This window comes from Pteronotus mesoamericanus, unplaced genomic scaffold, assembly GCF_021234165.1.
Source record: "Pteronotus mesoamericanus isolate MK-2021 breed Mesoamerican mustached bat unplaced genomic scaffold, CSHL_Meso_final contig_228, whole genome shotgun sequence".
Taxonomy (NCBI): domain Eukaryota; kingdom Metazoa; phylum Chordata; class Mammalia; order Chiroptera; family Mormoopidae; genus Pteronotus; species Pteronotus mesoamericanus.
In genome coordinates, this window is record NW_026555095.1 from 41,749 (window position 1) to 286,816 (window position 245,068).

Genomic DNA, 245,068 nt, shown 5'->3' on the forward strand with positions numbered 1-245,068 from the left:
TCTGGAAGTCTCCCCTCTCCAAACCATCTGCCTTACCCTTTTATTCTCTGTCCTCCCGAACAAAGCATTCTATTTGTATTCATAATCTTACAGTCATCTTGGTATTGTATTCATATTTTGTCCCATAAATTGCATCTACAACTAAATGAGCTTTTGAGGCCAAAGTTACAATTTCTAATCTCTGTTTTGAACAGGGGTCCCTTAGAACAACAGAACTCTAACATATTTGGCAATTACCCCTTCTTCTAAAATGTCCTTAAAAGTCAAGGTTGTCAAATACACTTAGCATTGAACTCCCAACTTTTTTTAAATGTTAAGTTTACCTATATGGGAATAGAAAATTTTACATTTTAACCTATACACTTCACAAGAGTTAACATCCACACTATGATGGAAGGAGTTAACTCCTTCAAAATAGGAGTTATTTTGAAAGAAAATCCTAAGGGAAAAAGAACAGTCAAAAGTTTAACATTATAAAGCTATTTTGTTTCACTCTCTGTGACCTAATAAATTCATTAACCAAAACTGATTTCAAGTGTTTTTAAACTATATTACCAAGATAAAGACAAATACTCCAGTACCACTAGAGGCTCTTAAGTATCTATTATACTATTTGCTTCATCATAGCTGAAAATTACTCCAGAATTTTAAATTATTCCTTCAAATAACTCCATGATGCTTTGTGATAGTTTGACCATTCCCCTGAAAGATGTATCAGCTTCCCTCTTCACATACCCTGCACTCTGTACTAGCTAGTCCCCACCCTCCCAAAACAAAATTAACTTTCAAAAATAATCTCCCATTCAGTATTACTTTAGAGCTACCCTGTTTCAACAAGTTCAAAGCCAACATGAATTTAAATCCTGAGTTAAAGTCATTTATGTTGCTTAAAGAATATACTTTTCACATAACAGCATATACTTAAAAAAAAAACACCTCAGTTCTTCAGTTCTCCTAGGCACCAAATTGTTTTTCTTTGCCCTCTCCAAGCGCCTTCTCATGGAATAAGAAAATACAACTTCAAATTTAACGTCAAGTTCTGGAAGTTGTTTAAATACTGTCATTAATAGCACATAAACAGATCTACAAATAGTACACTCGCACTCGGATGCTTAGTGATGCCGAACACCTAAAAGAAATCGGTCTTTTTTCAGCACAAATCTGGGGGTACACTCTAGTCAACAACCCTGTACCAGCGCAAGATTATATCCCTACTATATCCCCGCCTTCTAAAAACGTATGATAGTATAAATCACATTCCCACATCTAAATCCATAGTTTTATTTAAATGAGACAGGGACCAATGCAAGAGTATTTTAATTATCCTAAGAAGGGGTCCCCTGAGCTCTAGATCATTTAACAAGTCACAGAATGCGGCCCCAAAATTAAACTTCAGTCACAAATCAGTAACAAATAACATCCAACTCAGTGATTTGGCAACATGGTAATACCAACCTCCTTACTTCAAGTAACCTTTTGACTAAACATTATATATTGGTAGACTGGTAATGTCAAGACGAAAGGTTCCCAGTTAACATATTAAACCACTTGTCCAATTTTAAACAATGCCTATAGAGATACTGTGACTGGGTGTCAGCAGCCCCACCGCCCCTTCTAGGAATCAATGCTAGCCTCCCAGTGTGAACGCTGGTCACTGAGCAAGTTCATCTCAGGATTAAGAACAAATACTTCGTGTCAGTCATACAAGCAAAAAGAAGAAATGTTAGGAGACTGTAACACTCAATCTCTCTATTAAGTATACAAAAATTATGATAACCCTGAGACCTGAGCTAACTAAAATATCCCTCATTCCAAAAAAGGCATAAACTAAGCAAACATACAGTGGTTTATGAATCAAGTCTTGTCTTCTTTATCCAAAGGATAAGCAAGTAAACACTGACATCATTTTTACTACTCAGCACTTAATAAAACTACCAACAGAAAGGTAATTATAAGAAGTAGTTTCAAATCAGTTCATTCAAACAAAAATCATATTCTCTCAATTCAAGGTTCTTAATGAGACCGGTGGAGGGTGTAGTGGGAGGAGAAAAGAGGGAGCTGTCTCATCCTTAACTGAAGACAGGTTTTTGCGCTATTTCCATTTGTGACTCTTAACAGTTATACTCAGGGAGGGTCCTAACATTTTTAAGACTCTGGTATTTTAAGGTTGATTTTTAAGGTGAAGTGGAGAAAAGGTGTAAAATAAAAATCAATACTCCTCTAACTTTCACCCAAAGCTGAAGGCCGGTTTGGAGTTCCGGTGGAAGGAGGGTCTCTGGGCCGCCCCGAGACTGAATCTCTTCCTACTCTTTTTTCCTTTGCTTATGCTGGGTGTTAGTTAATGACAAATGCAGCATTAGTTTTCCACAAGAAAAGAAGAGCACTGTACTTTACATTTTTTGGGAGTGGAGAGCAAAAACCGAGCACAGTGGGCGGCACATGCCCGCGCCGCCGCCGCGCCGCGCTCCTCCCCCACCCCTTCTTACGCGGGCGGGGCGCTGGGCGGTGTAAGAAGGGGTGGGGGAGGAAGGAGGCGGAGGAAGAGTAGGAGGGGGAGGAGGCGTGGGGAAGAGCTAGGCGGCTGCGCAGACGGCGCTCCTCACACAGAGCAGCCCCTGACCCGGGCGAATGCGGGATTGTGCTGCCGCCGTCGCCGTCCGGGCCGAGTGACAAAGGAAGGAAGGAAGGAAGCAAGGAGGAGCCGGCCCCACAGACGCTGACAGGATTCCGGGCCGGGGGCAAAGCGCGGATACTTCCTGAGCGGGCATCAAGCAGAGGCGAGGAGAGCGGCCGCACTGGTGCGGTGGACGGGGGAGGGGGCCCCGAGGGACGGAAGCGGTTGCTGGGTTCCCATGTCCCCGGCGTATGGGGAGCAGTCGAGGAGCCGCTGCTTGGGGTCTGAAGGGAGCTGCCTCCGCCACCGCCGCCGCCATGGCCGCTGGATCCAGCCGCCGCCTGCAACTGCTCCTGGCGCAATGAGGAGCGGAGTCGCCGACACCGCCCGCCTCTGACTGACTCGCGACTCCACTGCCCTCCAGTTCGCCGGGCCCCCGCCGTCAGCCCTCCGGATCCCGCCGCTGCTGGAGCCGCAGCGTTTCCCGTCGCATCTCCGAACCACCCCCCTCCCTTTCCCTCCCTCCTTCCCATCCCCCTTCTTTTCAAGCGTGAGACTCGTGATCCTTCCGCCGCTTCCCTTCTTCATTGACTCGGAAAAAAAATCCCCGAGGAAAATACGATATTGAGAGTACTTATTTTCAATCAAGTATTTACCCCCATTTTGTGTGATATATATATTTTTAGGATTTTCCTCCCTTCCTTTTCGCCCCTCCAAGAAAAGGGAGGGGAAAGAATTGTATTTTTCCCCCCAGCCCCAAATCATCTATATGTTAAATACCCATACTGATCAGTCTTGAAGAAATACATCGCTCGTTTTTTTTTTTTTAATGTCTATACAAAAGGAGTAAAAAGCCAAGAGTACGAAGTCTTCTTCTTTTTCTTGTGGGAGAACTTAATGCTGCATTTGTCATTAACCTAACACCCCAACATAAAACAAAAGGAAGAAAAGGAGGAAGGAAGGAAAAGAGGGTGATTCAGGAAGAGAGTAATCATGTCAGGGCGGCCCAGAACCACCTCCTTTGCGGAGAGCTGCAAGCCAGTGCAGCAGCCTTCAGCTTTTGGCAGCATGAAAGTTAGCAGTGAGTATTGATTTTATTTTACACCTTTTCTCCACTTCACCTTAAAAATCAACCTTAAAATACCAGAGTCTTAAAAATGTTAGACCTCCTGGTATAACTGTTAGAGGTAATGGAAATAGGCAAAAACCTGTCTTCAGTTAAGGATGAGACAGCTCCCTCTTTTCTCCTCCCACATACACCCTCCACCGGTCTCATTAACCTTGAATTGAGAGAATATGATTTTTGTTTGAATGATTTGATTTGAAACTTACTTTCTTATAATTACCTTTCTGTTGGTAGTTTTATTAAGTGCTTGAGTATAAAAATAATGATGTCAGTGTTTACTTGCTTATCCTTTTGGATAAAGAAGACAAGACTTGATTCATAAACCACTGTATGTTTGCTTAGTTTATGCCTTTTGGAATGAGGGATATTTTAGTTAGCTCAGGTCTCAGGGTTATCATAATTTTGTATACTTAATAGAGAGATTGAGTGTTACAGTCTCCTAACATTTCTTTTTTGCTTGTATGACTGACCATACGAAGTATTTGTTCTTAATCCTGAGATGAACTTGCTCAGTGACCAGCGTTCACACTGGGAGGCTAGCATTGATTCCTTTAGAAGGGGCTGGTGGGCGCTGCTGACACCCAGTCACAGCAGTATCTCTATAGGCATTGTTTAAAATTGGATAAGTGGTTTAATATGTTAACTGGGAACCTTCCCGTCTTGACATTACCAGTCTACCACTATATAATGTTTAGTCAAAAGGTTACTTGGAAGTAAGTGAGGTTGGTATTACCATGTTGCCAAATACTGAGTTGGATGTTATTTGTTACTGATTTGTGACTGAAGTTTAATTTTGGGGTGCCATTGCATTCTGTACTTGTTAAATGATCTAGAGCTCAGGGGATCCCTTCTTAGGATAATTAAAATACTCTTGCATTGGTTCCTGTCTCATTCAAATAAAACTATGGATTTAGTTGTGGGAATGTGGATTTATACTTTTCCATCATACGTTTTGCAGAAGGCTGTGTGGCTCTGGATATAGTAGGGATATTTGCGCTGTGTACAGGGTTGTTGCTAGAGTGTACTCTTGTCCCAGATTTGTGCTGAAAAGTCTGTTCTTTAGGTGTTCGGCATACTAAGTATCCAGTGCTCCAGTGTATCTATTTGTAGATCTGTTTATGTGCTATTAATGACAGTATTTAAACATACTTCCAGAACTTGACGTTAAATTTGAAGTTGTATTTTCTTATTCCATGAGAAGGGCGCTTGATGAGGGCAAAGAAAAACAATTTGGTTGCCTAGGAGAACTGAAGAACTGAGGTGTTTTTTTTTTAAGTATATGCTGTTATGTGAAATGTTATATTCTTAAGCAACATAAAATGACTTTAACTCAGGATTTAAATTCATGTTGGCTTTTGGAACTTGCTTGAAACAGGGTAGCCTAAAGTAATTACTGAATGGGAGATTATTTTTGAAAGTTAATTTTGTTTTGGGAGGGTGGGGTGACTAGCTAGTACAGAGTGCAGGGTATGTGAAGAGGGAAGCTGATACATCTTTCAGGGAATGGTCAAACTATCTAAGCATTTCATGGAGTTATTTGAAAGGAATAATTTAAAATTCTGGAGTAATTTTCAGCTATGATGAAGCAAATAGTATAATAGATACTTAAGAACCTCTAGTGGTACTGGAGTATTTGTCTTTTCATCTTGGTAATATAGTTTAAAAACCACTTGAAATCAGTTTTGGTTAATTAATTTATTAGGTCTATTCTAGAGAGTGAAATAAAATAGCTTTTATAATGTTAAACTTTTGACTGTTCTTTTTTCCCTAGGATTTTCTTTCAAAATAACTCCTTATTTTGAAGGAGTTAACTCCTTCCATCATAGTGTGGATGTTAACTCTTGTGAAGTGTATAGGTTAAAATGTAAAATTTTCTATTCCCATATAGGTAAACTTAACATTTAAAAAAAGTTGGGAGTTCAATGCTAAGTGTATTTGACAACCTTGACTTTTAAGGACATTTTAGAAGAAGGGGTAATTGTTAAATATGTTAGAGTTCTGTTGTTCTAAGGGACCCCTGTTCAAAACAGAGATTAGAAATTGTAACCTTTGGCCTCAAAAGCTCATTTAGTTGTAGATGCAATTTATGGGACAAAATATGAATACAATACCAAGATGACTGTAAGATTATGAATACAAATAGAATGCTTTGTTCGGGAGGACAGAGAATAAAAGGGTAAGGTAGATGGTTTGGAGAGGGGAGACTTTCTCCAGATGTGTATTTTAAGACATGTTAAAGGAGGCAGTAACTTCAATTCATAGAGAAGCATCAAGGATTCTTGGTGGGAAGAATGGACAGAGGCACAAAGATGGTGATTTTTGTATAGTAGGGAAATGGTTTTTGTATTTACCAAGCAAATTTTCTCCTGAAAATTAAAGGAGACTAAATAGGAAAATGAGAGATGGAATTTGAGAAATAAAACATCAGCTGATGGAGGGTAGAGGGGACCTGTAAGAGTTTGGTTGAGATTCAAGAGAGATTGGTATTTACTGTAAATGGCTAAACCAAGAGATCTGAAGATGATTTGGGCAAGCCGAGTTGATGGATTAGAGTAGAGCCATTAGAGCCCTTTTGGGGGGATAGTAAGGTGTATTGTGAATCATGAGGTAATATAAAGTAAAATGTGAAAATGGGATGAAAAGAACACATTTGACAGAACGGTGTGAATGGAGAACTGGCAGGACTTTGGATTGGATGGAAGGGGAGTACTTGGGAAGGAGTCAGGAGTTAAAAATAAATTCTGATGTTATTGGTCTGGAAGACTTGACTGCGAATTATATTGTTGATTGTAATAGGGAAGTTGAGAAAGTGCTGAGATGAGAGGTTAGATGAGTTCACTTTTTAAAAATTTAATATACAATAGGTTCCCTTGAAATTCAGCAGATAGCAGTTGGTTACTGGCAACGATATTTAAGTTTTCAGCCTATTAATTGCACAGTTTCTAATTTTTCTACACCTACAAATGTTGGACTTATTTTTGGAAATAGTAAACTAAAGGTTTTCATTTAAATGCTTTCCATTAAATTTCTAAAAAATAAAATAATTTCTTATGTGGATTCAAGAGCTTTGCACTTGAAACCTGGTTATAATATTTCATGGTTGTTTATTTGAAGACCATGAAAATCACTTTTTGCACTAAACTGTGATTTAAAAATTTCAGCTATTTTATATAGCCTTTAATTTTTGGTATAACTTAAAACTTGTTTTTTATACACGTGATTATTCTCAGGTAAACCTTACGTTAAAAATAGTGGTAATAATACCAAGCTTCACTTGGTTTGTGAAGGGTCTAGCAGAAATTTTAAAAGATTTTGTAACAAGTAGTTTTTGACTTTCCTGTTAAGTATTCATCACAAGTTTAAATAGTATATTTGAAATATTTCTTTTTGCTTACTATGGTGAAGCCAGCATTTCTTTTTTGTTTACACCCAGATTCAGGTGTTATTAAATACATGTTAATACCTATACAGTTCCTTCTGTAGAATTACTTGATACTGTACTCAAAATAGAAAAAATAAGGGACTGTTTGGTGATTTTGCCAATAGTTGGTGTTTTTTTTTTAATTACTATTTAATTTAGGAAGAGGGGAAGGGAAGGGAGAAAGAGAGGGAGAGAAACATCAGTGTATGGTTGCCTCTCGCGCACCCCCTACTGGGGGTCTGGCCCGCAACCCAGGTATGTGCCCTGACAGAGAATCAAACCGGTGACCCTTTGGTTCGCAGGCCGGTGCTCAGTCCACTGAGCCACACTAGCTGGGGCTGTCTGGTGGTTTTGGTCAAAATATTAATGATACTGTCTTTGGTTTGCTATTGGTGAAAATTTAGTTAATTGCCTAGTTTTAAATATAACACTTGGAAAGAGGAAAGTAAGTTGAGCATTACTTACTTCCTCATATAAAACTTTTTATAGATTTTTTTTTTTTTAGAGAATGAATAATGGTATTCGTGTTTTATTGTGTATTTAGTCATATGGTGATTAAAATGGAAGAGTAGGTGGCAACTTAGAGCTCCTCTGTTCCAAGGAATCAGAATCTCTTTGTGACATCCAAAAATTAGGTTATTAGAATTTAGCCAGTTTCTAGATTATCCATGTTGACGTGGGAGAGAGTTCATGTGTGAGACTGAAAACTAGAACAGCAAAATTTTCATTTCTTTCCCAGTCAGAGCTTTCCAGAGTTTTTAAAACATTGTGACCTGTATACGAGAATTACATCTTCTCTTGTTGCATGCACCTGTGGAAGACGAAAAAGGAAACCCAGAGACTTACAAATCAATTTATGGCTGATTGGGAATTGCATTTAGAAAAAGAGGTGACATCTTACTTCACTGACATGGGTCAGCTGAAAATTAGTACTTGCACCCTGTGCTTTCTGCCCCTTATTTTGGACTTGAATTACAGGTGTGAGATACTGTTTTGGAGAAGTTTGCAGAGTTTTTTAAGTGTCAGCAGATTCTGAGTTCAGGGGAACTCTTGTTTTTGTGTGTGCTTAACGTATAGAGAAGACTGTGTGTGAAACATGCATGCGCTGACACTGGTGCCACAGTTCCATACTTGTAAATAAGCATTTGTTAGAGTGCTAGTGTGCTTATTTTTTAATAAGACTCATGGGATTGTGAGATAGGGATGATGATGGGCAGGCTGTGAGATTGTGTTATCTTTTATGATGCTCCACCCTACAATGGAGAATGGAGGGGCAGATCACATGGGTGTGACAGGAGTAGATACTAGTAGTAACAGGACCAACCTGATTTCCCGGATATTGTATTGTAATAATAAGAACGTAATCACCATGAATAAATGGATTTGTTGGAATGTTTAGCATCATTTTCTAGCTTTTTTTTTTTTTTCTCCCCAGAGGGTGTGTGAAAAGGGAATCTTTAATGATTTCAAGTTTAGAAGTATTTTCATGGTTCATTGGTTTTAAAGTAGAGGTTACAATCTTTGTTCCTATCTTGAGTCACACAAATCTTTCTGGACTATATAAATGTCTCGAAATTGATTGAATGTGATGTAGAAATGTATATTTATATAAAGATCTGTGTCAATAGAGCAGCAAGGAAAAACTGACAGAGTTAAAGACAATTTGTTTTCCCAAAAGTTTCCTACTATTAAGGTGATATACTAAAGCGATACTATTCTATTTTCTTTATCATTGAGTTGTTATTCTTGCTTTTTAAAAAATGAGTAAATACCCAGCAAATAATGGATATTCAGTAAGTAATGTCAGTATATACTTGTGTCTGTAATGTAGTTGCTCTGGTACAAGTTATAAAGGTAGAACTTTATTGATTTGGAGTCTAGTTTAAAGTTCCCCTTCCCACTTTGCTTATGTTTTTGGGAGAAAGGTTTACTTTCAGAGGGTATGCAAGTTAAAAATTTGTAAATAGTTCAATCTTACGTTTTTGTGTTGAATAGTTTTTTTTAGAAGCGTATCTGTTGGATCGGATTGAAGTAAAATGATGAATTTTTTTGAAACTAATTCTGTCAGACAAGGTTTCCTTTTGTCACCAGGGTACCCTGCCCAGCAATGGCACAGACACAAATCCTTAATGTATTCCCTTATTAACATATTCTAGAGTGGTTAATTTCTTGATTGTCCTTTCAAATTTAATAATAAAGAGTGAACATTTCTGACAAAGGAGTAACTGTTTTCCTAGAAAGTGGTATTTTAGATGATGGAATAACTTTGATGAATTTACAGGTTTAGGACTGGCTAGGCATGCTCTAAGCCAGAGAGGTGGTAGGTACGCAGACAAAAATATTAGTAACATTGGTGCAAAGCAGTGACATTACCATTGCATTTTTGAATTACCATTAACTTTTTAATGTTGAAATCCTTGGCTTAGAAAGCTAAAAATAAATAGGTTACTGTAATAAAAAGTATTAAAGTGTATAAAGTTCATTAATAATAACGTGATTGACATGCAACATGCCTACTGAAAGTTTACTATGTACTAAGTGCTCTGCCAAATACTTCACTTGCAGTATCTCCTTTAATCATTACAACAGTTCTACAAAGTAGCTAATACTGTTAATATTACCCCTGCTTTATAGATGAGGTAAATGAAATTCAGAAAGGTGAAACAGCTTGTCCACAGTTACCTTGCCAGGAAGTTGCTCTGTTAGAATTTAAACGCAGGCATTCTGATTCTAGAGCCCTTGCTCTTTATTCGAATATTATAGAGAATGGATGGCTGTTATCTTAACACTTGGATTCCAGAGATAAGCTAAAATGCCTTTTATTTTTAGGATAGTCTTTCATTGATAATTTAGCAGTGACTGTGTAAGACTTTTCCTTCCAAAATTAGTTTCAGGCTTGCCTGTTAGCAGCTACAGTACTTAAATACTTACAGTTATATTGGAGGGGTGGGGGAACTGTCAATTATTTTAAGATTTAATGGAAAGCTTCTTAAGATGAACATTGAAAATGAAAATATTAGGGCTTATGACAGCACAAAAAGAAAAATAAGTAAAATATGCTTTTGTTTTTTGTTTAATGGTCATTCAGAGCACTGGTTTTTTAAAAAAAAAACTTGAAAAGTAGATTGTTCATAAATTAATCTGGTGTATTTATTTATTTATATTTCCAGGCAATACTAGAATGTGAGTCTACAGATTAGCCATTATTAAGGATTATTTCTCTCCATCTCTTCTTGTAGGGTGTATAGTGTTTTAAGAGTTTTTTCTATTTCTCCTTTTAATAATTGACAGCAAACCTCATGAAAGTTGTGGGGGCCTCCCCCATATATGCACAACCAATGAAGTAGTCACATTAGTCAAGTATCGGACATTTGTTAGGTCTGGAACTGCGAGCCTTTAGGGTGTTTTGTTCTGTTCTGTTTTGTTTTTTTTAAAGAATAATAGCTATGTATCAGTGTGTAATTAGAATTGGGTTATTTGGAATGTCACCTTTTAAGAATCAGGAAATAAACCAAAAGGCTCCTGAGCAGCTGAAATCCCCAAATGGTACATATATTTTGCATATAGTTGGTTTTTAGGCTTTTATTTAAGCTTCTTTTTTAAAACATTTTTTTATTTATTGATTTTAGAGAGAGAGGAAGGGGGGAAAGACACACAGAGAGAAACATTGATTTTGTTGTTCACTTGTCATGTATTCATTGGTTGATTCTTGTGTAGGCCCTGACCAGGGATCAAACCTGCAACTTTGGTGCATTGGAATGACATTCTAATCAACTGAACTACCTGGCCAAGACCTATTTAAACCTCTCTACTATTATTTAACACGTACTTCTAACTCATTAAGTTGGCTAGTTTTCTAAGCTGCCAATTAGAAGGGGATAAGTGGATATTGATGTTAAGTATTATACCTGCTTAAAAAAAATGGGCAGAAAATTCAGGAAAACAGGCATACTGGGATTACTTATTCTAGGCTCACACAACTCTTGGGGAAATCACTCTGATAGTTGTTCAAAATGTTGACTAGAGAAGGTTAATTTATACTAACTTCACTGTCTTAAAAGGGCAGGAATCAGGAAAGATTCTTCTGGATACCTGGGGTTCTGTAATGACTTCTAATCACATCAGACGTTCTCCAAACTTGTTGGTCACTGAAGTGATGTGGAAGACAACTGGGTCATCTCATCTCTGATTGACTAACTGTAGTTGAATTTCAGTGATTTGGATAATGATACTAAAGTCTTCAGTATGCTAGCCCAGAATATTCTCTCCAACTTTCCCTTGTCCATCTGTATTTATTACTCAGTCACAGCATTTTATCTGATTTAAGGTTTGTTATTTTCTTCTGTGGCATATATGGAGTTGCTATTTAGATTTTTACCTGCCCATATTTTCTGATTGTGGAATGCTTGAAGGTACTGCATGGAGTTATTTAGGTTTTCTTATGAATTATGATTAGCTACAGTAGAGAGCAACTTTACCAAATACATATATAGCCTATGTAATCAGAATTGAAAAGGTGGGTATCTTACCTGCTGATCTGAAGTAAAAGGACAGTAATGACAGTTATTTTCTCTCTTTGAGGTCTAAGAAGTTCTTAGGGGTTTAATTGGCTAATCTAACTAAAAAACATTGTGTTTTCAGTATCTTTATGAAGAAGATTAATTATTTTTAAAAAACCTGTCTCCCTCTACTTCCCCTTATTCCTTAAAATCAGTTAATTCATTTAAATTGATTAATGAGTGTTTTCATGACTTGTGTTGAAGTTATTGAGCTGAGTCAAATTACTGCTCTTAGATTTGAGTTTGTAGAGGCAGTACCTAATTGCTTGGAGATACTAAAGTTACGCCTGTCATCAGACTTGATTATATTACCTTTCATTTGCTGTTCTATCAGCATTTCAGAGCTTTGATACTGTATACATTATTTCAACTCTGAAAGGAAAAGGGGCTCTTTGAGTTGGTAGGGTTTCAATTTTAATATATAATCGTGTGTATATATATTTCAATATATCATATTTACATAATTTACATAATATACATAATAGTAATCGCCAAATACCATATTTTGATGCATATAATGCGCTCTTGTGTATAATGCGCTCTTGTGTATAATGCGCACCCACATTTTGTGCTTATTATACACAGGATTATTATACCTATTATTATACCCATTGTATATGATAGTTATACCCATGTATAGTGTGCAGCCTTATTGTCCCCTCAAAAATGTGGGCAAAAAGGTGCGCATTATAGACGGTAAAATACAGTGTTAATTGGATGCTGTATGATAAAGTTACATGCTTATTTATATATGAGGTCTGTCTGAAAAAAGTCCAGCCATTGTTAATATAATGAGAATGGTTTGTGTGATATCCGTGTAACCTGGCAGCTAAGGAGAATGGACAGGAATGCGTATGTGTGAACAGTGACAACTGAGTGAGCTGTTGAGTGTGTGTACGGTGCGGCCATTGCATTCAAAATGGGTGAGTAGAGCAGCAAATCTGCATCAAATTTTGTGTTAAACTTGAACGTTCCTTTTTGGAAACTATTTGGATGATTTAGAAGGCTGCAGTTATGGGCAACTGGTGATTGACTGCTTCATTACAACAATGTGCCTGCTCCTGCATCATGTCTCTTGCAGAGTTGTTTTTTTGTTTTTTTTTGTTTTTTTTTACGAAACATCAAATCACCCAGGTGACTCAGCTCCTCTACAGCCAGATTCGGCACCCCTGTGACTTCTGGCTTTTCCTACAATGAAAATCACCTTTGAAATGGAAAAGACTTCAGACCATTGAAGAGATTCAGGGCAGCTGATGGCAATTGGGAGAACTACGTAAGGTCCCAAGGTGCCTACTTTGAAGGGGACTGAGGCATTGTTGCCCTATGTATAAGGATTCTTTCACCTTGTATCTTTTTCAGTAAATGTCTCCATTTTACATATTACATGGCAGGATACCTTCTGGGCAGGCTTAATATTTTTGCTTTAAGAAATAGAATTTACTCACACTATTCAAAATTTAAGTCATTCAGTAATGTCTTCCATCTGTTCCTGCTCTGTAACTACCAGCTCCCTTTCTTGGAGACAGCCAGCATTCCAAGTTCTTACGTGTATCCTTCCATAGATAATCTGAATGTTCATTGGTTACTTCTAATCTGGAATTATATTTTGTGCATACATCCTTGAAATTGACACTGGCTTTAGCATAAGAATGTTAGAATTAAAACAATATTTAAGTCAATTACTCTAGAAAATTGCTATTGTTTTCATCACTAAATCTAAATGCTTTAGATTATTAAATCCTTATTTTCCTGAATGTGCATTAGATAGGGAGTAAGAATGAAGCTGAGAGGATCTTTTTCATGGCATTAAAGGGAAACAGTTAATAGCCATAACCAGTCAACACTTAGTAGAATATTTAAAATACTTCCCCACTGTGTATTTGAAAAATGATATATAACGTTAAGTAGATATTATATGTGTTTTTGCTGGAAATAGTTATTTTATGGTAAAGAGAAAAACAGGGTAATTTATTTTTTCCTCTTAATTTTCCATTTTTAATGGCATCTTAGATGAAAAAACCTGTTCTCTTGAGAGATCAGAGGCGCAGAGTGCGTCGTGTCAATGAAGCCTGTGCCTTTTACCTCTTTAAGAGCGCACGGTTTCATTCTGCTCATAAGCCAAGCACAAGTACTCCTTAGATGTTTTAAAAAATTTTTATAAAGTAATACATTCATATTATTAAAGGAAATCAAATAGTATACAAAGTCTTTTTATGGAAGCTAGTCTTCTGTCCCCCAGTTTTATTTCTCAGGAGCTGCTTCCTCTAGTAGTTTTTGTCATTTTTAATTAGTATACTTTTTGTCTATTTCTTAAAATTATTTTTAGATATTTATTGTCTTCTCATTATGGTAGATTCTATTTATTGTCATTCTCATTTCCCTCTTGCTATCATGCTAATATAATTATTACTCTTTTTATTTAAGTCATGTAAATTGTAGTTCAAATGATTAATACTCAGTATCTAGATAATAAGCAGTATTCTTAGCAGAAAGAAGTAGTGTACAACGATCATATTTCCTTTTGAAAACTGCTTTATTAAAGTTGCTTTATTAAAAAACAGCTTTAGTTGAGATGTAATTCACATACCTTAAAATACATCCATTTAAAGTTGTGGAGTTCTCTGGTTTTTAGTATATTCACAGAGTTGTGCAACTATTTTAACAATTTAATTTCAGAACATTTTTTATTACTCCTAAAAGAAACCAGTACCCATTAGCAGTCCTTCCCCATATTCCACTTCCTCCTAGTTCTAGGCAATCACTAATCTATACTTTGTCTCTGAATTTTCCTATTCTAGACATTTCCTATTCACTCATATAAATGAAATCATATAATGAGTGATCTTTTGTGACTAGCTTCTTTTACTTCCAATAATATCTTTTAGGTACATTTATGGTATAGCATATATCAGTACTTTATTCTTTTTTATTGTTGAATAATATTTCATTGTATGGAAGTGCCACCATTTGTTTATCCATGCATTAGTTCATGAACATTTGGATTGCAATCTCCTTTTGGCTAGTATGAATAATGAACATTTGTGAACAGGTTTTTGTGTGGACACACTTTCAGATCTTCTGGATATATACCGAGTAGTGGAATTGCTAGCTTGTATGGTAAATCTGTTTAATATTTTAAGGACCTGTCAAACTGTTTCCAAAGTGACAATCATATTTTCATTAATTTTTAATTTTTTAAAAATACTTCATTGTTGCCATTTATATTTTCTTGCACTGTTTGCAATTATCATAACTTTGTGTTTTTTTTTCTTTTCCCCTCAAATTTTATTAGGTAGTCTCTAGATTCTGCCTGACCATCTGTTCTGTTCCTGGAATGTCCTTCCTAGAGTCCCTCGTCCCACTGCTGGGATCTAGCCTGCTTGTTCCCCAGGTCTCGCTGTACAGCTGTCATCTTCTGATTTCTTTCATTGCTCTTTAGTGCCTACTCTCCTATTTCCTAGATCCCTTGTCTTTGTGTCACTGAGTAGTTCTTATCTAACATAATCTCATGATATCAGCCAGCAGTGCCCAGAGCATTAACTGCTTGAAACGTATCTGGAAACCATGTTAGTTGGTTGTTTTTTCTACATTTGCTCCAAAAGGGTAGTTAAGAAACTGATAAACTCTTTTGGTGGGTAGCTCACCTTTTCATTATCTAGACACTGAAGCATAGATGTTTGAGATGTTACCGTATTTGGCCATGTATAATGTGTGCTCTTTGCCTCAATTTTTGAGGGAAAAATAAGAGTGTGCATAATACATGGATAGTACTAATTCCCTATCTAAATAAATGTTTTTATTTCTTTTATTTATGCTTATGCGTTAAAAGTGCAACTCTAGAAAGCAGTGATACCCGTATGCAAAATAATATCCTGGAATACAATAATTGGTTTTGTTTCTAAATATAAATAAGCAAATAATTGAGTTAAAAAATTGAAAGATTTTTTTCCTGAAAGGTTGGGCTAAAAATGTGGGTATGCATTATACATGGCAAAATACAGTCACTATGGTCAAGTAATTACAATGCCAAAATAAAGCAACGGTATGAATCAGGTATAGAAATGTGAACAATATTAACATTAAGCAATTGTTTAAACCTGGTTTGTTTGATAGAAATACAATGCAGGCCACAAATGTGAGTCACATATGTAATTTTAAATTTTCCAGGAGCCACATTAAAAAGAGTAAAAAACCACAGATGAACTTAATTTTAATAATGTATTTTATTTAACCCAGTGTATTCAAAATATTATTCAACATGTAATCATGTTGAAGTTTACTGAGATATTTTACTGTGGTTTTTGTTTTTTTTTTTTTGTACTAAATCTTTACAACCTAGTAGGTATTTTAACACTTAGAGCCCATCTTAATTTGGAGTAACCACATTTTAATACTCAGTAGGCACATGTTGCTAGTAGTTATTGTATTGGACAGTGCAGGTTTAAAATATTGTATTGTCTGTCTAATCATATAGTCTATTTTCAAGCATAGGTGGTTTAAAAACTTCATTGATTTGTGTCATTGCTTTGCTTTGAGTCTTGTCTTCTGTTTATTTTGAATTTTTATACCACATTAAAGGAGGATGAGACATTTATGTTCTTCAGAAAGGTGCTTGCTGTAGGAGGTAATGATTTTACCCTCATATTTTAGCGCAGCTGTTAAAATGTATATTGAAATTCTTATTGGTATGCTGTGAGATGTCATGGTCATGATTGTCCTGGTCCTGATGGAATCTTTCAGTCTATTCTTTGTCATATGTCTCTCCCCTTGCTGTTTCAAAGACATACCAAGCTTTCTTAGTCCCAAATGCAACCTTAGCCAATTCCATGTCTTCCCCTAAGGCGTGAAATTCACTTACATGTAATTCCTATAGTACCCTCTATCCTCCTGTTTCTGGTCGGCCATGTATTCTAGTAAACTTGTCTCTCCCTAGGGAAATATGAATTCCAGTATGACGAAAAAGTATTTTACTTAGCTTTATATTTTTTGCAGTGTATCAGCCTTGTATTTTTTGCAGTGTGGAGCACAGTGCTTTCTGGATTGGGTCATTTAGTTCATATTTGAGTTGAAGGCAATTTGTCATGGCAGTTAAATGAATACATGAATACTATACATTGGTGTTTACATGATATAGAGTTGCTAGGTCACCAGCCTATCACTGATGTTTCTAGGAACCTTTAAGCCTTTTTTTTTTTTAAGATTTTATTTATTTATTTTTAGAGGAGGAGAAAGAGAGGGAGAGAAACATCAATGTGTGGTTGCCTCTCACATGCCCCCTACTGGGAACCTGGCTCACAACCCAGGCATGTGTCCTGACTGGGAATCGAACCTGCGACCCTTTGGTTTGCAGGCCAGAGCTCAGTCCACTGAGCCACACCAACCAGGGTGGAACCTTTAAGTTTTGGTACAAGAAATTACGGAGTTAAAAACCTGGGTTTTTATTTAAACATGAAGGAACAATAATAGGAAAAGGAAAGAGAGAGAGAGATATAGACACTTATTATACAATGTGCTTAGTGACAAGTAGTTCTGAACTCTGGGAGGTATAGCTGAATGAATGAAAGAACTCAAGTACTAGGTTGTACTGGTTGGTAAACATAGTACCTTTGAAACATTTAACCTGTTCAGCTACTACAATATCCCAAAGCCTTCCAGGATTTTATTTGAAGAGTATAGAAGAGAGATTTAGAACAGTGAAACCTGACAAATCAGTTTCTTTACTTTCCCCAAGTAGCTTATCCTGCAAGAGATAATATAAGCAGACACTATTTAAATATGAATATTCCCAGCCTCACCATCATGGGTGTGCTGAAACTTGTATTGTGGGGATTTATGAAAATTTTTAAAGTTTTATTGGACCTCTTTTTGTATTTCTTTAAATTTATAAATCATGTTTATTCTATTACAGTTGTCTTACTTTTTACTCCTTTACCCCCCTCTCCTATCCCACCCCCCACTCCCATAGTCAGTTCCCATTCTGTTGTTCGTGTCCATGGGTCATTCATACATGTTCTTTGTCTAGTCCCTTCCCCTTTCCACCATTGTCCTCTTCCACCCACCCCTGCCTCTGGTCACTTTCAGTCTGCCCCATGTTTCCGTGCCTGTGGCTTATTTTGTTCATTAGTTTATTTTGTTGAATAGAGTCTACTTATAGGTGAGATCATATGATAATTGTCTTTGATCAACTGGCTTATTTCACTTAGCTTAATATTCTCCATTTCGATCCATGTTGTCACAAAAAGTAGGAGTTCTATCTCTCTTTCTTAAATGCAGACTGATTTTTATTTTTTAAATGTCAGAGTTAATTATAAAATACTAAAAAAATTTAAAACCATTATAAAGTCTCAGCAATTAAACCAATATGACACCAGCACAGAAATAATCAAGTAGATCAATGAAATATAATGAGCATTCTAGAGACAAACGTATATATCTGTCTAACAATATAATATATGATTAAGTTGATATTTCAAATCAATGGGTAAAATAAGGCTTATTCAACAAAGAAGGTGCGTAGACCACTATTACTTGAAATAAAACAAATGTAGAGCCCTATTTCACACATTACACAAGAAATATTCAGGTGACTTAAAAATCAATATGTAGAATCAAAGGAGTTTGAGAAGAAAATAGAACTAATATTTTTCATGACCTGAAGTAAAATATTCAACCCCAGAAGCTATAAATATTGACAATATGACTATATTAAACCTTTAACTATATAGTAATATACATATAAAAAAAGTTAAAGGACAAGGAATAGAATAGGAAAGTATTTGCAGCACATCTAAAACATGGTTAATAGGTTTTCGGTGTTTTGTTTGTTTTTTTTTTTTTCAGGGAAAAAATTTCTACAAACCTTTAATCAATAAAATGGATAAAGAATACCGAAAAGTCATGTAAAGCTTTTTAAAAAAAAAAATAATAATAATAGAAATAGGCAAGAAATATACAAACACAGGTTTAGTTTCAACAAATAGTAAAGGAACAATTAAAATAACATCATTGTCACAATGAGATTAATGAGTATTAAAAATATTGGTAATAGCAAGTATTGGCAGCCCTGAAAGGAACTGGGTATTCATAGAAACTTTTTCTTCATCTTAAAGCAGTCCCTTTAGCATATTTTGCAGTGCTGGTTTGGTGGAGGTGTATTCTTTAGCCTTCTTTTGTCTGGGAAACTCCTTATTTCGCTTTCCATTTTAACTGAGAATCTTGGTGGGTAGAGCACTCTTGGTTGCAGGCCTTCGCTTTACATGACTTGGAATATTTCTTGCCATTCCCTTCTGGCTTGCAGTGTTTCTGTCGAGAAGTCAGCAGCTGGCTGTATCAGGGCTCCGTTATATGTTACTACCTCTTGCACCCTTGTTTGCTTCAGGATTCTCTGTTTGTCTTTGATATTTGCCATTTTAATGATGATGTGTCTTGGAGTAGGCCTCATTGGGTTCCTCTTGAATGGGACCCTCTGTGCTTCCTGGACTTGTGTGACTTTTTCTCTCCTCCAATTAGGGAAGTTTTCCATCGTGACTTTTTCAAACAGGTTCTCCATCCCTCCCTCATCTTCTTCTCCTTCTGGTATCCCTATTATACGGATATTATTATGTTTCAGGTTGTCCTGCATTTCCCTAAAGGCCTCTTCATTCTTTTTAAGTCTTTTTTCATTTTCTTGCTCTTTCTGGGAGCTTTTTTCTACCTTGTCCTCCAGCTCTCTGATTTGATGCTCGGCTTCATCTAGCCTGCTTCTGATTCCTTCTCCTGGTTCTTCAATTCAGAAATTGTATTCTTCATTTCCTCTTGTCTCTTATTGATAGTTTCTACGTCCTTTTTCATGCGGATAGAGTTTTGCAGTAAGTTCCTCATAGTTTCCTTGTAGTTTTGGTAATTCTCTCTGAGCTCACTGAGCTCATTGAGCATCCTTAGAACCATTGCTTGGAACTCAATATCTGATGGTTTACTTGCCTCTATTTCATTGAGTTCTCTTTGTGGGGATTCCTCCTTTCCCTTCGAGCGAGGCATATTTCTTGGTCTTCCCATTATTTGTGAGACTCTTCTCTTTTGCTTCTGCTTCTTAAGTTGATCTGTCTTGATTTCCTGACTTTGTGATGTGAACTTCTATGGTAGGAGACTGCTGTTTTTACTTTCTGTGTGTCTCTAGAGAATATTTATTTGATGTACAAATGCATATAAGTATATCAGTTTAAGAGATTTGTCAGAGAGAGTGAGAAATATTAATAAACAATATGGGTCCTCTTGCTAATAATCCAACCTCTTAAAAAGCTATTTAATTTTGCTCTTTCTATTTGATTTGGAGAAGTCATGTTGTCAGGATAATTTGGTTTCTACTGATGAATATGGTATATACTTCTTTGATTACAGTTGTGAGATGTTTGGCTGGTCAAGGGCATGCTTCTTAGACATAGAAGATATTTATTTATTTTTTCTGTTAGTAGCAAATGCTTGCTCTACCCTGCTTGAAATCCAAGAGGAATTACCAAAGAACAAAGCACAGTTTTCTTCAAGTTCAATTGAACATCAGTGGTAACCTTTACTGAGAGACTTTTGAGACCTTAATGTTAATATGTGTATTTACCTCCTGTCAGTTTTTGGAAAACTAAAGAATGGCTGTGCATTTTCAAAGGATAGAGGAAATGTTCTAGTATTATACAGGGTCTGGCACAAATTTTTTTTATTATAAAATCAGAAGCATGTAATTCTGTAACATAACAATATCATACTCAAGCACATTATATGACATTTTAGGTGCAACATTCAAATTAAAACTAAGTTATTACACCCTATATTATTACCCTACCAACACTTAAGCAAGTGTTACTCCTGCTGGACACTGTATTTCTGCTATAGTGGAGAGTGAATACTTAGTAAGAAACAAAGGGTGTATGTGTCATGATTTCTAATACAAGAGCAGGTGGGTCAATTTTGGGGGTCCTTAGACAACAAAGATCCCATAGGCAGAAGATTCTTGTACGGTTGATTCTTGAACAGAGGTTTTGAACAGCATGGGTCCACTTATATGTCGATTTTTCCCCAATAGATACACAGTCATCCCTTTATATCTCTGGTTGTAACATCCATGATACAACCAACCTTGAATCAAGAACCGTTTTTGATCTGTACCTGGGAATATGTGGATGCAGATACCCTACAGTTAGGCGCTGTTCAGTGCCATTTTATATAAGGGTCTTGAGCATCTGTGGCTTTTGGTATTTACATGGAGTCCTGGAACTAGTCCCCCCTCAATACTGAGAGAGAACTATAGTTAAGTTTTTGGGGAGTCAGAAGTTATAGATGGATTTTCTACTGCACAGGGATTGGCGCCCTTAACCTCCTGTTGTTTATGGGTCAGCAGTATATGGCATCAGTATAAATTGTACATCTTGTCAGCCATCAGTATGTATTTGGAAGTAAGATATTGTTTAAAAATGTGGCTTTACTTTATGTCCCAATTTTTAAAAGACATCTTTTTGTATCTCACATATATAAGGTCTGTCCCGGAAAAGCCCAGCCATTATTAATGTAATAAGAACATTTGCATGACGTTGATGTAACCTGGCAGCCAAGGAGATTGGACTGGAATGTGCACATGTGAACAATGACAACTTCACTGTTACTAGTCAGTGGGGGGCAGTAGAGCCATTGAGTGAGGAGGTGTACTGTGTGGCCATTGCATTCAAAATGACAGAGTGAGTAGAGCAACAGATCTGCATCAAATCTTGTGTTAAGCTTGAACATTGCTCTGTGAAAACCATTCACATGATTCAGAAGGCCGCAGCTATGGGTGACTGGTGGTTGGCAGCTTCATCACGACAACACACCTGCTCATGCATGTCTCGTGCAGAGGTTTTTGGTGAAACATCAAGTCGCCCAGGTGACTCAGCCCCACTACAGCCCAGATTTGGTGCCCTGTGACTTCTGGCTTTTCCTAAAACTACAATCACCTTTGAAAGGGAAGAGATGAGATTCAGGAAAATGCAGCGGGGTAGCCGATGCCCATTGAAAGAACTGTATGAGGACCCAAGGTGCCTACTTTGAAGGGGACTGAGGTGTCATTGTCCTATGTACAATGTTTACTGTTTCTTGTATGTTTGATAGATGTCTCCATTTTTAATATTAGATGGCTGGATACCTTCTGGACAGACTTTGTACCTGAGAAACATGAAACCCTGTGTACTTTAAGTTTAGGGAAAAGGTTAAAACTGTTGTAGACCATAGGAGTAAGGGTTGCGGAAGAAGTTAACTAGAAAAAAAGTTTGTGGTCCTGATGGGTATAACCCTGTAATTTAGTCTAGGGCTCTTTTAACTACTTTACTGTCCTAAGGAGAATGTGAACAGTTGTACAAAAACAGAGCCTTGCCACCTCTGGTAACTTGAAGGTACCAGTTTTGAGCCCAGTTACCCATACATCATAGCTTGATTTAAGGCAAGTGTAGGATTTCCTCAGCTTCCATTTTATTAAGTGTAGTCTCTTGTCTCAGTATTATTTTTTGTTGTTTTACATTATTCTTACATATGAAGATGATCTTTATCTGGTTGGCACTTAAAAGATGTTGAATGTTGAAAATAACTCAGAAATTTAAAAGGTTAAATCCTAACTAGAGAGACCAACTTTTAATACATCAGTTCATAATCATTTTTTCTTGTTAAGTATTGTAATTTTTGAGACTAGTTAAATATTTATTTTAAAGGCTGATTTACAGTTCTCACGATTTGAGAAAATTTTGTTTTTACTTAGTTGATGAATGCTCTAGATGTCAGATTTTGTGTAAAATTCTGTGATAGTACACAATTCACATACAGTATAATTGGCTTCTCCTTTCTGCCCTGACTTGTTATTGAAGATGAGTCCAGTACACATTTTGTTTGTAATAATTGGTTTGTTTAATGCAATTCTAGTAAATGGAAACTGAAACATGGACTTATTTTTCCCAGGCTCCTCTTCTCTGTAACTGGAAAAATACTGTTTTCTGTTAATTTTGCGATAACAAGCCCTGTTTTTTGTGCAGTTGGGTTTTTTAGACCACATTTGTAAGAGGATGCCTGAATTTTAATGTACAATATTTAATAAATAGAATATTCTTACATCTAGTAGGCACACTGATTTGCCAGCTCAACTGTACGAATGAAGGCACAAACTAGAGAGTGGATAAAATGAACACTGAAGAGCCAAAAGAGCTGTCATAGAATCTGAAGCAAAGTGTTTTTGTTTTTGTTTTAACGTATATTAAAGTCCTTTGGTCAGTGTTTCCTAAACAGTGTTATGCTGTAATAAATATTCTGTGGCCAATGAAGTTTAGGAAGTGCTGCGTATAGGATCCCTTGAAGGGTTAGTATTGGTTGGATCAGACTTTGGAAGCTCTGTCTTAGGTATTTGGACCTTGCTTTTATTTTAGAATAAAAGGGAAGAGAGCCAGTATTTAAAAAGCATTGTTCCACAGGGCGGAAGTGGTATGTCCTTTCTATAGGCAAGGAACCCGAGTCTCTTCTGGAGGATCAAAGGCGCAAAACTAGTTACAAGGCAGAACTGGGAAAGGATCCCTAACTTCTCTGATTCTTAAATCTTTGCTCTTTTGACCTTACCATGCTGCTATGTGATTGTAATGGACTGCGAATTTGGCTTTTACTTGTAGAAACAGTAATTTAGCAGTAATACTGGGAGAGAGACTAAGTGGCCCTATTTAGGAAAAAAGGGAAGGATAATAAATTGACTATTTGACCATGTTCCTCACCCATTGCTTTGCATAGATGAACTCCATTTTCTAGAAAGGAAGGTTTCAGAAAATACTCTGTAAATGGAAGTGCTTTTTTTTTTTTTTGTGAGATTTCATATATCTTTAGGTATGCATAGCTTTATATCTGTTTTTGACATCATGAGGCCAGGATCTGTCTTTTATGAGGTATAGTGAGCTTAGAAAAGTTACTAACTTTTTATAGCTTCAGTTTCATTATCTGAAAGTGGTGATAATAATACTTAACCTTTCTGGCTGATTGTAAAGCTTAAAGGAAGTAATTATACATATAAAGTGCTTGGCACAGTATCTGGCACATAATTTTAGATGTCATTATTATGACTATTATTTGTAAATTTTAAAATTTATTTTTAGAGAAAGGGAAAGGAGGGAGAAAGAGAAGGAGAGAAACACTGATGTGAGAGAGAAGCATCAGTCAGTTGCTTCCTGTATGTGCCCCTGACTGGTCCCAAACCTGCAACCCAGGCATATGCCCTGACCAGGGGTCAAACTGGAGACTTTTCACTTTGTGGGATGACACCCAACCCAGGCCAGAGCTATTATTATTGGTAGTAATGAAAATAATAAAGGTTTCAGTGTATGTTGTTTGGTACCTCTCCTGTACCTGTTTGTTGTGTGTGTGTGTGTGTGTGTGTGTGTGTGTGTGTGTTTAATGGGCGTGTGTAGGGAGGTCATGAGGAGAGACTTAGAATCTTTTTAAAAATTGAGGAAAAACCATCACCACATGCCATTTTTAAAAATTGAGGTAAAATTAACATATAATATACTAATTTCAGGTATACAAAATGATAATTTGTATTATGCTTTGAAGTGATATAACTGCCGTTATACAAAGTTACAATTTCTTTTCTTGTGATGAGAGCTTTAAAGATTTACTCTCTTGGCAATTTTTAGATATGCAGTACAATATTATTGATGATAGTTTCCATGCTGTACGTTACATTTCCATGACTTATTTTATATCTTAAAGTTTGTACTTTCTTTTGAATATATTTTGATTACGCTATTACAGTAGTCCCATTTTTTTCTCCCCTTTATTCCCTCCATCCTGCACCCTCATCCTTTCAGCATTCCCTTCCCACCCCCTTAGTTCATGTCCATGGGTCATATTATAAGTTTTTTGGCTTCTCCATTTCCTATACTGTTCTTAACCTCCTCCTGTTTATTTTGTATCCACCAATTATGCTTCTTATTTACTGTACCTTTTCTTCATTCTCCCCCCACCGCCTCCCCGCTGATAACCCTTCATATGATCTCCATTTCTGTGATTCTGTTCCTGTTCTAGTTGTTTGTTAGTTTTTGTTTTTTTTTTTTTTAGGTTCAGTTGTTGATAGCTGTGAGTTTGTTGTTATTTTACTGTTCGTTGTTTTGATCTTCTTTTTCTTAGGTAAGGCCCTTTAATGTTTCATATAATAAAGGCTTGGTGATGATGAACTCCTTTAACTTGACCTTATCTGGGAAGCACTTTATCTGCCCTTCCATTCTGAAGGAAAGCTTTGGTGGATAGAGTAATCTTGGATGTAGGTCCTGGCCTTTCATGACTTTGAATACTTCTTGCCAGCCCCTTCTTGCCTGTAAGGTTTCTTTGGAGAAATCAGCTGATAGTCTTATGGGAACTCCTTTGTAGAGAACTGTCTCCTTTTCTCTTGCTGCTTTTAAAATTCTCTCCTTTAATCTTGGGTAATGTAATTATGATGTGTCTTGGTGTGGTCCTTCTTGGGTCCAACTTGTTTGGGACTTTCTGAGTTTCTTGTATATGTATGTCTATTTCCTTCACCAGATTGGGAAAGTTTTCTCTCATTATTTTTTCAAATAAGTTTCAAATTTCCTGCTCTTCCTCTTCTCCTTCTGGCACCCCTATGATTTGGATGTTGGAATGTTTAAAGTTATCCTGGAGGTTCCTAAGCCTCTCCTTATTTTTTTGAATTCTTGTTTCTTCATTCTGTTCTGGTTGAATATCTGTTTCTTCCTTTTGTTCCAAGCTGTTAATCTGAGTCCTGGTTTTCTTCCCTTCACTGTTGGCTCCCTGTGTATTTTCCTTTATTTCACTTTGTATAACCTTCACATTTTCCTCTATTTTGCGACCATGTTTAACCATTTCTGTGAGCATCCTGATTACTAGTGTTTTGAACTGTGCGTCTGATAGGTTGGCTATCTCCTCATGGCTTTGTTTTTTTTTCTGGAGTTTTGATCTGTTCTTTCATTTGAGACATATTTCTTTGTCTCGGTGCACCTGTTATATTGTAGGGGGGTGGAGCCTTAGATACTCACCACGGCAGGGCAACCCACTTCATTGAGTTGTGGTGCTGTATATGGGGAAAGGGTCAGAGAAGGAACAGTGTTGCTTGCTTGGCACTTTGCCTGCTTTCAAGAGACTAGCATTTTCTCTCACCACCACAACCTCCACAGATTTATACAGCCAGAGGTTTTGAGGCTTTATTTTCACCTCACAGGATCCCTGGGTTTCACTTCCGAGTTGTTCCCCCCAGTTTGAATGAAGGACCACTTGTTCCATCAGCCACTGCCTCACTTGAGTCCTCTTTGCCCCAGCTGCCTGTCTTTGTACTTTCTGCCATTCTGGATAAGTGTTTCTTTTTTAACTCCTGGGTTGTCGGACTTCCACACAGTTCAATTTTCTCCCAGTTCTGGTTGTTCTTTGTTTTTAAATTGGTTGTTTCCTTCTTTTGCTTGTGTGAGGAGGTGAAGAATATCTGTGTATGCCTCCATCTTGGCTGCAACCAGAAAAGCTATCTGGTTTATTCTTTTTAACACAGTGTTTATAATAACCCTGTGAGGTAGGAATTATTATCAGTATTTTACAAATAAGAAAGTTGAGTTTCAGAGAGGTTAAAAAATTTGCTTTAAGGTTCACAGTTTATTGTGGATATTAGTTAATTTTATTTGATTATTTAATTATTTAATTTTTAAAAATTAATTTTTAAACCAGGTCTGTTGATGTTAAAATCCATATACTTTCTGTAAAACTTCGCAAAAGAAGTTGATATTGTTTGTTTTTAATTTGCCTGTAGATAATGTTAAATCACAAGATGTACTGAATTTGAAAGTTGTGCTCTAAAGTTTTTCTCCCCACATGGAATCTTTGGCTTTTGAATTAGAGTATTTCAAAATAAGAATGCCCTTGTTAAATTAAAAAAAGTAAACTATGTTTATTATAGAAAGAAATATAACATTAAGGGGAAGAAAAAGAGGAAGAAGAAGAAAGGTAGCTGTGGAGAGGAGATAGTCATATTGACTCACTGTTAACATTTTGGTTTACAGGTGATATTTAACAAAATGTAGTTTGAGTGTGAGACCTAGAATCAAGTATGGCCTCCAGTATCTGATGGTTTTGTGAAATCAGGTTCTCATGGTTTTGGGGCAAATTACTTATTTCAGTTTTGCAGGTTCTGAGAGAACAGGGGTTTATGGAGGGCACCCTATATCATATAGTTTTGAAAATTAAAAGTGATAAGGCATATGAAATACCTAGCACATAACTTGAATTCCTGGCACATCCTAATTCTTTGCACATAGGTGTATTGTCTTCTACTGAGATGGTTTAACTGCCTTTTTCTGACCTAGTATATCAAAGATACTTTTCCATGTACAAAATTTTAAATCACCAGATAAGAAGTAGTTCACACTACATGGGATGCTATAATATATTCAGCCGTCTCCTTAGTAGACATTTGTTTCTAGTGTCTGTTTTGCAATTATAAATAATGCTTTGGTGAATATTGTAGCAGACTTTGTATATATTTTTATGGAGTTAGGATAGGATTGGAGGTTGGGGAGAAGATACACTTCTAAGATAACTGATTCAGCCCTAGCTGGTGTGGCTCAGTGGACTGAGCACCGGCCTGCGAACCAAAGGGTCGCCGGTTTGATTCCCACTCCAGAGCACATGCCTGGGTTGCTGGCCATGGGCCCAGTGCGGGCACGCAAGAGGCAACCACACATTGATGGTTCTCCCCCTCTTCCCCTCTTCTCCCTCCCTTCTCTTCTCTAAAAATAAATAAATAAAATCTTAAAAAAGAAAAAAAAGATTTATGATCCATGTTTCTGGATTGCCTTCCAGATAGGCTGTAACTGTTTATGTTCATAACAGTAATTTATATGGGCACTTGTTTCCCTGCATTCTTACTGAATTTGGCACACCATTGCTGATTTAATCAGTTTTAATTTTCATTGCTTTGAAAACTGATAAGTTTGAGGGTTATTTTTCTACATGTATATTAGTCTTTGTATATTCTACTGTTTCCCCATTAGTTTTTGTGTGTCCATTCCTACTGGGGGATATTTGTCTTTTCCTTAGAGATGTGAAAGACCTCTTCATGTGTAAATATTATGAACCCATTGCTGTATTTGGTATTTCCCCTGACTTGTCAGTTTTTCTTGTATTTTGCTTGTGTTTATTTTTGGATGATAGAAGTTTAAAATATTTGTCAACATATTTATTGGTTGGCTTTCTTGCTTTGGGCTCATGCTTAAAGAAGCTTGCCCCTCCTTAAACTATATAAATCGGCAGTGCTTGTACTTTTGGTCTCAGGACCCCTTTATACTCTTAATAACTCTTGAGAACCACAAAGAGCTCTTTTTCCTGTGGGTTACATCAGTAGACATTTGCCACACTAGAAGTTAAAACTGAGATTTATAAATACTTATTAATTTATTAAGAAATAAGTCCCTTACATGTTAATATGAACATTTTTAATGAAAAACTCACATTTTCCCAAATAAAAAGATTATTGAGAATTTATACATTTTTGCAGATACCTTTGGCTTAATAGAAGGTAGCTGGATTCTCACATCTGCCTCTGCTGTTAAACTCTTGAGATATTTATCACAGGATGCATTAAACTCTTGCAGTATTTATCACAGGACATTCTCACCTCTGGAGAACTCTTGTGTATTTCAGAGAATGGGAATGAAAATACAAATGTCATCTTATTGTTATGAAAATAAATTTGGGCTTCTGAAAGGGTTCAGAGATTCAGACTACACTTTGAGAAGTGTTGATACAAATATTCACTTATATTTTCCTCATATTTTTATGACTGAAAAAAATATAAGAAAAAAATATAAATCTGGAAAGTGAATTTGAGTATAAGTTTTCAAATATGTCCCTTCCATTATTAGCCAGCCAGTAACTTTGCTTGCATGTTGAAAGTGGAAAGATCCACTTTCATGCAAGTCATAGACTGACAGGGATGAAACTACAACTAAATACAGTTACCAAGTGAGCTTAACTTCATTGAAAGCAGTATCCCTTTTTTGGTATATTCTCTTAGTGGGGGGTGTGTGTGTGTGTGTGTGTGTGTGTGTGTGTGTGTACACATTTAGTTTTATTGTAACAAAGCAACTTGTACACTTTTAACGTTTAAAACTGAGCATCGTCTTTCCTTTCCAGCGAAACAAGAAAATTCAAAAATAAACAATAAAATTACAATAGAGAAATGTCAATTCCGAATAAGATCCTACAGGTTCTGCTGATTCTCCCACTTAGTGGCAGGGCTCAAGTCATCATCAGGAGATAATTTTATTTCAAAAGGGTCATTTTGAATTGCAAGGATGTCCGTTAAACATCACAATTAAACATGCCAAAGGAGAAGCCATGTTGTCAAAATGCCCACAACCCACCCAACATCTCAAACCCAGCCTTTGCTGACCTTCTATAACCCCCTTTTCTTTATGTTTTTTCTTTTTTTTTAAACAAGAGAAAGTAGACAGATACATGTTGGTAAATGCTAACTGTCCATATTCACATAGAGACACAGTGTAATCTCTGAGCCCAATATACAGAGAAAGGAGGGAAAAAACTAGAATTCTATGCACAACCACACAGGGGCCTAGGACCCTCCAGCTTCCAGCAGAGCTAAGGAAGCAGAAGGTTTTTCTTTTTTCCCACAGAGCATGGTGGTGTTTATTCCATAAAGTTTTTGTCAAGATAGGAAGGGCTAAAAAATGAATTTTGAACAGAAAGGGGCAGAGATTCTTTTCCCACTGTATTCTGCTCAAGGTACATCCCCCCCAAATAAGGTGAGAACCATGGTGTAAAGGATAGAAAAGAGACTTAAAAAACAGGGAGACGGAGCACAAGGGCGGGGTGGGGAGGGGGAGGCTGCAGCTTGCTCCCAGAGACTGGCGAAAATTAAAAAAGAAGATTGGAATCCATCAGAGTTCCATTAGTCATCTTCTCCTTCATCTTCCTCTCCTTCCTCCCCCTCATCGTCATCTTCATCTTCTTCACCTTCATCCTCATCATCATCATCTTCTCCTTCCCCTTCTTTGTCATCCATGTCGGGGATGCAAGTAGTACCGTAATGGATTTGGCCAGATACCATCTTTGATTACTTATCCTAACTTATTTGCATCTGCATCAGAATGGTCAGTGAACCAGGTAAAAAAGCTTTCTGGTTCCTCATGCTGTCTCTTCCTGCTGGCTTTATTCTGTGTTTGACTTGAACGTTTCGTCAAATCCTTTCCAGATTTCCATTTGATTTCAGTGGACTTTGACGATGGATCACCACTCTCATTCAGATGAAATTCTTTGGAGAGAACTTTATTTTCTAAGTAAGGTTTTTCATCAAAATAAAAATCTATTCTGTAACCTGATTTAATATCTTCAAATTCTGTCACTTCAACTCTTGTCAAATAATGCAGTGCCTCTTCATCCTCTTCCCCAAGCAGTGCAGACACTTGTGGATGGTTGACAAATGTTGTTACCCCCAAATTTGGGATTTTGGTGATCAATTCTGACCTCTTCTGAAAAAATCGTTGGCGGAGTTTGTTATATATCTGTTCTACTTTCAAAATCTCCTCACTGGCTTGTTCATTAAGTCTGTCTGTTTCATTTTGTACTTCATCAATATGTTCAATTGCTGTTCTTTTTCTTCCTTTGGCAAGTCGTGAGAGGTTGGCTTCTTCTCTGGCTTGAGGGCAGGAGGAGGTCTCAGTGTCTTCGCGAGGGGTGGGAGTGAAGACTGGCTTGTGGGAGCCATGCTGTGAGATAAGCTGGAGAATCTGACCAAAGGGAAGCGGCAGGGCTGGAAGCAGCACTGAGAAAAAAACAAAAATCTATTCTCTTAGGTTCTTGATGCATCCACCCCACCCCAGTTCCAGTTTCACAACATAATTGTCCTAAAAACAAAAGATTTTTCATTTGTGTTGATTGTGGCATTTTGCTCTAAAAATACTGTTCCCTCACCAATTATGAAAGTGGTCATTGTAGAAAATGTGAAATGTACATAGAAACATAGGATACGAATATTTTGTTACATTGAATATGCAGAATGTTACTGATTTGCTGCTATTGGTGTTCTAAGATGGCACTTCAATATTGAAAAATGCTGGCAAGTTAAAACTACACATAAATTCCTACTCTACTGTTAATAAATTGTACATTTTTGAGGTTTTAGCTTCTTGGAATTACTCACCAGACTTATGTTTATTTTTATGTGTTCCTAGGTACATTGGATAAAAAGAACAAGACACGGTTTCCTGTCACTAAGTTTGCAGGTTAATGGAGAAATATGCATGTTATGTGATAAGTATTATAGTCACAAGCGATTATGAGTATTGTGCAAAAGCCTAAAGAAGCTATTGCTGAGAAACGATGGGGGAGTAAAGAGAAGGGGAGGGGACTTGAAGAGATTAAGGTTTTACAATCCTCTTTTGGTATTTGATGATTTATTTGGCTGTTCAGGTCAAGAGAAGTAAGGAGTCAGGAATGACCCCCAGCTGTTTGGGTGGAAAAACTGTGTGGATAAAGATTTTTACTAAAATAGGGAAATTTCCCCGCTCCTACCAAAATAAAACTTCCTGTACATCTTCACTTTCCAAGGCTGTATTCTTTGGCTTTCAAAGATCAGTTCAGTTGTAGCTATGTTGATGTTGAGGGGCCCGGAAATACTCCAGCAGAGATGCTTGGGAGAGGTATTGGAAAGCTGCTAGGGTAGTTAAGTGGGCTAGAGAGTTAGAAGTAATAGTATATAGCATGGTAGAGTAGAGGTTGAGATCATCTTTTGAGAATTCTTAACAAAAGAGAAGGCAGCCAGGGACCCTCCACCTTTTGTGGGACAGGCAGGAAAATGGATAAAAAAGTAGTAAGAAGAGGGAAAACAGAAGAGTGGCAGTGTAGGAGGTAACTGACCAGAATTTAAAAGAGGAGGGAAGGGGAGGAAGAGATCTGAAATGTTAAATCCTGCTCAAAAGGACAAATAAGACCTGAAAATTGTTCATTAGATTTAGGAATAGGGAGGCATTGGTGACTTTAGCAAGAACAACTTAACTGGGAAGCTGGGTACAGAAGCTCTAGCAGAGAGGATGGAGATGGGGAAGTAGAAGATAATGAGTGTTGGCTACTCTTTGAGAAGCTTGCCTATTAAGGTGGGGAGTGCAAGTTAGAAGTGGACAAAAACATAGGGATTTGAGAATGTTTATGTTCTAAGGAAAAAGAGGAGAGAATAAGAGATTGAATTGAGGGATGAGGAAATAACCTGAGAGATGGAGAAATACTATCATCTTGAACTTTCTAGAAAAATGATTTCAAACTTTTTGTAGGAATTGTTCTAAAATCTGTATTTTAAATAATGGATGAATATGACTTTTGGTACCATTTTATAATACAGTAAGTTCCCACTTAATGTTGTTGATTGGTTCTACTACTTTAAGCAAAATTATGTATAAGGAAACCAATTTAACCATAGGACAATTGATATAAACAATTTTTAAGTTCCTGTGGAAGCTCATTAATGTTATAATGAAATGACGTTATAAGAGGACCTCTCTTATCATTGTCATGAATGTTACTCTGTTCTACTGAAGGATACAGAAACAGCTGCATTCTAAAATACAACGGCTGAGGGCTATTTAATGTGATTATGAAGTAGTTTTTTAATAATCATTTTCTTTTTTTCCTTGTGTGTGCATTTGTCTCCCCTCTGATCCCAACAACTCATTAGTGTGGTGGGTCCTAGTAGTAATACCACTTGTTCCTGCAAATATGCTGCACCTGAGTAACTGTGAACGGGGGAAATCCATATCAACAATTATTAGACTTGTGCTCTGAATGAGATTGATAATTTTAATCGGTACTGTAGGTTGTAGGGAAGATCTGGGGGATTGCTTCCATAAAGCTTAGTCTGTGATGTATATGGTTTTCTACTGCTATTTCACTTAAGAAATGCAGAGATCTGTATGTTAGATTGCTTTAGAATCTCCATTCCAAAAATTACTGACTCTGAACCTGATTAAATGACTTGTTTTCAGAACTTGGCTTTCTTCATTTATCTTTAAAATGATTATAATAGTACTTACCTCCCAGAGTCATTAAGGAGGTTAAATGCTGTAATGCATGAAAAACACAGCTTGGCACAGAGTAGGTAGATTCCAATGCATGTTAGCTGTTAATAATTATTTTCTCTCTGTCTCCAGGGTTTTGATTTTCTAAGCTTGCTGTTTCTAGAAGTCTTCTTGATTAGAGAAGTGTTAACTATATTTGAAAAGGAAATAGATTAAAATAGTCATACTATAGATTTATGTGTTGGGGAGGGCAGTGAGAATTTGCAGCAAAAGTAGGTTTACATTTGTGAGTATGCAAAAGTTTATTCTTGTATTATTTATTAGTTATTGTATTATTTTCCATATGAACCACTGTAAACCTGTCTTTGCCCCACCCTGTATAAGCAAAAAGATTTATTTCCTGAGGTAGATTGATTGGCTGTTACCGCTATTTAGGGAAGGTTTTTCTTGGAGGTTTTTGAAAACACTCTCTCTTGAGATGGTTCTGTAATCCCTTTATTTTTGGATTGAATACTAAAAAATATTTAAAAATGAGAGAGGGGTAGAAGATGACCTAGAATTATGGTTGGTATGGGGTATTTTATTTGGAGAAAGAGAGAGACAGAGAGAGAGAATAGGAGGGTAGGAGTTGTAGACTAGCTATTTTAAGGCAGAAAATTAATGTAACCTGGTGAGGTTCATGAATATTGTAGGCTTAGTATCACAACTAGTGGGTAACCTGTAATTTAACCCAGGGCAGTACTTGGACGGCAGGAAGTTAGGGTTTGTGCCATGATCTAGAAAGCCTGTATTCACTTTTTTATATGAGGCTAATGCACTTAAAAATTGAGATGAAATTGACTTAACAAATTAACCACTTTAAACTGTGTAATTCAGTAGCATGTTTACATTCACAATATGTAGCCACCACTTTTATCAAGTTCCAAAATATTCTCAAGAAAAAATATTCAAGACCTTACAAGAAAAAATTTGAACACATCAGCAGTCACTTCACATTTTCTCCTCCCACAAGCCTCTGGCAGCCACCAGTTTGGCTTGCTGTCTCTATGGCTTCACCTATTCGGGGCTGTCATTTTTTTTTTAACTACTGTGCATTTGTTTATGTTCTTTCTGCCTAGAGTATCCTAAATCCAATTAGACCTTTTCAGTGTTTGGCCTACTAATTTCTTCCTCCTCAAAAAGATGGTAGCCTATGTTTAATTTAGCTACAGTAACCCTTAGCACTCCATTCCACTGAGACTGCTCTTCTGGCTCTCCTATTATTTTCTCTGATTTTTTTTTTCTGCAGAGTGTTTCTTCCTTGCAGGGAGGGGTGTGGTGGAGTGATGGGCTTTTGGTCCCATCACTCCACCACACCCCTGGACTTTTGGTCACAGTGCTGAACTTTTCTCTTAATGGATCTTGGGATATTTTGAGTGCACAGTTCTTACTTTCATTACATTTGTCTCTAAAACAAACTCTGGGGTTTTGGATCACTGGGGAAAGGAAGCAATAATGGTTAAATACAGTTTTTTTTTAAAGACATAGTCCATTTTATATTTGTATGTTTATCATGCATAATTAGTTATACAACTCCATTTTAGAACCATTCTATTTTTTACCTTTTACTGCCGTTATAGGCGAGACTTTGGTTTCTTTCGCCTTCCCTTGTGTATATGCGGCAGGTGCTTATTCAGTGATTAGCTTGAAGAGTAGAGCTGTGGGGTAATAGAAGTAAATGTATTACAATTGTAAAGTTAAATATATATAATGAATCTTAAAATCATGTAGGTGATTCCAGGAAGTATATTTTATTTAGCTATGAGGATTTAGTCCCTAAACCTAGAAATGTATTAATAATTGTGGTAATCAAGAGGTAATCATCATTGGAGCTAGGTGGGGTTGGTCTTTTATTTTTTATTTTTAAAAATTTTTAAAATTCTTTTTGTTAGTATTTATTTTTCAAATTTTCCTATTACAGTTTACTTTCAATATTATTTTGTATTGGTTTCAGGTATAAGCAGAGTGGTTAGACAGTCATATACTTTACAAAGTGTTTCCCCTAATATTTCCAGTACCCATCTGGCACCATACAATATTACAATATTATTACTTATTATTAGTAGTAGTATTGCAGTATTATTTATTAATAATAATAGTATTTCAGTATTATTGACTATATTCCCTATGCTGCACTCTATCCCTGTGACTGATTTGTAACGGCTAACTTGTACTTCTTAATCCTTTCGCCTCTTTTACCCAGTCCCCCAACCCCCCTTCCCTCTGTCAATCACTGGTCAGTCTGCTTTCTCTATGAGTCTGTTTCAATTTTGTTTGTTCATTCATTCTGTTCTTTAGATTCCACATATAAGTGAAATATTATGGTCTTTGTCTTTCACTGGCCATAATACTATCTAGGTTCTTCCATGCTATGACAAATGGTAAGATTTCATTGTTTTTTAAGACTGAGTAAATATTCCATTGTATATATGTACCACAGCTTTATTGTCCACTTGTCTGTTGATGGGCACTTGAGTTACTTCTGTATGTTGGCTGTTGTATGTAATGCTGCAGTGAACATAGGGTGCAGGGGTTGGCCTTTTAGCAAGTTCAAAATAACACTTAGAAATATAATCTATATATAGCAGATTACATAAAGCCTAAGTGTGCAACTCAGTGAGTACACTACCACTAAGATCAAGCTAGGTATAGAACATTTTCATCATTATTTCAGAAGGCTCTCTTGTGGCTCCTTCCAGTCAGTAAATACCCTACCCCTTTACCTTGCTTAATTTTTTAAAATTGTCTTTATTACCATGTGGCATATGTTAGTTTGTCTTCCCTATTAGAGTATAAATTCATGTGGACAGGGACTTGGTTCTGCTCACTATTCTAGTCCGTGTTTAGCATACTACCTGACATATAGTATATGCTCAGCAACTCTTCAATATCTATAAGTTGAAAAATACTTGATTGTCTGTTACATACAATGTTATATGGTACATGGGTGCTCTTTTATGTACTAGGTGCTGATGATAAATGATAAATTTTAGTTTTCTAGGATGAGACTTTTGACATTCAGCATGATATTTAGACCAATTTTAAGACATGGAAATTGAACCACGCTGGCATTGGATTTAGTGCGTGCTGATCTTTGCTCACGTGAATGTTAGGAAATAATGGGAAATTTGCTACCAGTAAGAGATAATGGCAGCCTATCTATTGGATTGCTCTCTTGAGTGTATCTGATTTCTTACAGTTATCTCAGATTCTTAACTTACACACTTGATGATCTTTTTGAATACCTCAAACAGTTGCAAAAGACTAAATGCTCTTGTTCTTGTGGGGATAGAATTGTGACAGAAAAAGCATTAGTATATTTGATCAGGTAAGAAAGTTTAGCTGTCATTTGTATCACCTTAGTTAAAACAATGAAAATTCTGTTTGTCTATCTTGATTAGGTTTAAGATAAATAAAGGAATTTGTGGTTTAGGAATTATTTTAGTTGAAACTTATATTCATATAGTTGAGAAAGAAATTTTGAGCTGAAAGTGACCTTAGTATTTGGTCCAAGCTCTTACCTGCCACATTTAACCCTCCCATTTACATTTGATGAAACTAGGGTACAGAGAAGTTGCGCTATGTATGTGCTAGTTTAGTACAAAGCAGCAGTCAGACCAGTCTGTTTAACTCATAGTTCCTGCTTTTTTGCTTCATGTTGACAGTAGAATCACTTGGGAACTTTTATAAACATATACATGTTAAGGTCCTACTCCCAAAGGTCTTTATTTTTATTAGATTTGAGATAGGGACCAGACATGTATAGTAAGATAACAAAAGAAAAGCAAAAGGAAAACTTGAACATTATATTTTTAATAATATTCTAGTAATATTTTTAATAACATTAAAAACATTTTTAATAATGAATAAATTTTCCAAGTAATCACACTCATTTGGCTTAGAAAAATTATGCTGTACTACCTTTCTTTTCTGTTAAAGTATTTCTTTTTTAGAGCAGTTCTAGGGGTTACAGAAGAAGTGAACAGAAAGTACAGAGAATTTTCACATGTTCCCTCTTGTGTTACATGGTACATTTGTTAAAATTGATGAATCAATGTTGATATATTGTTATTAATTAAAATCCCTTGTTTATTATTCATAATTGGTATTCAGGCCCTCTCTTTGTGTTGGATAGTTCTCTGGCTTTTAAAAAATGCATACTGTTATGTATCCACCATTATAATATATACAATAGTTGTACTGCCCTAAAAATTCTCTGTGCTCCACCTATTCATTCTTACATCCCTCCTATCCCTGGCAAATGCTAGTATTTTTACTGCTTATCTCTGTAGTTTTATCTTTTCCAAAGTGTCCTCTAATTGAAATCATACAGGTTGTAAAGCCCTTTTTTAGCCTTCCTTTGACTACCAATATACATGTCAGGTTCTTCCATATCTTTTTCTGACATGATTGTTTGTTTATATTGCTGAATAGTATTCCATTGTATGAATGTACCAAGGCTTGTTTTATCCTTTCACTCGTTGCAGGACCGGTGAGTTGCTTTCACATTTTGGCAAATATCACTGAAGCTATTATAAACATTTGTGTGCACGTTTTTGACTGGACATGTGTTCAATTCATTTGGGTAATATCCATGAGTGCACTTGTTGGATTGTATGTTACGATTGTGTTTAGTTTTATAGGAAACTGCCAAACTGTGATTCAAAGGGGCTGCACAGTTTTGCATTCCCACCAGCAATTTAGTGAGAGTTTCTGTTGCTCCACATCCTCACCAGCCTTTGGTGTTGCCACTGTTTTGAATTTTAGCCATCCGAATAGATTTGTAGTGGTATCTCTTTGTTTTAACTTACAGTAACCTAATGATATATGATGTTGAGCACCTTTTCATATGCTTATTTGCCACCTCTATATATTCTTTGGTGAGTTGTCCAAGGCTTTTGCCTATTTTAAATGGGGTTGTTTGTTTTCTTATTGTTGAGTTTTAAGAGTTCTTTGTATATTTTGAATACAAGTCATTTATGAGGTAACGTGTTTTGCAAATATTTTCTCCCAGTCTCTGGCTTGTCTTTTCATTCTCTTAACAGTGTCTTATTGCAGAGCAGAAGTTTTAAATTTTAACAAAGTCCAACTTAATAAATTTTTATTTCATGGGTTGTAATTAGGTGTTTTACCTAAAAAAGACATTACCAAACTCAATTCACCTAAATTTTCTCATGTTATCCTTTAGAAGTTTTGTAGTTTTGCATTTTACTTTAGGTCTCTGTTGAGTTAATTGTTGTGAAAGAAGCTCAGTTTGTTTTTCTTTTCTTTCTTTCTTTCTTTTTTTTTTGCATGTAGATGTCCAGTTGATCTAATGCAATTTTTTTAAGAGACTGTCATGTCTTTTTAATGTTCTTTTTCAGTGGAGCATGCTCAAGTCTGAATTATGATTGTTAAAATGAAAGAAGAAACCTGACATTATTATCGTTATGCTACTTTTATACTGTGTTCAAAAATCTGTTATGTATTACAGCATATCTCAATCCAGACTAACCATTTTCAAGTGTTCAGTTAGCCTCATGTAATAGTTCGTGATTATTCTCTTGGACAACACAAGTAGAGGCAGTCGGTGTGGCTGCAGGAGGAGGAATAATCACTGTAGTTTAGAATGGTCAGGGAAGGTCACAGAAGAGGTGGTACTCAAGTTTATTTTGTCCCTCCCTCCTTTTTTCCCTCCCTTCCCCAGAAATTTTGAGCTCTTGGTCTGTGAAAACTTGTGAAAAATGCAGACATGCCTTATCTCCCTGTGAATACTGCACTTAATAGTTACTTACACAATTATTTTATTAGAGAAGATTGCTTAAGAAGTAGATAGTGGAAAAGTACAGACTTAGAGTTAAATATTCTCTGTGAAACAGGATGATGATAACTGCATTGTGGGGTTGGTACGAGTAAGTGAAATATGATATATTTAATACTGCAGTTGTCAAGTGTTTAATAAATACTACTTTTCCTTATGTCCTCCCACGTCAGCCCCTGTCCCTTGTTGAATGCATCCTTAATTGAAGAATAAACGCTGACTATGAATGAGGTACTCAGTCCATTTCTTTGTAATGCTGATGATACTCAATTTTAGAAACAAGGATAAATCATTTAAGAGGTAGACATTTGCTAATTTTTACTTTAAACAGTTCCCTAAACAGAGTGAATTTCTAAGAATACAGCAAAGAGATGTTAGATTTTAACAATAATACTTCTGTGAAAAGAATATCTTTTTAGAGCTTTAAGCAAATATAATCTTTTAACATTTAAATGCTCAACTGTAGAAAATTTGGAAAGTACAAAGAAGAAAATAAAAATTTACCTGTATTCTCACTGTCCAGAGAAAATTCTTGTGTGCTTTATGGTGTGTTTATATATAGTTTTTCAAAATTGTCATCATATAGTTTATGAGATCTGTCCAGAAGTTAATACAACAAGAAAGGTTTGTGCCACATCGATGTAACCTGGCAGCCAGGGAGAGTGGACTGGAATGCACATGTGGGAACAGTGATGACTTCATTGTACTAGTTAGTGAGGGCTGTAGATGTACTGTGTAGCTGTTGCATTCAAAATGACTGAGAGACTAGAGCGATGAATCTGCATCAAATTTTGCATTAAGCTTGAACATTCCTCCGCAGAAACTATTCACATGATTTAGAAGGCTGCGTCTGTGGACAGCTGGTGATTGGCAGCTTTATCACTATAGTGTGCCTCCTCAGGCATCATGTCTCGTACAGAGTTTTGTGGCAAAACATCAAATCACCCAGGTGACTCAGCCTCCTACAGCCCAGATTTGGCGCCCTGCAACTTTGGCTTCTCCCAAAACTAAAATCATCTTTGAAAGGGAAGAGATTTCAGATCATGGATGAGATTCAAGAAAATAACAGTGGGGCAGCTGGTGGTGATTGGGAGAACTGTGTGAGATCCCAAGGTGCCTACTTTGAAAGGGAGTGAAGTGTCATTGTCCTGTGTATCTTGGTATCTTCTTCAGAAAATGTCTCTTTCATATTACATGGCTGGATACCTTCTGGACAGACCTCATGTATAGTAGTCTGTAACCTTTTCCCTGTAATCTTCTGTCATGAATATTTTCTTAAAACCTTAAATATTCTCTGAAAATGTCATTTTAATGGCTGTTTAACGTTCTTTTCAGTGTGAGCATGTCATATTTTCCTAATGATTCTTCTATTATTGGACATCTAGATTGGTTCCATTTTAGTGATACTATAGTGCTTCAATCAATATCTATATAAATCAATTATTTTGAGTTTCTGATTACTTTTTTTCACCATATTCCTAAAAAAAGGAAATATGAGGTCAAAAAGTAGGGCTTTTTTCTTTGTTGTTGTTTTTGCTGCTTTTAAGGAAAATTATACTTAATTAAAACAGGATCTCATTTAAGAATATATATGTATATATTTGTGGGTATAACATTTATTGTTATATCCCACCAGTGATTGATTTGTGTATGGATTTGACGATGTAATAACAAATCCTTACAAGGTCTTACTAGCTCTCATGTTGAGAATTACTACTGGATATTATAAAGCTTCAGTTCTGTCCCTCATCTTTTTTACTGTTCTTGGGTCCATCAGATACCTTCTTATTGCCCCTAATAAATATTCCTTCTTTATTCAGTGACCTTTTGGTGTAACTTCCTTGTGTGATATTTGGGGATGATTTTAAGGCTTGTTAACAATTTCAAGATGTTAATCCTTGGCCCTGGCTGGGTAGCTTGGTTGGAGTCACGTCCTGATATGCCAAGGTTGCAGGTTTGATCCCTAATCAGGGCACATACAATAAACAACCAATGAATGGATAAACAAGTAGAACAACAAAATTCTGGGGTTTTTTCCTCTCTCTCTCTCCCTCTCAAGTCAGTTTAAAAAAAGAAAAATAGAATCCTCAAACACTGACAGTAAAAGTCTAAACTGATACAATGCTTTTAGAACTCAGTTGGCAAGTAAGAGCTGCATCACCTTTGAGGGTGCCTAGTTTTATTGTATCCTTGTTAACCTTGAGTGTTTACTTTTAATTTTTTAACTTTTGGTAATTTGCTAGGTAAAATATGGTAAGGTCTATTTAGGAGTGGGAAGAATTACAAATTTTCTTTCTTTCCTAGGTGGTAACTGAAAATTGGAAGGTGAGAATTAGGCTATAAAACCCAGTGTCTGAAATGTATCTTTATCAGGCTGCCAAAGGGATTTAAAAATACATTTACTGAGTTCTTTCGGTTTATAGGTAGGGAAACTGAGATACAGAAAGGAGGTTCCTTGACTTTCCCAAGGTCAAAGCCAAACAATGGTATAAAAAAGCTTGACCTGTTTTTTTCATAACTAGTATTGGCTTTTTCACAAATGTCCTTTGCCATCCTTTAACTCTGTACCCTCCACCCTGCCTCCTTCCTGTAAACAACAGATTTTTTGTTTGTTTGGATGCCTGATAGGATCTTTTTTTACCCTTGAGTTTAACCAAGATGTTTCAGTACTCTCAGTCAGTTCTTTCTTGTATATATACACTGTACTGTTTTGTCATGCAGATATAGTTCACTCAGTATCAGGGAAATTTGTATCTTTGAATACTTTTTCTATTCATTTCTTGAAATTTCCTCTTGGAGTAATAATTTTACTTATGTCAAATCATCTGTTCTCTATGTTTATTGTTTTCTCTCTACTTTAATCTATTTATTCCTTCTGAATTACTGTGATTTCCTTTCTTCTGTACATTAATTTTTCACCAAGTCTCTTCTGTACTTTGTTTCTAGGGTTTTTTTTCTTCGTTTTGTTTTTTAAGAGCTATGGTGATTTTGCTAAGCTAAGAAACAAATAGTGAATTGTTATAGGCCAAAAAATGGTTCCCTATAAGATATCCATGTCAAATTCTAGCAACCTGTGAGTATAACCTTATTTGGAAGGAGGGTTTTTGCAGATTGCAGTTAAATTAAGGATCTTGAAATGAGATCATTGTAGATCAGGGGTCCCCAACCCCCCTCACAGTAGGAGGTAAGCTGCAGGTAAGCGAGCAAAGCTTCATCCATACTTACAGCCACTCCCCATCCCTCACATTATCTCCTGAGCTTTGTCTCCTGTCAGATCAGCTGCAGCATTAGATTCTCATAGGAATATGGACCCTACTGTGAACTGCATATACAAGGGATGTTGGTTGTACACTCCTTATGGGAATCTAATGCCTGATGATCTGGCTGAGGTGGAGCTGAGGCCATGATGCCAGCTCTGGGGAGCGGCTACAGATACAGATTATCATTAGCAGAGAGGTTAGACTGCACAGAGGCCGTAATAAATCAGTTGCTTGCAGACTCATAGCAAAACCGTATCAGTGAATGGCAAGTGACAATTAAGCTGCATCTGGTGGTAGGCTTTATAGTGGCGAGTGAGTTGATGTACTTGAACTGTACAACTGCATCTGGTGGCAGGCTTTAAGTCAGATTCTGACACTTACTTTAGTCTGCATGGCCCACCTAGTATTTTATTTACCACCTCCATCCCTGTCTCTTTCTTGTCCTTTGTACTTGTTTCAGTCACAGTTTTGGTAAGCCCACATTGCTAACCTTAGCCAAAAGGGGTAAAAAACAAACATTACTGGAGAGCTTCTTTGAAAATACGTAAAGACCTGATGATGGGACAGAAGAAGACTCTTATGACTGCCAACAAAATAAGGCTGCATCTAAAAGAAAATATCAGAGTCCTACTAAATTAGAGTTTATTGCAGCAGGTGATTCACATTCTCCAAGACTGCTTTGTATAATATGTAGCGACTGGCTATCTATGCAGTGAGACCATGACACCTTCAAAACTGCTTTGCCACATGGAGACCAAGAACCCTGCTTTAAAAGACAAGCCTTTGGAGCTTTTCAAAAGATAAAAAAAGTGAACACAAAGAACAGAAGCAATTATTGAAGGCCACCACTTCATATGTCTGCACTGAGAGCATCATTTTTAGTGGCTAACTGCATTGCTAAAGCTAAGAAGCCCTTTACTGTTGGTGAAGAGTTGATCCTGCCGGCTGCTAAGGACATTTGTCATGAACTTTTAGGAGAGGCTGCAGTTCAAAAGGTGGCATGTGTTCCTTTTTTGGCTAGTACCATAATTAGATAAATTGATGAAATAGCAGAGGATATTGAGGCATAATTGTTAGGATTAATGAGTCACCGTGGTGCACAGTCCAGGTTGACAAGTATAGCAGTGTTGACAACAAGGCAACAGTGCTTGTTTTTGTGCAGTATATTTTTCAGGAGGATGTGCACAAGGATATGCTACGTGCATTTTTTGTTGCCAACCGACACCACAGCTGTAGAACTGTTCAAGTCTCTGAATGATTACATATCAAGAAAACTGAAGTGGTCATTTTGTGTTGGTATATGCACGGACGAAGCTGCTGCCATGACTGGACTGCTTTCTGGTTTTACTGCTCGGGACAAAGAGGTTGCTTGTGAATGTGAGTCTACGCACTGCGTCATCCATAGAGAAATGCTGGCTAACCGGAAAAATGTCACCTGAACTTAACATTTTGTAGGCTGTGATTAAAATTATCAGCCACATTAAAGTACTTGCCCTTAACTCACGCCTGTTCACGCAGCTCTGTGAGGAGATTGGACACAGAGCACACACATCTTCTCTTATATACGGAAGTGAGATGGCTTTCTAAAGCTAGATCACTTGGCCAGAGTTTTTGAGTTACAAAAGCTGCTTCAGAGATTTCTCTTAGAAAAATGTCATTACTGGCAGCACATTTCAGTGATGAGAGAATGGGTCACAAAACTTGCTTGCTTGTGTGACATTCAGCACGCTCAGCGAGCTCAATCTGTCGCTGCAGGGGAGAATGACAACCGTGTTAAAGTCGGCAGGTAAAGTGCATTCAAAGCCAAACTGAAATTATGGGAGCGATGAGCAAACATTGGGATTTTTGACATGTTTCATACATTGGCAAAGATTTTGAAAGAGACTGAGCCATGGCCTTCTTTCTCCCAGCTGGTGCATAATCACCTGTCTCAGCTTTCAAAAGAGTTTGAGCATTACTTCCCAATGACAAAAGACTCCCAAACTGGGAAGGAATAGATGTGCGACCAATTTGTGAATAAGCCAAGTGAACTGACTTTGTCTGTGGAAGAAGAGGATCAACTGCTTGAGGTCGCAAATGCTGGTGGCCTTAAAAGTATGTTTGAGATGACTTCAAATCTCCATTTATTCTGGATTAAAGCCAAGGCGGAATATCCTGAGATTACCACAAAAGCACTGAAAAGCCTGCTTCCATTTCCAACATCCTATCTTTGTGAGGCAGGGTTTTCTTCAGCGACAGCAACCAAAATGAGATTACTGAGTAGACTGGGTATAAGCAACATACTTCGAGTGTCATTGTATCCCATCACCCCCAGATGAGACCAAATAGTTGCAGGAAAACAAGGTCAGGGTTCCCGCTGATTCTGCATTATGGTGAGTTGGATAATTATTTCACTGTATATTACAATGTAAAAATAATAGAAATAAAGTGCACAATAAATGTAATGCTTTGGAATCATCCCCAAACCACCCTCCTCCACCTTGCCCCACCCCAGGGTCTACAGGGAAATTGTTTTCCACAAAACCGGTCCCTGGTGCCAAAAAGGTTGAAGACAGCTGTTCGAGGTTATCTGGGTGGGATCTGAATCCAGCTGACAGGCGTCCTTAGAAAAGAACAGACACACAGAGGAGAAGGCCATGTGATTGGGATAATGGCATCTATAAAGTGTAAATCAAGTAATCTGGACGGCTACCAAAGCTAGAAGAGGCAAGGAATGGATTCTCCCCTACAGCCTGTGGAGGGAGCCCTGCCAACATCTTGACTTCAGACTTCTGGTCTCCAGGACGGAGAAAATAATTTCTGTTGCTTTAAGCAACCCAATTCATGCTATTTTGTTATTCTAGCCACAGGAAACCAATAGAAGGATCAAAGCAATTTTCCTTTTTTATCTTGCTGTTGTTTTGTGACCTTATCATTGGACTCATTTGTTTCATGTTCTTATTAATTTCTTCTATAGCACTAAACTTTTGAAAGTAATTTTTTTCCTGTTTTTTAGATTGCTTTCTTCCAAATACAGTTCTTGGTTTGGTTTTTGCACATTTTTCCAACAGTGTGCTTATTTTATTTTTTTCAGCTTTCTCATGGTTAAACTGGACATCTCTTTCCAGATTTTTTTTTTTTGATATAACTTCCATCCATCAATTCTTTCTTTTTTCATCTTATTTTGAATATCCTTTCTTCTAAGAATGTGGTGGTGGTTTTTAATGCATTTGTCTGTAGCCTGACGGGTATGGTACTGAGGTAGAGATGTTCCTTAGCCAGTGCTGTTCTTTCTGAACATCTTTTCCACCACCAAAGCCAGGTGTACATTCTACTTTTGTGGGCTTCTTTTTCTTCCTCCAACTAGTACACTAACCTGGAAGATGGTGGCTTTTCTGCCTTTGCTGAGGTTCATGGGTGATGCATAGTGGACTTGTGTGGGGAAAAAAACATTACCTGGAGACTTTTTCTGGACTCTCCCTACCTTACTTTGCTGCTACCCTCCATAGCTACCTATGAAATTGTCATGTTTCACTTTTTACCATCTCAAGGAGTATCAGAGAATTCTCAGCATTTTGTCTGTTCACCATTTTCCTTCAGATTTGCTCTTAGAAGTGTTAGGAGCCATGACATGCCGCTTGTGTCTTCAACATTTTAAAATATTTTTCTCTTGACTTCCCTCTTTTGTAATTTATAGCAAAAGCTGTTCTGTTCAATGTTTGTTTGCTGATGGTAAGTTTTTGGTAACTAAAAAACAATGATCTTTTTCTTTGTTAGTTACTAGGGGAGAAATAACAGTGACACTGGTCTCTTTCACTTTCTCAACCCAGAAGATAAAAATACAGCATAGGTGTTTTATTTTCACTGCAGGTCATTGTTTCTCGAAATATAGCATGGCAAGATGTTTTAATTTTATAATCTGCTTAATTAGAAGTTATACACTTCTTAGTGACTTCAGTTTTGTTTGAAATAATCTGTTAGTGAAATGAGTCAAACTATCTAATTTTGCCAAAAATTCAATCTGATGGAGGTAGTGGATCTATTCTTCAAATAACAAATGTATACTGAGATTTCAGACAAGAAGTCATTTAAACCTAGTGATACTAGAAAGGCCTATAAAGCTGCGTAATGCTATAGCTCCTGGTCTCTTCACTAATTGGACCCTCTCCATTCTTTTTTTTTCTCATTGTGCTTTTACCAGCCCCACTACCCCCCCCCCCATCTTTTTAGGGATGATATATTTTTATTTTATTTTTAACAGCTTTATTGAAATATAATTTACATGTCACAAACTCATCTAAAATGTGCAATTCAGTTATTTCTCATATATTTACAGGGTTGTACAACCATCCCTATAATCTATTTTTGGAACATTTTTATCATCCTCAAAAGATATTTCTTACTCAGCTAGTGGTCACTCCCTATCTACTTCCCACCTAATTCTCCCTACCCTCAGCCCTAGGCAATCACTAATTTACCTTCTGTCTCCAGAGATTTGCTTATTTTGGGTATCTCATGTAAACAGGATTATGTAATATGTGGTCTTTTGTGACTGACTACTCTTTTACTCTTCTTTTAATCCCATATTTGTTAAACTCCTTTACTCTCTTTCTTTTTATATCTTTATTATCTTTGCCCACCCAATTGTTTCATTCTTTCCTTCACACTTTGAAATTCAACCGACATATCACCTTCCCAGGAAGACTCAACTCAGACCAGATTCTAGATTTTCCATTATGGGTTCTATTGCATCCTATAAGTCTCCTTTATACACTCTTACCTCAACTGTTACATAACTGGACAGTTATTTATATAAATAATACTTTTCTCACTATGCTCTAGCTCCATGAAAGCAGAGAGTTTGTTATTTATTGTTTATTTTTCAGTCTAAGTGTAGAAAGAAGTACTTGGATGAATACATTGAGGTGCTTGACTCCGTGGTAGTGGGGGGAAGTTTTCAGAGAAGAAGAGGAGAGTGTGTGTGTATTAACTATTAATGTAGTAACATTACTCACAGTCAAAAATATAAACTGAAAAGTAGAAAATAAGTGGTTAATTAGGCTTTGTATTGCGTGTATTGGGCAGATACTGTAAGAATTGTCTTACATTCCGCAGAAATATGAATCTGGAAAATTCTTTGTTATAGGAAAACTTAAAACTGTCATTTCTAGGTTAATTTCTGGAGTTTGTTTATGTTGTTGGTTAGATTATCTGGAATACTTACCCTACCCAAGAAGTTGGATAATCCAACTAAAATCTTTCAAAAAAAAAATCTGTATTATAACAGTTCAGTTTCCCAAGGACATTTGCAAATTATGGGTTCTGCTGTCTATGTGTGACATGTTTATTGAAGAAGGGTGTTCCTTCATGGATATATTAATGAATTGATGAGGTTCAGCCGCTGTTATTGGCCTTTGGGGCCCACCATTTCTTCTCAGTCATGGTGATTGAGATTGTTAAGCACATTTGTTCTCTTCTCCCTTTATATTTTCTTTGTTCCTTTTTGGATAGTGCAGGTACATGAGACAAAGGTAAGTGACTGTGGGTTGTATGCATGAAGGTCGTCTTGATGAAATTTGAGTAACACTTTGAAAGTAAGTACTGCATTTTGCCGTGTATAATGCGCACCCACATTTTGGTGTGCATTATATATGGGATTATTATGCCCATGGTATATAATCATTATACACGGCAAAAGACAATAAGCCACATGGCTTTCTGTTGGCTTTGTCAATCTACAAGGTTATTAGTAACACCGGACTATATACCATATCACATCCTTTAAGCTTTAAAACTGTCTACTGTGGTGCTCTTTTATGGGTGTGTAGTTTCAGTTTTGATAATGGAAATTGATGAGAAAATAGGATAGCTCTATAGATACTCATTTGATAGCAAACTTTTGTTCAGATGTATTTCATATATTTATGTATCAGTTTATTTGTGTAGATATATATTTATATACATTGGCAAAACTGAAGCTGAGCAATGTTGTGCACACCACAAGAAGGCAGGGTTTTTTGAAAAGACAATAATAGGAAAGATAGAAGGCAGCAGGAAAAGAGGAAAACCAAATATTTGATGGAATATTAGACTCTTGAAAAGAAGCCTTAGCGGCATGAGTCTGCAGGACCTGAGCACAGCTGTTGAGGGCAGGACATTGTGTACATCACTCATTCATAGAGTTGCCAGGAATCAGAGCTGCTGACTCAGTGGCATGTAATAACAACAGTTTTATCTGTGAAGCATGAATGTACACTCTGTTGGAGTCTTGGAGGGATTCAGCTCATAAAAATCTCAGTGGAATCTTTGTCCCGTTATTTGCATATATTCATGCCAGAAATATTTTTAAAGACTTTTGGAATTTTATTTCTGTGCGAGTTAATTTCATAATCTGGGCATCTAGTAGTGATTTTTCCTTTTCTTACAAGCAGACGGATATGTTAATAACAGAATTGACAATTAAAGTTGAAACAGCTCTTTTAATGTGGCCCTCATATTAGTTAGTGATCTCCAGTAAATCTCGTAACTTCCAGGAGCCTCTGTTTTTTTATCTGTGAGATGGAGGTAATTTCATGTACTTTACAGGCTTGTTAAGATTACATGAGGTATTATGTGAAAATAATTAGTGAGGTACATGGCTCTCCTAAATCACAGGGGATACTGTGCCCAAATTTTGAATAATGAATCCAGATTTCATTAATACATTTCCTTTGAACAGAAAGCTCTATGAAGGAAAGGGCCTTGTTTGTCATATTCATTATTTTTGTGACCCCTCCCCCCAATTCCTAGCATAGTACTACATAGATAGTGCTCATTAAGCCTGTGATGAAATAATGACAAGGTATTTGAACCAAAAATTCTACTGTTACCTTTTTTCCTTCTCTGTTCTCAGGATTTTTGAGAATTTTCTATCACTGAGTTTACTGTGTGACATTAATATGAAAGAATACCTACAAAATAGAAAAACATATATATAAAATAGACACACATGAGAATTAGTATTTTAATAAAGCCACACAGAGATGATTTATTAAAGTACAAGTACTCAAAGGATAGGGTTGACCCTCCTCCACCATTTTCAATGGCACTCACTTTTCCACTGATTTCCTTTGAAACAGGAGTGTGTTTTTCAGTGCTTCTGCAAATTGCGGAGATAATGGTATAAAAAGGAATTTTGCTAGCAGTCACTTAGCAGACATGCTCTTCCTGTCCTGATTTATCATAAGGTCAAAAGGAAAACAAGTAGGACATGATAAAGACCATCTGCAGAAGGCCAGGTTTGACATGTAGGTGTTTCCTAAGGATGAAATTCTTTATCAGAAGAAAGTGTTTCCTACCTTTAAGTTCTACCTTTAAGTCCTCTAGGCTTCTGACATTTTAAGTAATGAGTCAGCAGTGTGGGAAGTACTCTGCCCAGGCATTAGGTGTGCCACCTAGCATTCTCTTCTGTGTCCCACTAGCAAGGGGATTAGCCATTGCTCTTAAGCAGTGACAGTTCGAACCAGGTCTTATAGTCCCACTGTGAGTATTGGACTGTCATTCCAGTGGCCTTTATCTAATAGAGTCCAGTTCGCATCTCTTCTAGCAGAGCTTTGTGGAGAGAAATACTAAGTGGACTCTGTTTTGTGAATGGACCCAGTTGGTCTGTCAGTACTGTTCCTTTGTGGAGAGATAGGCCTGGAATTTTCCCTATTTGAATGGCATGGCTAGGATCTCTAAAATCGGTTTCTGTTGAGAAAGTTTTGGGGAGTGTTAAGCCAGTTTTCAGAGGGAGGAAAAGAGGGGCAAACAAAAATGAGTTTGGATTTGATTCTGTGTAATTCAAATCAGTTGAAACAACGTTATTTCATAAATTTTTCTTTTAGGCATATTCCTTATTAATGATAAATGTAGCATCATTATTCCTATAGTTGTAAATGTAAACTAAAAATTAATCACTATTTGAAAATGTGTGGTGTCCCTTGCAAAAATGGAATTAATGACAGAACTCTTACTTATTAGCTGGCTGTTTTTGTTCTTCACAGTTAGAGATTCTTGTAAAGCTCTTAGAAGAGACATATATTCCATTTCTACTTTAAGAGTTTAACAAGTTAATCTGTAATATTTTAGGTATATTTTCCACTCCAGATTATGCAGAAAAGCCTTAGCCTATAAGTGGATTGTGTTCTAAAAGTTTGTCAGTAGTTTTGGAACTTAGAACATATTCCCCATTTAAAGTTTTGTAAATATGTAAAATAAAAATGGTTAGGTTCCCAAGCTGTTTTACAAAAGCCTAACTAAGCCAGAATAACTCAGATATCTACATATTTACAGTGGAAAGTAATATTGCAAGAATAGTAAACAAAACTAGAAACGCCTAAATACTTGATTAAAAAAAATTTAATCTGAGAGAGATAAGGAGTAGATAGAGCAAAGTGATTCCTGTAGGGGGAGAGAGCAGGGGTTGATAAGAAAGTGTACTGGATTAGATATCCCTGTGTTGGTCAGTAGCTGGTGCTGGATATCTTTGAAAGCCGTGTAGAACTGAGATTGAGGAACAGTGTGTTACCTTGGTATTTATATATGTAAAAATTTTAGGGGTGTGTGTGTGTGTGTGTGTGTGAGAGTGAGAGAGAGAGAGAGAGAGAGAGAGAGAGAGAGAGAGAGATGTGGGATAGCAACTGAAACTGGAAAAGTCAACATTTGTGCTGCCTGTCAGCTACCAGAACCTATAAGTAAAATGATTGAATACTTGTGGGCATTTTATTTAGATGCCGAAGATCTGAGAAGACGGCAGGTTATATACCCTAAAAACCATTTTAACATCTAATCTCAAGGTCATCTGACCTTTTTATAAGGAGAAAAAAGGGTAGGTAAGGGATTTGGAAAAAATGGTAATCGGATAAGAGTTGCACTCTTGTGGCGATTTTCTGAGTACTTCTTTATATGTTGAGCAGCAATTCTCTATCTGCTACAAGTTCCCTCCCTGGGACACAATGACCTGCAGACCCCCTGGGGAACAAAGGTTGAATATGTGCCGCTGAAGGAACGTAGGTCATGCGTTCCAGTTTCTGGAACAACAGCTTTCCACATGCATTAATCACGTAAGCCTATCAACTATGACTGAAACTAAAATCTTTAACTCTTTTGAGTACCCCTATCGCAACTGCCACCCAAACATTACATAAAGTAGGGGTAGTTTTTAAAAGATAAATTTTATTGGGACTTCTGGCCAAGACAGAGGCATAGATAGATAGGTACACTTTGCCTCTTTACACAACCAAAAGAAGGACTCAGCGAATTTAAAAACAAAAAATAACCAGAACTGCTGGAAAATTGAACTGTGGGGAAGTCAAAAAACCAAGGAGCTACAGAAGAAACACTCATCCAGACCAATGGGAGGGGTGGAGACAAGCGGCTGGGGCTGAGTGGAGAGGACACCCACCAAGGTGGTGGCTGGAGGACCAGGTGGGCAAGGCCACGGGCAGTCCCATATTTGCATCCAGATGAGTCGTGAGGAGCAGCTGGGGAGCAAGACAGACTGTGCAATCCAGGGTTCCGGGCCAGGAAAAGGAAGCCTCAAAACCTCAGGAGATAATGGGGGTTGCGGTGGCAGAAGAAACTCCCGGCCTCATAAGAGAGTCCCTTGGAGAGACCCACAGGGTCCTAAAATGTACACAAACCCACCCACCTGGGAAGCAGCACCAGAAAGGCCCAATTTACCAGTGGTTAGCAGGGGAAGTGACTGAAAGCCCACCAAGAGCTGAGCAACTGCCATTGTTCCCTCTTGGACCCCAGCCCCACAGACAGTGTCACCACTCAGTGACCTGTGTTGCCCCGCCATGGCGAATCCTTAAGGCTCCGCCCCTTCCAACGATTTCCAAGGTGCACTGAGACAAAAAAATATGGCCCAAATGAAAGAACAGATCACAGCTCCAAAAACAGAACTAAGCGATGAACAGATAGCCAACCTATCAGATGCACAGTTCAAAACATTGGTAATTTGGATGCTGTCTAAATTGGTTGAGTATGGTTGCAAAATGGAGGAAAAAACAAAGGCTATGCAAAGTGAAATAAAGAAAAATATACAGGGAACCAACAGTAAAGGGAAGGAAACTGGGACTCAAATCAACGATTGGGAGCAGAAGGAACAGAAAAACATTCAACCAGAACAGAGTGAAAAAACAATTAAAAAAATGAGAGGCTTCAGAACTTCTGGGACAACTTTAAATGTTCCAACATCCAAATCATAGGGGTGCCAGAAGGAGAAGAGGAAGAGCAAGGAATTGAAAACTTCTTTGAAAAAATAATGGAGAACTTCCCCAATCTGGCAAAGGAAATAGACTTCCAGGAGATCCAGGAAGCTCAGAGAAGAGAGTCCCAAAGAAATCGGACCCAAGGAAGCATACACTGAGGCACACCATAATTACATTACCTAAGGTTAAAGATGAGGAGAGAATCTTAAAAGCAACAAGAGAAAAGAAGACACATAGGAGTTCTCCTAAGACTATCAGCTGATTTCTCAGAAGAAACCTTACAGGCAAGAAGGGGCTGGCAAGAAGTATTCAAAGTCATGAAAGGCAAGGACCTACATCCAAGATTACTCTATCCAGCAAAGCTCTCATTTAGAATGGAAGGGCAGATAAAGTGCTTCCCAGATAAGGTCAAGTTAAAGGAGTTCATCATCACCACGCCCTTATTATATGAAATGTTAAAGGGACTAATTTAAGAAAAAGAAGATCAAAAACGATGAACAGTCAAATGACAACAAACTCACAGCTATCAACAACTGAACCTAAAAAAAAGAAAACAAAAATAAAAACTAAGCAAGCAACTAGAACAGGAACAGAATCATAGAAATGGAGATCAGAGGGGAAGGGGAGCAGAGAGAATGGGGGAAAAGGTGCAGGGAATAAGCAGCATAAATAGTAAGTACAAAATAAGCAGGGGAAGGTCAAGAATACTATAGGGAATGGAGAAGCCAAAGAACTTATATGTAGGACCCATGGACATGAACTAAAGGCAGGGGAATGCTGGGGGGAGGGGCAGTGCAGGATGGATGGGAATAAAGGCGAGAACAAAAATGGGGCAACTGTAATAGCATAAGCAATAAAACACAATAAATTTTATTATTATAAGCAAATATACTGTTATCTTTAAACTTAACAAAAGTAAAATATTGTGGTTTAGCCAGATCAACAGGAGAGTCCTTAAAACTGTGTGATGTAGAGATTTAGTTTTCATATTCCTTTTTTGTTTATTGATTAGAAAAATCATACTTCCCTGCTTTTTCAGTCCTCAGTGTTTCTTATTTAGAATAAGCTAATCCAAAAAGTAAAAATAGAAACAAAGGTAATGTTCTTTCTGTTTCTGCAAAAGTAGGAGCTCTGGTGAACCAGTGGGTTATTACTTTATATTCTGAAAAATCTGTTAAAGTGCAATGTTTGCTGTCAGTTCACTGGTTTGATTTTCCTTGGAAATTCTGGCTCTCCTTTTATTCATTTTAGATGATTTCTCTCTCTGGTAGCCTTCTGTCTCAGGCTGAATGAGGTAGTTCATATTAAAAGATATATTTGCTTTTATATTAAAAGATTTGAGGCACTGGCCAGGTGGCTTAGTTGGTTGGAGTTTTGTTCCATACACACAAAGTTTGCAGGTTAAGTCCCCTGCCAGGGTGTAACAGGGTGATCAGGTGAAATCCCTGGAAATGGGAGGGGGTGGGGAGAAAACCCCAAGGTGGAATTTAAGATAGATGAGCTGTGCCCTCCCTCTGAAGGGAAGGGCTGCAGGAGGAGGGAAATTGCCTGAAGCAGCTGGGCAGCTTGTGACTGGCAGAAGGGAGCTTGTACAGAGGAAGCATGACTGAAGACTTCACCCCCTTATGGAGTATGGTGGCAGGAAGAGGAGCAGCAGCACACATGGCCAACTCTGGCCCTCACTGGTTGGAAAGCTGGACACTCCCACTGGCTTCCAGAGCACATGGGTTTCTGGAAAAAGACTTTTAAACAGAAGGTGGGCAGAAACTTACTTTTTTGGCTCTTGGCCTCTTGGCCTTTTGGCTTTTTGGGCTCTCTTGCTTGGCCCCTCACGTGAGGGTGTGGCAGACCACCTGTGACTTGGGCCTACCTCGGTGGGAAGCCAGCTTCCCTCCCTAGGGGCCGGTCCCTCATGAGGATGTGTGCAAGGGTGTGCCAGGCTCCAACCCTTGAGATGCTATGACCCAGGGCAGCCTGGCACAGAGTCCTGGGCTGCTTCCACTCTCCCACTTATGAGAGCAGCACATGGAGGCATGAACTGGGAAGTTCCTCGCAGATGGAGTTTCCTGTGCATGACCAGTGATCTGGAAGCACACCCCAGACTCGGAGAGCAAGCAAGCTGCAGTGAGGTGATGGTGACTCCAGAACCAAGAGAGCTTGAAGCATAAAGACAGAAGCCCATTTGAGTAACAACCTTGGGCTATAGATAAATAATAATGGGGAACTTCTGGACATGGACTTAGACTTTAATCTTGGGGATGGCCAGTTTTCTGTGTTTTGCAGGAGAGGTCAGCTCAGAACAAGAATGCTCCCAGCCCCCTCAAATTGAAAATTCTGTTAATAAAAACCTATTTCCTTCTCCCAGAATCTTCGTTATGCATGTACATGGTTAGGAGCAGCTGGACCGCATGCCCCCAGTTACCAGGGCATATACCTGGGTTGCAGGTTTGATCCTCAGTCGGGCTGCATACGGGAGGCAATCAGTGGGTGTTTCTTGCTCACATCGATGTTTCTCCCTCTCTCCCCCTTTCTTTCTCAAAGCAATGAAAAAATGTCCTCAGCTGAGAGTTAATAAAAAAGTTTTGAGGACACTTATTAAAATGTGTGGTTATATTGGACTGAGTTACTTTTATGGATTTATTTTGGAATAGAAATAAATGGCTTGATTCAATTTCATTTTTATAGGCACTGGGAAGTGTATTAAACTTGGAAATTGGATGACATGGGTGGTAGTTTTCAATATTACTGACAGTGAACAATTTTACTTACCTCTTGAGCTTCAGTTCTTTTCTTGGTTCTACCTTCACAGAACTGTTCCCTATATATAAACATGTTTGTAAGTTACTAAGTGTTCCACAAATATGTTATTTTTGATGATGATGGGTGAAGATGGTGAGGATTGGCCCCAGGTAAAATTGTCAAATCCTTCAGTTTTGTCTTTGCATTTTCTTTTCAGTCTGTTGTGGGACTTAACCCTTTTGAGAAGTAATTATGGGGTCCTTTGTCATCTTAGAAGAGGAATTAGAGGTACTTGTTTTAGTGACTTTTAGACCTTTAGCAGTTTTCAAAGTATAGTGGAATGATGTAGGAATTTGTTCACTTAAAATGAACAAATACCGTGTGGAGCAAAAGTAGGTTTGCAGTTTGTATGGAAAACAATGCAATAATTAATAAATAATAACATAAGAATAAACTGTTTTGCATACCTATGCCTGTAAACCTACTTTAGCTCCACCCTGGAGTTTACAGTCCACTTTGTGCAAAGGCATAAAATGGGCCTATAGCAATAAATGTGATAAATATATGATTGCTGCTCTCGTGGATTGACTGTTAGTTATTGTTGACATAAAAAGCCTGTAAGGTCCAAACCTGTAAAGAAAATTTTTATAAGAGTTTATTTCAGCCAAGATTGATGATAGTATCTGGGAAGCAAGATCTCAAATGCTCCAGATAATAATAAATTTTCAGTTTCTTCTATGCATTTGAAAATTAAGGAGGAAATGTAAGGGAAATTACATGAAGGTGGGAGAAAGCAAAGCAGGATTTGGATTACAGATAGTTAAGATTATGTGCTCTCTTGAGGGTGGTTACACCTTCTGGAGGTATTCCTTCTGACATTTCAAAGGTGTAGTAAGGTAGATGCACAAGAACAACAGACAGGCTTAAAAACCTTTCATTAAAGAAGTTACAGGCCTGGGGCATGACTGCACACCATGACCTGCCCAGTTAGGAATTTATGATTTATTATAGCACCCTTTTGCATCCACATTGTTAAATTGTAATTGGTAAAGCAATAGGACCAACCTAGACTAAGCAAGTCCTCTGGGAGAAAACAAATCCCATCCTGTTCTTTTCCTTCTACTTCTGTTGAAATTTAACAGAACATTTTAGGTGTGTAACCACCACTTTAAAAAGCATGTAAAGATGTGTGCAAGTTTATATGCTACACTAGAGGTAAAGCAGTTTGGATTTACAGGTGAGGATAACTTCGGTGCATAGCTCAGGGGCAAGACTGAGTGAGCTTTTGTTACATTGCAGGGATTTGGGTTGTCAGAAGGTATACCAAACACAGACCTAATCCATTAAAAGAATTTTGTAGAGCGTTGGTTTTAATATTATGCTCACTAAAGACTGGAATAAAGTGTACCAGCTTTTTAAGAGTTGTTTTCTGGCTTTCTTCTGGATTCATGGCTGCTCAAGATTGAAGTTGCCAGAAGTGTGACCACTGGATCAGTGAATCATTGTGTTTTTAAAAATAATTATTTGTTTCTTTAGTCTAAGTTTACCGTTTACTCTTTTCATGCACATACAGTATTCTGTTTTCTTTGGTAATATGATAAACTTCTCGTTAAGACAAATGTAAATGTATTTTTACTCTCCCTTTATCCCAAATTTCTATCAATAAATCAAGCAGATAACCATATTTAAGACTTAAAGATTATAATGTAAATCCATGAAGCTCTTTTCCACCCTTGATGTAAACCTTTTAGACTTTAATGGGAAACAAACCTGTTTCTAAAATACATCCTGTTATTTCAAGTGAGGGCTGAAGACCAAGTGAAACATTTATTCATTTTGGGGTTAGTTTAATTGTATTCCAGGTCACTGGTGTTAGAAAAAAGGAAAATACGCTTGATTTCAGTTCATGGTTTATAAGTAAAATAAAACGTAAGTTCAGGCTTTTGAAAATGAGCATAGTTTATTCTGGTTTTTGATTTGTTTGGCTTAAAGTAGAATTTGAGTTTTAAGAGAAGATAAAAAAATGAATCAGTTAAAATTAGTTCAAAAGGAGTATAGATATTTTGAAGTGAAAATTTGGATATATAATAGATACTTGCATCAGAACCTTTGTAACATACTTGAAGTTTTCAGTTTTGTGGAAAACAAAGTTGATTTTACGACCTCAACCCCTGTGTGTTATTTTTATGGCATAATCTTAAGCAAAGTAATGCAGTAGGATACAGATTTTAGAGTTAATGGACGCTTCTGAATCCTGTGGGTACACTTTATTGAAGGGGTTACCTTTTTAAACACCTCACTTTCTCTCATTTGTTAAATGATTAATCTGAATAAGTTACAAGATTATAAATTGTAAGGATTAAATAGTGTACTGGTTTTTCTTAAAGTATTGTAGCTGGAACTGCATTAAGAATCATTTGGTGGGGCTTATTAAAAATGCAGTTTCCTGAGCCCCGCTGCAATCTACTGAGTCTCTCTCTAGTGGTAAATTCCTAGAACCTTCATTTTTAGTAAAATCTCCCAGTTTATTTTAAGATTATATTCATTTACTGTTAGAGGGGAAGAGAGAGAGAGAGAGAGAAAGAGAGATAAACATGAATGTGTGAGAAATGCATCAGTCCATTGCTGCTTACACGCCCCCTACTGGCCCACAACCCAGGAATGTGCCCTAACTGGCAATTGAACGTGGGACCTTTTGGTTCGCAGCCTGGTGCTCAATCCACTGAGCCACACCAGCCAGTGCTCTCCCAGCTTATTCTTAGGTCTGCTGTGAGTAGCACTTGCAAACTGTGAACAGTACTTAAGGAATATACTCAACACATATTAGTGTAAATTAAACCTCAGACCTTAGAGGTATCCCTTTCCCACTTTATCCTTTGCTGCATATTGATGCTCTAAAGACACCAGAAATTTTTGAAACAGGGTTATAAAATGGAGTAATTCTGCTACCTGTAAATCCACATAACAAATTGGCTTTGGCTGCTTGTTGTTGCCTTACTTTCAGTAAGCCTTCTATTCTGTTTTACTACTTGTGAGGCCTTTCTATATACCTTATCCTTAGAGGTTTGTACCTGATCAATGTAAGCATAAGAAGCAGCAAAAACATCACTAGTGTTTAGCATGCTGTAGTCAGTTCCCAAATCCTAACAATTCTTCTTGAGTGATTCTTATATAAATTCAACAATAAACATTCGCTGAGCACATGCATTGTGCTGAACCCTGTAACTTTATAAGCATGTAAATATTCAGATGTCTGGCTTTCCTAAGACCTCTTAGTCAGGTGTGAGTCAGACTCCTAATAATTTAAAAACATGTGATAAACACTATAGTAGGGCACATTAAAAGAGCATAGCAAAGCAGAATGTATTTTTTCTTACTGAGCACCAACTGTGTGGTATACACTTAAAAAAAAAAACCCACCTGTTTAATCTGTTACTTAATCATCACAACGTCCCTCTATAGTAGCAGCTATTTCCACTTTATAGATATTAAGTGGTAGAATATGTGATTCAAACCTTGGTTTGACTTCAGAATCCATATTATACCATTATGCCTCTCTCTTAGGACAAAAACTTGACTGAATTTTTTCTCAAAGGGAGTTTTACAGTTCTTCAGAATCAACGCTTGTTATTTCTTTGGCATGGTATCTTCCTGTGATTGAAAATGTGGTATTATTGTGCAGTCAAGGACTCTGGAGTCTCTTCTGTTTTATCTTTCTCTGCCACTGTTTTTCTGTTTCTAGAAGTGATATACAGGGAAACATCTCCAAAAGCCAGCCCATGTATGACATCTGTTCGTTTGTTTTCCATGCCTCTCCTTTTGTTTACTTTTCCTATCCCCAAAGAAAATTTAGTAACTCTTGTTTGTTTTGTTTTTCCCAGTCATTTAGATAGAATCATATGGAGGTGAATGTTGTCTTGGGGGGGGGGAGTATAGAGATTTTTATCATATCAAGGTTACATAAAAATTGCTCTAAATTTTTAATTTTTAAAATATAATGCTATTGATCATTAGGGTTGTTATGACTGGTTCAGCTGCTTGGGTAGCATTCCCTTTCTTCATAGTTTGCTCTAAGGTATGTGAGCAGTTGGACTCTGGCTAGAGCTTCCACATGAGAGAGTAGAGCCCCTATTTCATGACAAGAATAAGTTTATTTTAGAATTTATGTAACTGATTCCGTAGGCCTCAATTTCTTTTTCTTTTGCTTACTAATTGTATGTTGTTTTCATGTTTCTAAGCTGTTCTATTTATTCTGGGGAGAACGTCTTATTTTAATAGAAGTTCCTTAGCCAGTTACGTTAGAATATAGAGTTGTTTGAACTTTGATTTAAAAACCTGAAAATTTAGAAGTGGTCAGTTTATCATTCAGACAATCTTAATCATGCCTGAGAATAAGTTTTATTCTTGGTTCTTTTGAATAATTTATATGATACTTTTCAGTAGACTGTTTGCCATATTGTTTGTTAAACAACTGTAAAAACAACTATCTGGTACTTCTGCTAGAGAAACAATAGGCAATACTGTTTTCTCTTATTATTTATTGTTAGGTCAAAAACCTCATAAAAAAATACTTTGTATTTTCCTTGTAGTCACAGATGGTGGTGTGTGGTTTCTCTGGGCTTTTGTGACAGACTTTCAAACTCTCTTATTTCTACATGGAGTTAAAGGAAGATTTTTAAAGAGACAGTCATTACTGACTTGGTTCAGTTTGTATTAATAGTTTGGCTTATTAACATCTCTAAAAGCCTCTCAGTTAAAGTGTTACAATTGTTGATTTTTCACATCTTATGAATCTTAAGAAACATTAAATTAAACCACTAAAGTATGTTCAACTTTGAGATTTACCATTCATATAAAATGAGAATATCAGTGTCAGATTCTTCCTAAATAATTAAACATGCTTAAAGTGGCCTTTGGTTTTTAGATGCTTACCTCCATACCTTGGATGTGGACTGTGGGTGTTACGCTGTAACATTTGTTCATCTGGGTGGATTGGTTTGAGGAGTGACTTCAGAAGACTTAAAAAATGTAACCTCAAGGCACAAACCTGTGTTTGAGAGATTGAGAACTAGGCTGCACATACTGTTTTGGGATATGCCTAAAACTTTTGTAAAAATTGTATTCTATGTTTAAAAACCTTCAATGGAATGTGGTGGTTCTGTTGTAGGCCATTTTTCCATTGCTTCATGAAGAGCCTATTGTGAAAAGAGTAGGGGATTTGATTGTGTTTTAGTTACAATGGGAATTAATACCACTTGAATGAATTTTAATTGAAATAGAGGATCCCATGAGCCTTCTGGCCAGAAAGAGAGCCTGGAGCCTCTCTCTTCTCACAATTCTGCTGTTGTAGCTCCTGGAGACAGTGGCATTTTTGGAAGACACATTTGATTGTAATTGGTTTGAGATTCACTATACCATGTATTCTGGGAACTTTAGTATTGGGTAGGGTGATGACTTCTTTTAAAAAATGAGGGGGATTCATTAATGATTTTTAGCTTTTCATGAGTATTTTGGTCTCTTGGTAGCAGAGCTTAAAATGCTGCTCTATCCCATATCCAAAATTATCCCATTTCTGGTAGCAAATGTTAAATGTTTGAATATCACAGAATAACTTATTTCACATTTTTGTTTTCTGTATGCTTTTTTGAGGGGGCATAAGTTTCAAAATCTAATGCTGCCAGAGTATCTTTAGAAAGAGCTTTTTAGCTATTTGTAAATGAATAATTGAGGCCTGAAAACTCTAAAAGATGATTTATTATCTTACTACTTATTACTTTTTACATCATATTTTCAAAAACATTATCTGCTGCTTTGGTGGTTAAGAGTATATGATGTTATGTTAGTCTTTTCAGCTGTAGTACTAAGATTGTAAAATATAGCAGAGGCAATATGAGGCAGGTGTAAAGTTCTGCTGAAGCTTTATGATATTAGACATGTTAGTCTCTCTTAGTCTCACTTTCTTCATTTGCATAGAAACTATCTGTGCATTTATTATATAATTATTAGAAAAGATGAAACAATTGGAAAGTTCTTTGTGCAGTAAAATTTTATACAGCTGTTATTTATTTATTTATTTGGCAAACTTAGCAAATTACAATGCCAAGCAGTGACAGGCTTTTCCTCGGCACACTTGCTGCTGACTGTCCCGTGCACTACTAATGCTCTCGCCAAGTCATCCCCAGTGATGTCTTGCCATTCTTTAAGGCTCTGCTATTTCAGACCTCTGATGGAGCAGTCTGATGATTTGCTTAGTGATCTCTGAATAAAAATTCTAGGATGCTTGAGGAAGAAAGCCTGAGAGTCATTGTTCTTGTGTACCTAGGGATTTTATAGTAGTAGAGTATAGTCATTAAGAGTTTTAAGCATTTTCTAACTGCTTGCAAGAGAGTAAATCTTTTAATTTCTGCTAAGAAAATAAGTAGTTTTTTTTTTTAACTAGATATACAGGATCTGTTTATCTTTCTACTTTGCTTTTAATATTTTTGAGGAATTATCTCATTTGTTCATTTTATTATATGCAAGTCCTGGTGCAGGGAGAGCTGTTCTGAAGTTTGGTAGTTAAGGTTGAAGAGATGGTAAATCCCAGGATTGTAATGGATAGCTTTCTTAGTTGATTCTTGAGACTCTAAAATCATTTCTCTGAAATGTGAAATTTTTTTTTTATACAAATGCAACCTCAGAGGAGGCAAGAGAGGGAAAGTTTTTGTTATTGAAATATGGTTATACAGTAGAAAAGTGTTAAGTTTTGGTTATATCTCAAACAGCTTTTGTTTTCAATTAAAATTTTGAAGTATAACAGTCACTCTTAAAGTCTATTAATTTATGTTAGGTAATTAAAAAATAATGTGAATTAGGTCTGTGAAGTTTTGCAAGCAACTCTTGTTAGGTGGAACTATTAATTCACGGTTCTTGATTTTTTTTCCCATCCTTCCTTTCTTTCTTCCTTTCTCTTCCTCCCTTTCTTTCTCTCCCCTCTCCCCTTCCTGAACTGGTTTGAACTTGGATGATCGAGGGAAGAGTGAGACTGTTTGAAATTGCTTCTGCTTTTTATTTTCTTTGGGACAATTAGATGATAAGAAAATGTGTTCAATACCTTGGATTTTAGTCTTTCTGGATCTAAGTTTTCTAGATCTCTTTATGTAGAGTTTAAGTTCAAATGGCTGTGTTCTGTCTTTAGGAGTGCTATAATAGAAGTTTATTTTTCAAATGAAGAAGAAAATAACTTACAGGTTTATAGTCAACCTGAAGAATTGAGTTAAGATTAACATGGTAAGAAACAAAAGTAATATGGATTATTTTGGAGGAATGGAACATGATGATTTAGAATTCAGATTAAACTAGTTTTTTTAGCAAGTTATTTTAAGGTTTATTTTACTTGGAAGTGAGATGTGAATGGAACATTTAAAAGCTTTGAGAACTGTTACATATGTATTGGCTTGTGCTGGGGTTTGTATACATTTAAGGCGTATGTGATATTGTTGTAAATAAAAATGATTGGTGTAGACAAGATTTGAGTTGTTCTTTCTACAAGTGTGTTTCGATTTGTGCTAGCTAAAACATACCTGTTGGGATGTTTCACCTTGGAACTAAAGACATACATGTTCCAGGTAGCTGGCCATAATATAATATATACTGCCTATTATTGACTTTTGTGTATATTAATACCTCTATGAACTGAAATGGCCATAAATATTGGTTATAGTATACCACTAATATTTGGATATTCAATGATTACACAGTGTTATATTTGGTAGGGGAAAACACTCAAACCACTGGAAAATTATCTTATATTTTTATATCTTTTTATATATCAAGTACAAATGAATACTTAATCCTGATTTGGTATCTAGAGTTAAATAGTACATTATCTTTTTTTATTTTTTATTGTTTTTTATTTTTTAATTTATAAATCATGTTTATTCTATTACAGTAGTCTCAATATATCCCCCTTTACCCCCTCCACTCATCTCACCCCTACCCCCCACTCCCACAGTCAATTTCCACTCTGTTGTCCATGTCCATGGGTCATTCATTGTTCTTTCTCTAGTCCCTTCCCCTTCTTTCCACCATTGTCCTCTTCCCCCCACCCCTGCCTCTGGTCACTCTCAGTCTGCTCCATGTTTCCGTGCCTGTGGCTTATTTTGTTCATTAGTTTATTTTGTTGAATAGAGTCTACTTATAGGTGAGATCATATGATAATTGTCTTTGATCAACTGGCTTATTTCACTTAGCTTAATATTCTCCATTTCGATCCATGTTGTCACAAAAAGTAGGAGTTCTATCTCTCTTTCTTAAATGCAGACTGATTTTTATTTTTTAAATGTCAGAGTTAATTATAAAATACTAAAAAAATTTAAAACCATTATAAAGTCTCAGCAATTAAACCAATATGACACCAGCACAGAAATAATCAAGTAGATCAATGAAATATAATGAGCATTCTAGAGACAAACGTATATATCTGTCTAACAATATAATATATGATTAAGTTGATATTTCAAATCAATGGGTAAAATAAGGCTTATTCAACAAAGAAGGTGCGTAGACCACTATTACTTGAAATAAAACAAATGTAGAGCCCTATTTCACACATTACACAAGAAATATTCAGGTGACTTAAAAATCAATATGTAGAATCAAAGGAGTTTGAGAAGAAAATAGAACTAATATTTTTCATGACCTGAAGTAAAATATTCAACCCCAGAAGCTATAAATATTGACAATATGACTATATTAAACCTTTAACTATATAGTAATATACATATAAAAAAAGTTAAAGGACAAGGAATAGAATAGGAAAGTATTTGCAGCACATCTAAAACGTGGTTAATAGGTTTTCGGTGTTTTGTTTGTTTGTTTGTTTGTTTGTTTTTTTTTCCAGGGAAAAAATTTCTACAAACCTTTAATCAATAAAATGGATAAAGAATACTGAAAAGTCATGTAAAGCTTTTTAAAAAAAAAAAAATAATAATAGAAATAGGCAAGAAATATACAAACACAGGTTTAGTTTCAACGAATAGTAAAGGAACAATTAAAATAACATCATTGTCACAATGAGATTAATGAGTATTAAAAATATTGGTAATAGCAAGTATTGGCAGCCCTGAAAGGAACTGGGTATTCATAGAAACTTTTTCTTCATCTTAAAGCAGTCCCTTTAGCATATTTTGCAGTGCTGGTTTGGTGGAGGTGTATTCTTTAGCCTTCTTTTGTCTGGGAAACTCCTTATTTCGCTTTCCATTTTAACTGAGAATCTTGGTGGGTAGAGCACTCTTGGTTGCAGGCCTTCGCTTTACATGACTTGGAATATTTCTTGCCATTCCCTTCTGGCTTGCAGTGTTTCTGTCGAGAAGTCAGCAGCTGGCTGTATCAGGGCTCCGTTATATGTTACTACCTCTTGCACCCTTGTTTGCTTCAGGATTCTCTGTTTGTCTTTGATATTTGCCATTTTAATGATGATGTGTCTTGGAGTAGGCCTCATTGGGTTCCTCTTGAATGGGACCCTCTGTGCTTCCTGGACTTGTGTGACTTTTTCTCTCCTCCAATTAGGGAAGTTTTCCATCGTGACTTTTTCAAACAGGTTCTCCATCCCTCCCTCATCTTCTTCTCCTTCTGGTATCCCTATTATACGGATATTATTATGTTTCAGGTTGTCCTGCATTTCCCTAAAGGCCTCTTCATTCTTTTTAAGTCTTTTTTCATTTTCTTGCTCTTTGTGGGAGCTTTTTTCTACCTTGTCCTCCAGCTCTCTGATTTGATGCTCGGCTTCATCTAGCCTGCTTCTGATTCCTTCTCCTGGTTCTTCAATTCAGAAATTGTATTCTCCATTTCCTCTTGTCTCTTATTGATAGTTTCTACGTCCTTTTTCATGCGGATAGAGTTTTGCAGTAAGTTCCTCATAGTTTCCTTGTAGTTTTGGTAATTCTCTCTGAGCTCACTGAGCTCATTGAGCATCCTTAGAACCATTGTTTGGAACTCAATATCTGATGGTTTACTTGCCTCTATTTCATTGAGTTCTCTTTGTGGGGATTCCTCCTTTCCCTTCGAGCGAGGCATATTTCTTGGTCTTCCCATTATTTGTGAGACTCTTCTCTTTTGCTTCTGCTTCTTAAGTTGATCTGTCTTGATTTCCTGACTTTGTGATGTGAACTTCTATGGTAGGAGACCGCTGTTTTTACTTTCTGAATCTGCCTCTGATGATGTCAGATGTTGACCCTGCCTGACCTTAGGCAGTCTGTTGGAGACTTCCAGGGATCTGCTCTCTGTGGCTGCCACTCTGCACTCAGCAGGCGGCTTAGACAGCACAGGACAGCACAGGACGGGGTGGAATCCCACCTGGGGGCGGAGCTATTGGGTCCTTTGATGCTAGTGCCTTCTGAGGGTGTGGTCTCAGCTTGAGCAAGATGGATGCTACTGCACGGGGAATGAGTCAGCACCGAGATCCCGCCGGCTACTCTCTCAGTTCTCTCCCCAAAACCTCCTTCCTCAGTCTTTTCTGGGGCATCTCTAGCCCACTCTGCCCCCGCCTTTGCCAGAGATCATGGTAAGTGGCTGCTAATAAAAATTTTGCGTTGGCCCTTTAAAAGGCTCTTTGCATCTCCAACCGCCTGTCTCTGGCAGAGAGCAACCCTCTGCTTTTCGCAGCTGGCTGTTTTCTGTGTACTTTCTGGGCTCTGGTGCTGTGGGCTAGAGATCCCCGCTTTTGGTTTAGACCCCGCTCTTCTCAGGGGGATCCAACTGGCTGTTTCAATATCCTCCTGGTGCTGCCACCCGTGGGCGCCCCGCCTGCCTTCTCAGGTCTGTACCGCACTCCTTACCGATTAGATTGCGCTAAAGCCGATTCTTCTGTCTTCAAGGTTACAAGGCTCCTCTCTCACTATTGTTCAGTTGTTTGTTCCAGGTGGTTTCTCCACAATTTAGTTGTATTTCTAGATTGGTCCTGGGAGGAGGTCAGTGTGACTTCCACTCCCTCCTCCGCCATCTTGATTCTTCCTCACATTATATTTTAGTACATCATTTATGAATTCATTTAGCACGTTAAGAGTAAAATTGATAAAGTAGTAGAGGATAAAATGAAAGTGGGTCGTGTAGTATTGAGCCTGTGGACTAATATTGTACTGAGAATTGGTTATAGATTTGTTAGGGAAGAGAGAAGAGAAGCAGAAGTCCTAATTGCTCCTTCAGATGATTTTGGTCATTAGAATATCTGTGTATTCTGAAATCAGTAAAAGAATAAGTTAAAGCTCTAAAATTAGGTGCTAGGTATCCTAGAATGGTTTAGGATAGCTTAAGAATTCAGAGAAAAAGATGATTGTTAACCATGCCAGGTCAAGTAGGAAGTAGCTCTTGAGCTTGAATTGTAGTCTTTGGGTTGTTCCTTGGCAGAGGGAAGGAGGGCATAAAAGGTAAGGAGAGGCCCACGAGTGGGCAGAGACTTCAGAGCCAGTGAGCTTCTTAGGAATGAGGCAGAAGTTCAGAATGGTTTTGATTTTTCTTTTAAACTTTCATTTCTTACCCCCAAATCAACATTCTTTCCCTGTTCCTTTTCTCCATCAGACCTTTCTCTGCGAGGTATCCCACTATTTTCTTAAAAGGAAATGGTATAATATGGAAAAGCAAAAAACTCCAAGCCTTACTTTCCTAAAGGCAGAATGGTGTGAATAGAGTTAGCATATTTAGATATTTTCAGCCTCACATATTTTATTTTCAAATAAAATAAAGAAGCCTTGAGGAAATAACTAGGGTCTTTAGAGTTGGACAGATAAGGATTAAAATCCTATTAGGTCCACCGTTTTCACCCACTATGTGTAATATGGGAGCAGTACTTATCAACTTCATGGTGGTGGTGTTTTTATTAAATGGAGTCATGTATAAAGCCTGATGCCTGGTCTGTAGAATGACTGGTTAAAAAAACAAATACTTAAACTGAAGTGAATAGTTGAAGTAATTCTATATGATATACTAAGATAAAGATTTAAAAATAGTTTGTGGCAAAGAATATAGTTTAATATGTATACTGAGCAATTTTCTGTTTAATTCTTCACAGTTTCTCATTTTTCTTTAACTTTTTTTCTTTTAGGAGACAAGGATGGCAGTAAGGTGACCACAGTGGTGGCGACTCCTGGGCAGGGTCCAGACAGACCACAAGAAGTCAGCTATACAGACACTAAAGTGATTGGAAATGGATCATTTGGTGTGGTATATCAAGCCAAACTTTGTGATTCGGGAGAATTGGTTGCCATCAAGAAAGTATTGCAGGACAAGAGATTTAAGGTAAGATCTTCAGTATTTCATGTATTTTGTTTCTATCAGTACATATAAATGATTATTTTTTTTTCAGTTGCTGCTTTTTGCTTCAGATTTCATTTACTGTGCATATTTTTATTTAACTCAACTACTTAACTATAGTGACTTTATTTTATGTCATGTATTTTGTAGAGAAAAGTTTACAGAAGATTGCAATTTTATTTTGCAATTTTATAGTCAAAATGCTGTTACAAGTAGATGAAAATATCTTAATTTATATTTGTAAAAGTTACCTCTCCCTGCCTTGGGTTTCACTGGTGTAGCAGAGGATCATTTGAGGTTTGTTTTTTTGTTTTGTTTAAGATTTTATTTATTTATTTTTAGAGAGAGGGGAAGGGAAGGAGTGAGGGAGAGAAGAGACATCAGTGTGTGGTTGCCTTTCATGCGCCCCCTGGTGGGGACCTGACCCACAACTCAGGCATGTGCCCTGACTGGGAATCGAACCAGCAGCCCCCAGTCTGCTAAGCCACACTAGCCAGGACTCATTTGATATTTTTCACTATGCTTCCTTTCTTTAAAAATTTCCTTTGAACCTGTGATTCAACACTCTAATTCCCATGCCCACATCCTGCTCATAACCCTGACCTTTCTTTACTGTCTCCTTATGTCTCTCTTCTGTCTGCCAGTAGAAGCCAGCATTCTCCACAGTTGATTTTGTTTTCATTTCTTACACCATTTCTTTAGGGGATTCTATGATGAAGGTTTGGAGGTCATCTTTGTGTTACGGTATAGTGGAGGGTCCGGAAACCGGTACTATAGTCAAAGCTCTGCCATTAATTAGCCTTGAAGTTCTGTTCCTATCTCTGTTCCTTCCATCTCTGCAACATCTTACTGAGAGCATCCTTTGTATTAGAAACTATGCTAAACATTAAGGGATATAAAAATAAGTGATCACTGCTCTGGAATAGCACACAGTCTAGTATCTCTATGCTTTAGAATGTCTTGAACATTCTAAAGTAGTTTTTACTTTTTTTAAGAAAAAAATATACAGTTTTTTTCATCAGTTCTCTCTCTTTCCCAAGCACTAGTCCCATGTTGCCAGATGCCCACTGGATCTTGCTATCTGAATTTTGCACTATTATCTCAAATTGGCAAGGCTTCTTATACAACAATGACTTAACTTTTTTAAAATTATATTTTATTGATTATGCTATTACTGTTGTCCTGATTTTTTTTCCTGTTTGCCCCCTACACCCAATGCCCCCTACTTCCTCAGGTAATCCCCCCCACCATTGTTCTTGTCTGTGGGTCATGCATATAAGTTCTTTGGCTTGGAATTGAACTCCATTTCCTATACTGTATTTTACATCCCCATAGCTATTCTGTAACTACCTACTTGTACTTCTTAATCCCCTCACCTCTTTACCTGCTCTCCCCCTTGTCCCTCCCATCTGGAAACTTTCCAGCAACTAGCTTCTTTTTTCTTGCTCTTAAGTCCCTTTTTATCTTTAATCTTTGGCCTTCTAATAATGATGTGTGTTGGAGTGGGCTTCTTTGCATCCATCATAATTGGGACTCTCTGTGCTTCCTGGACGTGCATGTCTATTTCCTTCACCAAATTAGGGAAGTTTTCTTTCACTATTTTTCCGGATAGATTTCCAATTTCTTGCTCTTTCTCTTCCCCTTCAGGCACCCCTATGAATGCTGGACCTCTTAAAGTTGTCCCAGAGGATGTTTATGCTATCCTCATTTTGGGGTGATTCTTTTTCTTATTGTTCTTGTTTTCTTTTTTTTTCTTCTTCTTTTTAGCTTCCTTATGTTCATAATCATTGATTTGATTCTCAGCTTCATCCACTCTACTGTTGTTTCCCTGTAAATTGTTCTTTATTTCAGTTAGTGAAGCTTTCAATTCTGACTGGATCTTTCTTATGCTGCTGAGGTCCTCACTAAGTTCTTTGAGCATCCTTATAACCAGTGTTTTGTACTCTGCATCTGATAGATTGCTTATCTCCATTTCATTTAGCCATGTAGCTCTTTTTCTGGAGTTTTGATCTGTTCTTTCACTGAGACCAAGTTTCTTTGTCTCCTTGTTTTGGCAGCCTCTCTGTGTTTGTTTCTATGTATTAGGTAGACCTGCTTTGACTCCGTGTCTTGGTGGTTTGGCCTAATGTAGTAGGTGTCCTTAGGGGTCCAGGGGCACAGTCTCCCCTATCACCCAAGCTGGGTACTTAAGGTGTGCTGCTTGTGTGGGCTGAGTACACCCTCCTCTTGTAGTTGGGCCTCGGTTGCTGTTGGCAGATCAATGGGAGGGATTTATCCAGGCCAGTCAGCTGCAAGGACTGGCTGTTAGTACTGACTCCAGCCTACGCTCTCCGTGGAGGATCAGCTTTGCAGGGGCAGGGTGCTGGTTTTCTGACATGGTCTGTAGCTGTCCACTGGGTGTGTTGACCAGGGTCTGCCCCCACCGGTGTTTGCCCGGGACACCATTCCTGAGCTATAAAGCAGTCAGAGATGGCTGCTACCTGTGCTGGACTTGGAGATTCCTAGGAAAAACCAAGCTGTGAGTCTAATCTGGCTACCAGAGCGGGTTCACTGAAGCCTGCTGTTGCTTGTTTGGTAGGATTTGGGAGCCAAGACTGGCCATTCTTATAGAAAAACAGTTTGGGTGGGTTCTTAAGTTGAGTGGGATAGAGCCTCTATGGACCTCCAAGGTGGGTCACACAGAGCCAGGTTGATGGAGTCTTAGACATGGTACCAGCCTATCAGCTCTGTGGGTGGAGGGCTCAGCAGCGGGACAATGGCCTCTGCTTGCCCTAATGCCAGCCTCTTAAGTCTCTCCCTGTTTACCACTGGTGCCCTTCAAGCTACCACCCGGGTGCTGGAGCTCAGAGGGAGCGAGTCTGAGTAGGTGGGTCCCTGTGTAGGTTCCCCAGGAGGAGCTGCCTAGAGCTCCAGCAGTCTCCTCCACTGATTCAATCCCCGCTAGTTTTCATAGCCCGAACTTGTGGGGAATTATCTTCCTGGCATTGGAATCCTGGGCTGGGGGCTTGGTGTGGGCCTGGGGACTCCTCACTCCTGAGAAATCCCTCCTGAATTTTTAACCATGTGGGTTTGGGGCCAGTCCATTCAGTACACAACCCTCCTACCAGTCTGGATGGATGTGGTTTCTCCAGTTCTGTAGTTGTCAGACTTCATTCAACTCAGTTTCTGATATTCCTGAGTGATGTTTGTCCTATACTTTTTAGTTATAATTTTGATGGGGATGTGCAAAGAGGCGAGCCATGTCTGCCTACATTGCCATCTGGACCCAAAGTCCATCCTCCTGACTTAACTCGTACAACCCAGTGGAAATTATTTCTGATGGTTCCCATTCTTTTTTTCTTTTCCTTCAAATGACTGTATCATTCACTTTGTCATTCAGACTTTGGTTTAACACTTCTAACACTCTACCTCTGATCTCACTTGTAACCTCTTCTACATGTCAGCACTGAAATAGTCACACAGTTCAGTTTGATCATGTTGTTTCTCCTACATATAAATCTTCTGTGATTCCTCATAGTCTAGAAAATAAAACTTGCCCCATTCAATTGGTCATTCAGGAGCTTCCATAGTCTTGCCTAATCTCCAAACACTCAGCTTCCTAACGTTTTTCTGTGTCAGAGTTCAACTATATTGGTCTTTATGGCCTCTCTGCTTTTATTCAGATTCCTGTTATCTTCACATATCACTCTTATTCTTCTGCTATCTAAATCCTGCATGTATATAAAGTGTAAGATTCTTTCTTTATGAATTTCCTAGATGATTCCAGCCAGACATATGGATTTTGCTATTGTAAATTTCTTGAACACTAGAAAATTACAAATTTTTTACATGACAAGGACTCCATTTTTAATATGTCTGTCTTTTGGATACCCACATATTCAGTGTTTTTTTTGGATTAGTAGTTGATGATAGCAAAACTTACCAAATACTTACATGCTCAATGATCTAGTGAGGTTTTACATGAGTAGTTTTATTTGAGATTTACCATTAGTACTGTGAGATTGGTACTATTATTATTTGGAATAGGCAAACTACAGAGATTATAAATTAACTGGTCCAGGGTTACACAGCACGTGGATAAATTGGCAAGTATTTGAATCCAAGCAGTCTGACTCCAGAGTACTTTACTGCATTTTATCGTTACTGCATCAAACCCATGTATTCTTTGCAGAGGTACTTGAGATCTTATTTGTCTTTTGTTTTTAAATTAAAACTTTTCCCTTTAGCATAGTTAGGTTATTCATATGAAATACAATTTGGTATGTGTCTATCTTCTTAGAACTTTACCCACATTCTTTTTGATTTAAAAAAAAATAAAAATCTGTGAAACACTAGCCTGGTTCTGAAAGTCAGAAATATGCAAGTATCTCTATTTTATTTCTTCTTTTTTCTACTCCCTGTAAATGGCCACTCTCATTTTGTTTTAGTTTATTTTTTTCTGGGTTTCTTTTGCACAAATGAGCAGTTAAGTGTAATTTTCCTGGTTTCTTTCTTACATATGAAAGGTAAGTAATACATTAGAGATACTTTTGTACTTTGCTTTTTCTTTTAACTATAGTTCCTAGGAATCATTGTATTTTCAGTTCAGAGTTTTCTCATCTCTTATTTTTACAGCTACACAGCATTGCAGCATTGATTCAGCCATTCTATGTGTGGTTTTTTTTTTTTTTTTTTTTTAGTATTTTGTAAATCTCTAGGAGTGCTCTTATGAAAAATCTTTTACATATATACGTTTTAAATTAGATGTTTATCTTCAGTGTAGATTAAGAGAAGTAGGACTGCTGCATGAAAACAGACACACCTATACAGTTTCTTTTGGTGTTGCCAAATTCCTCTCCAAAAGGGTTATATCAATTTACTTTCTCTCCAGTAATATGAGTTCCTATTTCCCCACAGCTTTGACAACATACCTTGCTTTACTTTTCAGTTTTTGCCAATCTCATAGGTGGAAATGGTATCTCATTGTAGTTTTAATCTACAGTCTTAATTGTGAATCTACTTTAACATCTTTTCATATGTTCAGTGTCCATTGTATTTGTTGTGTGTGTGTGAATTATCTTATTTTGGGGCCCATTTTTAAAATGTAGTTTTGGTCTTTTCCTCTTAACTCTGAAGAGTTGACTATGCATTTAGTTTTTATTGTGATATATGTAGTATTTTTACTTTTTCTATTCCATTGGGTTAGTCAAAAAGTTTTAGTTTTTTCGGTAATATAAAGACATATTTTTCATTTTCACCAGTAACTATTAATTTGGATATTTTGAATATGTAAGCTATCTCCAGCATGGTCTAATGTTGATTGATCTCAATTAATGTCTCAATTTGACTGCTATCAACTTCAGCTGGTCTACCAGACTGTGGAACATCTACCAGCGAGAAATCTCTAGTACAAAACTTCACAAACCACTTCTGACATGTTCGATCAGGCAAAGCACCTTCTCCATACACTGCACAGATCTTTTTTTGCATATCAGTTGTGTTTACATCTTTCTTGAAATAATAATACACTGAAAATGCTGCTTATTTTCTTCCATTCTCAGTATTGAAATGGCTACACAAAACTTCACTAGTCTTTTATTTTTATGATTCCATTTATGTGACATTTATTTTATTTTTTTATATTTGTCTTTTTATTCTTGTATTTTTATTTATTATTAGTTTTTCTTTTCCTTTTTTTATTATTTATTTTTAATTTTTTTTTTAATTTTTCCAAATACATTTGTCTCTGTCTTTCCCCCACCACTTTCCCCTGCTCCCTACCCCCTCTCCCTCCCTCAGTCCTTCCCCACTTTGGTTTTGTCCATGAGTCCTTGCTATATGTTCCTTGACTTGCCCCTTTCCTTCCTTTTCCCCCGCCCACTCCTCCCTCCTTCCCTCTTGTCTCTGTTGGTTTCTTTTCCTTTCAGTGTTGCTGGTCTTATTTTCCTTGCATTTTTGTTTTGTTGGTTAGGTTCCGCTTATAGGTGAGATCATATGGTATTTGTTTTCCGTCCCCGGCTTATTTCACTTAGCATAATGCTCTCTAGTCCCATCCATGCTGTCGCGAAGTTTAATAGTTCTTTTTTTCTTTCTTCTGCGTAGTATCAAAACTTCACCAGTCTTGATACGTTTTTTAAATGCATGCTGATATGACAGCTGTCACAATACAGTCTAACAAAATTGTTTTGAATGAAGTTACAGACAACTAAGCACTACTACAGTCATCTTACGGAAACAAACAAAGGAAGTTTTTGGTCTACCCAGTATTTCTTTTGCCATGTAAAAGTCGTCCTTGCCCCTCCCCTCTGTAGTGAGATTTATTGTTCTCTTATTGTATCCCTATTTTGAGTTATGGTTAGAAAGCCTTTTCTTTATAAAGCCTTTTCTTATAGAAAGCCTTTTCCTTGGATAAAGAGAAGTTCATCCTTATTTTCCTCCAGTAGATGTAAAATTTAATTTTTTGTATTTAGATTCCTGATTCATTAGAAGTTTATTGCTATATATGGGGTTTATTTCTATGTATGGTGTGAGTTACTGATCTAATTTTTATCCTTTCTAAATCAACCAATTGTCTCAGTACAGTTTATTAAAGGGTCTTTGTTGCACTGATTCAAGATGCCATTGTTATTATATGCTAAATTTCCATATATCCGTGTCTACTTATGGACTTTCCATTCTTTTCCAGTAGATCATTTGGATATTTCTGTGTCAGTACCACATTGTCTTCTTTTTTTTAAATCCTCACCCCAGGATATGTGTATTGATTTTAGAGAGAGAAAGGAGGAGAGAAACATCCATGTGAGAGAAAATCATCAATAGGTTGCTTTCTGTACACTCCCTGAACCCTGGACCCTCTGACCCTCCACCCCTCTGATCTCCTGACCAAGGATTGAACCAGCCATCTAGGTATATGCCCTGTCCAGGATCGAACCCACAGTCTTTTGTGGGTTATAGGACCACATGCCAACCGCCTGAGCAAACGGGCCAGGGCAGTACCGCACTGTTTTAATTGTAGAGCTTTAGAGTGCGAGAGTATGGGGTTTTGTTTGTTTGTTTTTTAAGTCTGGTAGGACTGATCTGCCCTTATATCTTTTCTTTTTCATGTTGTACTAGCTATTCTTGGATGTTCATTTTTCCATATGAACTTTGGTATCATTTTGTGAAACTCCTTAAAAAAGGTAGTTGATGTTTTTAATTGGAATTTCATTAACTTAGTAAATTAGTGAGTACTAACCCATTTGTGATATTTAATTATCCAGGAATAAGAGTGTCTTTCCATTTCTTCAGACCAACTTTTGTGTCTTTCAAGAAGGTATCCAGCCATACAATATGAAAAATAGAGACATTTACTAAAGAAGATACAAGAGACATAGGACGGTGACATCTCAGTCCCCTTCAAAGTAGGCACGTTGGGACCTCACACAGTTCTCCCATTTGCCATCAGCTGCCCTGTTGTACTTTCCTGAATCTCATCAACGGTTTGAAATCTCTTCCCTTTCAAAGGTGATTTTAGTTTTGGGAAAAGCAAGAAATGGCAGGGCGCCAAATCTGGGCTGTAGGTTGGCTGAGTCACCTGGGTGATTTCGTGTTTCTCCAGAAAACTGCATGAGACGTGATGCACGAACAGGCATGTTGTTTTGATGAAGCTGCCAATCACCAGTTGCCTTTAACATCAGCCTTCTGAATTGCGTGAATAGTTTCCGCAGAGGAAGATTCAGGCTTAATGCAAAATTTGATGCAGATTCATTGCTGTACTCACTCAGTCATTTTGAATGCGATAGCCACACAATACACATGGTCACTCAATGATGTCTTCCACTTCTGCTGACTAATACAGTGAGATTGTCATTGTTCATCCGTGCACATTCCAGTCCACTCTCCTTGGCTGCCAGATTACATCAGTGTCTTGTAAACCATCCTCGTTATGTTAACAATGGATGGACTTTTTCAAGACAGACCTTCTAATTTTTTTTTGTTTGTTTCTCTCCTACATGCTAAAAAGTGACAGAGTACCTTATATCAAGTTTAGTTCTTTCCACCGTATCATCTTCTTTTGTGGAAGTTTCATACTCTTTGTTCTCCTTGCTAAATGTTAATTGTTCTCCCCAATTTTTTATATATGGTAACCAATTCATTTCTCTTGATTATCATAAAATAATAGGAATGTTTTGACTAATAAAAATTCTGCAGATTTACGTCTAAGATTTACATAGTTGCTGGCTAGGATTGCATTCAATAATTATGTATTTCCAAAGGGTTGGAATAGAGGTTTCTCTTTGCCCAATTAAACCAGCTTGCTGAACCTGCTAGTGTTAGTGAGAGGCAGTTTGTCTTGGTGGAGAAAAAAAGACCAAAACAAACTCGAAGAGAGAGAATTGTCAGAGATAAAAAGAAAAGAAGCAGTAATTATCCCTACATCAGTAGTCACATAAACTATATATTTAAGACACTGAGGGGTGTGTTTGCTTTTAAGGAATTTCTATGACAAGCTTATTTTCATTAGTGGTTTATTTAAAATTTGAATCCCTTCTTTTCCTCTGAGCTATCATGCTGTGACAAATTACTTAAAGTAAATTAAACTACTTCGCTTGGCCTGTTTGGAAGTGCACTGATAGAAAATGCTGTTACAGTATTGTAGGGGTAAAGTCCAGTTAGGTACCTTAGGTAGGAGACCTTTGATATTAAAGCAGGGACAAGGTTAATCAATCCCAAAAGCAACCAATTGGGGCTGGCTTTTCCAATTTGAAAGTCAGTAAGTTGCATTTTTAATTAATTAGTGATCTTTGCTTAATTAGCTATTAATTTCACTTTTCCTTTGAATTAAGTCATAAGTTTCAAGTCTCCTGTTTTATTTCACTTGTGTGGATTGGGTGCGAGGATGGAGATGTGAAGTGTCACTGTTCTGTTGTGAATGGAGAGTGAATAGAGCTCTACTTTTAATATACCATTTTGGAGAGTGAGGAGAGATAATGGCTGATTTCGACCTTTAGGGATAGGATTATTCTCTGCATGATATTCTGGAGACAGCATAGGAGAAAGAAGATCTTTATCCGTTCTAAGTAGTTTTGTATGCTTGAGCATTCTAGTAACTTTATAAGCCTCAGTTTCATCATCTGTAAAGTGGAGATGCTACTAACCAGAGCAATGCCCCAGACCAATGTCTAGTACATAAAAGAACTCAATAAATACTATTCTCCTCTTTTTCTCCAATGTTGTATATATCAAATGAAACAATGTATATATTGTGAGAACATTTCCTAAATTTTAAAACCTCTTATAATTGTTTTTATTTTTAGGCATCTGAATTACTATAAACTGCTATTCACTTTGGATTTTTTTCCTATTTAGTCCTCTTAAGTTTGGTAATCTATTTTTAGGCACCTGATTTTTTTGTATTTATACAGCTATTCTAAGTCACTTGTAGAAAATCTATTTCCTGATAAAATTGACAGACAAATAGTAATGTTAAAAAAATTCTTTTTGTAATCCTTACCTGAGGACATGTTTGTTGATTTTAGAGTGAGAGGAAGGAGTCGGGGGAAGAGAGAAAGAAACATCGATTAGCTGCCTCCTGTATACCCCTAACCAGGGATCAAACCTGCAACCTTTTGGTGAATGGGGCAGTGCGCCAACCAACTGAGCCACCAGCAACAGCAGAAATAGTAATCTTCAGTTATGCCATATGGAGTTTTGTTTGGGTCATGGAAATTTTTAGTTATTAAGTAAAAGCTAAAAACCAGGTCTCAACCTCTGTTGAGAGTGGGAAGGACAAGGTCAGGTTGGATAGGAAAAGCCTCACCCTGCTGTAAGTTCTAAGAAAGCTACAGCAAAACAAATGGGGAATTTTCAAACCAGAGTTTAACTATCAAGAATTCAGTATCTCCTGGGAGAAGACATTAAGAAAAAAGACATTTACATTAAATATGACTGAGAGGCTCTGTCATTGACTAAGGACAGCCCATGGGAAACTTGGCTTGTCCCTCATAAGAGAATGGCTTTGAGAGTTCATCAGTTGGAACCATTGGTCAGTGATGTTCCTTGCAGTGAAGGATCTTCTGAAGCACATTTTTATAATTGCCATACCAAGTGTCTTGAGGGTACAGATTGTTTTATGCTATTTTCCCAAGTTCATATGCAAAATAACTGGTAAAATATTTTCAGAGACTGTATAAAGTTGGTGTGGAGGGTTCTGTTGATTTTGCCCTCAAAATTATACATAATTTAGTTGCTCCTATTATTCCAGTGAGAAAAAAATGGTATTCTCTTGAGTGACCTCTTTCTAGCTTTCAGTGGCTTGAATGGATTTAAAGAAAGAGAAATAAAACTTAATAGAAGGCAACCAGAGCAATTTTAGGCAAGAGAAAGTAATAAAAGGTATCCAAGCTGGAAAGGAAGAAGTAAAACTGTGACTATTTGCAGATGACAGATTATATGTAAAAACCTTAAAGTCTCCACAAATTAACCTCTTTTGAGGAGAGAAGGAAGGACAAGAAAAGGTTAGATAAGAAAGCCTCATACTGCAGTGCAATTCTGGTTCGTTAGAACCAGGAAACAAATTCAGTAAAGTTACATGATAAAAAATCAGTACACAAAAATTGGTTGCTTTTCTATACACTAAAGACTAGCTATCAGAAAGAGCAAGAAAGTTATTTATGATTGCATCAAAAAGAATAAAATACCTAGGAATAAATTTAACCAAGGAAGTGAAAGATCTGCATGTTGAAAACTACAAGATAATCAGTGAGAGGAAATTGAAGACACAAATAAATGAAAAGCTCTTTCATGCTCATAGATTAGAAGAAATAATATTGTTAAAATGTCCATACTACTCAGAACAATCTATAGATTCAGTGCAATCCCTGTCAAAATTTCAATGGCATTTTTTAAAGAAATAGAACCAATAATCCTAAAATTTGTTTGGAGCTACAAAAACCCTAAATAGCCAAAGTAACGTTCAGAATGAAGAACAAAGCTAGAGGCATCACAACTTTCTGCTTTCAAACTATATTACAAAGCTGTAGTACTTGCAATAGTATAGTATTGGGATATAAAACAGGCTCATAGAACAATGGAACAGAACAGAGTCCAGAAATAAGCCACACACATTGTCAATTAATTTACAGCAAAGGAAGAAAAAAAAAATATTCTCTGGGGAAAGGTATTGGGAAATATCTCCATAAATGGTATTGGGAAAACTGGACAGCCACGTGCAAGAGAATGAAACTGTACCACTACTTTACACTATACACAAATGAATTAAACTCAAGATGGATTAAAGACTTGAATGTAAGACCTGAAACCATAAAACTTGTAGAAGAAAACATAGGTGGTTAAATTCTTTGGTAAAAGTTTGGCGATGAATTTTTAAATCTGACACCAAAACTAGCAAAAACAAAAATAGCATACTAAAACTTCAGCACAGCAAAGGAAACCATCAACAAAATGAAACGGCAACCTACTGAATGGGAGAAAATGTTTATAAATCATATATCTGACAAGGGGCTAATCCAAAATATATAAAAAACTCATACAACCAAATTGCAATTAAAAAATAGGTAGAAGAGCTGAATAGACATTTTTCCAAAGAAGGCATAGAAATACCCAACAGGTACATGACAGATGCTCAGCATCATCAATCATCGGGTAAATGCAAATCAAAACTACAAGATAATACCTCACACATGTTAGAACGGCTGTTGTCAAAAAAAGATAAGTGTTGGCGAGTATGCGGAGAAAAGGGAACCCTGTGCACTGTTGGTGGGAACGTGGATTGGTGCAGCCACTACAGAAGGCAACATGGAGGTTTCTCAAAATATTAAAAATATATAATCCATTAGTTCTAATTGTAGGTAGTTATTAAAAGAAAGCAAAAAAAAAAATCTGAAAAGATAAGTGCACTCTCCCCCCATGTTCATTGCAGCATTATTTACAGTAGTCAAGATGTGGAAAGAGCCTAAGTGTTTATCAGTGGATGAGTGAGTAAAGAAATTGTGGTGTGTGCACAATGGAATATTATTCAGCCATAAAAAAGAATGAAATTTTGCCATCTGTGACAACATGGATGGACCACTATGGCATTATGCCAAGTGAGATAGATCAGGCAGAGAAAGACAAATACTATATGATTTCTCTTGTATGTAGAATGTAAACAACAATAATAACAAAAAGTCAAGTTTATAGATAAAGAGAACAGATGGATGGTGGTTGTGAGAGGTGGAATGTGGGGGTGGGAGAAATGGGTGAAGGGGGTCAAAAGGTAAAAAGAGAAAACATAAAGCATAATATGCTTTTAAGTTTTCTCACTTTTTTTTACTTGACTATTTTTTAGTGTTTATAGCTTTCCAAATCCCTGTGTATCTGTAGTAAATTCTAAAGAAGTGTTTAGCATCAGGTGTTGACTAGTTTCACTAAGAGCTTTTTAATTTTTGTGGATGTTCAGTTGCTTGATCTTATTTTATAATAGCTTTATTGAGGTATAATACTGCACCACAAATTTTACCTTTTTAATACTCTATAATTTATTGTTTTGACTATAGTCAGAGTTGTACCATAAATTTCACTTTTCTGTACTTATAGTACGTTGGTTTTACTATAGTCAACAGCGTTTTAGTTGTACACCAAATATCACTACCATCTCTAGAATTTTTTCATCACCACAAAAAGAAACTGCTTTAGTAAGGTCCCCTTTTCTCCCTTTCCCCATTCTCTGGAAAACGGCTAATCTACTTTGAATCTGCAGATTTGCCCGTTCTGGACATTTCCTATACATGGAAACATAATACCGGACCTTTTTGTGTCTGGCTTCTTTCACTTAGAATAATATTTTTAAGGTTTGTTCATGTTGTACTATATGCCATTATTTAAGTCCTTTTTATGGACAAATAATATTTCATTGTTTAGATGTGCAACGTTTTGTTTATCTGTTCACCACTTGATTAATATTTGAGTTGGTTTCATTTTTGGCTATTTTGAATGATGCTTCTCTAAAAATTTGCATATAAATATGGGGACTTCTTTATTTTTCAGTTCTCTTCAGTATATACCTCTGAGTGTTGTAGGTCAATGGTTACTCTGTGATTTACATTTTGAAGAAGTGCTAACCTGTTTTCCAAAGCAACTGTATGTGCCATTTTATAAACCCACGAGCAGTGTAGCAGCATTATCCTTTCTCCGTATCATTGCCAATACTTGTTATTATCTGCTTTTTAAAAAATTTTACCATCTTTGAGTGAAGAGGCATCTCCTTGTCTTGATTTGCGTTTCTTGATGGCTAATGAGGTTGAACGTTTTTTCATGTGTTTATTGGCCTTATATTTTTTTATTTTTTGAGAAATTTCTGTTGAATTTCTTTGCCCATTAAAATTGTTTCTAAATTTCTTAGTAATTAATAGACTTTAGTGTTTGAGCAGTTTTAGTTTTACAGACAAATGAGTGGACAGTACAATGTTCACATATATGGGCCCCCTGGGATTTATGTATAAAAAATTGCGTATTTATTCTTACATGTTTAAACTCCAGCCACTGCCAAAGTACTCTCCATTTGATGCATTATACCTATCAAGACATTTTTTCCACTGCTCAAAACTAGTTTTTGAACTCGTCAATTTTGATGCCTTTTAGTGCTTCTACCATTTTTTGTTTCATCTATTCCACACTGGCAAAAAATTTCCCTTTGAGGACTTTTTCATTCAAGGGGGAAAGAGAAAGTCATTCAGCAAGATTGGGTGAATGGGAGGGTGGGACATGGGGGTCATGCCAATTTTGGTCAAAAACTGCTAATCACTCAGTGCCCTACGTGTGGGTGAGCTCATGAATCACCCATCATGAAATAGGCAAATACATTGAGTCTTCAAAAAAAAATTCACTAAAGCCAAACGCAGCCTTTCACAACAACACTACGTGGTACTCTGATACAGATGGATTCCTAGAATACTCACCTAGCAAGGGAAGCCTGTCTTACAAGGGGCCTGCCTTCCAGAAGATGATTCTGGGTTTTTTGGATCCCCCTTGTATATTCCTGTTCTGTTCAGTTCTTCCTATTATTAATATCAATGTAAATTTGTTATAGTCAAGCCAATATTGACATATTACTAGTAATTATAGCCCATAGTTTGTGTTATGTTTCAGTCTTTGTGTTGTATTGTCTGTGGGTATTGACAAATGTATGACATGTATCCATCATTACAGTGTCATACAGGATAGTTTCACTGCCCTAAAAATTCTGAGAGCCACCTATTCATCCCTCCCTCTCTTCCCCTCCCAACCATTGGCCACCATTGATTTTTATTTTTGTTTTTTAGCTGTTTCTATAGCTTTGCTTCTTCTAGATTGTTATGTATTTGGAATCATACAGTATAGAGTCTTTTCAGATTGGATTTTTTCCACTTAGCAATATGCATTTAATGTGCATACATAGCCTCTTGTGGCATGATAGCTGATTTCTTTTTAGCACTGAACAATATTCCATTGTATGCATGTACCATAGTTTGTTTATCTGTTAAGTACTGAAGGACATCTTGGTCACCTCCAAGTTTTGACAATTATAAATAATGCTGCTGTAAACATTGATGTGCACATTTTTGTGTGGATATGAGTTTTCACCCCATTGGGTAAATACCAGGTCGCACAATTGCTAGATTGTGTAGTAAGATTATATGTTTAGTTTTGCAAGAAGTTGCCAAAATGTCTTCCATAATGGCTGTTCAAAATAATTTTGTATTCCCACATATTGTTTTGTTATTGTCAGTGTTTGGGACTTTAACCATTCTGTTTAGAGTAGTGTATTAGTATCTCATTGTTATTTTAATTTATAATTTTCTGGTAACATACGATATTGAACGTATTTTCATATGCTTATTTGCCATCTGTATATCTTTTTTGGAGAGATATCTTTTCAAGTCTTTTGCCCATTTTTAATGTGATTTCTTTTTTTACTGTTGAGTTTTAAGAGTTCTGTATATATTTTGGATAATGATACTTTACCCTGTATATGTTTTATGAAGATTTTCTCCCATTCTGTGACTTGTCTTTTCCTTAATGTCTTACAGAAGTTTTAAATTTCAATGAAAAGTACCACTTACCTATTTTCTTTATGGACTGAGCTTTTGGTGTTGCATGTGAAAAATCACTGCCAAACCCAAGAACACCTAGGTTTTCTCCCGTTATCTCTTATCTGTCTTGTGCTTTTCACTTTTACATTTAGGTTTGTGATCCATTTTGGGTTAATTTTTGATGTGTCTAGATTCATTTCTTCGATTGTAGCTCTCCAGTTGTTCCAGCAATTTTCTTTTTTTAAATAGGGAACACTTGACAGATTTGCATGTTATTTTAACCTTCCAATTTTAGTATATGTGCTGCCAAAATAGGCACTAGCACTATCTGTTGAAAAGATCATCCTTTCTCCATTGCAATGCCTTTGTTCCTTTGTCAAAGTTCATTTAATTATATTTGGTGGCTATTTCTGGGCTCTCTTTCCTGTTCCGGTGATCTATTTGTTTGTTTTTTCCAATATCATCATAACATCTTCTTTTATTATAGCTTTATAGTAAGTCTTAAAGTTAGTGTCAGTCCTTTGTTCTTCAGTATTGTGTTGACTACATTATACTATAAAATAACTTGCTGGGATTTTGATTGTGTTGAATCTAAGTCATATTAGGAAGAACTGGTTGGCATCTTGACAGTATTGAGTCGTCTGTCCATGTATGTGAAATATGTTTTTACTTATTTAGATCTTTGATATATTTCTTTAGTTTTATGGTTTTCCTCATGTAAATCTTGTACGTATTTTGTTTACTTATACATAAGCATTTTATTTTTGGGGTGCTAATGTAAATTGTATTGTTTTTAATTTTAAATCCCAGTTGTTCATTGTTGGCATATAAGAAAGCATTTGACTTTTGTACATTTATTTTGAATCCTGCAACCTTGCTATAATTGCTTATTTGTTTTGGAAGGGTTCTTTTTTGTTTTAGTGTTGATTCGTTGAGATTTTTTACACACAGTTGTGTAACCAGTGAGGAAAGATCGTTTTTTTCCTTCTTTCTGAATCTATATACCTTTTAAGTTCCCTTTTAAATTTTTGGTCTTGTTGCATCCAAAACAATGTTGAATAGGAGTGGTGAGAAATTTTTCTTGCTTTGTTCCTGATTGTAGCAGGAAAACATCTAGTTTCTCCCCCATTGAATATAATGTTTAGCTTTATCAAATTGAGGATGTATCCCTCTATTCCTAGTTTGACAAGAGATTTTATCATGAATGGATGTTGAATTTTGTTAAATACTTTTTCCTACATCTATTGAGGTGATCCAAATTTTTTTCTTCTTTAGCCTATTAATGTGATGGACTATCTTAATTGATTTTTAATGTTGAACTAGCCTTGCATAGGTAGAACAAATCCCCTTCGGCCACGGTGTATAATTCTTTTTATATGTTGCTGGATGCAATTTCTTAATATTTTGTTGAGGATTTTTGCATCTGTGTTCACAAGAGATACGGGTCTGTAGGTTTTCTTTCTTGTAATGTCACTGTCTGATTTTGGTATTAGGGTAATGCTGGCTTCATGGAATGAGTTAGGAGATATTCCCTCCGCTTCCGTCTTCTGGAAAAGACTAGAGAATTGATATCATTTTTCCCTTAAATGTTGGGTTCACCAGTGAACCTAATTGGGTGTTGTATTTTCCGTTTTGGAAGGTGATTAATTATTAATAGAATTATTTAAAATATAGGCCTATTCAGATTATCTATTTCTCCCCATGTGTGTTCTGGTAAATTGTATCTTTCAAGGAATTTGTCCATTTAATCTAGTATGTCAAATTTGTTGGTACAGAGCTGATTGTAATATTGTCTTATTAATCTTTTAATGTCTATGAGATCTGTGATGTCCCTTCGATTTTTTTTATATTAGTAATTTGTGTCTTTTTTTATTGTATTTTTTTCCTCATTACTATTGAGTCCCTTTACATCCCCCTCCCTACTCTGCAATCACCCCACTGTTGTCCTTACCCATGAGACCTTTTTCCTTTTTGCTCAATCCCTCCACATCCTAACCACCCCCTGTTTCGCTGTTATTGTGCTTTCTAATCTATGAGTCTATTTTACTTGTTAGTTCAGTTTGTTCATTAGATTCCACATATGAGTGAAATCATATGGTATTTGTCTTTCACTGACTGGCTTGTTTCACTTAACATTATGTCCTCCAGATCCATCCATACTGTTGCAAAGAGTAAAATTTTCTTTTTTATGGCCAAGTAGTATTCCATTGTGGAAATGTCCCATAGTTATTTTACCCACTCATCTACAGAAGAACCCCAAACTCTAATTCAAAAGAGCATGAGCACCCTTACGCTCATTGCAGCATTATTTACAATTGCCAAGATATGGAAGCAGTAATTTGTCCTCTCTCTTGGTTAAACTGGCTAGAGGTTATCATTTTTTAAAAAGATTGTATTTCTTTATTTTTAGAGGCAGGAAAGGAGGGAAAAAGAGAGGGAGAGATACATCAATGTGAGAAAAACATTAATTGCCTCTCATATGTGCCCCAAAGGCCTGGGGAGGAACAGGGACTAAACTACACTCCATGCATGTGCCCTGCGTGGGAATCGAACTGGTGACCTTTTGCTTTGCAGATCATGCCCAACCAACCGAGCCACATCACTCAGGGCTGAGGTTTATCAGTTTTCATTGATCTTTTCAAAGAACTAAGAACTAGCTTTTGATTTTGCTTATTTTTTAAACTATTGATTTTCTGTTTTCAATTTCATCTCTAATTTTTATTTGTTTTCTTATCTCTTTAGATCAAGTGTGTTCTTCTTTCTCAGTTTTCCAAGATATAAACTTAAGAGTTTTCTTTTAGATTTTCTTCTTATCTAAAGATTATTTTGGCTATTTGGAATTTCCTGAGATCCTATCTACATTGTAGCAGTTTGTTTTTCTGCCACTGCAAAAAATACCATGGGAGTTTGATAGGGATTACATTGAATCTGTAGGTGGCTTTGGGTAGTATGGGCATTTTAATGATAGTAAGTCTTCCAGTCTATGAACATGGAATGTGTTTCCACTTATTAATATCTTCTTTGATTTCTTTTAGCATTGTTTTGTATTTTCCAGTGTGCAAGTCCTTCTATCTCCTTGGTTAGGCTTCTTCCTAAGTATTTTATCCTTTTTGATCCTATAGTAAATGAGATTGCTTTATTTTTGGTCATTGTGAATGTATAGAAATATAGTTGATTTTTAATTGTTCATTTTGCATCCTGAAACTTTGCTGAGATTGTTTTAGTTCTAAAAGTACTTTTTTTAAAAATCAGGGTTTTCTACAAATAAAGTGAACAGAGATAATTTTACTAATTGTTTTCCAATTTGGATTGCTTTTGTTACTTATTTTTCTTATCTAATTGCTCTGGCTAGGGTTTTAAGTACTATGTTGACTAGTTGTGGTGAGAGTGGGCATCTTTGCCTTTTTCCTGATCTTAGAAGGAAAGCTTTCAGTATTTTGCCATAGAATATGATGTTAATTTTGGGCTTTTCATATGGAACTTTTATCAATATATTGAGGCAGCTTCCTTCTGTCCCTCGTTTTTTGGGCACACATCATGAAAGAGTATTGAATTTCTTAAGTACTTTCTGCATTACTTGAGATGATCATTTGTGTTGCTAAGGTGGTACAGTTTATTGATTGATTTGTCATATACCACCATCCTTGCATTCCAGGTATAAATCCTTGTGTTGCTGGTACAAAATTTGGTCATGATGTATAATCCTTTAACGCATTGTTCAGTTTGGGTCACCAGTATTTTGTTCACGGTTTTTGCATCAGTATCCAGCAAAGATGATGGACTGTGGTTTTCTTGTGTCTTTCCCTTCACTTCAAATATATCTGTGTCTTTGAATTTAAAATGAGGTTCTTGTAGATAATGTACAGGGATAGGCAAACATTCTTCTGATTATAAAGCTATTGTAATAATTAAACCTGTCTTTTTCCATATGAACAACTGTAAATCTACTTTTTTAAAAAAGAGTTTATTACTTTCTTTCTAGAGAGAGGTGAAGGGGAGGAGAAGGAAAGGGGGAGAAACAGCAATGTGTGAGAGAAACATTGATCAGTTGATTCTCCTAGGTGTCCCGACCAGAGATCGAACCTGCAACCCAGGCATGTGCCCTGATTGGGAATCAAACAAGTGACCTTTCACTTTGTGGGATATCGCCCAACCAACCGAGCCACACCAGTCAGGGCTGTAAACCTACTTTTTGTCCGTTCCTGTATAGTTGGGTCTTTTTCAACTTATTTTAAAAATTATTCTTACTTTTTCAAATTAAGATGTATTGACATACAACATTATTTAAACTTAGGTTTTTAAAATCTACTGACAGCCTCTATCTTTGATATGGCATTTAGGCTGTATTTTTACATTTGATAGTGTTTCCTTCATTGCCCTTGTTCTTTGCTTTCTAAGAACATTCAGTTCTGCTCTGATCTTGATTATTTCCTTCCTCCTACTTGCTCTGGGATTTCTTTGTTGTCGTTTCTCCCGTTCTTAAAGTTGTAGGGTTAGGTCATTTATTTGAAATGTTTCTGTCTTTTTTAGGTAGGCCTGTGTTGCTATGAACTTCCCTCTCAGGACTGCCTTCGCTGTGTCCCATAGGTTTTGGATTGTGTGTTCATTTTCATTGGTTTCCAGAAGCTTTTTTATTTCTTCTCTTATCTCATTATTAACCTATTCATTGTTTAATAGTGTGCTATTCAGTCTCCATGAGTTTGAATGCATTTGAGGTTTTTCCGTTGAGGTTGGTTTACAATTTCAAGCCCTTGTGGTCCGAAAATGCTTGTTATTATTGCAGTTTTCCTGAATTTGTTGAGGCTTGTTTTGTGTCCTATCATGTGACCTATCTTTGAAAACGTTCCATGTGCATTTGAAAAGAATGTATATTTTGCTTCTTTGTGATGAAAGTTTCTGTATATGCCAGTTAAGTCCATTTGATCTAATGCGTGGTTCAGTTCCACAATATCCTTGTTGATGTTTTGTTTGGAAGATCTATCCATTTTTGAGAGTGGGGTGTTAAAATCCCCTACTATCAGTGTGTTGCAGTCTATATCTTTCTGGAAGTCCTCCAAGATTTTCCTTATATATTTGGGTGCTCCTATGTTGGGTGCATATAGGTTTACAATGTTTATGTCTTTTTGATGGGTTCTTCCTCTGAGTATTATAAAGTGTCCTTCCTGGTCTCTCTTTATGGCCTTTGTTTTGAAATCTATTTTGTCTCATATGAGTATTGCTACCCCTGCTTTTTATCTGTGTACATTTGCTTGGAATATTTTTTCCCATCCCATTACTTTCATTCTATGTAGGTCCTTTGTTCTGAGGTGGGTCTCTTATAGGCAGCACGCGTGTGGGTCATGTTTTCTTATCCATTCAGCTATCCTGTGTCTTTTGATAGGGCATGTAGTCCATTTACATTTAAAATTATAATTGATAGGTATTCATTTTTTTCCCTTTGTACCTGTGTTCTTCTCTTTCTCACTCTTTTTCTTCATCTTCTTAAAGCAGTCCCTTTAGCATATCTTGTAGTAATGGTTTGGTGGAGATGTATTCTTTTAGCCTTCTTTTGTCTGGGAAACTCCTTATTTTGCCTTTCATTTTAGTTGAGAGCCTTGCTGGGTGGAGCAGTCTTGGTTGCAGGTGTTTGCTTTTCATGACTTGGAATATTTCTCGCCATTCCTGTCTGGTTGTAGTGTTTCTGTTGAGAAGTTAGCTGCTAGCTGTATCAGGGCTCCCTTCTATGTTGCTACCTGTTTCTCCCTTGCTGCCTTTAGGATTCTTTCTTTGTCTTTGCTCTTTGCCGTTTTAATGATGATGTGTCTTGGAGTGGGCCTTATAGGGTTCCTCTTGAATGGGACCCTCTGTGCTTCCTGGATTTGTGTGACTTTTTCTGTCCTCCAGTTAGGGAAGTTTTCCATCATTACTTTTTCAAATAGGTCCTCTATCCCTTGCTCCTCTTCTTCTCCTTCTGGTATCCCTATTAAACAGATATTACTACATTTCAGATTGTCCTTAATTACCCTCAATGCCTCTTCATTCTTTTTAAGTCTTTTTTCATTTCTTGCTCTTTCTGGGAGTTTGTTTTTCCTTGTTCCAGCTCGCTGATTCGATCCTCTGCTTTATCCAACCTGCTTTTGATTCCTTCTACTGTGTTCTTCAACTCAGCAATTGTATTCATTTCCTCTTGTCTCTGTCCTTTTTCGTGTTGATATAGCTTGCAGTAAGTTCCTCATAGTTTCCCTGTCGTTTTTCATAATTCTCTTTGAGCTTGCGAGCTTGCTGAGCTCGTTGAGCTTCCTCAAAACCATTGTTTTGAATTCAGTATCTGATAGTTTACTTGCCTCTATTTCATTTAGTTCTCTCTGTGGAGATTCCTCCTTTCCCCTTGATTGGTGAGTGTTTCTTGCTCTTCCTATTATTTGCGAGACTCTTCTTTTTTGCTTCTGCTTCTTAAATTGATCTACCTTGATATCCTGATTTTGTGGTGTGAACTTCTATGGTAGTAGTTCTACCACAGAAGAAGGCCCCCCTCCCCTTTCTGAGTCTGCCTCTGATGACGTGAGATGTTGACCCTGTCTGACCTTAGGCAGTCTGTTCAAGTTTTCCTGGAATCTTCTGTCTGTGTCTGTCTCCTGCAATTGTTAATGTAGTCACTCTGGCCTCAGCCATCAGGCTTAGGCACCACTGGGTGGAGTGTTGCCTCCTGAGGGTGGGGCTATTGTGTCCTTTCAGGCTGCTGCCACTCAGGGGAGTGGTCTGCCTGAGCAAGGTGGAAGCTGAGTAGTGGGGAAGGAGTCAGCACCAGGAGACCCCTGGCAACTCCCTCAGTTCTCTCCCCAACACTTCCATCTCCAGTCTCTCCTCAAGCGTCTCGTGACCCAGAGTGTGAAACTTCTAGGGACTATGAATTTTTGTATACTCAGAGCCTGGCTCTGACAGATAGTTGGCTTCAAAATATCTTTTGTGTACATGGTATGGTGATATTCTAGCTAACTGTAGGATTTTGGGGGACATCTGAATTTACTGTGGAATCAAAGACTTAGAGACAGGTTAAACACTTTCAGTCCCAGTATGATTACTAAGGATTGATGTTGGAATTTTTGGTGATTTGCATTTTTTTAAGAATATGTATTTTGGGAAAATAGTCATTGAAGCAAAACTTTTTAAATGAATCCTGTTTTGCTAGATTTTATGAAAATGAAGCTTTTATAGTGGAGGAAAAGATCTCCTGGTAGAATGGAATTTGGTGAGGAAGAAAATACTGTAGCCACGCACTTCTTATCCATATGCCAACGTAATAAGCTAAACACAACGTGAAAGGCTGTGTTTGTCTTAAGTGAATTTTGTTGAAGAATTTTTCAGCCCATTTGCCCATGTGGTGATCGGTGACTTTTGAGTGCACTTGCCCACACTGTGCTGAATGTTCAGCAGTTTTTGACCAAAAATGGCATGACTTCTGTGCCCCACCCTCCCTATTTCAATATTGCACCAAAACTGTTTTTTTTTTTACCCCTATGAAAAAGTCCTCAAAGGGAAATATTTTGCCAATACGGAAGAGGTGAAACAAAAATGGCAGAAGGACTAAAAAGCATCAAAAATCTGAGAGTTCAAAAACTGTTCTGAGGATTGTATAAAAAGTCTCTATAGATGTATTGGATTGAATGGAGAATACTTTGAAGGTGACTGAAATTTAAAAATACAAGAATAAATATACAGTTTTTTTATAAATTACATTTTTGTGTGGGGCCCCCTTGTATAGTAAATTCCAAAATATTTGTAGGAACTATAAGAATATAAAGATCAGAAAAGATTAGGGTGAGTTGGAGCAGCTGGGGATGGAGTTGTGATAGAGATGGGAGTTAAATAGTAACTTAAAGGATGGGTAGCTTTTGTGTAGGTGGGAGGGAGAATGGAGACATGCCAGTGATAAGTGTGATCAGTGGCTTAGAATTAGGAATGAAATACTCAGAAAGAGTGAGAATTGGGACCTAGTTATGATCCCATTGGTCATGAATGGTAGATAATTTTAAGTTGATAAGGACAGGTTAGATTATGAAGTAATTAGACTTTATCCTATAGTAGAATGGGGGATATCTGTATGTCTCTCTCGAAATTGTGCTTGTTTAATAACATTGCTACTCCAGATCTCTTGGTTGCTGTTTGGGTGTCATATCTTTTTTCATCCTCTTCCGCTTAAGCTATTTGTGTCTTTGAATCTAAAGTATACCAACTGTAGATACAATATAGTTGGTGCTTTCCTTCTTACTCATTCTGACAACTACTGCCTTTGTATGTATGCCTAATGACATTTTGTATAGTCTCTGAATTGGCTGAAATTCCCTGTTCCATGTTGCTCATTGGTTTCTCTCTCCCTCTCTCAAGTTGTTTTTGTTCCTCTTTTCTCATTTATTGCTGCCTTTTGTGTTGAACAGATCTTTTTTTTAGTACCATTTTAGGTCCTGTGTTGATTTATTTACATTATTTATTTATTTTTAGAAGAGAGGAGAAGTGGGGAAGAAAGAGAGGGGAACATCTGTGCTGAGAGAGAAACATTGATATCTTGCTTCTCCTAGGTGCCCCGACCAGGGACCAAACCCACAACTCAGGCATGTGGCCTGACCAGGAGTCAAACCTGTGACCTTTTACTTTGTGGGAAGACACCCAACCAACTGAACCACACTGGCCAAGGGCCAGTGTCGATTTTTAATATTAAAAAATTTATTTTCTTAGCTGCTGCTTTAGGAACTATAATATGCATTTCAATTTATCACAGTTTGCTTTAGGTTATACTGACTTAATTCCAGCAAAATATAGCACCTTTTCTTCCAATAGAGCTTGATTTTTCTCCTATCCTTCCTGCTATTATTGTCATATATATTAGATCTATTTATATTATAAACTTAATAATATACTGTTACTATAATTGCTTTATACAATTTACATTTTGGTGAAATTAAGAGAAGGAAAGAAAATATATACAGCCTTCTACATTTTCTCATTGAGGATTTGATTGACCTTCTGGTGTCATTTCCTTATAGCCTGAAAGACTTGCTTTAGTAATTCGTAATGATCGGTCTTCTACTGTAGAATATTCTCCATCTTTTTAAAAATCTGGCAGTGTCTTTCTATTTCATGTTTGTAGGATAATTTTTCTGTATGTAGCATTCTTGATTGAGAGGTTTTTGGGTTTTTTTCCTTTCAGCATTTTGAATATTTTTATTACCTTTTGCCCTCAATTAGTCTGATAATTAGTTAGGTGCTAATTGTATTGTTTTTCTCATGTATGAAATGAGTCTCTTTTTTTGTTGTTGTTGTTACTGCTTTTATGATTTTTTTTCTTTGTGGCTTCAGTTCAAATGTGATGTACCTAGATGTAAATCTCTTCGTGTTTATCCTTTTGAGGGGGTTCATTAAACCGTATGGTTCAATAGATTAATGTTTTTCTGTCAAATTTTGGAAGTTTTCAGCAATTATTTTTTTCAAAAAATTTTTTTCCTTTTTATTTTTTCCTCTTTTTGTCTGATACTGCCTTTATATGCATATTGGTAAATGTGATGTTATCCAACAGCAGGTCTATTAGGGCCGTGTTCATTTTTCTGCAGTCTTTTTTTTTTTTTCTTTTTTTTTTCAGTTAGATAATTTGTATTTCTTTATGTTCAAGTTCAGAAATCTTTTTTAAACTGCCCATCTCAAATCTTATCTTAAGCTCATAGTGAAGCTTTTCTTCTGTTATAGTTTTCAACTCTAGTATTTACAGGTTTTAAAAATTAATATTTCTTTGTTGAAATTTTCTATTTGTGGCTTAATTGTCATTGTATCTTCCTTTAACTTTTAACATAGGATTTCTTTTTAAGTATTTGAACAAAATTATATTTATATTTATTCTATATTAAAAGCCATTTTAGTAATACAACTGGCATATACTATTATGTAAGTTTAAGGTATACAACATGTTGAGGTGATATATTTGTTTATTGCAAAATGATCGCCACCATAGCATTAGCTAACATGTCACATCTTATAATTACCAATTTTTTTTTGTGGTGAGAACATTTAAGACCTACTTTGTTAGCAACTTTCAAATATGAAATATAACATTATTAACTGTAGTCACCATACTGTATATGAGACCCTCAGGACTTACTCATTATATAATTGGAAGTGTGTATTCTTTGACCAACATCTTCTCTTGTCCCCTACACTCAGCCCCTGTTAATTACCTTCTACTTTGTAGGAGTTGAGCTTTTTTAGATTCAACAGAGAGTTGATATACAATACAGTATTTATCTTTGACTTATTTCACTTACTGTAATGACTTAAATGTCCATCCATGTTGTTGCAAATGGCAGGATGTCTTTTATTCTTATGGCTGAATAAAATTCACATTCACAGGTCAATGAGGGTCCTTATATACAACCGTGGTACTGTCCCATAAAATTACACGGGAGCTGAAAAATTTCTAGTGACACTGTAGCATGGTGCATTGCTCAAGTGTTTATGGTGTAAACAGACTACTTCAACACTTATATAAAAGTAAAGTACATACAATTAGAGTAGTAGGCTATACTATCCATGTGTAAGTAAACTCTCTGATGTTCCCACAATGACAAAACCACCTAAAAATACATTTCTCAGAATGTATCCTGTCATTAAGCAGCACAGCACATGACTACACATCACATCACAGTACAGGTTCTTTATCCATTTATCTGTCGATGGACACTTGGGTTGTTTCCATGTCTTGGCTATCGGGAATAATGCTGCAATGAACATGGGAGTACAAGTATCTCTTCAAGAAAGGCATTTCATTTTTTTTATATATATACACCCATAAGCGTCATTGCTAGATCAAATGGTAGTTTTAGTCTTAATATTTTGAGGAATCTTCAATTTATATTCCCACTAACAGTGCACAAGGCTTCTCTCTTCTCTATAACCTTGCCAATATGCTATCTCTTGTTTTTTTGATGTTAGCCATTCTAATAGGTGTGATGTGCCATCTCACTGTGGTTTTGAGTTGCAGTTCCCTGGTCATTAGTGATTTTGAGCGCTTTTTCATGTACCTGTTGGCCATTTGTATGTATTCTTTGGAAAAAATGTCTACTCATGTCCTTTGCCCCTTTTTTTAACTGGCTTGTTTGTGTGGGGGTTTTTTTTCCTTTTTGCTGTTGAGTTACATGAATTCTTTATATATTTTGCATACTAATCCCTTATCAGACATGATTTGCAAATATTTTCTCCCATTCATTTGGTTGCCTTTATTGTGTTGTACATGTTCTTTGATGTGCAAAACCTTTTTAATTTGATATAGTCTTACTTAATTGTTGCTTTGACAGCTTTGCTTGTGGTGTCAAATATAAAAAATTATTGCCAAGACTATTGATAAGAAGGTTATCCCTGCCTGATTCCTTCAAGAGTTTTACAGTTTTTATGTTCTTAAACGTAATAGCTGCTCTGTTCTCTTTGTCTGCCATGTCCAACAGCTGTGTCTACCCAGAGTCAATTACTATTGACTGCTTAAAAAAAACCCAAACCGTTGTTTCCCTGTCTCACAATGATTTTGGACAGTTGGGCATCTTCAGTAATATATTGTAGCAACTCTAGATTCTGATTTTTTTTAATCCTCCTGAAGGCTATTGTTTTGGGGTTTTCCTTTATTTTTTGTGAATTACCTGTATCCAATCTATAGAATCTCACTCCACCACAGTTTAAAGACCCTGAATTCTGTGTAAATTTTTTTATTCTAATTTTTATGTTTTTAGCCTGATTTCTTAGGGGTTTCTTCTCTGTCTGCATAGCTTAGTGATCAGCTGGACATCTTGATTTTATAAAGCTTCCACCATTTTTTGATGATCCTCTACACGCATCACAGAGTACATTAAAATTTGAGTAGTTTTTAAGATGCCCTCAGCTTTCTTGGAGGCCCTCTTAGGTCTCCCTTGCATATGTGTACAGCTTCTCGACCAGGGATATGTTCAGAGCTTACTTAGCCCCTCTGTGACTCTCGTATTTCCAAGATCTCTCTGTTAACTTTCTCAGTGTTCTGCCAGTCTGTCATTTCCCCCAGCTGGGACTGTAGTCTCATGGTAGCAAAGGAGTGGGCTTTTTCACTGTGTTTCCTGTCAAATTTGCTATTTTTCTGCGAGTGCCACTGGACATGGGTTTTTGCTCTCTGTTCTAAGTGATAGTAGCCCCCATGTAGAAGCAGAACTCCTGGTTTTCAAGGTCAACCCAGCCTTGGTAAAACTCTGTGACTGACTGAGCCAGGTGGTGATAGTGGGGGATGGTAGCTTTCCCTGACAAAAGGGCCACTGCCCCCAGAGGCCCAACTCCAGTGTCTAGCAGCTTTTCATAAATAAATGCTTCTCAGTTTGTTGCATTTGAACGATTTCCAGAGCTCTGAAATGATTATTTTCTATAGTGTAGTATTTTTTATAGTTGTTTGGGGGGGGGGGAACTCTTCATTCCTCAAGAGCTGGAAATGTCACCTCGTTTTGAACTAACTTCTTAGTCCTATCTCCCAGCCCCACTTTAATTCACTGTAATCAGGCTTTTGTCACAACCATTCTACTGAAATAATTCTTGTAGGAGCCACCAGCATCTTACATTTGCCATATCCAGATACTGGTTTTCTGCTTTCATCTTAACCTTTCAGCCGCTTTTGACATAAATGGTTACTCCCTTTTTCTGCAAACTCTTTTACTTGGCTTCTAAGGTAGCACTCTCTCCTATGTTTTTTAAACAAAATTTTTTAAAATTTATTTTATTTTTTTAAAGATTTTATTTATTATTAGAGAGAGGAAGGGAGGGAGAAAGAGAGGGAGAGAAACATCAATGTGTGCATGCCTCTCACACGCCCCCCAACAGGGACCCAACCCGCAACCTAGGCATGTGCCCTGATCAGGAATCCAACTGGTAATGCTTCTGCTCACAGACCAGCAGCACTCAATCCACTGAGCCCCACCAGCCAGGGCTCTCCTGTTTTTCAATCTACTTCATTGACTGTTCCATGCGATACGCTCCTTTATATACCTATGAATTTTGCGGGGGGTGGTCTAAACTTCTTTCCTATGTGATAGATAAAACATTGGGACCCCTTGCTATAAGAACCCAACATGCAGATGACCTCCCAGATGCCAATTTCCAGTACCAACTTGGTGTTTTCTCTTGGGTGTCTAATAAGGATTTCAAACTTAACAGATAAAAAAATAGAACTCTTGGTCCACTTTCTTCCTCAAATTTATTCTCTTCAATATTTAGAATGATCTTTTAAAAAGATAGATCAGATTATGTTATTTTCCTTTACATTTAGTGTGAAATTTAGTTTCTTAACATGATTTACTAGTTTGTATGACATACCCCCCTGCCTGCTTCTCTGAACTTATCTCCCACCTCTCTCCCTTTACTTAGCTGGCTGCATTGTCCTTCAAGAAGTTTCTTGAATATGCAAAACCCATCTCTAGGCATTTACATTTGGAGTTTCCTGTAATTGCACTGCAGTGCTCTTCCCCATATGTTCACATGGTTCTCCTCATCAGATCATTCAGGTTCCTGAGGTCTGGTCTGATTTCCTTCTTTCCTCCATAGTCTGACTGCAAGTTTAATGAGGGTAGGAACTTTGTTATTCTTGTTCACTGCCACATCATCCTTAATATTGTAAGTGATGGCTGGCCCAGAAAGATGCACTACATTAATAGAATAACAGTGTTTTCTGTAGAATTAATATGTCCTTAGTGCACTAATAAAGAATGACTCAGTAAAAATGGCTAGTCTTGGGATAGTTGTATATTTAAGTACATTTCAAGCATGAATTTATGGTTTGATTAATACTTATAATTATTGCTCTATGAAATATGTTTTAGATCTTTTAGGGAATCTTATTTTTTAAAAGATTTTATTTATTTATTTTTGGAGGGGGGGAAGGGAGAGAGAAAAAGAGGGAAAGAAACATCAGAGTGTGGTTGCCTGTTGCATACGCCCAACTGGAGACCTGGCCCACAACCCAGGCATGTGCCCTGATCAGGAATCAAACCGGCGACACTTTGGTTTGCATGCTGGCACTCAGTCCAGTGAGCCACACCAACTAGGGCAGGGATTTTAAAATGATAAAATTTAAGCCTCCTTTTTAAAAGAATAGAATATAAACAGAACAGTAAGGGTAGATAAATATTTAGGTCCATGTACTTACCTCACTTATATATTCTTTTTATACAACTTCTGTTATCTGGGAATTTAATAGTTTTCTGTTACTTGGTTAATGAGCCTGAAAAAGTCGGTAGCTCATTTTAACATAGTTGGCTATGTTTTAAAAAAGTCAGTCTTAATATCTGTATATCATAAGAGGAGTAAGTCTTAGTTTACTAGCAGTTCCCCCACAAAACTAGCTACCTAGATGTGAATTGGCAAAGTATAGGCGCACTTTCAGAAATAGCTTCAATTTGGAATGGAAATGACACTCTTGAAATTAGTAGTTTTTTGTGTCCTCTGCAACAGTCAAAACTTAGTCTAACTTTAGTCATTTTCCTTGTTAAAACAATTATATTGTATTGTTTGTTTATAGCTTCAGCTATAAACATTTTATAACAAGTAATAGAATGAATGCATGTCTTACAAAAGAATTTTATTATATTTATTTTTTAATCCTCATTCGAGGATATATTGATTGTTTTTTTGTTGTTGTTGTTCTGTTTTTAGAGAGAGAGGAAAGGGGAAGGGATGGTGGGGGGCGGAGAGAGACAGAAAAACATCGATGTGAGATAGAGAAGTATTGATCAGTTACCTCCCATACCTGCCCCAACAGGGGTTTGAACCTACAACCTAGGTATGTGCCGTCACTGGGGATCAAACCTGTGACCTTTTGGTGCACCAGATGACACTCCAGCAGCCAGCCAAGCCACCTGACCAGGGCCTTATAAAAGAATTTTAAATGTCACTGTATACATAAACCCAGCTCTCATGATCAGTTTAAAGTGGCAGTAGTGGAGTCCCCTTGAGTTTCCTATTTCCCTGAGAGAACAGTCATAGAATAGAGCCTATTGGAAGTTTCAAGAGGAGAAACATTTGCTTCTTTCTGCTAACATCTTCTAATAACTGGAGCCCATTGTGCTCTAGGACAGTTCTGTGTATTTGGCTCGTTGTCTCCTATGCATCCCCCACTCCTCTTTTTTGTTTTTTCTCTTGGCATGCCCCGCCCCCCCTTATCATAACAGCATTTCTCTTCCAGATTCCCAGGCATATAGTTTATGGTTTTATTGCTCTTCTAAATCGTTATTTTAACTGAAATTTTATATTTTCTGTCTATATAGCTGGTACTTCGGTGTTCTTTCTCTATTATTTAATTTAGCCTTTATTAACTGATTTCTGACAGTCCAAGTATATTGTTGGACTTTATCTTTGTTAATACATAATCTTCAAATTTATTATTGCAAAATTTATAGTGTTAGGAGGTCATAATATTTAATGTTTTCTTTCTATGAAGAATGAGTATAACCTTGAAAATTCCTGAAGGGAAAATTATTTCTGTGGTTTGTAAATTTATCAGGACTATATAGTTTCTAGTATATTACATTTTAACTCTCTAAAACTTAGCAACTAAGCCCTTCTAATGGGGTAATTCTCAGATTTTTCAGTGTGTTTTGGAAAATAATAGGGCTTGTAAGAATTTTTGTTTGCATCCAAATTTATTTGTTTTATGTAATGTTTTATTTTTATAGTTGTAGAAATTATAGCAATAATAACTCATTTCAGATTATTTCTTACATACTGTAGACCAGTGCTTTTCAAGCTTTTTGTAGTGATGTATTAGTTTTAAAAATTTCCAATTCATTGAAGATTGATATTTTTGTAAATACAATACAGATGAATTAAGAAATATAAAATATAGACCCCACTTTATTATAAGGTTCATTTATATAAAACTATTCTGTCAGATTGTTATAGAATATTCCAAACACTTATTTTTAATTTGATTTTCAGAGCAGTAATAAATAGTTTATGGACTAGTAACAGATCATTTATAGATTAGCAGTGATCTATTGACCATATTTTTATTAACATGTCTGTTGCCTGCTGTTTGTAATGTTTGATGTTACTTCAGAAGTATTAGTCAATATGATGAGTTATCTGTTAAAAAATATTTTTCTGTCTTTCCTTTTCAGAACCGAGAGCTCCAAATCATGAGAAAGCTAGATCACTGTAACATAGTTCGGTTGCGTTATTTCTTCTACTCAAGTGGTGAGAAGGTAGGTCTTGCAGAAAGTATGTACCAAATATTGTGACAGACTTGTTGTTCTTCTAGAAATATTCTCCCTTTCCCAAGTGAAACAGTTTTGCTAAGTAAATGAAAGAATTCCAAAACACACGCCCTAGTGATTCTGAGCTCAAGGTATCATCTTTGATCATTATTAGTTGTGTCAGGAAAATGTTAAAGATAGGAATGATTTTTAAAGAATTTTCTTCTTTTTTTTAAACCTTTGTCTTCAGTTCTAGAGCACATTTAAATATATTTTTTTAAACCTTTATGTTAATATATTTGCTCTGGAGCCCCATGTTAGTTCACCTATTTATTGGAGGGAAGAAAATGATATAATTTTGTCAAGTTGAAATACTGGAGGGGAAGGGGAAGGAGGAGGACTTTGGTAGGACCGGAATGAGACTTAAATATAGGAGACAAGTTTAACCAATCTTTTGCTAGGGAAAAATGGAAAAATACATAATATTGTCACAGCTTGTTGTAAGTGATCGCTACTTATGGTCATATTTAAATCTGTACAAGCAAAGGATAATTAAGGAGCACTTTGTGCTGTCAATTCCCTCCCCTACTCCCCCTTCCTCTTGGTCTTTCTCTTTTGAAGATGTAATAACTACTGTTGGAGCTGGCAGCCTAGAAAATCATTTTCTTCTATTTTACTGTGGTCCTTTTCTTTCTGTCTGTTCACTTTCCCTTCTTTCCAGATTCAGTTGTTTTTTACATTTTTATCCTTCACTGATTTGAGATGAAGGGGCAGGACAAATAACAAACCACTTAATCTGTTTGGCTAAATAAATATGACTTTGGATAAGTCCATTTGATATTTTGGACCTCAGATGTTATGCATATATTACCGAAAAGTCCTTAGATCCATAATTCCTCTTGATTTCTAGCCTACTGTTCTTTTTATTTCACATACCTATTTCCCAATGTAACCATATTTAATTATTTTCCATTTAATTTTATTTAGATTATTTTTTAAGAAATTCTCTTTTTCATGACAGAACCTTTAATATGTGAAGGTACCTATATATTAAGTCAGGATTGTGTTATACATGCCTACAGATACATAATTGGTGTGTGTATATGTGTGAGATAGCTAATATTTTAACAACCAAATTGGTTCTTTAGTGACTCGTTTTTCAGGTGCATGCCTGCCTTTAATTTTAAATGATTCCTCTGTATTAGAGACTGTAAATCTTCATAAGTATTTGAGCTCTTTAGTTTCTAAAGCCAATTACTTGATTTATGCTATTTTTTTTTAACCTAACAAACTGCCTGTTATGTCTTTAATTTTCCTGTCCCTTCCCAAATAAAATTATGGAATATCTGTTATGTTCGCAGCACTCTTAGAATTTTGCAACCTCATGACTTTTTTGTGATGCTAGACATTATAATGACTTACGGAGGAAAATAAATGCAGAATTACTCTTTCCACATATCACTGGATTACATGCAGATTCATTTGCAAAGGTATCCTTAAAGCCCCTAAACATTTTCTCTTGACTACTTAATTTATATTGCTTTCCTTGTATGCCAGGTACTGTTTTAGTGCTTTACAAGTATTAACTCATTTAACTCTTGTGAAGAGAAAGAGAAAGGGAAGAATATCAAAACTTTTGAATAAGGCTCTGTTTGTGGTGACACCTAAAGGCTTACCTTTGTGGTTTTGGCTTGGTGGAAGTCCCCATCACAGTCTGCCCTCGCTGTTACTTAATCCTGTCTTGGAAGTAAAAATGGACTGATTGTTTTCTGTGTATTCCAGAGGATGATTTTCCTCCCGGCTGCTGTGCAGAGCTGCTTATTTATCTTAAATAGTCTTTCAGGTAAAGAGTAATTGAGAAGTCATTAAGGGAGATAAAAAGAAATATATTTCCTAATATTTTATTTATCTCAGACCTTTCTCTTTAGCATTGTAAATTTTCCTAAGTGAAAAAAGACATCTTTTAATTTTGGATAGTTCAACTAAAAAGATAGAAAGAAAAGTAGTGATTATTGCTAAAAATAACAACCCTTGTCAGAAAAAAGGAAGGTTTTCTAAGGATATGCAAAAATACATAGGTTTAGGACTTCCCATAATATTCTAGCCACCAAAAGGATAATTTTTTCTTGGCCTACTCATGATCTCCACTACTGTTTTTGTTAGTTGTTCTGGTAGGACCAACATATCACTCAAGAGACGAGATATTAAACTAACACATCCCATATGAGATGGGCTCTTGACTAGTGTTGGGAGCTCAGGTTTGTTATTATTAGTTCCAGCTGTCCAAGAGTAGGTTACTGAGTGAACTCAGAACTTCTTTTTGGAAAAGGGATGTAATGTCTTATGAAATTCTTACAAATCCTTAAAGGTGATTTCTTTCTGAATATGACAGTCATATATGAGATAGGCGTTTTTACTAACAGAAGCATTATGCATTATCTATGTATATAATTAGAAGAGTTTTGGGAGAGGAAATAATAGTTTGAGACGCCTCTGAGACATGCAAAATAGAGATGTCCAGTAGACAGGTACATGTATGACTTCATAGGTGGGGAAGGCAATAGATGGAGGAATGACATGACAAATTTGGATAGGTAGGGTGTGTAGCCATGTGGTAGAGCTCTTAGGAGTTTGGAAAGGAGGGGAGAGGATATTTCCCCTCCTCTCTCCGTTATTTGAGGCCAGGACAACAAAGAGCCAGCAGTTTGCCAGTATTGCCTTCTGGTCCTAGAATACGTTAAGAGAGCTGCAAGGAAGCCGGTACCTTTGGGTGGGATCCAGGTTTTGTCTATGGCAGGGAAGTAAAAAGAACCCTCTGTAAAGAGACCGGCGTTTGAAACTCCACAAAGAGTTTCTTTTTTGGCATTTCAGAGAGCTCAGGAGAAGCTCTGGGCAGGAGATCAATGGTAAGAACATGGTGCATTAGAAATGTAACGTTTAAAAATATTGTAATAATGATTGCTGAACAACATGAGGTTGATTGTACAGTTCTTTAGAGACCTTTAAGAGAGAGTAAATAGCCTTTTGCTCTATAATAATAGAAGTAGCAGTAATAATAATAGGCAGAACTTATATGGTGCTTATTATATGTCAGGCATTAATCTAAATACTTTATACTCTGCCCCCCCCTTTACTATCCTTCCCTTCCCTATCCTTAATCCTTCCTTTCTTTTGAAGAGCTCTAAGAAGACTATTGTTAATTCTACTTTAAATGTTAGAATTTACCATTAAAACCATCTGGTCCTGGCTTTGACTTTGTGGAAGTTTTTGATTACTGATTCAAGCTCTATTCCCTATATAGGTTTGGTGAGATTTTCTGTGTCATCTTAAGTCAGTACAGTAATTGGTATATTTCTAGAAATGTATCTATTATTTTTCGGTTATCTAATTTGTTGGCACACAGCTGTATATAGTATTCTGTTATCAGTCTTTTATTTCTGTAATGTCAGTTGTAATGTCCTTGCTTTCATCTTTGATTTGAGTTATTTGTGTCTTACCTCTTTTTTCTTTGCCAGAGTAGTAAAAAGTTTGTGAATTTGTTGATTTTTTCCAAAGAACCAACTTTGATTTTCTTAAATCTGTTGTTTTTTTTCTGTTCTTCATTTATCTCTCGTCTAATCTTTATTATTTCCTTCCTCTATTAACTTTAGGTTTAGTTTCCTCTTTTTCTAGTTTTTCAGGGTGTAAAGTTAGGATGTTGATTTGAGATCTTTCTTACTGTAGGCATTTACAGCAGTGGATTTCCCTCTCAGAGCTCCCTCCATTGCCTCCCGTAAGTTTTGGTGTGTTGTATGTTTGTTTTCATTTATCTCTTAAGTACTTTCTAGTATTTTGTTAGTTTAAGAGTGTGTTGTCTAATTTCCTCTTTGACCTGTTGGTTATTTAGAGTGTGTTTAATATCCAAACATTTATTATTATTTTTTGGTTTTCTTTTTGTTACTGATTTCTAGTTTCATTCTGTTGTGGTTGGAGAAGATACTTCATAATGATATGTCTTTTAAAATTTATTGAAATTTGTTTTGTGAACTAAATATGGACTATCCTGAATAATATCCCATGTACACTTGAGAAGAATGTATATTTTTCTATTAGATCTAACTGGTTTATAATGTTGTTCAAGCCCTCTGTTTCTTTATTACTCTTCTATCTGTACATTCTGTTCATTATTGAAAGTGGTGTCTTAGAGTCTCCAACTATTATTATTTTATTGTCTGTTTCTTCCTTCAGTCCCATCATTTTCTCCATGTATTTGGGACTCTGTTGTTTGATGTGTATATGTACATAGTAGTTATATCTTCTCAATGAATTTACCCTTTTATCAAAACAGAACATCTTGGATACCTTTCATTTTTTTTCTTGCCATTGCCCTGGCTAGAACCTTCAGTGCAGTGTTGAGAAGAGATAAAGCTGACATCTTTGTCTTGTTCTTACTTTAGGGGAAGAAAAGTATTCAGTTTTTTTATTTTTAAGTATTATGTTAGCTGTGGATATCATCTATTATCAGGCATCTACCAGTTGAAGGAAAGTTCCCTTGTATTTCTGGTTTGTTGAACATTTTTATCTTAAAAGGTTGTTGATTTTTGTCAAATGCTTTTCTTTCCATCTATTGAAACGATCATATGGTTTTTGTCCTTTATTATGTTAATAAGGCACTTTACATTAGTTTTGCCCCTTTTTGGGATGACACTAAAAAAAATTATACAGGTTTTGGGTGCACAGTTCTACAACACATCATCCGTACACAGTATTGTGTGTTCACTACCCCATGTCAAGTCTCCGCCCATCACCATTTATCCCCCTATACCTTCCTCCACCTTCCTCTATAACCTCTCCCCAAAATCACCACACTGTTGTGTCCATGAGTTTTTCCTTTCTTTTTTTTTGTTCAATTCCTCCACCCAGCCCCCTACGTAGCCACTACCCCCCCCCCCCCCCGTTCCCCCCTGCCCCACCTCCCACAACACAGCTCCCTGCAGCTGCCAGCCTGTTCTCTGTTTATGAGTCTGTCACTATTTTGCTTGTTAGTACCTTTTGTTCCTTAGATTCCACATATGAATGAAATCATATGGTACTTATCTTCATCTGACTAGCTTATTTCACTTAGTGTGATGCTCTCTCCAGGTCCATCCATGCTGACAAAGGGTAAGATTTCTTTCCTTTGTATGGCCAAGGAGTATTCCATTGTATAAATATACCACAGCCTTTTTACCCACTCATTTATTGATGGACATGAACTAATTCCAAATCTTGGCTATTATAAATAACGCTGCAGTGAACATAGGGGTGCATATATTCTTTTGAAGTAGTGTTTCAGGTTTCTCTGGATAAATTCCCATACTGGAATCACTAGGTCGTAAAGCTGCTCCATTTTTAATTTTTTGAGGCAACTCCATATTGTTAAACCTACCTTGCATTTCTGGAATTAATCCCTTTTGGTGTTTAATAATTTCTATATGTTGCTGGACTGTATTTTTTTTTTTTTACAAGATTTTTGCCTCTGTATTCATAAGGGATATTGATTTATACTGTTACCCACCCCCCAACCTCACCCCTCAATGACTTTATCTGATTTTAATACAGACCTCATAGAATGAGTGGGTAAGTGTTTTCCTCTTCTGTGTTTTTAAGGTTTCTGAAGAATTGGTATTAATACTTGTTTTAAAGTTTGGTAGATTTCTCCAGTGAAGCCACTTACACCTCGGCACTTTTTGTGGGAGGTCTTTAAATTACTAATTCAGGTTCTTTACTTATAATAGTGCGTTTAGGTTGTTCTATTTCTTCTCTTGTCCATTTTGGTAATTTGTTCATTTCATCTAAATTATTTTATTAGCATAAAGTTATTTATACTTTTTCCCTTGAAATTTTTTTACTCTTTTAAGATCAATGAACTAACTTTTGGTTTTATTGACTTCCCCCTCACTTGCCCCCATTGCTTTTCTATTCTTTGTTTCTGTTCTAGTCTTTATTACTTCCTTCTTGCAACTTGCAGTGGGTTTACTTTGCTCTTTTATCCCCTCTAATTTATTAATGTACAAAGAACTTAAGGTTATTAATTTGAGATATTTGTAATACCAATTACTGGTCAAAGGTTGTGCTTAAAGTCCCCTTAGCTAGTTATATTTTTATTCTATACCAGTGGATGTGTGTGACTGGCTTAACTGCTATATTATAGTTCAGGGAAGTCATATTTATTTGCCGCATGTTGAACCAGGGACTCTAGTATCTTGGAATTCATTGCTCTTGAGAGGGTACAGCTTTGGGCATTCACAGTCTTTCTGACTGTCAGGGATGAAGGTGATTTCACTTCCTGGGAACTACACATGGGTCAGAGTAGCTTATTGTTCAGTCTCTGTTTGGTTAGAGGTTGCACATCCCTTTTGTGCCAGGGATGCTTCTGCTGTGTTGATGTATCAATTTAGGCCCTGGGAATGATTTTTGTGCCACATTTTGTTCAGCCTAACCAGCACCTGTGCATGTCCTTACCTCCAGAGTGGACCTTGATTCCAAGTAGGCTCTTTTTGGCTGTCTCTTTCCTTGGTTCTCTGTATTATACTTCTGGTTCCTTGCCTTTTTGTTTGTGTCATGGACCTACGTGGCTTCTCTTAATTGTTTTCCACAAAGTTCTCCATTGGTTTTAAACAATGTCCAAAGGCATGCAGTTCTCCCTACTGAGGATCAGTCTCTTTTGGCAGAGCCCATAGCCTGTCTTTCCCTTTGGACAGTATCCCTGTTTCTGTACTGGAACTGAGAATGAGGACTGACTTTTCCAAGAGTAACACCCCCACTTTAAGAGTGGGTGCTGGAGGAAAGGCAGTTGGCAGCCCCTGGTCTTCCTGTCTCGTGCCATCATGGGAGCTCTGCCCTATGAGCAAGCTGAGGATGAGGCTCACAAGGCCCCAGTCTGCTATATCTGGAGTGGAGCTGCTCTGACTTAATTGTGGGAACTGGGTAGGGATAGGAAGACAGTCTTCTTGGCTGTGCTCAACCAGAATATATCTGCCACAACATGGGACACAGCCTGTCTCTTTTGGGGTGATGTCAGCCCCGACTGGGAGCTGATGGGAAAGGGAGCTCTACTCCTTTTCTTGGCCACATCTGTCTGGAGGTGCGTACTGGGTAGAAATTCCCAAACATGGAGGTAGGATGGTAGGGTAAGGGAGTGGGTCTTGGCTAAAATGCGGGACTGTTGCTCTTCTTACTGACATTTGCTTCTCCATTTGCTGTATGCCCTGAGAACAATTTTGTTACTTTTTAACAGTTAAATCATTCACCAGTTAAATTTTTGCTTTGCTGGGATATCTCCTGAGTTCCTTACTCTGCAATTCCAGTCTTGTTCCCCATTACTATTTTCTGTACTTTGTCCATGGACTGTTTATTGGAATTGTTATGCTAGGTAGAAAAGATGAATAAAATAGAGGCTTCCAACTATAGTGGGGGCATACTGAGGTGTAAAAGAATAAATAGTAACAATTGAGCATACGCTGATTGTCTTCTGTCTTTTGATTGTATACCTTATCAGTCAGTAAAAGATTTGAAGTAAGTACAATAAATTAGTACCATTGAACTAATACATTTTAAAACAAAATAAATAATTTAAAAATATAATTATGATATGCTCTATATAATTTTTATCAGATTCAAGTTCTTAGAGATGCTCTTGATTAACTGTAGAGATTATTATGTAAAGTCTTCAATCATGAATAAAAATACTTATTTTTTAAAATTTTGTGATTTATAAAATGCTCTTTCTGTGTATTTTATGCATTTAATCATTAGTGCTACAAGGTAGATAATAGTATTATTTTGTAAGTTTTATCACCGAGAAAATTCCTTACGGGAATGTGTCTGATGTTTATCTCATAATAAACTGGAGCTCTAGTTTATTTGGAAAAAGACCACAGAGTGCCATTTTCATCACAGCATTATCAAGGTACAGTCTGTCAATACGATTTGTGACTGCTGCGTTAATCTTAATCACCTGGATGACCTAGTATTCTTAAATTTCCTCCACTGTAAAGTTCCTCTTTTTTCTTTTTAACTTCCTTTCCATGCTCTATGCTTTAGAAGACAGTCACTATACACAGTCTATGCCTGAGAAAGAGGGAGTTATGCTCCTTCTTAAGGGCAGAGTGGCTACATAAATTATTTGTTTTTCTTTTGCATGAGAGATTGTTTCTTTCCCCTCATTTATATTCATTTATATCATTGTGGACTTGTGTGTGTTTATTTTATACTTTGGGTTATACTCTAATATTAAACTTTTATTTTATTGATTATATTGTCACAGCTTTGGCCATTGGAGGCTCTTTTTAGTTACCTTATGTGCCCCTTTGACATACCCCCATTAATGTGGGCTTTTGTTTTGTTTTTAAGCATGTATTTACTTTCTGGCATGTAGATTATTTTTAATGTCTTGTTCTTCATAAATCTTCAACCATCTTTTTGTGTGAACTTGAACATACATGCATACATACACATACAGATCATTGTTTTCATAGACTTAATTCCTAGAAATGGCATTGTTGAGTTGAATTGGGTATCTCTATCTCTTCACTTCGGGATGAATATATTAGCCCATTGACTTCGCAAAAGATTGCAGGACATGGGCTTTCACCAGAAGTATGTTATGGTACATATTGGACCATGACCCTGTTCCAATACTTGGTTTTCTCAGATTGAATTTTCTTTTCCAATTTGATAGGTGAAAACTTGTAGCTCATAGTTATATTTTTATACTTTTTAAATTATGAATGAGGTTGAGCATCTTTTTACATTTTTGTTGGCCATTTATATGACTATCTGTACATTCTTCCATTTTTTTTTCAATTGGTATGTTAATCTTTTCTTACTGACTTTTAAGAACTATTTGTGTTTCAAACAAAAACAAACTAGTGCTTTGTCAGGTAAGCCAAAAAAACCTTTCTGCCCAAACTGTCATTTTTTTGTTCTGTTTTTTTAAATTTGGTTCCTTTTTTTTTTTTAAGTAGTGTAAAAGTTTTACATTTTCTCAAATAGCATTATTTTCCTTAATAGCTTACATATATTTTGTCCTCCAGGATTTGTAAACACAGTCATGTTTTTTTTTCTACTATATTTATACTTTAAAACATAATAATTTTAATATTTTGTTTGAAGGTGTGAGGTAAGGATGAAGCTTGCTAGAATCATTGTTGTATACTAGGTGCTCATCTTTTTCCCTCCATTCTCCCAAGAAAAAAATGTTTCTTTTTTTCCTAATTCACACCCACTTTACTGTTAGTATTATTCCTAGTCCTAGCCAGCCTGGCACACCCATCAGAGAAAAGTCACTTATTTTGAAGGGGTTCCCCACCCCCCACCGCCCCCCACCCCGCCCCTGTCCAAGTTCCCTAACCAAGTTAGGTATCCTGGGCTACCATGATACTTTGTTGAGTGTCTTATTACTGGGTTCTCTGATATGCTGCCTTTCATCCCATCAAATTTTTAGAATTATTGAATGATTCTATTTAAAACTGCAGTCTCAAATGATTTTGTTTCCTTGATCTCAAAAATCACCTGGGGATAAGAGCGTAATAATAGTATCTGTTTCTCAAGTGTAGGATGGAATTACCCATTGAGTTGTTGTTAGGTGTGATTAGAATTTTGTTATTTAAATTTCTTTCTTGGTGAATGGTTTTAGAATAGAGTTCATAGAGGAGTGGTTATCAGCAGTTAGAGAGTGGGTTTATTAATAAAAGTGATAAGTAGGAAAATTGAACCGTGGAGAGAAATCCTCCCTAAATTGTACATCATGTAATTTTTTGAAGATTTCTGTAAAACATACACTTTGTATACTACAGATTTCTTTTAAAGGACTTGTAGCAGTGACTCCTTAGCAAATGTTCTGAAAGCCTAACAACTGTTCTTGGAAATTAGTACTTTCTCATTATGTTAGTAGGCTATTGTCAGCATGTCTATTTAAATTGTATTTTATATGTTGTATTTTTGCATTTGGCTTTTAAAGCCCCAAAGAGAGATTACATTAAGAAAACAGCAGACCTGAGACATTTCAGACATTTAGAAGTGATAGAAATGCTGGTCCTTTTTTCATCTCAAAATAGTAGCATTCCCAGCCTCATGAATTATCTTTTGCACAAATTTCCAAACAAAACTATTTCAGGAAAGTGAAAATGTTAGTATTTCCTCTACTGTGGTGATGTTTTCTAGGGATATGCACTCTCCACTCAAGATTATTCCTGTGGCTATTTAATATATAGTAGAACATCTGTAAGTCTAACAGGAGCATAAAGAGCATGATGTTTTTGAGCCCATTCATTTCAAATCAGGATTGGTGTTAGTATTATTGGTTTGTTTTGATTTCCAGTCTTAGGACTCAATTAGATTAAATGTTTAAAAACTGGATTTGATTTGATTACAGGCACAGAGGCGTGAAGGGAAGGTAGTTCACAGTGCTTTTACGTAAATTGACACATCTCCAGTGTCTCAGAACATGAAGACAGTCAAAATGACAGGTTTTAAATGTGAAAGGGATATTTATACCATACCTAGAAATTGGACAGGCCTCTTCTGTGATTTTTTTTTTAATTGCAAGTTTTTAATAAGTAATGGTATGAATAACCAAAATCTATTTGAGCAAAAAGATAGGCTCATGTTAATGTGCAAAATACTAGTCCAAATATAATTTGAACCGCCCTGTTTCTCATAGTGTAGTAAATTAGAACATTGAACTGACAGCTGACATGATTTTATTAACCTTTCTTTGATGTGTTCTGCCTTGTTAATATTATGAATAAAATATACTGCCTAAAAATGAATATCATCTGTATGTCAAATGAAGCCTGAACTGTACAGAGTAGAATTATCTGTATTGATATAAATACAATACTTCTACTGTAACCTAATATTGCATTGTTTTTCATTAACTGCACCTCAGTGTTGATTCTTTTTGAGTCCTGTTCGGTTATACCTGTCATTTATTTTCTAAACAAATTGTTGTCAAGTTTTAACTGTCATTCTACATAATAAATTTATACTTTGATTTTAATCATAGGGCTTTATATTTATCTTTGTTAAATTTTGTATTGTGGGTTTCGCTTACCATTCCAGATAATTAGAGGTTTTTTAATTTCTCATTTGGTCTTACATTTTAAGCCATTTTTCCTAGGTTTGTATCAATCTTAGGTAATTGTGTTGAACTCAGAAATTGTAAACTGACTGCCAAATTCCCTCTGATGTGTTTTATGTTGCTAGCATATTCTGTTAACTTTTTTAAATTAGAATGCTTTTAGTTAAGTTTTGTATTATCTGATTTACCAACTACTGCCCCTTTCTGCATTACACATTTTGGTTTCACATATTTACATTTATTGCTTAACCAATGAAGGCATTTACTTTTGCAACCCCCAGTAAATGAAATTATTTAAGAAAACATTGATTGGACAAGTGAAGGACAGAACTTATAGCCCTACAACTAGAATCCTTCCTTGACCTTGGCATTTATTTAATTTTTCACTTGTGTTATGACTGTTCAGCAAATAAATTAAATTGTAATACAATAGTCACACATCTCCTGGTAATTAATATATATATCATGATTAAATTTGTCAAATGATTTGTTAAAATCAAGAAACCTTGTAATCACGTAATGGTTAAAAAAGGATAGCTTCGACAGCTGTGTTAGTGACCTTTCCAAAACCCAAGACTCACCATTCCTTAAGTCTTGGGATTGCTACTTAAAATGGCAATCCCTTTGACACCAGTTTAGTATTCTATTTATTTATTTTCTTTATTGGACCTTACTTTCAGTTGGAACCGATCCTTGTCTAAATATTGATCTCTGAAATTTTAAGAGAAACCTTTAGCATTACTCTTGCTACCCTCAGTTTTATATATGACCTCATCTCTTTATTAAAAAAATAGGGTCATCAGACATTCATTCATTTTACTTATAATCTCCCTAGCACCTAATCATTTAACTAGTATTTTAGATGTACAGGAAGGAAAAAAAAAAGTGGTATTGTTCCTTTCTAAAGATGATTTAAGAGTTAAAATTTGAGTCTTTTTTTATGTGCCAGGTAATGTTCTTAAAGAACTTTATATCTGACCCTGGCTGGTGTGGCTCAGTGGATTGCATGCACCAGACTGTGAACCAGAACCAAAGGGTGGCTGGTTCTATTCCCAGTCAAGGCACATGCCTGGGTTGCAGGCCAGGTCCCCAGTAGGGGGCACTCAAAAGGCAACCACACATTGATGCTTCTCCCTCTCTCCCTCCCTTCTGCTCTAAAAATAAATAAATAAAATATTTTAAAAGAAAAGTACCTAATTTTTTTTTTAAAAGAACTTTATGTATAGATTATTTCTTAGAATCTTCAGGTAGTCTTTAAAACTAGATACCATCATTAGCATTATTGTATAGGGAACTGAGGCTTAGAGAGGTTAAGTAACTTGCTTGTGGTTACGTAACTTGTAGTAGCAGAGTTGAGGTGTCTGCAGTTTGGTGACTCATGCTAACCTTGCCTCTTGTATAGCCACTGTATAGCTTCTCTGTGTTTCAGTCTTCTTCCTGTGATATTTTAGAATCTTGTTTTCTCAATTATCCCTTTTTTATAACTTTATTCTGTCCTTATCTATTCAGCCTACCAGTAAATCCAGATCTCTTTTAGCTATCAATAAATACAAACAAAAAGCACATTAACAATTTTTCCTTGACTTTGTTTTCCTCTCTAGATACCAGCTCTCAGCTCTCTCTGTACTTTCACTACAAGGGATTTTGTAAGAACAAACTAAATTAACTGCCTCCTGTTTCTCACCTGCCACCTGATGAACCGTGAAATAACAGATTCAACAATCTTTTCATTGCTTACCCGCCCCCTCCCCCCCTACATTGAAATTTCAGCTTTGGGTCTATTAATGTTAATTTTTCCTCACTCTTTTGATGCCTCTTTGCTCTCTTCTTAGTCTTTGCTAAGTTATCCCCTAAAGCCATCTTCTCTGCTCAAGTTTATTGTGGTTTTCAGGATTCTATACTCAGTTCTTCCTCCAGTCTCTTACAGTACACACTCTTTTTGGGTGATTGAGTCTATTCTTGTGGTTCTGGCTATTGCCTAAATCTCTGGCTATACTCAATTCTTGTTTTCTGAGTTTTGACTTAACCCGTGTTTCCAACCACCTATGGAACATAGTAGCCTAAAATGTTCTGAGATTCATTCAGTATCATTACATTACCAGCCTAGTTGCCCAAGTTCAAAGACTGTTAAATTATTTAATCCTAATTTCTCTGTTTCTCAGTTTCTCTATTACTCACATGTTTAACTAGCCAATATACCTGTCTTCATCCACCTCCCTTATTTTACAAGTCCTTTTTGCCTTATGCCCTGATCTAGGCCTTGGATTCCAATAGGTTTCTAGATGTTCAGTTTTCATTCTCATCTTCCCAGCTTCCACTCTCTCTGTACCCATTTTTCACAGTGCTGTTTGAGTTTAAAACAGACCTGTCAGACTATTATTGTAATTTTAGAATAATATCCATTGCCTCTGAACTAAAATTTATTCAGCAAATATTTACTGAGTATCTTTTATATGGTAGGCATTATTCTGGGTGAGGATAGAGCAGCAAACAGACAAAAACCTTTTCCCTGTGGAGCTTAGTCTAGTGAGGGGAATCAAACAATAAAAAGTAAACTATGTGGTTAGAAAGGGTTAAGTATCGTGGGAAAGAAGTAAGTGGAGAAGACAGATGGGAGTGTGGGGTGGAGGAATGGGTTGCAATTTTAAATGATGTGATTAAGGAAAGTAACCCCTGAGCAGAGATTTGAAGTTGAGGCAGGTGAGCTGTGTATGTATCTGAGGATATAGCATTCTAGTCTGAAGCACTAATCATAATTAGTACAGGGGCTCTGAATGTGAACACCTGCCAGATGTGTTCAAAAACATCAGGAAGCTACTTTTGCTAGAGATGTGTGAGCAATGGGGAGATCAGTGTAGTAAAGTAGTAGACAGGGAAATAAGGAAGTGCATGTGTACAACCTTGTAGACCATTTATAAGAATAAATCTTAATGACAAAGAGTAGAAGAGATACAATATAACTTACAGCTTATTGTTATTAGACCATAGAGAGGTAAAGGTAAAGGTGGAAGTAGGAAAACTAGGAGTATATTACAATAATTTAGGTTATAGTAACCAATACAGGGTTGAGCATTGAAGATTGCAAGAAGTGGTTAGGTCCTGAATAAATTTTAAAAGTGGAACCATTAGTATATAGACATATATGTGGATGTGGGGAATGTGTGTATGTATGTGAGAGGGGGGAGTGAGGAATTGATGATGATTCTGAGGTTCTTAGCTTAGGCAATATCAAATAGACAGTTGGATATACTAGTCTGGAGCTAAAGGCGGAGATCCAGGATATATATGAATTTCAGAATCACAAGTGTATTATAGTATTGAGCCATTAGATTGAATGAGATCCTCAAGGGAGTGAGCTTACCTAAAAAAAAAAACGAGATGACGGAGTCCTGGGATCCTCCATTCCTTAGAGAATAAAAGAGAACAGAAGGAACCAGAAATGGAGAGCAAGAAGAGTTGTCTCTAAGGTAAGATGAAAATCAGAAAAATACAGGGTTCTAGAACCTAAATGAAGCAGGTGTTTCAAAGAAAAGAACATGATGATAAACTATGTGAAATGGTAGTGCTAAGCCAAGTAGAAGGCAGAGGGGTTAGATGATGATTAAAAATTGACATGGGATTTAGCAACAAGATTATTGATATTGATGAATTATGGTGGAGTAGTGGTGGTGAAATTCAGTAAGTTTTAGAGAGAATGAGATGAAACAGGTATTGAAGAAAGTGTAGACACCTATTTTGAGGCATTTTGCTCTTACAGGGGGCCTGATAGTATGGTAGTAATTAGTGCAGTTAGAGTTGTTTGTTTTTTTAAACGATGGGAAGGAAAACCAATTTTGTGTACTTACTGTAATGCTCTCACAGAGAAAGAATACTGATGGAGAAAGACAGGAAAATGACAAGAGTGAATGAATAGGAAAAACAGAGCAGTATCTTTTTTATTTTTATATAAGTTGGCAGGGTTTGCATTAGAAAGGGGCTTGGTCAGCTTATCTCCAGAGAAGGGAAGGAAGACTATATGGAGATAGATGCTGAAGTTGGGCATATGCAGTGGTTACAAGCAAGGTCATCAGCTGAAGATGAGAATAGGAAGAAAGGTTTTGGAAATTGAAGAGAAGAAATCAGGTAGTTTGGAAAAGTGAATAGACTAGGCAAATGTATTACTGATGGGCTGATTGAATTTCGTGAAGATGAATTTAATGTGAGGTCAGTCAGCACAATTTTAGGTTTTCAGCCATGCTCATCTCTTTGGTACAGGTAGGGAATATGTGGAAAGCTTGACTTAACCAGGGTTGAGGTTTATCAAACAAGTAGGGCAGACTGGGCAAACTTTTTCATACAGGGCCATATAGTAAATATTCTTGATACTGCAGGCTATATGGTCTCTGTCTCAACTACTCAAGCCTGTCATTGTAGTAGCTCAAAAGTAGCTATAGACAGTACTTAAGTGAATGAGCATCAGTGCATTCCCATAAAACCTTATCAAACCAGGCAGCATGCCTTTACTGTTGTTTACAGATCCCTGTGTTAGAGAATGAGGGTAATGACAGACCATGAACTTTAAGCTGGATATGAAAGGGAAGAGAGAAGAACATGAGAGAGTGAAGGATAGTGAAAAGGTAGTAAGGTCAATGGTGTGCTGTCTCACTAAACTGTTTTCTGAGCTCTCCTGTGCTCTTTGACCACACATGATTTTCTTTCTGCCTGAAACGCTCCTTTCATACTCAGTTTAGGTGTCATCTTTTTTTTTTTTTTTACCTGTACCCTTACTTCCTTTGCAGTGGTTACTGACATATAGAAAATACTCGCTGAACTTTCAGTAAACACTGAAGATTGAAATTCTTCACTTCAGTGTGGTAGATAAGATGATTTCTAATTGGTAAGATTGTGAAAGTTTGTTTACCTGCAGATTTTCCCACTCAGTAGCAGCCAATTCTAGAGTTGAACACAGTGATTCTCAACTTTGTTTTCTGCTTTAGTTTACTTCTCTGATATTGTTCACATGTTCTTCAGGGTAAGGGTAGTGCTCTGCTCCTCTTTCCTACTTGGTACTTAGTTGGAATTCCCTTCTTTCTCTCCATTATCTTGGATTGGTTTCTTTATGCTGCTGAGAATGGATGTTTAAACATGTGACCTGTAGTAATACCTGTGAGTATGGTAATTTGCTGCCTTATAAGTTCTTTTTCTTTCAATAATTGTAGAAGACAATTAACTGTTCTACTAAGTGGTTGTTCTACTAAGTATAGACTATCAGATAACCACAGAACCTTTTTTGTAGATGTTAGAGAAATTTTGAAGAACATCTACTTCAACTTTTCTTATTACAGTTGAAGAAACTGAAACCAAGAGAGGTATAAGTGACTTGTGCATATCAATTAGTAGCCAAGCTAGGGCTAGTAATGCACTATTTTAGCTCCCAATTCAGTACTCACTTTACTACTCTGACACCTTTCCTAGAAAATATGATATTTTGTGATAGGTAATATCCTTTAAAATCATATAACCTAAATAATAGTTTAAATATGATTAGGAATCTTAACAGTGCTGAAAAGATGTGGTAGATTGTCATTATGGTGGTTATATTCTGATTTAATTTTGTGTAATTCAAATTGAACACATGAAAGTGTTCTTTTTAATCTGAATGAGTGAATGTAAACAGCATTTACTCTTAATTTGAATTTAAGGACTAGTTTCTAATCTTCTTTTTTTGTTTTTAATAAACTTTTTCAGAAAGATGAGGTCTATCTTAATCTGGTGCTGGACTATGTTCCGGAAACAGTATACAGAGTTGCCAGACACTATAGTCGAGCCAAACAGACGCTTCCTGTGATCTATGTCAAGGTATGTAAAAATGGAGCAATTTCCCATTTTACAAAGTTAATTATCATGACTCAGGGAGAGGGCTAGGTGTGTTTTAACTATATTATTGTATCTAATCCCAAGAGGGAAATGCTTCAAAGTAGGTATTGCTAGAACTTCGTTAAATTCTTGTACAGTTTTAAAGTGTGAAACCTTTGCCTTCATAACTCGGGTATTAAAGATACTTGTCATTTTTCTTACAAGTGACTTTTTCACAGACAGTTGTGGACTTTAATTTTGCTGGGCGTAGCACCTTTTTAAAAAAAAAGATTCTGATGTATGTGTTGTGCCACAGACTGAAATTAGAGCAAGCATATCATATAAAATTATAAAATATAGTGGGGGTTTTTTTTAAGATTTTATTTTATTTATTTTTTTAAAGAGGGTAAGGAAGTGAGAAAGAGAGGGAGAGAAACATAATTGTATGATTGCCTCTCGCCCATCTCCAGTAGGGGACCTGGTCCGCAACCCAGGCATGTACCATGACTGGGAATTGAACTGGCAACCTTTTGGTTCACAGGCTAGCACTCAGTCCACTGATCCACACCAGCCAGGGCAATGTAGTTATTAGTATGACCAAATTCATGTTTTATTGCCATTTATAGATACATTGTATCTATAGCTGAAGTTTAAACTTCTGATAATTTTAAATATACATAGACTCTTATCAAGGTGTTAATTTTTGTTACCTAATACCAATGTCATCTTGTTTATTTGATAGAACTCATGACAGAATGACTAAGAATTTATCCAGTACAATTCTAATTAAATATCCGATTGCTATTTATATTTCTAATATTTCATATATATTTTAAAAATCCCTTTGTTAGAATTGGAATCCAAGTAATGTCCATATATTATAGTTGCCAGATGTGCTTCTTAATGTTTCTTATAATCTCTAATTTCTCTCCCTCTCTCTCTCTCTCTCTCTCTCTCTCAACTTTGTTAGTAAAGAAACTGGGTAATTTGACCTACAGTTTCTTGGTCTGGATTTTACTGCTTAGATCAGTGTAGTATAATATAGTGTATTACTCTCCTCTGTATTTCCCAAAAATTGGTGATAGGAATCAAGGCTACTTCATATGTAGTGTTGAGTGCTTTCGTAAGGAAGAACATGATGTCTTTCTTTTTGTGATGCTTGTCGTCATTTATGACAGTTGCCTAAACATATTAATTCATTTAACAGTTATAAAATGATATTTTAATGTTATTATTCTTTTTTAATTTATAAGCTAGTATAATGGGTCCATAAATGGACTCTTGCCTATGTCAACTATTTCATTAACCCAAGGAACAGTTTATATAAGACAGGATATATATTTATTTCCCTTTTACTTAACAAAATTTATAGTAATTTATTGGTTCCATAGCATCCTCCAAAGGTGACCAATGAGGTATTTTTTTGCTGTTGTTGAGTTTGTTTTAAAGCTTCTTAAACAGGTCTTATTATCTTTGATAGCTTCCTTTCTTTCTAGCATGACAGTGCTCTAGGTTCATCTTACACATTTCTTTCCCAGACTTGGAATGAGCCTTTTCGTTCAAGGGGAACTTATTCTTAGTGTGAAATGGTATTTAGACACCACAGTCTGGATTTTTTAGGGAGCTACTTGCCACAGGGTTGCAAGACCTACTGTTTTTAGGTCTTTTTAGTAGGCAGAGCTAGGAAATATGTGGATAACTTTTTCAGAGATAAAGTGCGTCTTTTATTCATCTTGAAGATGAACACACTGTGAGTTCATATTGATATTTCTAATTAAATATTGGAAGGGTTTACAATCTACCATCTGTATTTCCTTTCTCTTATACTAAAAATTTTATTTTTCAATGACAGTATAATTATTTACTTGTTCTATACCATACTAAACATACAACAGTCTTAGGATAGCAATACCAACACTAACAATACCTGCTGAAAATAATTAAGATCTTTTTGCAGCTCTTTTTATTCCCACAATATATATCCCATTAGGATAAACAGTCACATTTCTCTACTTTAAAGAAATATTGAATCATTTCTTTCTTTGATTATGCCTTACTAAGTTTTGTTTAATTTTACTTTTATTATAGATTGTGTTTTAAAATTTTTTTAAGTTAATTTTACTTTAAATTTTACATCAAAATAGAAAATATTTACGTAGTTCCAAAGTAAAATCTACAAAACAAGATATATACAGTTAAAGAAATTTAGCTTTTATCCCTGTTCCCTCTATCCTAGGTGTTCCTTCCCTCCCCCCGAGTTAAGTGTTTACATTCTAAGTAAGCAAATGTGTATAATTATTTTATCACCCCATTTCCTTTATATGTAAAAGGTTACATAATTTATACATTTCCTCTACCTTTTTTAATTGGAAATATATTCTGGCCCTGACTGGTGTGGCTCAGTTGGATTGGCATCATACCACAAAGTAATAGGTCGCTGGTTTGATTTCTGGTCAGGGCACATACCTGGGTTACAGGTTTGATCCTCTGTTGCGGTGTGTATGAGACGCAACTGATTGCTGTTTCTCTCTCACATTGATGTTTCACTCTTTCACTTCCTCCCTCCCTTCCCATGCCTTAAATAAATAAATAACATCTTTTAAAAACATGTACATTCTGGAGATCACTCAGGTAGGTAGGTAGATAGGTAGGTAGATATAGAGTTATTTTGTCTTTCTTTTTATGGCTGTATATTAGTCTGTTGCATGGCTGTATGCTGATTTATTCAACTGGTGACCTGTTAATGGACATATTGTTTTTCCCTTCAGTTTTTTTTATTGTTGTTATAAATAAGGTAGTGAAGACCTTTAAGCTCATCTTTTGTTGTATTTCTGACAGCATATATTTGGATGAGGTCTTTGGATTCTGTATTTTTTAAAAATAATATTATTATGCACATTGAAGTTGGCATACAAAGAAAGATCTAACATTCCTTTTCTCCCCTTGTGGAAAAAAGAATGGTTCTTTTATATAACCACAGTCCTTCCAGAGTCAGAGCTATTGGCCCTGGACATTAGTCTTGGAGGACACAAACCTATGCTTATGCTTAAGGACCTGAAAAGATAAAAATCTTGTCTGGAATTGATTAGTTGATCTCATTCACTTATACTGCATAGTTGTATAAAAATATTTTTTTGTGAAAAAGATGGAAGTAAAATTGATACATGTAACTTTTGCCTTCGTTGACCTCACTATCTAATAACTTATGTGGCATACATGTTATCAAAATACAACTGCAGTTTTTTGTGACTCTTTGACTTTCACATTTTCTGAAGTTGTGTATGTTTTATGAGTTTATTGCTTCAGACCTCTTTCTTCCCTCCCTTTATAGTACTGGTCACTTCGTAGTTAATGACAGTTACATATAAGTTAAATTTTTTAGTACATTTGCTTTTCTGATGAACATCTCTCATAATTAAGTGGATTTCTAAATACAGTTCTAAAACAGATCCCTGGCAAATCATTGTTGTGATCTTGCATTTTTTTAATTGAAAAGACGTACTTAACGACAGTCTGGGTACACAATAGAGCTGGATGCATTTTTGTGAACCAGGAACAAAGTTGTTATTCCACTATTTGTTTTAAAGCACTGAGGAAAGAGAGGATATTGGACTTGAGTTAGATCTGATAACTTTGTAACTGGATTCAAGTTGTGTTCAAACTGTTAATTGGGCCTCAGTTATCTCTCTTCCCAAAAATTAGGATAAATGTCAATCTCACAGAGTGACTACAATAATTAAATAAACAAAAGGTGAAACAAACTCAGTTTGACACAGTACATATTAAGCAAATCTCAAATTTCAAAATGTGCTAAATATCTGAATTTCTAAAAGAATTTATCATTCCAGTCTTTTACATAGTGGTCAAGCTTTTTAATAATTATATTTTTGTACTTTTAGTTAACAGAATAAGAATATGGCAAAATAAAGAAATAATAATTGAAAGAAGCACACTTACCCAAACCACCTCAGAGTATTGAGTATGTGTTTTTGGACAGATAGCTTAACCTATGTGCCTCAGTTACTTTATATATAAACTAGACATAATTATAGTATCTATTACATACATAAGAATTTAACGAAATAGTGTATGCAAAGCATTTAGAATAGTGCTTGTCAAATGATCAGTTTTTTCTCGTTATTGTTATTGCTGTCTTTTTATTACACCAAGCCTTTCAATTATCCTATAAATACACTTTTATAGTCAAACAAAAAAAAGCTATGAAGTTGCATATTTCATTTTTTATCCTGACTTTTCAAAAAATAACGTGAAGAGAATAGAGATAGAGTAGATCTTTCAGATGAATGAATATAGTAAAAAGACACCTTAACCTCATTTAAACTCTTAAGCATTTTTAGCAAAGAAAACATTTTTTCTGATTCTTGCTGACATAGACATCAGTGTCTTAACACAGTTGATAAAGTTCCTTTAGTAAATTAATGTCTGTGAACTCAGTTTCTTATAGGGACTTATTTTCTTAGTGGCAGCAAATTAAACTCTTAGAACTCTATAAGAGTAAGCTTTAAGACTTGGAGGTTCACTCTGAACAATGATACAATTATTAGAATTATGAAGCTTTTAGAGAGTTATGGGTACCCAAATTACATAATTCTAACTTTGGGGGCAAAATGCTGGCCTAATTAAAGATGATATCTACATTTTATATCATGCTTTATTTTAAAAAAGGCTTAAACTTTTTCAGCTTTAGTTCAATATAATGTTAGGCATGTACTGAAATTTCAACTGTCTGCCATTTTCATCATGCCTGTGTGAAGGAAAGTAGGTTTTATGTTAACTTTAATTAACTAAGTCTTAACATTAACCTCTAAATATGGTGCCTGATGACAACGCTTTATCTGACCTTTAATTATCTTTTTTGTTGTATTTTTGTTTTTGTTTTTGTTTTTTACCAAGCCACTAGTATCTTTTCTTTGAATCATTTCAAAAAGTCTTTCCATGGTATGTTAACTTTGGGGTAGAGATCAGAAAGTGAGTAGTCAGAAAAATTTAAAGTGAACAAGAACTTGGACCTTGGAGTAAACAGCTTTAAGATAGGCAGTTGACCCTTTAAGGTGGGGTGTAAAAGGTGACATTGACCCCCCCCCCCCCCGCCGCCAAGATAAAAATTTATGTCTAACTTATGTCTAACTTTTGACTCCCCCAGAACCTAACTACTAATAGCCTGCTATTGACTGGAAGCCTCACTGATGATAAACAGTTGATTAATATGTATTTTGTATGTTACATGTTTTATATACTGTATTTCAATAAAATAAAGAAAATATTAGTAAGAAAATCTTAAGGAAAATGCATTACAATACTATACTGTATTTATTGATACTGTAAGTTTAAGATTCATCATCTGATAAATCATTTTGCAGTACCTGTATCAATATTGTTTTGTATGGTCCAAAACATTCTAGATACTATAAGTATTGCACTAGACAAAAAATTGAAAATGTAATGTGAAAAATTCAGTTTATTTACACTTACAGTGACTCATACACTGATAACAAAGAAGCAGCAACATGATAGCTTTATGGTAGCCTAGTGTAATCAATGCGATTGCTTCACAGTAGTAAGGAAATCTCCATAAGATTGTACAATATGTTGTTTCTCTTTTTTTAAATCATCTTTATTCTATTACAGTTGTCTCAGTTTTTCTCTCTTTGTCCTCCTCCACCCATCCCACCCCAACCCCCACTCCCACAGTCAGTTCCCACTCTGTTGTCCATGTCCATGGGTCATTCATACATGTTCTTTGTCTAACAAATAATAAAGTAACAAAATAACACATTATTGTCACAATCAGATGGATAAGTATTAAAGATATTGGTAATATCAATTATTGGTGACTATGACAGGAACAGAGTATTCATAGACTCTTTCTCTTCATCTTCTTAAAGCAGTCCCTTTAGAATATCTTGCAATGCTGGTTTGGTGGAGGTGTATTCTTTTCGCCTTCTTTTGTCTGGGAAACTCCTTATTTCGCCTTCAATTTTAATTGAGAGCCTTGCTGGCAGGCCTTTTCTTTTCATGACTTAGAATATTTCTTGCCATTCCTTTCTGGCTTGTAGTGGTTCTGTTGAGAAGTCAGCTGCTAGCTGTATCAAGGCTCCCTTATATGTTACTACCTCTTTCTTCCTTGCTGCCTTTAGGATTCTCTGTTTGTCTTCGTTACTTGCCATTTTCATGATGATGTGTCTTGGAGTGGGCCTCATTGGGTTCCTCTTGAATGGGACCCTCTGTGCTTCCTGGACTTAGTGTGACTTTTTCTCTCCTCCAATTAGGAAGGTTTTCCATCATTACTTTTTCAAACAGGTTCTCCATCCATTGCTCCTCTTCTCCTTCTGGAATCCCTATTATATGGATATTATTATGTTTCAGGTTGTCCTGAATTTCCCTAAATGCCTCTTCATTCTTTTTGGGTCTTTTTTCATTTTCTTGCTCTTTCTGGGAGCTTTTTTTCTACTTTATCTTCCAGTGTGCTGATTCCTTCCTTGGCTTCATTGAGCCTGCTTTTGATTCTTTCTGCTGTGTTCTTCAATTCAGAAATGGTATTCTTCGTTTCCTCTTGTCTCTTATTCATAGTTTCTATGTCCTTTTTCATATTGATATAGTTTGCAGTAAGTTCCTCATAGTTTCCCTGTAGTTTTTTGTAATTCTCTTTGAGCTCGCTGAGCTCATTGAGCTTCCTTTGAACCATTGTTCAGAACTCAATATCTGATAGTTTACTTTCCTCTATTTCATTTAGTTCTCTTTGTGGGGATTCCTCCTTTCCCTTTGATTGGGGAGTGTTTCTTGTTCTTTCCATTATTTGTGAGACTCTTCTTTTTTGCTTCTGCTTCCTCAGTTGATCTGTCTTGATTTCCTTACCTTGTGGTGTGAACTTCTATGGTAGGAGACTGCTGTTTTTTCTTTATGGATCTGCCTCTGATGATTTCAGCTGTTGACCCTCTCTGACCTTAGGCAGTCTGTTCGAGACTTCTAGGAATCTACTGTCTGTGGCTGTCTCCTTCAGTTGTTAATCTATTCACTCAGCAGTCAGGCTTAGGTACCACACAGGGTGGGGCAGAGTCCCGCCTGGGAGTGGGGCTCCTGTGTCCTCTCATGCCGAGCTGCTCAGGGTAGTGGTCTGCCTGAGCCAAATGGCTGCTACAGTACGGGGATGAGTCAGCACCGGGATCCCTCTGGCTACCCTCTCAGTTCTCTCCCCAAAGCCGCCTTCTTCAGTCTCTCCTCAGGCATCTCCAGCCCACTCTACCCCCGCCTTTGCCAGAGCCCAGGGTAAGTGGCAGTTAGGTTGTGCTAAAGCTGATTCTTCTGTCTGTCCGAGCTTATAAGGCTCCTCTCTCGCTATTGTTCACTTGTTTGTTCCAGGTGATTTCTCCACAATTTAGTTGTAATTCCAGATTGGCTGTGGGAGGAGGTCAGTGTGACTTCCATTCACTTCTCCACCATCTTGGTTCTCCTCTGATTGTCTAATATATTGTTGAAGAAATCCACTTTTAAGTGGGTCTCGCAGTTCAAACCCGTGTTGTTCAAGGATCAACTGTATCTCACTTTTGTCATAAAGTCTTCTCCTCCCCAGTCAAGAGTCTGATTCTTTCTTCCATGCAGACGTGGCTTCTTGTTGCTTTTCTCCTAATAAAAATGAAATAAATATGCTTTTAAGTTGATGTCAGTAGTCAGCTAGGATGTTTTTAAATGGCACTTTAAAGTCTATTTCTGAAGTATATAAGTGTTGTGATGCAATTAACACCGTCGCTGATATCTTGATAGATCATTGATTATAGATTTTCTCAGTTCACACAGAATTTTTCCAGTCTCTTTCTCAATAGCCTTTGGGACTGACATCTATGAAAATTATTATTCTGAAATTGAAACTGCAGATACTCTTGAAGAATGATAACATAAACTGAATACTTGTCTTTTAAGTCTAAACTTTGTTACTTATTAGTCACATGATTTGGAAGACCTCTCTGAGCTTTTCATCTATTTGGAAAAAGAAACATGTTAGGAGGGTTTGTTGTGCAATGTTAGTAAAATAAAAAATTGCAAGGCACATTGTAAAATACCCTTGTTTAAGTTATTAAAGGATCGTGTAAATACATGATTGAAATCTTAATTAGCTAATTAATATACAAATGGTGTGAGACTTGTTAAAGGAAGATTGCGTGCTAATAATCCCTAGCATTTCACCTGTTCTGTTTTGAAAATCTGTTACTTTATTTCTTGATTAAGGATTTTGATTATTTGGGATAGAAAGTATTCAATTAATTTTTACTATTTATTCCAGTTGTATATGTATCAGCTGTTCCGAAGTTTAGCCTATATTCATTCCTTTGGAATCTGCCATCGGGATATTAAACCACAGAACCTCTTGTTGGACCCTGATACAGCTGTCTTAAAACTCTGTGACTTTGGAAGGTAAGCTAGCTCTTTTTTCTTCTGTCTTCCCTCCTCTCCTCCCTTACCCTTGCACCCATATGTGTTTTTTAAAAATATATTTCTCTTTTAATGTCAGTCTGAAAATACTGTCGTTGTTATTCAGGGAATATAAACTAGTGCAGCTTCTTGACAGAGTAGTTTTGGTAAATTTTGTTAGAATTATTATAGCCTTTCATCCAGCAATTTAACTTGTAGGAATTATTCCCTTAGAAATACACATTTACAAAATAGTATCTATGAAGGGATTTTTATCGTAGCATTGTTTATAAATAAATGTTTGTCAGTAGGAGAATAACCAGATAACTTATGACATGAGGTTTCTATGAATTAAAAAGGAATGATCTCTAAGAAATTCTAAATTTAAAAAGCAAGGTGAAGACTGTGTGTGTGTGTGTGTGTATACCGTTTTGTGTTTTACAAACACGGAGGGTAGTCACATGTATACAAATATATGCATGGATTATTTCTAGAATGATGCATAATAATTCTGTGACATTGATTGCACGAGGAAGGGGAACTGGGAGTATAGTATAGTCAGAAAACTTTTCACTGATTGTACTTTTGTATTGTTTGAATTTTTTATTACGTTTATATATTCTTTTCAGTTAAGAACTAATTTTTAAAAAAATATTTATTATACATTACTGTGTATTTTTTTAAATTCAGAATTAACCTCAGTATAGAAATGAGGTAAAAGTTCTAGTAGCTGTATTTTCTTCCTTTTCCTATAATTTAGTCTTTCATTCTCTATATTTTGCAGTTTCAGTGCACTTTCTGTTTTCTTAAACTCATTCGTTGGTGTAATATACTGTGTAATAAGACTTCATCCTTTCCATCTCCATAATGTTCAGCATCTTGTGCCTTTGATCTAACCTTTCAGCATGAAGTCAAACCTATATCCCCATGTAATTCAGGCATTTAATCTTCTACGTACTCTCTGGTGTAATCACCTAGAGTAATCACATTCCTCTCAGTCCCTAAGACATCTCCACATGACTTGAAATCTCTCCAATTTTTTTCATTTCCCCAAATTTTTACTTTTTAACTAGGTTCTTTATAAATATTGACACACACCTCCTTATACTGGTATTCCCACCTCTTTGAAATATTTTTATATCAACCTTCAGTTTAAAGTTGAGGTTTAACATAGGATACATTCTATACCGGCTATCTTTTCAGAGAGTCTTAACAAACACATCTGCTCTGCCATGATTTAATTCTTAGTCTTACAAGAATGTCCTTTTCCAGACCATTCTCATTTTACAGTTTCCTAATTTCAGGATCCAGCTCGTTTGCTATAACTCTATCCCTTCAACTATCAGAAAGGGTGAGGGATAGTAAATCAAAACTAATTTGATAGTTGAAACTAAGCACTACTATTATTATCTGTAGGACAAACTGCCCAAATCATGTTTTATTTTAGGCAGTATCTTCCCTCCTGATAGTGACTGACTGGTAGGGACTGTAAAAAGACTGTGAAACATCAAGTTTAATAGAGGTTATCCTCTCACCATAGTGTCAGCACTATTGCTAACGTTCATTTCATTGATACTTAGAATCTGTTGCTTTGTTTTAATATATTTAGAATAGGGATTTCACTTGTATGGTAATAGCTTATTTTTAATAGTTCTAATTTAAGAAGTTGGCTTTTTTTGTTTTTAACAGTTGTTTTGGGCATGTAGAGTTTGGGATATACTTTAGATCCTTAATGCCATGTTGATGATGACTTGAACAAAACAGTTATGACTCTCTTGTTAGTAATTCTTTACTAGATGAAATAGGGCCTGGAACTAGGTGAAAGGCTAGTTGGGCTTTCTTAAGATGATATTTGACTACTGTATTAGAGGCTCTCACCCTCAAAGAGCAGGAATTTACAGCCAGCCTGACCTGAACCAAAAGAAATTCATTCCACCCAGTAGTGAATAAATCTGCTGGCTGCCCTGGCCTGTGTGGATCAGTTGGAGCATCATATTGTAAACCAAAAAGTCACAAGTTTAATCCTGGTTAGGGCACATACCTAGGTTGCGATTCATTCTCATCAGGGCCCAATTGAGAAGCAACTGATCAATGTTTCTCTCTCACATTAATGTTTCTCTCCCTCCCTTTCCCTCTCTCTAAAATCAATGAGCATGTTCTCAAGTGAGGATTTAAAAAAAATCTGTAGGCTGTGGAGTTTCCATTGTTATCTTTATCATCTAGTAAATTCCTGACTACATAATTAGAATCTGTCTTTTTAATTAAAAGAGACATTCTCATAAGGTAGAAAGGCCTCATCTGTTAATAAGTGTCATAATCACTGAAATGTTGTAATTTTCATGCAGTCTAAAACCAGGGATTATAACATTTATTAATTTATAAAATGGTTGCTGTGCATCAGTATTTGTGGAGGATATCAAAAAACAAACTGCCTCCCCACCTCCAAAACTTGTAAGGAAGGAAGAATAGGTTAAGGTCAAAGTTATCATGGACCAAGAATAAATGAAAGAAAAAGAAAGCCCAAACTTTGAAACCCTCATGACCATTTTCATCTGTTCCTATACTGATTTTCCTGTACCTTTACCTCAAAATTTTCTTCCCTTTTCTTTTTGCTCACTTTGTTTGTATTCATTTCCTGTATTTGTCTTTGTTATTATGGTATACTAAAATAGTTAGCTTCTACAGCAGTTTATTTCAGCATGTCTTCAAGTTATCTTGGGGAACATCTCCAAAGAAACTAATTTTAATTTACTTTAATGTTTAAAATATTGTACATTGCACTGATTTTTAGAAGGAAAATTGGATTAGAGAACGTAATTAAACCCAGGACAACAGTTAGAATTTACAGGCTATGAATAATCTCTGTCTTAAAGGAGTGAGCCTTTCTTTTTTATTGGGTATTGGATGTTCTAACAGTTTATAAATGGACTAAAATGGTGGAAAGATAGATTGGGTCTGTAAGTCTTGGGATATTCCCTCTGAGTCAGATGTCAAATTATAAAAGAGTGCCAGTTTCTTACCCTTAAAAAAAAAAACAAAACCCACTGAGTAAAAAATATACATTCTTACATTATATTTATTAGTATGCTTTTTGGTGAGGACAGCTACCTCTTACTTTTCTGCCCTTTCTTCTTTGTATTTTAGAGGTGGAATTTAGGGACCAGAAGATCAGAAGAAATTCAACATATATCCTTCTATGACTTTTTAATCTCTTTTTCCTTAGGTAACAGTTGACAAATGTAGTCTTTAAAAATTACTGTTATTTTTAAAATTAATGTCATGCTGTTATATTTTTTCAGGGATAGTTATTCATATTTTCTTATTTTCATAAGTTTCATGATTGGAATTACATGAATCTTAGTTAAGCATTTAGTTTTGTGAGCAGTTTAGGTTCTTTGAAGGTTTAGATTTAGTTTTAAATTTTTCTGCTTTTTATTTTCGTTAGTGCAAAGCAGCTGGTCCGAGGAGAACCCAATGTTTCGTATATCTGTTCTCGGTACTATAGGGCACCAGAGTTGATCTTTGGAGCCACTGATTATACCTCTAGTATAGGTAAGTACTGAATCTGAATATAATGGCTTGTAACTATCAATTGAATCTTGTTTTTAGTAATTTAGTATTACTAATCTATACTTGTACTTAAATATTATAAAAATGGGTATGCTCTAAAATGTCTTTTTCTTAAAGATTGATATGTAAAAATGTGTACAGTATTTCAAATATTACCTTTTAGAATTTAAAATATATTTACTATTCTACTTTTAGGTTTCTTGGATTTTTCAAATAAATAAAGTTATTTCTTTATGACTGCATGATTTCTTTATGATTACATCTGTTTTTAACTTAAATTTTCAGGTAAATCCTAAGTATACCTTTCTTCTCTCTTTTTTTCAAATTTCCCTGAAATACTCACTTCTGAGCTTTATCAACAATTGGGGGATTTGCATTCATTGAGTTTATGAAGAAAAGTACTGAGATACTGTCAGTCATATTGTTGACATTCCTATTATGCTCTCTCAATTATTTAATTTTAATTCAGATCTTTAAAAAAAAATTCTGACTTTTTAGAAGTCTTTATGGAAGATCTTTAGTGACAGAAAGGGTTGAATGGAGACAATTTGCTTCACTCATTGACTTCCTCTTCTACCCCATTTTTGCTCTGTAATAGGAGTCAACATACTACAAGTTGTCCCAGAGGTTCCTAAGCCTGTCCTCATTTTTTTGAATTCTTGTTTCTTCATTCTGTTCTGGTTGAATGTTTATCGGTTCCTTTTGCTCCCAGTCATTGATTTGAGTCCCGTTTTCCTGCTCTTTACTGTTGTTTCCCTGTATATTTTTCTTTATTTCATTCTGCATAGCCTTCACTTTTTTCTCCATTTTGCAACCATACTCAACCATTTCTGTGAGCATCCTGACTACCAATGTTTTGAACTCTACACCTGATAGGTTGGCGCTCTCCTTGTGGCTTAGTTCTATTTTTAGAGCTTTGATCTGTTCTTTGATTTGGGCCGTATTTTTTTGTTTCTGCGCCCCTGATATGTTGTAAGGGGTGGAGCAACCCAGGTCACTGCGTTGTGATGCTGTATGTGGGGGAGGGGTCCAAGAGAGAACAGTACCGCTTGCTTGGTTCTCAGCTGGCTTTTAGTCTCTTCACCCACTACCCACAAGCAAACTGGGCCCTTCTGGTGCTGATTCCCAGATGGGTGGGTTTGTGTATGTTGTAGGACCCTATGGGTCTCTCCAACAAACTCTCCTGTGAGGCTGGGAGTTTTTCTCTCTGCCATATCCCCCACAGATTTTTACGGCCAGAGGTTTTGAGGCTTTGTGTTCCTACACTGCAACCCTGGGTTTCGCAGTCTGTCTCGCTCCCCAACTCTTCCTCCCAGTTTATCTACACACAAATATGGGACCGCCTGGTCCACCAGCAGCCATCTCGCCCACCTGGTCATCCAACTGCCACCTTGCTGCGCGTCCTGCCTGTCCCAGCTGCCCATCTTCTCCCCTCCTACTGGTCTGGATGAATGTTTCTTCTTTAACTCCTTGGTGGTTGGACTTGCATACAGTTTGATTTTCTGGCAGTTACGGTTATTTTTTGTTTTTAAATTTGCTGTTGTCCTTCTTTCAGCTGTGCAAGGAGGCAAAGTGTATCTACCTACGTCTCCATCTTGTCCAGAAGTGCCTAGACATTTTAATTATAAATTGTCTTTTGAGATAATTCCTTAGTCCAAAAACAGAAACAAGCATACAAATACCAAGCAAATAATAACGATTAAAAACAAAAACCCCAAACCCCAAACCCCAGTAACAGAAACCTATGAAAAACCAGAACTTGGATGATTTTTGTCTTTTGATATAAGTAGAAATTCTCTGACATTAACAAAGACCACTAAACAGAAATACACTACCAATTTTATAATGTCAAAGGGCAAAATGCCAAGGGGTCAGTAGTTTTACCTACCATTTCTTTTGCACCACCAGTGCAAATGTGAACACAGTGAAAGGCACATAACATCCTAGTATTCATATGAAAAGACTTTGCCCTTCATGAACTCTAAAATGGTCCCCGGGGGTCTAGGGCTCTGTAGACCATACCTGAGACCTGTGGCACTGAAGGATAGAGAGTATAATTGTGTGTTTGTGTGGTATATGTAATGCTCAAAGTTTCATCATGATTACATTATATGCGATGGTAAGGGGCACATAAGAAATAATGAAAAGGATATTCGGTTGGAGTAGAACTAGATTGAGTTCCAGGTTTATTACTACTTAGCTAAGCTGTAAAGTGGATATTACTAGTAGTTCTGCCTACCTTTCTGAGTGGCTATGAAGGTTAAATGTTAGTGAAAGGACTATAGAAATGTAAATTAGTATTCTTTTTGTAATATTTGTTAACTTGACTCTCCCCAAGAGCAAGTTTCAGCCCTTTATCTTTGGAGATGTCATTGGATTTTCCAGCTGCTTTCTATTCAGATATATGCTATTGATCATCTGCATACCAGATGTTGAGCTGAGTTGTTCCTAAGTAAATGCAATTAGTTTCTTTAATAAAGTTATGACCACATCATCTGACACATTAAGGAACGTTTATACAAACCTTTGAACCTCTTAAGAGTGTATTACTTCTGTACATGTCCATGTGCCTACCAGTTCTTTCGAATCTTTTGACAAAAAAGATAGTGTAGCCTGTTCTATTAGGAACCAGTTCTCTGGATGTTGGGTTTTGTTTCTTTTTTTAAAGATTTTATTTTTTTAGTTTTAGAGAGGAGAAGGGAGGGGGAAAGAGAAGGAGAAAAACATCAGTGTGTGTGGCTACCTTTTATGCGCCCCCAACTGGGAGCCTGACCTGCAACTCAGGCATATACCCTGACTGGGAATCGAACCAGCAACCCTTAGGTTTGCAGGCCGGAACTCAGTCCACTGAGCCATACCAGCCAGAGCTCTCTGGGTGTTTTGAGTACCTGTTCCCAGCACCCTTCTTTGCATGGCTAAAGCCAACTTCTCATTTCTGACTTTACAGGCTTACGACTTACCATATGCCACCGATTTATCTGTCAGGCCTTTCATACCCTAATAAGCCTAGATTTGTCCTCCCTCTTCATATTTGGGACACTTGCCTCTTAACACTCTGGAATGTCTATAAACAGACAAAAACAAAGGTATTTAGAAGTATACTAATACAGGTGCCTTTCAGAAATATTTTAAATGATGTTTGAAGTGAAAGAGTAGCTGGCTGGTTCTGGCTAGATTATAGTCATAGTCATATTTGGATAAAACCACAGTTCTAAGACTGATGGCTCTGATTATACTGTCTTACTAAGAAGTGGTAGATTGAGACAAATAACTTGCTTAAGATAAGGAATTGAGCTTACAGACACTTGAAGAAACAGTTAATTATCCTATAATGATAGGCAGTGATTCAAGACAATGGTATTTTGACTGGGAATTGAAATTGGAATCCAGGCCTACCTGACTGTCCAGTAGCTTTACCTTGGACAAATCACTGGACTCTATGGTGCCTTAGTTTCCTTACCTATGAATTAAGTTTGTTAAACTAGATGGTCTTGGAACATTGCTTTTTACCATAAATTAAAGTAGGAAACAGAATACTATTTTGGCTTAAACTCCAAACAACCAGAAAATTCACTGTGCCAAAGCACTTATTTTTTTTGTGCCTTCTGTTTAGTTCTGTTTTATTCTGTTTGGAGAATATCATCCATTTGTCCTATGAAGTAAGAGTAGGAGAGATTTTGGTGTCTGCCAAAAAGTGAATAAATTTCTTAGTTTTAGTAATTTGTCTGAGTTAACATGTATTGAAGGCCACTAGTGTAATTGCCACCTGAATCTTTTGATTTACTCTTCTGTGGCAACCACTAAGCAGTAGTACTCCTTTATGTTTTACTCCTCGAATCCTGCCTAAGAAAGTGTTTCCCGCAATTACACGTTTTTTTAATGAAAGTGTAGTTAATTATTGCCCTGCAAATTTCTAGGCTTGTCTTCTGAGATGAATTTTCCTGTATTAAGGCAGAAAGAAGGGAGTTCATATTACCTTTTATCTAATTAGCTAGGTAAAGGGATATTTTTAAACCTAAAGCAAAATAAAACATTTATATTAATAAGGAGATATATTTTTCCACTTGATTTCAAGAGTTAGATTACTATAGGCTTTGAGTAAAGTGAAGATTTCCTACGAGGTTTTCATATTTGCTTCATTTATCAATTACCTAATATATCAAGGAGGGCTCTTTTGGTCTTTTTGCAAAGTAGGTATTTTGGTTGCCATTACTTGGAACTGTATAGAATCTGCTTAAAGTTCTTAGGTGAATTTTGTGTCATTGTTTTTGTTGGTTTGTAAAAAGTAGTAACTGGCATAAGGATTTCCAATCCCTCTTCATAGTGCATCTTACCACATCAGACCTCTTAAATTATTTGTTGTTTCCATGCCATTTTACTATACTTCTTTCCTACTGGTAGATAGGAAAGCCCAGCAATGATATATGTTCATCTGTATAAAGCACTTGATTGTTGGTTCATACAAACTCCAGCAATCTCAGGCATCCAGAAACCCAAAATTAACTTTTCCTTGCAGGAAGACTTAATGGTGGGCTATAAATAGAGTGACTATGTAATTTGTCTTCCCATTTAGTAATACTTTTAAATGAAAAAGTAGATGCTATTAGTAATTATTCCGGGGCAATAGATTTAAACCAGGACTCTTTTGGGTAAGCCAGAATGTATGCTTTAAATTACTTACTAATTTATTAATTAAATTTTTAACAGTTTTTTCCTCAGGGATTGAGGTTTTCACTGACTTAAAAGTAAATTATTTTTTTATTTGTGAAATAAAGTATATTCTTCTGTCTTTACATTTAAAAGAGTAATATACTTAAGCACTTTTTTTTTCTGTCACTATTACAACATAAAAGTCAACCATTTAAAGTCCTAAAATTTTTTTCTCAGAATTTGCATTGGCTTAAAACTATGTATAGGAGATTGAATCCTAAATTGTTGCTACTCTGTAAGTACCTGCTACTATGCAGAGATTATGTCACTTTGCCTTATTTTTAAGTATGATAAGTAGTTAATCATGCCTGTGTTTTGCTACTATAATTCCCTATCTTGGTTGTTAAAGACTTGAACACTTGATATTTGGTAATAAATAGACTTTACTTTTCATTGGAATAGTATTATTGGCTTTGATTCCTCTTTAGTAAGTTTTACACTTAACTTTAAAATGCATTAGGGCTACCCTGGCCAGTGTGGCTCAGTTGGTTGGAGTGTCGCCTCATACATCAAAAGATTGGGGGTTCAATTTCCAATTCGAACACATATCTAATCTAGGTTGCAGTTGTGATCACTAGTTGGGGCACATATGGGAGGCAACCAGTTGATGTTTCTCTCTTCCCCCCTACCCTTCCTTTCTCTAAAATCAATAAACATGTTTTAAAATAAATAAAATAAAATAAAATAAAATAAAATAAAATAAAATAAAATAAAAAATAATGCATTAGGGCCCTCCCTGGCTGGGTGGCTCAGTTGGTTGGAGTATCATCCCATACACCCAAAGATTGTGAATTGGATTCCTGGTCAGGGCACATACCTAAGTTGCCAGTTCGATCCTTGGTTGGGACACGTACAGGAAGCAACCAATTGATGTTTCTCTCTCTCTCTTTCTCTCTCTCCCCCTCCCTCCCTCCCTCCCTCCCTCCCCAAACCCCACCAAAATCAATATAAACATATCCTTGGGTGAGGATTTTAAAAAAATTAAAATTCATTAGGAATAGTTTGCTCTCTTTCTGCGTCCTAGATTGTGCAGTCTTTTGCTTGTGATACTCATTCTGTGATGAAAGTAAAATTAGAAAATGTATACAAATATTTTTCAACTTGGGCTACATATTAATAAGCATTTGTTTTCTCTTTAGACGTATGGTCTGCAGGCTGTGTACTGGCTGAGCTGTTGCTAGGACAACCAATATTTCCAGGGGACAGTGGTGTGGATCAATTGGTGGAAATAATCAAGGTGAGAAGGTTTAATTGGAATTCTGAACTAGAAGGAATTTTGTAACTACCACGTGTATACCCGTGAAAAACTTAAGAAATGGAGAAAGCGATCCAAGATCACATAGCAAGTTCAACTATGGAGGAAGTATAAGAACACAGCCTTTCAGATTCTAATTGAGTTATTCTATTTTATGATCCTGTAAAAGCCATTTTGTATATCTGATGCAACAAAGGGATATACCAATTATTTAAATACTTAAAAGCTATAAGATCACTAAAATGTACATAAAGTGAATAAAAGCACAAGCTTATGTCTTTCTATGTACTCTCTGCTCCTAGTACATTGCTGAGCACATAGGAGATACTTGTATTTATTCAATGTATAAATACTTATAAAATGGAAGAGTATATTTATAAAATATACATGTATGAGTAGACCACTGATAGAAGCAGAATTTTGACTCATAGGTTTAATATAATTTTAGTTATTAAGTCTATTAACACTTTTATTAACAACACCAGATGCAAAATATTATTATCTTGGAATTAATATTTTCTCTTAAGAACAGCTAGGGGTGAGATTATAATTGTTATTTTAAATGTAATTTTTAAAAAGTTTTTAATATTTGAGCTCTTACAGAATTTTCTACCTTTTTAAAAAAAAATTTTAAATCTATGCATTTAGACCACTAGATTAGTTCATTCTAAGGTTACAGTTTGGCCAAAGCAGCAATGCTTACTGTCTTTTGGGCTTGATTCTTGATTTTCCAAATGTTTCATAGAAGTGAAAAATTAAAAATCTTAAAGGTCATATAGTAAAATCCTTCATCCAGTATACATACCTTCTTGGTTACATTCCTAAAAGATAGTTTTCCAGTGTTTTCTTGAATACTTCCAGCCATTTGATTGCTATTTTGGGATGCAGTCTGTTCTGTATCTGCACAGCTTGAATTTAGTTCTGTTGTATAGAGCCATACTCCTTGGTAGCCTTTATCAGTTGTACACAGGGCTGTGTTTAAGTTATTTTAAAATCCTTGTACTTCAATCTATAAAAATGTTACTTTTGATAAGATGATTTTGTTAGATATCAGTGTATGCAAGTGTAGTTGAAAAGATCAGTGTATATTCAAGAATAGTCCTTGCTATTCATATAATTTCTTACGGTTTACATCTGAGAACACTATGGTACTTGCAGTTTCTTGGGTTTGTTTTGTTTTGTTGTTTTTTTTTTGGTAACTGTCGTTTAATTTCAAATTGAACCTTTAAACTTTGTTAGACAGATCTACTTCTTTCCTGAATCCCAACTACACTCAGATCTAAATTCAAATATTTTGATATTTTTATTTCCTAAAAAGCTATGTATTCCTTATAATTCAAATTAATATTCTCATATAAGGATTGGCAAACTTTTTTTGTAAAGAGTTAGATAAAATATTTTGGACTTTGTGGGATAAAATGCAAATCATAGAGATATGTGACAGGAGTAAATTTCCACAGGTATTTTAATTGATGGATTTAAAATGTAATAATAACTAAGTACAATTTTTTGTGAGGCAGTCTACTAATTAGTAGAATAGAGTTCTTCTGGGGGCTCTTAACATTTAATAGGGGTTAAAGTTAATGTTCACTGACATCAAATTGATTGCAAATGATTATCTGTAAAGTCAGTTCTTATTTCATGGGCCCTACAAAAACAGAGATTGGGGCATAGTTTCCTGACCCCTGCTCTAATACATTTTGCATTTCTTCTCTCTCCAGGCTTTCACTTGATGAACTCACAGTACAATTCTCTGGGCATGTTGCCATTCTTTTGTCATATATGTTTAGCGTATTAGAATCGTGTCATTTTTCTATTCATTAAAGTTAAGAATTATCATTAATTTTAATAAATTAATACACAATACAGATGAAATTGCTCAGGAAGCTAAGTTCCTCCCATCTGTGATAAGTTGATGTCTCATGCTTGCCATCCTGTCTTTTAAACCTTTACATCCAGAGCTTTTCACTACTTTTTGTCAAGTCCTTGTAATTTAGTGTTCTGCTAATACTGGTTTGTGCTTATTTACTTAATAGATTTTAGTAGAAACCATCAGTTTGTTATTGATGATTCAAGACTTTATTTTCATTTAGGGTTCATTTGTTGCAGGTTGGATCATGATCAATTTGTAGCAGTAGGCCGACTCTTTCACAAAACACTCTTATTTATGTGTTTTCTTGTCATCTTGTATTTATATGTAAGGAATGTAAACATCACCCTACTGTCGTTCCAAGTTAGTGTCTATAAATATTTTGAAAATGATATGAGATAATGGAATTAACACCCCAGGACACTTTGGAATATCCAGCTTCTTGGTCCCTTTTATAGTCCCAAGCATGGCTCCCTGGGAAAGATGAAATATCGATTCTGGTCTACCATCCATTTGGTGACCTGAAGGTATACATTACGTTCAGGCTAATAGACATTGTGTTGTGGGAGTGTGTGTCTATGTGTGAATCTGTCTGTCTTTATTTCATGGAGATTAATAAACATTGTAGGGTGTATGTGTGTGTATGTGTTTAATATGGCTCTAAATCTTGTTGATTCTATATATCTGTTCTTTAAATATTGAGTATCTATGATGTTTCATGGAAAGAAGATTCATAACTAATTCTGATTTCACTGTTCCAGCTTTCCTGGTTTAAGTCATAAGTCAGAGAAGTTGTGCAAGTTAGTTTTCAAAGTTAAATGTTGTTAGACATTTTGTTTTTTAAACATAGTGTCATTACTGCTAATCAGGGCTTCAAGAATTGATTTGAATTTTCCATGAAAGGTCATCTCATAGGTCTCCAATTCTTGATTGTTTTGAGATAATACTCATGAGCTGTTAGTCTTTGCGGTAGTAACTAGGGGATCCACGTTCATCTGTTGGTTCTTGCTCCCCAGCTGTTGGGTTTCTTTTTCTGCTCTCTTTCATTTCTCCTTTGAAAACCTCATGGAGATTCCTCTGAAATATTTGAGGGTAGCTACCCTGACCCCACTAAAATAGATACTCTTCTCTATGAATTGAGTTTATGCAAAAACTTGAGCGATCATATAGCAGACTTAATGAATTTTGTATGTGGTAGACTTGACTGATTATTTTATAAACTTTCTGAGAGGGGACTTTTTTTTATTGTATGTTTCAATATCCAAAGGTACCAAGAAAGTTTTCAATACAAACTTATGTTGAGTTAAGCTGCTAGACCATTGTTCACTCATGAATTTGGAATTATCTGGAAATTAGAAAAATTAGTGTGATTTTTATATATGTTGTTCATAAGTTTTATTGGCTCATATGTCCATGCCAATATTTATAGCATGAGTAAATAGTTTTATAAGCTGAGTGAACTTTATCTCACTCTAGTTAAACTTTTTAATTTCTTCTTCCCTTCCCTCTAATAAGAAGGCTTTTGTGCCCTGGCTGGTGTGGCACAGTTGATTTGAATGCCACTCTGTGAACTAAAGGGTCACTGGTTCTATTCCCAGTCAGGGCATATGCTTAGATTGTGGCCTAGGTCCCCAGTAGGGGGCACACAGGAGGCAATCACACATTGATCACACATCTTTCTCACTCTCTTCCCTCTTAAATAAATAAAACCTTTAAAAAAAAATCTTAATGCAGTTTATTTTAAAACAGCTTTGCAAAATATCTAGAATAAAAATATAAAGTAGAACAGAATTGAAAGTCATGAAAGATCATTTTTAAGCATGAACAACACTTCAGCAGCCAAGATGGAGGTGTAGGTAGATACACTTTGCCTCCTTGCACAACCGAAAGAAGAACAACAACAAATTTAAAAAGAAAAAATAACCAGAACTGCCAGTAAATCACACTGTATGGAAATCCGACAATTTAGGAGCTAAAGAAGAAACATTTATCCAGACCGGTAAGAGGGGCGGTGACGGGCATCCAGAAGGGACAGGATGCGTGGCAAGGCAGTGGCTGGGGGACCAGGCGGTCCCACATTTGTGTGTGGATAAACTGTGAGGAACAGCTGGGAAGCGAGACAGACCACACAATCCAGGGTTCCAGTGTGAGAAAAGAAAGCCTCAGAACCTCCAAAGGTAAAAACCTGTGGGGGTTACAGTGGCAGGAGAAACTCCCAGCCTCACAGGAGAGTCCGTTGGAGAGACCCAAGGGGTCCTAGAACGTACACAAACCTTCCTAACAGGGAATCAGCACCAGAAGGGTCCAGTTTGCTTGTGGGTAGCGGGAAAAATGACTGAAAGCCAGCGGAGAGCCGAGCAAGTGGCATTGTTCCCTCTCGGACCCCTCCCCCACAGGCAGCATCACAACTCAACGACCTGTGTTGCCCCACAGTGGCGAACCCCTAAGGCTCCACCTCTTCCAACGATTTCCAGGGTGCACCAAGATAAAAAAGTATGGCCCAAATGAAAGAACAGATCACAGCTCCAAAAATAGAACTAAGCAATGAACAGATAGCCAACCAATCAGATGCACAGTTCAGAACACTGGTAATCTGGATGCTCTCTGAATTGGTCGAGTATGGTCGCAAAATGGGGGGGAAAACGAATGCTATGCAAAGCAAAATAAGGAAAAATATACAGGGAACCAACAGTAAAGGGAAGGAAACGGACTCAAATCAACGATTGGGAGCAGAAGGAACAGAAAAACATTCAACCAGAACAGAATGAAGAAAAAAGAATTCAAAAAAATGAGGAGAAGCTTAGGAACTCCTGGGTCAACTTTAAACATTCCAACATCCAGATTATAGGAGTGCCAGAAAGAAAAGAAGAAGAGCAAGACATTGAAAACTTACTTGAAAAAATGATGGAGAACTTCCCCAATCTGGCCAAGGAAATAGACTTCTAGGAGATCCAAGAAGCTCAGAGAATCCCAAAGAAGTTGGACCCAAGGAAGCACACCAAGGCACACCATAATTAGTAAGTTACCCAAGATTAAAAATAAGGAGAGGTTCTTTAAAGCAGCAAGAGAAGAGGAGAGAGTTACCTACAAAAGAGTTCACATAAGACTATCAGCTGATTTCTCAAAAGAAAACAAATAGGCAAGAAGGGGTTGGAAAGAAGTATTCAAAGTCATGAAAGGCAGGGACCTACATCCAAGATTACTCTATCTGGCAAAGCTCTCATTTAGAGTGGAAGGGCAGATGAAGTGCTTCCCAGATAAGGTCATGTTAAAGGAGTTTATCATCACCAAGCCCTTCTTTTATAAAATGTTAAAGGGTCTTATCTAAGAAAAAGAAGATCAGAAACTATGAACTGTAAAACACAGAGGTGGGGGAGGGGGAAGAATGGGGAAATAGGTACAGGGAATAAGCAGCATAAAGTGTAGGTACAAAATAGGCAGGAGGAGGTTAAGAATAGTGTAGGAAATGGAGAAGCCAAAGAACTTACATGTATAACCCATGCCATGAGCTTAGGGTCCGGGGCAATGCTGGGGAGTAGGGCAGTGTAGGGTGGAAGAGAATAAAGGGGAGAAAAAAAAATGCAACAACTGTAATAGCATAATCAATGAAATATATATTAAACACTTCATCTTCTGAGATTTATTTCTTATAGGATTATGAGATCAACATTTCATTATGCTGATAACCTATGAATATGCAAAAGTGCTTGGATTTCAAAGGATTTGTACAAAGAGAAATTCTATTAGGAACTGCTCAAAAAGAAGGTTTTTTTTCTTAGTTTTTTTCCTAACATACTAAAATAATCTCAAGAATTACCTGATGTGGGTTCAGATACCTGGTAAAAAAAAAAAAAATTAAACATTTTGGGACAACCTCTACCAGGAATATTACAAACACAGGTTTAGTGACATAGCATTGCCCTTTGGCGCATTTGCCATCAGTCACATCAGTGTGGTTATTTGGAAAAGAGAGTATTCTGAATGCTTAGAGAAAGTGTATTTTTTTAAAGATGATTGCTTTTAAAATAACTTCATGTGCTCAATAGAGAAGACTGAGAAAACACACAGAAAAACATAGGAAAAACAAAAGCAATTACTGTTCTGGCATGACATGAAAAATAACCTCTACAAATATTTTTACATACTTTTCTATGCATATGTATGTTTAAATGAAACTGCTGTCTGTTTTGTAGACTTTTTACTAAATAATTTGTACTTCTCACATGAAGTGTATTTTGACTACGTGATTTCTAATGACTGCATAGATTCTGTTATTTGATTATATCCTGAACTACATCATTGATTCTGAGAATATCTAGAAAGTGATACATTATTGTAATGTCTCTCAAAGGTTTGATTATTAATTTACGTGACAGTGCCCCGCAAATTCCATGGATGAAGTTGACTCAATCTGGGAAGTTGTGGGCCTGGGAATACTGGAGGTTTTACTAGTAGTTTCTTTTCCCCCTCCAAATTTTATAACATAAATTTCAAGTGAGGAAAGGTAAGCTTCAGTCCAGAGCTCAACTTCTGGATTAAATATCACAAAACCAAGAGTTTGGGAAAACCAACCATTTTGTAGAATTTCAGGTTTTTAAATGCAATAATGTTCCTAGAGATATGCTTTAATTTAGTCCATGAACATTTACTTATGCTTAGTAATGATTTGTCCATTGCTTTATGATGGAAGAGTTAGTAGCTTTTTAAATTTGAATGTATATTTAGAAAAACATGACAAACATATAGCTACTTAAATTATTTGCAGTAAAAAAGTGTTATAAGGCAATTAGTTTATCTTATAAAATAACTTTTGTAAACTATTGTTTAATTTTCTCAGCAATAGTTACTCAATTTAGATATTGTGTACCTAGCTCTTACATCACTAAGAGCTAGTAAAACCTTATCTCTAGCAAGGACTTGAAGAATTTAAAAGTAAGTAAGAAGATCCAAATAATCTTTTCATTGTTATTACAGTTAAGTAGATAGACTTCATTTCTTATGAAGCCTGTCAATAGAAAAAAAAGGGGAGGGGGACGAGATTTAGCAGTGGAGAGTAATGGGATCACGGGGAAAGGTAAAAGAGAGGATTTTCACTTTTCACTGTTCTGCGATACTGATTTTTTTAAACAATCATCTGTATTTTTGTTTTTGTCTTTGCAATTATGGTAACTATGAAAAACTAGATGCTTTCAACTATTTTGTGCCAGAATCTTTTGTTAGTAAAGTTGAGGACCCCCAATTTGTCATAGATGTTTGTCATAGAAAATAATTATTTTCTTAGTCTTCCAATTTGACTGGTGACTGTTTGCAATATAATTTAGACTAAGAGTTCAGTGATTACCTGGCTCCTCAGAAGTCTGCATTTTCAAATACTGGGAAACTACTGCTAATTACAAAGCTGCCACTTAGTGAGACTTTACTCTGTACCAGTCAGTGGGCTAAGCATTTTATAGATTACCACATTTAATCCTAGGAAAAGGATGATTACTACCACCACCATATTTGGGAGAGGTTCATGGTAGGAAAACCCTTTCTGACGCTTTAGGTTTGGTTTCTTCTACTAATGGAGTGTTGTAGATCTCCAAAACTGGGAAAGACAGTATGATCCTTTATGTCAACCTGATATCCAGAACTTATTCAGTCATATTTATTAAATGTTAGTGTTTGTAAAAAGTGACCATAAACTGAAGGTAACAGCCTTAAAATCTTACTGTAATGAATATACAGAGGTTTGCAAAAGCAGGTTTACAGTTGTAATACAAATAAGTGATAATACAAGAATAAACTCTTGTTTCACATAAATTGTTAAGCTACTTTTGCCCACCCCTGTAGAATGAATTTGACATGTCTTTGGGCTAAGTTTTATTGTGCTTCATCTAAAGTAATCAAGGTTATAGTGGTGGATTTCTTTGCTTTCAATAGCTCAGCCTTATTTTTACCATCTTAGTTTGACAGACATTTTAGATTTTCAGTTGTCCTATGTCCATATTATGGTTTGTTCAGCATCTGTGTGCTTACACTCTTTTTCCAGCTTATCATTGTCATTATCAAATAGTCTCAGAGAGAGATATAAGATAGTAATTAAATCAGTTTAATAAGTATACTTTTTCCCCCTAAGGTTTCTGATACATCAGTGATGTATCTTTGCTAACATGCATTTGGAGTTTGATCATGTGTTACCTAGCGACGTTTCCTCTGCTGTCATATTATAGAGCTTGTGTGTTAGTAACAGCCTGCAAGGACAGCATATTACACTTTTATCTTCTCACTCCCCAGAACATGTATGTACACCTCATTATACATTGTGGTACTGATTTTCACTTGTAATATATATTATATATAATATATAAACTAAATATTTGTTTAATTTATTTTTATTTTTATTTTTTCCATGGTCATTGCTGACTTAGAGAAGCAACTTTTAATACCTTTTGGATCATGGACTATTTTGAAAATCTATTCATAGCATGGACTCTCCTCCAGAAAAACAATACATGCCAGAATTTTGCACTGATGTGAGGTGATCCTTGGGCTTTCTGAAGCTCATCCAGGAACGGAACCCTAGGTTAAGGGTTAAGCTTTGGCTACACATAGCTGGATTGCTGAAGTTTGGCGACCTCTGGTGTTGAACTATTAGAAAGGAAGGCTGTGAAAGAAATCCTTGTATTTATGTCATAGCTTTTGTCAGATTCTTGGCTTCCTTTTATTTCTTTTAAGAAATAAAGTGTCTTGGTAAATTGGTAACTAAATGGAAGAATGACAAAAAATGTTAAAACAAGCGTGAAGGGGGCTGATACAAATGAAACAATTAATTTAATCATAAGGGATGTACAGCATCCCCAAAGGGACGTGCAGGCTAATCTCTGATTATTTTGGTTTTTCCAGCCATACCACCCCCGCCCCCATGATCTAAGATGGTGGACCAAAGAATAGGCGCATTTATTTATTCATTGTAATAAGTGGAAAGGTCTTACTCTTAACAATAGATGATTGAAAATATATACTATTGCCAATAGTGTGATGATCGCAACAGTCTCCTGCTTTTTTCCTTTTTTTTAAATTGTGCGAGATACCATACTTACAGAAAAGTGCATAAAACATTTGTGCAGTTTCATTTCCTATAAGTCAGGCATCCCCAACCTTTTTGGCACCACGGACTGGAGCTTAGGTGAACTTCGCTCCCCCACTGTGGAATGGGGGATGGGCCCAGAGCCTGTGGGTGGGGTGGAGGTGGAATGGAGCGACAGGAGGCAGAGCTCAGGTGAGCTTTTCTTGTGGACCAGTAAGGGCCCTGGGGGTTGGGGACCCCTGCTGTAAGTCATAGAGGAACTCAGTTTTTAGGAAATCCAGAAGCAAGGTTTTTTAAGTATATCCTGAGTTTAAAACTTTTGGAAAAAGTTTTTGGAAAAATTAGTTTTCCATCTCTTAAAATTCATGAGAACCCTAAAACTTCTTTTGTGTCTGAAATGATGAGGTCCACATCAAACATCCTTTTTTGTTGGTACAGTGAAAAGGTACAACAATTACACTACTTCACAGGCTCCAAACATAGTATATAATTCAGCTGGAGTAATTCAGGTAGGAATACACTCTGTACCTAATAAAAAACTTAATGTAAAACCTAAAGGTATACTCAAAAAGTAGAAATAGGATAGTCTGTTTGTTTAAATGTCTTATGTTTGTGGTTTTGATGCATTCACAATCTTTGCTCTTCATAATCCTCTTCAACCTCTAAGTTTGCCATTCATCTATTACCTACTTTTTATTCTGTTACTACTCAGCTGTTACAGTTATCCACATTCTCCTGTTTTCTACGTCATACCTGGCATGCAAAATGTGCTTCTAACTCATTTGCCTCCTAGATTCCTTAAATGAAATCAACTCTTGTCTTGCCTTTCAGAACCCTTTTTTAATCCCTTCCTGACTCCTGTGTACTGTAGCACTTCAACCTCACACAAAATCTGTACTTATTTTGTTGTATTGGTTTTGACTGATTGTAGTTGATTTATGTACAAGTCTCTCTGCCCTGGAGCTCCTTGAAGGTAGGAACTCAATAAATGTTTTTAATGAGTGAATAAGAGGCTGAAAAAAAAAAAGTTTTTAAGTGCCTCTCAATTATGTCTTACCTTTGCATTGTTACATTCTTTTGCACCTTAGGTTATATCTTTGCTTTCTCAAAGAATATATATAGTCTTTTATATATAACTTAGACACAAAAGAAGTTTTAAGGTTCTCATGAATTTTAAGAGATGGAAGACTATAAAATAATTTTGATTTAAGGATTTGATAGACTGATATTTTTAATGGTAGCCCTAAAAGAAGAAGGATAAACATCTGGTTGTGTTTAGTGTAGTGAAGGCATCACAAATTACATAATGGCGTATTGTTTTCCTTTTTAAATTAACTTCATAGAGATATAATTTATGTGCAATAAAATGTAGCCACTTTAAGTGTACAGTTTAATGAGTTTTGACCAACATATATAACCACCATCTTGGTCAAGATTGAAAGAAAACATTTCTATCACCCCAAAAGTATTTGTGTTCAGCCTGGGTGACCAAGAATCCTAGTGTGCCCGAAACTGAGGGATTTGCAAGGACAGTCACAGGTAACTAAACTGGAATAGTTGATCACCCTTTTCATGCCCCTTAACAGCCAGCCTCCCATCTTCTGTCTCTGGTGACCGTTGGTCTGCTTTCTGTCATTACAAACTAGTTTTTTTCTATTCTAGAATTTCATATGAATGGAATCATATAATATGTTTCTTTTGTATCTGGCTTCTTTTTTTGTTGTTGTTCAAGATCATGGTTTTGATATTTATCCATGTTGTTTCTTTTGTCACCTATACCACTTTATGCTGAATTGTACTCTGTTGTATATATCACACTTTATTTATCTATTCACCTGTGGGTGGACATTTGACTTGTTTGTGGTTTTTCGTTATGAGCAAAGCTGTATGAACATTTACAAGTATTTTTGCAGGCACATTTTTATTTCTCTTCAGTAAAGAACTAGAACTAAAATATTGTACTAGCAATATGATAAGTGTATGTTAACTTTATAAGAAATTACCAAAATGTTCTCCAAAACACTTTTACTATTTTTCACTCCTGCCAACAACATGAGATTTCAGTGTTCTACATTCTCACCAACACATGGTATTCACCGTAATTTTAAGTTTAGAGTTAAAATTACCTTTGTCATTAAGAAATGTCCCTCTTTGTGTTTGATTCCCTTGTCCTAAAGTCTGCATTTTCTGATATTAATGTAGGTACTCCATCTTTCTTATGATTCATGTTTATATGGTATATCTTTCTGCATTCTTACCTATGAGTCTTTATATTTAAAGTTCATTTCTTATGGTAGTATATATTTAGGTCTTTGTTTTTTATTGAGTCTGACAATTTCTGCCTTTTAATTAGAGCATTTAGACCATTAATATTTGTGTAATTATTAATATAGTTAGGTTTAAGTATTCGACCTCGACATTTTCCTTTTTATTCCATTTACTTATTATACATTATGGATATAGTGAGTTTTTTAAATTTCCCGTATTGATCTTTTAAATTAAATTTATTGGGACAACATTGGTTGATAGGATCATAGAGGTTTTAATTGTACATTTCTCTGATACATGATCTGCATATTGCATTGCCTGCCCACCACCCAAACTCAAATCACCTTCCATCACACTGTATTTGGTCCACTTTACCCTTTATTACTCCCCTACCCCCATCAGCTGTACCTCCTTGCATTTATTCTAAGATTGAACAACCTCTAATAAATTGCAACAGTTGGCATCTTTACTTTATCCTAGTCTACAAATAATAACATATTACTTTACATATGGAGTAAGAAACTTAGAACAGTAGAGTTGCATTTTCCCTTCCTGTCCATTGTGCTATTGTTACCGTGTTTTACTTCTACAATACTTTTACAATAATTGAAATACTTTCTTCTAAGAAATTTAAAAGCAAGAGGGGAATGTAACACATTTAGTCACATAGTTACCATTTTTGGCAGTCTTTATTCCTTTGTGTAGATATGAATGCCCGTTCGGAATACTTTTCTTTCATTCTGAAATACTTTCTGAAGTGTAAATCTCCTGGAGGCAAACTCAACCAGCTTTTCTTTGTCTTTCGAAGGACATTTTTGTTACTGGATATAGGATCTTTTTAATTTCCAGCTTTTCTTTTATTCTTTAGAAAGGTGTCTGTTTTCTTTTTGTTAACATTGTATCTGATGAGGATTCAGCCATCATTTTTATTGTTGTAAAATACCTTTATATAGTAAGTCTTTTTGCTTGGGAAAGATTTTCCATTTTATCGGTGGCCTTTATTGGTTGATTGTGATTTGGTGTGATATTTTTTAATTTATACTGCTTGATAATCATTGAGCCTTTTATTGAATTTTCACAAGATAGTTTTTATGCATCTGTTCCCCCAAACCCCCTTTTCAGACTTTATTTCACATGTACATATGTTGTTCTAGCTTTTTGTTTACATCCATGCTTCAACTTTGATAGTTTTTTTTATTTTTATCACAAATAATTACTCTTTAATCAAAGAGTAATGCATCTTTACAGACTCTTTAATATATTATACATTAAGATGTCAATATTTAATTCTTACATCTCCAAGTACGTAGAATTTTATTGTATTTTTTTCTCATTACTATGTACACCCTTTATACCCTCTTCCACTTCTACCCACCCTGTCCCCCTCCCCACAATCACTACACTGTTGTCCATGTCCATGAATCCTTTTCCTTTTTTGCTTGGTCCCTCAAACCTCCTATCCTACCCCTTACCCCCCACCCCACTAGAGCTGTCAGCCTGCTCTCTATGAGCCTGTCTCTATTTTGCTCATTACACCAGTTTGTTTATTACATCCACATATGAGTGAAATCATACAGTATTTGTCTTTCTCCAGCTGGCTTATTGGATTTAACGTAATGTTCACCAGGTCCATCCATGCCATCACAAACAGTAATATATTCTTCTTTTTATGGCCAAGGAATATTCCATTGTGTAAGTGTAATGGAGCTTTTCTAACCACTCATCTACTGATGGATACTTGGGTTGCCTCCAAATCTTGGCTATTGTAAATAACACTGCAGTGAACATACACCAGTGTTTCCATTTGTTTGAATTAGTGTTTTGGGTCTGTTTGGGTAAATTCCCAGAAGTGGAATCCCTGAGTCATAAGGTAGTAACATTTTTAATTTTTTTGAGGTAACTCCATACTGCTTTCCACGAACGGCTGCACTAGTCTACATTCCCACCAACAGTGCACAAGGGTTCCCTTTTCTCCCATCCCTGCCAGAACTTGTTTGTTGATTTATTGATGATAACCATTCTGACCAGTGTGAGGTGATATCTCATTATGATTTTAGTTTGCATTTCTCTGATAATTAGTAACATTGAACATTTTTTCATATGTCTGTTAGCCATCTCTATGTCCTCTTCAGAGAAGTGTCTATTCAGGTCCTTTCCCCATTTTTTTAATTGGATTGTTTGGGGTTTTTGGTATTGAGTTTTACAAGGTTTTTACAGATTTTGGGTATTAACCCCTTATTATATGTATTACTGATGAATATGTTCTCCCATTCAGTGGATTGTCTTTATTTTGTTGATGGTTTCCTTTTCTGTGCAAAATATTTTTAGTTTGATGTAGTCCCGTTTTGTTTTGTTTTTTCTTTTGTTTCCCTTGCTGGGAGAGAGAGATCAGAAAACAATATTGCTACAAGCAGCATCAGAGATTTTACTGCCTTTGTTTTCGTCTTTAATTTTTTTTTGGTTTTGAGCCTAACATTTAAAGTCTTCAATCCATTTTGAAGTTATTTGTGTGTGTGGTGTAAAAAGGTGGTCTAGTTTCACTTTTCTTTACGTATCTGTCAAATTTAAACTTTCTTTAGCCCATTGTATGTGGTTGCTTCCTCTGTCAACAATTAATTGACTTCTAAAGGATCTTTTTCTGGGCTCTCTATTCTGTTTCAGTAATCTATGTGTCTGTTTTTAAGCCAGTACCATGCTGTTTTGAGTACAGTGGCCGTATAGAATAGTTTCATTAAAGATAGTGTAATTCCTCCAACTTCATTCTCCCTTCTTAAGATCACTGTTGCTATTCAGGGTCTTCTGTGGTTCCATATAATTTTTGAAATATTTGTTCTAGCCCTGGCTGGTGTGGCTCAGTGGATTGAGTGTCAGCCTGCGAGCCAATAGGTCGCTGGTTCGATTTCCAGTCAGGGCACATGCCTGGGTTGCAGGCCAGGTCCCCAGTTCAGGGCGTGTGAGTGGCAAACAATTGATGTATCTCTCCAACATCAATGTTTCTCTCCCTTTCTTTCTCCCTCTCTTCCCCTCTCTAAAAATAAAATATTTAAAAAGAAATATTTGTTCTAGTTCTGTGAGATACGTCATTGGTATCTTGATAAGAATGTGTTGAATGTATAGATTGCTTTGGGTAGCATGGGCTTCTAAATGATGTTAATTCTTCCTATCCATGAAAATGGTGTGTGCTTCTACTTATTTCTATCTTCTTCAGTTTCTTTCTTCAGTGTCTTATACTATTCTGAATACAGGTTTTTTCCATCCTTGGTTAAACTTATTTCTAGGTATATTGCTATTTTTGAAGCAATTGCGAATGGGATTACTTTCTTAATTAATTTACCAGTTCTGGTAATTTCTTGGTGGAATCGTTATGGTTCTCAAAATATAGTGTCATGGCATTTGCAAATAATGATAGTTTTACTTATTCCTTTCTAATTTGAAAGCTTTTTTTTTTCCCATTCTTCTTGCCTGATTGCTGTGGCTAGGACTTCCAGTAGGGTGTTAAATAAGAAAAGTGAAAGCAAACATCCCTGGTTTGTTCCCAATCTTATGGGGAAGGCTTGTAGTTTTTGCCCATTGAGTATGATGCTGACAGTGGGTTTGTTAATATATATCCTTTATTATGTTGAGGTATGTTCCCTCTATTCCCACTTTGCTGAGAGTTTTTATCATATATAAATGGGTGCTGTACTTTATCAAATGCTTTTTCTGCATCTGTTGATATGATCATGTGCTTTTACCCTTCATTTTTATTGCATGGTGTATCATAGTATTTGATTTGCTAATGTTGTACTAATTTTGCATCCCTGGAACAAATCCCACTTAATCATGGTGTATGATCTTTTGCATGCATTGCTGTATTTGGTTTGCTAATATTTTGTTGAAGATTTTAGTGTCTTATGTTCATCAGGGATATTGGCCTATAATTTTCTTTCTTTGTAGTGTCTTCATCTGGTTCTGGAATTAGGATAATGCTGGCCTCGTAAAATGAGTTTGGAAGTCTCCCTGCCACTTGAATTTTATGAAATAGTTTGAGAAGAAGAGGTGTTAGTTCTTGTTGGAATGTTTGGTAAAATTCACCTGTGAAGCTGTCAGGTCCAGGGCTTTTGTTTGCTGGGAGTTTTTTTATTACTCCTTCAATTTCACAAGGTTTAATCTGTCTATTCACATTCTCTCATTCTTCCTGATTTAGTTTTTGGAAGATGCTGTGTTTCTAGGAATTTATCCATTTCATCTAGGTTGTCCAATTTGTTGGAATATAGTTCTTTGTATTATTTTCTTAAAATCTTTTGTTTTTCTCTGGAGTCAGTTATTTTTTCTCTTTCGTTTCTGATTTTATTTATTTGGGTGTCTCTTTTTCTTGATGAGTCTGGTTAAAGATTTGTCAGTCTTGTTTATCTTTTCAAAGAACTGTCTCTTGGATTTATTGATCTTTTGTATTTTTTTTAACTGTTTCATCCATTTCTGCTCTAATTTTTATTATTGCCTTCCTTCTACTCACTTTAGGCTTGATTGTTTTTTGTGGTTTTTTTTTCAAGTTCTGTTAACCATACATTGTTTATTTGAGCTTTTTCTTTTTTCTTGAGATAGATCTGAAGTGCTATGTATTTCCCTCTTGGGACTGATTTTCCCGTGCCCCTATAGATTTTGGGTTGGTGTGTTCTCATTTTCATTTGTTTCAGGATGTCTGTGATTCCTTTTTTGATCTCATTGTTGGCTCATTCATTGTTTAATAACGTTATTTAGCTTCCTGTCTTTGTACCTTTTTTTCAGTTTTCTTGTGATTGATTTCCGTTTTCATAGCCCTGTGGTCTGATAAGGTGCTTGATGTGATTTCAGCCTTCTTAAGTTAACTGAGACTTGTTTTGTGTCTGTATGTGGTCTGTCCTAGAAAATATTCCATATGCACTTAAAAAGAATGTATATTCTGCTGCCTTGGGGTACAGTGCTCTGAAGATACCAGTTAAATCCATCTGATCTAGTGTGTCATTTAAGGCTCCTGTCCCCTTGTTGATTTTCTGTTTAGAGGATGTATCCATTGAAGTCAGTGGGGTGTTAAAATCCCCTACTATGATTGTGTTTATGTCAGTCTCTCCATTTATGTCCATCAGTATTTGCTTTACATAAATAAGTACTATGTTGGGTACATAAGTGTTTACAAGGTTTATATCCTCTTATTGGATTGTTCCCTTTATCATTATGTAGTGTTCTTCTTCTCCTTATACTATATCCTTGGTTTTAAAGTCTATTTTGTTGGATATAAGCATTGTTACCCCAGGTTTTCTTTCCTTTTCAGTTGCATTAAGTATCTTTTTCCTTTACTTTTAGTCTGCGCATCTTTTATTCTGAGGTGGGTCTCTTGGAGACAGCAAATAAATGGATCTTGTTTTCTTATCCTTTCACCTACCTTGTATCTTTTGTTTGGAGCATTTAAGCTTCTTGTCCTCTCGACCCTTCCCCTTCCTTTCCTCCTCCTCCTGCTCCTGCTCCTCCTTCAACACATGTTGCAATACTCTTTGGTGGTAACAAAGTCCTTTACCTTTTTCCTGTTTGGGGAGCTTTCATTTCCCCTCAATTTTAAATGATAGCCTTGCTGGGCAAAGTAGCCTTGGTTTTAGGTGGTCGAGTTTCATCACCTTGTGTATTTCATGCCAGTCCCTCCTGTCCTGACATGCTTCTGTTGAGAAATCAGATAACAGTCTTATGGTAGCTCCCTTGTAGGTAACTGATTTTTTTTCATGTGGCTTTTACAATTTTCTCCTTCTGTTTAAGCTTTGCAATTAATCAATCATATGTCTTAGTGTGAGCGTCTTTGGGTCTATCTTGTTTGGGACTCTGCACTTCCTGGACTTGTGTGTCTTTTCCTTCACCAGGTTAGGGAAGTTTTAGTCATTATTTCTTCAAATAGGCTCTTGCTCACTTTCTTCTCCTGGTATCCCCATGATGCAGATATTGTTATGTTTCATTTTGTCCTAAAGGTCCCTTAAACTCTCCTTATATTTTAAAAATTCTTTTTTTCTTTTTGCTCCTCTGCCTGGGTGTTGTTTTCTACCTTGCCTGATTTGATCCTCTGTTTCATTTAACCTACTGTTTATTCCTCCCAGTGTATTACTTATTTCAGATATTTAATTCTTTATTTCTGATTCTTTTTTATGGTTTCTATAACTTTTCTATGCCGTTGAGCATCCTTATAGTCATTACTTTAAGTCCTATATTGTAGAAATAGCTTAACCTTCATTTCATTTAGCTCTTCTTCTGGAAATTTCTTATTCTTTCATTTGGGGCCTGTTTCTTTGTCTTTCCATTTTGTCTGCCTCTTGTGTTTATTTCTATATATTAGGTAGATTTGCAAATAGTGATGCAGACCTATGCAAGGTGCTGCCTATGTCTGGTTCTGGGCAACCCATTTGGAGCTCTCAGTGATCCACAGCTTGTGGCTCTCTCTGTTCATCCTGGGTGTGTGTAGAAATAATCAATTTGCACACCAAGGCTGGCTTTTACAGCACCAGGCCTGGTGGCGGGTCAGGTAAAGTCTCACACCTCCCAGAGATCTGCCTCCGCCTGTGCGCTTTCTGATAGTCACTGAACTGCCTCCAGCTGTACACCTCCTCAGCCAAGCTTGAACTCCACAGATGGGGTGAGAGGAATTCCTGTGGAGGGATTATTGCTGCCCTTCAGGCTGATGCAACATGGTGGGGAATGCTCTGCATGAGAAACATGGCTTCTGTAGTGTGGTGAATGATTCAGCACAGGGATCCTGGGTGCTGACCCTTGAGCACTTTCCCCAAAATGCTGAAGAACTTCTCTGGGTTTTTCTTGTCTTAAATATTATTTTGTCTTCCAGCTCTATTCCTTCATGTTTAATAGCATCAACATTTTTCACAACTACCAAAATTAGAAACTGAAATTGTCTTTCAACTAAGTCCAGTAAACAGATTCTTTGATTAGTATCTCATAAAATTAGTTAGTCACTAATGAGATTTAATTTATAGTCCAACCTCTGTTCTCAAAGTGTCCCTTTTCAAACAATTCAATCCATTACCAAGTTGTTCACAGAAAAAAATGTCTTGCCTGTCAAACAAAACTTCAGGTCTCAACCCAACAAACCTCTCATGCTGATACTGTATTTCCATGGGAAAAAGTCATTTGGTTTTTGAACCAATTTCTTCTCAAAAAACCTTCCAAATGAGTTAAATTCAATAACTGAGGTTCTCCATGGCGTATCCTACTTGTTCATCTGATTAGTTCTGATCTCTGAAAGGCTCCTTCTGGGCCTGTTTTTCTGATCTTTGAAAAGGCTTGAAGTAGGTCAGAGGTTGGCAGCTATGGCCCAGGAGACAAATACAGTGAGCTACCTATTCATATAAATAAATTTTTGTTTATGGCAGAGTTGAGCAGTGAAAAAGGCTTTGTAGCCCACAAAGCCTAAAGTGATTACTTTCTGGCACTTTGCAGAAAAAGTTTGTTGAGCACTGAACCAGAGGATCTCCTGTAGATTCTATCTGTATTCGTCAGCCTAGGGAGAACCTTTCTTTAAAATTAAAATTACAAGAAGGAGGATAGAAAAACTGATTACAGTAATTAACTACTTAGCCAGAGAAATTAAACATAGAACAAATTATAACATTAGAATCTCATTTTCCCTGTCTTATAGCCATAGTAATTTAAGAACAAAGGAATAAAAATCTCTAAGCCACTTTGTGGTGACAAATTAATTTATTTATTTAAATTGCTTCTACATAATTGTTAGTGAATAGATCAATGATTTCATTATTTAGTAATTAAGCTTCTAAGTCACAAATATTCATGTTTTAAAAGTGAAAAACAGTTAAACTCTGACACATTATTACAAGTATAATCAACAAAGTTTTTTCAATTATATTTTATTAATTGTGCTATTGCAGTTGTCCCAGTTATTTCACCTTAGCCTCTTCAAGCACCCCCAGTCCCTCATGCGATCTCCACGCCATTGTCCGTGTCCATGGGTCATGCATTTATATTTGCCTTCTCCATTTCCTATACTGTACTTCCCCATGGCTATTCTGTAACTATCTATTTGTACTTCTTAATCCCCTCACCTCATCACCCATTCCCTGACACCACCCCTCCCATCTGGCAACTATCAGTATCCATGATTCTGTCTCTGTTTTTCTTGTTTGTTTGTTTGTTTGTTTGTTTGTTTGTTTTTTAGATGCAACTGTTGATAGATCATTATTTATTGCCATTTTATTGCTCATAGTGTTGGTCGTCTTTTACTTAAATAAGTCCTTTAACATTTCATATAATAATGGTTTGGTAAAGATGAGCTCCTTAGTTTTTTTTTCTTGTTTGGGAAGCTCCTTATATGCCCAGCAGTTCTAAATGATATCTTTGCAGGGTAGAACAGTCTTGGTTGTAGGTCTCTGCTTTTCATGACTTTGAGTATTTCCTGCCAGTCCCTTCATACCTGCAACATTTATTTTGAGAAATCAGCTGACAGTTTTCTTGGAACTCCCCTATAGATAACTAACTTTTTTCCTGCTTTTAAGATTCTCTATCTTTAATCTTTGGCATTTTAATTATGATACGTCTTGGTATGGGCTTCTTTACACCATCTTGTTTGGAACTCTCTGTGCTTCCTGGCCTTGCTTGTCTATTTTCTTCACCATATTAGGGACATTTTCTTTCATTATTTTGTCACATAGATTTCCAATTTCTTGCTCTCTCCCTTCTCCTTCTGGCACCCCTATGATACGAATGTTGGACCTCTTGAAATTGTCCAAGAGGCTCCTTACACTATTCTCATTTGGGGGGCATTCTTTTTCTTCTTCTTGCTCTGATTGGTTGCTTTGCTTTTTGCTTCTTTATGTTCCAAATCATTGCTTTGATTCTTGGCTTCATCCACTCTACTGTTGATTCCCTGTAAAGTGTTCTTTATTTCAGTTAGTGTATCCATCATTTCTGACTGGATCTTTTTTATGCTGTTGAGGTCCTCATTAAGTTCCTTGAGCATCATTTTATTAACTAGTGTTTGAACTCTGCATCTGATAGATCACTTATCTCCCTTTTGTTTAGTTATTTTTCTGGAGTTTTGATCTATTCTTCCATTGGACCATGTTTATGTTTCTTTGTCTTCTCATTTTGGCAGCCTGCCTGTGTTTCTTTCTATGTATTGAGTAGAGCTGCTACAACTCCCTGTCTTGGTAGTGTTGCCTAAAGTAGTAGGTGTCCTGTAGGGTCCAGTGGCTCAGCCTCCCCTATCATCCAAGCTGGGTACTAGAGGTACACCTTTCGTCTTGGCTGAGTATACCTTTCTCTTGTAGTTGAGCCTTGATTGCTGTTGGTAGGTCAACAAGAGGGATTTAGCCAGGCCAGTCAGCTCCAAAACTGGCTGTGACCCCTGGCCACCAACCTCCATCCCTGGGAGGGATCAGCTGTGCAGGGGCAGGGTGGTGGTGCTCCAGTATGGTCAGTAGCCATCCACTGAGTGCTCAGGCTCTGGGGTTTCCCTGGTGTTACAGGCCAAGGTCAGCTACCACCTGTGTTCTGCTTGGGAGGACCTAGTATTAGCTACAAAGCAATCTGAGATGGCTGCTACTTGTGCTGGTCTTGGAGGTTTTCAGGCAAATCCAAGGCTAGCTGCTGCTATTGCTGGGCCTGGGGCCAATTAGCACAGGGTACAGGGGGTTGGGGGCTTACTGAGGCCAGCTGTTGCTTGTTCAAGAGGATTTGGGAAGATGTGAAGCATGTGCTGAGATAAACCATTTACTATGGAAAAGCCACTGTACCAACTTCAGTGGTCCCATAAGTTGGAAGGAGCAGATGATGAGGGAATTACCAGGGTAGGGCAAACTATGTGCGCCAGGTTGATTGAGTTTCATATATGTTACCTGCCTGTCCATTCTGTGGCTCTGTGGGGGGGAGAGCTCAGAAAAGGAACAAAGGCCTCTGCTCATCTTTCTGTCTGGGAGAAAGTTTCCCCCCGAGCTTTTACCCTGATGTCAGACACTTCACTTCCTCTCCGTAGGCCACTGATGCTTTTCAAGCTGCTACCCTAGTGCTGTAGCTCAGAGGGAGTGAATCTGAAGGTTTGTGTGGGCCCTTTTAGATGAACTGCTTGGGAATCCAGTAGTTTCTTACACCAAATCTCCACTGGTTTTTACAGCCAGAAGTTATTGGGGCTTCCTGACATTGGAACCTTGGTTGGGAAAGCCTGGTATTTGGCTGGGATGCTTCATTCCCAAGATATCCATCTTGAATTTTTATCCACCACATGTGGATGTGGGACCAGCCCGTTCTGTTTCTCCACATCTTGTACCAGTCGGGATGGATGTGGATTCTTTAGTTTCTACAAGTCATACTTATAGCACTATTCATCAAAGTTGATTATTTCTCATTGTGATAAAAAGATTTTCCACATGTATGCACTGGTACATACTGAAAAAAAGATTCTAAGTATGTAAAAAATGCTTAGGTAAAATCATAAATAGAGCTCCCATTTATTATAAAAACTCTTGGCCAAGTGGGAATAGAGTGAGTATACCTCAATGTAATAAAGGCCATATATGACAAATCCAGAACCAACCTCTTAGAGGTCAAAAACTAAAAGCATTCCCCTTAAGATCAGGAATAAGACAGGGATGTCTGTTTTCACCACTTTAACTCAACATAGTACTGGGAATCCTAGCCACAGCAGCAGGCAAGAGGTAGAAATAAAAAGGCATCCAAATTGGAAAGGAAGAAGTAAAATTGCCATTGCTTGCAGATGACATGATACTGCATATAGAGAACCCTACAGGTTCCACCAAAAAAAAAAAAACCAGAAATACTAGATCTGATAAATAGATTCATTAAAATAGCAGGATACAAAATAAATACCCAGAAATCAGTTTCATTTTTGTACAACAGTAATGCACTATCAGAAAGGTAGACTACAATCCCAATTACAGTTGCATTTAAAAAAAGAAAGAAAGAAATTCTTTCCAAGGATGTAAAAGACCTATAGACCTATAGTAGGAAACTTATGACACTGAAGAAGGAAATTGAGTAAGATACAAGTAAGTGGAAAAATATACCATCTTCATGGATAGGAGGAATTAACATCTTTAAAGTGTCCACACTTTATAAAGCAATCTCTAACCTATAGATTCAACACAATTTTTTTCAAGATACTAATGGCGTATTTCACAGAACTAGAACAAATATTCCAAAAATTTGTGTGGAACCACAAAAGACCCTGTATACCCACAGCATCTTGATAAAGCAGAGCAAAGTTCGAGAAATCATGTTACCTGATATCAAACTGTACTACAAGGCCATAATAATCAAAAAGCATGGTATAGGCATAAAAAGATATTATAGATCAATGGAACAGAATAGAGAACCACGAAATAAACCCACACCTTTATAGTCAATTGACATTTGACAAAGGAGGCAAAGGCATATAATATGGTGAGGATAGTCTATTCAATAAATCGTGTTGAGAATATAGGACAGGTGAGTGCAAAAAAAAGAAAAAAAGCAGCAGCAGCTAGACCACCAACTTACCCCATACACAAGAATTAATGCAAAATGAATTAAAGACATAAATCTTAGACTAGAAACCATAATAACCCTAGAGGAAAACATGGAGAGTAAAATCTTGGATGTTGATAATAGTTTTATTTTCTGAACTATCTCCTCAGGCAAGGGAAACAAAAGAAAAAAATAAACAAATGGGACTACATCAAACTAAAAAGATTTTGCTCAACAAAATGAAAAGACAAGCAACTGAATAGGATAACATACTCAACAGTACGTCTGATAAGGGTTTAATATCCAAAATTTATAAAGAACTTACAAAACTCAACACCCAAAACAATTCAATTAAAAAAAGTGTGTAAAGGACCTAAATAGTCACCCAGTGGGGATATACAGAGGGCCAGTAGATATGAAAACACGCTCAACGTCACTAATCATCAGAGTAATGCAACTATAACAATAATGAGATACCACCTCATACCTATCAGAATGGCTATCATCAGTAAATCAACAGACACGTGTTGGTGAAGACTGGACAAGAGGAAACCCTTGTGCACTTGTGGTGGGAATGCAGCTTGTTGTAGCCACTATGGAAAGCAGTATGGAGTTACCTCAAAAAATTAAAAATGGAACTGTCTTATGACCCAGCGATTCCAGTTCTGGGAATTTATCAAAAGAAACGTGAAACACTAATTTGAAATAATATACACATCCCTATGCTCATTACCGTGCGATTTACAATAGCCAAGATTAGATGGGTGGATAAAAGACTTTGGTATATTTATACAGTGTAATACTACTTAGCTGTAAAAGAGAAAGAAATATTACCTTTCACAATAGCATGGATGGACCTAGAGAGTATTATGCTCAGTGAAATAAAACATCAATCAGAGAAAGACAAGTACTATGTGATTCCATTTATATATGCAATCTAATTAACAAAATAAACTAACAGACAAAATAGAAACATTTATAGAGACAGAGAACAGATGGACAGCTGTCAGAGGAGGGAGGGTGTTTGTAGGGGCTGGGTGAAAAAGCGAAGGGATTAAGCAAAAACAAAAACAAACCCATAGACATTGACAGCAGTATAGTGATTACCAGAAAGGAGGTAGGGGGAAGTAAAAGAGGGTAATGGGAGAGGGGGGATAAATGGTGATGAAAGGAGACTTGACTTGGAGTAGGCACGCAATACAATATACAGATGCTGTATTATAGAATTTTACACTTGAAATCTATATAATATTATTTATCAGTCACACTAATAAATTCAATAAAATTTAAAAAATAGTTTTCAATATTTAGAAAAATAATAATAGTATGTGGAAACTAACACCTTGTGAAGAATTAACTTTTTTGATCATTTATCTTCTAACTTTTTTTTTCTTCAACTTACTTTGGGCTTTGTTCTTTTGAAGTTTCTTTAAGTGTAAAGCTTGGTTGTTTCAGGTTTTTCTTGTGTTTTGAAGTAGGCCTATAGTGCTATCAATTTTTGTCTGACTACTTTCATGCTGTTCAGTTGATTCAGAGTTGCTATGTTCTTATTTTCAGTTGCTTCACAGTATCTTTTGATTGCTTCCTTGATCTCATTGTTAACCTATTTATTGTTTAGTAATATGTTATTTAGGCTTCATGTCTTTATGTGTTTTTCAATTTTTTTTCTTGTGACTGATTTCTAGTTTCATAGCATTATAGTCAGAGAAGATGCTTGATATCATTTCAATCTTCTTAAACAATATTATTGAGACTTGTTTCATGTCCCAATGTGGTCTATCCTAGAAAATGTTCCATGTGTACTTGAAAAGAGTGTATGTTTTGCTGCTTTGGGATGAAATGCTCCTAAGATACCTATCTGATCTAGTGTGTAATTTAAGGCCACCATTTCCTTGTTCATTTTCTGTCTGGAAGATCTATCCATTGGTGCCAGTGAGGTGTTGAAATCCACTACTATGACTGTGTCTTGTCAGTCTCTCTCTTTATATCCATCAGTATTTGCTTTACATATTTAGGTGCTCCTATCTTAGGTGCATAAATGTTTACAAGGTTTATATCCTTTTGTTGGATTGCTCCCTTTATCATTATGTAGTGTCCTCTGTCTCTTACTATACCCTTGGTTTTAAATTCTATTTTGTCTAAGTATTGCCACCCCAGCTTTTTTTGTATGTCTATTTGCATGAAATATCTTTTTCCAACCCTTTACTTCTGGTCTGTGTGAATTTTTTGTTCTGAGGTGGGTCTTGTAGAGCTAGCATACAAGGTCTGCCCAGAAAAAAGTCCAGCCATTGTTAATATAATGAAAATGGTTTGTGCAACATCATTGTAACCTCGCAGCCAAAGAGAGTGGACTGGCATGCATATTCGTATATAATGACTACTTTACTGTACTAGTCAGTGGGGGCAGTAGATGCCGTTGAGTGAGCATTTGCCCTGTGTGGCATTCAAAGTGACTTGAGTGAGTGGAACAATGAATCTTCATCAAATTTAGTGTTAAGCTTGAATATTCCTCCCTGGAAGTTATTAAGATGATTCAGAAGGCCACAGCTATAGGCAACTGTCAGTTGGCAGCTTTATCATGACAGCATGCCCATTCGTTCCTCATGTCTCGTGCAGCATTTTTTCGTGAAACATCAAATCACCCAGGTGACTCAGCTCTCCTACAGCCCAGATTTGGCACACTGTGACTTCTGGCTTTTCCCACAACAACCTTTGAAAGTGAAGAGATTTCTGACTGTCAGAGAGAATCGGGAAAATACTACAGGGCAGCTGATGGTGATTGGGAGAACTGTGTGAGGTCCCAAGGTGCCTCCTTTGAAGGGGACTGAGGTGTCATTGTTCTTTGTACAGTGTTTCCTGAATCTTGTATCTTCTTCATTAAATGTCTCTATTCTTTATATTACATGGCTGGATACCTTCTGGACAAATCTCTTCTATGGATCTTGTTTTCTTACCCATTCACCTGCTCTGTATCTTTTGGTTGGAGCACTTAAAACCATTTACATCTAAAGCAGTTAATAGTAGGCATTGCCATTTTTTCTTTGTAACAGCATTCCTCCGTTCGTTTGTCTTTTCCGCTTCTTAAAGCAAGCCCTTTAACATTTCTTGTAGTACTGGTTTAGTGGTAACAAACTCCTGTAGTTTTTTCTTGTCTTGGAAGCTCTTTATTTCTCTTTCAATTTTAAATGATAGCCTTGCTAGGTAAAGTAGTCTTGGTTTCAAGTTTACTTTTCATCACTTTGACTTTTTCATGCCAATCCCTTCTGACCTGAAATACTTCTTTTGAAAAATCAGCTGTCAGTATTATGGAAGCTAACTGTCCTTCTCTTGCTGCTTTTAAGATTCTCACTTTGGCCGTGGCTGGTATGGCTCAGTGGATTGAGCGCGGGCCTCCAGACCAAAAGTTGCCGGTTCGATTCCCAGTCGGGGCACATGTCTGGATCACAGGCCAAGTTCCCAGTTGAGGGTGTGAGAGAGGCAACCAGTTGCTGTTTCTCTCACAGGTCATGTTTCCCTCCCTACCTCCCCTTCTCTCTATAAATAAATAAATAAATAAATAAATAAATAAATAAATCAAGCCTTTAAAAAATAAGATTCTCTCTGTCTTTAACCTTTACCATTTTAGTTACAATGTGCTTTGTGTTATTGTCTGAGTTCATCTTGTTTGGTACTCTCTGCACACCTTCTGTACCTCCTTGTTGTCTCTTTTCTTCACCAGGTAATGGAAGTTTTCAGTCATTATTTCTTCAAGTAAGTTGTCAACCTTTTGCTCTCTCTCTTTTCTTGGTATTCCTATGATACAGATGTTGTTATTCTTCATGTTGTCCCTAAGGTCCCTTAAACTATGTTTATTTTGTTTATCTTTCTCCTTTTTACTGCTTTGATTGCATGATTTTATGTTCTACATTGTCTCCAAATTGCTGATTTGATACTCTGCTTCATCCAACCTACTGTTTATTGCTTCTAGTGTAGTCCTCATTTCCATTATTGTATTCTTCATTTCTGACTAGTTCTTTTTTATGGCTTCTGTGTCCTTGTTTATACTGTTTTAGTTCTCACTAAGTTCCTTGTAGCTGTCACTAAGTTCCTCGAGTATCTTTATAACATATTCATTTCCAAACTCTATATCTGATAAATTGCTTGCCTCCATTTCATTTAGCTCTTTTTCTGGAGATTTTTCCTGTTCTTTTATTTGGGGCATGTTTCTTTGTCTCCCCATTTTGGCTCCTTCTTTGTGTTTGTTTCTATGTATTAGGTAGATCTGATATGACTCCCAGTTACTAAGGTGGACTTACGTAGTAAGTGTTCTGTGGGACCCATGGGAATAGTCTCCTTGATCACCTGAGCTGTGTGCTCTAGGAATGTGGGCTCTCGTTTTGTAATTGAGCCTTGATTTTTGTTACCCATTTGTGTGTCGTGTCACCCCTGTGACTGACTGTGAGGCTCAACACAAACCACAGCCGTGCAGGTGCTGACCACATGAAGTGGGAATTCACCTCAACAGGCCTGGTGCCTGCTGAGGCCAATTGTATATATCACTTGTGAAACTAATTGGATCCTTCTTTATGATGTCTGAAGCTGGCCACTGGTTGTTTTGGTCCTGGGGCTTCTTGGGAGGAACTCCGGTATAGACCAGTGTCAGACACTACCGATGACTGGCTCTGAGCAGCCTGTTTGGAGCTTCACATCGATACACAGTTTTGGTCTGCTTCATCTGGGCTAGAGTGTGCACGAGAAAAACCAAGCTGCACACCAAAACCTACTTTTACAAGCATTAAGCCCAGTAGCAGGTCAGCAAAAACCTCAAGACACCATGATATTTGCCCCTGCCTGTTAGGTTCAGTCGCTGAAAAAGCCTCTGGTGGTACTCAAGCTAGGTGAGGTAGGTTCTCAGTGTGTTACTACATAGGGACAAATGGTGTTTTAACAAATCGATACAGATTCAGTCTTGGTGCCATGCCAGGTTTGAGGTCAGTGAGCAAATGTCCCAGGGTATACTAAGTCTAGCTGCCACCTCCTAGTTGCTCACGCACCTTTGTGGTGGGGCAGGGTCTCAGGGATTCATCAAGGTGAGGCCAATAGTGTTTACCAGGGCCATACGGACCATGATTTAGCTATATGAAAGGAGGGCTCTGCTCCAGTTGTGTATGCACAGGAAAATGTCCCCCGCATCTTAGAGCCACACACCACTTAGTCTGTCCTAGATTCTTCCCAGGGCCAGATCTCAACCGGTCAGGGTCACCAGGAGTTGGAAGGGTGAGGCTAATAGATGTTTGCTCAAGGGGAGGTGCCAATCAGTCTTGGGAAATGGTAGATTGAGTGACCCCTGTCCCAGAGCCACAGAACTCAGTCTGCCTTAGGTTCTTCCCAGCCCTCAGCAGGGTGGTGCCATGGGAGCTTGAAGCCGCTGGGAGTTGGGAGACTGGGCCTAGTGGATGTACCATGTTGCGGAGAGGGAGGTACCAGTCAGGTTCATGAGAAAATGGGGGGACTGGCCTTTGCCCCAAAGCTGTACAACTCAGTCACTGACTCCTATCCCCTCTGTCTGCCCAGACTTTTACCCACCTATCCAGGCAGCTGACTCCTCAGCAGGGCTCAAGCTCTGCAGTATGGGGTGACAGGGAGTCCAGAATGTGAGACTGTTGCATTTTCCCAGACTGATGCTATATGGAGAGGTGTGCAGTATGGGAGAATAACTCAGCCCAGGGATCCTGGCACCTGTTCCTTTATTCTCTCTTCCCAGAGCCACAAACCCCCATCTTTTCTCACCCAACTCTAGCTTGTTCCACCCTCTTTCCAACAGAGCCCAGAGCCCAAATGAGATTTTCTGTGTTGGCCCTTTAGAGGGCTGATGTGTATAGCACAGACCTACATCTCCCTGGCAGACAGAATCCAGGCTGATTTTCCCAGCCAGATTATATGTATGCCTCTTCCCAGCTCTGGTGTTCTGAGCTGGAGAGCCTGCGCTTCTCAGGTGGAAGTCCTGCAGCTTAGATATCCCTCCAGAGTCCCAGTCGCTCCCATGTGAGCAGGCCCAGCCCTCTTTCTGCGACTCTGCCCTTCCTACTGGTCTCAATATGGTTTCTTCTGTAAACCCTTGGTAATAAGACTTCGCAGCAGCTAGTGGTTATTCAGGTTGACTGTTCTGAAATATAATTGTAATTTGAGATTGGTCCTGGGAGGAATTGAGTGTAGCTTCCACCTACTCTGCCATCATCTTGGATCATCATCTTGTTTTTTAATTATAAGAGTCCTTTGTATATTCTAGATACAAGTCCTTTGCAAAATATATGTTTTACAGATCTTTTCAGTCTGTAGTTTGACTTTTGTTTTCTTAAGTGTCTTTTGAAGAATAACAATTTTTAAGATTTTGATTAAAGCCTGAAAGTTTTAATGAAGTCTAGAGAATTAGAAACAACAACAAAAATACCGAATTTCTTATTTTGCCCTGATTATTCACTGCCCTGATTTGTGGTGGCCACCGCAAATCAAGTATGTGTCATTATGTTCCACTCCTTCTGTGCAGCTATCCTTGAACTGTAAATGGCTTAATGTTTTATTTCAACAAAATTGTTTTCTTCTAGGCCTTTGAATTATAAAGATGAGTAATAGAAGTCATTTTTCTTCAGATTGGTAATTTTTAGCATTCAGTGTTTCTTTCCATCATCTGTCTTGTGCAACCAGATCCCTATACTTTGTTTTATTCAGTGCCTGCTGTGGCTCTAGAGGCAATAAAGTGCTCATTATATTTTTATCTTGTATTGTAGCTATACTTTTTCCACACACAAACATGAAAGTTTATCATACAGGAAATTTCATGTTTTTTTTGTATCCTCCATCTATTAAGGTGCAGTTTCTAATACACAAGGGACAATCACTAAATATTCAGTGGTTGACTAGAATTATTGATGACCATGTTTGAGTATGGTTCTCCTGAGTAACTTACTAATAATAAAAGTTTTTACTATACTAAATGAATAAAAGATATTCTCATTTCAGATGCCGTCATTGCAATCAATTGTTTTCTAGATAGAATGAAGATGTGTGATTTTTACTTGAATATTTTTTAGTGATCTTTTTTACAACCCTGATTTGTTGTTGTTGTTGTTGCTGTTGCTGTTGTTGTTATAGAAGTCTGTGTAGGGTAGTTATAGCATGGCTCTGTAGTCCGGTAAAAGTTAAACATCTTTCACAGCAGTCTTTATTTAATGAGCTATGTATTTTATAACTTTGGAATTCTTTTTCCAACAAAACCAATACATTGAAACATAAATACTAAATTTGTAAGTGTATAGAAAAACATGGCAATAACTAGCTTTTTCTGTTTAGGTCCTGGGAACACCAACAAGGGAGCAAATTAGAGAAATGAACCCAAACTACACAGAATTCAAATTTCCTCAAATTAAGGCACATCCTTGGACTAAGGTGAGTCAAATAGAGATTTTATAAAAGTACATTAACCAGTAGTTAACTAAAACTTAGGTTTTTCATTGTTCTTAGAGCAAACTATTTTGAGACTAGATAGCTGCCTGTGTACAAAGTACATACCAGTTATGCCTATAAAGATAGTTGGGTAGTTGTACTTCAATGTTTCATTGGCTGTATGTAGTTTTTTTCCCCACTGTCTTCCTATAAATAGTTTCCAGCCTGGGTTTTTATTCGTAGGGTGAAGATATCATTAAAATATAGAATTTTATTAAGAGCAAAATTCACATATAAGCTTTTAACTACCTAAAAATCAGAAGTTAATTTCTTTACATAATTAGAGGCGCTCATCAATATCATACAGCATATGAAAACATACATTTCATATATCTGTTTTTTAAACTATTAGCATATAAACCTTATTATAGATGATAATATGTTTTTCTTCTCTTGTTTACTCTTCTGTTGATGTTTTGGGAGCAAGAATAAAAAGCAGATAAGTTCCTGCTAAGAGTATACATTGAGAGTAGTTGGTATGTTAACAGGATGTCACTAGCCTTTGGGAAGTCTAGCCTCAACCAACATTAGATGGAACCAATTCTAAGAGCATAAGTACTAATTTACCAGAAAAGTTTATTTTTTGCCTTGGCATTTAATTGAAATGACTTTAAAAGAGATTTTATTAAAAAGGTTTTTTTCACCTAAGTTGGATTTATGAAATAAATGTGCAGAGAGGGGAAAAAAATCTCAGTAGGGTTTATAGCTAGAATGTCTCTAGCTCCCTCATTTTACAGATTTAGAAACTCTAGCCAAAGATACTAAGTGGCTTATTCAAGATCAGATGGGTGGCTGTTGCAAAACCAGTAAATGTCTATTCGTGTGCATGCATGTGTGTTTAATGCCAGATCATTTAAACTTCTGGTTATGAGCCATGCACCCTCCCCCCCTTTATTTATATTCCATTATATATTTTTGTGGTTTAGAAATGTTCAGCTTTTTAATGTGTATTTCAAGCAGAGATGTTCTGTATTTTAAAATGTACATGTAACAATTTTTTTTAACATTAAGTTCATTTAATGTGTTTTAGATCTTTTTAAGATGAAGTTAGGGCTATAGTTGATGTAATTTACATTCCTAGATTGAAAGTATGTTTCTCTAAATTGTATATTTCTAATTACTTTCCTTCAAGTTCTCACAATTGCACTATCTCTCTTCACTTCAAAAAATCCTCTTATTACTAATTATTTATATATTACTTAAAATCAAAGACCTCAGTAGTATTTTAGTGCCAGAATTAAAGGCTGTAGCTTTCACTGACCAAGATGTTACCCTTTCCTTCATATTAAATTTATAACAAACACTAAATATTCTAACATGAACCGTTCTTTGGTTTTTGTACTTAAAGTATATTTTAAGTCTGGGTCAGAAGATACTTAGGGTCTCTCACCTGGTTCTATATTCATAGGTTATCTATTTGGATTTAGAGGCTGAGTTGAATCCAGCCAAGTTATTCCAAGTTAAAGTGCTTCCTTCATGTAAGTGGTTTGTAGTATACTTTGATTTCAGCCATGTTGAAGAAAAACAAAAAAACAGAGAATCTGTCTATTGAATAAATACAGGGACATATCCCAAAGTGCATTAATAGTAATTTAGCTAAGAAGAGTGTGGGTAAATTTTTTCTTTTTTCTGTATTTCCATATTTTCTTTAATAAGCATGTTATTTTTATGAAGGAAGAAAAGCTCTAAGTATTCACATATTACTCTTAATATACAGTTTCTAAGCAATATAATGCTGAAATTGAGGTTATGAAATCTTATTTATCAGTCCTGTCCTCAATTTTTTTAAATCAAGGCTGCCACCAATATTAATATGTGTCATATTCTGCATTTTTTTCCCCTGGATTGAATCTTTTCAATTCAATTAGTAGCCAGGATGGAACGTGAGGAATGATTGATACTAATTAAAATGTAGCCAGCAGAAGACTTGTGATAAATTTATATGCTTTACACTTTCCTTTGCCCTTGTGGGTTCCTAATGTTTTTATACCTTACACTGATGTTTTTCTTTTTTTTCTTTTTTTTCTTTTTTTTTACTTAAAGATTTTATTTATTTATTTTTAGAGAGGGGAAGGGAGGGAAAAAGACAGGGAGAGAAACATCAGTGCATGGTTGCATTTCACGCACCCCCTGCTGGGGACCTGGCCTGCAACTCAGGCATGTTCCCAACACTGGAAATCAAACCAGCGACCCTTTGGTTCACAGGCTGACACTCAATCCACTGAGCCACACCAGCTAGGGCTGTATCTCACACTAATGCTTTTCAAACTTAAAAAATCTATATAAAGCCCTTTTATTTGTTTTAATTTTGCTTCCATTCTCCCACCTATTTTGTCTGTTCGGGCTACTGTGAACTCTTCATTCATGTAGTTTACCTTGATATAATTTGGTTTCACTTGGTACAAATGCATTTATTATATAATAAGGATACTTAATTTCTCATTCATGCACACAAATAGGTTGATGTTACCATGGTTGTAATAATAAAACCAAATTCAGTCACAGAAATTTCATGATACTACTGCCTTCTAGATGAATCTAGATGATATCCAGAATATGCTTATACTGATTTTAAAAAACAGGTTATCAGTATGAAAATTGTCTGTTTCTGGAGGGAAGTCAGTCACCTCTATCCTCCATTGTGATAGTGGACACCAACTTGAGAAAAGCTCTCTTCTGCCAAGTAGCCAAAGGAGTTACTATTATTCTTTTAATACATTAATGTTATTTTCTAAAGAATAGAGCTTCTTGCCCTTACAGGGCGGTAAACAGTTTGGAAACAAAAGCTGCTTTGCCTCTATTTTGCGGTCTTCTGTTGGAATGCGCTTTAGCTCCATTTCCTGAAGCTGTGAGCATCCCAGTTTCCTGTGCTGCAGCGTAGTATAGCTATATCACCAGGATTTGGAGCTGGTGTTCTAAAAAAAAAGTAGGTAGACTGAAAGATCAGGAGAGAAAATGTCTTCCATGGAAACACTGAGGAGAGAGAGTCAGATATGTCAGAAAGATAACAAACATAAGAACAAGGCCACAAGATGATCCTAGTGAGGTATACAGCAGGAATCTTGAGAATTTAGAAATCCGGTAAGTTGCCCTTGACTGTTATTTAATAGCCAGAGCAACCTAATTCATTGATGAAGTACTTTTGTTTTAAGTAGGAAATAGGAAAAAAAAAAAATAGGTGCTAATGTTCTGAAACATGAACCATTCTTGGGAGTGGAAGTGAGAAAGATGAAGACCTCTGCATTGGTGTGTGCGGTACATGTCAAAGGACAAAAGCCAGATGGGAAGCAAAAGGAAGTGATACAAAAGTAGATTGAGAATTGAGTAGAGATGGAAATTGGTTGGAAGAAAAGAGGGAGCCTAAATTCTGCATTTGGAACATGGAGGTGTGGTTAAATGATATTCTATTAGGAATGAAGTGAGGATCTAGTTTAAGCACTAGAAATATATTCATTCCCATGAAATACGTACTTCTACTCTTTGTGCTTCAGCTTTTTTCTTTTGTTAAGGTAAGGTAACAATGAGCTGTTTTGGTTTTTTCCTCTGGATTTGAAAATATAGTTATATGAATATAAAGGATTATTTCATTTTAGTTCTTAATAAATGTAAAGATTCTGCCTCCAGTATAATTCTGTGATTCGTCCTCTCTATCTCTGCTGCCCTGACTTTAATTGTTTAAAACAACCTTCTTTCTCCTAACCAATTCTCTCCTTTTCACATACTTCATATTTTCCTTGCTGTCAAAGCTAGCTTTCTTAAAAGCACTTACAGCACTGTCACTCCTATTTAAAACTCTTCTCTGATTCCTCATTGTCTTTTGGAGAATTTGACATAACATACATATAATGACAAAAGTGATTGTATGTCCCAATTTATGCTTTTCCAGTGTAATTATTAATTGCATGTCCCTTCACTCTCAAGTGTCCCTGTTGGGATGACAATGTACATTTACACTGTTGCTAATCATTTCTGCCTTTCCTTCCCCCCCCCCAAAAAAATAATAATAATATATTTAGTTCTTGTGCTATTCCTAACCTTCCCTAGAGCATCAAGTTGATAGAACCCAGTCTGTTTCCTAATTTCTTCAGCTTCTGTACCCTTAAATGCCTGTAATTAGGCAATACATTTAAAAGTTAATATTTAATTGGGGTAGGTTAATGATTTCTAATAAGATTATATTGTAATAATAGATATGAATTTTTCCTCCTCATTTTGAGTACCCAGTTTTGCTAACCTTTTGTCTAAAATTATTTAAGGCAAGTAGTCCCCCTTTATCCCAGTAATAGATAGATACTCCTGTGGGGTCAGGTAACACAGATATTTGTATATTATTTCAGATTAATTAAATTCATAAACGATATAACTGTGTAGTGCAAGGAAGTAGATTAGTATCCCAAGGGCCCTGATCTCTTTCAGTTGGACGATAGTTAATACCTTAGCTTGTAGTTCATTTGAAGGAACCATGCAGTCATGCTGAATATTTTGGTAATCAAAATGCTAATCAAAATGGCCTCCTAATTGGACCCCGGAGAAGCCAAATTCATTTCTGCCTTTTGCCAGTGTCTTTTTTTTTTTCCACACTTTGAATGTTTTTCTTCTCTACTTACTAAGTTTTAGCCTTTTCTCAAGACCTGAAATCTCACTTCTCCCATGAAATATTTTCTGATTATCTAAGTTCTCCATGATTATTCCCACCACATAATTCCTGAAAATACCTACCAAGACATACCATATGTATCATAGCAGTTCCTAATTTCTCTTTCATAATGGTAATAACAAAATGGATACCAATTACCTAAAAATATCGATAAGTTTTTGGCATACATGATAGCTTACTTAATAATTAAGCTCCTGTAGGATATGTGAGACCATAGAACGTTTTTTGTTAAGTATCTCAGAATGCATTATCCACAAAAATCAGTCCTTACATACTTGATTTGGTAGAACATTGTCAAGTTATTTCAACATGAATGAATACTGGCATTTCCAACTAACAGAGCAAGAGAAAATAAGATCGTTTTTATCTATCAAAGGAATCAGACTAGACTGAACAGTTGGTATTTATGATTCTGAATACTTAAAGCTAAACAATTATTTTTAAAGACTTCATAATCTTACAATATTTTGAGCCTTTCAATGCAAGATTTTTCACTTAGCTTACCTGTTCCAACTAGTTGAACACATGTCAAAAATGCCTCTTGGGGGCATGGAGAGCACAAAACAAAAATTGCCTTCAAATGCTTTTTCGCAAGTCCGCTTCGTCTAGCTTTTTGGTCTCTCTGCTATACTGATTTTGCTCACATGTATTCCATAAAGCATAAAACTATGTTGGGAATATCTCTTGGTTTCTAAGATTGCCGCTTGTCTGTTTCATTCTATAACTTAGGTGAATCAGTTTCTATATTATTACTTAAACGCCCTCTGCCCTGAACATTCTATTATTCATTATCACTTTTCTCATAAAAACACTGCGTTCACTATTGAATTTTCTACCTACATTTTTGTTAGTGCTAGAATAAAGTAGTACTTTCCCTTTCCTAACATGTTTCCTGTGTGAATAGACTACCTCACTTTTCTATTTATACTGGCTATACCCCCATTTCTTTGTTGGAAATTAGTCTCACTAGGGTGGCTAATCCATATATGAAAGGAATATTATAAAAAAGAATAATTTATCATTTGTCTTTAAAAACCCGTATATCCTATGTAACCAGTGCTGTGTCAGATACCATAAAGCATATAAAAGAAGTAAAATATATAGTCCTTGTCCTTGAAAAGCTTACAAGTGATAGAACTAACTCAGTTGAAGCAACTGTTGAATAATATACGCTAATACATAACCATATACTTGATTGTATCCTATATGTGTTCAAAGGCGTTTAACATGCTGTAGGTATTATAAGACAGATCGCCAGCAAGGGTGGTGGAGAGAAAATGGAAGCCTCCTAAAAGGTGATAGAAGGACTCAGGGAGGTGGGCTCTTGAAGGAAGATTTGGATTTTGTTAGGTATACATAGGTTAGAATTGTTGTAGCCTACAAGGTATGAATGAAAAGGAAATATTCCTTTATTCTTAGGAAAATCATGTAACTGTTTCATGAACAATGAGCGATTAAATTGGATAAGTGGACATTTGGTATTTCACAATTCTGTGTAAGCCTGTCATACTATTTTATCCGTTAATGATGTTAGAAGAAGAAATTACATTGCATAGTTAAATGCTGATATCAAAACGTGCATAATATTTCTTACACATAGTAGAGTGCAGGAAAATTCAATAAGCCTTTTAATTAGTACAGAGAAATTTATTGAATGTGTGGCTAAAGAAAGGACATTGGTGTTTCTTGAGCACTTAAGTAGACTTAATTTTTTTTCTTAGGTAACTTGGTTAATTATCATAATTAACTATTCAGAAAATCTGGCAATCTCTCACTTTTGGTACTTATTTCAGTTGACAAATTGCAAATAATTTTAAATGATACATAGGTTACTTAAGAATGAGTACTGGGGTGGCTCTTTAGGAATGTTCGAAGTATTATCAGTTTTTAACATTGGGCGCTTGTGTATTTTATGTATAACCAGTGAAACAGTGTCTGTTTTATACATTTATCACAATGAAAACTGGGGAGGAGCAGCTGTTTAGAATAGGCACAGCACTTGTCCTGTGTTCTGCGTAGATTAATTATCGTTGCCCATAGGCATTTTTACATTGCTCTGGTTGGCTGGTTAATGCAGTAGAATTATTGAGAGCTAATGCTCTGAGAATCAACCATAGGCCTTAGTATAGTGTATATGATTCTTTATAAATGATAATTTTAAAGGGCTCAAGATTCAGTTATAACAGTTAGCTCCAGGTTGAAATTTGATATTTGAAGGCAAAAGTCTGTTGTAGGACATACAAGGGAAAATTGCTTCTGTCATTTTTGAGTTACCCAAATGCAAATTTATTTCAAGTAATTCTTTATTGAAGGACTCATTTGCATTTATTCAATATCACAGAGACTTTTTTTTTTGAAAAAGTTAATTTTTTATGTTACTTTCTTCTATGGACTAGTATTTGTGATGAGAGTTTGTTTCAATTTAAGAAAATGTGTTGCTGCACAGGTGAGGTAGCATTTGAATCACTTGAAAGTTCATGTCAGTGTTTTGATTCTTTTCAGTTTTTTTCTTTTTTTTTCTTTTATTTCATTTATTTACTTATTTACTTTATTTATTTATTTGCTTTGTTGTTTTGTTTTATTTATTTACTTCTGTTTTTAGTTTTACAGGAGTGTTTTGGGCTCTTCATGGCCTTGCTAACATACTTGGCTGGCCATATTTAGTCTGCGCACTAAATGTTAGTTGACCCAGTTGAGTCTTTGTGATCTAAGTTTTTTTAGTCTAGTTTTCTATTTGTCCACCTGGTTGTGCTTTAGTTCATGAAAGATTTCTATTCTCACGGGCCGGATTTTAATCCGTGTACTAAATTTTAGTCTGCAGACTAAAACTAATCCGCGGATTATTTATTTTTGCAAAATATTTAATTCCCCCACTGGAAACTATCCTAAAAGAATGTTAAATTCTCTCAGAATAGCCAAGGGAATTCACAGCTACTGGTGAGTTCTGCCATTGTTTGTTCTTAATGCCTAGACATAATAGACCCTACTTCCTCCCTTGTATATTTGGCTCCGTTGTGCCTAGGTGTTGGTGTACATCACTATGCATGTCACCTGTAACTGTGATTGTCCCTTAGTTGTATTGTTTATACTGTATATATTTTTGTTTAGCTTTTGGTGGGTGAATTGGGCATATTTGCAGATGGGACTGTGTTGGATTTGCAGTGCTCAGAGATGTAGGATTTTTTTTTCAGTGAGTTTTTCCAAAAAGGAAAGAATGTTCTATATTTTCTAAGTAATGGGTGCAAGGGTATGAGGGGGCAAAGCCCACAGTAGAAAATGTAAGTTTATACCCGCACTCCTGAGGTGATATGTCTATTTTCTGAAGAGTCCTAAGAAAATGGGAATGTCAGCAAATACCTTTTAGCAGGGAAGTCAATCCAAAATGGAGAATAATCCGCGGTGGCCTGATCCTTCCTAGCTCACACAAATTGAAATATCTGGCTTGAAATCTATAGTAACATAAATTAAATATACTTATTACTTTCCTCTCATCACTAATAATTTAGCAGAAAAATGTTTATACTGTGTAACTGGCATACGTTAATAGAGAAAAATTAGTATACTGAGAACTCACATCTTTAAAATGCAGTCTTAAATGCCCCCTCCCAGCCATCAATGGATGATGAATCCAGGACATAGAAGACCAAACACTTTACTTTGGGAACTTTACTTCTAGATTTCATTTTGATTTTAACTTTTTTTGGTTTTGTATTTTTTTAATAAATGCACTGGCATTGGAACATAATAAACTAAAATTAAAATGTTTCTATACTGTGCCTCACCATTGCGCAATCAAAAATTTTTTTTGCATACACTGTGGTGAAATAATTTTTAAAACTTGGACTTGCTACTGTGGAGACTGATGTTTAAAGTTTATAACTGTATAAACATTTTCTATGTCCCTCCCCCACACCATGGATTTCTTATAACATTGGATATATTTTTCCTTGCTGGACTATTCTCTTTTGGATTGACTTCCCCTGTTTGGATTATTTCACTGCATTATCATCTTTAGGATTCGTCAGGAACAGGACATTTCACCTCAGGAGTGCGGGTATGTACTTAAACTTTTTTTCCCAAAATTTCAGGGCAGGTGTATAAAACTAGGGGGAAAACTTTTTGAAAGGCTAAACAGTTACTCATTCTTGAAATATAACAGTAAAAACAATGTAGGTAGCTCTGATTTCTGATATCATTCACTGTCTGGTACAGGTTTTGCTTGTGGTATATTTAGATTGTAAGTCTTCTGAGTGATGTATTGACATCTGGACTGAAGTTTAGGAATGGGGGGTTTGAAAACTGTTTTTTACAAGAATAAATACTGACAAAGGTCCACAGAACCAAAGGTTATGAGTATTAAGCAATTAAAATGAGTAAATAATGAAGCAACAGCAGAAATTTCATTATTAAAAGTCAAATTTCAGTAGTTGTTTTCTTTAGACACAAAGATAATTCAGAAGAACTGTTTTCTATTTTGGCCTGTAATTTTCGAAGTTGCATGCTACCACTCCCTGTACTATGGTCAGAAATCTGAACTTTAGGAGACACTGGTTTTTGACCTCACATAAGTTTCCACTTAATCTTTATCTATAAGGTACTGAACCAAAGCTTTTCTCATCAAGAATCTTTTAAAAGGCTTAAAGTAAGAATGCATACCTTTTTTAAACGAAGGTTAAGTCTTGATTTTAATGTAGGTTCTTGGAATGAATTCCTTTTTTTATTTTTGTTTTTAACTCTTTGATTCCATGACTTAGGATTCCCTGGCAAAATAGGCTAATTATGTGTCATACTACTAAATGGATGGTCACTCATGGCCTGTAAGATACTAAAAAGTTGTGGATGACTTTTTTAAATAATCAAAGATAAGTTTACAATACTGGTTCGTTAATAGCTTTATACAGTCTTTTAATATAACATGAAATTTTTAAATTTAAAATACAGTCACTGTCTAGATGTCCTACATTTGAATCTTAGCAGGAGATAATTTATTTCTACTTCTAATTCTATGTAGGTGCCTCCCATGTTGGTACACAAGCGATTTTTATTATACTGGTTGGCAAAATAAATCCATATGCTCTCAAATAAATGCAAACTGTACTCAGGGATAAAATATGTCAGTAGTGCTTAATATTTTCATTAAAAAATTTCTGTTTTCCTAATATTTTCTTTTACGTATGAGTTTGATAACGGACCTGGTTAGGGAGCGTGAAAAGATAAAATGACGAAGAATAGTAGAAGGTCTAAGCATTTCAAATAATACATAAAGTTAGGTTTTCTTGACTAAGGCAAGTCAGAAAAGAATAAAAGGTAAAGCAGTTTTTGACCTTATAGAGGGTTAACTAGCTCTATAAGGTAGTTCTCCTACCTTCAGTTTAAGTGAATACCCAGATTTACATGAGCCATTCTCAGGAAACCTTAACCTCCCAGGCTCCTTCATGCCTTGTCACAATCTACATGTCCTTTCCTCACTTGTGGGTCTATTTCCCCCGCTCTATGCACTTCTGCTTCTTTTTATATGTCTGTTTATCTCCACCACTGCCACTACCACTACCACACCTTCTCTCTCTTCCTATCAAGAGATATACTTTTGTTCTTTTTTTTTTTTTTTTTTAGTTTCGAAAGCTTTCTGTCCATCTGCTTACATTTGTTTCCTTTTTTTCTCTTCTGCTTTTATTCTTTAACTGTCCATAATTTAAAACAAAGTATATTTTCATAGTTTTATGTATTGATTAGGGATTTTAAAGAGAAGTAGAAAGCTTTCTGTTCCGTTAAGCAAATTAATTTTTTTTTGCATTCTGCTTCACCATAGCCTTCAGTTGACTTTTGTGAGTTAATGGCTCTTAATGAAAACTACATTTCTCTCTTTCTGATTAAAACCTGATAGTATTCATACAAGTGACTGTAATCTGGCCATGTTTGTGAAAAACAGCTACTTGAGAAAACAATTTTGGATATTTTGTCAAATTCTGGGTATTCAAGAATTTCTTCAAATAATCATAGGTTCTGTTTATTGAATAGACTTAGAGTAAATAGCTTCTCTTTTTGAAAAGATATTGATTGCCAAATTGAAACAGTGCCGTCCATTATCAACAATTGTTCTGCTAAAAATCACACAAAAGAAGCAAATTTTTATCTACTGCCACCACAGTCAAAACTTACACTTTTTGTTTATATCCTTCTTGTGTTGGCACCCAGAACCCCCCCCTTTCTCTTGTGCCTGTCATATATTGTGTGCATGTTTGATTGTTCTGCTTTATGACTAGCATATGTAGACTTTTTCCCCCATTTCCCCTAGTTTTTTCTCTGAGCTTTTCTCATCTAGTATTTAATTAACAATTAGTTCATCCCAGTGTGGTGAATCATATACAGTTAACTCTTTTCATCCTAGAAGGTTTCTTTCACAAATGCAACCATGTTTTTGTACGTTGTGGGAATTAACTCAGTACTCAGAGGATAAAGTGCTAAGATTCTTTAAAAACATTAATTGTTCTTTTCCTTTTTTTCTACTGCAGGTCTTCCGACCCCGAACTCCACCAGAGGCAATTGCACTGTGTAGCCGTCTGCTGGAGTACACACCAACTGCCCGACTGACACCACTGGAAGCTTGTGCACATTCATTTTTTGATGAATTACGGGACCCAAATGTCAAACTACCAAATGGGCGAGACACACCTGCACTCTTCAACTTCACCACTCAAGGTAATTTCAAATAATTGGCTCTTTTACTATTTCTGAGAAAGCTACACATGGGTGTGAAGTGACACTCTGTTTATTAAAGTCTATAATACAAAACTGAATATATTAAGTACTTACACAGGTGGGAAAGATCCTTTCTGACCACTTATTAGGCCACTGTGTGTGTGGTTTTGAACAAAATAGTGGTAGATAAAATTTTTCATAAAGGCAGAACTCTAATTTTTAGTAGATTATTATAAGTCTTGGCATATGAGAAGTTATAAAGATTTCACTAATAGGACTATGAATGACGTACAATTTAACCTTTAGGTTTGTATCCAAAACTTAGAACATGTAACATTTCTTGATTCCCAAGAATTTATATCACATTTTTTAAACCTAGAAATAAATTGGTGGCTGTATTTGTATATCAAGTATCTTAAAAACGAGGAGAACTGGAGTGCTATAACTCTTAAAACTTAATGTAAGTAATATAGATATAGTAATTCCCATCCCCGCTGGGGCTTGACAGCATTGCTCCTGCTGAGAAAACATTAAAAAGAAAACTGAGTTTGCGCATTGCTGGTTTCTAAAATGCAGGGATGGTCATTATTTCTTCACTACTTTTGTGTTCACTATTCTTTTCTCTCTGATTAAGACCTTAAGTGATTCATTTAATGAACCACATTGTCTCTAGTGATGTGATTTTCTTTAAAACTGAACATTATAAAAGTACAACTTCCCACAGATAAAATAAGCAATAAATAGTTGATTGCTTGACTGATTAGTCAGCTTAGTCAAGCTAAAAATATACAAAGGAGACAGCTTTCTATGATCAGGAACTAGACATATTTTCTTAATTCTAAGGTGCATTTTTAGTCCATATTTAAATTGAATGTGGACAAATGCATTACTTAAGCTATAGATTTGGAAGACCTGAGTTGCTGGTAAAACAGACTTGGATAATTCTGTTTTCTATAACCTTAAGCTGTCAGCAGTACGTAACTACTAACAATGCTGATATAGTCTACATTCATAAAAGAAAACTTCAGAAATCCTGAGACTATTAATTCTATTTGGGGCTGATCAGAAATCATTTGGAATGTTGCGTTTGGGCCTGGCTGTGCCATTTTAAGAATATTAATGAATGGCAGGCAGGGTATACAAACGTAAAGACTTAAGGGGCTCCTGAAAGCTGTCTAAAAATACCCCAAAGACTGTTTTCTAAAAAGGGGGGTAGACATACTTTTTTTTTCCCTCCAAATGGTAAAATTGAAAATAATAGCAGAAAATTAGAGAGCAATATATACATTTGGGCTTAGTATAAAGACTTAAGCCACTGACACAAATAGAGACTGAATACACTTATTAAAGAATCAAGGAAGTTTTCAATTGTTTAACAGTAGAATAATGTTTTCAAATAATTGATTTCTGTATTAGGAAAAATCTGGATAGTGTCAAATAAGTAGACAAGATTACTTCAATTTGGCAGAAGGTTAGACTGGGAGACTCTTCTTGGTCTCTTGTTGAGCAAAGATTCTGTAATTCCATGTCACACAAGTTTTAGAACTATTAAGAAAATAAATTTTAGCCCTAGCTGTGTGGCTCAGTTGGTTAGAGAATTGTCCCAATATGCCGAGGTTGCAGGTTCAGTCCCTGGTCAGGGCACTAACAAGAGCCAACCAGTGAATGCATAAATAAGTGGAACAATACATCAATGTTTCTCTTTTTTAAAAAAAAAAATCAGTAAATTTTTTAAAAAATTTTATTTTTAATTTTTATCGCTTTTGTTTTAATCAAGAATAACATATGTAGCTTGAAGAAAACGTTGAAAATACAAGTAGCCCTGGTTGGGTAGCTCAGTTGGTTAGAGCATTGTCTCAACATGGAATGGTTGTGGGTTCAATCCCAGATCAGGGAATGTACAAGAATCAACCAATGAGTGCATCAGTAAGTGGGACAACAACTCTTTTTTTACAGTGTATTATAATTATTCTGTTTCATTGTTAGTTACTATTGTTAAGCTCTTACTGTGCCTGATTTATAAATTAAAGTGTATATATGTATAGGAGAAAAACATAGTATATGTAGGGTCAGTACTATCCTCAGTTTCAGGCATCCACGGGAGGTCTTAGGACATACCCCCGGTGGATAAAGAGGGACTACTGCAATCACATTTGATTCATCATTCACTTTCATATAAATGGAGTCATGTAATATGTTACCTTTTATGTCTGGCTTCTTTTAGGTATTATGGTAAACCCACCATATGAACATAACTGTGAAAAGTAAACACTTGAGTAAAATATAATGTTAAAGTAAAGCTTAGACCAACACCAACTACAATTTGACATTTGTTACTGTGCCACAAGTAATTAGCCATAAATGGTAATTAGTACTACTTTCATATAATCAGAAGAAATATTTCTATGATCAGCTAAAGGACAAAAAGAGGTGAACAGATAAGACAGAAAACTTTGAGAACTTTCTGATATCCTGGATCCAGAACTGAGGAGACTATCAGGCATTTCATTTTTCTGGCACTGGGCTTCAGTGTTCTAGGACCCCTTGATTGACAATATTATCTGCATCCAGACATTGGAAACTGGACTATACCTTTGCCACATCCCCTTTCCTCCAATCATTGGATTTCAAAGGTTGGACGTAACTGAATCAAACCTCAGAAAACAGGTAGAATCAGGAAATCCCCAAAAGGGATCAATATTTCTTTTCATTTGCCTATTTCTTGTCTAGTCCAAGACTGGAATATATTGGGAAATAGGTTGTTTTGTATGTTTAGAGGTGAGTTTCCAATTAACCCCAGAAACATGCCCCATCCCAAATTTTCTACCCAATTGGTATGAAATTTTACCAAGTGAAATTATTTCAGTGGGCATAAGACAGGACATGGGTTGGGCAGGGGTGAGTAAAAATTATTAACCATTTATATTAAATATGATGTAGTTTGAAGAGTTTACTTCTCTACCACTTAGCTGGGTTATCTGAGAGAAGGGTAGCTTTGTGGGGAGATGAGGAGTAGTGGATTACTGGCTAGACCAAAAGAGGGGAGAACTGCTTAAATGAGAGTAAAAATAGGATATTTGGGGCAACCAGAGAGCAACAAACTCATGCAGATGTGGATGACTTGGACTGCAAGGATAGGAGTATCTGGAAATGAGGAAAGCAGGTCGTGAAATAGGAAAGGCAATCAAGAAAGGAAGTAAAAAAAGAGGACAGTAAAAGGAAGAGTAAGTAACACAAAAGTATCAGAGAAAGATTTTTAACAGAGCATAGGAATGTGTAACAGAATAGAAAGTAATGCAAACAGGATTGAGAACAAGTTGGGGATAGGCAACAAAAGCAAATATTCTAGAAGCCCAGTTCATCAAAGGGTTATACTTTTTCATTTGAAAGCAATAAACTACTTTATTTGTAAAACTTATGTAACTCATTATATATGATAATTAACATATTCTATGATCTTCGTAGCAATGAATTTTAAAACAATTTTCCTGTTATAAAATAGTGACCCGCGTAAATATGGTCAGCCCACATGAAGTGATGAAGTTTCTTCTGATACTGTTCTTGAACTGCTGTAAACCTTGATTTGAGGCTTTTTGGTTTTAGACTATCATTATAATTTACAATAACAAGGATAAATTTACATGAGATAGTAACTCTTGATCTATATGTAGGATATGAATCAAATTATAAAGTAAAGCTAATAAACTGCTCTAATATGCAATGCCCCTCCGTTTTTTTTACACTAAACTGTAAACCTTTTACGTGGCTATACCTGTTTTCTGTTGTGTTCTTTTGAGTGAAAACACTATAAAAAGCCTTTTTATAAGACAGTGAACTTGAGAAATCTGGATATAAATAAATGGATTACTCTGTAAATGAGAGGTGGAACTGTTCATACATATGATAAGAACTAATGTCAGAATTATTCCTTTTTTATAAATCATCCAGAAGAGTAAAAATTCTAGGTAAGCAAACTGTACTCTTCTAGGTATTAAAATGCTAAACCAATGGAAAGTCACTGCAGGAAGAGCTTGAGAAAATTCATGAGTGCACTAAAAGCAGGCAGGTAAGTTTTAGTTTAGGGAACTAGAGTAATAACAACAAATGATGTTGGCTGTACTCAAGATTTTAAGATCTAAATTATCAGTTATTTATGAGAATTATTGTTGTTTTCCATGTGATTATTTGGTTCACTCTGCTGCTTTACCCATGCTACTGAGAAGAAGGTGGGATGATACAGGAACAAACAATAAAACACTAGTATCTTGACTTAAAGTTCTGTGTGTAATTTGGACAGATAACAGTTCCAGGAAGACCAGAACACTGGTGATATATGATAAATAACCAAGACAATAAAAATATGCTGTATTTGTTGGGTTGCAACCTCCTCAGGAGTTTCCCAGATGTAATCAAAACCAAGACCAAAGAAAAAGGCAGACCACTCCAGATTCATAGGTGGCAGGTTAAATAAACAAAGCAAGTCACAGGCTTGTCTTACATGGCAAGACAAGTAGATCTCAGCACCTGCCTGCCTAATCTTAACACGTCCTAACTGGGTCCTAACTAGGTTTAGTCATGTACTTAGGGGGCCTTAACTGGAGCCAGTCACGTACTCAGTCCAGATAGTCTCAACTCCTCATTTCTATCTCGAAGCTGTATCTTTGAAACAGCTTCTGGGAGCAGTGAAAGCAAACACTACACATTCCAAAGCACAAGGGAGTAGATGAGGAGCCTCCAGTTGCTTCGGTTCAGCTCCAGGATCCAACTTCTGGTCATGTCTTCTTTATGATCTTCCCCAAGTATTGCATATGAAAAGATGTAAGTCAGACCTAAAGTTAGTTCCCATTGTCTAACTAGTTGTAGACCTTGGTCAAGGCCTTATCTCTAAGAGTCCTCATTTTTAAAAAATTAAGGTAGTAGGAGTAAAGAATATTCAGGAACACTTTGAACTCCAAAATTCTGATTATAAAAATGAATTGACTCCAGAAGGACAAGAAATATAGGAAATAAAGCTAAAAACATAGACTATGCTAGGGTGAGATATGTGAAATCATGGTATAAATGGATACAGAAAGACACAGAGTGATTCCCCTGGAATTCAAAATATTAGCAGTTTTATTTTTAAATACTCAGAAAGTTATTAGTATGATAAAATAACTCATGTAATGCTTCATTTATTCAACTTCATCAAGAATGGAATTCTGAGTACAACATTTTTAGGCTATAAAGCTAATTCCTTTTAATCACCAGAATTTTAAAAATACTAACATTTTGCTAGGTATAATTTCTAAAATATATCACCACTGTAAATGTAAAGTACTAAACACATTCAGACATTTTGGGGTGACTAGTATAAGTTGTGATGCTCCCTGTTGGGCAGTACTGAGATGATCATATTGTCCTCTCGTGAAACATTGCCAGTATCACCAAGCAGCAGGAGTAAGCCTTGTAATTACTTGTTTACTGTTTGTCTGATCTTCTAATTAGTATTTAATTTTCTGAATAAGTATGGAATATGTAGTCAACATTTGGAACTTGGTCAGGGATTTTCTAGGCACTTTGAAATCATTAGGAGAGAAGCAGTAACTTGTTTTAAAAAAAAAAATCAATAACGTGTGAGATCAAGATGCATCAAACCTAACATTTGAATTACCGTTCAAAAAAGTACACAAATGAAATTAGCACACCATTGTTAAACCGTTTAAACCTTTTTGAATGGAGAGAAAGAAATAACAGCTTAACTATGTAGACAACCACTGCAAATTTTAATATGTATATAAAAAGACTGATACACAGAAAATAAGTCTCCCTTTTTTAGTGTCTCCTTTCTGGGGATCTTCCAGGTGAGTCCCCTCAAAGCCAACAAAAGAAGATGATTCCCTTCTGTGCATTTTATTACATCGCTGTAAGAGTAGATCTAATCAACAAAAGGGTTATTTCTTGGTTAACACATTGATTGTTGCTCTGAAATTTATCTTGAGCTTTCAAACTACAAAGTTTTAACAAATATATATACCTTCCCCCCTCCAAAAATAAAAAAAACTAGGGAAGTTTTTTACTTGCTTCTTTTTATCGTTAATTTTGGGACTCTTATATTTGGAAGAATAGAGATTTTAGATTAAAGGAAATTTCAGATTTTATCAGGTGGTCATTGAGTTTATCTAGTTTTTTTTATGGAAATTTTTATTCTGTAGTTTACAGGATAAGCAGCAGTGCAGCAAAATTTAATTAAATGAATTTGAATAATGTTTTGGTTGATATCTGTGTTGGTTGGTTTAGAGATCCATATTTTAAAATTTATTTTACTTTTCTTTAAATTGTGCAAGTATTAAAATGTTTGGTTATGGAGCACATAATGATTGATACACCATCAAAACATTCCTAGTATTTCCTAATGAACTACTGAATGGTTTTCTGATGAATATTTTTATGACATGTTCAATTAGTTGAAGAAATCTTTATCATACATTAATTTTTCTACAACCCTCTGGAACTGGTTACTGTGTTGTTTTGAATCATGTCTCTGAGGTCACACTCTATCTCTTATTCTTCCCAAGTATTCTGCCTCTCTCCAAAGCTGGCCCCATATCAATATTATGGACCTTCCTACTCTCAATTCTAGCATACATATTTAGTAAATAAGTGCTACCTTACTTTTTATTTGTAATTTCTTCTATGCCCCTTATTCTCTGTGTTCAAGAATACATTCACTCTCCTGACCTTGAAAGCTTCTGTTGCTATGCTGTGTCTCCTCCAAAATATCATCCTATTTTGCATTCTTTCACTGCAGTTTGTGTCCACACTCACTGCCTCAGTTTTCTTACCATTCATTGCCATAGATAGACAAGGAGAATGAAAGTAGGTATTAATGATTACAGGCAAAAAACAAACACAAACATATCATACTAGCTGTGACTGCCCCATAGAAGTGCCCGTAATCTGTCCCCTCAAAAAGGACAGACTTGTACAGACTTGTAGTACTATAACAAGAGTACAAGGGAGCTTCCTCATTCACGCAAGCAAAAGCTATGACAGTTAACAAGCTCTCTCAAGTAGAGAAGAGGTAAAAGATGGAAAGCAGCAGACCTTAAGAATTCCTATAATTAAGGAAGAGAAGAGAACAATGGGGTACATGTTGGAGGGACATAGAACTATAAGTCATATTCCAGTTTAGAATTCCTTGACTTTTAGGATGTTTGGTTCAAAAAAGTTTGCAGAAATACCCCGTATACCCCCAAAAAGGCCATTTACTGGCAACTCTTAAGTTAAAAACCTAGTCTTTTTGCTTTGTGGACTTGACTTTATACTCTCTGTATGTTTTTGGATGTGGCAAAGCCTCCAGGATTTCATAGCTTCTCCTTTTTTTGCCTCTGATTTTCTTTACTTTTTCCCTTCTTTCCCTTCATTAGTTTTCATTTTCTACTTCTGTTGATCCGACGAAGACAGTTAACGTTTTCTTTCTGTATCTGGAGACCTAACACACTTTCATTTTCAGTATTGTTCAGTGAATGGATGGATTTTAAAGAAGCCTCTCTATTTTAGCAGATTTTTATCTTAATTAGGATGATAAGTCTGACTTTCTTTTAGGTTACTGGGATTCTCTTGCTCTACTAAGTAGAAGATTGTGATTAAAATTTAACTAACTTGAAATAAAAACAGCATAGGATTTTCCTGCTCCGTAGTGAAAACCAAAACAGCTACTAAAGCTGATGATGAGAAAACAGCATCTCTTCAAACCTGATCATTAGAGCAGTGGTTTTCCAGCTGTCCTCCCAGGGAAGACTGTTATTTGATGAACTGACCTAAGTCGTCTTATTTAAGGGGAAAAAAGACAACTTCTCTCACTTTTAAGCTTTTCCACCTATTCATTTTTTATAAATATTGGTATCAGCTTGTTTTTTCTTGTTGAATCAGGTATTATTTAGGTATTTAGGTACCAAGTTGAGTAAGTCAATATTAGCAGGGGCTTTGCACCAGAAAACATTTTTAAACTGCTGCATTAAAACATTTTTCTTGCTAGTGGCTGGAGGGAGTGACAAATGGGGACTGCTTAGAGGTTTCTTTTTGGGGTGATGGGAATGTTTTGAAACTAGATAGAGATGATGATTGTACAAAATTGTGAATGTACTAAATGCCACTAGCTTACATACTTTAAAATGATTAATTTTATGTGAATTTTATTTTAATTAAAAAAAAAAATACTGGCCCAGGCAGGGTGGCTCAGTTAGTTGGAGCATAATCCTGAACACCAAAAGGTTATAGGTTTGATCCCCATTTGGGGCATGTACGGAATGTCTCTCTCTCTCTCTCTCTCTCTCTCTAGATAGAGATAGAGATCTATCTATCTATATTTATCTATCTATCCCTATCTCTATCTATATATCTTTCTGTCTGTCTGTCTCTCTCTACCCCCTACCCCTTCTACTCTCTCTGAAATCAATAAGCTTATTCTCAGGTAACAATTTAAAAAAATTGTATCCTAACTTTTAAGATTCCTTGCCATATCCATGAATTGCCAGATGTATGCTTGTAGCTCAGAAGATAATATCCTTCTGTAGTTAATACGGTCTTTAAATTGCAACATTTATTAAAGTGCAAATGAACACTCAGTGGTTAAATGCTGGGAGAAGTCACATTTCCTAAAGCTAACATCAGGTGCTTATATGTTCAAGCTCACTACCACTTCTTGCTATCTGTTTACATCATTAGACCCACCCAATATCATCTTAAAACTATTTTTTAAGGCTCATATAGAGAACTTGATTCTTTAAAGAAAACCAGTCTATATACAGGTGACAGACACTTTCCATAAACAGGTAAAAAGCCTATTTCAAACTTTTAAAAAGTAACAATCTGGACTTCTGGTGAAGATGGAGGCGTAGGTAAACATGCTTTACCACCTCCTGCAATCACAGAAAGAATTGCAACTAGATCTCAAAACTAATAACACCTAGAACCGTCAGAAATCGAGCTGTATGGAAGTCTAACAACCAAGGATTTAAAGAAAACACATTCATCCAGATGGATAGGAGGTACAGAGGGGCACGGAGACGTGGTATGGTGCAGAGGCAGCAGCGGTAGAATGGGCTGTCCCACATTCACAAGTAGTAGATAAAAATAGGGAGGGATATCTTGGGAGCGAGTGATCCCAGCCCCAGGCCAGACCACACAGTCCAGGGTTCTAATTCCAGGAAGATAAATCCCTATAACTTCTGGCTGTAAAAACCAGTGAGGTTTGGGGTGACAGAAGAAACTGCCAGAGTTTCAAGAGACTCCACTTAAAGGACCTACGCATGCTTAAAACATACGCAAATCTACCCACTCTGGGATTCAGCACCAGGGCAACAGCTGGAAGGGCACCAGTCACACAGAGCAAGTGCCAGGTAGACCTCCAGAAGCCAGGCAGCAGCATTGTCCCCTCTTCTAGTCCTCCCCTGGCACAGAGCTAAAAAGCAGTGAAGCAGTTTGCCCCACCCTGGCAATTACCTAAGGCTCTGCGCCACAGAATTTACAGGTGCCTTTTCTTACAATAGGCCATACTACTGAGACGGAGTCAAAGCAGCTCTTCCTAATACACTGAAACAAATACAAGGAGACTGCCAAATTGAGGACACAAAGAAATATGGCCCAAATGAAAGAACAGAACAAAACCCCAGAAAAAGAACTACAGGAAATGGAGATAGCCAACCTGTCAGATGCAGAGTTCAAAATACTGGTGATTAGAATGCTCAGAGAATTCAATTGAGTATGGCAACAAGATAGGAAAGACCCAGGAAGAAGTGAAGGTTACACTAAGTCAAGTAAAGAAAAATCCACAGGAACCAACAGTGGAGGAAATGAAGCCAGGATTCAAATCAGCGTTTTGGAACATAAGGAAGAAATAAGCATTCAACCAGAACAGCAAGAAGAAAAAAGAATTCAAAAAAATAAGGATAGCATAAGGTGCTCTGGGACAACCTTCAAACATACCAACATCCAAATCATAGGGATGCCAGAAGACAAAGAGGAAGAGCAAAGAATGTAAAACTTATTTGAAAAAATAATGAAGGAAAACTTCCATAATTTAGTGAAAAATAGACATACAAGTCCAGGAAGCACAGAGAGTCCCAAACAAGTCAGACCCAAAGAGGACCACACCAAGACACATCATAATTAAAATGCCAATATGTAAAGGATAAAGAGACAATCTTAAAAGCAGTGAGAGAAAAGAAGAGAGTTACCTACAAAGGAATTTTCATAAGACTGTCAGCTGATTTCTCAAAAGAAACTTTGCAGGCTAGAAGGAACTGACAAGAAGTATGCAAAGTGTTGAAAAATGAGGACCTACAACCTAGATAACTCTATCCAGAAAAGCTATTGTTTATAATTGAAGGATAAAATGCTTCCCAGACCAGGTAAAGCTAAAGGAATTCATCACCAAGCCATTATTACATGGAATGTTAAAGAAGATAATCAAAACTATGAACATTAAAATGGTGGCAAATTCACAACTATCAGCAGCTGAATCTTAAAAAGTAAACTAAACAAAATACCAGAACAGGACAGAATCATAGACATGGAGGTCATTTGGAGGGTTATCAGCTGGGAACAGGAAGAGGGAGAATGGGGGCAGGGGAGAGGTACAGGGAGTAAAAAGCATGATTGTTAGGTACAAAATAGACAGGGGGATGTTAGGAACAGTACAGGAAATGGAGAAACCAAAGACCTTATAAGCACAACCCATGGACATGAACCAAGTGGGTGATTGCTGGAGGCAATGGGGGTACCAGGCGGAGGTGGGCAAAGGGCGAAAAATTAGGACAACTGTAATAGCATAATCAAGAAAATACATTTTTTTAAAAAGGTAATCTTACTGAGTTAAAAACAAGATAGAATTAAGGCATTCTTATTTTTAGTAAAAACAGTGAGACTTTACAGAGGTGATTGTTAAATCCTGATTCCAGTAGCATTTGGATAGATCTTATCTGCCCTTTTCTTGTAAATAGTTGGGTAGATTGTTCTCTTACAGTTATGAGTGCATACATATGCAGACACACAAACTGTAGTCATACTCTTTTTTTTTTTTTTTTCCTGACATCATCATCCTCAGTTCCTTTAGTCAAATATTGTCAGAGTAGTTTGGGAACACTTAGTATATTTAAGGTAATGAAGAGTAGGAATCTTATTAATATGCTTATTCTCAAACTTTTGGCCAATACCTTCTTCCAGATAGCTCTAGTTCTCAGACATATTCTAATTTTAGCAGAGAGTGCCTTGGTTGCATATCACAACATTTCTGTTTGCTTTCTCTGTAGCGCATTGATTTAGTTTCAGAGGCCAGTTTATCACCTTTTTTGTTGTTGTTGTTAAACCATTGTTTTACTGTAGTATCTTATACTAATAGTTACCAGTAAAGTAGTTTTACATGTAAAGTTAAAGTAGTTTCACATATAAAGTTAAAAGTGAGCTCTAACGTACATGTCTTACCTTTTCTTTAGAACTGTCAAGTAATCCACCTCTAGCTACAATCCTTATTCCTCCTCATGCTCGGATTCAAGCAGCTGCTTCAACCCCTACAAATGCCACAGCAGCCTCAGGTGAGAACACATAAGTCTTCTGTAAAAAATGTATATATTTTTTTAAATAGAACTGATTACCTCCATTTCATTTCTTCTGATACATGTGAACATTTCATACCTTCCAAGTGTCAGTAACAGCACAGCCATATGAATGAATAAGTGTGAATAAAATGATGCTTTATTTTCAAAAAGCACTAAAAGACCCCACAAATACTTTTTATATAAGGTGTAAATATGTTATTATAATTTAAATTTTTTGTTATTTTAAAAGTCATGCTTTCCATATAGTTTGATTAATATGAGATCTGTCCAGAAATAGCCCAGCCTTTGTTTTTATAACAAGAACAGTTTGTGCAACATTGATGGAGCCAGGCAGCCACGGAGAGTAGACTGGAATGCACATGCATGGACAATGACAACTTCACTGTACTAGTCAGTGAGGATGGTAGATGTCATTGAATGAACAGGTGTACTCTGTGGCTGTCTCATTCAAAACGACTGAGCCAGAAGAGCAACAAACCTGCATCAAATTTAGCATTAAGCTTGAGCATTCCTCCATAGAAACTATTCAGATGACTTAGAAGGCCTCAGCTGTGGGCATGGTGATTGACAGCTTCATCACAACACGCCCGCTCATGCATCATGTCTTGTGAAGAGTTTTTTGGCGAAACATCAGATCACCCAGGTGACTCAGGCCCCGTACAGCCCAGATTTGGCACCCTGTGGCTTTTGGCTTTTCCAAAAACTAAAGTCAATTTTAAGAGGGAAGAGATTTCAGACAGACGATGACATTCAGGGAAAATATAGTGGAGCAGCTGATGGCAGTTGGGAGAACTGTGAGAGTTCCCAAGGTGCCTCCTTTGAAGGGAACTGAGGCATCATTGTCTCATATACAATGTTTCTTGTATCTTCTTCAGTAAATGTCTCTAATTTTTTTAATATTACTTGGCTGGATAGTTTTTGGACAGACTTCATATATATCAAATGAGATGTTGATAACATAAAGCAGTCTGTACAATGTTATGAAGATAATTGACTTTGATTTCAATACCCTAAATGTAAATTGTTAGTATACTGAGAGGCAAATTTTTAGGGAGTGCAAAATATAGTTTGGTGAGTTCAGTTATTCAACAAGGTTAAACTGCATGCAGATACCTTTAACTAAGATTTAGAGCAGAATGTGACTAGATCTTGTCTATTTAAAAAAAAACAAAACCCTCATGGTATCCCAGGATACAGCTAATAAATACTGTTGGTCCCACAGTCGGTCAGTGGTAGGACCTGATTTAGTCCAAATCACTGTTGTTACAGATATTCTGAAACTATCCAACCCTTGAATGAATTGAAGGTCCTCCAAAGAATGGATGGATGCTGTTTAAAATGAAGTTAGAAATATACTAGGTAGCACGGGCAGACTCAGAATTTGGTGTTCCCGTTCTTAAAAAAGCAGATATCAGGAACTGACTTTATTTTTATTAAATCATCTAGTACATTAAATTAAATAGGATCAGACTCATTTTTGCCTAAGGGCATTTATGTTGTATGAGGTAAAAATCTTTAATTATTAGTTCCCTGCATTTGACAGTAAGGTCAAAGTCCATCTGTTGCCTGACACGGAGTTGTTTGTTTCTGTCCAATCTTAATCTTTCGGAATGTTGGTAGTGAAGATTAAAAACATTGCATGATAGTCCAGAAGAAACCTGGAAAGAAAGATCTCTTCTCTACTTCTAGGTCTATTACCATACACTACCTTGAGAAAGTCATTTGAACTTCATTAGTTTTAGTATTGTCTTACTAGTTTTCTCATTTCTGTAAAATGAATGTCAGTGCTCTTCTAGAGTAATTTTGTAAACACCAAAATGTACCAAAATGTACTTTAAATTTTTTTAATGTAAAATATAGGGTTTTTAAAATATATATGTGACCTATTTATTTAGAAGGAAGACAGATTGCTTAGATGAACTGTTAATAAATTTACTAAATCACAAGTTAGATTACATTGATTGTTCAAAACTTGAAATAAACCCTAACCCTGAGCTAGGTGCATTTGCTTGTTGAGCTAGTTTCCAGAGTTTTATTAGAATCACTTTAGATTATGAATAAAAATAAGAATTGTGACCTGTTAAGTTTTGGGTAATTTTAAATGATTTCCTTAATGTAAGATACTAAACTAGTTAAACTAAAGTTTTTAGGCAATTTGCCTAGTAGGAGCCTAGTGTAAACTTATTTTTATGTTGCTTTGATTCAGGTTATAGTAGTTACCAAAAAAAATACTTCAGTGCTGGGGGAGGATGTGTGTGTGTGTGTACACACACATACATACATATACTCTATCTATGTATTCTTATAGCTATTGAAATCAGATTTCCACATGGAAACTGGCATTGGACTGTGATGGTGAGAGTTTACTTCGAAGTTGGAGTAAGTCAGGGTATGGAGAAATTAATAGAAAAATAGTAGGCTTTAGAGCAGATGCCTTGAATATCTGAATAGGTACCAAGGAGGATTTCTGATACTGCTCTGAACTTTCTAGTGGCCAAAGTAAATAAATGTTATCTGTTAAAATTTCCCATTGTTTATTAGATTAAAAGTACTCTGGTGATTTAGGAAAAGCAGCAGTGTTTCTGGCCCAGCTGTTTGAAAAGTATTGCTCCCTGAAACCCCTGGATTTGGTATTCTAATACATACATACATACATACATACATAGTTAATGAAGTCCTCATCATCATTTCAACAATAAATGTAATAGTGAGTTTCATATGGATACTTTCTAAGTGTCCCTCAACATAAGCCAAGAGCATAACACCACAGTATAGTTAAAGGAAAAATTTTCTTTGGGCCAAAGTAATGAGAACAAAGTATGTCATCAAACATACCTCAGGACATGCTAATCTAGATCAGTGAATTGACTGTATGACCTTAATGACTGCCTGTATTTAAATAAATATATGTGTGTGTGATTATTAAATAAGAATTTGGTGGTGTGAATTATATTCTTTAATAAGACCTTAAAATACACATTCTCTCTGTTGTTTCCCTTAGCTTCAGTTCCTTTAGCCATGAAACAGGAATAGTAACTACTCACTGCATAGTTAAGAGAAGTAAGATACAAAATGTGCAGACACAGTGCTTAGTGTTTTGTTCAAGGATCGGGTAGTGAATACAGGTGAATTAAGACCATTGGAAAGCATTGCTGTGTATATAGCAAGAACTATTAAAGTTCATGCTTTTTAAGTCACTGATCCCACTTTAGCATCTTTACCATCAGGATACATCTAAGAAAAGGGAAAAAACTACCATGTCCTTTTTTTTCTGTTTTTTGCCAGAGATAGGAATAATTATATAATAACAAAAAGGAGAGCCAGTCTGATTTGAATGGTCAACAGTAGGGAATTGTTTTAATACATTATGAATCTTCATTTTTATATAACCATAAAATTATTAAAAAGTTTATAGACATTTGTGGAAATATTCATCTTATGTGGAGAAAATCTTTAAAAACCTTGTGTACCATGTTGACAACTCTCAAAATGCAGGTTTGCAATTGGATAGGGACTAGCTAGAAATACACAAAAATTAAAACACTGATGTTAAATAAGTGGGTGTGGATGTTGTTTTTTTCCCTCTCAAAAACATTTGCATTCTCCCCCCTCCCCCCATTGGCTGCTTCTTTGTGCCCTGACCTGGGATTGACCACGCAACCCTGGCATATGGGGATGACAGGATGACACTCTGATCGACTGAGCTACCTGGCTAAGACTCATCTTTCTAATATTTTCTTGACAATTTAATTCTGCAAACAGTTATAAGGGGCTGTAAATGGCACTGAATGCTAGAGGGGATTTAGTGATGAATGAGGGGTTCCTGCCATGGCACAGTTTATATCTGGTTGGACAAATGACTGTGCGAGGATGGCAGTAACCAGGTACTTTAAGTCAGGCAGAGGCAATGGGCTATGAAAGGGTGGAGGACGGAGTGTTTAGCAGTCCTTTTGACCAAGGGAATGAAAGGTGATCGCTTATATTTTGAAAAGTTTTCTTAAAAGAATAAAGGAACCAATATTTCATTTTAATATGTGAGAGTTGTTTGCATTTGAGTCTGACCTCATTACCTTATATCTCTGTGACATGATGAAGCTACCTAATCTTTTCTTTTTTAATTTTTTTTATTGTTCAAATACATTTGTCCCCATTTTCCCGCCACCACTTTCCCCTGCCCCACCCTCCCCCACCTCCCTCCCTCAGTCCTTCCCCACTTTCACTTTGTCCATTGGTCCTTTATACCTGTTCCTTGGTTTGACCCTTCCCCTTTCTTTCCCCATTACCCACCTCCCTCTTTCCCTCATACCACTGTCGATTTCTTTTTTTCTTGCAATATAGCTGGTTATATTTTCCTTGTTTGTTTGTTTTGCTGATTAGGTTCCACTTATAGGTGAGATCATATGGTATTTGTCTTTCACCACCTGGCTTATTTCACTTAGCATAATGCTCTCCAGTTCCATCCATGCTCTCACAAAGGGTAGTAGCTCTTTCTTTCTGCTGTGTAGTATTCCATTGTGTAAATGTACCATAGTTTTTTGATCCACTCATTTACTGATGGGCACTTAGGTTACCTCCAACACTTGGCTATTGTCAATTATGCTGCTATGAACAGTGTGGTGCATAGGTTCTTTTGAATTGGTGTTTTGAGATTCTTAGGGTATAATCCTAGCAGTGGAATCGGTGCATCAAAAGACAGTTCCATTTTTAGCTTTTCGAGGAAATTCCAAACTGTTTCCCACAGTGGCTGCACCAGTCTGCATTCCCACCAACAGTGTACTAGGGTTCCCTTTTCTCCACAACCCGGCCAGCACCCGGTGGTTTTGTTTATGATGGCCACTCTGACCGGTGTGAAGTGGTATCTCATTTTGGTTTTAATTTGCATCTCTCTGATGGCTAGTGATGATGGGCATCCTTTCATATGTCTCTGGGCCCTGTGTATGTCCTCCTCGGAGAAGCGTCTGTTCAGGTCCTTTGCCCATTTTTTAATTGGATTGTTTGTCTTCCTGGAGTAGAGTCATGTGGGTTCTTTATATATTTGGGAGATCAAACCCCTGTCTGAGGTATCATTGGCAAATATATTTTCCCATACGGTTTGTTCCCTTTTCATTTTGCTGATGTTTTCTTTAGCCATGCAGAAACTTCTTATTTTGATGAAGTCCCATTTGTTTATCCTTTTCTTTATGTCCCTTGCTCTAGAGTACATATCGGTGAAAATATTGCTGCATGCAATATCTGAGAGTTTCCTGCCTATGTTCTCCTCTAAGACTTTTATGGTGTTGCAACTTATATTTAAGTCTTTTATCCATCTTGTGTTTATTTTTGTGTATGGTGTCAGTTAATGGTCGAATACCAATTTTTAGCATGTAGGTGTCCAGCTCTCCCAAAACCATGTGTTGAAGAGGCTATTTTTACTCCTATTTATGCTTCTGCCCCCTTTGTCGAATATTAATTGGCCATAGAGACATGGATTTATTTCTGGGCTCTCTGTTCTGTTCCCTTGTTCTATGTGTCTGTTCTTATGCCACTACCAGACTGTTTTGAGTATAGTGGTCTTGTAATATAGTTTGATGTCAGATATTGTGATCCCTCCTACTTTCTTCTTCTTTCTCAAAATTGCTGTGGCTATTCAGAGTTGTTTATGGTTCCATATAAATTTTTTGAATGTTTGTTGTATGTATGTGAACTACGTCATTGGTATTTTAATAGGGATTGTGTTGAATGTATAAATTGCTTTGGATAGTACAGACATTGGGTGATGCTATTTCTTCCAATCCATGAACACAGTATATGCTTCCATTTATTTGTGTCTTCCTTAATTTCTTTCTTCAGTGTTGTGTAGCTTTCTGAGTACAGGTCTTTTACCTCCTTGGTTAGGTTTATCCCTAGGTACTTTATTTTTCTTGTTGCTAAATCAAATGGGATTGTTTTCCTGATTTCTCCTTCTGATATTTCATTGTTTGCGTACAAAAATGCCTTTAGTTTCTGAATATTGACTTTATATCCTGCTCTTTTGCCAAATTCATTTATTAGGTCAAGTAGCTTTTTGGTGGAGTCTGTGGATTCTATGAACACTATCATGTCATCTGCAAACAATGATAGTTTCACTTCCTCCTTTCCAATTTGGATGCCTTTTATTTCTTTTTCTTGTCTGACCACTGTGTCTAGCACTTCCAATACAACGTTGACTAGGAGTGGTGATAGTGGACATCCTTTTCTTATTCCTGATCTTAGTGGGAAAGCTTTCAGTTTTTGCCTGTTGAGTATGATGTTGGCTGTAGATTTTTCATATGCGGCCTTTATTATGTTGAGATATGCCCCCTTTATTCCCACTTTGCTGAGTGTTTTTGTCATAAATGGGTGCTGTACCTTATCAAATGCTTTTCCCACATATATTGATGTGATCATGTGGTTTTTGTCTTTCCTGTTGTTTATGTGATGTGTTACGTTTATTGATTTGTGAATATTATACCATCCTTGCATCTCTGGGATGAATCCCACTTGATCATGGTGGATGACCCTTTTAATGTATTGCTGGATGTGGTTTGCCAATATTTTGTTGAGGATTTTAGCATGTCTGTTCATCAGCAATATTGGCTTGTAGTTTTCTTTTTTGGTTTTGTCTTTATCTGGTTTTGGGATTAGGATGATGCTGGCCTCATAAAAAGAGGGAGTCTTCCCTCTTCTTGGATTTTTTGGAATGGTCTGAGAAGGACAGGGCTTAGCTCTTCCTTAAATATCTTGTAAAATTCTCCTGTGAATTCGTCCAGTCCAGGGCTTTTGTGTGCCGGGAGGTTTTTGATGACTGCTTCAATTTCCCCAGCTGTTATAGGTCTGTTCAGGCTTTCTGCTGCTGCTTCATTCAGTGTTGGAAGATTATATTTTTCTAGAAATTTGTCCATTTCATCAAGGTTTTCAAATTTTCTTGGCATATAATTGTTCATAGTAATTTCTTACAATCCTTTGTGTTGCTGTGGTATCAGTTGTTATTTCTCCTCTTTCATGTCTAATATTTATTTGGGTCCTTTCCCTTTTTTCCTTGATGAGACTGTTTAAAAGGCTTGTCAATTTTGTTTGTCTTTTCAAAGAACCAGCTCCTGGATTTGTTGATCCTTTGAATTGTTCTTTTAGTCTCTATGTGCATTCTTTTTAAATTGTTAAAATACCTCAGTTTCTGGGAGCATGTTATCATGTCTCTGGCTGACATGACAAACTCTTGAAAATTACAGGTACTACGACTCTCAGTCCATAAAATATAATTTCATGTGTGTGTGTGTATTTATGTTCTGACTTTCTCCACATCCCCAATAGATCCTTCCACTTACTCTGTTTGAGAGACCATTCATCTCGCCCATGTAGAGTAATAAATCTTGAGAAATTATAGTGTTACTAATCAATATGAACCACTTCAGAGGTTACCTGATCTGATTCCAGAATAGTTAAGTATGAGATGTGGTAAGGAATTTCAACTAGAGCAATTTGTCTCTTTACTTGTTTTGCATATCCGTCTTCTGGGTAAATGCAGTGGTTCTTTTATTAAAACTAATTTGAAAACCACTGATTTCAGTTCGCTTCTCATATCTACTGAGAACTAGCCATCTGTCCCATGCTTATATACATTCAGTAACTGGAAGCTCATTACCAGAAGAATGAGGACATTCTATCTTTATATCCTCTATTAGAAAGTTTATCCTTTTTTCATCCTGAAATTTGTTCCCCTGTACCTTCTTCCACTCGGTGATTCTACCCTGGAGGTACATAGAACCAACCCAATTTGTACATACATGTACTTCAAATTTTAATAGTGTCTAATATCCCCTCCATACTAAGGAGAATTTTAAATCCTAACCCTGTTCTAAAGTGTCAGGGTATTGGGTTTTCTATATAATTGTGTATCATCTGCACATTTTCATAAACACACCAATTTTTTGCCTCCATCCAAGCAACTAATAAAGTCTGTCAAACAGGACAAAGCAGAGCCCACAAGAGATTGTTTTGTTTTGGTTTTGCCTTCTTTAAAATTACTGATAAAATAAGTTAAATGAGACCAAGCAAGACTTACTAAAGATTGATTTTTCTTCTGATGGTCTCTGGTTGATTGGTTCCCCCTCCTGCTGTTTGCTTAGCAACAGACCAACCTTATAATATATATAATGATGTTATTAAAAACTTTGTAAAATACTTGGCTGTTGTCAAGAAAATTGTTAGACTTTTTCTATCAAAAGATGTAACTATCAAAGATGATAATAAAACTTTTTTTATAAGAATTAAGGAAACTTCTAGGGCCTAAATATTTGTAAACTGTGAATTTCTGTAGTCCATGTTAGAATTTGTTCTTTGGCTTATAGATTCTGTGTTCAAAGACAATTGCATGTGTAGATTGCCCTCACCTTTCTTGGGCTGCATTTTGTTTATTAGGATTTTTGTTATATCCTTTCCAGGTTGAAAACCCTTCTGACAGAAAAGGGAATCATAGTAGGAGTTAGACAAAGTCTGTCTTCTCTGTATTTTTACCTGATCAGGGTGCTTAACCTCTCTTGAACTTGCTTCAAAAACCGTTTGTTTTTGCCCTATATAAACCAATCCTGGCTTGTTCTTACAGGTTCACATTGTTATTTTCTATTCTTCCTTGGCTGTGTACCCTTCCTCTAAAGTTAATGTATTTTTAATATGAGCTCATACGAGAAAACCCTTTAAGCTGGTTTCCTTGGTTCTTCTCTACTTTGCATTGAGAGTATTTGCAATTGCTTGGTCAGAATTTTGTTTTTTATACTTTTTTATTTCTTCTCAGTTATTAGCCTGTTTTTGAAGCCTCTAACCACAAAATCATACCTGTTGGTTCTCTGAGCTTTTTGAAATTCATTTTGCTAAAGTCTTTGTTCAGAGTTAGCCAGAGCTGGTAATCCTCTTTTCTTAACTATTAGTTATTTTTACCCCAGAATTCCTATTACCTTCTCTATCACCAACCAGTTCTTTCTAGTTGAACACATTAAACCCAGAATAATTTCTCGCATTGTTTCCACTGATTCTGCAAAGTGAAATGTTAAATTAAGTCAGTGTATCAAATCTCTCTTTTCTAAAATGCCAGTTACCATGTTGTCTTCCACTCCCCAACTACTCTTTTTCTATGCGCTTTTACTGTGTGCCTCTGGAAAGCTGAATTCATATCCTGTTTAGTTGTAGAATCTGCAGTGTATGCATGCCCTCAGGTGTTCTTCCTAACCCTGTCCTTTTTGTTTCCTATCTTAAGTATATGTGGAATTTCATAAAAATATATAGCTTTAAAAAGACAGATTTTTCCTCTATTAATTACATAATATATAGCTATTTTGGTGGGGGGGGATCCTTTCATATTCGCACTTCCATAGATAAAGGTAACATTTTATATTTTAGTCTATATGTGAATGGGCTTATGCTCTTTGGGGTGTGGGGGTACATGACTATATAGGATTCAACTGGTATTCTAAACCTGTATCATAATTTATTTAACTAATCCCTTATTCTTGGACATTTGGGTGTGTCCTGGTTTTTGGAAGTAGAATTGCTGAGCCAAAAAGTATGAAGAATTTGATACATAATGTCAGACTTCCTTCCGGAAATCTTGTACCAGTCTACACTGCTCGCTGGCAGTACACATTTTTTTCAGTTTTTCTATTACTTTAACCAGCTGAGAGTGGGGTTAGAGGTAGAGGGTAACATATGCTTATTGTTAGCTGTTACCAACTTGGTAGCCAAAGAACATGGTTGTCTTCTTTAAGGTACAATACTTTACCTATTTTCTCCTATTTGCTTCCATCCACATGTGCTAGTTTGACCAATTCACTGACAACAGTGAGGTGGTACCCATCCCATGTTAGGGTTTCACATTCACTTGGTGAGTTAATATATATACAGTGGGGCAAAAGTAGGTTTACAGTTTTGAGTGCATGAAACACAGAGTTTATTCTTATACTACTATTTATTAATTATTCTTTTCCATATGAACAACTGTAAACCTACTTTTGCCCCACCCTATATAGACACCTAAAATCAAGCCAACTTAGACATTATTTCACCAGCGCAGTGCTAATATCACTTCTAGGAAATTGTTTATTTTTATGCAAAATGTGTTTTCTCCTATTAAGACAAAAATACTACCCTGGGGTTTTTTCCCTCATCTCCAAAAATAATGTAAAATCTTTTTAAGTTGATGAGTGTCCTATCAGACCTTTTGGGCACTCTTCAAGTGTTCCCTGGTTTCTTGCTTAAAGTCACAAGCTTATATTCATATGCCTTTTCTTATTCTTTATTTCTAAATTGGTGTTTTTTTAACTTAAAAAATAAAAATGTTTCCTGTGCCCTCATGGCCTCCAGTTTCCTATCCAGAGCAACTAAGACCTCTCAGCTACAGGCAGATCAAGGATGAACAGTCTTGTTGAAAAGCCCTCCAGATTTGCTGATGGGTTGGTTGGCTCACTGGTGTCTGAATTTCAGTCCTAGTATTGAAGGGACTAAAGCCACCTTGGTGTCTTATGCCACCGCAAGAGGGACTTGGTCAGTGGTGCTGTCATGGGCTTTTGAGCATACACCCTGACATTCATGTTCTTTGACATATATGTAAGAGTTGGTTATCGATTGCTACATATCAAAAGATGCTAGGATTTAGCAGTTTAAAACAAGAATAAACACAGTTTCTGTGAGTCAGAAATTCAGAAGCAGCCTAGCTGGGTGGTTCTTGGTCCGGATCTCTTCTGGGGTTGTAGTTAAAAGTCAGCCAGGGCTGCAGAAACATCTGAAGGCTTGCCTGGGGCTGGAAGAGGTACTTGCAGGATGACTTGTTTATGTGGTTGGTGAATCTGTGCTAGCTGTTGGCAGGAGGCGTCAGTCCTTCACCACGTGCACCTCTCCACAGTGCTACTTGAGTGTCTCACATTATGGCTGCTGGTTTCTCCTAGACCAAGCAATCCAAGGAGGAGGACAAGGTGGAAGCCACAGTGTATTTTATGTCCTAACCTTGGAAGTTATATATCATTTTTTCTGTAATCTATTGACAGGCCAATGTTATTCACTAGATGAGGGGACTACAGTAGGGCATAGAAACCAAGAGTCATGACTCATTGGGGCCATCTTGGAAGGTGGCTATCACTGTGTGTAAGGATGATGTTGTGCTTTCCTCCCTTAAAGCTAATTATTCTTTTCTCCACTCCCCCTCAGGGCCATCCTCGGTTTGTTTGTACGTACTGTAGCAGCATCAGAAGGATGGTGATTATCATTGGTTTCTGGGAAGCTAGGAAGTCTATAGAATTATCAGCTCTATAGTTCTTTCCAAAACACCTGCATCTCTATATACCCCATACAGACTCTGAAAATTAGAAAATGAAATAAGTATACCTTTAATTCTTAACAAAAATTCACTGATCTGCTTAATGTAGTAACCCTTTTAGATAACGAAAATAGGCCTCTAGAATTCACAGTGGATTATGTAGGGGTTAGGTTTGAATGAAATTAAGTTATTTTCTCCCTTTGGTAGGAAATCTTTGCTGCTGCTTCCAACTACCCCTAAAAGTCACCATTCTCTTCCTCTGCTCCCTTTGTGCTCAGCTCTCCCACTTGTTAACCTGCAATGTTAGGCATATTGTTTAATTTATTTTTGCTTCCATTTTGCCATTTGCAAAATGGAGACAGTAAATACCTTTTTCTTGGGGTCATTGTGTGGGCTTAATGACATGCCTCTGGTGTGTCTCTGATATGTCTGTCACATTGGTAATAAGCACTCAGGTAATAACTGCTGCCACTCGTATTTATTATGGTGGTGATGGTGGTTATTGAAGTCACACTCAACTATTTTTTGATGTCTTTTACCTTTCCATTTAGTAAACAATTACTATAAGCCAGATATTATGCTAATAAGCACTTCACAGGCCTTACTTAATAAATAGATAGTATTATCACCATTTTACAGATGAAGAAATTGAGAGGTACAGAGGTTAAGTAACTTGTTCCAAAAGCAGGCAGCTATTAAGTCGTATAGCTAGATCCCATACTCAATAAATGTTTGTGGAATTGGATTAGGTTTAAGAAAGATTGTCACTGAATATCAGATGAGCATCTCTCAAGACTAAAACAAGAAGCTATACACTCAGTCTCTGGTGATTCATAGTTGGATTGGATGTTTTGTAATCAAGAGCCCATTCTGTAAACTGTAATGCCAGGTGATACCACTTTTACCAGGGAAGGGCATCCAGGAGAAGCAGAACAAGCTTTGTTGCTTTTAAAGAGTTACTGTTTAATTGCTTGAGAAGAAAAGTTACAGAAATTTCCATAAATATCCAAATCAAGTGACAGTTTATCAGAATTTTAAATTAATGAGCATAATTATTAGAGGAGGTCCATATTAATTCAATTATGTAAAATAAGTTTACAGAATTGACAGTGGGAACAAAAGCAGCTTGTACCAAGAATTACTTACGAAATGTAGTTTTGTTCAGTCAGTAAGCCAAGTGATCTGTTGGAACTTCTCACATTTGCAGTTTGTAGAGTTTCACATCTTTGTTTTGTTTTGCTTTTCTCCTCCTTATACTCTGGAAAAAAAGAAGAGTCTGTTCTTTTCAGCAAAGACATGTATATTTTATTTGAAGTGGAGGTCATTGCATTAGGCAAAGGTTTTTTGTTTGTTTTTTGTTTTTTGATGAATGAATACAGTGCTGTGACTTTGGGTATCAAGGATATTTGTAACCAAAATAATTTAGGTGTTAAAATTTTACTCATCAACTGATTCGGAAATGATTCAGAGAAAAAAATTGAGATCATTAAATTACATTTCTGAGGAGTGTGAGTGTGTTTTCAAGTATTATTGTTCAGACAGTGAATTCATTTTTGGTAAATGCCCACTTAAAAGGCTTGTGCTTATTATTCTATTCATACAAGTAGTCTTTGAATCTATCCAAGGAGGGTGGGACTAGTTTGGGGAATGTCATAAGCTCACAGGTAGTAGCCAGTGAAAGGGCATTTGCCATTTAGTAGCTAAATGGGATTTTGGGAAAGAGCAAATTAACATACTGAGCTAGATGACAGAGTAGCTAAGTCTTAGTGGGTGTTGGCTGATAGAGCTGATTGATGGCTACCATGGCCAGAGCTGCTAACAGTGCTGCTATATGTGCTGATATCATGAGCAAGCAGGATAGATTCCTGATGATTAATCAGTCTCTTAACTCCTGGGGAAAATCAGAACATGACAGTTTTATCTGTCACGTTCACAAACTGAAAATGGAAGAGAAAAGCTACCGTAAGCTTGGATTTGTGAGGACTGTTATCAATCCTGAAATAACTGGCCTTTTAGGCTTTCTCTGGACTGTTGTTTAATGCAACCTATGCCTAAATTATGAAAATGAATGTTTTTCTTGAGCAAGTCTTACAGGAACCTCTGGCCTGGGAAGGAATTGATGTTCAGTTATTACTGATGCACAGAATTTATGTGATCATGGAGAGTAAAACTCCTAAACAAAGCATATCCAAAAAAAGACCAGGGGTCATGAATGAAGCATTCATTAGATATAGATACTTACTTTTAGAAAAAAGGCTGTTTAGCTGCCTTTGGAGAATAGGTTCTATGTCATATACTCTCTCATGTCACCTGTTTGTGTGTTGTACCAATGAGATAATATGAATCCATGCCATGGGGAGGAAGCTAATGCATGGACCCAGATGCTATAATGTCTGCACTCATTTGCACTGAAAACAGAATGAGAAGCAGCTATAGCTGCTGTGAAGAAAATTAAGCAAATTAAGCATAACCATTCAAATTAAGAGAGTAAACATTTCTTCCCCAAAGTCTGATTTAAATGTACATGAGGAAAGATTGTTTTGAGGGTGGGAAAACACTGAAATTATAAACTCAACAGCTAAAAAGGACCAAATGTGGCATTCAGCCATGACATTGTTTACGCTGTTCATTATAGGATATAAGAGAACTACAGTCTCTAGAGAGAGAAAAATTTTGAATCTCTCTTTTTTGGTGTCACCAGCCTTGATGGCCAAGGGTAGTGTGACTTCTAGGGAGATGGCTCTTGGATGTCCCTCCCAGCCAAGCCACCTCTCTTGCTGCTCAGGGCTTTGCATGAAGCATTGGAAAGAAAATTTGCCACACAGGATGTTCCCAGTCATCTGTGAGATGACAGGAATGCAGCTTAATAAGTCAGTGAAATGGCAGTCTCTTGCCTACCAGAGATGGAGAGCCAATCTGGACACAAATGCTGACTTAAATATTCATGGATGTTGCGAAATAATATTGGGCCTTTAAAAGAGGGAAGAGGGGTTAAAGTTATAAAGTTTTACATATTTCCAAAGCAGTAGGCAAAGTAAGCTCAGTGCCAAGACACTGACCATGTTTTGACCATAAGATGCCTTATTGAATAGAGTAAGTGAATTGGTGCTACAGTGGCTGTTCCTTTTTTTGCTGATAGTGTGTCTTCCATTCTCTGAATAACGAAGATGGCCTGTACTTAGAAAGCAAACAGTTGGGTTTGATTTACACATAGCACTTCTGCCTGTGACCATATTATATTCATTGCCTCCACCCAGTTTACCCACTTAGACGGATGGCATGGTGCAGAACTTTTAGTGAGTTTTCCGAGCTGTGTATTTTGAAGTGAGCTAGACTCCAACTGTATATTCATATACACTGCTAATCCCACCTGGAACAAGAGCTTTGACAGAAATGGTCCCTAGCTACCTAAGTCTGTAACTTACTCAAAGGCAATATCGTTCTGTACCAGGACCATGCCAACGCATGGACATAGCTCCAGGCAGAAAGAAATTCAGATTTCATAGTATTGGCCATATTTAAAACACCATTTCAGATACTGCTTGGAAGAAGACCCCACAGCTTATAGTCTGAGGCAGTGTGCTTTTCTCTTTGGGGTCTTACAGCATTGCTCATGCTCTCTCGGGACTTTTGATTTGCAGATGCTAATGCTGGAGACCGTGTACAGACCAATAACGCCGCTTCTGCATCAGCTTCCAACTCCACCTGAACAGTCCCGAGCAGCCAGCAGCACAGGAAAAACCACCAGTTACTTGAGTGTCACTCAGCAACACTGGTCACGTTTGGAAAGAAAATTAAAAAGAGGAAAAAAACCTGTTCATTTTAGTGTTCAATTTTTTTTTATTATTGTTGTTCTTATTTAACCTTGTAAAATATCTATAAATACAAATCAATTTCATTGTATTCTCACTTTGAGGGAGATCCAGGGGATGGGAGGGGTCGTGGGGAGGGGAAAGCAGGGCACTAGAACACACAGTCTCTCTCCCACCACAATCTTTTTATCAAAAGTCTGCTGTTGTATAATTTAAAACAGGTCTCCTGCTTCATGCCCCTTCCACAAAAGAAGAAAACTTTGTTCTGTGCTGAAGTTTTTTTAAACTTTGTTTTCTTTTAAAGTCAAGTATAAGACTTTGGTATAGTGCACAGCTTGAAATTGGTTGGGAGCTTAGCAGGTGTAACTCAGTGGGGACTTAAATGTCACTTGTAAAATTAATTCATATCCTGGGGTGTTTGAAGACTTGCCTTCGGCATGTTGGTGGCAGGTGTGGCAGACAAAAAATAAGGAAATGTGTATTGTTTGTTACCCAGGGAGGTCAGTAAAGTTAGAAACTATAAGGGGAAGATTCCTAATTGATTTGTTAATGTTAACGCTCTTAATCAATGCTAGTGGTGGAGAGATTTACATAGGAAATGTCAGAGGAGGAGCATGCCTGCTCCACATGTGGATCTTTCTTTGCCTGGCCAAAGGTTCTCTGCAAATCTTAGTATGGATTTAAACTAGTGACCCAGGGAAAGACTGGGAAGACTGAAAAGGGTGTTGAACCGGCCACTCTGGCTGTAGAGGTCAAAAGCCAATGAACTAGGAAGAAGGGGACTAACCAGGGATGATCCCACCACTGTGAATGAACTAGTCCAGATTTTTTTTCTAAAGTTGATTCCCTTGGAGAGATACACTTGAGAAGACATAGTTAAATAATGTGAACTGTAACAGTCTACTGGTTTGTTTTTCATATTTTTAAATTACAGATGGAGCTTGCAGAAATTGCCACATTCTAGACATAGCTCTAATATTAAATCCAAATCTAGAACCTGTATTTAATTTCAGCCTTTTTTAACCTTATACTTTTTAAATTTTATTTATTGATGCATGTCAGATAGGCCATTATGATTTCAGCTTGGTAGGAATATTAAAAACTACACACCAAAATGATATAAACAAAAGTCATTTGTACCTGCTGAATTTATAGGAAAGTGGATTATATAAACGTGTATATGTGTGTTATATACTTAGATTCAATACTGCCTTTTTTGTTTTGTTTTTACTTTGTCCACAGTATCAAAATTGACTGCTTGAAGAGTGCGAAGAGTGTTTCCCCCCATACCCAGTTGAGAGTTTTTGTTTCTGTTTTGTGTATCAGTGAACGGTGTAAGAATCAGTCTCTTGTTTTTGAAGAAAAAGCAATATTCCTTGGAAAGCAAGGAGGATTGAAGGATTATGTTTGCAGTGAAGAATTAGATTTTCACAACTAGTTCGTTTTATCCTTTTAAGGTTGACATCTATGTGGGCCTTACATACTCTAAAATGAACCTTAGTCGCCTTGGTGCTTATGGGCCATTACTTGACCTATGAATCTTTAAGGCACAATCAGTTGTACTTTACATTTAAAGATCACTTGAGTGACGGCTGCCTTTCCCTCCAACCCGCTCCTTTCCTGCACACTTTCCAAGGTTAGCTGAAAACTGTAGGGCTACAGAGCTGAGCCCTAGATTGTGTGTAACCTACCTTCACCCTTCTCATTTCCACCTTAGATCACGTTAGGGATCTCGCCCTCCAGGTGATTTGGAAGTAGAGTCTCTTGACAGCCCTCATGCAGGTCCCCACACATTGTACTGCTTCTCACCCAAGTGTATGTGACTCTCCAAGAGTCCTACTGCCTGCTGAAGTGAACCAATACCCAGAAAGGCAATTGTGAGCCATCTTAGTTTTCACTCACTGTGTAGCTGAGCTCTTAGGCCACAAAGGGGGTTTCTCAAACCTCTGTTTATATCAGAGTTCATGAGAAAGAAAACACAGTCAAACCAAATCAAACAGATTGAATTTTACTTTTCATAATGAGCCTTTGAGAGCTAATTAAGATTTGAAAGACGTCTTAAAGTATACAGCAACATGATTCCTAAAAAAATGGCTTTGATAGACCATTTTCAGAAAGGATTCATAAAGAAGATGAAGAGCAGCAGACATAGGACAGAAATGGACCTGCTTTCAGACCAAACTGCCCCGCTAAACATCCAGGCACAGACACCAATCTGGATTTGGTATACTTGCTGGATTCCATAAATATCTGTGTTTGTTTTACAAAATACTCTCCTCCCCACTCCCGATAAATGGGGTGAGAAAAGAAGAGAGAAAAGTGAGATCCTTTTCTCATTATGTATGTGAGGGCTGAGGTGCATGATTTTTTTCTTTCTCAAGGATCATGGCGGGATCACAGAACTCTTTTATACAAGTGAGATTCAGGTCTCTGAATATCTTTTTTGTAAATACTAATAATAATAATAAAAGCTCCTCACCAAATTCAAGCTTGTACATTATATTTTCTTTCAATGTTTTTAAATTTAAGTTTTATTGTTTTGTATGTAAATATGTGGACCCAGGAACTGTTATTAATGAGCAAAAAGTTACTGTTCAGGGCAGTGATTCTGTTTAATAATCAGACAAAAATGTAGACGAGCTTTTTAAAGCCATATAGTTTTAACTCTGTACAGTAGGTACCGGCCTGTATTATTGTAACAATAACTCTAGCAATGTATAGTGTATCTATATAGTTTGGAGTGCCTTCGCTTCCATGTGTTTGGGTTTTTGTTTTGTTTTTTTCATTTTTAAAATTTTAATTGGTTTCTCTATCCATGTCTCCCTGTCCCACCCTTTTTCCCTTTGAAATAATAGCTCACTCACAACACAGTGTCTGTGCCTCTTCACAGTGAAGTTCAGTGACACCATGTTCAGGAGTGGAAACAAGAAACCATGTTCGTAATTGCATGTCACTCAAGCCCTGCCTTTGTTTTGGTTCTGAATGCCCGTTTCCTCCTCAGCAACAGAGTGACCGGTTTCATTTCATACTGGGGCCATCCAGGGCCTTAATGTAGTGCCAGGGAGCCCTGGAGCTGGAGGATTTCAGTAAGTTAGATTTTGCTCGTCTCTTTCCCAAACCCTAACCGTGGGTCTTAAAAAACAGCAGGCATCCATGCTCACTCTCCCCTCATCTCCTTCCCTCAAAAATGAGAGACACAGAATTGGCTTTTATAAATCAAAGTTTCTTCATAGTGTCAGGTTTTGATAACCAGTTGTCTGAAATGCTATATAGTGTGATACCAGCAGTTAGTGCATGGAATGCTGCCGTGCCAGGAGAGGACTGTTGTTTTAGCAAGGGAACTCTTAGCCTATTTCCGCCCTCCTACCACCTCCACCCCTTTCAGTGAAATGTCATTTTAATTTATTTTTTCAAAAATCAGTTTCTTGCTGTGTACCCATTATGAAGTCCGTTTTGAAAGAAAAAAAAATTGTTTTGCCTCCAAGTATTCCATATAAGATGTCTTGAGTAGAAGAAAAAAACTTTACCAAACCAAAGGTTCCTATTTTTGAAACATCATGTGTTCATTCCAGCAAGGCGGAAGACTGCACCTTCTTTCCAGTGACGTCATTTTTTAAAGTCCTCTTATTAATTTTTAGATATTTTTGGTTTGTGTTTTAGCAAAGCCTGCCTAACCAGTCATCTTGTCTGCACCAATGCAAAGGTTTCTGAGAGGACTATTATATTCTCTATCCCTGTGGATATAAAGACACTGGCATTTTATTTTGTTTTCCCTTTCCCTTTTTAGGGATTTAACTTTGGAATCTTCCAAAGGAAGTTTGGCTGATGCCAGATCCCCAGGAGTTTGGGGGATTTTTCTTTGTTTTAAACCAAAATTGTACCTGATTCTTATTGTACTTGATAGTGATCATCTAATCACAGAGCAGAACACTTTCTCACCTATGTAGAAAAGGAAATTAAGCATGCTTTACAATAGAATCCGTCTTTTCTGATAGAAACCTGAGCCACTGAAAATAAGAGAGACAACTAGAAGCAGAGTCGAGTCCCAGACTAAGGTCTACATTTGAGAGGCTTTGGAAGTAATCCCTGGGGTTGGATTATTTTCACAAGGGTTATGATGTTTTGTTCAAGTTTGTTGCTCCGTTTTGCATCTCTGCAATAAAAGCAAAATGACAACCAGTACATGAGGGGTTAGCTTGACAAAGTAGACTTCCTTGTGTTAATTTTTAAGTTTTTTTTCTTACTATATCTGTCTACAGGCAGATTCAGATAGATGTATGAAATGTGCTTGCCTGTAAAATTTGCATTTATAAATGTGTTGCCGATGGATCACTTGGGCCTGTACACATACCAATTAGCGTGACCACTCCCATCTTAAAAACAAACCTAAAAAAAACAAAATTTATTATATATACATATATATATATATATAAAGGACTGTGGGTTGTATACAAACTATTGCAAACACTTGTGCAAATCTGTCTTGATATAAAGGAAAAGCAAAATCTGTATAACATTATTACTACTTGAATGCCTCTGTGACTGATTTTTTTTTTCATTTTAAATATAAACTTTTTTGTGAAAAGTATGCTCAATGTTTTTTTTTCCCCCCTTTCCCCATTCCCTTGTAAATACATTTCGTTCTATGTGACTTGGTTTGGAAATAGTTAACTGGTACTGTAATTTGCATTAAATAAAAAGTAGGTTAGCCTGGAAATGAAATTAAAATTCACAAGTGTGTGGTCTTTATTTCAGTACCCAGCTCTCTTCACCCTGCTTATTTTGCCACTGCAATATGTAGTCACGTCACCATCTCCTTTCCTCCAATTAGAGACACATGGATCTTTGTTATTAAAAATCAAGATATGAACATTAGTTCTCGTTCTTTCAAATGATGTTATTCCATTGTGTAGCCCCGAGAGGTGCAGCTTCCATCTTGGAAACCTTTGCATTTGATGTAGAGGAAGTTTGCAGACACTGCTTTGAAAAGAAAGAACACAACCCTGAAAGGGACAAATTTTAAAAACATGTATAAGCTGCTGTCTTTGATTACTGTGTTCATGGTTTGGTGTGGCTGTGTTTTCTTTTAAGTTTCATGCCATTATTAATGGTCTTGGGGAGTATCTGTAAAATAAACGAACACCACAAACAGTGGGGCTGTACCTCCCAGGTAACCAACACATGTTGTGTTTGAGTCTGATCATTTCTAATACTGGATGATGTTATGTAAACATGTAATGTCTCTTTAGTGCAAAAAGAAACATTTTTCCCTTAGGGCTGGCTCATTGTCAGGCCTAATCTAAAGGCTAGATATAAAGTCATGTGACTGCTGCTTCAATAAAAAGTTTATATTGGATAAAGTCTGATCCTCTTTATTTCTCTGTGAAGTTGGCTAATATTTGTATAATAGTTAAAGATGACAGTTTCAGGGAATGAAGGAGAAGGAGGGTTAAGATGTCGCTTGTGGGATGGGCTGGCCTCCTGATGGCATTGAAGTACATTTGTTGGGAATTCTCTAATACCTTGTTTCCTGCCCTGTATGAATGGGGAGAGAGGAAGATAACTCTTTTAACTTAAAATCCTGGAAGGGTGCCTTTCCAGTCCTCTGGGATCACATTTCGGGGGGACAGTTACAGTGGATACCATTTTAGGTGTTCTAAAAGGGTAGTTACTGAGGAAAGGGAGCTGTCAGGATGCAGAATCCCTTCAAGGAGAAGCTGGTGAGGAAGTAAACAGAAGTGAGGGTGTGGTCACCCAGTCCTCAGGTGTAGGAATAGTTCACTTACCCAGGAGCACCTTCACATTTAGGAGAGCTGTGGGTATGTTACAGGAACATGTCCAGGGAAAAACTGAAGTGTTGTGGAAGATGGAATGATGATGCCCACCAGTTGTCAGAGTGAAAAAGGATGATTGACCAAATGTATGTTTCTCTTTATGTCCTCTTTTCTCCAGAAAGGAGAAGCCACCCTGGACCTTCCACTAAGACTTGATGTGAAGACTTTATATAATTAGATCTTTAAAGTCTGGGCGAGGTAGGGATTGGCTGCTGAGTGGCTCTGACTAATGGGGGAGCTAGAAGGTAAAGAGTAACTTAACTTAGAAGGTCTTTTCTCCTGAGCTTTGGAAACTGATTTCATCCTCACCGGAGGCAAGACCTAGAAAAACAACAGTGGCCACAGGGATGCCTAGAAACTGACCCAGTTCTACCTGCTCGAAGCACAGTGGAGAGAGTAATAGGGAAATCCAAATGTTTGAGAGTAGGAAATTTGAGCCTGGCTCCCAGCCCTATAAACGTGAGATCCAGACTGCTGAAAGGAAGTATCCTGGGCGAGCTCTTTGGTTCATCTAACCTTGAATCTTAACTACATTTGGACTACACTTAGTTTTTATTATATATACTTATTATATAGATATGTACATATCAAGTCAATGTTTGGGTAACTGCCCATTTTTAAAATCAATACTGGGAGATGGAAGTTTGCATCCATTCTTAATCACAGCTTGCCCTCACTGTAGCATACATTTGAATGACTGACACACTCAAAATTACCCCAAAGAGGAAGAGGAGATGCATATGATTTATGAATATAGTTGAATGACACATATTTCCAAAAGAGACAAATCCCTGGGAGCAAAAGCTGTGTTCATTGTATTTGCAAAGATATTTCCCCCCTTAGTTTCTTTCTAAAAATGAGTGTGTTCTAAATCTCCTTCATGCAGAAGAGGCTGGTAAATCTAGAAGGAACAGAGGGAATAGGTTTGCTTGCTTTGAGGTATGATGTCAATTTCTTATGCTCTCAAAGTTTGGCCAACTTCTTGCAAAATGATAAAAGCTAAGCAAGTATCTGTTCCTTAAAATTCAGTTAACTTGTAGCTTCATTTGCATCAACATATTAGACTTAAGATTAGTTCAATTACTACATTTTTAATTATGACATAAGTATATTACATTTTTATATAGAAGAATCATTTTATGAGAAAACCAAGAATACATTTTTATGTTCTTGCACCAATAGTCTTCAGCTGTGTAAAGGGCAATGCTAAAATAAGTAGTAAAAAATGGAAATAGAAATTTGTATATTATATGTAAGACGTTTCTCTTTTCCCACCCCTAAATGTCTTTTTTCCCCAGAAGCCAGAAAAAAAAAAGTTTTTAAACCTCTAGCTAAAAGTTATTTAAGTTGTCAGGCCTTGATTTGACATTAAACTCAGGATTATATTTGCAAACTAAGCCTTAAGGGTGGAATTAAAGTGTAATTGGCAAAAAAGCAAAAACATTTTTACTCAAAATGGATATAAACAAAGCTTTATAAAACTTTCATACTCTTGAGTTTTGATAATAGATTTGGAAACAGGAACATACAGTGCATGCACATCTAACACATTTATTAACTGCCTGTCAGCATAACCTGTCAAAACAACCCAGTGTTTCAGCCTCAGGAGAAAACCTAAGCCCCAGTTCAGATATGGAGCAGACCTACACCAAGTCACACACATGTGCCCACATGTTCCAGGGGTCTCTTACTTAGGTCCTCATGTGTACCCACTATCCTAGAATAGCTTAGCATCCACACAAAGAAATTTCTTATTATTGGCACTTGTCACTTTTCCTTTTGATCAAGGTTATTTGTGTTTCTGCTTTGTTTTCTTTGCTGGACTATAAACTCTTCGAGGTCAGGATCCATGTCTGGTTCAGCATATATATCATACAGCAGGTTGCATATTGTTCGTACTTAATGTTTGAATGGATGCATAGACACATAAGGAGGGAAGAATGGACACACAGAATGGTCATGACAAGCTCTGACATTGGTGCAGGCTCTCTGTCTTCTCCCTAGAATATTCCCATAGACCCTAATGCACCTGCTGATCAACACAGGCCTGGAACTCCCCAAGCAACCCAAGACAAGGTGCTGTGGGTTGAGAGTGAGCGGAAAGTAGGAGACAGGAGTACTAGAAATAGCAGTGAAAAAACCCAAGAAGCTAATGAACTTGGGAGTGGGCATAGACCCTCAGTTGGCCCAACCCCAGCCATCCTTTCTGCTCTCCTACCACGACACTAAATCCCCAGACCACAGGGCCTTTTCTAAGGGGGCAGTGGCCTTGCCTCCTGATAGGTCTGATCTCTAGGCCAATGCACTCTCTCTCTGAGGGTCAGTGGCTTTGCTCTCCACAGACTGAGCTGGGGGCTAGGGGTCCCTGTCCCTTCCTGTGGAATGCTGGCCAGCATCATCAGAGCTGCCGTGTGTTCCCCGAGAAGGCAGCACCTGTAGGGCATGGTCTGATCTTGGCAGTGTCCCTCTGACTAGCCCCAGGAGTGGCGGCTCCGAGGACTCTGGATATGGCTACCCCCCAGAGGCGCGCCCATGGGGCAGCCGCTCAGTTCTCTGAGATGCTCAACAATTCCTGCATGAGGGGGGTAGCAAAGGGGTGTAAGTCGTGGATGCGCAGCAGCCGCTGGGTGTGCTGGGCATTGATGCTGCGAAGTTCGGTGAGCATAGCCATGATCTTCAGGAACAGGAACCTGCAGGCCAGCCAGAGCAAAGGTTGAGAGGCAGCCCACCCTTGCCCCTACCCACCGACCCTGGGACCACTTGGGAGTTGCACAAGTTTTGAGGTTTTAATCTCAGAACACTTTGGGTCAGCCAAAATTCAGCTGAGAAAGTCTCAGTTGAATTCCTTAAGCTTCTCTTTCAGCCTGTGGACAAGAAGGACAGAACAGCCTGGGGGACTTAAGGTGTAGACATGCATCCCTCCCCTGCAACTTACACCTCATCCTCTGGGTTTGAGTCCTTGTACAAGGAGCTTTCCATGGGAACACGCAGTCATTGCAGGCACCAAGTGCACAGGTCAGTTTTGGGAATCACAGCCTTAGGTAAGGGCTGGAGTGAGGACTGAGGGCAGTAGTTGTGGAATCAGGGGCTGAAAGCTGCTATCCCTTCTGGATCTAGCCCGGGATATAGTGACTGACGTACACCTTGTGCCTCAGTTTCCTCATGACACCTCCCAGCTCCATACAGGGGACAACTGAGCAAAGAAAGATGCAGCTGCTGTAGCACCCCAAGATTCTGAGCTCAAAAGAAAGCTGGAGCAGGCCAAATAAGGACTCACATACACATTGCTGGCTTCATGGCTCAAACCTGTGGACTCCTGAGGCCCAGTGAAGGGATGGAAGCCCCTGTCCAGCCAAGCCCTTAGCAGCCCTCCTCCTTCTGGTTGTGTGAGAACAAACTAAGGAGTTTCCTGCCTCATTTGCTCACCTTTGTTCTGGGAGGTGGTTAGGCAGTGCTCAAGAGTGTGGGCCATGGACTTGGCCCACCTGGGTCCACCTCCAGATCCCACCTGTTTGGCAGTGGAACCTGGGACAGCTACCCTGAGCGTCCAGTCCTCTGCAGATGGTGGTAGCACTCACTTGGTGGGGCTGTTTTCAGGATTAATGGTGATAATACATGTAAACTGCCGGGCTAGCACTTCTCAATAAATGATAGCTATTATAGATTTACTATTATCATCATTATTGTTAACATTATATATTTCTGGCTATTGCTAGAAAATTCTGTAAGAGCCTCAGGAGAGTGCCTGACTGTCCCCTCCCCTTGATGACAGAAGAGAAGGCCCTGGGCAGAAAGGAGCTGAGCCTCAGGAAGTAGTGTTCCATCAGCTGGGCATGGCCTCATGCCGTTTTTAGATTTCTCCATTGTTCAGCCTGGGCTGGACAGGAGGCCTCAATAGAGGTCACAGAACGGTGCCCCAAAACCCTGGAAATCAAAGCCTGCCCCAGGAGTGCCTTCACTCTGCTCTCCCAGAGAGCCCCAAAATGGGGGGGAGGGGCAGCAGGTAGGGAGCAGAGCCCCAAGGGCAGGGCTCTTAGGGGAACCCCCTCATACCCTCCCTGCTTGCTGCTCACCGGTGGCCAGGCTGGGGACGATTGCACTCAATGTAGGCCTTCAGGGCGATGGTGAATCTTTCCTGCAGCTGGTCCACCACACTACGCTGCTCCACGCCTGGGCGGTCTGGTAGAAAGGGAAAGGCAGTGTGGGGCCAGCAAGGCCACAGGGGCAAAGACAAGTTCAGTCTGGCCCAGAGACAGCAATCACCTTCCAGAGCCAAGACATCCAGGCAGAGAAATGACTGGATCGCCACGAGGGCTGTTTGTGGCCCACCCACCCAAGGAAAACTCAGCTGGAGTCCCCATCCTGGCTTTGCAGGAAGAGAGAACAAGAAGATCTATTGGTTAGGATCTTCTCTGGGGATGGTGGAGGAAGGGCTACTGCCTCCACAGCTAAAGCTGAGGGGCTGCGAGCAAGCCTGGGGGCTGGGAGGCCAAGTGGGCCAGGCAGGGGCCTCACCAGGAGAGAAGAGGGAGATGGCCTGCATCAGCACATACTCCTCCTTGTGCAGCTGCAGCTTTTTCAGCATGTAGTGGAACTTCAGCACAGGCTCCAGCAGAAGCTGCTGGAAGCCACCTGTGGGTGGATGCAGGGTGAGGGGGAAACCGGTCAGGAAAGAGACCCAAACTCCAGAGTTCCCTGACCAAGGTCGTTCTTCCCATTGCCCAGCCTTCTGCCCTGCAGTGTTCAGACATGCACATCCTGGCGTGGCTCCTCTCCTCCCTCCCAGTTGTTTCCCTCCCTCTGCCGGGCCAGCACGTGGCTCTTGGGCACCTGCAGGGTCTTCCAAGCAGTAAGACAGCCGGCCACACTCCCAGGTCCCGGTCTCTGCATCGAACACCGTGTTGAATCTCAGCTGGCACAGCTCAAAGGCAGCCCCCTTCAGCAGCGAGATCTGGTCCTCAATGGGCAGGTCCCTGGCAGCAAGGATAGGAGGGGATGCCAGCTTCCAGGAAGCTGCCACAGGCCAGCACCCACTCCCATAATCCAGAAATGGGGGAGAGGGAGGGAGGAGGTAGGATGAACTCATACCCTTGAGGATTATTGCAGTTGCTTTTGGTTGCCTCCAATCTCTGCCCTCACAATCCAGACAAGCAGATTACCCCTCCCTGCCACCTTCCTCTAGTCTCTTGCTGCCTTCAGGGACTCCCTGCCAATGGAGCTTGGTGTCCCTTACAGCCCAGCCCTGTCCCCTCCAACTCCCTGCCCAGCCACTGACCCACAGCCAATGCCTTGGCTCCTGCTCCCTGGCTTCATTCTTTCTGCCTCAGTTTCCCCACTTGGAATGATGGCCCCTTTATCTTCACTTAAATTAACCTGCTAGTCCTTCAGGCCAAGCTACCTTTGTGCCTCCTAGAAGTCCTTCCAGAGTCATGCCTCAGCTACTCCTTTGGCATGAGTTCCATGCTGCAGGGATGTTTGCTTCCTGCTGTCTGTTCTGGAGTTCATATTTCTGCTGTTTCTCTCCAGGCATCCAGGATGCCTGGAGCCCAGGTAGCCCCAGTGGCCACCTCTAATGTTCCTCCAACTGGCTTTGGTCTCCTTGGGTATTCAGCCCCCTGTGTTGTGTGTGCTATTCAGCTCCACCTGACCAGGCCACGTGGCCAACCCCATGGACAGGTGTGCCCATCACTGCCTCCAGCCCTGACAGATTACACATTATAGGGCAGTGTTTGCCACCACACCAGGAGGATTCCAGGTTTCTCCCCACCTCACTGCCCCCTGGTTGTTGCCTCCCCACCTAGCTTTGGGGAGTCCCAGCCCCTTGGTTCTCAGGACTGCCCTTCCTCCTCATGGCCCCCTCAACCATCTCTCCATGGCAGGCTGCTAGCAACCCAGCATCTGTGTCTGTCTCTCTCTTTATTCTTCCTCTGGACTTTCTTCCCTTTCCTTCCAGCTCTTTCTTTAAACTGGAACTATCAACTTATGATTCCTGCCTTTTTGGGAAGAAATAGGAGAGGTAATTACTACCTGAATGTCCATTATGTATGAGCGGGATGCTCTGCAGATGTTTTCTTATTTCAGACAACAGCTCAGCAAGTAGACCTCATCAGCTCCCTTCCAGGAGATGAGGAGGCTGAGACACAGTGAGACTGAATGGCAGACCCGCAGTCCCAAGCTAAGGAGATGGGCAGTGAGGGCTCCATCCCCGCCCCCTCCACGGTGCAGGTGCCTGGTGCAGGGGCAGGGATAAAGGAGGGTCTTTGGGCACCAACATATCCCAAGTTCAGAAGGATCTGCCCCAGAGCTTTTAAACCCACTGGCTGCTTTCTGCTCTTTCCCATACCTGTCCACCAGCCCTCATGTCCTACCTGAAGTGGGAGATGACTTTGGCAAAGTTGATGATGCCTTTGAACATGTAGGTTGACATGTCGGCCATGTGAGGCAGCATGGAAAAGATTTCTTTCCCACTGGCTTCTGCTGAGGGTTTGTAGTTCCAGATGCTGCCGTCTTCCCCCCGCAGCTTCAGAGAGACCTTCAATGAGCATAGATCTTCTCTGATCTGGCTCCACTTGGTACCATCTTCCACCGATGGAGGCTGCGGAGATTCCAGGACCTCATGGCCACTGCTGAGCACCTCCGGCAGCTGGAACAGAGCAGGAGGTAGAGAAAGGAGAGGATAGACAGCATGTATTCCCCCAAACAAGTTCCCACACAGGCCCCTGATGGACACCCACAGCAGCAGGCATGAGAGGATGCACTACTGCAGGCGTACGCACAGACGCGCGCACACACAGCGCTCGCTTCTTCTCCGTGGTCTCCTATCGGGTGGTGCACTTTCTGGATCTGTGAATTAATGTTTTCTGTCATCCCTGCCTGGTCATACATAGATTTGCTCCCTGTCCCAGGGAAGGTGAGGGGGACCTACACCCATGGATGTGTCCCCAGCATCCCTGGCCTTGCACTTGGGAAACTCTGAGAGAAGAGTCTGGGGTCTGCATATGGAAAGAACAGATCAGATCTCTGGGGCCACTGGCTGCCAGTTCTCTGAGCTGGGCAGGTCACCCCAAACTCTGTGTGCATGGTGAGTTCGGGGGAGAAGGGCACAGGGATCAGAGGCGGCCGACAGTGCTGAGATCACTAACATCTCATGAATCAGTAAAACCAGTTCACAAGTGTCTTACCCCCCACAGGCCCTGACCCTGTTTTCCTGAAGTCCTGAATGCCAGCAACTCTGGGACAACTCAGCATCCAAGACTCCATTTATGGCTCAAACCCAAATCCCACCTGTTTTGGAAGGAGAAAGCAAAGATTCTCAAACCCCAGCATGCACCAGAATCACCCGGAGGGTTTGGGGGAGGGGCTTGTCAAAATACAGACTGCCGGGCCCACCCTCAGAGTTCCCGATTTGGAGGTGTGACTCTGCATTTCTAACAAGTTCTAACAAGTTCTCACAAGTTCTCAGGTACCACTGCTGCTGGTGTCCAGGGCCACTCTTTGAGGGTCCTTGAGGATGAGTTGGGGTTTTGAGGAGCTGGCATAGCTGCTGAGCTAACTCTAAAACCTCATACCCGGAAATTCTTGAAATGGGAGAAGGTGGTGTCAAAGGTTTTCATCTGAGCATCCATCAGCTCCCTGATCATTGTCTGCTGCTCTTCAGTCAGACCCTTGGCCTCCAGGGGCTGCATCCCAGTCCGTTCTTGCTTCTTCCTCCTGATCAAGGCCCGCCTCTGCTCCACTGCTGCGTCAGACATGATCACTGCAGGGACAGCCAGGAGCAGGCTCAGGTACCGCGAGGAGCTAGGCCACCCTTCTTAACCCCAGACGCAACAGCAGGGCAAGTGCTGTCTACAAGAAACCCACCCTTCTCTGGGCTCATGAGGACCATGGGCTCCTCTGGAGAAACACCTAGGTAAGGACAGAGTGATGAGGTGCAGCTGGTGTGCTCCCCATGACTGTGTTTAATCTCAGAGTGACCCAGGAGCACAATTATTCCAAAGCTTGACAGGTAGAATGAAAAAGCATCCTGTGTCACCTGTCTGCAAACAGTTCCTGGGCAAGATGCTGCATCTGGGACAGCCAGTGGGCATGACCCACTGGAAGGTTGGGGGTCGTATCGCACCGTGTGTCTCTGGCTTCCCTCTCCCCAATTCACTTCCCCCAATTCCACTAAAACACAATAAGGGCAATTTTAAAGGGGCCAACAAGAATCACAAGGGCACTTCAGGGGACACACGGGTGTGATTCTGGTTCGAGATGCCCCCCACACCCAGAGCAGAGGATAAAGTTCCCCTCCATCTGTCACATGCTGGGATGGACCGTGTGGTACAGGCTGCAAGCTCTGCTCCACATTCCTGCCTGTTGCACACAGGCCTCAGCTGCTACAAGCACTTATGCACATGCGCGCACACTTTCATGGTGCACCTCTGCACACCTGCGCATACACATCCCCCAGGCCGATTCCTGCTGGGCCCCAGGCTCACAGTACCCATGCACCTGGTCCCACGCCCACTCAGGGCACATCCCACTGCTCACTCTCCTTCTTCATGCCACTCTCCAGGCACTTGCGTAAGCGGCAGGCCTGGCATTGTCGTCGGGTCTTCTGGGTGATCTCGCAGGAGCTCTTCCGAAAGGGGCACCTCAGCCGGGCATTGCGTTTCATGGCCCTCCTGGTAGAAAACGAAGAGCAAAAGGTAGGCCATGGAGAACAGGCCAGAGAGCTCCAGGCCACACCTCTCTTCCTCTCTGTCCTGTCCCACTACCAGGACACTAGCCAAACCCTCTGTGAGCCTGCCTTTGCCTCTGAATTGGGTCAGGTTCATAGGAACGGTAGAGGAGGGGCTTCTTCCATCTTCCATTTGGGCTAGGCTTTCCTCAAGGCCCAGAGGTCACTGGAGGAGGGAAACAGGTGGAAATCTTTCCTGCTCTGTTCACTTTCAACATGGCCTTGCGGCAGCCCCAAGCCGCTGTCTGGGATGCTTCTGCTCCAGGCCCCAGGCCCAGGTCCCTCCCACACCCCTATCCCCTTCCCTTCTGTCCTTGTTCCTGGGCACCCTAGAAGAGGACCTTAGCAATGTTTCTGTGGTGGTGGTCTCTCCCTGGGTTTCTCCTTGTTGGACGAGGGACCCAGAAGAAACCTTACCCCAGAAGCCTAAGAAACATAAGAAGCCCCCACTCCACATTCAGGGGTCATGGGCAGCTGGAGGAGAGGTAACTATGAGGAGGCTTTCTACCTCACTGAGCAGTGGCTTCCCCATTGGAAATGTGCCTTTTCCTGATTGGCCTTATGGAGCAAAGAAGTTCACAGCCCTGTAATAGTGAAGTGTGTGGTTAATGCAGCCGCTTGTCCTTGCCCGGCTGTGCCAGGTAAGAAGATGGTGGGGTCAATGCCCTTTAGAGGCCCCAGCACAACCACCCTCTCCCCACAGCCCAGGCATCCTGAACTTCCCACAAAAGGCCTAGCCATCGGATTGTAAATTTATCCCCCGACCAGTCACAGCAGAATAGAAAGAAAAAAATTCTTCCCTGGCCCTAGCCTCTGATTCTGGTTTGGCAGCGTGGAAGATGAGGGAATGCTGGTGAGGAACGTGGGGACAGACAGGAGTGGCTGCAGACAGCCTTGGGGGCTGAAGCGGGAGGCTGCGCCACACTCAGAATCGGGTAACTGGTGGGTCAGGCCAGTGACTAGCCCAGGGGGCAGGTGCTTCACAGGCAACACCCCTTCACTTTTGCTTCCCCTGTGGCTGAGTAAGAGACCCTGATCCTACTCCTGAACACCCAAAAGGGTAGAGAGGGGGAGGCACTCGAGTTTATTAGCAGCATGCTATGGGTCATATGCTGGGCTAGTTATTTTGCACAGCTTTGCAAATTCAGTTCTCACAACTGCACAGAATACATTGTGTCATCTGCCTGGTACAGATGCAGAAACTGAGTCAAACATATATCGCTGCACTGCCTGTCCTTAGGGTAAGTGACAAGCTGAAATATGAATCTGTGTCTGCCTGACACTAGAATGCAAGCTCGTACCACTACAGTGTGCTGTCTCCCTCTGGGGGTCCCAGAACAGACTGGGCTGAAGGGGAGAGCAGACGGCCCCACACCCCAAAGCATCCCACACAGATGCTGCAGGCAGGATGGGATCTGGCTCAGGGGGCCGCCCTCCTCCACCTGGCCCTGTTGGCATATGACCTAGCTCAGGGACACTCTCTGTGAGTGGCCAATTCAGGGGGAGTCTGGTGCCCAGTTCTAGTCAATGTGGAATGAGGGGGGCCTTCTGGGAAATGCTTCTTTCCTCTTAAGGAGAAGAAGAGATGGCCCTTTCTGTTCCAGGCTGACCACCCAGGCTCTATGCTGCCCCAAGGGGAGCAGGCTGAGGTCAGGGTCCTCACGCTGGATGGCAGAAAAGAAAAATGGGAAGAACTGAGCTGATGATCATGCCAGCCCTGAATTCAGCCCAACCCTTCAGACTTCTAGTTATGAGAGGTAACATATTTCCCTTATTGGTAGACCCTTTTGAGTGGAGTGTTCTGTCACTTGTAACTGAATGCAAGTGACAGAACACTCCACTCAAAAGGCTTTACCACACTGTGGCTGGTCTGACCTGTGTTATAATCCGCACAACATGCACGCTTGTTCCCACTGGAACACGGTCGTCTTAGAACGCCCTAGGCTCACCTAGCCCCATGGGGGCCTGAGAATGGCTCAAGCGGCCCAAAGCGGGGATTTCTTCACTCAGAGGGTGTGGGGGTAGGGGGCGCGCTGAGCTGCTACAGTGCCTCCCTGGGCTGATATGGGTCTGGAAGTTCTTCTGTGGGACGGACCCCCCCACCCATGAAATGCTGACTGCAGCCCACCTCTGGGACTGTAGGGTCGGCTCTGGCTCTAGGGTTTGTTTCCATTCCCTTGTTCAGCCTTCAGGGAAAAAACAAAAACAAAACAAAAAAAACAAACACCTCTTCAGAGGACCCCATCAGGCTGGTGTCCCAACAATGTGTGAGGGTCCCAAATGTGACCCCAGAGGTGGGAGCTGCTCTCAGGACACCCAGCCCTCCATCAGGGCCAGGGGAGAGCCCTTCCTCAAATACGCCTTCCTCCGCTCCCCTCCTTTCCTGGTCGGCTTCTGTTCCCCTTGGTCTGAGCCTACATTGAGCTTTGCTGTTCTCTTTCTTTGGCTGGACAATGTGAGCTCTTCTGTCTGGGCCTGTCTTGCTGTGAGCTGGGACTTTTTAGTCTTTCATTTTTGGACCTCCCTATTTGCCTGTTTCTAAGTGAGCTTGTCTTGTCATATTCTTCATTTATTTTATACCATTCTTACTGAAAAACCACACCCTAAGACTGATTTGAACACTTGCATTTTGGATTTTCAAACTCCTCTTTTACAGACTGGATTTCTATTTTATTCAGAACATATGGGGTATCTTACGGGAGGGAGACCTTCCTCCGGTAGGAAAACACAAGATGAGGATGGCTTTGAGGTGTAAAGGGCTCTCCTGAGACTAATTAGGAGCCTTTGAATGGGCCGCCTGCTCTCTCTCTGGACCTGGGAGACAGGTCAAGCTGAGGTCCCTGTGTCCAGCGGGCCAATGGTGCAACCCCAGTTAGATGTGACCCAGTGTGTCAGGAGCGGTCTGTGGGTGAAGGCTGACAGGTTACCCTACCTGAAGAAACCCTTGCATCCTTCACACGTCATGACATTGAAGTGATAACCAGTGGCCTTGTCCCCGCATACGCGGCAGATATGAGGTGCCCCACCTCCCTCTTCTGCATTGACGGTGGGCTTTCCAGGAGTGGAGTCTGCATCTCCACAGTGCACAAGGTCATCATGGCTCCAGCTTTCTTCAGGTCTCACCTCCAGCTTTGCTTCCGGCCCTCTGGGACTAGAAGTGAAATAACGACAGGCAACAAAAGGGCCGGACAGCGTTGCGCTGAGGCGGTCCTCCCTGTGTGCCACTCCGATGTGGTTCTGTGAACCCAAGAGCTGACCTACCATGGAAGAAGCTTGGGATGGGATTGGGGTCATTATAAAGGCAGATGCAACCATGTCATTGTATGTACAATAATAGGCCCTGGAGTAAAACCCATGAACAAGAACATGGAATAGAGAAGGCTAAGAGGAAGAAAGAAGATGGAAAAAGAAAAGGCTACCGGGGTTGGACTGTAGTAGCAATTTTTGAACAGACTGAGATTGAGAGAACATGAACAGGACAAAGCCCTGAACATGGGGCAGCCCATGGGACAGGCCACTTGTTCATGATGGTTTCTGGGACTGGGAAGACCTGAGGAGGGGACCGTCTCTCAGGGGTGTTGTGGCCCAGGCTCCCAGAGGGAGCTGGGATGGCTGAGTAGAAAGAGAGTTTTCAATTGAATAACTGACCAGATGGGGAGAAAGACAGAGAAGAGCCAGGTTCAGGAAGCAGGAGAAAAATAGCCCAGATCCCAGTGGAGCCGGGGTATAGGCGGATAATCTAGAATTTGTGTCCATTGAGAGAGCTGCACCCAAGGTGTCCGCCCAGTCGGCTTTTGCCCTGAGAGAGTGATGTGACTTCCACTGGGGATGGGCATTGAGAGTGAGGAGCAGAAATTGGGAATTATTCACTACTCTTCCCCAAAGTCCCTCTAGGCTGAGGGTTACCAGAACACAGATGACATTGCCTTTTCTAAAACCAAAATAAAACTGTCAGTAAAATTTCAAGATGCAAATTTCCATTTCTGATAGCACAGCAGATGAAAGCTGACAATTTCACCTGTAAGAATGAATTAGAAATTAATCTGTCCCCTGACCCTGGTCCTTCAGAAAACTGCAGATAAAATAGGCTGACAGTGAACTTGAACTGAACAGGGATAGTGACGGATGTTAACTAAACTTATTGTGGTGATCATTTTGCAGCATAAGCCATTATCAAATCATAACATTGTAGACCTGAAAATAATGTAATGTTACATGTCAATTATACCTCAATAAAAAATAAATAAAATTTCTGAAAAAGGGGATGGAGACAGATGTTAACATGGTAACAAACAGTTACTGAAACTCACAACGTCTTGGGTTCTTTGCAAAAGGTAATTAATATGACATTTATTATTTCACTCAACAAGCATTGTTGAGCATCTATCAAACACCAGATACTGCTATGTTGGGCTCTCTTTCATGTTTTACGAAAGCTGGACATCGTTAGTTTGGCAGAAATCCAACGCTTGCCATAAAACCCTCCAACTGCTCAGTTACAAAGAGTTCCAAAACCAAGGATGGTCACAGGAACAGAAAATTTTATACACAAGGTATTGTTTCAGATTGCATATTGGAGGACAACAATCTGCCTCAAGATTTCATCTTTATTCACGAGCCATTAGGAATAGCAGGATCCGGGGCTATGGGGACAGTTGGCAGAAATTCTGCACCTAAAGGATTAACTTTGGACAAAAGAAGAGTGAGATGCTGTTCCCTGGAAGGGAAGCAATACATGATTACAACAAGACACGTAGATCACAGAAGCTCAGTAGATGACACACACCAAGAAGATGATAGAAATGTCTCCTAAGGGACAGGGAAGAGACATCTACTTAAACCGTGCCTAATTAAGTACATTCCCCAATTCCTTAATGAGGAGGTACTAAAATTAACGTCAGTATCCCAGTCCCTAGCATTGGTATAACTTCTATTTTGTTTTGCCCAAGTTTTCTGATAAATAAGCAGACGCTGGTACATTCCATAGTCCATTCTCTCATATTGTTATGAAGCCCCAGGTAGAGAGCCCTGACAGCTATTGTCCAAAGATTGTCCCCAATAAACCTCACCTCCCAGAGTCCCACCCCTGTGCAGTCCCCTCCCATGACGAATCTGAGATGACCTGTGACTTGCTTTAAGCAATAGGATGTAGGGAAGTGACAGTTCTGGGCCTGAACCATAAGAAGGCCCGATAGCTTCTGCTTTTACCCTTTGGGGATCCCTACACCACCGTGTGACAAAGTCTGGCTCCCCTGTGGGAGTGACCACACAACGAGGCCATGTGAAGAGAGAGAGCCCTGAGAGACACAGAGAGAGACCCCGCTGCCCTAGGCTTCCGGCCACACCCACCCAGCTCCGGACTTGTAAGCGAGTGAGTGCTCTTGGCTGTCCCAGCCCAGTTAAGCATCTGACTGATGCCATGTGAAGCAGAAGGGCTCCCAGCTAAGCTCTGGCAACACACAGAATCATGAAGAAAAGACAATGGTGGTTGGTGTAGTCCAGTAAGTTTTGGAGAGGCTTGTTGCAAGGCAAGAAATAATGGAAACAGAACCCCTGGAATTTAGTTAGCAACCAATGGGTACTGGGGTGTTCTGATCCCACTGCACTCTTACATCAGTCCTTCTCATAGAAGAGTACCCTCTGGGCAGGAAAATGACAGTGACAAGGTAACTGGTATGTGCCAGCCACGTCTCTCTTTCATGTGAATTTCATATGACCAAGCAGGCCTGCGGATTCAATGGATCCCAGTTGTGTTTACTCTGAGGCTTGTACATGCTCCTTCCTGTGCTTGGTGTTCTGCAAAATTGCCAGCAGAGGGTTGACAAGATCACCTCCTGTATTCCCTGAAAGTGAAATCCTTCTCCGGTGAGGGCTTTGCAAAAACAACTAATTGTAAAGTCCAGTATTGAGGCTAAAGACCAAAGATAGAATACACTCTTAGCAAGGAAGAGCCATCAATAAAAGAATGAATAAATTAATGAATGTAGTGTCTGTGCATGACTGAGGCTTGCTGAAGTGAGCACACATCCCCACCCCCCGCTGTGGGGGGGGCCTGATTAGTTGACATTGCTTAACTAGTAGGAGGCAGAGGCAGAATTTGAACCCAGGTCAGTCTGACTCTGAAACATGTGTTCTCAATTCAACAGTTCAACATTCCGCTGTGTCATTCACAGGATGTTTCTGAGCAGGTGAGCCATTTATCAAATCTCCTGCATTTCTATGGCACTTTTTCCTAGGCAGTGCATTTCAAACAGCCCTTCATATTGTGTGATTCCTTTCAAGTGGTTCTTTGTTTTCAGGCAGAAAGTGATTTCTTAAGATCCTCAGTTCCTGCCATCTCAATGATGGTGATAGCAGAAGGGACCAAGGAAACTTGCTGCCACTCTTGTCACACCCAGAGGCGTCCTGTCTCATGTCAGAAAAATAGTCAAGGTCACGATGCCTATCCACTGGATCTTGGCCAGTTGCCAGGAGGCTTCATCTGTATTGCATACCCCTGCCTTTCTAAGCAGAGGCTCATGTACACAGCCGACCCTCTGTCCAAAAGGACCAGCGACCCTGGCTGGGTGGCTCATACCCAGTTGGTTGGAGTGTCATCTCATACACTAAAAGGCTGCATGCAGGTTCAATTCCTAGTCAGGGGACATATGGGAGACAACTGATCGATGTTCCTCTTTCACATCGATGCTTCTCTCTCTCTCTCTTCCTCTCGCTCTAAAATCAATAAACATATTCTTGGGTGAAGAGAGCAAGAAAGAGAAAGAAAGAGAGAGAGAGAGAGAGGAAGGAAGGAAGGAAGAAGGAAAGAAAGAGGAAGGAAGGAAGGAAGGACCTGCAGTTTTGCGAGGACTGATGCTGCCTGTTTTCTACAGATTCAGTGGTTCTCAGTCTTTGTATTTTAGTTATTGTTTATGTTGGAGGCTTTTTCTTTTGTCTTCCACCAACCAGGGGCTTTAACTAAGCCCTTAAAAATACCCGCTTTGGCTTAGTCACAAGGGATCTCCAGGGAGCTTTGGGGTGAGCCACCCATTCAGTGTGCTGCCTAAGGAATCATTGAAATTGCTGAAGGCTTGGTCCTGTGTGCCTGCAGCAATAGTCTTCCAAAGCTGATATAGAACTATATCTATGCAGTGGCTTCATTTGTGAAGGGCTCCAAATCCCCCATTAAACTAGGAAAAAGGGAGATCCTCTGTGAATGAAGCACATATACACGTGACAGTGACTAATTGTGACCAACCAGGACCGAGTTGTCCCACAACCTCCTGGACATCAGAGGACTTTGTTTTTTGCTCCCTTGGGCTGGAGATGTAGTGGGCATTGTCCCGCCCTCATTGTCAAGAGGCCCCAGCTCCTGCCACTGACGTTGGACTAACTCGCTCTACTCACCAACTTCTCTGGTGTTCAGGAATCCTCATAACTGACATGGAAGCTCCTGGTGAGGCCAACATGGCCTTGAGCATGAAGAGGAAGAGGAGAGTGTACTGTCCTGTTGGGGGGCAGGGCGGGAAGAATGTTGCCCCAGGACCAGATCTGGAAGGGTAAGCAGTGAAGGGCGAGGAGGCTGCAGAGGAATGGTGCAGGCAGGTGCCACTCAGAAGCTGGCCCAGGGGGGTCCTCTACCCCAGGAGTGGAGAGCATGCACTTCGGGGAAGACACCTTTGAACCTGAAGAGAAAGGAAGGAGAATGGTGGATCCCCAGGTGATAATGGAGGGAAATTCTAAAGAAAACATAAACTACATTTTCATAATTTATGACGAAGGAGCAAGGACCCCCGAGAGGAAGGGAGGAGAAGAAGGGGCTGGGAGCTGGGAGCAGCAGTGGAGAGAGGAGAGCAGACAGGGCTGAAGGAGGGAGCCAGGGAAAAACTGCAGCTGCAGCTGTGACAATGAGAACTAGCTAGCACACCTTGGTGGGCTATGACCAGCAGAGAAGGACGACAGGAGGCCCACACAGGGACTCTTGCGGAGGGCTGCCGCCGTGGTACTGGGAGAGGGCTCAGAGCAATTTCAGGTTCCAAAAAAAGGCAGAATGAGATCCTGTCTCAGGTCCACAGAACCGGGGTTTCCTTTTCAAAGAGAGATGAGGCTGTGAGATGCAGCACACTCCATGTGAATGTTTAAACCACATGACGGGACTCAACAATATAGGACAGATGGCTCATCATAACTACAGACTAGATTTAAAAAACCCAGAAAAATGTGTGAGCATGCACACTCCTTCGCCTGCAGAATGACCATGTGAAAGGGAAGGACTAAAAGGAAGGGGCCAGGAAGAGAGGTGTTCTGGTGGGGGTGACTGGGGAGGAAAATGACCCACTACTGATCTTTGGAGTCAAGTGTTAGAGACCGTTTGCAAGAACACAGGTAAGTGGCGCTGTGGGTATATCTGGGTCAACAGGCCAGAAATCAGGTGTCGACATGGGAAGTGGTTGCCTTCATGTATAAGTAAGGAGAAAAGGCCCAGTGAGAGGCTCGAGAGGCTGCTTGTTAGGCTGCGGGGTTTAGCAGAGAGGTCTGGGGAAGAGGAACATTCTCAATATAGCAGGAAAAGCAAAATGTTAGAAGGGAAATGATGGGCAGGAGAGAAGCCCTTGGCAAGACTTTGGGATATTGCTAAGAAACAGAAAAAACTAGGCAAGGGAGAATGGGGGTTGTAATTTAGAAATTGCCGAAAGCAAAGTGAAAGAAGTTCAAGCAAAAGTTCAAGCAGAGGAAGGGGAAGCAGCACCAAAGGATGAAGAGGGAAAGTTAAATTGGGCCCAAAAGAAGCCACAGGTGATGAGTGTTTTCCTAAGGTAGCACAAGAAAAGCAGAGGGGCTGCTGGTCAGTGCTGAGGACAGGAAAGAGTCCGAGAGAGCGAGGCAGACAAGTTGCAGAGTCATGGCCATAGGCAGGGGAGAAAGAAAGAGCTGACTGGGTGAACAGAAGAGAATCGTGGTACTTACGAAAGAAGGAGATTTGTTAAGTTTCCTGTTTAACAGTTCGGGGACTTCTACGTCACCCCACTCTTCTGCTGTCTCCCCCAGGCATGTCTGCTATTTGGGGCTTCCCTTCCCTCATGTCTACATGCTGCACTTTGTTTAGGTAAGTGACTCTCTAAGGTCACAGACAGAAGGAGGGTCACTAGGGGAGACACAGGGAGCCTTGTTCCACACTTGTGTGGTTCCCTCGGTGGCCTGTGAGCCACACCAGCCAAGAGCAGACCCCTGCTGCTTGGGGGCAGAGAATGTTCTCAGTTTAGTTATTGGGAGAGTAGAGACGCCATTAGTCAGCTTACATGGGAATCTGAGCTTATGCAATTAGGGGATTCTTCTCTAAGAAAAAGGATTCAAAATTACAAATACATAGGTACCAAAGAGCACATATTTTTGTGAGAGAAAAAATTTTTAAATAACAATAAATTACAAATATTAAAAAGGACAAGTAAGAAACATTACAAAACCAGGAAAATAATGTAACATTTTAATCAATGAATAGCCTGACACACCTCTATTATCTTTTTGTCTATTTGTGAGAGACAAAATAATAGCCCCTAAAGAGATCCTCAACCGGAGCCTGTGGATATGTTTCCTTATATGGCAGAAGGGTCTTTGCAGATGTGATTAATGGTACAGACCTTGAAATGGAGAGATTATCCAGAATTACCCAGCTGGCCTTAATCTAATCACATGAATCCTTAAAGTCAGGGAAACTTTCCTGGGTTTGGTCAGAGAAAGAGATGTGATGATGACAAAGGTGTCAGATTCTATGCCACTGCCTATCAAGATGGAGGAAGAGACCAGGAACCGAAGAATTGCACGTGTCAACTAGAAGCTGGAAAAATCAAGGAAGCAGATTTCCCCTAGAGCTTCCAAAGCAACCAGCCTGGCAACACCTTGATTTTAGCCCTATGACACTGATTTTGGACTTTGGACATCCAGAACTGTAAGATACTAAATTTTGTATTGTTTAAGCCACCAAGACTGTGGATTTATTGCAGCAGCCATAGAAAACAAGTTAAACTCCTCATAGAACAATGATTTTGTAAATGTCATTTTTAAATATAAAGAACAGAAAAGATAAAATTTTTCCTATAGCATTGTTGATCAAAATTTCCTTTTTATTGTGATAACAGAGAAAAGATTCATCTTCACAATTGCTGAGGATTGCTGTCAAACAGGAAAACCTCTGTCAAGATTCTTTCACATAAGTCTTTCTACGTGGAAAGATTTCTGTGTGGATAGATTGAGTTCTGGCTCCACACATTTCAAACCTCGTTCCCCTCCTTCAGTCTGGATACCACAGGGTGCGGTGATGTTGTGGCGCACCTCAGGCCCTGCGTCTTCTGGTCACGTCAGTGGATGAGAAGGTGGAGTGGGGCCCTCCCAGAACCCTTTTCTACACTGAATGGCTAGCACTAATTAACTCTACATGCAAGTAACTGCAGCCACCTGCAAACACCCTAGCAAACTGTGTCCCTGACTCAGCTGCCTTTAGCCTGACCCCCGAATGTGCACATGGCCATTCCACCATGACTCAGTGTCGGGGAAAATATAACAGCAGAAGTAAAAGCTCCAACTGTGGTTGAATATCATTTTTTGAATATTTTACAAAAGCATGTGACCATAGGAAGGAGCCCATGTGAGTGAGGGGCCGAGAAGCCTAAGTTTGCGTAAATCCATCTGCCCTGTTTCTCTCCTCAGCCACACGAACTGCTGGAGTCTCCAGGGGAGATACCATCTCAGACCAGCAGCAAAGCCTTTCCAGCTTAGGCTCCTGTGACATTTTGATCCTGATGTCAGGACCAGATGCCTTGATGACAGTGGCAAAACAAGAATTCTTCAGAAAGGCCCTTTCCATTGATCTGGCAAAGCAGGATTGCTTGGCCTGTCCTTGACCCTGTCCTGTCCTTGACCCTGTCCTGCCATTGACCCTGTCACATCTCTCTGACGCACTGCTAATTCTGGCATAGTGCTTGAATGGCAAGGATTGAGCTTACTTTTCCTTCTGGCAACTCTGAAGGGGGAAGAGTGAACTTTGGCTTCAAGAGGATGAGTTGGCAGCAAGGTGGGAGTTAAAGCGGGATGTGGGGTTTTGAAAAGACACCCATCAAACTAGCTTTTAGTTTTAGCGCAGGGATCAAAGAAAGCTTTTGATAGAAAAAGGTGTTACTCCTTCCTTGACACACACATCAGAAGAAGACAGGACATGTAGGATAAAATGCCAACATTTGCAGTTACACAGGGGGCAGTAGTGTTCCCTATGAATGTTCATAGCCTCCCACCTCTGTCCTTGTCAAGGAGACTCTCATGTAAAGGGGCACCGCCTGCCTTGCAAGAGGAGGATGCTTGCAGCCCTGGCCCCCTCGCAGCTGTCCTCAGAGGGGCTTCAAATTGATCCAGGCCCTGGAGTCTGAACAAAGGGTCCATAGGCTTCCTGGGGGCACATGAGAAATGGTATAATTGCTCTCTCCCAGGGACAAGCGATTCACTGACCCATTCAGATGCTCTCCCAGTGAATCTGAATGTCAGCTATACAAACAGCCAAATTAAAGGGCCAGCTGCTACCTGGGGGCCACCCTACCCAAAGGACACTAAAACATAGCTGGAACATACCAGAGGGTAGGTAAATCACAAATTGTTTCCTTTCTTATCAAAGTAGTCATCGCCCAGAGGTGGAGACTGAAAACACTCCCTGAAGGTGCCAAGCCGTCTCTGTGATCAGAGGGCCCCATGCCTGTCACGCAGGGCCACCCCACTCAGCCAGGTAAGGGCCACCCTGGGCCACCCTGGGCCACCTACTGAAATCAGCGCACAGAGCCAGAAACGAGTCGATATGTGGTAAAGGGCAGTTTTCAGGGAATGAGTGGACTATTTTATTATCAAACCATTTAGACATGCCTTCCAAGAAGTTTCCTGGTTCGGAAAATGCATGGAATAATTTATTTATTTTGACCATGAAGTACATGGTACACATTTTTTATCATAAGAGCATCACTTGCCAACGAGCATATGAAAACGTGCCCAACATCACTAATCAGCAGGGAAATGCAAATCAAAGTCACAGTGAGACATCGCCTCCCATGCATTAGGATGGTCACTATAAGAAAAATGGAAAAGAACAAATGTTGACAAGGATGTGGGGAAACTGGAACCCTTTGCACTGTTGGTGGAAGCGTAAAATGGTGCAACCTCTACGGAAAACAGCTTGGAGGTTGCGCTAATATTAAAACTAGAATTACCTTATAATCCAGAAATTTTACTGGATCCAAAAGATCCAGTATATTTTGGGTATATAGCCAAAAGAATTGAAAGCAGCATCTCAAAGAGATATCTGTACACCTGTGTTTACAGCAACATTATTTACAATAACCAAAAGATGGAAGCAACCAAAATGTCCATCTACAGATGAATGGACAAATAAAATGTGGTATATGTGTATATGTGGTACATACATATAATGAAATATTTCCAGCCTTGAAAGGTCATTCTGACACATGCTACACAATAGATAAACCTCCAAGACGTTATGCTAAGTGAAATAAGCCATTTACAAAAAGACAAATACTGTATGATTCCACTTATATGAGATATCTAGAATAATCAAGCTCATAGAAACAGAGAGGAGAACAGTGGCAATGTACACAGCATGGCGCTATAGTTACTGAGACAGTGTTATATACTTGAACATCGCTGAGAGTAAATCTTAAGCATCCTCACCACACATACACACTATGTGAGGTGATGGATGTGTTAGTTATCTTGACCTTGGTAATCATTCAACAATGTATATGTATATCAAATCATCATGTGTACTCTTTAAATACATACAGTTATATTTGCAATTACTCCTCAACAAAATTTTTAACAATATGAAAGATGGTTGCCAGGGGCTTGGGAGGGAGGCACACGGAGTTGTTGTTTAATAGGTCTAGCGTTTCAGCTTTACGAGGTAGAAAAGGTCTGGAGACCAGATGCACAATATAAATATATGTAACATTACTGAATTGTACACTTAATGGTTAAGATGGTAAATTTTGGTATATTTTACCACACTTTAAAAAAATAACATCACTTGTGGCTAAATAAGTGTGATCAAATATTTAAAGAATCCTAAAAGGGAAACCAAAATTTGAGAGGGATGCCAGTGCCCACATATGTCAGTCTGGCCTCATCTGGGCGCCCTCACACCAGAAGGACGGCAGGGCCTGGAGCCAGGAGAGGTGTGAAGCAGCAGAAGCGATGAGGCAGAGAAGCAGGAAGGAAAGCGGCAATGATAGTTAAAAGCGCTACTGTGAGGGGTAAAAAGCTGACCAGGTCAGTTAATCTGCATTTGATCCCAAATGACCTTAGTCTTTGAGCGACGTTTGAATCGCTGTGAGGCTTGGGTCTGGGGCAGTCACTGACTGTTGCCTCCCTTCTCTCCTGTGCCTGCTTCGGGTCCCCAGAGCCACTTACAGCCCAAGATGGGATCCTCTAACTGGACTGTGCACTCCACAGTCTGAGCTGGGCCTGAGCCCCTCTGCCTTCCTGGCAGCTTCTGATGCTGTGGTCTGCGGTGCCCACTTGGAGTAGCAAGGATCTAGAGCTCCAACTAACCGGACAAAAAATCAGCCATACACACAAAAAAAAGGACATGAGGGAGATGACCACCAAATGGTGGGCAGAGGATATGGCACTAAAAACATCTTGAGCACCCAGAAAACAAAAAAGGGATCACACAGGCATGTAAAATGACTAGCATCACAAATTGTTGTTTAAAGTCAATGTACATTTGGGAGTGAGAGAGACAGCACCTTCCCAGGAAAAGGGTGTGCAGGAGATACAGGTTACATTTAATCTTCAAATGAGTCAAATCAAGAGCTTTGGATTCAGGTTACTGAGGTTATGGGGGGAAAGAGTGGGCAATTTGGAGTTGAAATGACAGGATCTAAGCAAAAGGGGGAAAATGGTAGAAAAGTCATGATTTTAGTAATAGAAGCTATCAGAAACAGCTAGATTATAATATATACACACATACGCTTTATATATCTATGTCTTATGAGCATATCCATAATATGTATATTTTATAATATGTATATATCGACACACACACACATCAGAGGATAAAGAGGAAACAAAGTAGGTAAAGGGAAATTATATAGGAATTGCATTTCTAGAAGTCAACAGTGAAGCTTATAAAATTGTTGGCTTTGTTCCAAGAAGGGAGAAGCTTGGTTAATTTATTAACTCACATTACACAGGTTTTGATGTTTACAAAATGATTTCAAAATAATCATTTCCTTGGGAGGTGCCTGTGAGGTCAGCGGAGCAGGCCTCCCCCTAGCTGAGTGGGGTGGGGCAGGTCTTATTTTCCCATTCACAAATGAGGAACTTGGGGCTTTGAAGTGTGTCCAAGGTCAGGAAGGCAGTAAGTGACAGAACTTCTTTTCTTTTCCCTTTATTCCGATTCTTCCTGTAGTGCAAATAGACATACTACTTAAATTAAGTTTTTGTCACAAAATTCATGGGCATAAGATGAGATAATATATTTTTAAAAATTTTGAAATGGGTCAAATACTGTGAAGTCTCCCCCTTCTTGGTCCTGCTGGGAAAGGCATCCAGAGGGAACTGAGAGAGCAAAAATCACATTGTTTGAATTCAAATATGAGAGGCCAGCTGTTATCTTCAAGCGGCCATAAATGAAAGTCAGCTTTTGTGTTTCTTGGACATACTCATCAGATTCAAGAGGTCAGAAAGTTCATTCCTAGACATGGATCAGGGCTTCGAGCTGGGGTCAGCTCAAGCCAAAGGTACACCCTGTACCCTCTTCCAACATTTAACAGGGTGCAACAACCTCTGATTTATCTGCTTGTCTCTTACGTGCATGTGTAGTGCTCTTGCCTATGGTTTTGTAGTTTGACTCTCTTTGGAATTCATAGAGACCCAGGAGAATTGTTACATATGTTACAGAAGGGATTTAAATATGTATCTTCATTTTAATTTTCAGTAGGATATTCAGTTTGCTATTTCAATGCTTTACAGAAGTTCAGGAAGTACGGCAGATGGATGAGCAGATATTGGGTGCACTTCTCTTAAAATCACAACAGCTAGAAGGCTCCTGTATGCAAGAAGAGTCCCACACACATTTCTATGTCTTACCCAGGTTGTGACCAGGGCACAGTCCCAGCCTAAAACAATTCTGCAAAGAAGTTGCCAAGAAATATGAGTTCACAGCATATAATAAAAATGGATTAAAATCAGGAACATGATGAATATACCTAAGACATCTAACTGTGAGTGGTACCCTTAGAATTGGACAGTGTACAACGCATACAAATCTGGATCAGCCAGCCCTGAGACAACTCTATCATAGCTATTTACTCAGCATTGTGTTGGAAGGCCAAGAAAAAGCAATGCCACAAAAAAATAAAAAAAAAATACATATATATATGTACATTAGGCTGTGGAAAGATTAGAACAGAAGGAAAAAACTCTTGTTATACATATATGATATGGTTGTCTACCAAGAAATTCCAAAGGAATCAACTGATAAACTCTTAAAACTACTAAAAGAATTCTGTAAGGTGACCAGACAAAATATTAAAACACAAAATAGATTTCTATATATCAGTAAAAAACAATTAGAAACAGTAGAGCTGCAATGGAAATTGGCTTAGGAATCAGGAAAAAAACCCAGAAGAACAAAGTATCCAGCAACAGGCATGAAAAAGTCAGAATATCCAACTGAAATACATGCTGGAGGTGACATTTCAAATGGAAAGGAAGAGGACAACTTTTCATTAAATCCTATTAGAATAATTCATAGGAAAAAAGTTCCAGGTAGACTAAAGACCTATCTTTTAATGATAAAAGTATTAGAGGAGAGTATGCCAAAATATCATCAGAAGCTTAGAAGTTGAGAATGCTTTTTCAAATAAGCCTGAAGAACAAAATTTAAAGGAGAAAATTAATAACTTCAACTACATCAAAATAACAATAGCATAACAATAATAGTAAATGCTTCTGTTGACTAAAAACACAATGTTAACAAAATTAAAGGACAAATTATAGACTTAGAATATTTATTATATGTTTATCAAAGAATTAGTATTAAGAATATATGTGAAACTCCTACAAGTGAATAGAAAAAGATAACCCGATATAAAAAGAGCTAAGAATATGAGCAAGCAATTAAGAAGAGACAATATGGTGGTCAAGACATATATAAAAAAGATGGCCAAGAACTGCGTAAAAAAATGCCCAACTTCTTTAGATGTTATGGGTTGACTTGTGTCCCCCAGTACACCTCAGAATGTGACTATATTTGGATATAGGGTTTTTAAAGAGGTAATGAAGCCCGAATGGGGTCATTAGAATGGACTCTAATCCAATATGACTGGTGTCCTTTTAAGATGGGGAAATTTGAGCACAAAGAAAGACACCAGGGATGCACTCACACAGAAGAAAGGGCATGTGAGGACACTGCTAGAAGACAGCCACCTGCAAGCCAAGGAGAGAGGCCTCAGAAAAAACCAACCCCGCTGACACCTTCATGTTGGATTTCCAGCCTCCAGAACAGAGAGAAAATAAATTTCTGTTGTTTAGTCCACCTAGTCTGGTATTTTGTTATGGCAACCCTGGAAAACTAATACCTTAGTAATCAGGGAAATTTAAATATTTTTTAAAAGGGTTACTATTTTTACTCATCCTGTTGGAAAATAAGATGTTTAATGAATAGCCAGCATCAGGGGGTGAAGGAGCACTAACTACCATTTTCTACCAGTTGGAGTATAAAATGGTACAGACCCTGTGGAGGGCAATTTGACAGTATCAAAAATTAAAATGCACATACCTCATGATGTAGCAATTCAACTTCCCAGAATATCCTCTAGAAAAACACGTGCACATGGGCACAGGAAGGCTTATACAGTGAGGGTAATTCTAGCATTTTGGCAAAAGGGGAATACTGGAAACGGCTTATATAACTAACAAAAAAGAAATAGCTAAATAAAAGGATTGTATTCTGTGGAATACCATGTAGCAGTTAAAATTGAGGTAGAGCTATATGTAGATCTAAAAAGTCTCCACATGGACTATGCATATGGACAGTTTGTTGAGGGGGAAAAACAGAAGGAGAATTTGACAACAGCTAATTTATTGGTACATATGTGAATGCAAAGGAAACCATCTAGCAATAAATACACCAGACTGGTTCTAGGAATTACTTTTGGGGGAAGAGGGTATTAGTGTTGGCAGGATGGCGAAAGGAGAATTTAGCTTTCTCTGTACTACTTTTTCATTTTTATAAGCAGCATATAATAATTTCAAGTTTTAAAAAGCTATTACCTAGTAACAATAGTTAAATGAGTTTTGTGGTTGTCCATTATGTTTATTCCATAATAACTGAGGAACAAAATAATAGCTTGAGACTAGGAGCTGCCAAATTTTTCTATAAAGGGCCAGCTAGTTAATATTTTATGTTTTGGTAGCTACACTGTCTCTTTTGCAACTGCAAACAGCAATTCTGCTGTTGTAGAGCAAAAGCAGCTGTAGATAATAAATAATGAATGAGCATGGCTGTATTCCAATAAAACTTTATTTATAAAAAAAACTGGTGGGCTGGATTTGGCCTGTGAGCCATAGTTTGTAACTCCTTATTTAGACTGTTTATTATAGAACTAAAGTTTTAAAAAGTTATTTATTATATTTTAATATTATTGTATTATTTTTATTTTATATTATTATATTATTAGTTGCTATGTAACTAAAATGTTTTAAGTAAACATTTTTTGGTGTATGGTTTTATTTACCAACGTATTAAATAAGTAATAGCCTCTGGGGCCTCGCCTAGACTATTTTGGACTCCAACTCTGCAACAGAGAGGGGCTGGTTGTCTGTATGGCTCATGGCAACTCAGGTCGGAATGAGGTTTCCTCAATGACTATTGCTCTAGGACACCAGCGCAGGATCAGGGAGCATTGTTAATGGGACTCAGTACTACGTGACTGTCCTTGTGGTCTCTTGCATCCCAGAAATGTGGAGAGCAACAAGGCCAACATGCTACACAACCCACTGTGATGCTGACCTCAAACATAAGCTACATTTGTGTTCCCATACTTCTTTTGCATGGAGCTGAGCCGGGGTGGGGGTGGGGGCGCGAAGAGGAGGGGAGCGGGGGCGGGGGGGTGGTGAAAAGGGTGGGGAGGGTGTGCAGTCTGGCCCTAGCAAAAGAGAAAGAAAGAAAAACTGTACCTGCTTGGTGGTAACTTCTTTGCTGTGACTTCTCTTTCAGGGTCTACCCTGAATAATCAGGAACAAAGGATCAATCAGAACATCAAGATCCCCATTAGCCTAGTTGTTTGATTTTCGCAGGTGAACCCTTCCCTTGCCGGGAGAGCCTGAAGGTCCTGTTGAAGTCCAGGCAGCACTTTCTGTTCTTCGTCCTAGTTATAGGTTATTATTCCCCAGGATGTGAGCCAAACTTGTCTCTCACCTACATTTCAGTCCGGGTCAGGTGTGGCTCTAAGTGGCCGGCAACGGGCACTCCTAAGTCCCAAGTCCAGTACTCCAGCTAGCAAATGAACAAGTTACCGTATTTACTCTCATTACATGTCCCAATTTTTTTTCTCTCTGCCATCTTCACTGTAAAACATAGGAGAAGGGTAGAAATGTTGCTAGTCTCTGCTTTGTCTGTTAATTCTGAGCAAATTTTGTGTTCCTGACGGTCTCTGAACTTTAGCCACTGGGACAAAGTTATTTTAAACTTAGCTCTCCTAACATTTTTTCCTTTGTCTAAGCCACCTTCCTAGGTAGTGTTACCTGCCGTGAAAGTGAGCAAAGTTCTGGATTCTGATGGTGCCTGTGAGGGCCCATGTGTTTATAAGGGAGAGACCACCAGCACAGAGCAACTGGGAGAGAGTGTGAGATGAGGGCGCTGAGCACAGTTCATGCGAGTGTGACCTGTGGCTCCACGTCTGCACAGCTGGCTGACCAGAAGCAGGGAGAATGGGCCTGGGGAGACCTTCTAGGAGTTGGTTCTCTCCCCCTCCAAGTGCTAGCGGCTCCTCACTCTAGCCTAATCCTGCGTGTTCCCCAGCAGCCCCTGCTGATGGCTGTTCTACCTCCTGGGGGAAAAGGATAGGTGAAAGCAGCGGGCTTCCCAGGACACATTTCTCCTACTTGCTTTGTTTCAAAAGATGCGTTGTGACAGATGTGGGAGTGGACCAGATGCCTGCTTCAGGTGACAGTAAAGCAGGTCATCAGCCACAGCAGGAGAGGGAGACTGAGGAGACAGGTGGGAAAAGGGATTAGGGATTTCTGAAAAGCTATCATGGCACTCTTCACATGGGAATTTGGACTACACTTATTTCCTGATTTAAATTTTTTTTTTAAATGTTACAAGTATATTTTAATCCAGCCCTCCAGACGAGAAAAGCAAGCCTACTACTTAGCCATGATTGTTTGTTGTTTAAAATAAATCAGTTTCTTCTCTTCCACTCAATTTGCCCCTCCCAGGGGATGAGGAGGATTTCCTAGGGGCCCAGAATTTCTCAGGTGGTCCCTTGCTTGCCCTTCCCAACCAAATGCAGAGAATCAGACGGCCCATACAGCTCACTGTGTGTGGCCCAGTGGAGACATGGTCATGGGCCTCCTTTCCCTCGGTCAGTTTCCTGACTGTCCAGAGGGGATTCTGCTACGGCTGGGTGGCATTGGATTACAAATCCCACTGGTTGGGAGTTTGGCTTGGGTGTTGGACAGAGAGAACCCAGAATAAGTGAAGTACTAGATTTGGGTCCCAGTGGAAACAGCCCGTCTATTATGCTCTGGGGGCTGTGCGCTGCGGCTGGTGGCACCCCTGGGACCCCGGAGGCTCTGCCCAGAAGGCCATGACCACAGCCATTGGGGTGGGAAACTCACCCCAGGAAACTTATATTTCAACATTAAAAGTAGGCCTTTCTGGCAGCACAGAGGATTTTTAGGGCAGTGAAAATATTCTTGTATGATAGTATAATGGTAGATTCCCATCACCGTACATTTATGTAAGCCCATAGAAGGTACTCGGTGAATGCTAATGCAAACTATAGACTTTGGGTAGTTATTATGTGTCAATGTGGGTTCATCACTTATAACAGCTCTACCACTCTGGTGGGGAGGTTGATATGGGGAGGCTATGCATTTGTGGGGGTAGGGCATATATGGGGAGTCTCTGTACCTTCCTCTCATCTTTGCTGTGAACCTAAAACTGCTCTAAAAATATAAATTCTTAAAAATAAAACTAAGCCTTTTTGCAAAGAAAGGCATTACTGTGTCCAGGAATAAAAGCAGGATCCTAGCTCGGGGAGCGCAGCTTGCCAGAAGTCCTTGGGTCATGGATAAAAGGCATAGCTTTCGTCATCTCTCAAGTCTCTCCTGGCTCACAAGGGCCTGGCCTTATCTCCTGTATAAAAATAGTGAATTATTTACCACAGAAACAGGGAATGAAAAACAGGTTATAAAATCACTAAGGCAAAGAAACTCTTCTCAGGTTTTTGCAGGGATCTCTGGATCCCCTGTCCTCTGGGTCTCCTGTGTGGTGTCGTGGACCAGATGGCAGGAGAAAAGCTGTAAGACTGCCACGCAATTTTAATGTCTGACATGGCTCTAAGCTAAAAAAACAAAAAACAAAACAAAAAAAAACACCCAGAAAATACACTGTAGTTATTGAGGAGAGCATATTGATGCCCGAGACAAGGGTTTGAGTCAACCTTAAGCACAGCTGGGAAGTTGTCTATTGCAGCAACCAGAAATGATGAGCTCCTAAGCCACTCATAAGAGAGAAGCAGATCTTATAAGCCCAGGGAGTTTTCTTAGTGTGAATTCATTTAATGCTTCACCTCCCTCTGGGAGTATTTGTATTTTAAAAGAATTGAGTCAGCTAAAGGAGTGAGGTACTAATCACGTAAAATCAGGTAAAGGCTGAGGAAAATAGGTGTTTATTAACCAGTCAGATAAGTCCTTCTCAAAAGTCTCTTAGGATCCCTCTGGGATGTGCTCAGTGGGTCTCTGGAAGGGGTCAGCCAGGGCAAGACACAAGGTGAGGCACTGGGCCCAAGAGGCCATCGTGAAGAAGCCCTCTCCCTTTCGTCCTTGGGTGCAAGGAATAGGGACCTTCCCTTTGAAAATGGTCCTATTTTATCACAAGCTGGAAGCAGTGACAAGAAGTTTCCTTGCCTGGAAGTGGCAGGCTCCAGCAAGTGGGGGAGTCACTAAAATTGAGCTTCAGCTGTTCTAGAACCTATATTTGCTCCAGAACCCCATCAATCATACATGTTGTTGTTGGATCCCCAATATCTCTCTTCTCCGAATCTTGAGACACTTTGCTTTTCCCTCATTTGTGAATTTTACTGCAGAATGTTATGCCTGTATCTTATTCCCCAGTAAGTTAGAATCTTCCTTAGGGCAGAGGCCCTTACCTGCCTTTTAATGCAACCTTGTGCCAAATTCACTTGGTGGGTGCTCAGTTTGATTCAACAACTCTTTCAAAGCCAGTCTTCCTAACACTGAATTAATAGTGTTCTGCTTTTATTGAAAAGGAGAAAAAAATATCAGCTCACAACCACATTAAGAGTCTTCCCAGCAGCTTATGTTACCAGTAAATGAAGTTCATGTTTACTATTAATTTATTATTAAATGAAATAATTCTCCAATAAGTAAAACCTCTTTAATTTTTAAAATTTAAACACATGATGATGGCAAATATCATGATGGAGATAAAATATATTTTGATAGCAAAGAAATAATAGGGTATTTATATACGGAATTATCTAAAAACCAAGAAGTGATGTAGGATTCTATATTAACCTTTTAATGAATTACTGTAATGTATAAGAAGGATAAGAGATTGAGGAAAGAAGGTAGAAATCTGGAATCTGAGAACACAATAATGTCTTTTTCTAGCCATATTAATATGACAATTATATTCTTTCTACAGCGATAGCTGTTGAAGTGCTTTGCTCCACAATATTATATAAGGGACTTTTGAATAAAATGTAAATTTAGGAGTCAGATGGGGAAAACTTCTAGCCCATGAATTGGATCATTTCTTGGAAAAATTGTGCTTATTCCATGAATAGATAACCAAATACTGATCATACGTACAACAACTGAGGTCACTGAGCTAGTAAGCCTCAGCTAAATGGTTGCTTAGACCTGTTTTGCCTCTGTCAAATGCAATGTCAAACTAATTCTTAGAGTAAGAATTCAAGAAATCATTCAAGTCTTTAAGTGTCTTAACATTGCCAGGTACTTTTATTTTTAATGTGATTCATTAATTTTATTTTTAAATTTTCATAAAACACAATTTATTAGTCTTTAAAAAAATTTTTATGTGTATATATGACATAAAATTAGACATTTAAGCCATTTTAAATGTCTAATTTAGTGGCATTAATTGTATTAACAATGTTTTACGACCATTAGCACTATCCATTTCTAAAACCCTTTGATCACCGAAACAGAAGCTCTATATCGATTAAACAATACCTATTCCTCCCTTCTCTTAGCCCCTAATAACTTCTTACCTATTTTGTTTCTGTAAATTTGCCCATTCTAGATATTTTATGTAAGTGGAATCACATTCTATATTTATTCTTTTGTGTTTGGCTTATTTCATTTAGCATAAGGTTTATCCCTGTTGTAACATCAGAACTTCATTCCTTTTCAGGGATGAATAATGTTCCATTTTATGTATATAGCACATTTTGTTTAGCCATTCATTTCTTGGCCTTTTAACAGGTGATAAGAACTGTTTCCCTTTTTTTTCTTAGTTTGTGTAAAATTGGTATTTCTATCCTTAAATGTTTGATGAATTCATCACTGAAACTGTTTGATCCTGGAGGTTTCTTTGTGGAAGGTTTTGGTAACAAATTTAATAGATATAGAGTGATTCAGATTTTCTATTTATTCTTACATTTGTTTGGGCAAATCCTCTATTTCAAGGACTTGGTCCATTCCATTTAAGCTACCAAATTTATTGTCTTAAGTTTTCAAAATGTTCTCTATTATCCTTGAATGCCTGTAGGGTCTGTAGTGATATTCCCCGTTATGTTGTGGTGACAGCCCCTCTCTAATTCTTGACATAGATCATTTGTGTTTCTCTTTTTTAAAATCAGTATTTCTGGGAGTTTATTAATTTCATTAATCTTGTCAAAGAACTAGATTTTGGTTTTGTTGATTATATCTACTATTACCAAGTTTTGTTTCATTGATTTCTGCTCTTACTTAAAATACCCCTCTTACAACTTTGGTTTATTTTGCTTTTCTTTTTGTATCTTACCCAGATGGGAATCTAGATCATTGCTTTCAAACTTTTTTCTAATATGAGTATATGAAGTTACACATTGCTCTCTAAGCACTGCTTTAGATACATCTCATACATTTCAAAGTTATATTTTCTCATTCAGGTCAAAGTGTCTTCTAATTTCCAACATCACTTATTCTTTGACACAAAGGTTATTTACAACTGAACAATTTTTTTTTTAAACTTTCAAAAAAAGAACTGTATTGTTTAACCCCCAAATGTTTGGTCATTTTCTAGCAATTACCTTTCCTCCTGATTTCTAATTAAATTATTTCTGTAGCCAAAGAATTATTCCATAGTTTATTGACGCTTGTTTTATGGCCCATGACATGGCCTATGTTGGTATATAATCTATATATACTTGAAAAGAATATGTGTTCTGCAGTGGTTGGGTGTAGAGTTTTGATCAGGTGAAATCTATAACTTTACTGATTTCTTGTCTAATTGTTCTATCAATTATCGAGAGGAAAGTGTTACACTACAATTTTAGATTTGTCTCTTTCTTTACTTCTATCAGTTTTGTCACAGATTTTGAAGCTCAGTTATTAGTGGCATAAATAGTGAAGATTGTTCAGTATTCCTGATGACTTGATCCTTTTCTGATTATGAAACATTCTTCTTAATTGCTGGTAATACTCTTGGCCTTCCCATTTTCTTTGTCAGTTATACTGGCAGAATCACTCTATGCTAAATATTTTCCTGGTGTGTCTTTTTTCCATCTATTCACTTTTATTCTTTTTTATATTTAAAGGTGTCTCTTACAAATACCATGTAACAGGTTTGCTTCTTTAAAACTCCATTTTGACAATCTGTGCCTTCATTTGGAGTGTTTAATCCACTAATATTTAATGTGTTATAGTTGGGTTCAGGGATACTATTTTGCTACTTATTTTCTATTTGTCCCATCTGGATTTTATTTCTACATTCTTTTCCCTGTCTGGATCAAATTTTAGTGTTCTCAGTCAGCCAGGGATGTACAGAGAACTTACCTCAACACTCCTAAGATCACCCCATCAAATTTTTGGTTGGTCTGTTGCTCACCCCAATTGGGACTGCCTCTTTGAGCTAAGAAAGCCATGGGTTTTTTCCCCCGCCTGTTCATTTCTAACTGAGTTCACTACACTCAGCATGTAAAGTCACAAGATTTCACCCTACCTCCCCACCCTCAAATACATCTTCCCCTCTGGCAGAACAGCTGCTGAGGTGGAAGACAGCCATTCCCACTGACTGAGCTGGGTGGGGCTGGAGCTAGTAGCAGATTTCTGTTTTTTCCTGAATCTCTAGCAGGTTTTCAATTTGTTGTCCATCTCTTGTAGATTTCTAGTGTCCCCAAATAGGTGTTTTTGACAATTTCATCTAGTTATATATATTTTTAAAATGGAGAATTGCTGACCTTTCTGTCATAGCTGGAAGCTGACTTCATAGTTATGTTTAAATATAATAACTTTAACTGTCATTTAAAGTAAAATAAACAGTGAGAAGAACTTTTCTGCATTTTCTCTAAAACCTTTTTTGGGGGTTCCTTAAGTTATTGAATGTTGTTTGTGCACAGATGAATAGGATAAAGTCCTTCTGAGGTGTAGTGCAGGAGGTCCTTCATCCCTGTCTGACTTACTCAGTCACTGGATAACATTCACCAACTGAATCACAAAAATTTAAACCTTTATTGACTAGAAATTAATGTTATAAATTAGAATCATGTTCTTAAAACCTCATTTCATAGCATAAAATACCAAGACATCATAACTGTTTTCCAAAACCACCCACGTTTGCTTCTACAAACATTAAGTGTATAGAATTTCACTCAATAAATACTTGTTCAGAGATTACCATGGGGCAGAAACTGTGTCAGGCACCTGGAATAGAAACAAATGAACTCAGGAGGCATAGTGCTTGCCCTGCCCTCAAAGCTAAAAGCTAGTTGGCAAGGGAGATGTAATTGTCCATAAACAATTACAATCAAGTGTGATATGTGCTAATGCAGAGGAAGTACATGGGTTATGACTGTGCCAGTATCAGTATTTCCTCCTACATATTTTTAAAATGTTTATTCTATTACAGTTGTCTCAATTTTTCCCCCTTTGCCCTCCTCCACCCATCCCAGCCCCACCCTCTGCTCCCACAGTCAATTTTCACTGTTGTCCATGTCCATGGGTCATTCAGACATGTTCTTTGTTGATCCCCTTCCCCTTCCTTCCACCATTGTCCTCCTTCTCCATCCCCTCTGGTCACTTTCAGTCTCCTCCATGTTTCCGTGCCTGTGGTTTATTTTGTTCATTAGTTTATTCTGTTGAATAGATTCCACTTATAGGTGAGATCATATGGTATTTGTTTTTCACTGACTGGCTTATTTCACTTAGCATAATATTCTCCAGTTCCATCCATGTTGTTGGAACAGGTAGGAGTTCCTTCTTTTTTTCTTTCTTTTTTCTTAAATGTAGATTGATTTTACTTATTTTTTAAATGTCAAAATCCATTATAAAATATTTAAAAATTTAAATCCATTATAAAGTCTCAGCAACTAAAACATGACACCAGCATAGAAATAATCAAGTAGATCAATGAAACAAAATGAGCATTCTAGAAACATATGTATCTGTCTAATGATGTAATATATGATTGAATTGATATTTCAAATCAGTGGGGAAAATAAAGCTTATTCAACAAATAAAGTGCATGGACCACTATTACTTGAAATAAAACAAATATAGAGCCTTATTTCACACATTATACAGAAAATATTCAGGAGAGTTAAAAATCAATATGTAAAAATCTAAGGAGTTTTAGGAGAAAATACAAAATAATGTTTTTTTTACCCTGAAGTAAAATATTCAAACCCAGAAGCTATAAAGTAAAATATTGACAATATGACTATATTAAACATTTAAGACTATATAATAATATACATATAAAAAAGTTAAAGGACAAATAATAGAATAGGAAATAATTGCAACACGTCTAAAAAACGGTTAATAGTTTTTTGTTCAGGGAAAATGTTCTAACAACATTTAATCAAAAAATGGATAAAGAATACCAAAAAGTCATTTAGAGCTTTTTAAAAATAGTAGAAATAGGCAAGAAACATACAAAAACAGGTTTTAAACAAATAATAAAGTAACAATTAAAATAGCACATCATTGTAACAATCAGATTAATAAGTATTAAAAATATTGGTTATACCAAGTATTCGTGACTGTGAAAGGAACTGGACATAGACTGTTTTTCTTCATCTTCTTAAAGTAATCCCTTTAGCATATCTTGCAATGCTGTTTTGGTGGAGGTGTATTCTTTTAGCCTTCTTTTGTCTTGGAAACTCCTTATTTCATCTCCCATTTTAACTGAGAGCCTTGCTGGGTAGAGCACTCTCGGTTGCAGGCCTTTGCTTTTCATTACTTAGAATATTTCTTGCCATTCCCTTCTGGTTTGTAGTGTTTCTATTGAGAAGTCAGCTGCTAGCTGTATCAAGGCTCCCTTGAATGTTACTACCTGTTTCTCCCTTGCTGCCTTGAGGATTCTCTCTCTGTCTTGATATTTGCCATTTTAATGACGATGTGTCTTGGAGTGGGCCTCATTGGATTTTTCTCGGATGGGACCCTCTGTGCTTCCTGGACTTGTGTGACCTTTTCTCTCCTCCAGTTAGGGAAGTTTTCCATCATTACTTTTTCAAACAGGTTCTCTATCCCTTGCTCCTCCTCTTCTCCTTCTGGTATCCCTATTATACAGATATTATTACGTTTTAGGTTGTCCTGCATTTCCCTAAATGCCTCTTCATTCTTTTTTAGTCTTTTTTCATTTTCTTGCTCTTTCTGAGAGCTTTTCTCTACCTTATCCTCCAGCTTGCTGATTCGGTCCTCGGCTTCATTGAGCCTGCTTTTCATTCCTTCTGCTGTGTCCTTCAATTCAGAAATGGTATTCATCATTTCCTCTTGTCTCTTATTCATAGTTTCTATGTCCCTTTTCATGCTGATATAGTTTGCAGTAAGTTCCTCGGAGTTTCCCTGTAATTTTTTGTAATTCTCTCTGAGCTCACTGAGCTCATTGAGCTTCCTTAGAACCATTGTTTTCAACTCAATGTCTGATAGTTTACTTTCCTCTGTTTCATTTAGTTCTCTTTGTGGGCATTCCTCCTTTCCTTTTGATTGGAGTGTGTTTCTTTGTCTTCCCATTATTTGTGAGACTCTTCTTTTTTGCTTCAGCTTCTTAAGTTGATCTGTCTTGATTTCCTGCCTTTGTGGTATGAACTTCTATGGTAGGAGACCGCTGTTTTTCTTTCTGGATGTGCCTCTGACGATGTCAGACATTGACCCTGTCTGACCTTAGGCAGTCTGAGACTTCCAGGAATCTACTTTCTATGGCTGTCTCCTTCAGTTGTTAATCTAGTCACTCTGCACTCAACAGTCAGGCTTAGGCACCACAGGGCGGGGCAGAGTCCCTCCTGGGGCTGGGACTATTGTGTCCTCTCATGCTGCTGCCACTCAGGGGACTGGACTCCCTGAGCCAGATGGCTGCTGCTGTATGGGGAATGATCAGCACTGGGACCCCGCCAGCCACTCACTCAGTTCTCTCCCCAAAGCCTCCTTCCCCAGTCTTTCCTCAGGCAGCTCTAGCCCACTCTGCCCCGACCTTTGCCAGAGACCAGGGTAAGAGGCCATTAGGTTGTGCTAAAGCTGATTCTTCTGTCTGTCTGAGGTCATAAATTTCCTCTCTCGCTATTGTTCAGTTGTTTGTTCTGGGTGATTTCTCCACAACTTAGCTGTAATTCCAGACTAGTCCTGGGAGGAGGTCAGTGCAACTTCCATTCACTCCTCCACCATCCTGATTTTTTTTCTCCTCCCACTTATTTTTGTTTGTTTTTGGAACGGATTTTTTTAAAAGATTTTATTTATTTATTTATTTATAGAGGGAGGGGGCGCGTGGGAGACAGAGAGGGAGAGAAACATCAATGTGAGAGAGAAACACCCATCAGTTGTCTCTCACTACCCCAACTGAGGACTTGGCTTGCAACTCAGGTATGCACCCTGACCTGGAATCGAACCAGTGACCTTTCAGTTTTCCGGTGTTCAGGATGATGCCCAACCCACTGAGCCAAACCAGTCAGGGCTGTTTTTGGAATCCTTGACAATTTAGAAATAAAATATTTCTCCCAATTTAGAAGTAAAATACTTCAGTATTGAAGACATGTCTTCCATGGTCTCTCTAAACAGTAAATAGCTGAGTGGGATAGGTCCACTTGGGAAAAGCTTCTTTCTCCTATTCTAAATCTTAAATGAACATTAGATCACTTGGGATGCTTTTAAAAAAGATACCCTAGCCAGGCTACACTTGTAAAGATGCTATCCTTTTTAAAACCATTATCTATCATCTGTTAGATTATTTGCTCAATCTCAGTATACATGTATAGAGGTATCAGAATTATAACCTGTACTCCCATGGAAAATATCTTATTTAACTACAGTACAGTGCTTATGCATAGCTCCTTTAGTCTTATAGTCTCTACTCATTTCCTAAATTACATAGGTAAATTTTACCCCACTTCTTTCCATGAAGTTATGTCATACATCTGTAACACAGATTCTTTAAAAAATTAATTTATTCCACAGTTACCTATTTCTCCCACTCCTCACCCCTTGCCTCTGGTAATCATCAGTCTGTTCTCTGTATCTATAAGCTTGGGTTTTGTTTGTTTGGTTTTTGTTTT

General features: G+C 37.7%; 2 protein-coding genes and 1 pseudogene across 5 annotated transcripts; 1 reads left to right on the plus strand and 2 right to left on the minus strand.

Annotated features, from left to right (window-relative positions):
- Positions 1–2,555: 2,555 nt before the first annotated feature.
- On the plus strand, positions 2,556–205,084 carry GSK3B (glycogen synthase kinase 3 beta). Of its 4 annotated transcripts, XM_054572302.1 has the most exons (13): positions 2,556–3,695; positions 30,953–31,003; positions 66,920–67,113; positions 98,297–98,380; positions 115,203–115,313; positions 123,610–123,740; positions 127,183–127,289; positions 133,157–133,254; positions 163,296–163,391; positions 172,121–172,159; positions 174,618–174,804; positions 186,282–186,380; positions 201,345–205,084. In XM_054572302.1, exons 1-13 carry the CDS (start codon positions 3,608–3,610, stop codon positions 201,410–201,412), a joined length of 1,353 nt encoding a protein of 450 aa, XP_054428277.1. In that variant the 5' UTR covers positions 2,556–3,607; the 3' UTR covers positions 201,413–205,084. The 4 variants fall into 4 exon arrangements, with proteins under 4 accessions (XP_054428277.1, XP_054428278.1, XP_054428279.1 ...); XM_054572303.1 differs by lacking the exon at positions 172,121–172,159; XM_054572304.1 differs by lacking the exon at positions 30,953–31,003.
- LOC129069641 (protein SET-like) lies at positions 29,671–30,486 on the minus strand (annotated as a pseudogene).
- Positions 205,085–208,548: 3,464 nt separating the features above from the next.
- Positions 208,549–234,540, minus strand: NR1I2 (nuclear receptor subfamily 1 group I member 2). Its single transcript, XM_054572292.1, has 10 exons — positions 234,285–234,540; positions 223,458–223,735; positions 219,004–219,222; positions 215,882–216,015; positions 214,918–215,105; positions 213,718–213,992; positions 212,180–212,322; positions 211,865–211,981; positions 211,423–211,528; positions 208,549–210,039 (listed from the first exon to the last, which is right to left on the minus strand). Exons 2-10 carry the CDS (start codon positions 223,529–223,531, stop codon positions 209,895–209,897), a joined length of 1,401 nt encoding a protein of 466 aa, XP_054428267.1. The 5' UTR covers positions 223,532–223,735; positions 234,285–234,540; the 3' UTR covers positions 208,549–209,894.
- Positions 234,541–245,068: the final 10,528 nt, after the last annotated feature.

Bases quoted from the DNA above. Each gene is read 5' to 3' on its own strand.
- GSK3B (XM_054572302.1), top strand. From the start codon at position 3,608: ATGTCAGGGCGGCCCAGAACCACCTCCTTTGCGGAGAGCTGCAAGCCA. The intron at 31,004-66,919 runs GTTAATGGAGAA...TTTTTCTTTTAG, and splicing joins TCCTGTCACTAAGTTTGCAG to GAGACAAGGATGGCAGTAAG. The intron at 163,392-172,120 runs GTGAGTCAAATA...TATCATCTTTAG, and splicing joins AGGCACATCCTTGGACTAAG to GATTCGTCAGGAACAGGACA.
- NR1I2 (XM_054572292.1), bottom strand. From the start codon at position 223,531: ATGCTCAAGGCCATGTTGGCCTCACCAGGAGCTTCCATGTCAGTTATG. The intron at 219,223-223,457 runs GTGAGTAGAGCG...TTTCACTTCTAG, and splicing joins CCTGAACACCAGAGAAGTTG to TCCCAGAGGGCCGGAAGCAA. The intron at 213,993-214,917 runs GTATGAGGTTTT...GCTCTGTTCCAG, and splicing joins CCCATTTCAAGAATTTCCGG to CTGCCGGAGGTGCTCAGCAG.